This window comes from Ictidomys tridecemlineatus, chromosome 3 (genome assembly GCF_052094955.1).
Source record: "Ictidomys tridecemlineatus isolate mIctTri1 chromosome 3, mIctTri1.hap1, whole genome shotgun sequence".
NCBI classification, from domain to species: domain Eukaryota; kingdom Metazoa; phylum Chordata; class Mammalia; order Rodentia; family Sciuridae; genus Ictidomys; species Ictidomys tridecemlineatus.
Window position 1 is genome coordinate 112702075 of NC_135479.1, and position 288358 is coordinate 112990432.

Consider the following 288358-nt stretch of genomic DNA (forward strand, 5'->3'; position numbering starts at 1 on the left):
AAAAGTGGCATTATAGTGTGAAGACACTATAAACTGCTCTCTCTTTCTCAGAAGTCTCTTAAAACAGACTGGAAATAATGGAAAAATATTCAGTACCCCCTATGTAATAACAAAAATATTTCTGTTGACTACTTTTTGCCCAAAGTGATTAAGGACAAAAAATAGGAATTGTTGTTGCTTTATTATTTGATAAACTGCTAGTAAGTTCCCATTAGAAGTTCTTTAGATATTATACCAAGTTGTCTTGGTCTTCTGATCATATATATACACACACATATATATATGCATCTTTTTTCAAGTAAAGAAATGTTTAACAGATGTAAACTATTTATTGAATATTTGCCACCAAATATTGTTAAATACATTATCTTGCAGCATATCGCTTTCAAGTTAAAATGTCAGAAACAAACACCAATATTTACAATTCTTTTAAGGAATGTTATATAATGACACATTAAGGCGTAAATTCTTTTGGCTTATAATTCTTAAAAGAATGATAATAGCAAAAGTGATGCAAAATCTTCAGTGTGAGATTATGATTAAGCTACATTTTACAAAAATATGGTGTAAGATGGCAATAATCCCATTCAACATCCTGGATTAGATCCCTTCAGGAGGGACTGATAATTTATACAGTCAAACTTTAAAATTTACAGATAAAGGCAGTTTAATACTGCCACTGAGAAGTACATCTCTTAACATATACAACTTTCAGGCCACAGTTTTGAAGGTCTGAAGTATCAAGTTGGTTTGATGAATTAGTCGGTTGGCACTTATGAACACATTTATTGCCCTGTTTTAAAAGAAAAAGAACATGCATTAATTTCACCCCCCAAATTCACCCTTTCAAAATAGTTATCCTTAATGACATGTATCAGTAGCAACAAAATCATTTGGGAAAATAAAAACATCAGTAGTGAGTATTAAAAACTTTCATTCTAGTTTGGGATTTAATGGTGTTGTAGCATTTCAAACTATAGGGTCTAGGAATTACTGCCCCCTGGTGGTTCTGGCTGGCAAGAAGGTGTTGGAGGGTTGCTAATGATAGGAGTCAGTCCCTCAATAATCAAGAAAAGTTCATTCACAGGTCAAATAACAAGTGAAATAACTAGCCAAAGGAGGATTCAGATGTGATCTCTTGCTGTGGTATCAGAGAAGTCAACAAAATCTGGACAAGTATTATACTCACTCTCAAGGTCTGAAATTCAAAAGAGCCTGATAAATAAATTTAAGAAAAATTACTTCTAATCTGATTTATACCAACTTTCTCTTCTTTCAAATTACAATTAATATGCTTTTGAAATAAAATAAGCATGTGGTTTCAACATCTAGGACCTGACAATGTACAATAATATACTCCTTAAAAATGTTTTATGCTCCACGATATTCTTTTTAAAATATTTTTCAGTTGTAGTTGGACAAAATACATTTTATTTATATATTTATTTAATGTGGTGCTGAGGATCGAACCCAGGATCTTGCAAGTGCTAGGTGAGTGCTCTACCACTGAGCCACAACCCCAGCCCCCCCACCACATTGTCTTAATGGTCCATCATTATGTGAACTGGAACACAAAACTGATGCCCTAGTCCTACAGTGCAGCTTTACTGATTTCATAGCAAAGTCAAGATTTGTATTTTTATCCCAGACATTTCTCAAAAAAGAAGCAGAAATTGATTAGATCAATCAAAGCAAATTCACCCCTACTATAAAAAATGACTTAAGAATAGTTTTCCATTTTCAGAAAACAGGTACAAAACTTATAGCATGTTATTCATACATAAAAAACTGGAATTTAAAGAAGCTTCTCAATTGAAAAAAAAGTATCAGCAAAAAGCTGAATAATACATGACACAGTAAATAGATTCAGATTATTGAAAAGTAGGTTCTAGGGGGCTGGGGATGTGGCTCAAGCAGTAGCGCGCTCGCCTGGCATGCGTGCGGCCCAGGTTCGATCCTCAGCACCACATACAAAGATGTTGTGTTTGCTGAGAACTAAAAAATAAAATACTAAAAATTCTCTCTTAAAAAAAAAAAAAAAAAGAAAGAAAAGTAGGTTCTAAATTTCTACCTTTCAATGTGCTTATTCCGTAATTCTTATTAACTAATTAGAATAAGAAATAATGATGCCATTGTGAAAATTAATCTTTTAATGTTTTTGGCTATTTGAACTTTGCACAGGAGATGAAAGAAAAGATAAGTTTATTTTCAGATTAAATCTAGTTTACAAAATGAAGTCATTAAGAAGCATTTCCTGGGGCTGGGGTTGTGGCTCAACAGTAGAGTGCTCCCCTAGCCATGTGGAGGCCCTGGGTTCGATCTTCAACACCACATAAAAATAAAATAGAGGTATTGTGTCCAACTACAACTAAATAAACAAAATATGTATATTTTTAAAAAGAAGCATTTCTCAGAATTATGGAAAAAAATCCATTTAAGTAAAATCACTAATATGATATAATGTATAAGCTAAATGTAAATATTTCAACCTGTTTGAACTGTTAAAACTGACTGAAAATTAGAATTTCAGTGCATTTCCTTATTTTAAAATATTACTACAACAATATCATAATGGTCTGGTATGTACATAGGGATCTTAAAGCTCCAATGAATCAAAAAGAATAGGTGTTTGAGACCTTAAACATTGTTAGAAAACAGGCTTGTTAACAAAACTCCTAGCATTTTACTTCAAATACAAAGAACTATCCATATGAAAGAAAGCTACAGAAAACATGTCTTGCCCTCTGAACCAGTTTATACATTATATGTAAATATGTATATATATGTAAAAACATAAAAACTTCTAGGTTTTCTATAGTTCTCTATGATCAATCCAATGTAAACTTAAAAACCACTCCAAATTTACATATACATCTTACATAAAAGAATGATACCATAAAATCCAATGTAAGCCTCCTTTCCAGGACTGGATCCTAACCCTTGTGGTGTTTTTTTTTTTTTTTTTTTTTTAGCTACAGATGGACACAATACCTTTATTCTATTTATTTATATAAATATTTTTGTGGTACTAGGGATCAAACCCAGTGCCTCAGACATGCTAGGCAAGCACTCTACCACTGAGCTACAACCCCAGCCCCCTTGAGGTGTTCTAAAATCACCTGGAATGCTCTCTCACCAAATATCTAGACCCTGGACACACATTGGGATAAATGAGTCAGAATTTCTGAAACTGGAGTCCAGGAAAAGGGATTTTAAAAAAATGGACCCCAAGTGATTCTAAAATGCAAACAGGATAGCATACTGAATCTCCAGGAGCTTCATTATCACCTGAAAACTTCTTAGAAATTCAAATTCTTGTCCCCAACCTCCACACCAGAGCTACAGAATCAGAACTACTGAAGTTTTAGAACCATTGCTTCAGGAGTTGGTAAAAATGCTTTTATATTTCTAAAGGGTTAAAGATAAAAACAAAAGAAGTACATTATGTGATAGGTGAAAATTACACAAAATTAAATTTCAGTGTCTATAAACATTTATTAGAATACAGCTATATCCACTAGTTATATTACCTATGGCTGCTTTTGTGTCACAACAGCAGAGGTGAGATGGGCAGTTGCCACAGACTCAGAATCTAAAATATTCACTATCTGACCCTTTCCTGAAAAATTCTAACAACTCCTGCTGCGGACTACATTAATAGCTGGGTTAGCAGCCATTCATTTTCTAATAATCTCTGCCTTTGTCACTAACTGCTCTGAGCATTACCAATATTTTAATAAAAGGGCTTAATTTACATGGTTTTAATATCATATAAACAACATTATCTATTCAATTTTAAAAGAAAAGGAAAACAACATTACTTACTTGCCATCTTTAAAATATGTTTTCAGAGTATCACTGAAACTTTTCGAGTACTTTACAAATTCTTTCTTTTGGTGTTCAAGTGCCTACATTATGAATAGCAAGAAAAAATAATAAAAAAGTCAAAAATTAGAGTTTACACAGAATATGGCATATATGTTTCAGAGCATCATTTTTAGCAATATCTATTTAAACACATGTAACAGCATATTTAAATTGAGTACAAACCTAATGGTTAATAACATAATTTTCAATAATCAAATCCTCTTACTATTTAATTCAATAATATAACCAAGTGTAAACAATATTTCGGGTGGCAAGGAGCAAGGTTTCTACTTACCCTGCGGTTCTGGTATTGATATTTCTTGAAGACATTATTCACTGTATCAAGAAGTTCTTTTATTGCACTAGCTATATCCCTGTTAAGAAAGGAAACAATCTTCAAAATCAACTATATTTGAAAGCAAAATGTGCATGCACGTTTAACTACTAATAGCAGACTCAGGATTATCATACGTACACTTTACCATGGAACAATGTTTGATTAGCTGGTTAGAGTGGGAGTTTAGTTTCAAAAATTTTTCTAAGCTTCTAATTGTCTTCCTAAATCAACATGATTTCATTATAACTTATCAATTTTCAAAGAAAGTATTCCTATCCCTATGTCTTTCTTTATCAATTTTTGATTTACTTTCCAATGCCATGTATTGAATTAATGAATTCGCATATAATAAATTCAAGCTACCATACTCTACACTTCGGTTATTTTATAAATGATTTTATAAAATTTTACATTTCATGTAACTAATTTCTGCATTAACCAACATTTCACCTTATATACTATTCTTTTTTTTTTTTTTTTTTTTGTGGTGCTAGGGATTGAACCCATGGCCTTGCAGGCATGCAAGGGAAGCACTCCACCAACTGAGCTATATCCCCAGCCCACCGATCAGTTTTAATGTTAAAACACGTCTTCAATGGGCGCCTGTAATCCCAGTGGCTCTGGAGGCTGAGACAGGAGGATCACAAGTTCAAAGCCAGCTTCAGCAATTTAGTGAGGTCCTGAGCAACTCAGTGAGACCCTGTCTCTAAATAAAATACAAAATAGGGCTGGGGATATGGCTCAGTGGTCAAGTGCCCCAGTATTCAAGCCCCAGTACAAAATAAAACAAACAAACAAAAAGGCACTTCCTCCTGAGAAGGGGCCTCTTCTCTCTTAATGACATTTTAACTTCCACCTACCAACTAAATATCTTTCAAACCTTGCTATTTATTTTGGAAAATATACTTAAAGTAATGGGAGAGACAAGATCCAAATACCCTACCTTAACTTTTCCAGCAATCATCCTTTGACTATACATGCATCATCATATTCCTACTCTTTGTGAGAGAAAAGAGATCAATAACTCTCATTTGAATTGATTATCCTTCCTTCCTAACCATGTAACATTTTTCTGAACCATTCTTGTCTTTTATATCTATGCTCTTTTCAATTTCCACATTCTAACTTCATAGCAATTTTTTTTCTATCAATCTGAACTCTACATAACTGCATTCTCAAAAAGTCTCACATTCTCTAAGGGTGGACTTCTATTTTTTACATCCATTCTCTTAGCTGTTAAAGATTTTGCTGTTCAAATGTAACATGAACTTGAAGATATGAATTAAGACATAGATGCATACCATCTAACACAATAAATATTACTAATTTTTTAATCACATGTCATTTTTTAGTTATTCATACCTAAAAAAAAAAAAATCTCAGCTTCACTCTTTGTGGGAAGAAAAAAATGGTCAGTGTCCAGGATTCTGTGAGCATGTGCATGTTTGTCAGCATAGTCTTCAGTAAATAAGCATGTGGAAATTCAAATAATTATAGGCATATAGAATGTGTATTTAATAAAAGCATTTTAAAGTATTATAAAATAGTTAAATTTTTAAATAAATACTTATTCATCCTGTATGTCAAACATTGGTATTAGGCAAAAACATTAAAACATTACATATTCAAATAGGACAATGAATATCACATAGAAATGCCATCTATTCACTTTTTTTTTTTGGTCTACAGTTCAGTAACAGCACTTCGCCAAGGGCCAATGTTTGACTATATATAACAGCTCTTTTCATTTTCAACCAAATTTGATCTTTCTACATCGCTGTGATGTACAAAAATCCATCACTATTTAATAAAATGGTGCCATATGACCATCCTATTTTCCAAGAAAAACTACAATATCCAGAAATAATAAATGTTAAATCTACTCAGAGAGCAAGGTTCATCAAATTCACAATGCAGCTATCTAGGAATAAAATATATAGTGATAAGAATTTATATAAAATCCCACTGTGTATTATATTTAATGGTCTGCAAAAACAGGATCATAAAAATGTGCTTCCAGGGTCAATCAATAAGACGAACATATTCTTTCTCTGTATAGGATACAGGTCAAAAGAGTGGTTCTGAAATAGGGTATTTAACATATGGAAGGAGAGGGAAAAGAAAAGGCAGGGAGAGAAGGGAGAGATTTGATAGACTCCACCTCACATCTGCTTTTAAGAATTTGGAATCTGAAAAATAAGGAAAAAAATGAAACAAAAACCAAAAATTTAAAAAGAAATTATTCATATATATGTGTTTTATACGGGAGAATCTGTCTCTACTTTTAAAACAGGGAAAGGAAAGTCACTTACCAAAAAATAAAACTTAAAAAAAACAAAAAAAAACCCTGCTAGGTGACTGCTAGTAAGCCACATCTGAAAATTATTGTTTGGGACAAGGAGCTAACAAGATTTGATGCCTTACTGGCACAGAATTTTCATAAACGACTCTATTGGCAACCCAGGTAGTATACACCTATAATCTAAACTTGGGAGCTGAGGCAGGGAAACGATGTTTAAAGTAAGAACAAAGCACTAAGCAATTCAGCAAGACTCTGTCTCAAAATAAAATGTAAAAAAGGGCTAGGGATATGATTTAGTGGTTAAGAATACCTGGATTCAATCCCTGGTATCGAAAAAAAGAAAAAGATTCTATTGACCAAGTCTGTTTATCTTTAAGCTTGGCCTTCAACTTGGATATTAGGCGAGACACTGCTAATGGCTTACCAAATGCTGAAAAATGTGCTCTATAAACAATCTAAAATAATTTATGTCAAATAATGTTTCCTTATGTACACAGAAAATAATTTTTGTTTATGACGCCAAGGCTTGTTTTAGGGAAGCAAATCATATTAGTAATTACCTGAGAGTTTGTTTCCTACATGAGAAAACACCAGCACAAAAAAATACTTAAGATGATACAGAACTGGAGTAAAATAAAACTATCCTATAATGATGTAGTTTGGAGCAGATGGATTCTGTGATGAGGGACAGATAGTGTAAGTGAAACGAGAAGAAATTTAGCAATTTGCAGCTATTTAGTAGTAGGGCAACTTTTGGGAAACATATACACTTTCTGAAAGACAACAAGTATCAGATGAAATGTAACATATTTTATAAAAAACAGATGGAAGCCAGCATGGTTGAGCATGCCTGTAATCCCATCAGCTGGAGAGGCTGAGGCAGGAGGATCATGATTCAAAGACAGCCTCAGCAACTGACTCAGGCCCTAAATAACTCAGGGAGACCCTGTCTCTAATAAAATACAAAAAGAGGCTGAGGATGTAGCTTAGTGGTTAGGTGCCCCTGGGTTCAATTGATAGCACACCCCTCCCCCCCCCAAAAAACATGGAAAAGTAAATCATGCCACCCCAAGCCAAATGATATATACTTATACCAACACCCTGAAGGAAGAAACCCTAGTACTAAACAACTCTAGAAAAACTACTCTGAAGCCATAGTGAAACTGACTGGAATATACACACATAGACCACAAAGAGTAAACAAATGAATGCATGGTGTTTTGTTTTTTTTTTTTTCTGAGAGAGAGAGAGAGAGAGAGAGAGAGAGAGAGAGAGAGAGAGAGAGAGAAGAGAGAGAGAGAGAGAGAGAGAAAGAGAGAGAGAGAGAGAGAGAGAGAGAGAGAGAAATTTTTTAATATTTATTTTTTAGTTTTTGGCAGACACAACATCTTTGTTTGTATGTGGTGCTGAGGATCGAACCTGGGCCGCACGCATGCAGGCAAGCGCGCTACTGCTTGAGCCACATCCCCAGCCCAAAATGCATGTTTTTTTTTGATCTAGTAAATCAAGTTTCAACTAGTAAACTATTAATTTGAATGCATCGACTTGAAATCTACAGCTGTGTACAGTGATGAATGTCAGTAATCCCAGAGGCTTAGGAGGGTGAGGAAGGAAGATGACAAGTTTAAAGCTAGCCTCAGCAACTTAAAGAGACCCTGTTTCAATGGGGTGAGGGGAGGAGGTCTGGGGATGTGGCTCAGTGGTTAAGTGCCCCTGAATTCAATTTCTGGTACCCCAAAACAAATCTACAAATTAATTCTATAAAATATCTGCATAAGTTCAAATGTAGTCAAACAGAGGCATTGATTAATCAAAAGAAGTTTGAAAATATTTACCAGATCATTTTTTCTTCTCATCAACTTTGGGAATTTTTTTGTTTTGTTTTGTGTGTGGTGCTGGATATCACTCAGTTTGATCCACATGCTAGGCAAGCACTCTACCACTGAGTTTCAGATACAGAACTGGGGGTAAAATAAAACTATCCTTTTTTTCACACTGCTAGCACATGCTGTGATTAGATACTAGAGTATATACTATATAAGACTTTATGTACATGATTTCTTTCAACTCTCACAAATACCACCCTCATTTTAAGAGGTGGAAATAAAAATGACAGAAGATAAGCAACTTATAAGAGCACAGAACCACGTGTTGGAGGAATGGAGACTTAAACCTAAGTCTGTTAGTACATTAAAAATAAAAAAGCACAGTTACTAGTTGTCAGGAATCATTTTACTATTTGAATACAACCTATAGCATCACCTTTAATACACAGTATAGCAGTTCTCTGACACATGCTTAATGAAAAATGTTGCTAAGATAAATGATTCAGTAGGATAAATACCTTGAATATGAAAATAAAATATTTTAAAGATAAAATAGTAATTGCACAATGTGTTGTGCTTGAATGATGCAACATTTTTTATTCTGGTGGGATTTTATCCACTATTAGTCCAACAATTAACAGTGGAAATGACATGTATCAAAATGTACCAGAATATATCACATTGATACAAATAATTAGATCTTAGCAATCTATGCTATTCATACATGGCTGAGTTTAACACTTAGAAATAACATACATATCCAAAAACATACCAGGGCAAACTATTCTTCCTAAAATGATTAGAAAATAAATTTACATTGCCATTACTCTTAATTCAGTTATGCTACCTACACTCTAGAAGATAGAACTATTACTATTTCCCCATAAATGAGACAAAGTCCCAATAAAACATCTATTAATAATAAATGGGACAAAGAGTGTTCTATGGAGAACACTCTTCAGTTCCTGAGTTCAACTTCCTCAAGACTAAAATGTAGCTATTATTAATGTGGTTTTCAAACTATATCTCCCTAGTGTCAAAAGCTTTAGCGGATCTGCCCCAGGGGTTCCCCGCTGGAAAGAGGGGATGTCAAAGAAAAAAGGATGAGGGTTCTAGGCCTATTATTTCTATCAAAATACTGTTATCTCTCTTACATACTGGCATTTTACATAAAACATTCTTTATTATACTTCTTTCAAATAATAAAAACCTTTGACAACTGCCAGATTAGATCAACATCGTGATTAGAAAGCAGCACAGAAGACCTTGGTATAAGACCTTGGGAATAATACCTAATTCCTGTGCTTCAATTTCCCCTTCTTTTATAGAAATTGTAATAAGTTAACTTAGGTAAAGTGTTTAAAATAGGGCTTGAAACAAAATGGTTTCTATATAGGTATTTACCGTTATTAAGATGGCATTGATCCTATAACCCCTATTTCAATGATCTGAAGCAAAATCTGATGAAAATGTTATTTTAAATGTCAAACCTTCATAGATATGTAGCACGGCTTATCACTAAAGATACAATTATTAAAAAAAAAAGTGCCCAGGTCTGAGCGCATTTGTGTTATAATTACCCTTCTTGCTGCTATTCTGCAGCCAGCCTGCACTATAGTCCCTTGGTAGATTCTATTTTACTTAACTTGTATACTACCAGCAAGAATTTGGAGGTTCACACTTTGGTCAATATGATTCTATCTGTGTTCATGACATGCCACAAAACAATAAAAATCATTAACAAAATTGGTATCTTATTACTATTCTTTCAATTTATCTAATTTCTCTATTCATTTTAATCTGACATTTATACTTTTCCACTAGTTATACAGTTCAAATTACACTGTTGTGCACATTTTAGTCACTGTTGTTTTTAAATTAAACCTTCTGAAAATATTAAACTCTTAGGCCAGTTTAGAAATGAACAAAAACACAACATTTACAATTTTCAAATTTCATTTAAAATTAATATTTCAACTTAATAGCATGTTAAAATTAAAAAAAAAAATCTAGAATATACAGTTCCTTTGAAATGCTATTAAGGGAAGAACCAAAACAAAAAATCACTTACTTGATTGTCTGCAGAAACCTCACTCTGTCATTGATCTCATCTGGGATTTTACTGAGAATCTGTTTAAGTGCTCGTGCCTTTTCATTTAGGTCCTGGAATTCTGGCTCTGGTCGTTCAATCATATACTCTGATAGGACAAGCACAAAATAAAAGACATCATGCAACTAATTCCCTGACAAATTCAGGTCAAAGAATTTCCAATTATGATCAAAAGGAGTGGGGGAAGAGAAAGGTCAGATAGTTAGAAAAGACAAGGTTGCAAAGAAGATTCATTAGAGTTTAATTTAGTCCAGAAATAACAGTAGGGTTTCCACTTTGTAAAAAAATTAGACGATGAAAAATTAAGCATTCCCAAGTTAGGGTAAACAGAAATACCTTAAAGTGTTCAGAAAAAAAAATTAATAGGAAAGTTGAGTTTAATAATTTTAAACACCCATACTAAAAATAATTACAGTTCATTATATCAAATCCCCAAAACCTACTAAAATTTTCAACATATTCTTGAAATCTCACTGAAAAACACAATACCACAAATCCAACACAAGGGCTGGGGTCACAGAATAGCAATTTTGAAAAGAGGTTCAACCAGTCTTTGGCATAGGGGAAATAAGCCTATCACCAGGTTCACTGTGGATCTGGAAGCAATGTAACTCTATCAATTCAATCTAATATAAGCTGCAAATGCTTGTCTAAAGAATGATGAAAGTTTTACTATAAATCACAGAATCAGTTAAAACATCTCCTATTTGTTTTCTCTTAATAAACATGTAAAATTATACCTTTTTATTTTCTAAATTACTGAGAAAATGGCTACTAATATTAAATAAAACACATTTTTAATTGTTATTTAATACTTACTTTTTAGTTGTAGTTGGACACAGCACCTTTATTTATTTATTTATTTATTTTTATGTGGTGCTGAGGATTGAACCCAGGGCCACGCATGTGCTAGGTAGCACTTACCGCTGAGCCACAACCCCAGCCCTCTAATCATTTTTTAAAAGCAAAAAACAAAACTACAAAAAAAAAAAAAAAAAAAAGAGAAAAGAAGTCCCAAATATTTGCTTGAAAAAATAAATGCCATACTAAAAGTTTAAAATGACAAACAAAATGCTCATCACTTTCAAGCTCAATAGAAAATAAAGTAACCATCCCACAGAGCTTATAGTGAAACTGGAACTTGCTATATATTTTACTAATGGGGAAAAAATTAAAGCATGCATTATCAGCAAATACTGATTCATACCATTAAATTTTACAAATGTTAGATAAAAACAAAGAAGAGCTGCTTTCCTATTTTATATAGATTGCTTCTACTATCATTACAATAAGAAGAGTAAAGGGAGAGGAGGGAAGGAAAAACCTTTTGTCAAGTGACAATGATCTGGAGAAGTACTTTCAACAACTATAAAACTGAACAAGGCTCTTCTTTCTGATACCTTCTACATCATCAGCTGCCATTCGAAGAAGGGACTCCGTGAAATTAACTTCTACACTTTTTTTCTCTAAAATTTTCATAATGATGTCTTGTGTGAGACCTGGATTTTCTTTTTCAGCCTATAAAAAAAAAATGCCAGTTTTGAAACAGAGACATGGAAACAGCATTTTAAAGTTCACTGATGAGAATTTGTTGGGAATGTTGTAGACAGATTACTTATAAAACTAGAAGTCTTTGTGAACCAAGTATGCTTTGTTAGAGCTTGTGTATTAGTAACTTCTACTATATCCAAAGTTCCCAGTTTCCATTTGAACATAAACTAGTTAATATTTAATCATCCATTATATTCTCTCACAATAAAACTAATAACAAAGAAACAACAATCATATATATTTTGGTAATCCATAAAATTACTCTTTTAAAATACACTGAGGATTTTTAGTTTAACATTGCAACTTGAAGATCAAACAGTAACTCATTTCACTGGTATTGGGCAAATCCTTTGCATTTACATCTTAAAAAATGCCAGGAAAACCAAAAATAAAACAAAAACTAGAAATTCTTCTATAGTTTTTTTGAAGCTATATAATTTTTCATAATAATTTTAATATCCTGTTTCTGTGGCATAAATATCCACTAGCTTTCAGAACACCATTTACTATCTTTTGTGTTTATTGCACTAGTGAATTTGCATTGGTTCTGTTACCTAGACTCCCTAAGAATTAATATCTTCTAGCCATATGAAGACTGAATATAGAGACTTCTGAGTTTAATGGGGATAATTTTCAAATTTTTATTTTTCCTAGTAATCTGGGCACATTTATTTAATTTTTTAAAAAATCATATTCAAAGTTTGTTTCCTTTAGGACGCCTGCCAATTTAAATCCTTATTGTTGATGATTTTTTTACCCTAATATTGAAAGCAAATAGAAATACAATTTATGATCCTAATCAGATGGCAATCTTTTTGCTTCCTTATGTGTCAAGTACACTTAACCTCTGCCTCTTCAATTCTACTCTGATATCACTGCAGTTACAGCTTTCTTCTGTTCCTATTGCTCTTTCCATTATAACATCTTGTTTCTTATTAGATCTCAAATATCAAAAACTGAAAGGTCGTGGAATGAAACGGGAAAAGAGAATATATACATTCATCTCAATCCTACTATCATTTCAATTGCTGTTGAACACTATTCACTTTGATAGATTAATAACAATAAACTGTGTCCAAATGAATTTCATTTCTTTTATAGCTTATGTTGGTTTTTCTGCCATGGATATATTTAAGATAGAAACAAACAAACAAAAAGTTGCCTTTAAAAGAAAAGTTATCCAAATATGGCTTAAGATATGTTATTACAGGATTAACTAGGTGAAGTGTGAAAAAATTACATTTAATGCAGTATTTGGTAGCAGTGCTTTACCTTCCCTCTCAAAACATTAAATCTACCTCCATAATAATTAACTTGTGTGGTGAGGCAGGGGAACTTCTCAATGTGCTTCAGGAAATGTCAGCAGAAAAATTATATTAAGGAATAAAAGAATTAAGTGCAGTATGTCTGAACACAAAAGTTTTAAAGACTAAATTGATTTGCCTTCCCCCACTCAATGGCAAATCTGGAGTATTACAAGTCTTACAGAGGTCTTTAACTTTCTGAATTTACAATGCCATTAATGTCAAAAGACATATCTGATTATGCTGTTTATTAAGTAGTTAGGTTCAAATAACATAATTAATACTATGTCCTAAGCACTTAGTAACCTTAGTAAATAATAGATACATAATGAAAAAATAGTACTTACTTCATTCCTGAATACTTATTAATAAGATGTTGCATGTATCAGGCACTAAGCAATTTCTCAGAAACTAGATTCAGATTGAACCTGCAACCTCCATTTCCTCTATTGCATAGATTATTTTGTGGTGCTTACTTTTTATCTGAGCAGAGACCAACAGTCCACCTTCACAAAGGTATTATACCATTTAAAGGAACACAAACCAATGTAATAATATGTTGAAATTGACAACTACTTTAAGATATAGTTCAGGCAGTATCAAAAAGATGTTGAATATCACATATTGCTTTCAAAAAAATATTTCACGGCACCTTTCTGAATTTGCTGTGAGGCCCCAGGATGCCTGAGCACATAGTTTGGCAATAATAATTATGTGTCTTCTTGCTAAAGTCCTATTTAAGCAAACTGCTTCTCAGTTTAAAAACTTAAATTTACAGAATGTCTCTGACAAACAAGTAGATGATCTACCTGCACTTGCAAGTTTCTCCTCAGAATTCAATCTTGAACTCCAAGGGTATCCAATCTTTAATAAAGAAGCCAGTATATAAGACAAATATACTAAAAGGAAAAATGTAGACTCTTATGGCTCAGTGATTCTCAACCTGAGAGACAGGACAACCTATAAAGAGCCCAGAGGGTATGGGGGTAGGTGATAAAGTAAAATATATATCTTACAGCATCTGCTCTAGTCCACCCCGTGGATGCCCAAAAAGTTTTTCTCTAAAAGCAAATAAACTGACAACTATCAAATAGTATTTAGACTTACACATATTTTACATATATTTTAATCATGAATTATCTGTATCTTACCTTAATGAAAGCAGCTCTCAGTGTCTGAGCTGCAGACAAATTTACTCTTTCTAGCTGCAATAAAAAATTTAAATCATTATTAGTATCAATTTCTTGGGAAAAGCACTTTTCTGATATTCCATTCTCTTATGCTGCATTGCCACAGCTGTAGTCTTGCTAGGCAAATATATTCCAATGTGTCTATGTGTGATGAATATAAAATGACCAATAAACAGAAAACATTCTATTTACCACCTTATTTCTTTTTAGTTATTTTTCAACCCGTCAACCAGAGATTAAATGGATATTCTCATTTTATTGATTAGCAAGTTGTGATGAGGAAAAATCTATTTGATACTCAGAAGACCAAATGGTATGGATTTCAGAGAGTCTTACCACCTATATTCTACTGTACCAGTATTAAGAAATGATTATCTAAAATAGTGATTAAACTTTCCTATGAACACATGTGAACATACCATAGTGAATTTCACCTTTATATATTTCCATAATGCACTAATTTAAAAAGGAAAACTATAAACAAATAAAGATGAGTAGGGGAGAGGAAAGGGAATGGGGAGGGAGGCAGGCAGGGAAAGGGGAAGTAAAGGGAACTGAATTGGAGCAAATTATATTCTAGGATTGTGTAATTATGTCAAAATGAGCCCCAGTATTTTATTTATTTATATATATACATATATACACACACAACTATATATAATGAACTAATAAAGTTCAATTCAAACAGCATTAATTTTATGTCAAATGTAGTTTTATTAATTATAAAAGATAAATGTCTTTATTATATACATCACATTATATATTAAATAAGTTGATAATTATTAAATAATAGTATAATATTGATATTACTTCATTTTCCAGTGAACCAAAGAAGGCACAGAATTTCATGTAAATACTTTTCTGTTGAAGAGTTAATTGCCAAGCTTAAAAAAACTAACTTCAGTTAAATTCAGAATTTGTTAGTCCCTAAGATTGGGTTAATTAATATAACCCAACTGCATATATTTTTTATTTGGGACAATATTAAATGATAGAAAACAATTTAATCTTTATAGATTTTAATGCAGGTGAATATTTCTACAAAATCTTCAAGAATATGTCATATTATGTAATAAATAATTCTTCCAATCCATAGGTCAATGAAAGTATGTTTTCTTTTATAAATGACATATCAAAATAAACAAATCACATCTATCTATATCCACATGTAGGGGATCAAGTACTTTATATCAATTTATTTTCTAAATAAAACAAAATGCCATGAATCCAATCTGCCTACAAATTATTTACCTTAAGTGTCAAGCAAAATCTCCCAAAATAAGCAATTTGTTTCTCAAAAAAAAAAAAAAAAGAAAAAGAAAAAGAGCCATTTAGCTTAGTACTAACTTGGCTTCTACAAAGCTTATAAAATCTAATATTGTAATAAGTGTGTAAAAGGGAAGATAGTAGGGACCTAGTAAGCAAATATAGAAAAAGAATTTATTATACAAGTAGTTTATATAATTAGCAAAGTATGTTTCCAAAAATGAAATAGCTTTTCTACTTCCATACAATTCAGGTAATTATAATAAATATTACTTAAGTAATTAAAATAACAATACAGTTGAGCAGACTATAAGTTGTTGTGCAAGGGAAGGTAGGGGCGGCAGACAGGATGAATGTTTCCCTCCTGATTAAAAACCCATTTCCTTATTTGGGTTTACACCACAGTGACCTCTTTCAGCAAGTCAAAGGTCTGAGTCAGACATGTGCCTTCAAGTATCAGCAACATTAACTCATTCTCTATTGCCCTAACTGGTATATGAAAGGATCAAGGAAGTAAAAGGTCCAGAAAAGCTAGAGAAGACCTAGTAAAATTATCCAAAATAGAAATCAACTTCTCCAGATTTCTAGTTTACATATTTATCTTACAAAAAAAAGGGAAGTCATAGGAAAGTCAGACATATTTTACTAGATCAATAGTCTGAGCTGTGAAGTACCTCAGCAGAACTCTCCTGGGAGTCATTCTAGGGTATACTATACACCTACATGCTTTGCAATAAATTCAACAGGCTTTTTGACTCCATGTCCAAGGGCAGTACCAGGCACACACCTATCATTTGAACTGAAGTAATATTAATCCATAAATTTATCTAAACTGTTCTTAAATCTATAATTTCAGCCCATAAAACTTAGGTACCAAAATATGTTAACTCCTTTATTAAAAAGTGCTTTTCTTTTAACCCACTTGTGATATGATTTAACCAAAATATTTCATTTCATCTTACCAGTGCCTCTCTTGATGGTAGTAAGTTTTGATAATATTCTAATAAGAGTTACCATTTATTAAACACCTATTTTGGATTTTTCTAGTGTATCTTCCTATAGAGTATCTATATTTTCACAATAAATTAAGTTACAGATATTAGCATATTTATCCATCTTCTAGAGACAAAAATTCAGTTTGTATTAATTTTTAAATGTTAAATATCTAATAGAGATGATATTCATATGAGATCTGTCTAGCTACAAAATTTGTACAAGTCACTACTGCTACCTGACTCCTCTTACTCACTTTCCAGAATGAAGTTTATCCTATCATCAACTCTGTAACTCTGTTCTATAAGAACTAACACACACTTCAATTTCAATCATGTATAAGAAGTTAATGAAATAGCAAGAAACATGCCACTGTCCTTTACCTCCAGAGAGCAATTTAGCTAAGTAGTTACATAAAAAGCTGTGGGATGATCAGCTGAAGTTGAAAGGAAAGTCTTTATAAAACTGATTAAAGTGGCCTGGCCTCTTAAAATCATCTTTTTTTAGAAGATCTCCCACTTAGGGATTTCTTCAGGTAACATATGAGGATGTGAAGATTTTTATTGAAGTCTAGAACAGCAAAAAATTTCCATTTTTTTCAATATTTCCACTGAGTCCAACATTTTGTAAGCTGTTGGAATAATCATCTTTGAATATTTACAGAACCCAAGTTTATTTACAGAATCCTAACTTATTTGAAGAATGCTGGCACATATTTTTGGTCCAATGGAGGAGGAACATTACAACTGCATCTTGCATTAATGGATATCTGAACAAAGAAAGGCATTCCTTGGGCCTCAGTCATACAGAACTTCCATATAAAAGAATGAGAAAAAAGGATACATAATACTCCATTTCACCTAAAAGAGACTGCTGAAGCACATTTGGAAGAAATGGGCAAGTTTGAGAGCTCAACATCAGATCTTATCTCAATCCTACATTCTGCCTACTCAACCTTCTAAAGCTTAGTCTTGACAGCTTTTGAGAGCACTTAGTATCAACTGCAAACTTGTCAAATTTACACTCTTTGGTGCATTTACAAAAATATTTTAAAAGCTTACCTATAATTTTGATTCTACAGAAAGCTCATTTATTACACTGCTCCTTCTAGAAATATCAATTCACTTCTACACTTTTCCAAAATCAAGCTAGTTTCCTAAAGCCATAATTAAAAAAAAAAAATCCAATTAGCCCTTTGGTGCTCAAGTGTTCAAAAGCCTTGCATAAAATCTTACGCAAGCTATTTTTTTTTAAAGGTCAAAATAATTAGGTTAATTGGTTTTGAACTGCCTACAAATCTACTTGCTTCCTCAAAATCAGGCAAGATTTGATTTTCCCATGTTGACACTCCTTCCCCTACACGCCTGCCCCCCAAAATTATTGATCCTATTTCTTAAAAGAATTTAAACTGGGCCAACTCATAAGGTTAAAAACTCCAGGTACACCTCTTATGATTCAAATTAGAATGAAGTGAGACAGGTCAAAAAATAAGGATGCCAGAAGAACAGAAACAAAAATGCCACAAATACACAATCAGCTATTTTACTCATATTAAATTCTCCATATGTTTCTAGAAGAATCAGTTACTGGAGTTGCCAAACTATCTAGTAAAAAAGCAGAGCCATCAAATGAGTACAAAAATAATTCCATTAAAATTTTAATTGGCAAGTATACAAAATTGTGCCTGAACATAATATTGTCAGAAAACAAATGTGAAAGAATCCTAATACTTACTGTATGCCTGGTAGTATTCTGTTATATTATACAACATCAGCACATTTATTACAAGAGTTATGTCAACTAAGTGTACTACTATTTATGTGGCAGAGCAGTATTTAAAAAAAAAAAGTCGGGGGCGGGGGGGAATAAAAAGTAGATAGGTCAAGTTGCAGAAGCATTCCCAGGATTCAGGATTCATCTGCTTACTAGAAAAAATTAGGAGTTCCATATCTGCCAAAAGTTGGCAGAAATAGCTGATTCAGAGGCTTCTGAATGGAATGATATTTATTTTATAAATATATTTTTGTGTTTTATTAATAAACATTAAACCTTTGGTAATTTAACATTCATACATTTTTTTAAATGTGACATGTATTGCTTCAGATATTGCATTTCTTTTCAGAATAATAATTATAAAAGGCCATAGGAAAAGGAGACACATAGTTTATTGCTTCCTGGAGTGAAGAAGTGAGTGGCATTTCTTTCCTCCTCCATATACAAAGAAGTGGTATGGAATGAAACAGTTACATGAGAACCTGATCTAAAGACTTGGCATGAGATTTTTGGAAACCAACATTAGGAAACCAATCATTATCAAACCTTTATGCTATAAGGAGACCTAATTCACTGTACATTTAGAACACATGCAATACATGTGACAGCAGCTAATCAAACAAGTGCAATCCTTTTCTGTTGTCTTAGAATAACTTCCTTAACTTCTAAGATTCATGTTCGCAGAATAGCATCAATAACTCTGACTTATAAGCAGAGTAATAGTACTAAAATTTCCCCCAGATGTTAGTATATCCCAGTATATATCTTTTAAAAGATGATTTTCTTGACTACCACTGTAGCTATTAAGTATCAAAATGTTAAGGTGAGAATGAATAAGCTTTTTCACTCGTAATATACTGTGGATAAGATTTAGTGCACCATTTATCTGAGTAAAATATTTATGCTTACTGTGGTACTATTTTCCGGAAGGCTAATTTGAAACCATTTTTATCTTTAAAACTGCATAGTACAGAAAAACAGAGTCACGCTAAACTATAATTTCCCCATTAGCAGACTTATAGAAGAATTTATGGTTGAACTACTGTTAAATATTAATGTTTAATTCATTAGGTATCTTATTTTGATATTACATTAACACACTGGAATGCTAGTATTGGCTTAAATATACTTTTTTTTTTTCCCCCCTGGTACTAGGGATTGAACTCAGGGGCACTCAACCACTGAGTCACACACCCAGCCCTATTTTGTATTTCATTTAGAGCAAGGTCTCACTGCGTTGCTTAGTGACTCAATTTTGCTGATCAAGATCTTTTTGTCTTAGCCTCCAGAGCTTTGCAATTACAGGTGTACACCACTGTGCCTGGCTGGCTAAAATACTTTTTAACCAAACACTTCACATCTGAAGGCACAATAATTATTTTATTCCATTCTGATAAAAGCCCAAGATTTCAACTCTGTCAAAGAGAAAAGCTAGAAACTACCTTCACTATTCCTAAAACCCCTTAGAGTTTTAAACATGCTTTTTAATACATTACAGAAATAACTTTTTTAGAAACTTGGTACTATTATGTTAGATAAGCATATTCAATTTGTGAATTAGACTATGACAATCTGCTGCGTACCTCTCAGTCTTCCACATTTGACCATTTCATTTTCAAACTTTACTTGCAACAATTTGTTCATGGACCAACTATGAGTAATTTGGCAATGTATTCTAAGCCCAGTAAACCCACATGTTAGCCAATCTCATCTGGAGAAAAATCACTACCTTTATTTATGGAAGAGATTTTTCCAGTTCATTCATAGTCACTTCTTTCAAGTTAATTTCTTTTATAAATCAATAAGAAAAACTTAATCAATATTAATCCCAATGGTTCATTTTATCGAGCCCTACATTCTATATAACTTGACTTTTTAAGTCAGGATTCAAATAGCCATTTTCCATGTGTAGAAAAAAAGATCACATAGCTAGAACAAAAGCTTTTTTTCATTTCTCTCCCTTAACTAGATTATTAAACTAAAGCTCTATGATATAAATTTTTCTCTTCTCAAGGAGAGACTTAAATAGATAAATACAACAATCCTATCAAGTTAGATAAACAGACATGAAAAAATGGGATACAAACCTCTGGAAAGGATTGTGACAATGGTTCTCAGATTATCCAAGAAGTTCAAATTATAATTGTTATCAACACAAGGTTACTTATTAGCTTTCAGTGACTGTCTCCACACCTCATTCCTGATACAAGGATAACGAAGCAATTTATTTGCTTAAATATCTCTGTTCCTTAGTAGATTCTCGAGAACAGGTTATGTTGTGTTCTTTTTCATACCTCCAGATTCCAGCAGAATACTCAGAAAATAAATGGGTGGCATGGAGTATTTCCCGAACAGCACTTGTTTCTAAAAATTACTACTTACAATGAATAAATAAAGTATCATAACATCAAAACAGTAGAATTTTTGTTGTGTTGGTAATAACTGCCATTTATGGACAGAGTGCCTCTGATGCTATCACGGTAGTGCTTTAACAGGGATAAGCTCTTGTGCAGCTAGGTTTGGTCACGATATCAAGTTCTTACAAATGTGATGTACATGGAAGTCTTGAGCAGAACTTTCAAAAGGGCTACTTAAAGGAAGGAGACTCAGCTGGAAGCAGAATGTCACATGATGACACCTGTGCCCCTTCCAGACAACTCTGGACATGATGGATGGAGCTTGGGCAGCTAGCTATCCTGTATGCTGAGATCTTGCTAATAGATGGTGAAGCAAAAGATCAGAACTTGAGTTTCTAATCACAATGAGTCATGATAATACAAGACTTGGACCACTTGCCTCCAGAATCTTTTCTGTAACAGGGAGATAAAAACTTTTCATAGTCCTCATTTTGAATTTTCTTTTATAGTCACAGAACCTGATACTATTTGGTAAATAATGTTTGGAATTTCAATATGTACATCTGATTTTGCAATTAAACCTGGAGTTTTCTTATTCAAAGTATTTATGTATTACCCTCCATTGCCTCCCCAAGACTTCAGATCATGAAATATATCAACTACACTCTAATCCAGTAATGTGGGAAAATATAGATTTAAAACCCAGATTTTTACTCTAATAAAATTACTTTACAGAGCCAGGGCTACAGATCCATGGGAAAGTGCATGTATGAGAGCCTACATTCATTCCCCAGTATCAAAGAAAACAGATAAAAAATCATGGAAATGGTGAAAATTTCCAGCTGAGCTAGCAACAAGACTAATTTAGGTTTATGAAAGATAATTTGATTAATACCAAAAAAGTATATATAAAAAAAAAGCTGAGCCACTGAGTTTAGAGTAAGATCACCTAGATTTGATTTCCAAGGTAATTTTAGGAAAATAATTTCATATTTCAGGGTTTCAGTTCACCAGAACAGGATTAATTCAATAATATTTTTTAAAACTTTCAGCTCTAAAATTCTCTTATGTATACTATTCTATTAATTTAAAAGAAAACCCAAAATGTATTGATATTAAATCCAAGAAAATTCCTTCAGTAAAAAACAAGCATGTATTTTCCAGATACAAATGCAGTGGGATCTTCCAAATATCAATTTTGAATAAGTACTTTATCATCAATGACTTATCAGGATCTCTTGTCCCTGTACCTAAAATGTACTTATATTCAACTGTAATTCTTATTTATCTCTTTCAGACCCTAGCATGTGTCTTTTTCAGTGAGCCCTGTCCCTAAAATAGGTCCCACATACCATTTTTCCTTAAAACATTTTTTTCTTACTTCATTTCACTTATTATGATTCTTTATTTACATAATTGTGTTCTTTATGCTCTCCCACTACAGCACAAGATCTAGAGGGAGGTGGCATAACCGTGTGGTTTTGTTTTTACTACTTTATGGGCCGACACATGCCTAACACATAAATGGAGTTCGTCTACAGAAGTATTTGTTATATGAAAGAACAAACACGAATGTATGAAAGCAGTGATCACCAGAAAATGTTTACCTACTTACCTCATTGAACACAGGATACATAACTGCGTAGAGGGGCATAGAAACCATAGAAGTGGTCTCAGCTTCATTCTTCATCTCTTCCATTGTCATCCTCATTCAAAAACCAACTACAGTAGAAAAAGCAATGCTAAAATGCAGAGGAATCTTCATTCACTGCAAATTTCTTCTCTTTTTGTGGGTTATAAAACAGCTGGGCACAAAACATACACAGACCTGGTAAAAGAGAAAAGGAGCAACACAAATTCATTCTGAAGGGAAACAACAAATACTAATAATTTTCTTCTCCAAATTATAGAGCTCACCTCCCACCCACTTTTGGTACTGGGGATTTAACCCAGGGGTGTTTAACAACTGAGACACATTCCGAGCCCTTTTTATTTTTGAGACAGGGTCTTGTTAAGTTACTAAGGCTGCTTTGAACTTTCAATCCTCCTGCCTCAACCTCCCAAGCCGCTGGGATTACAGGCATGCATCTGTATCCCATCTTATAAAAAGCTGATCTGTTACTTGTGAAAGCCATGGTCAGCACGACATCTTTTTTTTTCTTGGCAGACTCAAGAACTTCCTTTTCCTAAAGCTAACATCCCTAGCAAGGTACTAGTTTACAAAACAGTGATTCAAAAACTGGCTTCACTGGAACACAGTGATTGCTCCATGAAGAACCATGATAAAAATGACATATCTAATTGCATCATATACAGTCTGAGAAAAGATATCAGCAACATGCATAGTTACAGCATTTATAGGTAATATAAAATTAAAGATGCAAAATATAAAATATGTGATCATATGTAGAGACAAGTGAAATAATTAAAAATTAATAAAGAATTAAGTTGTTGAATATCATCATTAAACTTTTTTTGCCAATGGTTAGTTGACTTAATCACCTTAAAATCACAGCAAAAATGTAGTAAACTCCAGATGCAAAAGCACACTGAGAGATGACAAATAACTTGCTCCAAGGTCACTCAGGCAGAATCCCAAGATTTGAAACCAGCACTGTGAATTTAGATCTAATATTCTCACATCACAAAACCAAATCTGAGGCTGGGGATATAGTTAAGTGGCAGGGCACTTAACAAACCAAGTTTGAAGTAAAAATAAAGAACATTCTCTCCACTCAAATGTACTCAAAGCACCCAGGTATTACTCATTTACTTAACAAACATATGTTTAGCACATTCCAGAACATAGTTCTTGGTCATTAAAAATTTATCTGTGTTGGGCAGTTCTAAGACTTAAGCAGTCTGAAAGATGCAATCAAATGCCTAGAGTGCTGTTTCAAAAAGCTCCAACAACCTGTTAAATTTGAGAGCTTAGTGTTTTATCATGTTCCTACTAATGAAGAGGAACTTAGCACCCACTGACACCATTTAGTTCTTTTCTAATAGCTGTAACCATGGATAAAATTTTCATATTTTGGAGATGAAATTTGTTCCCTAGCTTTATAAAACAACAAAAAGCCAACTCTGGCGTGTTGGCACAGGCCTGTAATCCCAGCTACTCAGGAGGCTTTGGCAGACTGATCACAAGTTCAAAGCCAACCTCAGCAACTCAGCAAGGACCTATGCAACTCAGGGAGACCTTGTCTTTCAGTGGCTAAAGCTCCCCTGGGTTAAATCCCCAGTACCAAAAAAGAAATAAAGAAAGAAAGCCAACCAGCCAATTCTTATATTTTATTCTACAGGGCAAGAGAAAACCATTATCTAATCCTATAGTTGATTTAAGTAGATGGCTTTGGTCACAGCATAAAGGGGAGAATGGAGGAACAGAAGGTGAAGGCAATGAAAATTTAAGAGACCTAGTACATCAATGTAAGAAATGAATAAGACCAGGACACTAAGCAAGAGCAAGTAGGTAAATACCAATTTTGGTCTTAACGTTCCTATGTAATTACTTAATTAGTAATAATAGCGGTAACTCCAGCCCTCTCAATTTATTTCTAAGTGAAAAAATAAATCTATTTATTTTATTTTTTTTATTTTATTTTTTCACTTAGAAATAAATTGAGAGGGCTGGAGTGGTAGCTCAGTTGGCAGAGTGCTTGCCTAGCATGTGTGAGGCACTGGGTTCCATCCTCAGCACCACATAAAAATAAATAAACAAAGGTATTGTATCTGTCCGCAACTAAAAAAATGTTTTTTAAAAAAAGTAAATTGGGAATATTTCTTCATAATAAATAAACTGGGAATAAAGAAGGGAAGCTGAAATGATAATGAAAATAAAAAGAATGAAATGAACGCAGAGTACAAACAGCAGCAGAAGGAAGGTATGGTACCAATGAAAAAGCAAGAGAAATGGTGAAACAGGACCAATGACAGAACCTGAAGAGCTCCCTCAGTGACAGAAAAAAAAAAATCAATTAAAGAAAAAACACCCATTTCTTGATGATGTGAAGGGGCAACCTTCAAAGAGTAGTGTACTTACATAATGGGAGTGGAAATTCTCTACAGGAGCAAAGAGACTGAGCTGGTGAGAGAGGAGTATGAGTTTCTAAGACCTCAGTAAAAAGGAGATAAAATACTAGCAGAGAGAACAGATGTAATGGAACCATTTTTGTGTTTCACTCTTGTGAACACATGCATATCACTATAAACATAAAGGGTGACAGAAGTCAAAGGATCAGATTGCATGGTTAGAACCACGGAATTCCTAACAATACATCTTTACTTATGTACCACAAAAAAACTGCTCAAATATTTAATTTTTACCTTTTGTAAATACTGGCATTGAATTAAAAAAAGTGTTCAACAGTCTTTAAAATTAATTTTATAGCACTATCAGCTCTCATTTGTCACCAAAAAGAACAATATTTCAGCACCATTATGTGCTCAACAGGTAGCTAGCCTCTATCATACGTCACCATGTTTTAATACTGTTCATGTGGAAAATGCTCCAAAAAACAATTTACAACCAAACTTTTCAGAATACACATCCACAAACTGGAGCCACTTAGTTTTATTGGTATTTACATGAAATTAAAAATCAATGATTTGTAAAGATTTATAAAACCTGAATTATCCTCCATTTTTTAATTCAAATTAAAATACGCTTCTGTCACTCCTTTCACGTTTCTTCATTTGAAATGGTTCAATGGACAATCTGTAATTATTCCAAGTCAACAGAGCCTGTTATGGGAAAAGCAAGATGTTGACCCTTTCACAAAGTTCCTTGGTTTCAGTATGGGCGTTACCATGTCCTCCCAGTTGAGCAGCACATTAACAAAAGTTTCAACCCTCTAAGGAGTACTGGTTTCTGGGGTGAATGCTGATAGCACTCCTATAGAGAACTAAAGATGGCAGATTTTAAATCTCAGATTCTGGAAAGGCCTTAAAAATGATCATATTGAGTAGAAACCTACAGTAGGAACAAAGTCTAAAAAGGTTTTATTGACTAATCTATAGTCACAATTAGTATATAGAGAACTAAAGATGGCAGATTCTAAATCCCAGATTCTGGAAAAGCCTTAAAAGTGATCATACTGAGTAGAAACCTACAGTAGGAACAAAGTCTAAAAAGGGTATATTGACTAATCTATAGTCACAATTAGTATTAATAATAAAATAAATAATAAAAATGTAATATCAGTATGGTGGCAACACAGCAAAACTACTTTATTTCCCATTTCAAATGTGTTGCTTTGGAGGAAAATTGTTTAGCTTGCATCAAGTTTTGTGTCTGAACTATGAGTATCCACAGAATACAAAACAAAAACCAGAACCATAAAACGGTAAATGATGATAACCTAGACCAAAAGCCTATTTCTTAACAATTTTTTTTCTTGAAAAAAGAAAACCTCTTTATAAGAAGGTTGCAAACAGAATATAAGCAATCTTTTCCTTTATACTTCCCCTTATTTCTTTAAATATTCAAAATACAACTAACATCTAACGCAAGATGAATCAGCTCGAAATATCTTTCTGGCTTAAAACAATAATCACTTGTTTAGAATGAGGATACAAAAAAAAAAAATAGATTCTTGGTCACTTCACTACCAAACCCTTAAGTCTTTAGGGTTTCTGTCCTTCCCAGCCAACACCGGCATGGTCACTTACAGAACTACACTTACTGTATCTCTAGGCTCAGAATCAGCGTTTCCTGAAACCGACTCCCTTTATTCCATCTGGGGTATGAGATAACGCTACAGCCAAAGTCCTCAGTACTGGTGTATGCAGTTCTTGAACAGAAAAATACTTCCTAAGTAAATTCTTCACATGATACATTCATGAAACATTTGTAGGCAGATTCTGCCTTATTTTTTTAAGTTAAATTTAGTATTCAGCTTTTTCACCTGGTCCTGTAACTGTTATTCCTATAATCCCTTCCCTGCAAAAAGGGAATGATTGATTAATGTTGAAGCTTCAACAAAATGTTCATGCCTATTCAGTTTAAAAAGTTGAATCATTCTAGCATTTAGCAGAATGTATGTGTTTATGTTCAGATTCATGTGTATTTCTATTTCCCACAGAGACATTACAGGCAGCACAGCAGACAATTAATGTTTGATGAAGGGGCAAATGAAACTTACATGAAAATAAAACTACATGTAAAACAGTCATATATTCTAATGTCTCTTTTTCATTAGGACTAATTGGGTGTCTTTTAGATACCAGAAACATATTGATGTAAATTTAATGGTTAAAGATTCTCAAAGTACAAGAATTTCCAACATTAAGTTAATCTTGCTCTGTACATAATTCAGCGTTTAGCATAAAGTAAATCGTTCTCTAGGAAGAAGTGTACAAGTGCATTAGTTCCTAGGTGTCTGAAGACTTAAGCCATCACAATTACTTTGGTGCTTATTAAAAATACTATCCCCAAGACTACTTACTCAAAACCTCCAAGGAGTGAATGGTTCAGGAATCTATTTTTAGTGGATAACCCAGATGATTCTCAAGAAAAACACAAGCTGAGAGCCACTAGTCTAGAAAAAACAAGTCACTGGACAGTCAGAAAAGCTGGCTGTTAAGGCCAGCCTCAGGGATACAGGTAAAATTAAGTTTCACAAAGCACCTGGAGAGGAGTTTATGGTTCTGACTTTGTGGAAGTTTCATTTAATTACTGATCTCATTTTTCCATCATAAATAAAAAGGGGGTGAAATTATATCACCTGGAAGGCATTAGTACTCTAAAATTCAGTGAATCTATTATTTCATTATTGGTATCTACTATAGGTTCAAAAGTAGTTTCCTGAGAAGTTAAAAAGATTAAACTATTACATCATAAAAACTATTAACAAATTCTAGTAAAGAGGTCCTTCTCAAGAGTTGGTTCCTTCCTCCTTGATTTTTTCTCAAGAATCACCCACCAGATCCTAGAGAAACTGGATTTTTTCCAAGACTGTATAGATCACAGTATAGCTATTTTATATAGCTGGAAAGGCTGTTATTTATACCTTTTAAAGTTTTCTCATGCCAGAATGTTATAGCCATTTCCAAATAAAAAATAAAATTTGGAAGAGAAAAGCTAGGAAAAATGGAGACAGAAGAATAGGGCTTAAGTAGATGATCCTACCTACTTAGACCCAAATAAGCTTGAAGTCTTCAGGATATACTAACATCACTATCTTTTTCTACAAACCATATTTTCTGTAATTCACAGTCTTCCTCCAGTTTTTTCAATAGGTTATGTGAAATTCAACCTCCCCAAAATATGCACTACTATGATTTCAGTGGTTATAGAATTTTGCATCTGGGGATATCTAGAAATAATGTCTTGTTAATAGTTAATATAAAGCACTATGGTACTCTATTGTCTGTATATGTGTGTGTTCAATAATTTTTTCTAGGCTTTTAAAAAATATCAATGGACAATTTGTGCATAAAAATGTGGGGAAAAAAGCCTAAGAATTCAGGTTTGAGAACACAGGCTCAAATTCTGGTCCCATCATTTATGAACCACCTTGTCTTTAAGCAAGTAACTTTACCTCTCTCTGATTGAAATAAATGGAAGACAACTAAGCTACACACTTAAAAAAAAGATGTAGTTAAAAAATGAGACAAGGCAATTTCTAAACCAAGCCACAAAGTCTCTATATTAAATTTTAAGTTACCAATCATTGGATCTGGGCTGTTTTAAACTACAATTCAAAGAAAGTACAGTGTTCAATAACGGATTCTCACTTCACTGGAAAGTTTAACCTATTTCATTAAACATGGAAAGACACTCCCCTTTGCCCAGTTACATTTTTCAGGTATCTGATAACCACTAACTGGTTCAAGCACCCTAGCTATGCTTTTTCTTTTACATATAAGAAAGATATTAACTTCAACATCTTTGTAAATATGAATGATAAAGCAAGTGTGTACTAAGTTATTAGGTAAGTTCTAAATAAAACATCATTTTCTTAAATTGTCTTTGTAAATAAACATTAGCTAATTAAAGCCACAATATCTCACGATGGAAGAATACCTACCTGTAAAAGTGTCCAGTACTTAACTCCATTTACTTTATCACTCATGGTTAGTTTCAGTATGTTTCAATACATTATGACAAACTTGCATCTGAGCATACTTATAAACAGTCATTTCAAACTTAAAATATTTTTTTCTAGAGGTGCTATAGTTTGAATTTTGAATGTTCCCCAAAAACCATTTAATTAAAAGCCTTGATCCCCAGGGTGTTGTATTGGAAAATGATGAAACTTAACAGATGTAGAGCCTAACGGGCGATCCTTAGATCCCTGGTGGCATGCTCTTGAAGTGGATGGTGAGTTCCCTGGTCACTTGCTCTCTCCCTTTGTTTCCTGGATCATGCAAGCAGCTTTATTCCACCATGTACTCCTGCCATGACGTGCTACCCCATCACAGGTTTAAAGACGCAGATCCAATCATGGGCTAGAACCTCAAAAACTATGAGCCGAAATAAGCGTTTTCTTTTCTTTAGAAGTGGGTTATCTCAACTATTACACAACAGTAACAGAAAATTGGTACCAAAGTGAAGTTATTAATTATAGCTATACTGAAGGATGTGGAGGAGCCTTTGGAATTGGTTTGCAGTAGTCTGGAAAAGTTTGGAGGAGCAGGCTACAGAAAGCCAAGAATGCTGTAAATGGAGTTTAACAGGTGATGCAGATGGACGCTCAAAACAATGCTGACAGGAACACCAATAGTAAAGGCCAGGTTAATGAGGTTTCAGATGGAAATGAGGACTGGCAATTGGACTAGAGGTTATCCTTGTTATACCATGGCAAAAAGATTTGGCCACATTTTGTTCATTCTATGATACTTTATGGGAAGACCATAATAAAATGTGATGAACTAGTTTATCTGGCAGAGTAAATTTCAAGATAGTAAAGAATACTGGCTGCTTTTAGCCAAACTTGACATGAGAATCTGAAACAATGAGGAGCAGAGAAAAAAGGTTAAAAACTTCCAAAGGAAAAAAGAACAACAACAACATGGAAAAAGGTGGAGATACTAACAAAAGATAAAAACTCAAAGTTTTGCACCAGGGCAATGTGAAGGATTGAGGACATCTCAGGAACTGCAAGACCATTGCACTCATCATAGGCTCAAACACTTAGAAATATAAATTTGTAAACACTTTCTAGGGCAGATTCTTTTGAGCCTGGGATACACTGCCCAAGAGAACCACTTAGGTACATGTTTCCCTGGGATTCATTTCCTATATTCAGAGGCCACTGTAGCTGCAGTTCAGGTGGATCATCAGGCAGGTCCAGGTATAGGTCAAGTTAGTGGCCAACCATGGCATCATCCATGTGACACTGATTTTGCAGTCATGCAAAATGCAGAAATTATGGAGTCAACACAGTTTGCATGGATATTTCAAAGGAAAGTCCTGGATGTCAGACAATGATAGATTGTGGGGTCTGAGTTCCTCCAAGCATCCCCTGACAGGGGAATGAGAGGAACTCAGGCTGAAGCTGAAGCCACAATGGGAGATTCTAGGAAGATAGCAGTGTCATCAAATTGCAACATTTGTTAGGGAAAGGTATAGCAGCCAGCAAGAATCAGCCCAAGAGAGTTGTGGGCTACAATCAACAAGGTCAAAGGATTTAATGATCATCCTGCTGAATTTCACTGATATCTTAGACTGATTTCTCCTTTCTATTATCCTAGATTTCACTTTGGAATGGGAATATATACCAGTTTCTGACCCATCAGTGTATCTTGTATTTAACTTTCTTTTTGATTTTTTACAGGGTTCCTAGCTGAGTATGTCTTGAGTCTTGCAGGAAACTATATTTGGACTCCTGAGCAATGCTGAACAGTTAAGACTTTAGGACTCTTATTAGAGACAGACTAAATACATTTTGTTCTGTGACATAAGCATAAACCTTTAAAAGCCAGGAATCAAATACTGCAGTTTGGATCTTGAATGTCCCCAAAGACTTGATCCCCAGGTTGGCAACATTAGGAGGCAGTGGTAAATAAGAGATGGGCTCCTTAGGTCACTGGGGGCATGCCCTCAAATGAATGTGGGCATTCATTTTGAGGAATTCCCCTCTTTACTCTGTTCTCCCTGGCTTGTGAGGTTGGCAGTTTTGCCCTACCATGCACTCGTGCCATGATATGCTATGTCACCATGAGCCCAAGGCAACATGGCAAACAGAACATGAATTGAAGCTTCCAAACTATGAGCTAAAATAATCTTTTCTTTTCAAAAGTTGGTTATCTCATATATTTTGTTTTAGTTATGGAAAGCCAACACAAGTATAGTGAGATCCCAAGAAACTTAAATCACAACATTACATAAAGGAAAATAGAAATAGGAGGATTTCAATTATATCAAATGACATTAAGAGCACTGTTACTACAAAGGTGAGTATAATTTTCTCATCCATGAGATGGTAATAACATCTATCTCTTAAGGTTGTTAAGATTTAATATATTATTACAGACAAAACAGTGAATGGCACATAGTAATTATTTAATATTAGCTATTATGATTAAATAGAGAAAATACATATGCAATCTAATCTAGAATGACAAGTGAGATCTCTCTAGAAATCAGGCCTCCATAATCCCTGAGTCAGGGCTATCAGGATTCTTCAAAGGCAGAAGAACTGATACATGATTTTAAACCTTTTTAAGAGTCTTTTCTCAGGCAAAATCTCTTCTCTCTACCACAAATTGAAATTTGCTGTGGAACAATCACTACTCAAGAATTATGAACAAAATATTATGAAAAACAAGATGAGTGGCCCTCCTAGTAAGGTTAGGGACAGAACCTTACTGGAAGCTGGAAGAACCATTATATTTTTCCATACTTGAGTTCCAGATCTCAGTCTTTAACCAGTAAATTTGTCCTTATCCTCACCACACATGATAAAAATAGTAATATCCTAAAATTTAGTGTAATGTCCAACTTTTACAATTTGGAAATACAAATGTTTTAGTCAGCTTTGTGTTATTGTAACCAAAATATCTGACATGAACAGCTAAGAGGAGAGAAAGTTTATTATGGTTTCAGAGGTCTCAGTCCATAGAGGGCAGAGTCTGTTGCTCTGGGCCAAAGATAAGGCATCCTGTCATAACAGAGGATGCTGTGTAAAAAAGCAGCTCACTTCAGGGGCTGGCAAGCAGAATTGAGAGGGAAAGGGCCTTGGGGTAGATATATATATTCCTTCAGGGCATGCCACCCTTAGTAACCCACCTCCTACAGTCACACCATCTGCCTAGAGTTACCACTCACTCCTTTCAAACTAGGATGGACTGATTAAGTTTCAGCTCTCACAATCAATTCACCTCTGAGCATTCCAGCATTAACAAAGAGGCTTGGGGGTGGGGGTGGGGAGGCAACACCTCATACCCAAACCATAACAAAAGACAACAGAAATTTCCTAAAAAAAAAATTAACCACAATGGTGACAGATAAATTTAACTAAATACATTACAATGCTACTGTAGCCTATTGTGTTGGGATTTGTGAAGCAGTCAGCCAAACTGAACTACTCTAAATGAACCGGCTCTTTTATGACAATTGTGGCTCAATTAACATATAGCCAAGACCCCAAACTTCATGACTAGAGACTAACTCAAGAATGTGGTTAATTTAACCATCACTCTCAGGTACTTAGCTGCAGAAGTTTGTGGATCTTTAACTTGCTACAGCTTAAATCTCTGATGCTCCTTAAAAATTAACTGCATCACCAGTCAGAACAGCAATTATCAAGAATACAAACAACAGTAAATGTTGGCAAGGATGTTAGGGAAAAGGTACACTCATACATTGCTGGTGGGAATGCAAACTGGTGCAACCATATGGAAAGCAGTATGGAGAGTCCTCAGACTACTTGGAATGGAACCACCATTTGACCCAGCTATGCCACTTCTCGGTTTATACCCAAAGTACTTAAAATCAGCATATGACAGTCATACAGTCACATCAATGTTTACAGCAGCTCAATTCACAACAGCTAAGCTATGGAACCAACCTAGGTGCCCTTCAACAGATATATGGATAAAAAAATATGTGGTGGAATACTACTCAGCCTTAAAGAATGAAACTATGGCATATGCTGGTAAATGGATGGAGGTGGAGAATATCATGCCAAGGAAATGGGCCAATCCCCAAAAAACAAAAGCCAAATGTTTTCTGATATTCTAATGCTAATTCACAATGGTGAAAGGGGGCGGAGCTAGGGAAGAATAGAGTTACTTTAGGTAAAGGGGAGTGAAGGGAGGAATATGTGATAGGAAGGGTAGTAGAATGAATCAAACATTATTACCCTATATACATATATAACTATATGACCGGTGTGATTCTACATTATGTACAACCTGAAGAATGAAAGATTATATTCCATTATATATGATGTCTCAAAGTGCATTCTACTGTCAGGTATAACTAATTAAAACAAATTAAAAAAATTTTTTTTAAAGTTAACTACATCATGTCAAGTGCACTTACATATTTTGAGAAGTACCATTCCTTAATACACACAGTTATAGACTGGGCAAGAAGTAACTAAACTTTTCTTTACATGGATAGCACAAAACAGGAGATAAGTGTTTAGATTTAAAACAGAAAGGCCTGAGTTTGAATTCTTGTGTGATATCACTTAAGTTATTTAGTAACTCTTTCTAAACACAGTGAGAAATTCAAAACTCTTTAAGACAACAGAACTTTTTTCAAGGAAAATCTTCTATCTCCCTATACACAAAACATACTAACCTGCTTATTCATCCAATAAATGTATTAAATACCTATTCTTTACTAGTCCCTCACTCTCACGGGAGCTCTTACCCACCTGTCCCTCCTCCATAAATTAAAATTTGGAATACTGATACTAAGTATTCATTTTACAGGGTTGTTAAGAGTACTAAGTGTACTTAAAATACTAAATACAGTGGCTGACACCCAATAAACATTCAGTTCATGCTGGTACTGATATTATATCCAAAGTTCTATAAACCTGACATGGTATCAGGGCTGCAACTGGGGTGAGGTAAACGAGATGCCTAGAGTACAAACTCTGACTTGCATGATATACAGTTAGGACCTCCTTTAATTTTGTAATCTAGATGCTTCTGTTGCCTCACCTTTAGTCTACCTCCTGCACAGCATACACAATGATACTCTAATATTGGTATCAAAATGTCATAGCACTTACACAGCATATTTTCAAAACCTTTTCTCCCCCATCTACCAAATTGGAGGAATAATAAATTTGGGCCCCCAGAAGAAATTTACATATTACTAAAAGCAAATAGAATCTGATCCTCTGATAATCTTTAAAACTATTTACCACAATGGTGTTAAAAATCATCCTTTATTCACTCAATGTACAAAAGTCAACTTCACAAAGGAAGTTGTGACCTAGAAGCAGGCTGGTTAGTTCAGTAAAAATCAAGATATGATCAAAGATCTTCTGCAGATAATTCTTTATAAGGGGGATAATTTCATTCAGGCTAATCAAAGTTGACAACAGAATCAAAGAGTTTCATTAGTTTTGAACTGGCTGATGGAAAATAGAAACAAAAACAAAAATAGGAACAAATTGCTTCTTAGATACTTAGAAACAACTGGCTCAAGGAGAAAAATAGAAATTTCCCTAGTTATGTCAATCTCACCCCCTGCCCCATTCTAGTGTCTAAACTTTTGTTAAATTCTGACTTGATCAAAATTTAAGTGAAAACACTTAACAAAAGCATTAAACAAAATTTCTGCTTGAACATTTTCATCTTTGCCCATAAAATTCTTGACGTAGACACTTAGGAATTGCTTAACTGAACAAGTATTTCACTGAGGCATGGTAGCTTTCTATTTTCCTTTTCATTAGTGTTTGTGATCTCTGAATCTCTCCATTATAATGTTAAGGAATTCCTTTAAAAGCATTTAAAAATTCAAATCAACTTAAGCTCTCAGGAGTATTCTTATGTTCTTACTGTATACTTAAAAGTGCATGTCCATTTAAGGATTCTGTGTCACCCTGGGTCTTGCTTACTTGCTCTGTTATCACTTATAATCTTAGATGGAATGGACAAGATAGTGCAAACCTGTGATCCCAGGGCTCCAAAGGCTGAGGCAGAAGGAACAGGAGTTCAAAGCCAGCCTCCCCAACTTGGCGAGGCCCTAAGCAACTCAGTGAGACCCTGTCTCTAAATAATATACAAAAAAAGGTTGGGAATGTGGTTCAGTGATTGAGTACCCTTAGGTTCAATTCCTACTACAAAAAACAAAAACCAAAAAAACTTAGATGCCTCTTTCACTAATGATTCCTAATTGCCTAAGGTCTTCTAAAAGATACAACCTGCATTTTTTGTATCTTATAATATTTCTTTGCACCACATGTTAATAAAATCTTTACCCCCAAATAACTAATTATACCTGGCTCAACTGATTAACACTAGGTACTAAGGAGGCAAAGGTTCTACGGAACATCATCTTCTGTTCCCAAACTCATCTAAAATACAAATGCTATTAGTCACAAGAACTTGAAGGCAACAGAATGGTAATTTCTAATACTGCATTGACAGTTCCTCCTGGAATTTTCACTTTGCAAAAGTATAATTCATTTTCTAAGAAAGAACACCAAAGTTAAGGAAGAACCTTGGAAATCGCTCAAGGTTTGACAAGTATTACCAAAATACCAAATTTAATATGGGTAAAGGCATCCATAAAGTATAAATAATTATGAAAACAAGAGCTTAACATTATCCCAAATCCTTTAGAATTAAATTCAGAAAGCTTTGAAACAATCTGAGTTAGTATAGGGAGCAGTTGCCGCCTAGAGGCCAGGGCTGACTCATTTAACATTCTCAAAAGGCTTTTGGTCATATACCTTGAAACAACCTTGCATAACCTTGGTATAACCTTGCATATAATCTCCTGTAAGTATGAAAAGACAGCAGAGGTGTAACATCTTATGGTTTTGTCATTCCTTGACTCCAATCTTAGCAGGATTCCTGGTCATTCTGAGGACAGGGTGGCTGATATAACACTCTAGGGAGCACCCCTGCATCATTATATACCTACCCCCCCAAAAGTTCAATGGACCCTCTTAACTTTTTTTTTTTTTTTAGGAAAAAACAAAAAAAGAAAATTAGCTACTGAAATGTGTAGGTGATAAAAATTTCATACATGTGCATAAGCCCCAGAATGAGAGAGGTAAGAGACATGGTCTGCTACTCCCTATGTGAGACTTATGGGTCACAATCACAAGGCCTCTCACAGTGAGTAGCTTGCCACATGATTTTTATAATATAACATACATATTTATTTTCCAATAGTTTCTATATATAAAAAAATCAGATACTTCAGTAATCTATTCCAATGCTACAGAAAAACTGAATGTATTGAAATTGTTAGATTCTGTGTTAAGTTCCTAATACATTTTTTTAAAGTAAGTATAAATATTAAGTAACTCATGCCAGCCACACTGACCTTAGAAACTAAGATAACTTCTCTGCAACTGTAACTCCAATGTTAACTGGTTTTCCAATGGACTTTAATCATGAACATATTTACTGGAATGATTACAAACCTGGTCTACTGAATCAGCCAGCTAGGGAATTCAAATCCTAGTTCCAAGCAATTACAGGTCCTGTGACAGTGGGCAAACTCTTCAACCTCTCTTAACTTTAGTTTCCTCACTTCTAAATTGAGAATAGTACCTTTACTTCTAGCACTGTTGTAAGGATTACATAGAGATCATTTAAAATGCTTATTATTAGGCCTGGCAATTAGTTAAGGCTCAATGAATGTTAGCTATTATATTAGATTCCAGTTCATTCCAAAGTAGATTTAAGGCAATTTCACATGTAATGTAAATTCAATAAAGATATATGTGAATGACCCAAAGGATCATTACTATGCAATTTAGACTTACCTTTGGCAAATTTCTTTTCAAGGGACTGGCCTAACAGAGTAAATGATAATAACTTAGTTATCTTCAATTGCTGTTACCCAATAATTCATAAACTTGCTAAAGACGATATTTCCTTTTTTTCCCTTTTTCTTTCTGTTTTAATCATTTACCCCATAGGAAACACCTGATTCTAGGCAACTGTAGAAGACTGATTAAATTCATTCAAATTACTTTTGAGCAATTAAAAAACACAACAAAAACAGGTCCTCCATAACCAAAATTTAAGTGTGACCTTGAGAAACAGAATTGTGATATTATGATATATCTAAGATACATTTAAATTTTGCAGCTTAAATGAAAAAAAATCCATCTTCATACAAAGTGAACCATCAAACCACACTGTTTAACTTTCAATAAATAAACTACTTCTAATTACTACAATAAAAGTGCTTTAATTTTTTACCTTATGTGTACATGTGTGTATATCCATCCCATAAGTCTCTGAGACTGCCAACTTATTATATTTCAAAAATTACAAAATCACACTAACTTCTACATCACTTTTATACTTTACAGAAAAAAAATCATTTTCTGGATTAAAATTCTTAATTACATGACTTATCATAATAACTTTAATAATACAAACACATATAAGAAGCAGTACCTCAGTTTTATCTTCCATATTCTGGTTATGCTACGTAAATATGAAATTGTTATCCTTATTCAAATAACATTAGGTCTGACTTTAAAAAGTAAGTTTAGGACTTAGCAAAGCCTTACATTTAATAAGGAAAACTAGCAGCACTATCAAATTTTAAAGCCAAGTATCAGCAGTCACTTTCTGACAATATCTTGTGGGAGACTGTATTAGTAAATCCATGAAAGCAATATCAGACTACAGCAACTCAGAGCTCTTGGGTATATTTTTTATTCCATTAGTGTGGTGCTGCAAAAGATTACAAAATTTGTTTCTAAGACCAAAACATAACACAATTTATCCATGAAATTTTATTTCCATGTTTTAAAATGATAATCGTTTTACTCTTGTAAGTCTCTAGGTTTAAAGCAAGTATTACTTTGAGACCCACTGAAGTATTATGAAAATTCTCAAGAAGCTCAAAATGTAAGATTATCTGAGACAAGAATTACTCAATTTTCCAAAGTCACCCTGTCTGAAGCAAGTGATATTAAAGGTGAAATTCACAGGAAAATAGCACTGTTAAAAACAAACAAAAACAAAGAAAATGGAAAAAGCAGAGACAGATCAATTTAAACCATGGCTCTGGCATCTTCTGCTGGAAATTCCAGCAATTTAATTTTTCTGTGTTTAGTTAGTAAATTTACTTATATCTTTGGTGTCCTTAGCTAAAAAGTGTCAATAGTACCTAAATAATTGTTTTGAGGACAAAAATGAGATAACATTAGGGAAGAAGAAAGTCCATTGAAAAGTCTGTTCTACACCTATAATTTATAAACAATGTTATCTGTAAAACAAACAAACAACAATAAAAACCACAACAGGAATAAAGTCTCCAAAATACTGTCATTAAACAGAAATTTTTCTGTAAATGAAAATGACTCCTTTGTCATTTCCACATAGAAAACTACCTATCTGGAGTTTCGAGATCTCCAAGAAAAAACAAACATCTTTCTACAATTTATATTCCAAATTTCAGGCAATAAATCCTTTCCATCTAACCTAAATTTCCTATGTTTTAGTTCATTTGAAAATTCTTATCTTTCAATTCTCCTTAGGTGGGAAGCATATCTGTTTTAGTCTTTTCTGTATTTCTGTCCCTAGCAGAGTTCTGGAGACACTTTGCATGAATATATTCATTCATTCATTCATTCAGCAAATATTTATTCAACAGTTACTTTGTGCCAGGTACTGTAAGTAGTAGAGCAAGACCCATAAATGAGAAGGCTTTGCTCAGGTAACTTGCAGTTTAGTGAATAAGGTAAATATTTGTCAAATAGGTACAGAAGTAAATAAGTTTCTAATGTGGATAGCAAAAAGGTGCAGCGATGGTGAAGATCACAGTTTTGGGATGAAGACAGTCAAAGGTCAGGAATAGCTCCCTTGAGGTAGACGGTTTAAACTGAGACTTGAAAATTGACTGAAAGTTGGCCAGATTTTGTAAGGTAAGGGAATACAGACCAGGCAGGGAGACGAAACATATTAAAAAGCCCCAAGTCAGGAAGGTAAATGAGAATGGTTGGGGATAAGAATGGAGTGCTGCATAAAGGACAGAAGATAAATTGCCAGTATTAATGAAAGTAAAAGGATTCATAACGTTAAACATTTAAGCCATGTTGTATTTTTCTCAAATAAAATAAATAATCTAAGGGAACTGAGTTTTTATTGCACAATATTAAAGTTCTATATTAGGTTATGACTTTGTCTCACCAATCACTGGACACATGACCTTGGACAAGACATTTGACCAACTTGAGCCTCTTCTATTCTCTGTAAATCGGTATCCAACTATTCTACCTACTGAGATTACAATAATAAACAACATATAGCCCCGGTTCTTATAGACTTTACATCCCTGAGAGAGAGGTGTATATGAAAGACAACCTAAGTCCTATAGGAGATGATATCCAAAAAAAAAAAAAAAAAAAAAGACACAAAAGTCTCCTGAAAGGTATCCACAAATGTGGACACTGGTGGGCTGTAAACCACAATAAAAACACAAGTTACACATCTTTCTGTGAACTCTAGCATGCGACTGAGGATGATATATACAACAGAAACATTACTCTGTCATCCCCAAACAAGCGAAATATCAAAACTATAATGAACCTCAGAGATAAAGAGAACTCAGTGGTAGCACTGAATTAAAGATTAAAATTAATGTACTCAGAACAAGTATTTTATATCAATTTTTCTTATTTCCAAATTTTCCTCTTAGTTCAAAAACTTGTTCCATCATCACATAACTACATGCCAAACTCATCTTATGCCTTTCCCAACAAAAGGCAATGTCCACATTGCCATCTAGAAAATACAATGATATTCTTGCTTTACCACTACTTACTCATGTCCAGTTTACAGTCTACCTAAACTACCACACCCTTTTTTCATCTAGCACAAAACTAGTTATCCCCACATTATTTTCCATTTGTTTAGCTGGCTCTTCCTTACTATGTACTACTTTACTTATGATGCTACATTTTTCCTGATTTTATTTCATTCTGTAGTATCATACCTCTCCTTGTATTTTAAGTCATGTTAAAATCAAACCATATTCACAGCAGAATACCTGATCCTAGAAAATGTTTTTTTTTTCATTTTTAAGACAAATTGTTGATGATCTTAATAACTGAAGAGTACATTCAAAATACAACTTATAAAACAATACACCATGATTGATTTTCTGGTAACTATAATTTTATGCCTTTGTGTATATAAACTTATCACGAATAAGTCTTGAGGTCAATGAATACATGCCTACAAGTCTATTTAAAAACTATCTAATAACACATTCAAGAGCTATAAAAATTCTAGAGAATAAGTCTAGAAAAAGTGCACTGCTTTCTGCTCAATAAAAAATATAAACATCATTGCTGTCTCTCTCACACATTCTGAAGTCAAGAAAATGAGGGAAAAATAGAATTCTGAAACAAAAAAATTTACCTCAATGTAATGCAACATGTCTTTTCTAATAATGGCATTATAAACTCTTCTTGATGTTGCATTGTTTGAAAACAAAATGTGTAAAATAACTTCTGTTAAGGAATTCCAACCCAACTGCTCTCGGTTTTACAAAATGAGTAAGGTAGGAAGAAAAAGGAGTATTATTTTAACTGCTAAACATTACTCACCCTTAAAAATGGTCTGTGGAAGTAGGCTCTCTAAGAAAAAAAATCTCAAATTCACTGACCCTTTCTTTTTATTTTTCTAAAAGGTTAGAATCCTTTAATGAGGAGGGAGTTTCACCTCACTTTTTAAAAAAAAAACTCTTCACCTTACAAATGGCTTCTTAGAAATACATAAAATACTATTACTTTGCAACTTCCCCCACTCCTTCCAAAGAACACACTTTTTTTCTCAGACAGCAGTTCTGGTTCAGAACCTGCACTCTGACTAGATTCAGAAGATCTGTCTCTGTGTGTGTGACCTTGGACACGTCATTTATTCCCTCAGTTTCCTCATCAGCATCCCAAAGTGAAAGCGTGGTGAGTATAGTTCAGGACTAAATATATCTTAGGTATTACACCTAAGAGGGTCAAGCTTTTCTGCTTAGGGACAGATTACCTCCTCAAAGGGGCCACATCTTAAAACTGGAACTGAATCCGTAGATTTGTCAACATTTGATTCTTCCTTCTTCAGCGCTCTTCTCCCCTCAAAGGGCATAACCCTGATCACCCCAAGAGCAGACTCCCAAGCACCCTTTCCTTCCTCCAGTCTTCCCTAGCCTGCTTATAAAGCAAGGGGGGAAACAGCAGCCTCACCTCTCTTCCCCCAAGCCACACCTTTAGGGGACCCCACCCCGGGCACATCCGCCCTCTGCTCGCTCCCTGGGCCAGAGAGACCAACCTCGCCCTTCCCCTCCGCCCCCACCTAGAGGAGACTTCCTGGAGGCGTTCAGGCCCCTGCGGGGCAGGCGGCATTTACAAACCCGCTTTACGCCACTCGCGTAGGGTAACCTCACTTACGCCCATAGGGCCCCGCTCCCAGCCCCGTCCGCTCCGCCTTCCAGAGCCAAGCCTGAGTGTTTCAGCCACGGTCCCCGAGTGACCTGACCTTTTTTACTCGGTGCGGAGCTACGGTGATTAGGACAGAACAGTCACACCTTACCGGCAACTGAGGCACTGACTTCACTTCCCACCTTTGGAGCCCTCTTCAACTCCCGGATCAATTCACTCCGGCGACGCCGGAAGGACCCGAGAGGAACCAGGCGTTGTCCGGAATCCTGCCCAGCCGGAGTCGCGCAGCGCTCTATGGGGACTCGTAGTCCCGTTCGCCGGCGTTACTAGCAATTCCTGCACTCGAAAGACTACACTTCCCGGCAAGCCAAGCGGCGGAGCCCAAGGCGATGGGTGGGGACACTGCTAGCCAATAGTAAGAGAGTTCCCTGCCTTTGCGGGAGGAGGTGAGATGAAGAGAGAGGGTGCTCAGAAAAGAGGGGAAGGGCGGGGCCAGCTCTCACCTGCGCCAATCGGGGCGCACTGTCAGCCCCGCAGGCGCCTCACCCATGGAGGGGCTGGGCTAGCGGAGCAGAGGAAGGAAGAGGGTGGGGGGCCCGACGCGGGGAACGTGGGGCAGCTGGGTTGAGTGAGCAACGCCGGGGGAGAGGAAGCCTCAAGGAACTCGCTGGTGTGGAGGGAGGGTGTGGTGTGGGGACGCGCCCCAACCGAAAGAGCAGCTTCCTACGAGCAGCAAAGCCCCAGGCACACCAAGCAACCAGACCCACGGACTGGGGAGGGATAGGCTGAACCTGGACTCCCTGCAGGGGCACCTAGAAGGGGCGGCCAACTCCAGGTGTGAGGCCACTGAGTGTGGGGAGAGGGGGCCCGCTGAGAAAGGGAAGAGGCAGAGCTGCTGCACAAGTGCAGGCAGCGGGAAGCTACACCGGCCACCGGCTGCCGCTTCCCGCCGCCTCCAGCATCGGCAGCAGCAGGAACAGCAGGGGGAGGAGCAACAGCTGCCAAATTCGCCAACTGGAAGAGGGGGAGGCGGAGCTTGAGTCCCAGTAGAAGCTGAAGCACAGCCTGGACTGTAGTTTCCCGGGAGAGACCAGAGCAGGAACAAGAGCTGAGTGGAGTGCAGTCTTCTGAGCATCAGCTCCCGCATCCCGCCAGGGGTTGAAGGTGTGTGGGAGGTAAGCGTGGGTGCTTCTTCCCGGCGTCCGCACACTGCCCGGGAGAAAGCACCTAATAGGAATTGTATCAAGGCACAGCTAAAACAGTCTGCGTTGGGTTAGAAAACCCGTACAGTCCCCTTCGGGTGAACGATGTACATTTTTGGACTTTGGGCGGCCGGGGGTGGGGTGTGCAAAAGGTATCTTGACCCTGAGTATAAAGGGCGTGGCTAGTGTTTTTGGTTGAGTTGCACCGTTAAAACTGTCTGGGAGATCTCAAGATTGAGGGAAATCCTGCTAATTGAGGACAAGGTGGATGATATCTGGATAGGTGCGTAGCTGTTAAAAAGCAAGAATTGTGTCTTTGATATAAAATTACTTAAGAACTATTTCAAAATAACTTTGCATTCTTCTTCGGTGTCTATTCTTCACATTGATTTTAAAGATTATTCTGCTTCCGACCTGTTATCCAGGGTGGTTGTATTGCAGGTCCCTAGAATTGCAAGAGGTCAGGATTAAAGAAGCAAATGTAAGCAGGAATAGGATAGGATGGATTCTGACTGAACCTATCATAAGTATAACTTTTGCCAGCAAAAACGTGAAAATATATTTTAATGGATAGATACTTAGCTTTCTTTCTAGTGGCTCTGGGATATTGAAACAAAGACCTGGACTCAGCCTACAGTGGGAACATATGGTGTACTTCATTGCTGCTCCTTATTCTCTCATTTCTGTCCGGTAACATTTGTACATTTTTAAAAACATGAGTATAAGGAAAGCTGTGTGAGGATCTTTCCTCTGTTTAGACAGTATATGTTAAATGATTACTCTTAGTATGTGTTATAATGGGCTCCAATTTTAAATAAAGATAGCGTCATAAAATAATACTCTTCGTATTAAACCATGTGTGTATTCCTTTGGATGTAATTATGGTACCTATCAATGGAAATGTTAGGTCAACATGAAAGTCTCACCAGCCTTTGTTTCACTATGTCAGGATTACAGCGTTTTCTTATTAGAAACTTGGTAAGAATCCATTTGTCTACTTTATTTTAATTTTCTGTTTATTACAGAGTTCCCTAGATTATAGGGCTTTTAATCATAGCATATTGCTGCATATTTTGTTTTGAAATGCCTTCATTGTGACAATTGAATATTTCAGAGTCTGAATATTTTAATTTTGATTTTTTTACTAGATTCAATAAGATAGTCATTACCTTCTGTATTAATGCATTCTTGATTAGGATTTTGGATTTTACTTTTGTATATACACATAATTCCTTTTTGAAAAGAAATGGCTCAAAGGTATTCTCATAGCTTAAAGTTTAGTTCCACTGAGTGCTACTATGAATAAGTTTAAGTAATATATCAGTGTACATTCCTCCTCTCCCATGTTCTTAAACACCAGAGGAATACACAGATAGACAAATCTTAGAAAAACTGCTACTTTTAGATTGTCTTCAAGCAGATCAGGTAAGTATTAAAAGCTGCAAAGAGGTTAAAAGAAAGAAAAAGCAACAGTAGCCACTAAACTTAGCAGCCAAGGCAAGGATCACATTGTATCTTTGCTACATCACTAAGAATATATTAATCCAAATAGCTGATGTGACCTTGTGAAAATGATTTGGGGAGAAAAACCACTAGGGCTTTGGTGAAGCTTGGGAAGTTGTGTATGCTCTTATTTATGATGAAGTGTATTGTCCTGAATCAGAGTCTTAGATTCTCGGGCTTTAGAAATGGAATACTTGCTGTCACTAGGTTATATCCCAACCCATGTAATAATAACAGTTAATTATAGTACTAGCAATAAGTCTTGTTGAGAATCAATTAATAAACAAGCAAATGGGTAGAAGATGATTTGTAACAAAACAATTGAAATTCAGATATACTTTGAATCTAAGCTTTGTTTGTAGGTCTTCTTCTCTAAGGTATCATAAGACTAGAATCTCATTAGGAATGAATGAGTTTGTGGTATGAAAGTGCCAAGTTTTCTTGTTTTTAAGATTTAGATCCTTTTAAGTGTGTCAATGAAAGAGACTGGGTTTCTGTATCATTAAGGAGTGAGAAGACCCTGTTTTTTGTGGGAGAAAATCGTTGGCTGTTTGTTACCTGGATTCTTTTCACTCACTTAAATTGGTGTTCACATTCAATCTCAGATAATCTGAAGACTTTTCTTGATTGGTGTTGAGAAAGCACATTAATTTAATGCATAATACTCCCTGTTTGAAAATCGTATTATTTATTGGGCTCTTAAGTTTTACTACAGATGTAAGACTGTCAGTGAATATATGATGAGAAAGAAGCAACACAGTGCAGAATATTTCTCTTGAATGGAAATTGCTCTGGAGATGATTGTTCTCTAACCAAAGACTTGATAATTTCAAATTACACTATATTTTGGACTTTTCTATAAATTTAAAATTCTACTTTAAAGCCTATTGAGTAAAAAAATAATCGATAGCATGGATTTTTAACAGAATGATTCACTGATGCATGTGACACAAAAGAGCATTTCTTAAAGGTTCAAGACCGAATGATTTTGGTGCAGTGAAAGACAGGGATAGATATGAAGAAAACTACCTTTAAAAAGTACCCTTAACCAGAGAGGAAAAAGTTTTTGCTATTTTTTTGTTAAATACTTATAAGTGATAATATGATCTTTCCCTCTCTATCATTAATTTCTGTATCCATAGTGCAGATGTTACTTTTCTCCAGTTAAATACACTGAAGTCAAGACATTAGTTCATTAGAATTTGAGGACACATATATTATTAAAGTATAAAAGATTATGTAAATTGACAACTATCCTTTGGACAAAATTTTAAAAAGAAGCAAAAACTTAAATGTTGTTTTATCCTTTAATAAAAGTTACTTGAACTAGCCAATAAAGATGAATAAAAAACTGTTTATTTACTTATTTATGCAAATTCCTAAGGTTAAATCCTGCTGAGCAGATTTCTGTTGTTATATTCAAATAAGAGTTTTGCTTTGTTTTTCAGTCTTACCTCTAAGGTTTCTAGAATTTAGTTCTTACAGTTTGGTATTTGTGTTTTAGGTGACATGATTATTAGTGCCTGAAGACCATGTACTTCTTTTCTGTCTCCCATTGATCCTTAGCCTTATATCATGCTCAGCATTAAGAATTTGCTTTGTAAGAATAATGCTTAATGAATTAGCATTATTGGCCAATACTTTTTAATGTGCACATTAAATACTTTGATACACAAGATTCAGTGTACCTCAAAGAATGATTATTGGATATTAACTCTTCTGAGAATGTCATTGTTTTAATTAGCTTTGCAGAAATGTTATTTAAGCCCAGTTTGATTTAGACTGTATGGGCTGCAAAGATTTATCTACAACTTTGTGTGTCAGGGTTTCTAAATTCATCCCAGAGGTAAGGGATGTGGGTGAGGAGAAAGGGCCTTCCTATCAGAGACCCCTAAGTTCTTCACTTTATAGCTAGGGAAGCCCATGGCTCACCTCTGTTTAACCTTACATCCCTGGAGACATACCTTTGTTGATGTTTATCTTTAAAAAATTATTTTATTATAAAAACTGAATTCTTATTTTTCTAACCACTGCCCCCCCACCGATTAAAAAAAAGAAGAAAAGAAGTCACACGAATTTTGTTCAAAATGCATAGAGTTGGGCATTTATTGGTTTTGATTTCACATTCCAGAAACAAATTAATCTGATTAGAGTTAAAATTAAAAATTCAGTATGAATTTTCTTTTATTACTTAACACCTGGACAATTCTAGTTAGTTCTAAGTAGTTGTTAGTAATAAAATTAATTATAGCAGGAATTTAACTGCCTTTTGCTTTGCTTTTTAATATTTTTACTAACATACAGATAGATGTGACTTATCTTAGATCTAATGATTACTCTTCTTTGTCTTCCTGTTCCTTTGGCATTATTCTTAATGGTTAGCACTATGTTTTGTGTCTTAGCTGAGTTCATAATTATCTTCCTGGTGTGTGTGTGTGTGTGTGTGTGTGTGTGTGTGTATATATATTTTAAAGTTTCCCTGACTTTATATGTTGAGAGCCTTATACAGAATCTGAACTTGGTAGATGGTAACTATTTGTTCAGCTATTTGGCAAGCTATAATGAAGAATCATTTTACAAACAAGTATAACCATAAAAAATGAATTTGTCTTAGACAAATGTTTTATATTACCCGATTCAGCCCTCTGCCCACAACAGTTGCATATTGAATATATAAATATTGTTCTCTGTTGTTGGATTTCTGAATGAGTAGAGCAAATATTGTCATTAACTATAACCTTGCATGTGTGTTTTAAATGTGAATTTATTCATTGACTACCTTTTGCATTATGTGTGGTTCATTTTCTCTCCTTGCTTGTAGAATTCTGCTGTTTTAAAAATGTTCTTCTAAGTAACACTTCCCCCTCACAGACACTCTATGACTTTTTTTTCCTAACATATAGAAATAGAGGACTTCCAGAAAAATAGATAAATGTAACATGAGGCTTTATCTTAACTACTATTTAACTCGTCTTCAGTGTTCTGATTTTAGTGACATTCTTGCTTTTGGGGTCTTATTAAGGCTTATTAAACCTGAATTACATCGTACTTGTTATCTTTGAGCCCTGTCAGGGAAAGAATATGTTTTGAGGCTTGGAATTAACTGTGTCCAGTGCTGTGTTCTGTACTATTTAACTACTGAAGCTTGCCTGGCTCCTAAGGCTGCAGCCTCTGCTTTGGGGCCCCCTTCTGGTGTAGCCTGGGAAAGGAGCTTCTGAGCATCTCAGAGCTCTTAATTTAGTGTGGCAAGGCAGGAGGTTGAAACTCACTTTCATTTAATAACCTTATTTTCCTAAGTGTATTATTTTCCCCAGGTAACATTTAGTTCCAGAGTTACCAGTAATAGGAGCTCAAATATCACAACATGATTTCTAAAGCACAGTCTGACAATTCAATGAGTAACTATCAGCTCCTCTAACATCTTGGGTTTGTTTGTTAATTAATTTATTTATTTTTAAAATGGAACTCAAAGACCTCACTGGAAAACTTCTGATGTTTTACCCACTTGTTATTTCTTTTGTAATTTTCTTGATAATCTAAATTTTGTTATTCTATTTGAGGCTTTTTTTAAAAAACTCTGTGTAATTTGAAGAGCTAGTTAATTTTATTGGTTTTTTTTCACCTCTTGATAGAATGCTATAGATAGTATGTTATGAAATGTAATTTTTGCCATTCTCTTGAGTTAAGGCATTGGAGCATTTACTTGTGTACTTGACAAAGCAATTTAAAATTATTGAAGCAATTAATGTTTTAAGGTATGTTCAGCCTTGCAGTTAAGAAACCTCTACATAGTATCCTAAATTGCTTACAGATATTAAATCACTTGTTCTATGTTTAAGGCAATTTAAATAGTATCTTACATCATAAATTCTTCTACATTTAATACCAGATGAAATTTGTACAAAGCCTTTATTCTTACAGCTACATACAAAATGGTTTAATATTTGCTTGGGGTAATTCAGAAAACATTTTTTTTTAATATGAGGTCTTGAACACAAGATACATAAATTAACCCTGTCATAAAATGTTTTTCCCCCTGTATTTTAAAATTTCTGTTCTTTAAGAAAGGCACAACTTAAAGTTACAAAGGCCTAATAGCTACTCATGTTTTTTAAAATATAACAGATTAGTTGACATTTGTAACATAAAATAAATATTTTGAAAGAGATGGAAAAGAATCTTATCTAGAATTATCTTCAAAGCAAATTTTTATTCATGTTATATGGCCCCAAATGATTATCAATTTAAAAATTAGCTTTAAAGTATGCATCAATTACAAGTGTTTTCAGTTACAATGTTTAGGCCCAATGATATAAAACAATAGATATTTGTTTTTCTAGAACAAGCAATCTAGAGAACAGTAGTTATATGCTTTTAGGTTTGAGGCTCAACATTGTCAGGGTGTTGTCCTCAAGATTTCTGTCAAGTTTGCTATAAGACAGATGTTTCTGCTGATCAGGTATCACATTCCAGCCTAGGAAGGAAGAATGGATGACAGCTGTGCCTGTTGAGTATTCTCTTTTAACCAGAAAATATAAACTTTCCCAAAGACTTCTTGAAAGTGTCCTCTGTGCGTTGATTGGCTTATGTCATATGTTATTCCCTAACTTTAAGAGATGTTCTAATAGCAAGAACTTCTACCTCTGGTGAATGAAGCAGGGAAAAAAAAAGGTTTGAAACAGTTTTCTGGATAACTATCAATAATTTCAGCTATATTATGATGAAATTATAGTAAAATTAACCAGATTAATTTTAAATTTTATTCCTTCTTATTCTTACCAATTTGCTCCCCCGCCCCCAGCTTTCATGATATATTTTCTTGGTATATTAGCATAACCTTCCCCCATCAAGTTTTCACTTACAATGGTTATAAGATTTCAAGTACCTAGGTAATGCCAGTCCTCAAAGACAGATGGTATGTCTAGTTTAAAAGCTATCTACCAATAACTATATCTACTACTTTTCCTACAATTTTATATGAACATTTTCAGTAAAACTTGATAAATCTATTATAAATCTGCCTTAAATCTTAAAGAATTCAAGACTCTCTTTTAATAGACTGTATTTAAGGATATGGGTGTAGCCAGGCACAGTGGTGCACATCTGTAATCTTACTGACTCAGGAGGCTGAGACAGGAAGACCACAACTTTGAGGCCAGCCTCAGCAACTTAGCAGGATGCTGTCTCAAAATAAAAAAAAAAAATAAAAAAAAAAAAGAGGGCTAGGATATAGCTTGGTGGTAAAGGGTCTCTGAATTCAATCCCCTGTGTGTGTACACACACACACACACACACACACACACACACACTCACACTTTCACACTCAAAGACATAGGTTTAACACAAATGAGAGAAAAACTGAGAATTATGATTTCTTTTAAGATGATTTGCTTAGCTATCTGACAGAGCAAAATTAGCCCTTGTTCTCTAGTGGTAAGCTCACTCTAAAAATTTGTCACCTAGTAAATGGTTTTGTTATCTATTTCTAAAATGTGGAAAATATTATCAACATCTATATAGTGATTACTACCTAAATTATGGCTCATTCCATACATTGTCACATCTTGGAAATACAGTTTTAATGAATTATGATTCCTTGAGAGAAGGAAGCTGGAAGAGAATGTCGAAGTGGAGAAAATAGCAACAAGTAATTCTGATTTTCTTCCTTCATTAAAACATAAACAAAAAACTCTCATTATGAAAGATGTTGACCAAAGAACTTTGGCTATATTACAGTTTTCTTTGCATTTCCACAACAACATCTTTCTTGCCTGATTTCTAGTTTTCTACCATATTTTTTTAATTGAGTGACTTTACTGGGAAGTTCTTCTACAGTCAGTCTGTAGCATGGGGTTGGGTGCTGTAGGGAGGTATAACAAAATATGTAAAGTCACTTACTGCCTGGCAAATCTTTTGTCAGTATAGTTAAAAAAGATATTATAAAGAAATTTATGTAAGAATGAGACATGTGACTTATAACTATGATATTATAATAGTTACTTTGTTAGAAGCCCAGAAGCAGAAGAAATTGAACTTTGTGGTAATGAAGAACATCTGTGAGGAAGGCGGCATGGTTATGTTGGTTAATTGCAGGCAATGGCAAGCTATGGTTTGTGAGCACACAATCTTCTTTTTTGTAAATAAAGTTTCATTGAAACATGACTATGTCCATTCATTTATATATTGTTTGCTTTCTTATGACAACAGCGGAGTTGAGTCAAACAGCAACACAGTTCAGCCAATGGGATAGACAATGGATGACCCACAACCCTAAAATATTTTCTCTCTGGCTATTTGTAAAAAAATTGATCTATCACTGGTTCAGAGTATCAGTTCCACAGTCAGACAAAACTGGGTTTGGATTTTTGTTCTGTCACTATTAGCTATATAATATTGGGTATGTTTCTTAAGCTTTCTAAATCTTGGTTTTGTGATATACAACTTAACTCAAAGGCTGTATATGTTGATATAATTAGATTACACACAGCATACAATACCCAGTACCTGGCAGTAATTAATACTCATTAAATGCTATTTTATTAGATGTTTGATTTCATTTTATTATGATTTATTATTTTAAGTGACCTATAACTTCTGGTCAAATGGAAATTTGAAGTTCTAAATTAAACTTCCCCTGTCTTCATTCCCCTGAAATAAATGTACAGGAAACTAGATCGTGTATCATACAATTTTAAGAAATTTTCAAAAGTTGCATAAAATATTCTACGGGAATAAAGAGATTCATATAAGAGCCAAGTAACCTAAGTGTAGGAAAAGTAAACCTATACTTTAAAATATAGTTAATTAACCCTGAACAATATATTGAGTATTATAGGAAATCATGCCGTCAATTAAAACAATAAAGGTAAGTTACTTCTTAGGACTTAGAGGAAATTCACACTTAAAAATTGAATCATATTACTACTAATATTACAGAAATAAAAATGATTACTAGGGAATACTATGAATATATGGTAACAAATCACCTAGATGAAATGGACAAATTGATAGAATACAAACTACTGAAACAAATTTTAGAAATAGAAAATTTGAATACAAACCCAAAGAATGTTCAACAAAATACTAGTACACCAAATTTAGCAATAATATACCCTGACTGAGGGGGATTTATTCCAGGAAAGTCATGTTGATTTAACATGAAGTTTAATCAGTGCACTGTACCATATCAATATAATAAAAGACACATTTTCGGGCTTGGGCTGTAGCTCAGTGATAGAGTGCTTGCCTCATATGCGTGAGGCTCTGGGTTCCATCCTCAGCACCACATAAAAATAAAAAAATAAAGATTTTAAAAAAAAGACACATGATCATGTCAATAGATTAAAAAATACCTGACAACATTCAACATGCTTTTTTGATGAAAACATTTATTTAGCAAACTAGGAATAAAAAGGAACTTCCTCCAACTATGAAAGGACATCTACCAAAAGCTCTGCTAATATCATATTTAAAGGGAAAGGCTAAATATTTCCCTTGTGGATCAAGAGTAACTGAAGGACGTCCGTGCTTACAGTTCCACTTAATGTTTTACCAGAGGTTCTGGCCAAGGCAATTAGACAAGAAAAAGAAATTATCCAGATTGGAAATTATTAATAATCTGTATTCACAGATGAAATGATCTCATGTATAGAAAATCCTAAGGAATACACACATGCCGAATGACCAGGACGCTAGCTTCATACTAGAGGTTCAAAACAAAGAAGTTAACTGGTGAGATCAAAATAAAGACACATAAAACTCAATTTACCTTTTTCTTGCCCAGCTCGGAGAAGGCTTCTCCCGGAGCCACCTGGCATTAGCGAGGTTTACACAAGAGACCAGCAGGAGAGACGAAGAAGCACATAAAAAGATTTACTGCCAGAGAGTGGGCTTTTATTGGGGAACAAAAAATTCAAGGGAAAATTCCATCCAATGAAGGCGGAGGGAGGGAGATAGCATCCCAAAGTCAGAGTCAGTGATTAGTTTCCTGGTCAATGGTCAGCCACACCCCCACAGGGACAAGCCCTGAACCTGGAAAGGGTGGGGAAAGCTCTGACAGCTGGTCTGAGCGCCTTACACCCAGTCAGGGAGGTATCTCAGTCACGTGTGAGAATGGCTTCTCTCTCTCTCTCTCTCTCTCTCTCTCTCTCTCTCTCTCTCTCTCTCTCTCTCTCACACACACACACACACACACACACACACACACACACACACCAAAAAAAAAAAAATGAGAGCTAATAAACAAGTATAACAAAGTTGCAGAATACAACATGGATATAAAGAAATCTTTTATATTTATATTAGCATTTTTAAACACTAGCAGGGAACATTCAAAAATAAAAATTTTGTAATAACCATTTAAATATCACTAAGAGAACAAAATACTTAAGAACAAATTTAGCTTGTATACTCAAATCATCAAATGATGTACAAAACTTAACTGAACAAAATAAGACCTAAAAATTTGAAGACATCTCCTGTTTAGAGATTGGAATACTTATTATTGTGAAGATGGCAGTATTCTTCAAATTAATCTATAGATTCAGTGTATCAAAATATCAGTTACCCTTTTTTCAGAAATTGACAAATCTTAAAAGTTATGTAGAACTGTACTAGGGGAACAGAATTGAGAGTCCTAAGAAATTACCTTGGATTAGGCAATGGTTTCTAAGTTATCATACCAAAGCACAGGTGACAAAATATAAATTGTAAACTAGTACAGCGACTTTGGAAAGCAGTATAGAGGTCCCTCAAAAGACAAGTGATGATCCAGCTATACCACTCCTTAGTACTTATTCTAAAGAATTAAAGTCAGCATACTATATAGAGATACATTCATTCCCAAGTTTATAGCAGCACAGTTCATAATAGCCAAGTTATGGAATCAACCTAGGGTGTCTCTTAACAGATGAATTAATAAAGAAAATGTGTTATATATACATGATAGAGTTTTATTCAGCCATAAAGAAGAATGAAATTATATCAGTTGCAGGAAAATGCATGGTTATTGAGAGAATTGTGTTAAGCAAAATAAGTCAAACTCAGAAAAAGGGTTGTAAGTTTTGCTTTATATGTAGAATATATTAAAAAAAAAGATGGAATGGGATCTCATTGAAATACAAGGGAGACCATTAGAATAGAGGAAGGGTACCAGGGTGAAGGAAAGGGGAGGTACTAGGGGACAAAATTGACTAAATTATGTTTCTTGGAGCTGGGGATGTAGTGCAGTGGTAGAGTTCACGCTTAGCATGTGCAAAGCCCTGTGTTCAAACCCCTAGCACCACAAAAAATTAAAAAAAAATAAAGGCTTTAAAAAGTAAAAATTAAATTGTGTTTCTTACAAATAGCCAAAAATAAATAAATGGATTTTATGAAATTTAAAACTTTCCTGTTTCAAAGGACAAAATCAAGAAAAGGCAGAAAAGAGAAAAGTATTTGCAAATCAAATATTTGAGAAGAGACTTTATCCAAAATATATACATAACTCTCATAACTCAAGGAAACAAAAAACCCAATTAAAAATAGGCAAAGAAATTGAACAGAATTTTTTCTCCAAACAAGATGTTAAAAATAGCCCAATAAATACATAAAAAGATTCACTACATCATTAGTCACACTACACTGAGAAACTTCTTCACATCCACTAAGATAACTAAAGTAAAAATGTCAGCAAATATTGGCAAGAATTTGGAAACATTGAAATCCTCATAAATTCTTGGTGGGATTATAAAGTGATGCAGCCATCTTGGAAAATTTTGCCCATTCCTCAAAATGTTAATCACAGAGTTTGCATATGAGCCAGCAATTCCTCTACACACACATATACATATATACACACACAGAAGAGAAATTGAAAAAGAAAAAAATCTATTTAAAAACTTGTACATGAATGTTCATAGCAGCATTACTCATAATAACCAAAAGGAAGAAGCAACCCAATGTCCATCAGCTGATAAATGGAAAATCAAAATGTTATATATCCATACAATGAAATATTATTTGACCACTAAAAGGAATGAGATATTGATTAATATCACAAGAATTACCATTGACAACATGCTAAGCAAAATTATCCAGTACAGCACTCATACTTTATAGGAAATATCCAGAATAGTCAAATCCATTGACAAAGTAGTTTAGGGCTAAAGAATGGATGAGAGTGGGAAATGACTGCTACCATTTATGGGGTTTCTTTCCTGTATGATGAAATGGTCTAAAATTGGGGATGATTGCACAGCTTTATGAACATTTTTAAAAAACGACTGGATTGCATATTTCAAAAGTATGCAATTTTATGGTGGGTGAATTATATTACAATAAAGGTGTTACTTTTTAAATGAACATAATAAAAAAGATAACAAAAGGACAAGTTATAGAAGATTTAGTTATAAAGAACCTTGACTAGACAATAAAAATAATACAGAAGAAATCCTTCATTTGACATCATTTGGCCTCATAAAACGCTAGGCAAAATTAACGAAAAGAGAATGAAAGATCTAGCCACACATAATTTTTTTTTGCAGAATTTTAAAATGAAGAAGGAAGAGACCCCTAAACTCCAAGTGGATTAAAAACAAAGGGAATAGAAATATGACCTGTCCTAAGGCTTTCCTTGTGTAGCACTTACTGATAGAAGGTAATGGAACAATATGTACAGAATTACAGTGGAGTAAGTTTATGATTAAAAATTCTCTATCCAGCTGAACTATATTCAGCATGTGCAAGGACAAAAGAAAAATCTTCTCAGTCATGAAAGGGCAAACACCATTACCAACAAAAACAATAATGAATACATATTTTGCTGGCCAAATCAAGAATTTAAGATGGGATGATAAAGTGATAGAACAAGATTTAAATAATTGCTGCTATTTTGTATTAAGATGATTCAGATGTTAAAAATAATTCTTATAAGAAGCCTTATAGCAGGAAAAATTAATAATATTATCCTGGATCAAATATCCCAGATCATTTGAAAGCCAGGAGGATGTATAAGAAAATGTTAAATTCCTTATTTTGCAAATGATGGAGTCAGTAGACGGTTTAGTCTTCATATTCACAGAAAATATTTAAGAACAAAAGGAATGTCATCAAAGCAAAAACTAAAAATGAAAACTTTAAAATGACAACATGCTAAACAAAAAGATTGCAGTTATCAACTGTTATATTTCCTTATTGAAAAATAAAAACTGACATACGGTTGAAAAGAGAAAAAAACTTAATCTGAACAATACCTGTGTAAAGGAAAAGGAATTACAAAGGAATAATTTCCCAAGGTAAATTATGGTGGCCATATTTGTATAGGACAAGACAAACTTCAAGACAAAAATCTTTAATCTGATATAATGGTAAAGGTATAATCTATAGTGAAGATTTAATAGACCTGAGCCTGTTTGTACGGCTCATGTAAAATAAAAACTATCTGAAAGAGAAGTATGAACATGATTCTTCGTGTCAGGTATAGATTCAGGGGGAAAAAAGTAAAGGAACATGAAAAGTTAAGAATAATAAAGAATAAAAATGGAACCAATGAGGAAGTACAGGAGATGACAGTGGCCCTGAGGTAACAGCAATAATGAAGCAGGTTCAAGGGAAATTGCTGCAGGTCCAAAGTCAGTCCACAGATAAAAGCAATTGTGTGTGTGTGGAGGGGAACTTTTATTTGAATGCTGATTCCACACAATCACCACCATTCTCTTTTGTGTTATATTTAGCTAGTTTGGTCCTTTGCCTCCCTGGCCTCCCTGCCTCTGTAAGCTTTTTAATTTGTTACGCCAGGATTAAGTAAAGGAAGGAGTGCTGAAGGAATGAGAAAGTTATGAGTCTGATCAATAAGAAAGTAAAAAATAATTTTAGTAATTTAAAAACTACCAATTGTATACACTTAAAGGTTAAAATGGCTAATTTTGTGTTGCATGATTTTGCCAAAATAAAAAAAAATGTTTTGAAACCTATAAAAATATTAATTGTAAATCAACTAAAAAATCAGGCATTGAGCATTGAGATGTATTTGTCTTAAAAGGATTGTATTCATTCATCAGTATTTGGTCATTTAGTTTGCTTCAGATAATACAAAAATGGATTCTAAGACATTGATTGACCATTATTTTAATATTCTCCCTTTGCTTTTAGATTAAGGAAGTCAATTTACATTAAAGTACAATCTTATTTTCTCTCTTTCCAGTCTTAATGTTTTATTTGTTTTTGTTTGTGTATTTGTTGCTCTAGTATGGTTATTTAGCACCTTCCTTTTGTGTTACCCTAACTAAAAGATTTTATATTGGTTTAACTCTTATGTCTTTTCTGCCACAAAACATATTAAGACATCTATGCATTTTACTATCATAAAAACACAGGATGCAGATAGCTTACTAGCATGAATTATCCATCACTGAGAACAATTAATCATATGTGACATGGTATAGTAATTGCTATCTTTAATAAGAGTCATGTGACTATAAAGGTTGATGAACACTGTTAACCTAGTTTCATTTTAAATATAATAGTGTACCAGTTGATATTTTAAATAATGTTTTCCTTTTCCTCTCCTTTAGAATGACTTATAACAGGAAGATGTCATTAATCAAATGGATCTGGAATTCCCAGTAACACACCCTAGAACACAGGAAGTAGGCTTCTAAATCCAGACAAATTTCTGCCTGAAAAATTCATTTTATTCATCAGTTAACCCCTTAAATTTTTATACAGAACCTGATTATTTTTAAGAACCTTTAATTTTTCAGTTTAATGCTATTTAATTGGTACATTCAGACAAATTAACAATAATTCAGTGATAGAAAACACAGATGAAAAGAGGGAAGAAGAAATCTATGAAACTAAGAAAGCACAGTTACTAAAGGGGGTAGAAAAGTCCAGAGAAACATGTACCTTGGGACAATAGGTGGTGTTCACAATGTATTAGCTGGATGATTGAGGAACAGGGCTAGTAAGTTCAGAACGGTGAACTTCAGACCTGACAGAGAATGAATTATTATATTTTCAGTTTTATGGGGAAAATAATGGGTCACACATTTTCTCAAAGTTTCCTGCCAATCATTCAAATATAAAGAAATCTTGGTGCTTAACAAGTAAATTCATAGCTATTGGTAAAAACCCAGTGAAGATGACTTATTCAGAGAAATTAGGAGACTAAAGCTTTACTTTTCCTATGTGTAACTACATGTGTATTTTATCCAAATATCTAAAAACCAGTTAATGTTGAAATGTTTGTTTTCCTGTGAATATGAAATGATTCAGTACACATTACATAACGTTTCTCTTTTCCAAGTTGAATTCAGGCAGTTGAATGGGAAGTGTTATTTCAGCTATGCAGTTTGGCATGGGAAAATAAGAACAAGATGCCTGCACCAAAGATTAATGAAAGAGAAAAAAACAGCCCTGAGCAATAAGGGTTTGCAATCATGTATTCCTGACACTTGTTTGTGAAGATAATTATTAGTATGTGAAGAGATAAAAGGTTTTAAGAAGGTAGTGGGTGCTGTGGAGAGGAAGAGTCTGAATAACTCACTGTTTTATTTCAAGACTGGATTTTTACTATGACCTGAGCACTGTGCTGGTTACTTTTACATGCATATGTTTGTCTAACAACTCTATGAGGTAAGAACTCTTGTAAATCCCCAGTACACCGATGATAAAAATGAGAAATTGAAATTTATATTGGTCACCCCATGTATTACTCCATAGTTCTAAGTTTACATTTATTTCTAGAAAAACATGGTTCTGTGATATGATTATACTTCAAAGCTAACCAAAATTCTTTATATATTTCTAAAAAGTGGTTCCAGTTACTCTAAGGTGTTCCTATATCACAGCTTTCATTCTGTTACGATGAATTCTCTTGCATTCTTAAAATTAGGATAGTTACAATGATAAATATGACCCCTTAAAAATAACAAAATCAATAAATAAAAATTCTAATTTTAGGTTAAGCATACTGGTAGGTGCCTGTAATCCCAATGACTCAGTAGGCTGAGGCAAAAAGATTGCAAATTCTAAGCCAGCCTAGGAAATTTAAGGAGACCCTGTCTCTTAAAAAAAAAAAAAAAAAAGAAAAGAGTTAGGGATAAAGCTCAGTCACTGTAGAGTGAACCTCATTTCAACTGGTTTCAATCCCTTGTATGGGGGAAAAATAAATTTCTAATTTCAGATAAAAGTAGAGGATGTCCGGTGATGATACAAATGAAAAAAAAAATGCACTGTGAGGTTATTTTAAGTTAGATGTCTTAAACTGACAACTTAGTAGCTCAAAATCCTTCTACCTCACCTTGTCACAACTGAATTGTGTTTGGCAAAGTTTATATTTAAAAAAATTATATTTTTTAAAAATATAGACTTTTACATAGAATGGCCATAGATTTGGTACTCCTACTCTCGCCCAATTCACATATTTCATTTTATCTGCTAAGAGACTTCAAGAGTTCGTCAGAACTTTAGATTGTAAGCCTCTTGGTAAATTTAATATATACTATTGAATTATTTACATAACTCTTGGAATATGGCTATTTGGTAAAATGAAATTGGCCAAATAATTATACAAAGTAACTCAAACTGTATTAGAAGAGTTTTTCAAAGCCTAGTTTTCACAAGTTTAGATTAAATAATGAAGCAATTAATTATCTCTATTAATTTCCTTTAAATATATGTATATATATTTTTCCCTATAGAAAGAAGTAGAAAATTAAACATTTTTCTTAAGCCAGATGAAGAATTAGAGATGTGTAAAATTCCAAGTGCATACTGTGTCAAATATGTAGATTTATTTTCAGGGAATAATATTAAGGGTTCAGCAGTCAGAACATGGTGATGGAGTGTCAGTGGCATTCTCAGGCTGTCAGCTCCATTGTCAGGGTAAGACTAATTGGCAAGTGGTAATGCAGCATCCTGTATGATTTGTTCTAATATCTTTTTCAGTACATAAGGCAGAAAGAAGTCTCTAATACCAGCAAAATGATTGCCCCTCATGTATTTAAGGACAACATTTTAAAACTGTATACTGTCCTATAATCGGAATAAATTTTGTTCCAATTGTGTTATATAAGTTTGAATGTTATAAAATTGACAATATTTGCTTTGGAACTACAAAGAAAAAAACAAAAGGCAGTTCATATGGTTCATGCTAGCCCCTTAACTATTCTAACCTGGATAGTATTGTTCCAAATTGGAAATGGAAGATCATTTTTCTCTTCATCCTACTAAATCTTATTGGAATTTCCCAGAGCTTCACTATATGCCTTCTCTCTTGTTCATTCCCCAGAAAATCTCATCCATCTGATAGCTCAGTATGCTCACACTTCCCCAAAGTATCTATACCAAGATGTGTACTCTGGCCTCTAATCTCATTTATCCAATTACTTCCTTAGTTATCTAAGTAGGTATTTCATAGGATCTTGGATTTACCTGTCTGAAACAAAATTTGTGATCCTTGTCTGCTCTCAAACTAACCTCCATCTTAATGTAAGTTCACCTCCACCCATTCATTTGCTCCAAGAGAAACCTGGGAGCTATATTGGCTCACCCTTCCTGTCTGTTATGTATGTCCCTTCCAGTCTATCTCTCAAGTAAATACACCCAGAATTATCTCTATTGCAGCCTTGTTGGTCCCTATCTCAATTTATTTTTGCAGAAACCACTCAATTTGTTCTTAGGCTTCCACTCTAGACTTTCTAGTTTCTGCCCTATAAATGTAAGTTTCTTATATTGCACTGCATTTAGAAGAAAAAAACAACATCCTTTCTGTGTAGAGTGCCCTATATGTCCTGGTCCTTGTATACTTCAACTGTTTCTGTTTTGTTCACTAAAGTCTGTCAATTTTTCATAGAAATCACAAGTTCTTTCCTGTCCTCTCGCCTTCATATTGTTACTTTTTTTCTGGAATACTGCTTTTCTTATTAAACTTCAGCTCTCAGCTTCAATGACACTTTCTCAGAGAGGCCTTCCCTGATCCCCTTCTCAACCTAAAATAGGACTCTGTTATCCCTTCAAGTACACATTATTTTTTCGTCATTATACTTGACACAGTTTGCACTTACTCAGATGTGTATTCATTATATAATTTGTAAGCTCCAAGCAAGGCCCTCGTCTGCACTGTCCACCACTGTGTCCAGTGCACAGTATATGCTGTCTGCTTGAATTGGATCTTGGTGCTTGAGGATAACCTGATTGTTCACAAGAGGAGGTGATAAAGAGGGGCTTTATCACTCTGGAAGTGTGATATGTTATGTGAACATAGGGTTGGATTCAAATCACATCTTCATTTTGGATGATTTAACTTTTTGAGCACCTAGGCTCTAAGCTTTTTGAAGGAAGATGCTTTGTCTATTTTGTTCACTTCTTTGTATCACTGAGGATTGAATTCAGGCCTTGCACGTGCTAGGCAAGCAGTCTACCACTTAGCTATATCCCTATTTCCTTTTACTTATCCCCTCACATTGTCAAGAGAAAGTTACTTTGCAAAAGAGAAAATAAATCAATTCATTCAACAAATATTTTTTAAGTATGTGCTATTTTGCCAAGCACTGGGGATACAGCAGTGAACTAAATAGACAAAAAATTTGAAGTGCCAGGTATATAGTAGATATTCAATGAATGTCAGAATCCTTTTTTAAAAACACAGTTCTCACATTTAAAAAAAAAAATTTAAGTTGTTGATGGACCTTTACTTTATTTGCTTATTTATATGTGGTGCTGGGAATCGAACCCAGTGCCTCACATAGGAGGCAAGTGCTCTACTGCTGAGCTACAACTCCAGCCCCCAGTTCTCACATTTTTTACAACAGTGGTTTTCAAAAGCTCTGGGACCTCATGATGATTAGAGATGGTATAGAGGGACAGAGAAATGGGTACATTAGAATAATCTTTGTGGCCTTTATATGATGACTGCGTACTATAAACTGGATATTTTTGATGAGGAATATATCTTATTCTTCATTTGTCCTGAGGCAGAGATTGAGAAACACATATCCACATCTTACCTAGAACCAATATTACTAGAATAATAGCTAATAAATGGACTGTGTATAAGAAGATGTCAATGATAGAAGGCTAAAGCATATGTATTTTACATATACTTTCTAAACATTTTAGAAAACTTGTGAATATATATACATATACATATATACACTTTAAAAACCATGTATAAAATATATATGATATATGTGAGAAATATTATATAACTATATATATGGTAAAATAAATAAAATATAAAATATGTATGAGAAATCAATCTATGATATATAAATATATAGGAAATATAATGTGTGTATATGTATAAATGATAAACTGTGAAATAATTCCATGCTGATACTACCGTCTTCTGATAAGAAATATCAGAATGAATGTTTGATTGAATGTACTTCCAGGTTTATTACTTTGTATTTAATTCTAAGGACATTCGCTAGCCTGTAACTTTTAAAAAGGGAAAAGAATAAATTTCTTACTCCCCAAAATTATACATTAATGTTAGTTCAATCTCCTTTTTCAAGGGAAATATTTATATTCTCAATGACTGCAGTTGGAAGAAACTGTTATGCCACATTTACCTTTGTTTCATCCAGTTTAAGAATTTGTGAGCTCTGCAATCATTTTTATATCAGTTAATTGGGCATGAAATCCAGGAGGGAGAAAGGAATGAGGATTGGAATCACCATAGGATGTAACAAGTCCCAGAAATGGGTGAAGTGAGAATTCATCAACCAATTGAACCACACGCTACAGCAAGACCTTGGGCTACAGAGACACAACTTCAGCCATTGGAAAAGATGAAAGTGCCTTTTAAAGCCCTCTGGTCTATAATTGTAAAATGTTTACAAGCATTTTGATTGTTTTTGCAATTAAAATATTTAAGCAGGTGTTAGTATCCTAATTGCTTCTATGAGGCATATATTTTCTTAAGTTACAGATTCTAGCATAAAGCTATGCTTTCTAAAGTATATAGAGGCTGTTCAAATTTGAATATTTTAAATGTCAACATAGAATATCATTAAGATTTATGACTTAGCTTTAAAGAAATCCACAGTGCAAAATCTGAATTTACACATCTTTGGAACATACTGAGTATCACTAATCAGATAAATCTATTAGAAGAAAGACAATTTCCTGTATAGCTATATTCAAGAAGGAAAGTTCATTGAACACACCCTCATTTTTTGTTTAGTTACAGCATAACTCATTTTCAGGCTGCTACTCTCTGTAGGGCTCCCAGCTAAGTAAATCCTTTTGTTTTCTTCCACTTCAAGATTTCTCATCTTGGCTGATCTGCATGCCTCCCATGGAGTTCAGGAATAAACTACTTGTTTGCCTTCTCCAACCCATAGTAGCTCTTTGCTTCCTAGATTCCTACCAGCACTTTTTCTGTTATCTGATCCTCTAGTTGGATTCCCCAGATTACTTCTTTTCTTCCTTCCCTACTGTTCACAAATATCTTTGATAACTCTTTCTTGCAGCCTGAGGCAGTTGAGACATTCTGTTGTCTGATCTGATACTTTCACAACATACTCATTCAAAAAAGCCTATTTCTTCTTGACCTTTATTCTAGTCTCTCAACAGTCCTAATAGGCTACTGGGTCATATCTGTACTGTAAACATTAACCCATAATTTCGTGTCTTTATTTCATGCATTTATCTGTATAGAAAAAAATAATGCATTTTAATCCATTATGTCAGGATGATGGTTTGAGAGTATTTCCTAATTAAGAAAACATGAAAAAAGCACATGTCATTGTGATGATCACTCTAAACTAACCTCCTTTTAGAGTAATTTCATATATATATATATATATATATATATATATATATATATATATTCTGCAGCATATCTTTACCCCTGATTTGGAAGAGGCAAAATGATCAAAGACACTGGTAGGCTCAATATATTATAATTAATTTGCAAGTGAAAATTTGTGTTAAAAGAAAACAAGAATCCTGACTACTTCAAAAAGTCCATTTTGACAAAGCTACACTGGAAGGACAGCAGAATAAAATAGACATTATTATTGCTGTGGGTATATATGTGACTTCAAGACCAATGTAATTCTGCAACCTGTACACTCAGAAAAATGAGAAATTATATCCCATCTGATTCAAATGCATTATATGTCAAGATCATTGTACTGTCATGTGTAACTAATTAAAACAAATTTTAAAAAAAGAAGAAAGAAAGAAAAAGAAAAAGATTGTTTTAGGTTTAGAGACTGGGAGGTAGCAAATCAGGAGAAATCTGTGTTTGGTAATGGAACCTTGTGCAGACTAATGTCACCGACTGTTCACATTTGGATTACAGTATATGTAAGGTATGAATTTGATAAATAGCTTGTCATAGTCTTTCTAAAATAAAATATCTTGGCATAGTTTGTTGGTTTTTTAAATTTTGGTTTTCATTCTGTTTTTTACTTTCTTCACAGTCTCTGAGATTCTTATACTACTGAAGTAGTTTGATATTAGGTATAAAAACAGGTAGATACTGCTGATTTTCCAAAATTATTTTCTTAATTAAACTTCCAAATAAATATATGTGGTTGTCAATCCTGAGATGAGGCATCTTTTTTGTTTTGGAAGACATAGATAAGTATGTGCCATGAAAGTACTTTCTAATCCACCATGATTATTTAGATTAGTTATTTCATTGCCATGAATGAAAAGAAGACCAAAAAGCTGAGTGGAAGCTACAGTATGTAACCAATTTTATTCCTCAGAATTTAAAAATGATGTATTCTGAGTCTCAGCTGACTCTTGATTATGTTACAAGTCTAAGCCACAGTGTGAAAAATAGAGTTGGTAGCTTTATGCAAATGAGGTTTTCTATCCATAGAGAGTCAGCTCTGTGAGAGTCAGTAAGTATTCAAACAGCTACAAAAGATTTATTAAAGAAAGAAAAGTATATCTATTACTGACTAGAATATTTTGAGAGAAAGGCACATTGAACAGCTACCTTTATATATTCAGGTTAGTTAATCATAGTATCAAATGACTTAGTACTGGAAAGAATTTTAAAGATCAAAGACAAACCCTCTCATTTTTACTGGTAAAACTCAAAGTTTTTTCAAAGACCAGCCTTTTGATGGGACCTTAGTTCCACTGAACAGCAAGGTCACTGAAGAGTGTTTAATTGTTGTTTTTATACATGATGTTTTCACAGGGCTTGGGACATATTTAACATTCAAAATATAGTCAGTGTGATGAATTAATAAATGAATTGATGAACAAATGCATAGAGGAAAGAATGTGATCTGTCTTATGTATGGGGGTTATGTTGTAGAAATCAAACTGAAGGTTGACTTTTACCTATATTCCAAAAGTTCTGTCATTTTTTTGATATAGCCTGAGTTGGTGATATCTCTGTTTCTCTCTCTCTGTTTCTCTCTCTCTCTCTCTCTCTCTCTCTCTCTCAAAGATGGCCATTGAACTTGAACTTGTAATCATACATTGTACTCTTCTCTGTACATTCAGATGAACAGGGACATAAGTGTCCCTAAATGCTCTTCTTGCTAAATGCCCTATGGCCACATATCAAGCCATATTATAAATGTCAGGGTTACTCAGCATTCCTAATTTTCTGTATCCCTGTGAGTCTTTAGTCTTCACTCTTGGATCTGCAGGTGTCTAGATCCAGTGCACCATGTCCCCTGGTATCCCACACATTTTCTTCTTCTTTAAGCGTACATTTTCAATTTTTTTTTCTTTTATGCCACTTCTTCAAACAGATGTTTCTTTGGATGGATTGATTTTTAGCAAGGCATTGATCTATAGGAGTTGAACCATCTGAAAAAAGACATAATAAGTTTCGGACAGTTTGAAAAATAATGAAAAAAATGTGTTACAGCCCATATAATGAAATAAATACCTATGAGTCCAGACTGACACACATAAATCATTTGAATACATAAATAAATGGAAAAAAGGGACAGCTATTCCTTACAGTAGAATTATAATTGATGGGCAGAGGGAAAATGATGGAAGTAGAAAAATCACAGTTTGACAAATATTATGTTAATAATTGTTGCAGACAAGAATCATAAATGAATATTTAAATTAGTGGCCAAAATTGTTATGCAAAAAAGGATATTTACATAATCCTAACTCTACCCCTTAAGATAGTTTTTCTCAGACTGGAGGAGACTAACAACACATTGACAACTAAATGCAATATGGGATCCTGGATAGAATCCAGGACCAAAAGAAGGGTATCAGTGTAATAACTAGCAAAACTTACATAAATGATATAGGTTAATTAATAATAATCATTGTTGCTTTCTTGGTTTGAATAGTCATGCATTAGCTAAAATAAATGCTAGTATTTGGAGAAGCTGAGTGAAGGATATATGGGCATGCTACTTTTTTTCAACATCTTTGTAAGTCAAGTGTTTTTAAACCAAATTTTAAATGTTTCTAAATAAATTAGAAAAACTATAACATTTTCTTACATTTGAATGGCTTTTTATAAAAGAAATTTAAAGAGAGGGATGTGGGGCTGGGGTGGTGGTATGCTCGGTGGTAGAGCACTTGCCTAGCAAGCCCAAGGTGCTAGGTTCAATCTTCAACACCAAGAAAAAAAAAATTACAGAAGGATGCTTTTATGATCTAGACTTGACACAGGAAGTAAATGCCAACATTTTAGTGACTTGCCTAAGGCTACCCATTAAGTCCCATTTTCCTTGCTGTAGAAGTCTGGGCTTCACTATTTCATTCTCATAACTATAAAGAAGATGGAGAAGATATTGTTAATCCCATTTTATGGCTTTTTAAATTGAGTTATGGCAAAAGTAAAAGATTTGACATGAGTAACACAGGTTATTGAATGGTGGAGTTAGAGGTCAAGTCCAAGTGTTCTCACTTTTAATCCAGTTTTCTTATTCATAGTCAAAAACTGTAGCTATTTCTCTCTTTTATTTGTTTAGAACTTATGAATCAAATTTTGTATAGAATCTACAAGTCAAAACACTCTACTAGCCAGGCAAGGTGGCACACGCCTGTAATCCCAGAGGTTTGGAGGCTGAGGCAGTAGGATTGCAAGTTCCAATCCAGCCTCAGCAAAAGTGAGGCACTAAGCAACTCAATGAGACCCTGTCTCTACATAAAATGCAAAATCGGACAGGGGATGTGGCTCAGTGGTTGAGTGCCCCTGAGTTCAGTCCACATTACCCCCTCATCCCCCCCAAAAAATGTACTGGTCACTGTTGGTATAAAAAAGGATATGACTAGTTTTGTGTCATCTTCAAAGAGGTGAGTTGTAAAAGAAAAAGTAGAAATTGGTCAGGGATGGTGCTCACTGAGCCTCCAGAGAAGGCAGCAAAAGTACTTCAGAATTGGCCTTGAAGCACAGTGTCCTGGAAGTCTCTTCTATTACTTATCTGTAAACATTTAGTGTCCTTCCACCAGTGAAGGGCCACTTAGAGACTACTGAAGGAAAGTAAACTTTATTTTCCTCACAGTTATTTGCTCTTGGGATTACTTTAGAATCTATTTAAAATTCTGCCTCACTCACAGCTGAAATGAGTCTCACGCCCCTGTGTCTCTGGTCCAGCTGGCTGACCTCATGAGTTTCTCTGTGTGATCGTACCAAAGTGGCAGCGGTTTGGGTAGTAGAAGGGCCTACCACCAGTTGGATATCTTATGTTAAGAGGAAATAAGATTGTGAGGCTTTGAAACTCTTAGTATATCACACTACTGTTCTGTCACCAGGGCAGAAGAAGGCTACTCACCAGAGAATATGGCCTCCAATCCTCTGATACTCTAACTGACTCTGGGTTGAACATGCTGCCTCAGCTTAAATTCAAGAGTTTTCACAATTCTGGGAGAATGGCTCCAGCTCCAAAGTGTGTGTGTGTGTGTGTGTGCGCACACGCACGCACACACACATTTTAGTCAGCTTTTGCTCCACTGTGACTAAAAGAACCAACCAGAAAACGTAAAGGAAGAAAGATATTAGAGGTCTTAGTCCATAGACAGCAGGCTCCATTCCTCAGGGCTCAAGGTGAGGCAAGACATCCTGGTAGAAGAGTGTGGCAGAGGGAAGCAGTTAACATGTGACCAGGAAGCATTAAGAGAGGTCTCCACTGGCCAGATATAAATATGTATCCCCAAGCCACACCCTACCACTTCAGTTACCATTCAGTTAATCCTATCAGGGTATTGATTCACTGATTGGGTTAAGACTCTCACAACTCAATAATTTCTCCTCTGAATCTTCTTGCATTGTCTCACATGTGAGTTTTTGGAGGACATCTCACATCTAAACCCATAACAGTACATGTGTGTCTCAATTACTTTCACATCATTTAACCTGTTGAAACTCTATGGATCATCTAAGTGGACCATCTCTCTTAAATTTATCTAATTAAACCCAAGATTGTCTTTTCTTCATTGGTTTCACATGTGTGTTCAGAATAGCCTGTGAGGAGGGTGAGGTTAACATCATGGAGATTTAAGGCATTAATATTTAAGATCCACTCATCACCACAATCCTGAAAATTATAGTATGGCCAAGGTCGGAAAGAGTAAAACCAGATGATTTTATTCTCTGCAGGGCAGGTGGTTTGGGATCAGCTTTGGAATGTCCTTGTGTTGTTGGCAGGCATATGGAAAAAAAATACACAGACATATTTGAATGATTCAACATTGATAAAACAGCTTCTCCTGATGTGCAATTAGGGCAGGTAAGTTCTTTGTTGAAGAACCTTCTTCAAGCTAACCTGGAGGGGGAGTGCTTCATATCTCATTTACTCTGGTGTGATCTTTTGCTCTGAACCTGTTTTCAGATCTTTGAATGATAGACTTGATATATTTGAGATACCCATTTTTGTTTTGTTTCTCTGTGGCAAGACTAGACACGGTGTTGCAAAACTTTTGAGAATTGAAGAGTCCAAATAATAAGCAGAAAGTTTAATGATGCAATTTCAATTGGTTGAGGGGGGTGTTCACTGGATTGGACGGGATGGGATAGGGTGGGGGATAGGGGAGGGAAGGGGGATGGGAATGGAAAAGATAGTAGAATGAATCAGACATAACTTTCTTATGTTCATATATGAATACACAACCAGTGTAATTCCATATCACATACAACCACTAGAATGGTATATAAAAACAACAAACAAATATGTAGAGAAAAATTATAGGTTTATATTTAATAGCTGATGCCCTTATATAGTTTCTCTGTTAATAAAACTAAATGCCCAGTTGTATCAGTTTCCAGTTGTATCACCAAACATATTAATGCAAAAACTTTAAACCATATTAGACTTAAAGTATTGACTGATGACTGGTGAGAAGGACCTTTATTACTTTATAGTATGTTACCTTTCAACCATGATTACTCACTCTACATTAACCCTGTAATGCTTGTATACTCTACTGATGCGCTCATTTCATAAGACATTAGAGTGATTTCTGTAGCATAAATGATAGGTTTCATTGCTTATAAAATGTGCTTCAACACACTCAATAATGTCTTTTTCAAACTTCTATTGCATTGATTACATCTGGCAGTACCATATGGTGAAACATCATTACGACCTTTCCAATTAAATTATGGTTGGAAACCCACTTCTGGGGTACAGCTCAGCAATCTACTAAATTTCTCAGTGACATTCAGAACATGAAATAATTTTGAGAGAATAAATTTGCAATACAAGTGGGAACAGAGGAGAAGGCTTTCAATCTGTATTAATTTATTTTTCAAAATCCATTACTTGTGCAATGTATTTTCTGCTGAGGGCCATTACCAAGTAGGAATGACGCATCGAAATTTCCTTGACATTGGCCTTGGCAATTTTCTAAGCTAATTCTAACCAAGGATGAGAAACACAGCCTTAGCAAGAGTCTGTGCTTAAGATATTTTCATATGTCTAAGCAGAATGGCATAATATGGTTCTTATATGTGAGTAGAAAAATATTCTAAATGCAGATTCTCCATACTTCTCCCAGGATTGGCCTGGGCTAAGGACCTACATCCTATTTCACAGAGAAAAAGGGACCTATCTGTCAATTTATATAGTTTCCCACAATGCCATCTACCCACCTCAAAGCCTTAGGAGCCTTGTATTTTATCTTTATTCCTGTTTCTGTAGATATATTGTCTGTGCCTCTGTCTAAGGCCAATCACTCATCTGGTATTCTCCATCTCCTCTCCTCTCTACTTGTGATTCCTCTCCTGCAATGCCCCTCTCCTAAATAATCAGTTTTCCCTTTTGCTAGAGCATTACAATGAGGAAAGAAATATGCTGTTTTTCCCCCATTTTAAACTAACAAATAAAATCCTCTCTTGACTGCTCCCTTTTCATCAGGCTCCTGCCTTGTTTCTTTGTTCTTCAAAACAGCTGCCTTGGCTCAGTTTCTGTGTCTCTCTCCCTCATTCTTTCTGAGTTTGCTCTAATCAGGCTTTCACTTGCTTTCTTCTGACCTTCTCCATTCCAGCGGTTCTGGCTTCTTGCTGCCCTTTGGAATGACCAGACACACTGCTTCTTTAGGATTTATACTTGCTAATCCTGGGCCTGGAATCCCAAGCATGTAGGGCTTGCTTCCTCATCTTACTCCTAGAAGCCTCCTTTCAGAACTCACCAATTCAATGTCTTTTTCCTGGTTTTAGTATTTAAAAGTCCAGTGCTTCTTCTCACTCCCTCACTCTCTTATTTCCCTTGACTGAGTACCAGCCCTAGAATATTGATCAAATTCTACTATTCTATGTAAGTTATTTTTTTTTAATGAGTTCCATTATAAAGGTTTGGAAGTTTAACAGACAAAATAGAAGTCTCCCTTTACAAACCAATTGAATGTCCATGACAAGAAGGGGTTATTGAAGGGAAGGAGCCTGACCAGTCCTGATCAACTTTGTCCACTAGCTGTGCACTGTGTACTCCTAGCCAGTCTAACCAAAGTCTCTGAGTCTCAGCTGACTCAGGAGTTAAGATAGTAAATGATGCCTAAATCATTCACTCAGCAAATATTGAGCACAGACCAAGAAGTGGGTGAGGCCCAGATACTTCTGAATGAGGAAGATATGGTGCCTGTCCTCATGGAGCTTCAGTCTAAAAAGAGAATAGATATTAAACAATAATTCTGGACACAGATGTAAAAGTCATAGCCGCTAGATTGTAAAGAAATAGAGGAGCTGGCTTATCTAGCACCTTACTTGTAATGAATGCTCAGATATTTATTCCTCCTTCCCTATTCTCAGACCACCGCTACCTTGTTTCAACCAGTTTTACTAATAGGCATATTCTAGTTGATATCCTACCAACATGTTGGACAGTTACCTGGTATACCCCTTAAAAATGTAGCCGGATGAGGTCGATATCTGGAATTTCTGATTTAAGAGTTTGTTGATGTTGCCCCTAAACTGTACTCTACCCATCTGCTCGGAAATTCTTATGCAGAACTCACCAGGCCAAACACTGAAAAGTGCTGATTTAGAGAAATACTTTTATTATCTCCCTTTTTAATAACGGGTTATAAAAACATTTTAAAGCCATGTCATTCTGAATAAATTATGCTCTCCCAGAAGCCATTTAATCTAGGACTTTTGCCTCACATTAATGATATTAATGATCCATAGAGATCACATACTCACTATCTAATCATGCTAGGTTCTAAATCTTAAAATAACTTGCCTCCCCCAAGGACCCCTTTTGTTGTCTGTAGCTTTATTGCAAAAAACACTTGAAGAGTTTCAAAATGTCATCAATTTTAATTTCTAAAAAGTAAGGAACAGCAAAGAGAGCCATGACCAGAAAGAAAATTGACCTCAGACAGCCTTTCTGTCACAGGCACTGAGGACGGTGATCAACAGATGGTGCTGATGGCTGCAATTATTAAGCCATGCGGATTCAAATATGAACATAATTTCACTCTCTTAACATAATTATGTTAAGTCAAAGAATTTTAAAACTTGGCCTGTGGCCATGTTCTGCAATAAGGTCATAAACCCACAAAGTATTCCTGTGTGAGTAGTCATAAGGTAAGTTAGATATTACTCAATCCAGAATTATCAAAGAATAGAGAATCTGACTTGAGGGGTGAAAAACAAAAGCACACCAATGGCCATGTGTAATTGCCTTTTTTTTTTTTTTAAAGAGAAAGAGAGAGAATTTTTTTAGTATTTATTTTTTAGTTTTCAGCGGACACAACATCTTTGTTTGTATATGGTGCTGAGGATTGAACCTGGGCCGCACACATGCTAGGCGAGCGAGCTACCGCTTGAGCCACATCCCCAGGCCCTCTATAACTGCCTTTTAACTGCAGTAATATACTAAATAAATCCAAGATGAATCTTGTTTGAAATTTCTAAACAACTGAATCGTATCCCACTAAACACTCAGTATTTTGCTTCAGATGGCTCACAGAATTAACCTGACAACATATTATGCACTCAGTCTACTGAGTAGAGTAAGTTAATAGTTCAAGGGCATCATCATGAATATCCAGACCTGGTACTGCAATAAAACCATTATTATCAGAGGAAACTTTCTGTCAGGTCTACATGGTTTTTCTTTTGCTGCACACCAACATTTTTTTATGCCTTCTTCTTGAAGTCATTGTGCCTGTCTCCTGGAGCCTCGACCTCTAACTTTTGTTTTTAATAGCTAAAAATAGGAAACCAAAAAAAAAAAAAGCATATTTACTAAGATTGTACTAACAATAAAAGTATATATTCTGGGTTAGGAAATAAGACCTGCCCCTCCGAATTAACTATACAAGGTTCAATACAAAGATTTGTATCTTTATGAATTTTTATTTTTGACTGTTCAAATATCTTCAAGTTCTTGCTTATTCTGATTCTTCACTTGCATTCTTGTTAAAAGGAATCATCTGATATTTTGATCTTTGTATAACTGAGATATAACCATAATACCCAGACAATAGAGATTCTAGATATGTACTATAGCTTTTGAGAAATGACTCCCTTTTTGTCACCATCTATTTTTCCCACAGGTCAAATACCCTTTGGTTATTCTCTAATATTAAGAGTTTAAGTCTTTTTTTAATATTTATTTTTTGTAGTTGTAGTTAGACACAATAACTTTATTTTATTTATTTATATGTGATGGTGAGGATCGAACCCAGGGCCTTGCTCATGAGAGGCGAGTGGACTACTGCTGAGCCAAAACCCCAGCCCCAAGAGTTTAAGTCTTAAGATTGTATTTTACCAGTCTTATATGTGACTAATAGTTATCAATCTGATAAATGACTAGAGTTACTTCAGTGGAGTTTTATTTTTCTAATAATTATAGATTTTCTATCTTTAGCAATTAAAAACAAAGCTTTTTTATATGTTCAAGAGCCATTTATAATGCCTTTTTGGTGAAGTATCTGTTCATATTCTTTGCCCACTTCTCTATACTATTCTTGTTGGTTTTATTGATTTATACAGGTCTTTTGTTGACCTTTATCCTTTTGTAATAGAAGATTGATTTTTGTCACTCGTATTTTGACTTATATATTTTCTGCCATACATATTTTTTATATTAGGACAATTGTATTTATTAATGTTTCCTTTAATGGAGGCTAGGACTTTGCCACCTTTAGGCCTCCTCCATTTCAACACTGTATGTATGTACGTTTGTATATATAAAAAGCACATATATATCATATCTATATATGAAAAATATATGTAATATGTATGTGTGTATATTTATATAAATATATGATACTATGTATTATTTAATTTAATAAACATGTTATTATCACATAATTATATATTACTATGTATATATTATAAGTATATATTTTAAAATTCCCATGATTTCCCCCTAGAATTTAAAAATTTTATATTTTACTTTTAAAATCTATCCATCTGCAATTTATTTTGAGATATAAAGTATGCACCTTCTTAAATTTGTAAATACATGGATTTCCTGTTTTCTCAGTACCAGTTTTTACAAAATATGTGTCTTAACCCCCTCGTTTGAAATGCTACATTCTATATACTTAATTGTATCTGACCCATTCTATTTTAATTATTATAACTTTTTAATGGATTTTACCTTCATATCATTATTCTTTTCCCCAGAATTTTTCTTGCTATTCTTGTAGCTTAACTTATACTATATGACATTTAGAGTTAGCTTGTATAATTTGTAAAATGTTACTATTTTTTAAACAGTTTATTTTTATTTATTTTTTTATGTAGTGCTGAGGATCGAACCCAGTGCCTCATGCATATGAGGCAAGTGCTCAACCACTGTGCTACAACCCCAGCCCATAAAATGTTACTATTTTTATTGAAATTATATTAACTTTATAGAGTAGTATAGTGAGAACTGACATCTGTAGAATATTGAATATTCCTGTGTAAGAATGAAGCATCAATTTTCGTTTATCCTAAGTTTTCCCTCAATTGTCTCTTAATTGCTATAAATTATCTTTTATGGTTTGTTTCAACCAGGATTCAAATAACGTTTAGGTATTTCAATTGATTGATGTCACCCTAATCTCTTATAAGTCATATCTCCCTGCTTCCCCAACTCTCACAGCTCTTTCTTACCAGATTTTGCTAAAATTGTACCAATTGTCTTGTGAATTTTCCTATTTTTTGGATCTTCCTGATGGTACCCCTAAATCCAATATGTTCATTTGTCCTTATTTTAGCAAGAACACTACATAGGAGATGAAGTATGCTGATCTTTTTTGCACCTATTCTTCAGAATCATTTTAATTTTCCTTTCAGATAACTCTTCCTTATTTGAGTGTATTCCTAGGGTTTTAATGATCTTACCTCTGTGGAGGGCAATTTGGCAGTATTTGCAAAAATTATAAGTACTTGTGTCTTTTGACTTAGTAATTTAACTTTTAGGAATTTATCCTGCAGAGATAATTGCACACCTGTGAAATGATATGTTTCTGAAGTTACTCATTGCAACATTATTTGTAATATTAAAAGACTGTCATTGTTTAAATTGTCATTGGTAGGAGGCTAATTACATAAATCATGGCACATCTATATAGTGAAATGCTATCAAGCTGATAGCAAATTGGTGCAACCACTATGGAAAGCAGTATGGAGAAAGCTATTTATAGGAAATAGTCTCAGCTTATATTGTTTATAAGACAAAAGAGCATGCATAGAATATACATTACATTATTTTTACTGTAAGAAAAGGGGTAATACAGATGCTGTATATGCATACAATATGGCTAAAAGATAAAATTGATTGGTTTCACCTGGAGAAATTGACTGACAAGGGACAAGGGAGTCTGAGAAAGAGAACCTTTACTGTATGCACACTTTTGTTGTTGTTGTTATTGTTTTTGGTACTGGGGATTGGACTCAGGGAACTTGAACACCGAGCCACATCCCCAGCCCAACTTTGTATTTTATTTAGAGACAGGGTCTCACTGAGTTGCTTAGTGCCTCACTTTTGTTGAGGCTGGCTTTGAATGGGCAATCCTCCTGTCTTAGCCTCCCAAGGTGCTGGGATTACAGGCATGTACCACTGTGCCCGGCTACACTTTTTTTATACCCCTTGAATTCTGTACTCCAAATGTTTTACCTATTTAATTGATTTTAATTTTAAAAATATAAGTACTGTAATAAATCAGAAGGTAGATAGATATTAATTAATATGTTCTATATTTAAAGTTGTAGCATTATTTGCCATAAGTAGGATCAGTGTGTTAAAGGAAGTGAGATTTCATCCCAATATTAGGAGTTACCTCATCACTAGTGAGTCAAAGCTGAGAGGAACAGCTGTGCATATGTCTGTGTGCACACACATGGAATTCCCCAGAGTCAGTCTGGCATAGAAAATTCCTGCATTAAATTAACAGAAGTGGAGGGATGATTTTCTGATTTTCTGTATTTTTAAAAAAGGTTAAGTCAAGAGAACTATTCAATTGTATTCCAGTTTACTTTGAATTCGAATCTATATCTACATGATAGTCTCTGACACATATCCTTGGGTCATTAATATAGCCTCTGAAATTTCTCTGACACAGCTAGATTTAAATTCTGAGAATGATTAAAATACCTAAGAAGCAAACCAAAAGTTAAGAAAAAGAAAAACCAGGGCTGGGGATGTGGCTCAAGCGGTAACGTGCTCGCCTGGCATTCGAGGGTTGTGTTCATCGAAATCTAAAAAATAAGTATTAAAAAAATTCTCTCTTTTCTCTCTCTCTTTCTCTCTCCCTTTGAAAAAGAAAAAGAAAAACCTTTGCCTGCATTTCATTGTGACTCTTTTGAGATCTTCCAGTGATTAACTAAGAGGGAGAGCAGTGAATCCTAATAGTATGTCAAGGACCCTGGATGCTGGGTGCTTACAATATATGACCCATAAACTGTGCCTTCCGTTCCACCTGTCCAATAATGGGGAAAGCTTTCTACTGGTGTATGAGCTTGGTAAGGGATAGTTTCCTGCCAATGAGGACTGTTAAACTTGAATTAGATTCAGAAGAAAATAATTAAATCCATTTCTCTCCTGATCTCTGAAAATAAAGGTGGTCAATTACCATTTTAAGTGCCTCATAGAGAAGTGCAATTCTTCCCTAACTTTTTTTTCCCCTCCTCCCCAGCATTAACACTGGCTGACTTCCTTGACACATCTTTCTACACACTTCCTAAAGCTGTTACTCTATTGTAAAAATGCTGTTCTGAAAATTACAGGGAAATATAACCAGAACACTTCCTCAGAACCTTTTTATATCAACTTATGTTCTACTTGTTTGCCCATACTCAGAAATAAAAATTACAAGTTGCCTTTTCACAGCAAGGAACAGGATGAGGAAACCAGTTTCTTTTAGAAATTCTCCTATTACGACATTTATAAATAGCATTACCAGGCAGGTATTTTCAGGTAGCATTAGCACAACACTACTCAATGTCAGGGAAATTTCTTATTTTAAATTTATGAGAGCTTTTAAAAAGCAAAGGAGTCAAATTATTTTTGACATATTCTTACTTTCATTTTTGCCATAGTCTGTAGTCCTAAAAAAAGAATATTTATAAAACAATGCACGTCACTTAATTCCTCAGGGTAAAACAGTGTGAGCCATGAGTGTTTTTATGGTTAAGGAAGAGGCATTTCATTTAGGTTGGTAGTCTGTATTAGAGAGTCATTTCTCTTAATGGCTAACACTTCTAGTACAAGGTGAGAAAAATAATTCTGGAGAAAATCATAATAAGGAATTTTTTTCTAGATTTCTAAGTTAGCATGCATTTTTTTTAAAAAAAACATCAAAACAACTGTGTGGAATATAAAATAGTAAAAGAGCATCTGAAAGTTTTAGTCTTCAAAAACTAGCGACAGGACCATCCTATGACCCAGCTATATTATTGTATAATCATTTTATATCCAAAAGAATTAGAGTCAGCATGGGATGGGGAGATGGGCAGCCCATGTTTATAACAGTGCAGTTAATAATAGCCAAGATATGGAACCAGCCTAGGTGTCCATCAACAGATGAATGCATAGAGACAATGTGGCATATATTCACAATGGAGTTTTATTCATCCATAAAGAAGAATGAAATTATATCATTTGCAGGAAAAAGGAACAGAACTTGAGAGCATTATAATAAGCAAAAATGAGCCAGACTCACAAAGTCAAGGGTCATATTTTTCTTTCATATGTGAAAGCTGGAGAGCAAAAAGCAAAAAAAAAAACCCAAAAAACAGGCAGGGGGAATCTCATGAAAATGAAAGGGAAACCAGTGAAGTAGAGGAAAGGGCAAGGGGGAAGGAGGAGGTGAGGGAAGGGGAAGGTACAGGGGAACGAAATTGACCAAAGTATATCATGTGAATGTAAGAATACATAACAATGAATCCCACTATTATGTGTAATTACAATGCACCACAAAAACGAATTTTTTGAAAAATTTCTACTCTTCAACTTTGCATACAACAAATGCTCAGTAGGTAGCATGTGACATTGCTGATATTTGACCACTTTGACTTAAAAAAAACAACTGTTTCACAAGATTCAAGCTGATCTTAACATCCTTCCATATTAAGTTAATGTCATATTCCCGTTAATCTAAGCCATCATACTGAAAGAGTGCTCATCTTGGCAACATTATGGTCATTAGCCGAAATAAGAAAGTAGTTTTGCATGGCCTCCTTAGAAACTGAAGCCAACTGAACCTAAGCATTTCATCTCAGGAGAGTTAAGGAAATGTCCTGAAACCCTCACATGTGATTCTTATAATGTAAGGTCACAGGTTACAGATAAGGGAGCAAAGTAACAATAGCTGAGGCTAATATTGTGGTGGGGAGAGACAGAGAATTCAAAACAGGAGAAGGAAGAGGAAGAGGAGAAAGTAAAAGGGGGAAAGGAAGTAGGGGCAAAAAGCTAGGGGCCTTTATAAATGGAGAAGAAGAAAGATCCTTTATATATGGCCCTGTATACTTCTTTCCTCTACTGGGATGTTATTGTGTTAAAATAGCATATTTGTGGTTCTGAATGTACATTTACAAGACAAACTTAAAACTGACTTGGAAAGCTATGAAAGCCTTTGTGTAAAGATTTTTTTTTTTCTTTTGCTTTGTGCATTAAAATAACCTCTCTGAAAATTTTACTTCATTTCCTAGTCCTCAGGACATACTGAAATGTCATATGAATGCATGAATGACTGAAGGTAAGTCAGACGACAGCTTCCTCCATTGGAAATATAATTGAGAAGTAACCTTACATCTCGGGATGTATTTTTAGGTTTACAGAAACAGGGCCAACTTTTTAAAATGTTATTATATAAGTAACATTTTAATAAAGAACGTTTAGTAAGTCTAATTTTTAAAAACTCGGACTGAAAATCTGAATATCTATTTGAAAAACATAGACCTAATACACAAAAGAAAATGCCACAAAGGCAGGATGCTTTTGTCATCCTAGGCACTGGGATGCCTAGTACCTAGCACAGGGACTGGCACATAGTTGGCAAGGATTAGTATTTACTGCATGAGTGAATGGAGTAAATGAAATCCTAGGTCTTGCATGCACATTTGAGTATTTCTCTAATCCATTAAATATCCTTTGTGCGTGAGAAGCTGTTCCACAAAAATCACCCAGTTTCTTACCTACAAAATTAGGAGCTAAACAAGGTGTTTCCCGCATTAACATTCATATTCTTGTAAACAACCAGGCCAGACAGTGTCTGGGGAAGAGAGCAAAGGGTAGGGATCTCTTAAAACATTAATGGGTAAATTAAGACCATTAATGCCTGGCTTGGTTCCCAAATGGCCTTGGAGGACATGTGACTTTGATTGATGACCTTCACCCATCTTTCTGAAACTACTTCCCAAATTTGGCTTAGGGCTCCTATGTCACTTTTTTTTTTTTTAGCTCTTCTGACACAAAACCAAAGGAAGTCATTCATTGGCAAGTACTTATTCTCTTCACTTGTGCCAAAGAGAATTATTCATTACCGTTTTATGGAAAGCCTAAATCACATTTCCAGGACAATTGGGAACCTGCCAGTTCACTGTGCTTTGTTGACATTGATTTTATTTTCCCCAGTAATCACCTGCTTTAACCAAAGATTCTGAAATTCCAAAGGAGGCACTTTATTATTTGTGATCTCCTGAGAAAAGGGAGTTTGTTTTTTAAATGAAAATATCTTAGGTATAGAAACATGGTTTGTAGGCTTCATGCTACTTATTTTTTTGTTTTTGTCTTAAATACTTGTACTATGGACTATTTGGTTAAGAAACAGTGTTATGAAACATTGATCTGTTTAGCCTACTTCTAGTTCTGCCTTGTCTAATGCATTAGGTAACCATTAACCATTTATTTAAATTTAAACTAAATTTAAGTTTAAAAAATTTAGTTCCCTAGGAGCACTAGCTAGAATTCAAGTACCTGACAGCCACAAGTAGCTGGTGGCTACATCATTGGACAAACATGTACATGTAACATTTCTGTCATTGCAGAAAGTTTTATTGAGCAGCAAAGATAAGGATTCCTTGATTGAATGTGAGTCATGCTCCTTTGAGCCCTGATTTTGACCTCTGCCCTGGGTCTTCTTATTTAGTTTTCAGTAAGAACACTGCAGGGTCATTTTAGCTAGGCTCTCCCACCCTTGATATCTGATTCCCCATCTTTTTTATCACCCTGGCCTTCTTTTTTATCTTTTTTATCACCTGGCAAGATTCCCATCAAGTCTGTTTGTACAGAACTCCCCTTGCTGCTTAAGTCTCCTTTTAGTCATTTTCCATCCACTGATCTCCATCCTTTTCCTTGGCTGGAAATTCCCACTCGTTCTTGTATTTAAAGCTACACCTGACCTCTCCCCAATTGCATGAAATATCCACTGCAGTAGTCCCTCCTGAGTACACTCTTCTGGACCATCTTTAACAAATGTCATAAATACTTTTTTCTTTAACAGTGTTGGTCTAATTTTTAAATGACACAAAGTAACGAAGTACTTTTTTAAAATATGTTTTTAGTTGTGGATGGACACAATACCTTTATTTATTTTTTGTATGTGGTGCTGAGGATGGAACCCAGGGCTCCATATGTACTAGGTGAGCATTCTACTACTGACGCACAACCCCAGCCACGGTAATAGAGTGTTTTAGGACTGGGGTTGTGGCTCAGTGGTAGAGCAATTGCCTAGCACATGTAAGGTACTGGGTTTGATCCTCAGCACCACATAAAGATAAACAAAGATATTGTGTCCAACTATAACTAAAAAATAAATAATTTTTTAAAAAAGATAAATAAATAAAGGTATTGTGTCCATCTACAAATAAAAATGTTTTTTTTAAGAAGTACTTTAGCTTTTAATTTTAGAAATTACTTATGGCCTAAGGTGAGAAAAGGATTGACCAGATATTTACTAGTCAACCTCCACTTACTAGATTAAAACAATTTCCCATGAGATTATGATCATTATGAAATGTTTTTTGGAGGTTCAGATCCCCTATCCCTAATGGAAAGGTAATGTTACCACCTAGGGAGACTTCCAGGAAAACTCAAAGCTTCTTGGAAGCTTCAGACATTGCCAAGGAAGGCAGACTTTTCTTCTAAGTCACAGTTCATCTTCATTCCAATAACCTTTCTGTCAATGTTGAGGAATCCAGACTTAATATATTAAACTTCTAACAAAGCACTTTAGAAATTCTGGGGAATTTTGCCACAACAAAATTTTCCTTGGTTGTGCTCCAATATTTCCAGGACTAGATTATTCGGTCCCTAAATGAGCAGGCCATCAGACCCAACTTTCCTCTTGGATGCATGCAAAAATACTCAAGAAATTTAGATCTGTAGCACAGCCAGGTCAGTGCAAGTGGCCATATGACTAGTAACTCCCAACTACAGTTTACCCAAATAACTTTGAGGTATCAGTGGTACACTAGTAATTCAACTAATAATCAAGGAGTATTTAGTGAATAAGAAAAGGCTAGTATTTGAGTTCTTTCTTACTCTGACCCTTGGATTATCTCATTAAAAATAATATTTTTCAAAGAAAAATGTCTAGCTTTAAGGATTTAAAAAATCAGATGAAGGATAATTATTTTTTTAAAGGTTACAATCTTGACTTTCATACAAATATAAAATGACTACATGTTAAAATTTCATTTGGCTCATTAATTGAGCATTAATTAATGAGAGAACCTGCAAGATATTATGACCAATTTGGGAGATAATTCACAAAGCAGACCAATATACATTAGGAATACCAAAATACATTTGCTGAGTAGATGCAAAACTGGTCAGTACCCAGAGAGAAATAATCAGTTACATGCCACTTCATCATGCATATATGCTGTGTATTTTTATGCTCAACATAAAAGACATTTACATCACTGTCAGTCTTCTACAACTTAGAGTTGTCCAAAATTCCAAGAAACATCCAAAGCAACAGAGTCAGATAGCCTGGAAATGTATGTTTTAGATTATGTAACATTTTCCCTATAAGACATCTACTTATCATCTTGGACTCTTTCTTTATATTTTCTTTTTCTGGCAAATAAACTTTCTGTAAGTTCTCTTAAGTTTGTCCATGATTCTGTCCTTTTGATTTATCTGACATTTTCCCAAGTTGACCTTGTTTGAGAGATACCTGAAGAGCTTCCCTCTTCTCCATTCAACAGTATAAGAAAAAGAGCATAGGCATGTATCTACTGAAAACTGCAAATCATGAAAAGGGTCACAGTGACCTTGCTGGGTGGGCAGAGAGAGACAAAATAAAAGGAAGCTAGGTTTAAACTTTGTACCATAGAGAGATACTTTACCTCTGAGGGTTTGATAATTGAGTCTGATAACAGACAAACAATAGATTAACAGGAGAAAGCCCTTAACAAAATTTGTAAATGTGAATAAGCATGATTGAGCTTAACCCTAACCTTAACCCTGATCCTAAATCTCTTTGTAAGGAAGAGAGATTTGGGGAATGTAGGCTGTTTAGAGGAGTCATACATGATCTTGGGAGAAATGCATTGACCTGAGAAATAGCAATTAGCTTGTCAGTGATTCCTTTTGGGATTTGAAAGAGACTGAGAGATAATATGTTATGATAAAGTCTGTCCAGATATGGTTACATTCCTCAGCCTTCTTTCCTGAGACTCTGAAATTTCAGAGAGAAGGTGTTTAGGGCAGATGTGGGAACCTAAGAATAAAGCCTGTTCCAGCAACAGTGCCCTCCAAGGACATTTAAATTAAAATAAACAGCAGGGCTGGGATTGTGGCTCAGCAGGAGAGCGCTCACCTGGCTGGACAGTTTGATTCTGGGCACCACATTAAAAACAAACAAATAAATAAATAAATAAAGGCATTGTGTTGTGCCCATCTACACCTAAAAAATAAATATTAAAATAATAATAATTAAAATAAAATAAACACCATAACAGGGTACCATATTCTGGGTATTGTTTTCTAAGATATTAACAATCACAGAATTAAGCCCTTTTTGTAATTCCTTATTTCCTTGGTTCTGGTTTTAACAGATATCTCGATTTAATAACAGCTTTTTGGGGGAGAAAGAAAATTTTAAAGGGAAAAAAATATACATTTCTTTAAAAAAATAATAGTGGACTGTATTTATTCATACCATGGCATATTGCCCTTACAGTAAGTAAAGATTTAAATCTAAGCCTTCACATTCCTCTGAATCACTTCTGATCATTATTTATCATGCATATCACAGGATCATTTTACAACGCAGGTTTTGATTGAAACCTTTTTAGTGCTTTTTGATGGAAAGAATCATACATAACGCATTTCAAAGAATTTTGGAATTCTCTACATTTCCACTTGATTATTTGAGTAGTCTATCCCCACATTCCTACCCTGCACATACACTTCAGCTTAATTATATACCTAAAATTTTACAGGTAATTTTGAAACTTAGGACGTTTTCAACAATTTATCACCTACTGAAGTCTGTAGCATAGCATACACACATATCTTTCCTGCCTTTGAAAGCAACAGGATTTATTCTGAGAGATTTGGCAAATTCCTCTGCTTTTAGCTGTACTGCTTGGTATCCAACAAACAGTTCTTTTGTATATCCCAAGGACAAAAGATTTATCTACTTGAACAGATTTATCTGTTTGCACATGTCTTCTATTCTGGGGTCTTTTGTAAAGCATTTGGTTGTTGTTTTGAAGAAAATTGGTTTGTTCATTCTTTGAGTGATGGATATTTTCTTCACTTACTGTACATTTATATCCTCCAGTGCCCTTTCTGTTCTTGTCTACATACCCAGAATGCCCTATTGAGGACAATTCTAGATTCAAATTTAAGGAAAAACTCAGCTATGAGAGGCAGCACCCGTAGTAGAAATAAGTCCACTGAGGGAACAAAAATTAATAAGTAACTTCAAGTTCACACTTGCCCCAGCTGTGACACCTGCATAAGAAGTGACAGCTGTGTCACAGCTTGGCTCTCTGCCTGAGGACTGGCTGCTTTCTTTGGATAATGATTATAAGATTTATTCCAGTTTTAAAATAGTTAAAATTGAGGTAGACAAAGAACACAATGCATGTTTCATGAAAAATTGCTAAATTACAGATTACTAAAATACAGATTCTTTTTTTTTTTTTCATAAGATAGTGCCTTTTCTGTTTTTGGACAATTTTTTTCCCCTCAAATTTCCAGCTTTATTGCTGTTGATCTAATTTAAGTCTTTCTCTTAGAAAGTCAGGAAACAAAGGCCTAGAGATTTCAACTTATTGCAAATGTTCCTGTGAAGCTAGTCCTAAGCAGAATTAGAACAGTGTTTCCCAAAAACTCAGTTTCCCAAACACTTGATAAAATTTTTACCAATCTGTGGCAAAGTGGGGGGGGGGGGAAGAATAGTGAAATTAATTAATTTAAATATATTAGTTTTAAAGGAATGTCATTTTCGTTTTGAAATGTTTATTCTTTCATGTGTTTGTAAGAGACTTGTTGTTGTTGTTGAGGTTTTGCTGTGGCTATTGTTGGTTTGTTTTTGCCCCCACTCCAGTGTGTTCATAATCAATAGAAATTTAGCAACCCTGTGTTGCTTTCCCTCAATATTTTTAAGATATTAAAAATAGTTACTAATCCTCTCCATGCAAAAGTCTGAAAATTAACAGACGAAAGGACTTACTTCTAAGACAGGGCTCTCTGTGTTAAGCTCTCATTCTTGTATTTTCCCCCCAAAGGAAGGGACATTTTTCAGCCAGTTTTCTCAGCTGTTGGGAGCACCTCCACCTTTTCTTCAACTTACAACTATGACAACATTTTTTAAAATTTGAAAGATTTGAATTATTAAAAAATCAGTAAGATGCATTTAGAAATGAATAAATGGGTTTTTTTTTCTTTGCAGTACTGAGAATCAAACCTAGGACCTTGTGCATGCAAGGCAAGTGTTCTACCACAGAGTTTCATCCCCAGCATCAATCTCCTTATAAATAAGATTAATTCCCAAAGATATTTTTTTGAAGTATCTTTTTTATTATGCTGGTTTTTAGTCTTGTGATTTCTTGTACTTCGATATTACAAGAAGATTTATTTCCCTGGTTTAATGAAGTGTTTTCTAAAATAATATACACTTACACACATGCACACAATCAACCCCTACCACTGGCATCAGGCAGGAAAAATGCAAGAATTAGAGGTAGTTTATTCATAGCTTACTTTTTCCTTCTACTGCAGCATGATCTACTCCTATTCTAGAGCTGCAGTCCCTTGTGATTTTTATAAAAAGGCATTTTATTCACTTGCTTGAAAATAATAAATCTCCAGCGTAAGTCTCCATGTGAGAGAAGCTCATTTGAGAATGTATTGATTATTATGATTAATCGTGAGGCCCTGGCATTTTGTAGATTGATGTTAATACAGTAATGTTTGAGTGCCACTTTTGTGACTGTTCAAGGTGGTGTACCTGTTGTTAATGCATCACATGTTCAGCCATTGTTTTGTGCCAGTGCTGGTGACAATACCACTTTGTCCAGTGGGAAAGCTGGCCTCACACTCAATGAGGAAACACTTTATCAAAGGGGAAAAAAATGGAAATGAGCCACTACCTATGGCTTCAGATTAAATTAACCTCAAGAACTCAGAAGCTTCAGTGACTCCTATGCAGCATCTTGTGCTTTAATATCTGTGCTGTATTAATGCAAAAAATATTGATTTGGCACCTACTATGTATAATGCAATATGTCCTTATTCCGATTAACCTAAGATATAAAAGATGAATACCTTCTATTTTTTGCCCTCAATAAACCTAGGAAAAGAGATGATGCATATATAGAATTATCTTTAACAGCAGGAAGCAGTGGTGTATGCTGTTGCAGACATAGAGATTTAAAAAAAAAATGTGGTGAGATATCAGAGGAAGGGGAAGTTGCAGTTTTACCTGAAGGGCCAGGAGAGTATTCATGAAGGAGGTAAAATTGGAATAGAATCTCGAGGAATGTTTAGGATTTGAACATATGGAACTGGGTTGGGGTAATTTTAGGGAGGGAAAAAAAACTACATAAACCAGCAACAAGAGAGAGAAATACTGAGATATATTTTGCACAGAGGGGTCTCACTAGAGTTACAGGATCCATGAACACGAGTCGTGGGTAGAAAGTTATGGTGGGTCACAGTGCAAAGGAGGCTCAAGACTGAGAGAGATTGTGAGGTTTGGTAAATAAGGTAATAAGCTGGCCATAGGGCATCGGGACAGTTTGATCTGAAGGCAATTGATACTTTGGAGTGAAGAGGGTAGTAAGCAAGGATTCAAAGAATGACTTGGAACCAGTAGCATAGTCTTTGAGAATGCATTGGGAACAAGAATCACTGTTGTGGCCATGGGCTGAATAGGGAGAGACACCAGGGATGCAGTATGGAATAAATGTTCACAATCCATTGAACACGAGGGGTAAAGAGATGCAGAAGAGTCAAAGACTGATATTGTGAGGAAATAGGTGAGTTTGATTAATAAGATAAGGGGTCCTGTGTAAGCTATCTTGTATGCAAAGAATCCACAAGAGTTGAAGAATAAATAGCCCATGAACAATTAGCAATGTACCTCAGAAATAAATATAAAAATAAAACCAGAAATGGAATTTTACTTTTTTGGGGGAGGCAGATAATCTGAATGGATATCATAGTTGAAGTATCTTTGTTTTCCGTGGTTTATTACTTTCCATGGCTTACTACTGAGGAGAGAAGAAATCAAGGCCAGAGTTAGATTCATGGGAACGTCTACACTAACAAGGGAGAGCATGGAAAGGAAACCCCACCCCTCACCAAAAAAAAGACCTCCAAGCAATCAGGAGTAATCACAGGCAACAGAGGTGCAGGGAGCCAGCAACCAGGTGTGGGTAGGTAGGCTCAGAAGGGCTGTGCCCAGCTAGCAGAGGTAATTTTGCTGAAATCTACAAATCTGGCCTTTAATGGAGGAAGGCTTACTTAACTATGGCCCAAAACATATATTTCCAAAGCAGAGTTCTTTCAATATTTACCAAAATGTTCCCTGGCATGAACTGCTACTGCTATTTCATAGCCACAGGCTCCAAATACCCTAGCAGAACATGTTGTCAGTGGACACTGCTGCTTACTGCCCTGGAAGAGCCCTCGCTCACAAACATAATGGGTGCTTTTCCTAGGAGTTCTCTAGAAGCCCAAAGACACTTTAGGGGTTTTGGCTTCACTATCCTCCCCGCCCTACTAAAGGAAAAACTGCACAGCCGCAGGTCCAGCAAACACTGCTTCTTTTTGCATCTGGACCATCTGCTGTAGACCAAGGGTTCTTCATCTGAGGCCATTGAATATCCTGGCCAGATGTAATTTTCAGTTATCCATGTGTATGCATGTTTCTGAAAGGTTGATTTACCCTTCTCCTAGTTCTTAAAAGACTTATTTTCTTAAAAAGGTAAGAACCAGTATAATACGTTTTATACTTGGGCACAATGATGTGAGTTTCCTGAGGACAAAAGCCTGTTTCTATGTATTTTCATATGTTGGTGTTACCTCTGTGATCTTGGCTGAATTCATAGATAATGGAGCTATATTAGATGGGCCAACAGCAATGATAAAATACTCATCTTAGTTCTATAGCCTCTTTTTTGACTTGGCAACTATGCCTACAAAATGTATTTTCTCATAATAATGTTCACCATTAGTAAAACTTGTAGCTTAAAATCAGTAGTTCACACAGTTTTTTTGTAAAATAGTTTTGTGAGGTAGGGACTTTCCAAGTTTTTAGAGAATGCACATGACTTGTTGAAGGCTATGCAGCATGATATCAGACCTGGGACTTAAATCCAAGTCTTGTTCTCCAAGTTGCATATCTTCCTGTTTATCCAAACACTGGAGAAGGAGTTTACTTTAGTGGTTGAGGCACTGTCAAGTGATTTAAGCTCTAGTCCTGGCTCTCCAACTTCATATGACATTGCCAAGTTCCTAACATCTCTAAGATTGCATTTCCATTTATAAAATAGGGGCAGTAAGAGTTCCTTCTTAAAGGGCAATTACAAAGTTTAAATAAGATATATTCTGTAAGTATGTGGAAAATGTTAGCTATGATTATCTCATGATGTTTCATTTGTAAATAAAAATGCCTATAAGCATATGATAGGCCTACCTTTGTTTTCTGGAATGTATTAATTGGTCATTGATTGGGATATTTTTGGTTTTTGTGAACAAAATATTTTTAATAGCCTGAAATATGAGCTGTCCTAATGGTAGTAGTTTCTAAATAGCTGTATTATTGACTAACAGAAACAACTGTCATATAATGAATTTAGTTTCTTTGTTTTGTACTAGATAATGAGTAGTGTTAAATGAGTAATGAGGCCTAGGTTTGGCCTTTCAGCAAAGATGGTATAGTGTAGTGATTAAGATGATGGGGTTTTGAATCTGACTGGATTTGAATTCTTCTAAGTAGCATTACAATCTATGCACTAAATACTAGATATGTCTTAAGTCCTTTTATAACTTACAGGAGGACTTGTTAAATTTCCTCCTGAACCTAGAGAGAGAAATTTCCATCTATTCTATTTCTATCTAGTCCTAGAATTTTCTGGAGCACAAAAAGAAGTGAGAATGCTCCAGCAGCTGCAGCCTTCTAATGGTGGTAGGTTCTTAAGACCTGGCATCTGTCCCAGGGCTGCATGAGCTACATAGCTTGCCTTGCCCCAGTAGTAGCCACTCCATTAGCAGCAGGGGTTGTAAGAGTCCATATTGACTCATGCCTTCATATACAAGCTAGAATTATTCAAATCTAAATATAAAAGCAGGAAGGGAAGGGTTAGGGGAGAGGACCTTGGGAAAAAAAATAAATAAATAGATGCTTCTAACTCAAAAATATGAAGAACTTATAAATTGACCAGGCAGTTCTCTGAAATTAAAATCTCAAACATTATAGGACTAATTAGGTTCTTCTGACGCAAAACCCTGTTGGAAATAAACTATTCTTCAGTTAAATGTGTATGGACTCTCTTATTTGATTAATGGAGGAGACTGTTAATGCCGAGTCCTAATTAAAATGCAGTTTTCCTAATGTGTTTATTCAGTGGCAGTTTATGTGTTATTTTAATAATGAGTTTCAAAATTGATCAAGAGTAAATAAGTTACTTAATTATTTGAATAAACAGTTTTGCTTTCCAGATGCCTGCAGTGACCGAGTGGGAGAATACAAGGAAAAGGGGGGATCCTGTCCCCAGTGTGTACTGGTTAGGCTATTGGTGGAGAGACAGGGCTGCTAGAATACTGGCATGTTGAGAGGCAAAAATGAAACTCAGAAGGATCGGGGAATGATGTTTTCTTTTCCCAAGGGAAAATGGGACCTTGATGCCCTTCTGTTTGGTTCTAGAATTGTCTAATCCTGATAGTTAGAAATGCTCATTTCAAAAACAACCACCAATTGGTTAGTATAAGCTGAAATGGTAACATAAGCCTGAGTACAAAAGGACCATTTTGTAGCAAGAATTCAACTTCATTCTCAACTTTGGCTAGAGGAACCAGCATGTGAAGAACAATTCACAGGCTTGTGTTGAGTCTGCGCCTTCTCTATCTGGTTATCACTTTCCATGAGTTCAGCGACCTGGGCAGAATAAACTGAGACTTGTGGCATGGGTGTGTCTAACCTCTTTTTATCAACTGATAACATAGTTGTAAGGTGTATTAATTTAATAAATTGTAGTAAATGGGTAAAGCAACATTTTCAAATGCCTAATTTCACTAGTTCACCTCAAGCCCTGTGAACATCTTTGGAATTTCATTACCCTTGTCGTAGAACTATGTACCTTATTAGAAGCTAGGGTAAGTTGGTTCAAAATCATGATCAAAATATGTGGTGAGGCTATGAAGTTATTAAACTAGCCTCACCAACCACGACTTTAGAATTACTTGTATATGTATTTTTACTTACTCTAAACTTCATGAAGGTGAGAATCATAGTTATCTTGTTCCTGAAAAAATCCTCAGAACTTAGCAATGTTATTTGTTTATTTGAATATTAATTGAATCATTAGAGGTAGGACTTTTGAGGTTGGGGGATTAACTTGGTGGTGGAGCGTGTTGCTTGGCATGCATGAGGTCCTGGATTCAATTTCCAGCACCAAAAAAAAAAAAAGAAGAAATAAAAAGGAGGACTTTCCCACACATCCTTAATTTGTGTTAGAGTTATTAATATTATGTATGTTTAGAAATGTTTGGTTCACTTCACAAATTTTCCAAGAAATAATCTCTTATATATTTACTTTATACTCTATAGCTTTGAGATAACTGGCAATTAATATGCAAATTATTGTTTTTTTAGGCTTGAACCTATTCCAGTATGGCTTTCCTTGGACTATTCTCTTTGCTGGTTCTATATAGTATGGTGGTAGGGGCCACTTTCTCTGAAGATACCATTGCTGAGTTGTCAGTGAATATGTATAACCATCTTCGAGTCACTGGGGAAGATGAAAATATTCTCTTCTCTCCATTGAGTATTGCTCTTGCCATGGGAATGATGGAACTTGGCGCTCAGGGGTCCACTCTAAAGGAAATCCGCCATTCAATGGGATATGACAACCTGAAAAATGGTAAGTGTGCTTGAGTTTGACTTCTCAGGATGGTTTGGCTTTAACTTTGAACTCAGTTATGTTGTCCTATGTCAGAGGCAGCAATGTTTACTCAGGGCAAGAAATGATCTTATGAGATGACATGGCCAACTTGAAGGATTAAGAAGAGAGAAAGGTTAATTTGCTAATTCCTGACTCCATCTTGGCTGAGTGAATCTAGGGAAATTATTTCTTTTCAAAATGATTATCATTTCAAAAAACCCCAAAATGATATAAACAAAAACAAAAAATAATTCTGGAGTTTCCTGTCTAGAAAGGCCTGTATTCATCAATTATCATACAAATGAATGCAAAATGACAACTGTAATAAGTGCGATGAAGGCAACTTGGTTTTCTGAGAATATCAGAAATTTTTGCTTAAAATCAACTTTATACTTACTGTATAAATAACAATATTTTTTTGAAATACTCTATTATTATTAAACTTATATGTATTAGAGAAAATTTCTAGCCAAAAGATATTTTTAGTCATTTTGATATGATGTATGGTATCTACTGTAAGTTTTCTAGTGTATATATGAATTAATTCATTAAAAAGTTAAGAACGAGGGGCTGGGGTTGTAGTTCAGGGGTAGAGCGCTTGCCTAGCACTGGTGAGGCACTGTGTTCGATCCTCAGCACCACATAAAAATAAATAAAATAAAGGTTTTTGGTTTTTTTTTAAAGAAAGTTAAGAACTAAAACAATTTCTAATGGATTTTCTAGTTACAAGATTTAAAAAGTCCTATGAGAGTAAAATTTAAAGGAATATCATGAATTTTAAACTAGATAATTAAACTTAGTGCTTCCTGATAATTTCAAAATAAAACAAGACTCATTTAATGAGAGTAACCTGAGTACTTTGAGACAGAACTTAAAAAAAAAACAACACTCTTACTTTGTAGATTCTAGCAAGATAATGAAATATAAAATAATATCAGTTGAGAATAGTAAGCTGCAAAAAGTTAATTTGAACATCCAGAACTGACATAAGCATTGGAACCACTTTACCATTGCCAATGTAGAGAGTATCCTGTTTTTTCCTTGGGTCCCTGTTCTCCTAATGTCCTTTGCTGGGTTGTAATGTTCTTTCACTATCCTTGATCTTTTGCCATGTTTGTTCCACTAACAAATTTGTCTTTGTCATCTTGCAGGAGATGAACTTTCTTTTTTAAAGGATTTTTCAAACATGGTAGCTGCTGAAGAGAGCCAATATGTGATGAAAATTGCCAATTCCCTCTTTGTGCAAAATGGATTTCATATCAATGATGAGTTTTTGCAAATGTTGAAAAAATACTTTAATGCAGAAGTAAATCATGTGGATTTCAGTCAAAATGTAGCTGTGGCCAATCACATCAATAAGTGGGTGGAAAATAACACAAATAGTATGTTCTTTCTTTCTTTAATAGCTTAGTTTTAAGCATCTTTTATTTCTGAAATTATCTGTCCCCTCACTCCTTTCACATTTTGAATGTTAGATAGCATTGAGTTGGGTATGCAATGACAATTTTGTGTAGGCTACAGTCCATTTTAGAGATATTGCTTATGAATGAACACTAAGGAAGAAGTTAGATCTTTAGGCATTGGAAAGGATTTGGGCACTAATCACTTGAAATCTGGGCTCTTATTGATGGGTTTCTGAATAGTAATGGTAAGTACTATATGGAATGTTGCTTGAGCTGACTGATAAATTATTGTTAGATAGAATGGCAGAGGTTACTCTTAGCAATATGATTAAAATAGAATTAGTTAAAATCAGAATTTAAAGATATTTACTGGCTTTTGAACCACAAAAATTGATTGATTATAAAACAATTTGAGTAGGATTTATTTTTTTAAAAGCAGCCCAATTTTAGCTGGAAATTAGAAAAAGATATATTTTATTTTAAATTTCATTTCTTATATGAATTTAAGATTTCCATATGTTTCATATTTTAAGCATTTTATTTTCCAGTTTTACCCACAAAAATAAATGAAATTAAAATCTAAAAAGACTAATTAAAGGTAGATTAGCTGTTCATTACATCAATTCCCCAAATAATGGTAATCTAAAATTTTAAGTTGGAATAAAAAAAAAAATCCTAATCAGATACACTGAACACTATAATTCATAAAATGCTAAGACATCCTGTACCTTAAGAATTGCTATGACCAGGGGCTGGGGTTGTGGCTCAGAGGTAGAACACTTGCTTAGCGTGAATGAGGCACTGGGTTTGATCTGCAGCACCACATAAAAAAAAATAAAATAAAGACATTAAAAAAAAAATAATTGCTATGACCAAGATAATGAGAGACTACAGAGCAAGTTCCAGTCCTGTTTTTCAAATAGAGATTAAAATGTAGAATAGAAGATATGCATTTTAGTGGTTTTCTTTTTCTTTTTCTTTCTTTTTTTTTGGCATTCAGATAATAAAATCAAGAATAATAACCTACCTGAAAAAGGTTAAATTATTAAAATCTGTCAGTTTTCAAACTCTTTTAGACACATTTAGCAAATAGTAAAGACCCAATATCTTTCAAAATCGATTTGAGCATTTCAAAAGATAGAAAACAATGCATCATGAGTTCCATTTGCTTTAGCTCATTTGATGTCACCTTGTCAGGTGCAGTTGTTGCATTGGCAGGAAGATGTCCAGTATTCTCAGGGGGAAAGTTTGGATTGGATGGCATTTAATCAGCTGTTCACCCATACATTTAGAAACATTTGAGTGCTTACTTTGTGTCAGGAGTGTCATATGCACTATTGCAACTAGATAGCAGTGAAGGCTGAGATTCTATCATATGTGTGTCTCTGTAGTTTGGGTGTCAAAAAAAAAAAAAGATGATGTTAAGTTGATGTTAGTATTATGTTAGGTAGCATTGTTGTTTTGATACCCTTAATTGTCTTTTCTATAATCACATACATGTGTAACATTTTTCCTTTGAAAGATAATTTTTATTTTTAATTTTAAATTTAGTGTATAATTTTTATGGACCACTCTGTTAGTGGATTGATAATCTTTTGATTTCCCCTTCAATTTCCAATTTAACTGAATTTTCATCTGGTTATGTTTCTCCAAATAGATCTGCTAAAAGATTTGGTGTCCCCAAGGGATTTTGATGCTGCCACTCATCTGGCCCTCATCAATGCTGTCTATTTCAAGGGGAACTGGAAGTCACAGTTTAGACCTGAAAATACTAGAACCTTTTCCTTCACTAAAGATGATGAAAGTGAAGTACAGATTCCAATGATGTATCAACAAGGAGAATTTTATTATGGTAAAACATTTTTTTTTCTTTCCTCTTGTAGCATATTGACAGATTTCTAAGAAATAACATGAAATATTCACTACTCACACTCTTTGTTGATCTAATTTGGGCTACAATTCAGTTTCCTTGGCTGCATTTTCAAAGACTTGTAATTAGATATTGAGTGAATATCATATACATTGACAGTTTTTCAATATGTTTCTTAAATTTATAAAGCTGATCCTACCTGCTGAGTGGGCTTTATTCATCCAAAAAAATCTGGCATTGTGCAAAAATGTTCTGATTTGTTCTCTAAATCACTGACTTTGGGATGTTTTTAGTGTACTATGTGATTCACTAAAAGATTTGATTTGAGTTTCTTATCACATTTTGATTTATAAGCGTTCTTCTTACACGAGAAACTTTTCTATTTCTTTAAAATTTTGATAGATATCAAGGGTGTGTGTGTGTGTGTGTGTGTGTGTGTGTGTGTGTGTGTCCAGAAATCATTGTTCCTTCACAGTTTCAATTATCGAGAGTCTACAGTTTGTGGTCAAATATATTATTCAATCTCTTTGGCATTATTTTCAAAGATGTTTTATGGCACCCTTTAGAAGTTTCTTCCTATATACAAAATTGAATTGTAATAATTTGTTAAGTCATAAGCAGAAATGTATTTTAAGCCAAATATATGTTAGAATATTCTATTTCAGAGTATGTTTAATGTTGAAAGAGTATAATTCCTATTAATAAGTTCATAGTCAAAATATGAAAGAAAAATACCCACTTATATGAAAATCAAAATGTTTAGTTTGATGTCTAAAAAAACCTGTGTCCGCTATAGGAAAATATTCATAACAAAAGCATTACACTTATTTTTGAAAATGGAGAAAATTTAAAGCAGTGGGACATAAATTTTATTTTTGTTGCTGTTTTTAAAAAGACTTTTTAAAGCCCAAATAATTTGGCTAAGTTCATATAATACAAAGCCAATTTACTGTGTTTACCTAATTACCTGATTTGAAGATCTTATTCATCATAAATACACTAGACAACTCTTGAAGGAGGCTTAGATTTCATTTCAGCTGTGTACCCTTGGCCTTACAATTTATAGTTGTGGTGATATCAGAGTACCAAGTATTTCAAAGTCAGGTTTCCCATTCTTTGAAAATAGGCAGAGGCTGGCTCAGTGGCGCATGCCTGTAATCCTAGTAGCTCTGGAAGCAGAGGCAGGAGGATTGGGAGTTCAAAGCCAGCCTCAGCAATTTAACTAGGCACTAAGCAATTCAGTGAGACCTTGTCTCTAAATAAAATACAAATAGGGCTAGGGATGTGACTCAGTGGTCAAGTGCCCCTGAGTTCAATCCCCAGTACCCCTATGCCCACCAAAAAGGGCAGATGATGATAAATGTGCTTTCTCTCCAACTTGAAGCCAGGGCTTTGTTGTTCTAACCAGAGTTTTTCATTGTTGCTAATGATACTCTTTAAATATATTGAAAAATCTCATTTAAAAAAATAAGTTTAGAGAATAGATTATAACTATGTGAAATAATTCTGAGGATTTTAAAATTAAATAAATTTTATAGGACTGAAGAATCATTTAAATTTCAGGGTGTATTTTCAAATGAACTCTTTTTTTCAGATGACAGAATTTCTTATTTCACACATACTAGAACAAGAAAGTTATAACAAATTTAATTTCTTTTAAAAAATGGGTCTTTTATGATACTTCTTTCCTTTTTTTAGGGGAATTTAGTGATGGATCCAATGAAGCTGGTGGTATCTACCAAGTCCTAGAAATACCATATGAGGGAGATGAGATAAGCATGATGCTGGTACTGTCCAGACAGGAAGTTCCACTGGCCACTCTGGAGCCATTGGTCAAAGCACAGCTGATTGAAGAATGGGCCAACTCTGTGAAGAAGCAAAAAGTGGAAGTATACCTGCCCAGGTGAGGGGTCCTGTGTGATCCCTCCCACAGCATGAGGGGATGGGTTGACTCAGAAACATTCTTGCAATTGTTTTTTAATTTTTAAGTGTTCTCCTCTCTCTTCTCCCCCACCTCTTTCTTCTTTTCCTTTTTCTGCTCTTTCAGATTCTTTCATACTCAAATGGTCCTGCTCAGAGACATACATTCATTTATTGATTCATTCAGTACAATATACAAGACCCATGTTCAGATATGATTCAATATCCTTAGCTTCATTCTATAAGATATTTTTTCAACCAAATGTCTCCAAATTTCACTTGCTTTGACAGTCTTCTGTAAATTGTTATGAAAGTTGATTACAGCTCAAGAGAAAACCATCTCTGTCATTAAGAACTGCAAGAAAGTCACTTTGCTAGGTGCTGAGATATAACCATAAATAAGCAAGAAGACGCAACTGTGCTCAAAATTAATAAGATCTGTGCTACCAGAATGTCCTGACCACCATTCACTCCATCTGCCTCACCTCTGGCCACTCATCACATCAACATTTGGTAGCATGTGCCATCCATGTGCTTGTAGTATTGCCACATGCACCATGTTCTTTTCATGTCTGGGTCTCCATTTATTTGCATTTACCAAAATGTGCTCCTCACATTTTGTTGCCCCAAATTGTTTATTTAGACTTTAGGATCAGCTTGGACACAGTTCTTCTAGAAATCCCTCCATGAAGTGCCTGTTGGAGCAGGTGACCCTCCCTCTTGGTTGCTTTTGCACCTCCATGTTATTACCTGTTACCATCCCACAATAACGTTACCTTTTGTGAGTTTTGCTTTCCTTCTGTGATTTAAGAATAGTGCCCCTTTTCTGTCCCATCAGAGGGACACGGTAAGTGAAAATATTTATTCTATGTATGAATACCTTAAAACCTAGTAGGAAAGCTACATCAGTTACCACATATAACCTGTCTATCGACATAATATGTGTATTTCAACTAGAAAACAAGACATATCAGTATATAACAGATCATCTATGTGTATATGTGGCAGCACAGTTTTAACACTTATTAAGAAAATGTGTTTGTATATGAATATTGAAAGTTGGTAAATAGGACAATAATTTTAAGCTGAATTATTAAAACTCAGTCATATTTATTCTGATTTAGGAATTTTTATTTAAATGTTATTTATGTCTTATGTAAATGCCTATTTTTCAATAAACACTTAGTTGTGTATGTTAAGGAGATCTATTAGAAACTGCAGATATTTTTAGCTAGAAAATTATGTTATATATTCATAATCTACCCAAATATAATATATAACCACACATACCATTGTCTGCTTATAAAAAAAGGTAATAACAACCCAAATTGCTCAATTGTTTTAGTTTTGGCTAGGAGATTAATATGTATCATTTTCCTTGACAGTAATTTTCTTTTTTTAATTAAAGCTTTATAGTTATACATAGTAGTAGGGTTCATCCTGACAAACATACATCATGCAAATTGATTTCAGTTCATGATCCCCACCCTTTTCTCCTCCCATCTGCCTTCCCCTGCCATGTTCTCTTTCCTCCACTCTACTGGGCTTTCTTTCACTCATCTGTTTGTTTGTATTTGATTGCTTTTTTCTCCCTGTGCATAAAAGTGAAGTTCCTTGTGGTATATTTATATATGCACATATATGAGTTTTAAAGAATTCATTCTGCATTGCCTCCCCTTACCTATCCCTCTATATTCTACTCTGTCTCTTGATTTCTTTCTTCTACATTACTGATCTTCCCTTTATGTTATCCTATCCTTCCCTCCTCTTTTTCTTTATTTTATTGTAGCTTCTGCATATGAGAGAGCATTTAACCTTTGACTTTCTGAGTTTTCCTTCCTTTACTTAGCATGACAGTCTCCCTTTCCATCTATTTACTGGCAAATGCCATAATTTTATTCTTTTATTATGGCTGAGTAGAACTCCATTTTGAGTAGAATATATATATATATATATATATATATATATATATATATATATATATATATTTCACAATTTCTTAATCCATTCATCTACTGATGGGTACCTAGGTTAATTCTGTATTTTAGTTGTTGTGAATTGTGCTTCCATAAACATTAAGATGGCTATATCACTGTATATAGCCATCTTAATGTTTATATACCAATCTTAGATCTTTTAGGAAAATACCAGGGAGTGAGATAGCAAGGTCATTTGGTGGTTCTATCCTTGGTTTTCTGAGTAATCTCCATACTACTTTGCAGAGTGGTTATACTAGTCTTCATTCTCACCAAAAATGTACAAGTGTAACTTGTCCCCCATAACCTCACCAGCATTTATTATTATTTGTATTCTTGATCATTGTCTGCCTTTCCAACTTACATGAGATGAAAATCTTAGTATAATTTTGATTTGGATTTCCCTGATTGCTAAAGTTGTTGAACAAACATGGTTTTTAGCCATTTGTGGTTTTTCTTTTTAGGAAGTTTCTGCTTAGTTCTTTGCCCATTTATTGACTGCGATATTTTGGGGTGTTTTTTTGTTTGTTTGTTTGTCTGTTTGTTCATTTTTTTGGTGTTAAGTTTTTTGAGTCATTTGTTTATTAATCCCTTATTGGAGGAGTGGCTGACCAAGAATTTCTCTTATTTTTTGGCTCTCTCTTCATGCTCTTCCTCATTTCCTTTGCTGTGAAGAAGCTTTTTGGCTTGATAGCATCCCATTTATTGATTCTTGGTTTTATTTCTTGTGCTTTGGGGGTCTTGTTAAAGAAGTTGGTGCCAGCACCTATGTAATGGAATGTTGACCATTTTCTTCTAGAGATTGTAAGGTTTCTGATCTAATTCTTAAGTCTTCAATCTATTTCAATTTGAGGTTTTTTGCAGGGTGAAAGATAGGTTTCCAGTTTCATTTTTCTACATATCCAGTTTTCCCAGCATCATTTGTTTAAAAGGCTGTCTTTTCTCCACAATTTATTTTTGGCACCTTTGTCAAATATCAGTTCTCTGTAGGTATATGGATTTATCTCTGCATATTGTATTCTGTTCCATTGATCTTCCTGTCTATTTTGATGTTAATACCATGCTGTTTTTGTTACTACAGCTCTGTAATATAATTTCAAAATCAGGTATTGTGATGCCTTCTGCTTTGCTTTTCTTGCTTAGTATTACTTTGGCTGTTCTGGTTCTCTTATTCTTCCAAATGCATTTAAGAATTGTTTTTTCTAATTCTGTGAATAATGTTATTGGTATTTTGATGGGGACTACATTAAATCTGTATATTGCTATTGATAGTACGACCATTTAAATAATATTTATTCTGCCTGTTCAAGAACGTGGGATCTTTCCATCTTCTAAGGTTTTCTTTAATTTCTTTCTTTAATGTTCTTTGATTTTCATCATAGAGCTCTTGTATTTCCTTGGTTAGATGAATTCCCAAGATTTTCTTTTCTTTTGAGATTATTGTGAATAGTGTGATTTTTCCAATTTCTTCCTTGGTTGAAACACTGTTGTAGTATAGGAAAGCTATTTATTTTGGGGAATTGATCTTGTATCTCCTACTTTGCTAAATTCACTTATAAGCTCTAGAAGTCTTCTGGCGGAGTTTTCTTTTTTTGGGGCGTGGGGGTCTTCTAAATACAGGATCACGTCATCAACAAAGAGAGACAGTTTGACTTCTCTCTTCTTATTTGTAGCCCTTTAATTTCCTATTCTTGTCTGATTGTTCTGGCTAATGTTTCAAGGATTGTATTGAATAGGAGTAGTAAGAGTGCATTGTCTTGTTCCTATTTTAGAGGAAATGCTTTTAGTTTTTCTCTATTTAGTATGATCTTGGCTTTGGGTTCCATTGTAAGTGGCCTTTACAATGTTGAGGTAAATTCTAAATGGGTGCTGGATTTTATCAAAAGCCTTTTCTGCATCTATTGAGATGATAATTTGATTCTTGTCCTTAATTCTAAGTGGTGAATTAAATTTATTGATTTGCCTATGTTAAACCAACATTGCCTCCCTGGAATGAAACCTACTTGATCATGGTATATTAGTTTTTTGATGTTTCTCAATGCAGTTTGCTAATATTTTATTAAAGGTTTTTGCCCCTATATTCACTGGGGATATTGGTCTGTAGTTTTCTTTCCCTGGTGCATCTTTCCTTTTGGTATCAGGGTTATACTGGCTTTGTGGCATGTACTTGGAAGTGTTCCTTCGCTTTCAATTTTATGAAAAAATTTGGGAAAGACTGGTATTAGTTCTTCTGTAAAGGTCTGGAAGAACTCAGCTGAGAATTCATATGGCCTTCTGCTTTTATTTTGGAAGATTTTAATTGCTGTTTCAATTTCATTACTTGATATTGGTTTCTTTAGGTTTTCTATATCTTCCTGATTCAGTTTATGCAAGTCACATATGTCTAGAAATTTGTCAATATAACAATAGATTTATATAGAAAGATGTCACTGTGATTCTATTTTCAAGGAGAAGTAGTCAGTGAATATCTAACAAAGCCAATTTTGAAAATATATAATTGACTTTAACATACTCAATATATAAACAATGTATCTTAACTCCAAAGAACAATATTCTTTTAAACAGTAGTGATTCAATTTAATTATCAAATTATTATCTAAGTTAGGTCTGAAAGGAAAGTGAGGAACCAGGAGATGAGCAAGTGAGAAATGAAAGATGGAGACCAGGCAGAGATACAAAGGAGAGTTTATTTGTCAGAGCTGACAAATAAAGGCCCATCTCTCCATAGATGGAGAGAGGCAACACAGGCTTGAGTTCTGGGACTTTTATGGGACAGGCTCAGAGATTAGAGCAGGGCGGAGTGTTAAAGGTGGGGTTGGTATGAGGAAGTGGTGAGCCTTTCTCAGAAAGGCCCTGAAACTTTTTCTTAAAAATGACAGCTATCACTTAAGATGCTGTCTAGATGTTTAGCAAGGACCTTGCAAGGTCTAACCTTTCAAACCGTTTAGTCCATGTTAACCATCATTTAGTAAAATTTTATTATTATTTTTGTATTTTCCCTTGAATTTTATAGAAAATTTCTTTTGATAATATGAGAAATTCAGTGCAGTACTAATGCTTCCCTTATTAAATTCCATAAGTTAAGTATACTCTCTGCAAAAGCTTCAATTCTGTGAAGATATAGTCATTTTGGAGTATTTTAACAGAATGCTAAATGAATACTTAATAAGTATTATATATTCTAATTCGACCATGTTCATAAGAAAATGTGGCCTTCGGGTGCTGTCCACTGAGAAATTGAATGTGGCAGCAGAAGAAAATTAAATTTTCATTTTCTAAGAAATACTCTTCAATTATGAAATAGTTTAGCTCACTTGCTCATGTTAATGCCTGTTACTAAACCAGGCACAGCTAATATCATCTATCCATTTTTCCAGGAGTTCTACAAACTTTCCTTCTGCATGGCTAATGCACAGATAAGAAGGCTAACTAAATAGTTAAATAAAATAAATATTTTTCCCTTTTTAACAGATTGACAGTTTTAAAATACTTGCATGTTCTAGTAACCAATGGGAAACTGTCCATTCCCTCCATTTTATAGCATTAGGATCCACTAAATGTTCAAAGAAGGTAATGATTTGTGTGACCCAGTTTCAGCAAAGGTAAAAATATTTCTAATAGCTGTATTCTAGGTTTACTCTGTATCAAATTATTTGTATAGTTTTATTCATGTAGAGTTATTATTCTGAAAATGCAAACTTGCATTTCTGTAATTTGACCATGTTCTTGTCCTGCTTGAGAGGGCAAATTGCATTTCTGTAATTTGACCTGCTTGAAAGAACAAACTTGGGTTTCTATAATTTGACCAGATTCTTTTCCTGCTTGAAAGATACTTTTGCTTTCTCCAGACTGGATCTTATACAAACATATTCTAAACAATCTCCTTAACAAGGATAGGGTATTTGGCAGGTGGCAGTGGAGAAGGAGCAATTACTTTTGTACTCTTCCGATTTTTTCCCCCTGAACAATAAATTCCACAAGAACTAGATGCTGAATTGAAATTGAACTTTTATTCAAAATACAAAAATGTATGTAAGATGCTATACCTCCTTGTTATATTATCAAACCCAGTGAAATACCACAATGTTTATACACAGTTGTACATCTTTAAGATTTAAAGAAGATTGCCAGATCTTCTTCCAATTTTTTCACTACAGCAACAAAAACAAAAAACAATTGTCTAATATATAAAATATATGTGTATATATCTAAAAAGCACTTTGGAATAATACCTAACAAAGAGTAAGCATCATATGGTTATTCTATTAATGTTTATTGGCTAAGTGTTCATTTTAAGTCCTAGTACTTATTTTGTGTTAATCTTATAGACAGCTTTACATATACTTTTATCTGAACAGATAAAAAAAAAAAAGCACTCTTCTCTCTTGAATTTTGCTCTCTCCATTGTGTGCCCTTCCTTGACAGTCTTTACTTAGGTGTGAGAGTATCTTTCTAGAGTTAACATCAAATATCATAATACTTATTATGGAAATGCACCTTGCTGTGCTCTCATTCCATCTGATTTTTGTAGTCTCAGATATCTCATTTTTGATCAGAGTACTGGAAATCAAAAGATGTGAAGTACTGCTCCATTTTGTAACCACCAACCATCCTGTTGCTTTGAAACTATTATCTATTAATAAAGCATTTTAGTTTCTTGTGTTTAAAAGACAAATATCATAAGCCATATGATTTAGTTCTTTAAAATGAATGCTCTCTTTTGAGTTTTTCTACAAAAGGTTTGATTATTTCTCGACTGCTTACAGATTTTATAATCTTCTACATGGGATATATATATTTTTTTCTAACACTTGTTTCACATTTCTCCTCAGCTTTCATGCTTCTTCCCTTTACATGAGTCTTGAACTTATTCAAATAGAAAGTTTCAAGTGTATGATGATATTATTTGTCTTTGTTAAAATAGGTATTCCTTTTGTCTTTAAAAATAGTGATGGGGCTGGGAAGTAGCTCAGTGATAGAGCTCAGTGATAGCATGCATGAGGACTGGGATTTGATCCCCAGTACCTCAAAAAAGTAAATAAAAAAATAAGAAGTAGTGTTGTGGCCTTTTATTTTAAGAAGTGAAAAGTACAATCTCCCTGTAATGTTTTTTTTTTATTTTTAAAAACCATTATTGAAATTATAGTAATTGGTGAAAGACCTTAGTTCATATCCTCATATTCTACCACCTGTTACCTGTGTACTTAGGTCAAGTTGCACAACTTTTCTAAACTTCTATTTGTTCTACATCTTAGAGAAAAATAATACCTATCATTGTGCTTTTTGAGATCATGATGGAAGGGATTAAATGGGATACTACATGCATAGTGAGTTTCATAGTGCTTGGGATATAGGAGGCATTCAAGGTAGAGAGATGACAAAGATTATTTATATTAATAATTAGTCTATATTAAGAGGAAAGATATAATAATTGAATTATAACTATTTTCAATGGGTTAGCAAGAAAAATAGGTAAGACATGGATAAATGGAGATTATTTACATCTTTCTTTAACTTTGAACAAAACATCTTATGAACTCCAAGATTTTATTTCATTTTGATCTATATGGTTTGTCCTATGCAAGATATTATAAATACTGAAATGAACAAATACTAGATTTAACTAATTTATAATTAAAGTAGCAGGGACTAATCTAGTTATTTAACCAAATTATTCCAAATACTACTAGTACGCAAACATAGAGTACCTATGATTACATGACATATAATATGATACGCAGTGTTGATAGTTTCTGCCCTACACTGCATGTCCACCCATGCCATCCCCATCTGAAGATTATTAGAGGCTTTGTTTATCTTTTTAACAATATTTTGAAGTACATATTATAATTGCCATTTTCCATACGCAAAATTGAGGGTCAACAATTAAGGAACTCGCTCAAGTTCACCTGGATAAATTTCTCATCTTTGCCTGACCGGCCAGCCAGAGTATGAAACAAATCAAGTTGCTTTTAAGAAGTATAAAGAACCCACTACTGGTATTTTCTTTTACTTTCCTATTTTAAATGAATCAGGATATTATATAATTCTACTTGAATCTAGATTCCACCTCTGCCACTTAATAGCTGAATGACCTTGGTCAAGTTATTTAACCTTCTGCCACTTAGTTTCTTTTTTTCTATTCCCCAGAATAATACTAATAATACCTGCCAAGTGGAGTGACATTTAAATTAATGTGGTGTTTAAACTTTTGGGACAGTTTTTGATGTATAGGAAGCTCCTTATAAGTGCTCAAAAATAAACACACACACACACACACACACACACACACACACACACACATACACCCTGAGCCATTAGGGTGTTCTCTGAGACACTGGATTTTCTTACCTGTTCCTTTTGTGAGCTGTGTACCCTAGAACAATTCTATTTTTATGATCAGTGTTTACTTTTGGTATAAAACAAAATAAATAATATTAAATCCAAGTTTAAGTATAAAATGTGGTAGAACTCAATATTTACATCAATATGTTTGATATTGCATATTACCTTTCTGTTGAACTTATTTTTCCATAAGCATAAACCTGCTAAAACTGATTTTCCATGATCAATCCTCTTCATATCTGGGCTTGTTTATAAAAATTATTTCCTTCTAGATCTTCTTAAGACATCAGAAATATTGCTGATATAATTTTAGTGACTGTCATAGATATAACTCATTTAAAGGCATAATCTATTGCCTAAAAATTTATATTGATAAGCTGTATTTATCAAAAAGCAACATCTTAGAAAAAGGAAAATGTTTACTTCTGACCAGTATTATGATTTCTTAAAAATTAATAAACATCTTTCCTTTTTAAAAGTGTATGTGTTAATGTAGGCATGTTGGTCCATAATTGTCACTACAAAGATTGGTGATACAATTCATTGGTTTGGGGGAGATTCCATATTAACCAATATGGCTCTAGTGTGGAAACCATTTTTAAAGTTAATATTCTGTTTATTACCACTACATTTAATGTTGTTTTTCTTTTTACAAAATTGGTGCACATTTATGTATAACTCATTAAGTTCATAAAATAAAAAAATAAAAAGCCACTTTTATTTTGTTTAAAAAAAACTCTTCATTATAAATGCCTACAGTTTTTAGAATGTGATATTTTACTCAGTTTCACTGATCAGTGATGATATTTTGATAACACCCTTATTTATGTTCTCAAAGTTAGTTTAACTATGAAGATGCATTTTTAATGTGATAGTTGTTGTGGAGTTGAAATGCTGAATGCATTAATTTTATAGTAGAACTTGTCTCTTATTTAATCCTGTCCATGGTAGAGGATGGATGCGCAGCATAAATTGACCAAAATACTAAGTAAAAAATAAAATACATTGGATAAATTTATGATTATTACCAGCTTGAAAAATCAAACATAGTAGATACTAGGCCAAAAGATTTTGAAAGATACTTGTTTATAAGATTTACATAGCAATTAATGATTCTTGATTTCAAAATTCATTTATTCGACTGTATATTGCAGTTTTGTCTGTATCATATTTTTTCTAACTCATGAAATTAAATCTTATTCTGTTACATCATTGTCTTTGATGCCCCCTGTTTCTAAAAGAACAATCAAACGCTTCTTGCAATCAAAAGCCAAGTTTAGCAGTGCATGGTGGTGCTGCATACACTTGTAATCCTAGCTGCTCGGAAGGCCGAGACAGGATGGTTGCAAGTTCAAACCAGCCCCAGCAATGGCAAGATGCTAAGCAATTCAGTGAGACCCTGTCTCTAAACAAAATACAAAATAGGGCAAGGGATGTGGCTCAGTGTTTAAGTGTCCCTGAGTTCAATCCCCAGTACCCACCTCTGAAAAAAACCAAGTTTTAACATAATTTACCCTCTACAAAACAGAGTTTTTGAATCAACATATTTAACAGTTAATTCTTGTCCAAAGTAACAAGATTCTGTAACTAAATACTTTATCTCTACATGTTTTTCAGGTTCACAGTTGAACAGGAAATTGACTTAAAAGACATTTTGAAGGGTCTTGGAATAACTGAAATTTTCATCAAAGATGCAAATTTGACAGCCCTGTCTGGTAAGAAATGAATATCAATTTTTAAGAAACATTATTCTTTACAGAATAAAATAATGCTTTTAAAAACAGGAATATTAAATTTTCTATTTACCATGGAATTCAGAAGTAAAGTTCAGCTATCACTTGCCAAGTAAATCTAGCAAGAAGTATATTTAACTTCTTCAAGTAAAACTATGAATACAGTTATAACATTAAGTTTGTATTATGTGGTGTATGTCTTGTCTTTGATAGTAGATCATATTCTCCAGGAGATCATCCCTTCTGACACAATGCCTTGTAGAATCAATAAATGTGTTGATTGAATATCTCAATATGTTCCAGTGTAATGAATAATAGTAAAGAGAAGAAGAGGAGATAAATGAGTGCCCCCTGCTGTAAGGACTAGACCAAAGATTCTTTTTAAAGAATAAAGAATACCCAGTGAGATGATGTAAACCCTTTTCTGAGTCTTCAATAAAAAACAGTGTTTTTGAAGAAGTAACTTCAAAGTACATAGGCTCATTGAGGTGTTGAGTAATTTATTCTAAATACCCCAAGGAAAAATCAAGTTGAATTACTGGATTCAGAACCTTAACTTGTTCTGAGTAAAAACTCATGAAATGTTGGTAACATTAAAGTATTTAGAATGTGTAATTAAAATAATTTTGGATGTGTTTTTAAGTGGCTAACCCCAAGGAGCTTATCATTGGAAAAAAAGCAATAGTGAGTTTAAGGCTTATATTATTTTATATCATTTCTTTGAAAGGCAGGAAAAATAGAATCTGGTTTCTGATCATATAAGGATAGTTATATAGTAAGATCAAGCAACTCAACTTGCATGTTCCCTTTATATGCAATTTAATTGAACCCTCTTCTTCAATTAGAGAGCATGCAGGTAATAGAAGGGTGTTTTTTTTTGTTTGTTTGTTTTTGTTTTTTTTTTTAGCAGTTCCCATGTTACAAGGAAGAATTTAGGTTTCCTCTCCTGAATCGGCAGTCTCTAAACAATTAAGTTCACCAAACTATAGCTTCTAAACCTGGACTGAATTCAATGAAAACAGATGCCCCACTTCTGAAATTGCTTAGGGGGCACGTATGTGTGTGTGCACGCATGTGTGTGTGTGCGTGTGTGTGTGTGTGTGTGTGCGTGCATGTGCACACACTTTTGTTAGCATGCGTGCATATGAGAGAGAGACAGAGAAGGGGGTCATAGCTTTTAAAAAATGCTCAAGGAGTATGTGATCAGATAATCCCTTATCCTCCTGGATTTTGTATTGTGTAGATTGTTTTCTAAGCAGCATGCAGCTTTTGGCAGTGAGTTGATACTGATGTATTTGGTACCACAACTTCTACCTTTCATTCAGAGAGCTTACAGCCCTAAGCACTAATGGAGCTTTTCTAAATGTCTATGATATAAATGTTCCTGTCTACAAAAGAGAAATGAGTTTTCCCTGAATAAAGTTTTCATGACTCATATCCAAGTTCTTAGGGCTTGGAACTCCTCATTGGGGTTGCCAAGAAGGTAGGACTGGTGGAGATTCAAAAGATCATATGGTGTCTCTTAGCTGAGTCAGAAATACATTAATAGTTGAAGCACAGCACAACTTAAAGTTGGAATGCTCTCTTCCTGGGGAATGAAGAGAATCTGTCTTACAATACTGGCCAAATTCCAACTGGATAATTATATTCTCTTTTCTCAACATTCTCTCTATTCAGTTTGATTAGTGATTCCTCACTGCCTCACCCAAACATTCAGGCAGTTATTTTACACAAATACAATATCTGCTGCCTCTCTGTCCTGAGGGAGTAGCACTGCAGCGGCAAATCAATTATTGTGGTCAGTGTACCTTATAATTTCTGACATATTTGGAAGGTTTATAAGGTAATATTTAATTGCCTTTACTATGTACAGAGACAATGGACCATAAATATGCAGTATGAATGCAGATGGTTTGGAGATTCGAAATGACACTAGAATTGCTCAGAGAATTCATATATTCTCTATGCAAAAAAAAAAAAATCTGTTTATTTGATCAAATCCCCATGAGGATCTAATCCTGCCCAGTATCCTGTTCACAGATCCTGTTCTGGTACCTGGCACAGGGCTGACACACACATGGCACACAGCAATGTTTACAGAAGGATAAAATGGATGGAGGGAAAAGTTTTCTTTGCACATATCTTAAGCATTATATTTCTTAGAATATTTGTCTTCTTATAATATCACTTAGAAATCTAGCACTTGCTATTCTTAAGCACCATCCAGTTCAGGTCTTCAGGATCACTTGAAAGAACAAAAGCCAACCTCTCAAAATTTCAGCAGGAATTATTTGATTTGTATGTTATTAGCTTTATCAGAATGTTGGTAGCTCTAGCAGTGATGATCATTCCAACTAATACATGTAGCTTTTCTTTTCTGTCCCTTTCTTCCTCTCTTGCTCTTTCTTTCTAATTAATTTTTGAATAGTTCACTCAAAAACTATCTACTGTCCCAAGTATAAAATTCCCCTCTCTACTTCCTCTAAATTTGATAGCATTTATCTCTGCATCATTTATTTGGACACCAAATGCTCTGCCTGAGCTAGTTAGGACTAGTACATAGCTCAATTGTTGCCTCTCCAAATAGCATGAAAACTAAGTAACGTGAAAACTTATAATTCTAATATAACCTACCAAACTACCCAGGAAAATGATTTGCATGCATTTGGTTACTATTTTTTTTTTAGAGAGAGGATTTGATAGTGATGAGGATAGGTAACATTAATTGCCTTCCATGCCGTTTATTCCTTTCATTAAACAACTGCTAGAGAGGCAGGTAGATGAGAAAAGTGCTATATCAGGAAAAAGAAAAAAGAAATGATTGTGATGTCATGCCTGACATAAAAGGTTTGAAGGACTTATGGTAGAAAGACATAACAGCTGGGTTTAATAAAATTAAGACTGATACACATGTTTTATCGAAACAGTGGTTCTCAACAAGGATGATTTTTTTTCCCCTGCTCCACACTCCCAGGAAACATTTGACCTTTTTGGCTATTACAATTGGGGGATTTGTCTACCTACTGGACACATTGCTCTAAACTTCTGCAATGCTTGGGACAGGTTCCTTAAAACAAAAAATTTCCAATACAAAATGTCAATAGTGAAGAGGTTAAGAAGCCTTCCGTGAGAGCATGCATAATGGAAGCAGAACAGAAGAAAATTAAGTAGCAAATGGGAGCTTTTGAACCAAAGGCAGAGGAGAGTATGTGTATGCATGTGTATTGGTTTTTGAATGCAGAGGACATTTTCAAACTGCATTTCAAAAAGTGATAACAGTAGTTGCCTCTAGAACAGGAGCTTGTTAGATGAGAGCATTTTCATTTCATACATCACTCTTCACTGGAATTTTGCCTTGTGTGTGTATTACTTTTTCAATTAAAATTCTTAGCTAAAAATTAGAAAAGGTGTTTTAAAATTATATTAATGGAATTAATATAATTGGTATACTTGAAAGCACCCAGTGAACAATTCAGTCCTACCATGACATTGATACATTCTTCAATTATATAATGAAAATTTTATCTTTCTTCCAAAGTAGCAAATGTGATTTAGAAAATAGAGAACAAAAACTGCTTCACCTTCTCTTGCTTCCTGAAAAACGGAATGACTTGAGTTCCTTTGCTAAGACTTCTGGGATCCACTCTATCAAGAAATTGCATTCTACTGCATCCACTCTTATTTCAGACTCTCATTACCCCTGCCCTGGACTATTTCAATAGTCTTCTAATAGTTTCCAATCTCTCTCCAGTCTAATCTGTCTCATTCACCACTACTGAGAAAATTCACCTTAAGACCTACTCTCAGATCATTCCAAGTCTTGTTCAACGCCTGCTTTGGTCTGCAGTGCCATCCACTGCTCCACAGGGCCAGAGACCTCATCTCCCTCCAGCCTTTTTTTTCTGGCTGATTCTTCACACACTACTTGTGTTCCAGCTCTGTTTCTCATCTCCCCAGCTCCCCATGGTTATGAAATCTCCCCTATCTGAAATACTTTTTTTTTCTTCCTTTCTTTGTACCAAGGGTTGAACTTAGGGGTACTCTACCATTGAGCTACATCCCCCGGCCCTTTTTACTTTTCATTTTGACACAGGGTCTCACTAAGTTGCTGAGGCCGGCACAGAACTTGATCCTCCTTCCTCAGCCTCCTGAGTCATTGAGGTTACTGATATCTGCCACCCTGCCCAGCTCTGAAACACCATCTGAACTCAGTCTCAGCTGAAGTATCCCAACTTCAAAATCAAGCTACCATAATTACACCAACCAGAAGTAATCACTCATTAAATTCCTGATATTTTGTACCTTTCTTTATGGCGCATATCACATCTTATCTCATATTATTGTTACTTTTGTGTTTAACATTCCCTGATAGAATTTAGACAACCCAAAGATAGATTCTTATGCATGTTTCCTCAGAGCCCCCCCCCCACAGTGCTTCCTTCTTAGTTCTCACTGAATGGGGAAAAGAATAAGATGAGATGCTTCATATTTTTTATGTTTATTTCTTCATTTCAATTTGATGTACATTGCTTTTGATGCTAAATTCCATTAACATAAAACACAGTAAATACCCATACAGTAAACAGAGAGAGAGTGCTGAGAGTCATTTTCTTCTCAGGCTACATTTAAAATGCTCATCTAGTTGCGGTGAGGATCCTGCTATAGAGTGGGGCTATTTTTGTAATGGAAATGAATGACTGTCAGCATTTGGATTAATAGGTAATCCTCTTGGAAGGTGTAAGGGGAAAGAGAAAGTGAGTACTAAATCCTTCAGCATGAAGTATGAGCTTTAATAAAAAAGCCAATAAAATAAAGGAATTAAGAAGACAAAGAGAAAGCCACATTCAGGTCAGACTCAAGTGCTGTGGATTTACGCTGGACCAGCTCCTACATCCTGCCCTTGTTTGTTCTCTTTCTCCTTGCACGTGTAAGCCAGAGGGTTCCTTTCTCTTTCGTTGCTACAATTCCAGTTCTGCTTCTGCCTTCTTGCCTGAGCTAGTGCAACAGCTAACTTGATCTTGCCCTGAGCTATCTGCTCATTCAATTCACCTTTCACAGCTACTACCCCAGGTGTCTTCTAAAATTATAACAGGTGTGTCCCATTATTTCTGGACAAATCTCAGGCTCTAACCTTATAGTCAAAGCTCCTAAAATTATGCTTGTCACCTGCCCAATCCTCCACTTTCTCATAGCCCAAGTTCCAAATGGGACTTTCATGTCATCCCCTTTGTTCTTTTCACTTTGCAAATACAATCTTTTTTTTTTTTTTTTTTGCTTATCTATGCCCTCTTCTCTGACTTTCACTCTTCTACTTCAAGAACCAGCCCAAATGTCACCCTCTTTGAGAAGTTTCCCCCTGACACCCCTCCTCCTTCCTAGGTGGTTTACTATTCTTCATCTGGAACCTGGTAGCACTTTGCACCTACCTGTGTTATTGCTTATCTTGCCTTTTCCTTGGACAGTTTGTACACATTCTCGTCTTTAAGCTCAGAGCTTTTCAAAAGCAGGGACTGAGCTTAGAGTTTGTCCTCTCCCCAGAGTCCAGGATGGTGTTGGAAGGGCAGGATTGATGCTGAATGGGAAAGTGAGTAATGGCACTGGTTGACACCTGGCCACAAGTGAGAGCTCTTCTGTTCTGCCCTCCTTGCCACATGGGGCCCCCAGTGGGTCCCGGATCAGGGCTGACTTGTATCCACCTCTGCATTAATCTTCATCTCCACCTGAAATGCAACTCTGCCTTCAGGTCTTTCCACAGCCGGCTCCTTTTTATTCCTTTGGTCTCAGCTGACATTGACCTCCTCAGACACGCTTTCCTCGTGTTCTTTGTCAAACACCAGCTCCTCCATGGCTCTAATCACTCACCTACACATCACTTTATCTTGTTTTCTTGGTTATTCTTACCATACCCTGAAATTGTGGTCACTTATTGATTTGCTTTCCTTTACTGTCCTTCTATTTATATCTATTTTCTTCTTATTATCAGTTCCTCATGGTAGATCCAGTGCATCAATAGTGTCTGACACATAGTAGGTGCACAGTACATAAATGAATCAACAAGTAAATAAATATTTGCTGTCTCTGAAACAAAAAATCTATCCAGAAGAACAAACAACAAATGCTATTCTCCCTTTGAAGAAATATTGTAGAAAATTTTCTGAATTTCATGGGTGGGGCAGAAGCTAAAAATATTTTAGTGACTAAAGCATAGAGACACTTTGGGTATCTAAGGTTCTATTATGATATTCTCTTCATTTTGCTATTTTAAGCATGCAGAAATTTGTTTAAATTGGCTGTGTTTAGTAACAGTGCCACAAAGGAAGTAGTGGCCTAGGCTTGCATGAAGGCCATCCTGCCAGCGTTATATTAATCTCAAATATTTAGAGCCTTGGCATCCTGCACAATATCTCATATGGAGAGGGTACTCAATAAATATTTGCTCAGTGACTGAATGAATGCCTTAATATTTTGTCCTGATTTCTTCATAAGAGTTTGAATTTTTGCCCAGCTCTTCTCTGGGAAACCTAGGGTTCATTGGCCCTGTTCCCATTTTATCCATTGTAAAGAGCCTGGTTCCACGCTGCCTGGAGGAAACTAAGACCAGTTTATTTGGCAGCAGAATTTGCCTTGGCCAGAAGAAAAGAGAAGGCTGGTGAGGGCCTGTGTACAGATTTTTTTTTCTTTTTTCTTTTTTGCTTATGGGGGCTGGGGGTATAGCTTATGGTAGAGTGCTTGCCTAGCATGTGTGAGGCCCTGGGTTCAATCCCCAGTACCACTACCACCAAAAAAGAGTTTAAATGGATTTGCCTTTGATTTATTAATTGAGAAATTAACTAACTTTTCTCTAACCAGTAAGATGAAGCCATCAGTATAAGTTTCCTTAACAGTCTTCACATTCTGATTCAATCAAATGCCTGAGTACATACCTAGTACATGACATTATGCAGAATGTTATGGATGAGGTGTATAAAACAGGCTAGGTGCAGGCCCTGAAGGAGCGCAAAGCCAGCCTAGCAGGACAGATGGTTTGGATTGACATTAATTACACAGAATGAGCAACATAGGAGGGCAGGTGTAAGGAACAATGACCTTGCCTAGATTCCTGCAGGACTTGATCTCTTTCTAAGATTGGGTGGCCCCAAACATATGCTTAATTAAACAACTTTTAGCTACAATTTATTGTAATTTAATGTGGCTGCTTGAAGATTGTCTAAAGTAGGGGGGAAAGCTTTATTTTCTTTTATTCTTCAGTATCTGCGATATGATTTCTTACTTGTCACATTGTTTTCATGTTTATCAAAGGATGGAGTTTTTCTGACAGTTAAGCATCCTGAAGTCTTGTTTATATCTGTGTAGATTCACTCACCTTAATTTAGCAGTTAGTCGTGCTGTGGGAATTGAACATTAAGATTCAATCTTTGTTTCCCTGTCTTGCAACAGACAGTAATACTGATTGTTGGATCCTATTCCCTTTACACTTCTACTTGATCAGATATTTAAGTTTTTAGCCTGTGTGTGGGTTTTATACTTTTTCCCTCTGTTGCTGCTCTGAATTTTCAAGAACAAACTTTATAGCCACAATTGTGAACTGAATTGTGGTCATGGTGTCCGTAGAACCAACTAAGGATGTTTTACAGTATGAAATAGCTATTTCTTTCATTCTGAAATTGCTGAAATTCTCTTTCTCGTAGTGTTTTAAGTTAAATACAAGAAAACTGCACTTACCAGGAAACTTCCTCTACTTTGGTCAGCTCATTTTTTAGGCCCACGTATAGCCAGAAACTAGGGATACTAAGACCTTGCTTAAAGAAGTTGACAGTCCAGGAAGAGAGAGTTATTAATGCAGATGTGATATATGATGAAGGCTTCATTAAAATTAGTTTTTGGCTTCAGTAGGAAAGAGTGGTCAGATCTACCTTAAAGATATAGGGATCAGAGGAGAGCAGAAGAAAAGTCTGGGGCTAGAAGCTGGGCCTCAGAAGGTGACAGGTGTTTCACTGTACAGCAGGGGTTGAGGAAGAGTCTGCAGAAACAAAACAGGGTAAAATTCGAGCTATTTCAGGTCAAATAATCTGAAGCACAGTGCATGGGGGTGACAGATGGTGAATGTGTGAAGCAGAGGCAACCACTTAGCTTGCATGTCAAGCAGGCCTGCATCAAGGTGGAGACAGAGGAAGCAGGAGAGGGGACAAAGGGTGTTAAGATCATCCAAGGGAAGCGTCAGTGTAACCTGGAGACAGTTGGCGGTACAGTTGTGCACTGCTGTGTCATGGTACATTCAGGCATCTATTGAAACTCATTGTATATGTTTCTGAGCTTAATTTTCTGAATTTTTTTAAAATTTATTTTTTAGCCAACACAGAAAACTTATCTACAATACCTATATTCACCCTACTAGGCAATAGCACACCAGAACTCCTTGCTTCCATTGAACTGTAGCTTAATACCCACTCCCAACCTTTCCTTTTCTCTTCCTTTCTTCCCTCTTCCTCTTCCTAGTCGATGATAACTTCATTTCCACTCTCAATTTCTATAAGATCTACTTTTTTAGATTCCACATATAAGTAAGATCACGTACGTATCTTTGTGTGCCTGGCTTATTTCACTTAACATAATGGTCATAATGGTCTCCGTTTCCATTCATGTTTTCACAAATGGCAGGATGTCACTCTTTTTTAAGAATGAAAAGTATTACACTGTGTATATTTACCACATTTTTTTGGTCTATTCCTCAGTTGATAGACATTGAGGTTGTTTCCATTTCTTAGCTATTTTGAACAGTGCTACAATAAACATGGGCATGCAGATGTCTCTTTGACATACTGGTATCATTTCCTTTGGATATGTACCCAGGAGTGGGATTGCTAGATTACATTGTTGTTCTACTTAAAATTTTTTGAGGAAACTGCATATTATTTTCCATAATGGCTGAACTAATTTGCATTTGCAAAAACAGTGTGCAAGAATATCCTTTTCTCCACATCCTTGCCAGCATTTGTTATCTTTAGTGTATTAGATAGAAGTCATTCTTACTAAATAGAGGTTATAGCTTATTGTGGTTTGCATTTCCCTGATGATTAGTGATGTTGAACATTTTTTTCATCTACCTGCTGATCATTTTTATGTCTTCTTTGGAGAAATGTCCGTTTAGATTTATTTTCCACTTGTTAATCTGTTTCTTTGTTTATTTTGCCATTGAGTTTTTTTTTTTTAAGTTTTTCATGTATTCTAGATATCAACTCTTTTCAAATGAATAGTTTGCAAATATCCTCTCCCGCTCTATGGTACTTTCTTCCATTCTGTTGATTGTCTCCATTGCTGTTCAGAGACTTTTCAGTTTGATGTAGTTCAATTTGTATATTTTTGTTTTTGTTTCCTGTGATTTTGGGGTCATGTGCAAAAAAACCTTTGCCCATTCCCCTATGAAGAGGAAACATTTTCCTATGTTTTCTCCTAGTAGTTTCATGGTTTCGGGTCTTATCAAATCTTTACTTTTAGTTGATTTTTTATGTTTGATGAGAGATAGTGATCTAATTTCATTATTCTGCATGTGAATATCCAAATTTCCTATCATCATTTATTGAAAAGACTTCTTTCTCCAGTGCTTGTTCTTAGCACCTTTGTCAAACATCAGCTCTGAACTTTGTCCCATTTAATTCTGTTTATTTTTATGCCAATACCATGAGGGGTTTGATTACTACTGCTTAGTAGTATGTTTTAAAGTAAAGTACTCTAATGCCTTTTGGTTTTGTTCTTTTTTGCTAACATGACTTTGGCTCTTCATTATTCTTTGTACTTCCATAGAAATTTTAGGACTTCTTTGGTAAGTTTTGTAGAGAATGTCAATTGACATTTTTTGGGGGATTATACTGAATCTTCAGGTTGTTTTGGGTAGTATAGACACTTTAATCATATTGATTCTTCTAATTCATGAAAATAAAATAGCTTTCTACTTTTTGGTAAGCTCTTCAATTTTTCTCATTAGTATTTTATAATTTTTATTGTGGAGATCTTTCATCACTTCGGTTAACTTATTCTTAAGTGCTTTTTCATAGCTATTGTAATTGGATTGCTTTTTTTATTTCTATTTCAGATAAACCACTATTGTCATATAGCACTGCTACTGATTTTTGTATGTTCATTTCTTTTATCTTACAACACTGCCAAATCTGTTTATTAGTATTAATACTTTTTCATGGAGTTTTGTGAGTTTTCCATATGGAAGATCATGTCATCTACAACAGTAACAATTTAAAGTATTTTATTTATTTATTTGTTCTAATTAGTTATTCATGAGAGCAGAATGCGTTTTGATTCATTGTATACAAAGGGAGTACAGCATTTCATTTCTCTAGTAGTATACAATGTAGAGTTATAATTTGAATTCTTTACCAATTTGTATAGCATTACGTTTTTTCTCTTGCCTGATTACTCTAGCAGCTCCAACCTATGTTGAATAAAAGTGGTAAAAGTAGGCATCCTTGTCTTGTTCCAGATGTTAGAACACTTTCAGCTTTTCTCTATTCACTGTAATGTTAGCTGTTGTGGCCTTTATTGTATTGAGGTATTCTTTCTGTATGTAACTGTTCAGTGTTTTTATCATGAAGGGATGTTGAATTTTATCAAATGCTTGTTTTTGCATGTTTTGACATAATTTTATGGTTTTCGTTCTTTATTCCATTGATTGATATATCCCATTTACTGATTTGCTTATATTGAATCATCCTTGCATTCCTGGCATAAATCCCACTTGATCATTGTGAATAATCTTCTTAAAGTGCTATTGAATTTGGTTTGCTAATATTTACCTGGGAATTTTTGTATCTGCGTTAATAAAGGTATTTACCTATCGGGTTTTGTTTGCTTGTTTGATTTTTACTGGGGTTGTGTTCTTATCTGGTTTTGGAATCAGGATAATGCTGTTCTTGTAGAGTGTGTTGGAAAGATTTCCTTCCTCTTCTATTTCCTGGAATAACTTAAGGGGAACTGTTGTTAATGCTTCCTTAGATGTTTTGTAGAACTTAGCAGTGAAGTCATCTGGTCCTGGGTTTTTGTTCAGTAGAAAAGTTTTGTTGTTGTTATTATTTGCAGTGCCATTCAAGGCTATACACATGAGCTACACTCCAAACCCAGATTCAATATCGTTCTCACTACTTGTTATTGGTCTTTTCAGGTTTTTCATTTCTTCATAATTCAATTTGGTACAGTATATGTATCTAAGAGTATGCCCATTTCTTCTAGTTTATCAAGTTTTTTTGGCATATAGTTGTTTGTAATCATGTCTAATCATCCTTCATATTTCTGTCATGTTGGTTATAGTGACTTGCTGATTTTCTGGTTTTTTTATATTTTATTTTTTATATTCTGATTTTTTAGAGAATTTTTATATTGATGTTGACAACTAAATTTAGTTTATGGTTTTCTTTTCTTATAGTGTCTTTGTTCAATGTTGGCAGCAATGTAAGACAACCCACGGATGAGTTACATAGCTTTTATTTTCTTTCTAGAATCTAGAGTGGTTTTTATAACAGATAATCCTACCTGTTCTTTTAAGATTTGGACATGATTGCCTAGAAAACCATTTAGGCTTGTTGAATTTAATTTTAAGAATTTTTTTTGTCTACTGATTCAATAAATTTAATGGTTATTGGAGTATTCAGATCTTTCTTTTTTTCTTTTGACTTAATTTATAAAGTATCTGTTTCCACACAGAACCTGTTTCATAGAAAATCTGTTTGTTTTCAAAATTATCTGCATAAAGAAACATACAGAATCTTTTAGGGGGAACTAGAAATATTCTGTGTCTTATTTCTGAAGGTTGATTGACAGATATATACATTTATTAAATTTATCAATTGTTTTATAAAGAAATTTTATATTAAAATTATATTTCATTATGTTTATAAACATCTGCAGAAAACTATACATATTAATTTTTATTTTTCTCAAAATACTCTTCTGTGTCTTTGTTAGGGGAGGCTATCTCTCTTTTTTTCTTCACAAATCTTGTTAAAAGGCTTGTCCATTTTATTATCTTCTAAATAATTAGCTCTCAGAGAATTACCCTTTGCTTTTTTGATCCTTCTGCCACAAGTATTTCTTGTAGTATTTCTGTCACCAACACCACCATTTTACGTGGGTAAATGGGAACACACAAGAGGTTATTTGACTACAGAAGGTTACAACATTTGGAGCAGAGGCCAGAAATGAATGGTTTTTCCTGTTTCAGGGAGTCCAGTGCACCTCGTATGTCAGGCCTAATCACTATTGGAAGCTTTCTTCTGTGCCAATTGATTAGTTGAAATATCATTCAGTGTCTTTGAGAACTCCTGTCCAAGTATTTGAGGAGGACTTAACTGGCAATGTGGGTGTCCATTACCCTTTAGGACCTGGACCCTGTCATTTTGTAGTCAGAGCCATAGTGCTGGTTCCTGAGACATGACCTTTCCTTAACTGACAAACTGATGAAAATTGGCAGCAATATCTGAAAACAGAATGGCATCATTTACCTGCTAAATCTTTAGCACATTTTACTGTCTTGGATTCATATGCTAGTTTTCCCAACTACATACATTTGATTATTTAACACAATTTATACTTTTTCTCTGGTTAAATAAAACAAAACATAACTACTCTTGGATTTGAGAGAGCTAATTATACTTAATTGTTAAATGTAAAAATCTTGACTACTTTTTTTTTCTAATAATTGAATGTATTTCATAAAAAAGTATTATAATTATGAGATTGACCAATGATGCAGTGCTTATATCTTAATATCAAATATGATCTGAGGAAATAATATTTCTATGAAAAGTATATTCAGGAATGCCCATTATTAGTTGTCTTGGTGTTTATTCAGGATAATCAGGTACATGCAACAAGTGGATCAAAAATGTTGACAAACATCATCCCCTCTGCATGTAGGATAATTAGGTATTTTTGAAAACTTTAACGGAAAATGTATGTTGTGGGTAGAACTTGGTTTCTAACAAAGTCTTACTAAGGTGTCTAATGGGAAATCTGTTGTGTTTGTATGGAATAGTGCTAGACATCAGCAACAAATTTATTTAACTGGAGTTTGGCTTAAACCACTTGGAATTGAAAAAAAAATAGGGTGGCATAAACTAGAATAATCCTTACCCTGCTACTTGTGCATCTTTTAAAAAATGTATTTGGAGTATCTATTTTGTCATTGTTTTGTTGTAACAGTTGGAAACTAAAGACAAAAAATCATTTTGTGGTTTGCTAAGCCTGCCATAACAAAGTACCACAGATTTAGTGGTTTAAAAAGCAGAAATATATTTTCTCACAGTTCTAGAGGCCAGAAGTCTGAGATAAAAGTGTCAACAGGGTTGAATCTTAAAAGACCCTCCTTTTTGGCTTATAGATGGCATCTTTTCCTTCAATCTAAAAATGGTTTATTAGTCAAGATTCTCCAGAATCAACAGAATGTGTGCATGTGGTGTTGGTCATGGGGGTATACATATATATGAGGAGGGAAGGAGAGAATGACAGGCAGACTTATTTTAATGATTGGTTCACAGGATTACAGAGGCTCTTAAAGTCCAAAATCTATAGGATAGAAACTCCAGGAAGAATTGTAGCTGAGTCCAAAGGAAGGCTGCTGGTGGACTTTCTCCTTTGATAGAAGGAGGTGAGCCTTTGTTCAGGCCTTCAGCTGACTGCAGGAGGCTTACTCACATTTTGAGGATGATCTACTTTACCCAGAGTCTACCGATTTTAAAAAAAAATTTTTTAGTTGTCAACAGGCCTTTATTTTTTATTTATTTATAAATAATAAATAAACTGAGAATTGAACCCAGTGCCTCACACATGCTAGGCAAGCGCTGTGCCACTGAGCCACAACCCCAGCCCAAGTCTACTGATTTAAATGTTGATTTTATCCAAAAACATCTTCAGGAAAATATCCAGAATAATATTTGACCAATTATCTGGGCATCAAAGCCTATGTAATTTGCTACATTAAATTAATTTTCACCTATCTGTACCTTTCCATGTCCAAATTCCCCCTTCTTATAAGAACACTAGTCATCGTGGGTTAGAACACTCCCTAATTGCCTCATTTTAATTTCAGATCATATTTCTAAATATAGTCACATTTTGAAGTACTGGGAATTAGAACTTCAACAAATGAATTTGAGGGGACAATTCTATCCATTATGACCACTAATTTAAAAGTAAGCATAAATAGAAGGCAATTTAAAGGAAAAAATAATCTTCCTATTATTGGATGTTAAATATATCTTTATGAATCCTCAGATAAACCAGTTAACTAGAATGGAAGCAAATTTTTTTAAAACATCTATTCACATTTCTATAAACTTGAAGGCAATTTTATTTTTCTTTGCAAAGGATATCTACATTATCCTACTAATTAGAGATTAGGTTTAAAAAAAGAGCATTTTTTTTATTCTGGATTTTTACCAGCTTTCAGTTTGTACTTTTTATTTCAAATTAGAATGCACTATATACAATGTTTTTATCTTGAGTTATGAACTAATTTGAAGTCACTGCTAAAAACAGATTTTCTGCATTTTTTTTACAATGTAAGAAATAAACAATGGAAAATTCCCAGTGAAAATGAAGGGTAAAATTAACAAGAGAACAGACAATGAGGGCAAATTAGAAACTACATCATCATGGTTCTCTCCTATTATAAGTGAAATCTTGTAACTTTATCACTTGCCTTTTTTTTTTTTTTTTAATCAGTATCTTAGTCTTACATCTCCAAAACCCATTTAACAAAAGGGTCAAATGTCTCTGTATCCCTGATGCTGAATAAAACCCTTCTGCTTTATTCTTGTTTTGCAGATAACAAAGAGCTATTCCTTTCCAAGGCAATTCACAAGTCTTTCATAGAGGTTAATGAAGAAGGCTCAGAAGCTGCCGCTGCCTCAGGTACAAAGCTGTTTTCCAAAATCTTCTTGCCTTCCCTAGACTCATATATTTAAAATAATCTTGGATGGGGGTGGGGATCATTTTCAGAATCTAGCCAAAAAACTGATTTTTGTCCCAAGTTAGGAGTCAAGCAAATGATGAACCAGCCAGAATTTTCTAAATAGGATGTAAAGCAAGTTCTCAGTCCACTGGCCCTTTGCACTATAAATCCATCTTTTTTTTTTTTTTTCCTAATGGAACTCGGGACACCTGGCAGCTCTGGTAGAATGATTTTCCTACAGTTCTGCCTTTTAAAATGTTTTAAATATTTTCCTGATGCCTACTTAAACATTTTTCTTCCTTCCTAATTACTTTTGAAACTTCACTATTAATTTTGTCAGTGAAAAGTTTGGATTTTTTAGAAGCACATTCATTTGCAAGAGTGTACTATAGGTATAATAAATAATTTTAAGTGCTATTAACTAATAAAACTAATAACACAATAGTTTCCAATAAATAATTTTTTAATCAACATACATGACATCCAAATTACAATGGTAAATGTCATTGATTATTTTGATGGTTCTAACTTCCCTAGTTAACTGAGAACTTTTCACTCCTGGTTGTATGTTTGTTTTGCAGACCATTATTTCTAACTTCACCAGTCATAACAGTGTTTTTAAGAAGATATAGAAACACTAGTCTTGGACATCAGAAATCTTGCATAATCTAATCTGGACTTTCTTTTTTTTTCTGCTAAGTAACCACACTGCAGCAACCATCCTAGAAGGAAGGGGAATTCAGCATTCCACCTTAGGAAGCACCATTGCTTGTTTTGCTGCTGCACTTTCTCCTTAATCTCTGACAGCCCTCCCTCCTACTAGGACTCAAGAGATTTGCTCTGTCAATAGATCCAATTCAAACAGAAGAAAGTCACTGGAAAACATAAACTGTCTTTGTTTTTTGTCACGAGGATTTTTCTTTCTTCCCCTCCTTCCCTAACTGAAAGGATGTTTTGATAAAAGCACAAATATTTATCTTAGGCTGAGAATAGAACTTTTATAACAGGCAGAATAACTAGTCCTATTATTTTTGATGGGGTGGAAGGAGGGAATCGTGTGATTTGTTTTGTTTTAATCAAGTAGAAATGTTAATGCTTTTATAATTTTTCTCTCTTAAAGTCTTTAAAATCTTGTTTTCTGTAAATTGTTGCCTTTGCATTAGATGGATAGACATAGATGGTTTTGAGAAATTATTCATTAATCTCTGCACATCTATGGACATGTAATTAATTTCTTTCTGCGATGTAGGAATGATTGCAATTAGTAGGATGGCGGTGCTGTATCCTCAAGTTATTGTGGACCATCCATTTTTATTTCTTATCAGGAACAGGAGAAATGGTGAGTCTGTTATGAGAAGACAACTTTATCCAATAGGACACAAAGAAACTTTCTTTTTTAAATGGAAGACTGCCTCTCCCATCCACAGTAGAATTTATTAGATAATGTCTAATGGTCAAATGATTTTTCACAAAGTGAAAATAATTTGTATTTATATTTCTTAAAACATTGATAATTGTAAGCAAGAAGGAAAATAGCACATTCTTCTATTCACTATTTTTTGTGTTGTTTTTCACTTCCAAATGAACACAGGTACAATCTTATTCATGGGACGAGTCATGCATCCTGAAACAATGAACCCAAGTGCACACGATTTTGAGGAACTTTAAATGACTTCATTTGAGTAACAAGGAAAACTGCAACAAAGCACATTATGTTTGCAACTTATCTATATTTAGGATTTGTGTTTTACAGTGTATCTTAAGATAATGTTAAAAATAGCTCCAGATAGAAACAGTATATGTGAATTACAGGTCAACCTGTCAAGGATATTATTAGTATTAAGGTAGTGGTCCTGTTATGTCATTGTGTTTGCTATGCTGTTGTTTAAAATAAAAGTACATATTGAACATGTAAACAGCTGTTTTTCATTTTAAAAGTAGCAGTAGTAGTATACATATACCTGTCAGTTAAATTTGGAAATAATGATATTTCAGTAGAAATTGTAGTATACAGATACCAATATAAGAATTTGGAAATAGTTATGTTTTGGGGCTTCTTAAGTCTTTCATAATCATACAGAATCAAAGCACCAAGGTAAATTAGCATTGCAGTATAGAGGGCAGGACAAGGAAATGCAAGCTGAATATCTGTAAGGCTCCATAACAAAACCTGTAAGAAAAACATAGGACTATGCAAACCCTATAGACATTACTGGTTTGTGTATTTACAATGGTATGATGCTTTTTATCATTATTTTAGAGTGTACCCCTTCCATTTATTAAAAATAAAAAGGTTTACTGTAAAACAATATGTCATATGATGCCAGCAGTAATCTCATACATTTTGTGCTTACCCAATCTCTTAACTGCATCAAGAGGCTACATCAAGTGATTGACTGCACCATCTAGATTTGTGTAAGTACACTTTCTGATGTTCACACAAAGATGAAGTACCTCAGGGCTCAGTTCTCAGAACATACCCCTGATGTTAAGTGACATGACTACACTAGTGATTTAGATATGGTTAACTTATAGAAAATTAACTCAGTCCGTGAAGTATATTAAATCAGCACTTCTCAAACATCAGTGTGTAATGTAGTCAACTGGGGATCTTCCTACAAATGCAGATTCTCATTCAGTTATTGTGGGGTGGGGACTGATTGCATACTTCTAACAGATTCCCAAGTGAAGACTTTACTGTTTTTCACTTCCATAACAAAACTCTACTTAACATAAGGTTTCCATATTTAATATTTTCATACATGGAAACAGAAAGATTACAATTTCATAGAGCTTAGAAGTATTCAGGGAGGGGTGGAGTGGTAATCTGCATTAATAATGTAATACGTTTGTCCAAGGAAAGGAAAAATGGTTTTTACTCTAAAGTGTCTTTTCTATTACATGCTATGAACAAAAGCAAAATTCCTCTGCATATTAGAACACTTGAAATATGTTCTTTAAAAATATGGAGACATTTATAGGTAATACCCATGAAAGAATTTATGAATACCCAAGGACATAACACTTAACACTGAATCTTTTACAGCTTATATTTTGAGAGGACTTATAGTATATTCATAAATCTTCAGTTACTGTAGAATAGTTGCTCTTGTTTTCATTTATAATTTATACAGCCTGGCCTAACTGATGTTGATTCAGTATTGGAATTCTGAGTTTGTAATATTCTTCACTACCATATTGCTACTTGTTAATCATTGTGTACCTTACTGTATCTGTTCATCAGTCAACTAAATGCATTACCTATAAAGGAAGAATAAACATCATTAGACACTGTGTATTTCATAAAGCCCAAATGCGGTTTTTTGTTAGCTGGTATAAGATTAAGTTCTCCAATTCAGAATGTTTGTTTTTAAATATTTTAATACAATTTAGGTGTCATTTAAATGAAAATAGATTCTCCCTTGTTTTGAGCTTGCTTATGGAATGCAATAATATCTGACAGTACAACGTTTTCCTTTGTCTATTTTTTTTTAAATAATTTGAACATTGTCCTTTCCCTGTAGCACTGTATAGTTCCATTTCCTTTAAAAGAAATAAATTACTACATAAACATACACACAGAACATGCACCAAAGCTTTTTGGTCTTTGAACCAATTTTTTGGAGGAAATCAACAATAATTATGTTTTTTACTTTTATTTAAAACCCTGATTTTACTTTTTTTTTAAATCTATGCAATAGTGTGGACTGAATAATTATATAGAGTGTAATCTATAAATCTTTATACCACCACCATAAACAAATAATGGTTAGCGTCACTTTTATAGAAATATTTATTTAAGCATAAGAAAAACAAAGTTGCTTCATAAAAATAAAGAAAATATGGTAAAGAACATATTTCACTCTCATTAAATATGTATATTTTACATAATTCACTGATTTACTATATAATCAACTTCTTAAATGTGTAATGATATCTATTTTTGTTAATTGAGTAACTTTTTTCTTTTTTTTTAAGATAGAATAGCCTGGGGTATTTTGCTTATCGGCCAAACGTAATTTGAAATGTATCTTGGTGAAATGTGGGTCTTTATTGTAATCTTGAGAAAATAAGATGGATGACTATTTGAAATACAGAAGATAGTTGATGAAAAATCTGTAACTTTGCCATCCACACTCTCACAGCCTCCCTACATCACTGTCCATTATGGGGGGGGGATCTGTTTAAAGACAGGGCACATGGTTCTTCAGTTGAATGACTTCATTTTAAGACCACTGAAAGCATGGAATCAATAAAAAATATTCCAACAAGGTTCCAATGTTGCTGTTTCCTTCCAGAAAGTCTAGACTGCCTATTAGTATTTTAATACTTAAAAAAATTTCACTGGATTAAATTAAAAGCAAAATTTTGAATTTTTCCAAAGCCCATCATTAAAAAGAAATCCTAGACCCAGATGAGCAGAAACCTAAAATAGTTCTAATTCAGTCATTGTTCCATTGGAAATGGTGTAATAATAGGGGTAGAGGGAGTACTAAGTGTGATGTGGTATCAGGATGGAGAAAGCAAGGCAGACACAGAAGCAAGGGTAGTGTGGGCAAATCCAAAACCAGCATCCTACAGGTTCTCACCATTTGATATGTGGGCCCAGATGAGAAGGAGCCACTTCTCACCCACCTCCAAATGACATATATTTAAGAGGATTTAGTTATTGTTCTGCCTAGAAACTGAACTAGAAAACCCTCTGTTGCATTCTTATCTGGTTATTCATTAGCATGTGTGTTTATGTCTGCCTTTTTCTTTCCTTTTTTTTTTAAATGCTTGTTCTACTTATTTTTTATTCATTCTTTTTAATTATACATGACAGTAGATTCTACTTGATATACTTAGATAAGCATGGAATATATGTTATTCTAGTTAGGATCAATGCTTATTTTAATAACTTAATGTCTGCACTGATAAATTTTCTCCTGTGTCAAGAAGTGAGGAAAGTCCTTCCACATCCATTTTTATTTACTAGGGAGCAATTTACTCTTCCTCATGATGCTTGATGGTATTTATTCCCAAGCTTAAAAAAAGCACTCTCCCTTTTTTTCTTGTAGTACTAGGAATTGAACCCAAGTTTGCAGCTGCAGCTGGCCTAGACTTTACCGTTTTCCTGCTGGGATTACAGACAAGCTCCTTACGTCCAGGCAAGGAAGAGGCAGCAGATTGATTTTTTTTTCAACCAGCCTTGCATTCCTTCATTTATGAATGTTCAACCAGGCTTGCATTCCCAGAGACACCACTTTTATGATGTTATTTTTTCTCTCTAGAGATAAAAATAATTTTCATATATCGGTGGATTTAGTGGTTGCTGAGAATTTATACATTTATGTTCAAGGTGGATATCGGTCCCTAGTTTTCTTCTATCTTCATTTGATTTTGGAATAGAGTGAAACTAGTCTCACAGAATGAGTTAGGAAGTGTTTCTTTCTCTTTTATGTTTTTAGATATAATATAGAATGAGTTATATTTCTTTCTTAAATGTTTGGCAGAATTTATCAGTGAACCTGGCTGGGCATGGACTTGTATTTTTAGAACATGTTTAATACTAATTCAATTTCTTTTAATAGTTATAAGTCTACTAAAATTTTATTTCTTCTTGAGTTTGAATAATTTGTGTTCTATCAGTAATTAATTCATTTCATCTAAAATTGTTTGATTTAGACACGTAGAATTGCTCTGAATATTTCCTCATATCCTCCAATGCCACCAAGATCATCAATGATGTCCCCTTTATTCAGTCCTGACCCAATGTTGTAATGTGTATCTACCTCTTTTCCTCCTTAGTCAGTCTAATTGGAGGTATATTGGTTTTATTGATCTTTATAACCATAAGTTTTAGATTTCATTACGTTCAACTCCATTCTGCATTCATCTTTTGTTTTTCTGAGTGTTTAGTTTGCTCTGGTTTTTCTGATACATTAAGATGGAAGTTTATATTAATAATTTGAGGCCTTTGTTTTTTTTAAATACAAGTTTGTAATCCTACAAAATTTCTCTCAAAGTACTTCACCTACATATCTCAACCTTTGATGTGTTAGGTTTTCATTTTCTTTCATTTAGAAATATTTTCTAATTTATTTCAGAATTCCTTTTTGACTATGAATGTTTAAAGAAGTATATTGTTTAATTTTCAACTACCTGAGGATTTTCATCTATTTGATTTTTAGCTTAATTACATTTTAGTCAGAGAAAACAATTTGTATGATATTAATTTATTAAATTAAATTTATTAAATTAGATTTATTAAATTAAATTTATTAAAACCCCAGACTATGTTGTATCTTTGTGAATATTTCATGCGTACTTGAAAAGAGTGTGTATTCTCCTGCTGTTGGGGGCGTGGGGGATGTTCTATAAACGATCATTAGGTCAAATTGGTTGATTATATCATTCTGCCATATCTTTGCTGATTTTCTATCTGCTTTATCAGTTACTGAGGAAGAAAGGAGTGTTAAGGGTCCAGCTGTAATTATATTATTTACTATTTTTCCTTTTAGTTCTATCTATTTTTGTATTGTGTAATTTGAAGCTATGATAGGTGTATATGCATTTAGAATTGTTAGGTCTTCTTGGAAAATTAACTCTTTTATTGTTATATTTTTGTCGTTCTTATTCCTGAAATATTTTCCTTACTTCAATTCTAGTTTGATATCAATATAGCATCTTCAGGTTTCCTTTGATTGGCATTTGCATGGTGTAACTTCTTCCATCCTTTTACTTTTAACCTATCCATGTTATTATATTTAAAGTGTGTTTCTTTAGATAACATTTAGTTTACTCTTGTTCTTTTTATCCAGTCCAAGGATCTTTATCTTTAATTGCTACATTTAGGTCATTTAATAGAATTACTGATATGGTTGGATTCAGGTCTACCATGTTATTACTCATTTTCTGTGTGCCCAGTTTCTTTTTCATTCCTCTACTTTCTCGCTCCTGCCTTTTGGGGGAATATTTGGATTTTTTTCCTACTACTCTATTTCAACATACCTATTTTGACTTTCACTATTTTTTTTCGATAGTTTTTAGTAGTTGCTCCAGGAATTACAATTTTCATTTTCATTTAATTCTAATTAAAATTTCCACCTAGAATTAATATTTTAATACTACATACAGAATGTAGAAACCTTAAAATAATGTTGATTCCCTCACATCCCCACTTGTGCTTTAGTTCTTATCTGTATTACATGTATGTGAATTGGAGAAATCCTATCATCAGACAGTAGTTATAATTCTTGCTTTCAATTGTCATACACATTTCAAAATACTTAAGAGGAGAGATAGTTTGTTACATTTACCCAAATGTTAACCCTTTGGGTTGTTTTTCCTTTCTTTGTGAAGTTTTCAGTGTTCATCTGGTATCATTTCCCTTTACCCTGAAGAACTTTCTTTACTGTCTGTCTTGACCCAGAACTATTACGGAAAATATCTTTTACTCTATTTTTCATCTGAAAACTCTATTTCACTTTTATTCATGAATGATATTTTCAGTGAACACAGAATTCTGAATTGACTGTTCTTTGTCCTCAAAAATTTAAAACTGTTGTTATATTGTCCTGTATCTTCCAGGGTTCCTGGTGAGAATTCAACAGTTATTTAAATTAGTGTTCTCTGTATATGAGGTGTCATTTGTGTCTAGTTGCTTTCAAGACTTTTTTTTTTCTCTATCTTTGGTTTTCAATACTTTGATTGCCTTGTAGCTGGATGTGGTTTACTTTGAGTTTATCCTCAAAATTAAAGTTTCATAAATCTGTAAATTTGTGTCTGTCAAAAAGTTTAGGAAGTTTTTGCTACTCTTTTTTTTCCAAAACAGTTTCTGTCTTGATATCTATGTCCTCTCCTGTAGGACTGAAATGACATATAATCAGATCTTTTGGTATTGTCTTACAGGTCACTAAGGCTTGTTTATTTTTTAAAACATTTTTTTTTGTTTCTGTTGTTCAGATTCCTTAATTACTATTAATTTATGTTCATTCACTGATTTCTTTCCTGTTATCCCCTTTGTACAATTGAGCCCATCTAGTGAATTATTTCAGTAGTATTTTTGAGTGATAAAACTTTCACCTGATTCTTTTTTTTAATATTTTTAGTTGTAGATGGACACATACCTTTATTTTGTTATTTAGTTGTTTTATGTGGTGCTGGGGATCAAACCCATTGTCTCATACATGCTAGGCAAATGCTCTACAACTAAGCCACAACCCCAGCCCTTTTTACTTGATTCTTTTAAAATAACTTTTTTTCCCCTCTGCTGAGTAGTTTCAGCTTCACTGTACTTTAATTTCAAAGTGTTTGCCCTTACTTCACTGAGCACAGTTATAACTATTTTAAAGAGTTTGATAAATTCTAATATTTTGATTATTTTGTGTTTTACTTCTATTAACTTTCTTTTTCCCTTGTGAGTTCTTAAGAGTTTTCTGAGTTTCTGTATGCTAAGTAATACTGGATTGTATTGTAGTTATGTTGAGTCTCCTATTTAAATTTATTGGAGAACGTTTATTTTTGTTGTTGTTTGCGTTAGTAGATTATTGACCCAGTTGGATTCAGGATGCTTATCCTGATTTGCTTTCCAATGGCAGTCCAGTTCTTAAAGATAAAAATAGCTTGTAAAAAAAAAAGGGGGTCTGTCTTCTGAGGAGATTTCAACAGAAGAATTAGAGTATTTTTATTAATTGGTTCAAAGTAAAGAAAATAATTTAACATTAATAGGCTAAAAGCTAGAGGTAGATCAAGTTCATATTCACTTCTGGTTTTGGTGAGACAAAGATGTGTGAAAAGAATGCTAACTTAGAATAAAACTATACCAAATGAAACACAGACTGTCCTTTGTCCAAATTCACACTATATTATACAGTAATTTTAGGTGCATTTTTCCTCTCTTTGAAATTTGCAGAATTTTGTGTTCCCTGAGGAAAAATAAAGTGGTTATTTGTGACACATAGCATTTCCGGGAGATGTTTCCTCTTCAGTCGTCACAGCTTCTAGCTGATGCAGACTTTTTTTCTCCTTCTCAAATAAGAGACGATGTTTCATCTCTCTGCTCTTCTGATAGTTTTGTCCTAATTCCTGAATATATAAATCCAACATTTGTTCACACCGTTGTTCTTTACTCTGTTATTCAAGGAAAGTTGCCCATGAGAGGAGACAATTATTTTCCATACAACCGAATGACCCCTTTTTCTGATATTTTTTGCTTAAATATTTATTACCAGCCAGGTGCCATAGCACATGCCTATAATCTCAGCTACTTGGGACGTGGAGGTAAAAGGATCTCATATTTGAGGCCAGCCTCAACATTTAGCAAAGACCTAAACAATTTAGCAAAACTCCTGTCTCAAAATGAAAAAATAAAAATGGCTGGGAATGTAGCTCAGTGGTAAAGCACGCTTGGGTTCAATATCCAGAATAAATAAATAAATAAACAGAGGCCTATGGGGAAAAATATGCATTTCAAAATGACAGAATAGATTTTAAACCTCAATTATTTCCACTTATGAAATGTCTGTTAGTGGAGCAGTTTGTTTAACTTCCATCTATTTACTCAAATAATAACGTTTACTTCATAGGGTTGTACTAAAGATTAAAATCTATGATGTGTATGAAGAATATAAGCACTCAGTCCTTGGCATCAGGAAAGACTATCTATTAGCATTAACACAACCATATTCATCTATTCTCCAGGACATCATTTTTCACATTTTCACATTCATGAAAACGGAGTGAGGAATGGCGTTTTTGCAGTCACCAGTGATCAGGTAGCAGCCACAATTTAAAGGCCACTGCCTGTGACCATGGTAATCTTGTTGCATGACTGTTGTCCCTTAGGGTCTCAGTCAGCAAACCACTTGAGAAAGAATGGTAATGACCATTTAGGGAAGCATCATAAATCTTGGTTATTGTGTAACACCTTTCATTGATTTTTCTGTAAGATAAACTGCCAGTTTCAAAACCTGAAGAATAGGCGTCAACATCTTGGAAGTAAGTCCTGGAGACAAAACTTGGAGCACTCAGTGATGGCTGCTGACTCACCAGTGCTCTTGGCACAAGGAAAGCAATGGTGGAGGCAAATACGGATGGCAGTCGCTGCACCGGTGGTGGTGATTTGGAGCCAGACCTTGTGATTTAGAAACATCATATATTATATTTTTATTTTCATTTTAAAATATGGATAAGTATGATATATAATAAAATCTATTTAAATGAGTCAAAACACATTTAATGAGTTTTGAATGAATTTAAAAATAAATATTCTAAACCAGGCACAGTGGCACAGCCTGTAATCCCAGGAGGCTGAGTCAGGAGAATCAGGAGTTCAAAGCCAGCCTCAGCAATGGTGAGACACTAAGCAACTCGGTGAGACCCTGTCTCTAAATAAAATAGAAAATAGGTCTTGGATGTGGCTCAGTGGTTGAGTGCCCCTGAGTTCAATTCCCAGTACCTGAATAAATAAATAAATAAATATTCTAGGCAATGTGTCATAAAATACCTGTCATTGATATTTTTTCTTATATTAGCACATTTTTAAAAAGTCTCTCGGGGCTGGGGATATAGCTCAGTTGGTAGAGTGCTTGCCTCGCATGAACAAGGCCCTGGATTCAATCCCCAGCACCACAAAAAAAAAAAAAAAAAAAGGGTCTTACAGTTGACATCTTGAATCACACAAAATAGCATATTATATATACCAAGACTTATAAGGAACTTGCTTATTAAGGTACATAAAAGGGGAAAACTTGTCACTTCTAATTCCTTGTAAGTGCAGTTCCAAAGGGATTGCTTTATAGGCTAACAGAAGGGTTATTTAGAAGTTCAAAATTAAAAGGAGAGGGAGTAAGAAGGGGAAGAAGACAACAAGAGAAGAGAAAAGCAAATATCTACATTGCTATTTGCTGCCTACCTGCAAATAAATAGCAATGGTTTTCAGCAGAAGGACTTTACATTACCTGAAGTGGACAGAGCTTGCTCATTATTAATCTATGATGTGATGCGGGCAGAGTGGAAGGGTGGGGGTATTGATTCTAGTTCAGCTGTCTTTTAAAAAAAAAAGGTCTATTCTCTTAATGTAGCTTAGTCGTGGTCTTACTTTACACACCACACTTGCTAATTAGTAGTCCTTTAGGAAGCTGGTAATTATCAGCTCTAAATAGCAAAGGTTTAATTTTGTTTGAAAAAAATCCTTTCTTCTAATAAAAAAAAAATCTTTCCTCTGATGAGATTATCTTAATTGCCTGGATTTAACAAGTCAGAGTTTTGATCACATGCTACTTTCTTTGCAGCAGACTTCTAATTTTGAATTTGTCTTTATGTGAATCAAATTTTAACTAATAGGACTTTTCCTAAGTCATAAAGATGCTGATAAAAGAAATTTTGAAGTAAATGGTAAATTTTAAAATATCTTTAAAAAATAATGTTTCTCATTTAAGTTATTCAGAAATATCTACTTGAACCAAATAAAGTGGAATGATTGTGTTCATTGGGTTACCACTTCAATTAATCATTTCTGAGTTTTTTAGTTAGCATATATTAATAAAGCTAAGGGATAGTTTTTTTGTTTTTGTTTTTTAACTGGGCAACAGTTTTTAAAGGAAGAATGATATGCCACAAGATGTCACTGTAATCCTAATACACTGATAAGGGTAGTATCTAATTTTTTTGAACATTTAAAGTTAGATGGACAAAAAAGAAGAAAAACTCACAACAGGCACAAAAGCACCTGGCAATGTTAGTCTAACTCTCCTGATCTACACAAAACTACAAAAAGAACACCCTAGAATGAGCCTCTAACATTCAATGGTAAGTTTCAGAGAATAGAATAAGAAGCTTTCACTCTTTTGAAGTAAAATAATCTTCATTTTCATGACAACGTTTGACTCATTGGAAATAAAAAGTCAAGGTTAGAGCCAGCTCTTGATGCCCATTTTCTCGTGTCTTTGATGCCCATGAAAGATTTCATTGTCAGCCAGAATGGAGATAAAATTGTAAGAAAAACATAGCTTGGGTTATCAAAAAGAAAGAACAAAAAATTCTCTCTTGGTAATGTACTCCAAGAGACATTCAGCAAATGAACTCACTGTTCTTGTTAACTTTCCTGGTGAAGTCTCCTTCTGATTCACATCCTGCAGTTAACACTAGCTGATTAAAGGAAAATCTAAAAACCTTTTTCAACTATAGTGACAAACTCACGGGGACAGTGAATCTAACTGGTTCTTCTGTGGTGGCTTTTACCTTTTACTAAAAGAGATAACACATAATTTATTACAAAAAGTTCTTCTATTTCTTTGATTATGTAAAATAATATTATATTCACAGTGTCCTTAGGTTTTAATTTGAAGGGGCTGAGTGGTTTGCCATAAATGGATTTGGAGACTTTTTTTTTTAACATTGTCCCTAACTTTTTAAATAAGAAGGGTTTAGTAAACATTTTCAGAAGCATATCCTTTTAACTAAGTACATGAAAGCTTTTGCCACCAATAACTTCGGTGATCACTTTTCCTTTTACTGACATTTTCCCCAAACTTATTCATTTAACTATTATGGATATTTCATGCACTAGTGATACATATATAAGCTAGACAAAGAGTTTCCTTACTCTTTAGGCTCATGAACTGTAATTGAAAGAGATGACTGTATAAGTAGATGACTTCAGGAAAGAAGCTGATATTTGGTGTAGCTGGAGTTGAGAAGAAATGGTGAGTTCCTTGGGAGGCTAGTTAGGCAGCTCCAGTGTCACAGAAATCCCAAATATATAACAAAGACCTTTAGGAGATTGATTTTCCCTTGTTATGCTGACTTATTTCTCTCTGCACTCGAAGAAAACCTGCCCACATGCATTATCCCAGTTTTCAGTTTGAGAAATTGACTTAAATAAGAACAGTAATTTTTAATTTAGATGTTTAAAATAATTTTTTACTTTAATTTCTAATTTGCATGACATGAATTCCTAATTTACATAATGAAAGAGAGGTAAGAAACTATTTACTTGGAGAAAGAAAATCTTTCGAAAGAAATAGTCTCTAAAGTAATACTCATGTGGCTGCATAATTATATTGAAGTCTATATTTATTTGCTTCTGCACAAAACTTATTGCAAAAAGATGCTTATCCATTGATCCACCAGTATGCTAAACTGGAAAAGGTAAACAAAAAATCACTTTAATGGACAATAAAGGTGCAGCAAAGACTACTGCTCATAATTCGAGCTATTTCTTCCCACATTGTTAGAGCATTTTTAATGCTCTAGATCCTCAAACCTAGTCCCCCAAACTAGGAAAACAACTTCTCACCTATGGTAGGTCATATCTTGACTGCCTTGTGTAAAATCTCATGGAGATTTCTCCAGTCTTGGAACAGAAGGAATTTTAAGGCCAGAACATAATATTTCTCTACAGAGACAAGAGTTCCTGAGTAGTAGGTTTTTTGGAGAACTGGCGTGGTTGAGGTAGACGGGAACAAGCTCCCAGTCCTTATAATCCTCCAGCTTCAGGGAAATCTTTATGTGAATGCTACCAGGCCACCAACCCTTAAGCAAGCTCTAGGAGGAGCCACTGAAATGCTGTATTTACCCAGCCACACCTGATCTTTTTTCTATCCTTTGCACTTCTTTGATGTTTGGGGAATACACCTAAATACTGACACCCTAAGTTAGATCCAAGTCACATGCATACTTGTTCTGCAACTCTGACCAGTTTCTTGGGTCTAGCATCAGACCAGTCATGGTTTCCTCTTAATGTCAAAATTCCAGAAATTTTGTCTTCAAAGAATTAGATTTTTTTTAAGAGAGAGAGAGAGAGAGAGAGAGAGAGAGAGAGAGAGAGAGAGAGAGAGAGAGAGAGAGAATGATAATTTCAATATTTATTTTTCAGTTTTTGGTAGATACAACATCTTTGTATGTGGTGCTGAGGATCGAACCCGGGCAGCACGCATGCCAGGCGAGCACGCTACTGCTTGAGCCACATCCCCAGCCCAAAGAATTAGATTTTTAAAATTTAAATATGAGAAAATTAAAAAGAACTTGACAGTTTATAGGAAAGGAAAAGGCAGAACAACAACAACAACAACAACAAAAAGGCTACCTTTTCACCATGTGTTCCTTTTCCTCCTGGTCATGCAGTGACTACATACTCCAGCTTGTCTTGCTGTTGGAGGCAATCAGGTAACCCAATTCTAGCCAAAGGTGTGTGTGAATCCAAATATAAATGTACTTGATTATCCTCCAACTCCTTCTCTCCCCTTACCTGCTGGTGGCGTATAGCATGTCCAGGGAAAGCTGTTAGGAATCTGGTTCCCTGAGGTGTCACTTACAGGAGAGACACCCACTAGAGCCATGGGACCTGAAAAGTCCACTTGGCCTGTGCATGAGCAAAAACTATAGCTCATATAGTTAACCAGCTAAATTTGAGACTGTTTACCATAGCAGTTAGCCTCCTGTGATTTTTGTAGGCATGCATATGACTAATTATTCTTATAAACATGCCTTACACCTTTCTTCCTATTTTTCTTTGACATTTTATCAAAATAATACACTATGCAATATACTTACCCAAGGCAACAATGTAGTCTCCAATCAGAAAGAAAAATCTATTTTAAATTAATCCTTGGTCTTTGTGAGGTTGCTCTCACTAAAAATTATTGAATAATGCAGGATGAGTTGTCTGCTACCATTAGCTACCCCTTTGCACACACCCAGTGAGTCAACTGACTTGTGTTGATTAGAATTTTATCTGCTCCTCTGGATCTGAGAACCAAATACTGTACTTGAAAATAGTCTTCTGTTTGCCCCCAGAATTCTGTATCTTTTGCCTAATGGCCACTCTCTGAGCAGGTTGGAACTGTAGTTAAAAGGCTTAAATGATTGCTCTCCAACAATTTCAGGCTGACACTGTTACAGGTGTGGACAACCTTTAACCTAATCATCAATTCCCTGGTCTGAACCACTAAGCACCCAGGTGGTATAATGGGATACCAAATAATGAATGCGTACTCATTTGTTAAGCTAGTCACCATTTATTGAGCAGCCACTAGGCTCGGTAAGAGCATAGACAGGCAAGGGAAACTGACTCATCCCCCACCCTCAGAGAGTTCACTCTAGTGGAAAAAAGTGGGAAGGAGAGACAGACATACATGTAGGCAGTTAGGATGTTATACAAGGTGTGAGGCAGAGGGATGCTCAGGGTGAATAATTGTCAAAATTAATTGAGCTGTGCAAGCTGAGGTTTTGTGCATTTTACAGTATGCAACAGAACATTTTTTTTTAAGTACTGTTAAAAAAGAATCTGTTAAAGTCTGTTTTTAATTTTTTTTTAATGGCATTCATTGTCAGCCTTCCCTTCTTCTGCTGCAGGGAACACCTCCTTTTTGTTTTCATAGAGCATTTATTAAAATACATTTCCCTGTCATTTTTGATTTTTAGTTTGGGCCTTTATTTTCTCTGGAAAGCCAAGATGTTTACTGATCCTTTATAAACTAACCTACTTTGGGGATATTTACGGCATCCTCATTTCATAGGCACAACACGAATTAAAAAACAGTGCTAAAATACTTTGTAAATCTCCAGTGCCATGGAAGTTTTAAATTATAGCAGTGCAGGTGAGGGAAGAATTGAAGACAATTTAGCAGTTTGGCATGTGTTTTTCCCCCTGGGAGACAAAGAGTTCAAGCCATTATTACAAGAACTCAGCTCTGAGAGTAAGTTTCAAAATTTGAAACAAAATGGATGAAACTCTCAAACCCAAGGTGTCAGAAACAAACAGCAAAAAATGATGTTGAAAACCAAATAACCTGCTCTAAATATTATAATGGCAACAATGAAAATAAACAATTTTAATAAAAGTAAACACTATGGAAATAACCTGTGCACTTCTCAAGACCAGAATTGCTCTCTCTGTGTATTTGCACTTTTGACTAGACCCTAATGACTTTCCAGCATGATTAATTGACTGTAAGGTGATGCGGGTAACAAATGTTTTCTGCTAGAAGTCCTCATTGCTTCCAGGTAATCATGAATTTACATTTAAAGAGAACCTAGTTCAACCTTCCATTTTACAGTTGGGGGAAACGAAGACCCAGTGAGGGGCAACTCTAGCCCAGTATAACTGTTATCAACTTTGTCACAGTGACACTGCACTTTCTATGTGATGGCCAATTGCTTTGTACCACATCATCATCTTAACCTATGTGCTATTTTATCCCCATTTATTAATGAGGAAACTAAGGCTGAAAGCAGTTGTACACTGAGCTCAGAATCACAAAACTAAAATTTAAGTACTGATGGTCATTCTTCAGAACTAATATTCTTTTCTTTCTTTCTTTTAAAATTAGAACTCTATAGTTAACATAGTAGTTGGATTCATCCCAAAAAAATGCATACATGCAGGGAATTTGATTTCAGTTTATTTATTCCCTCCCTTTTCCCTCCTATGCTCTCTCCCAAATTCTAACAAAATCATGCACATATACAGTTATATCACAGGGAATTTCACCTTTATGTATAAGTAAAAGAAGAAATCAAATATAAATAAATTGTTGAATGAAAGGAAGTCTATTGGAGGAAGAACTAGTATTCTTAATCATTACACTAAACTGCACATTAGTTGTGCTGCCATAGTTAGAACGCAGGGCTGACTATTATTACCAAGAAAAGCCAGCAATGGTATTACAGGATTCATTTGTCACACAGGCACTTGCAAATTTTGTTAAGCAAATAAATGAATTAAAATTAAATGCACAGAAAGTAATGCTATATCCTCACCAATAGGTGTGCAACAAATTTTCACCTACACGTTTCAAATAGTGGTTATAACCATCTAGTTCATTAGATATCACTTTCATTTCCCTTCTAAATCACGGTGTCAGTTTCCCAGCACTGTGACAAAAATAACTGAGAAAACTATTTATAAAAAGGAAAGTTTTATTTTGTCTCACAGTTTTGAGACAAACTGTGATCCGTTGATGATCAATTTGCCTCTTTTGGGCCTGTGGCAAGGCCCACTGTGTTATGGTGGAATTGTGCCAGAAGAAATTGCTTATCTCATAATAGGTGGAAGGAGAGAGAGAGCGACAGGAAAGCCCTGTGGTCCTGATGTGCCATTTAGAAGTACACTCCCAGTGACTTACCCTCCTTTGACTAAGCTCTACCACCTAAAGGTTCTACTACCTCCCAAGAACACCGCAGGGCAGAGACCAGACCTTCCACATGTGGGCCTTTCAGGGACATTTATGCACACCATAGAAATTATAGTACTATTTGAATCACTACCTTAACAAAAAATAAAATGTAAAACAGTTTTGAGAAGGAAAATGTGCATTATCCACAGAGTCTGAGACCTGCAAACAAGCTGAGTATCTGCATGTATATTCAAAGAAATAATAAGCAACAATTGATAAAAGGGAAGCCACAACATTTCTAATGAATCAATATCAACTTTTAGAAATTCTACTAAAATATCTATGGTATGTAGTTATACACATACATCACTAAGTGAGGATTGTGATTTCTGTGCCAGTACATTGCTGATATTTCTTTATTGAAGATTTAATCCCATCAAACATGTATTGAATAAAGAGATCCATCAAGGCAGACAAAACTCTATTGTAATTTACCATAACCACATTTCAAATATCCTAGGATATTATCAATTTAAAGTATGTATTCTTTCCATAAGAAAATAAAAGACTCAGATGTTTCTAACATCTCCACATTTTGACACTAACATGCTTCCTCTCAGATTTTCTCTTAAAACTACAAATCAATACACACATCAATTTATTCAATAAATATTTACTGGACATCCATTATGTGTGGCGCCCCTGGGGTAGAGAAATGAGCCTTACTCCCACCTTTGGGTTCCAAAAAATAAGTAGCTCTATGTCAATTTGATGGTGAATTGCACATTAAAATTCAGTTGACCTTTAAAAAAGGCTAAAACTGTCTCTGTTTTGCTAGTTGTGGGATTACCTAGGAAACTTCCATTACAAAGTGGTACAAACAGGTTTTGTTTTCTTTTTTAAATTCTTTCCAGTATTTCAGAAAGTAAAGGGTTTTTTAAAAATTAAACAGAATAATTTAAAATTATTATGAATTGTTAATAGAGTTCATCTATGTGAGGAGAACTCCTATGGATATTTGCATTGTCATAGTAAAATCAGATAATTCCTACAAGATATTGCAGCCAAATGTATTCTTTGAATCCCATCATCTAAATTTTTTACTACGACTCAATATTCTAATAACTTGTGATTTTGTAAAAGTAGTGTCTATTCCTTGTATAAAATATGAACTAAATGCCCATCAAAACAAGAATGGATGAATAATTTATCACAGATTCTACAGGAGAATATTATGTATTAAAAAGAATAAGAGTTGCAGTGATTAGTAGGAAAATTCTCAAAATCATACTGAATAAAAATACATGTAGTATGATACCACTTCTATAAAATTTAAAGCCTACAAAACAATATAGTACTTTTATAGACCAAATATTTGTGTCCCTCCCAAATTTATATGCTGAAATCTTAATCCCCTATGTGATGGTATTAGGATGTGGAGACTCTGGGTTCCAATTAGGTCAGGAATGGTGGTGTCCTCATGAATGGGATTAGTGCCCTATTCAAAGTGGCCCCAAGAACTTTCATGCCCTTGTTCCACCACATAAAAATGCAAGATGATGGCAAACTGCAGTCTGGAAAGGGGCTTGTTTATCTTTCCCTTCTTTTTGCTTTTTCTCAGTCTCCACCCCTTGTCTTTATTTATTTTAAAAATATGTTTTTATGTTTAACTGACACAGAGATTTTGCGTATATTTATGGGGTGGAATGTGACACTTCGGTATACATGCAAAATGCTTAATGCTTGGATCAGGGTAGTTGGTACATCTTTCATCAGACATTTGTCACTTTCTTGTGTTGGGAATATTCAAAATTCTCTGCACTAGCTACCTCTTCTCTTTATTAGCTTCCTCTTGAGTTCAACCACTTCCATGGATTTATTTACCATCTTTGACCAACATTTAAATTCATGTTCTGCTCAGATTGTCACTGAGGAACATCAAACTCAATATATCTAAAACAAGAATACATTATCTTTCATACCCTCCCTCACCCCACTCTTCCTTCAGTTATCTCTAAAAATGACACACCCATCCAATTATTAATACCAGAAACAGCAATATGATCTTTGACAATTCTCTCTCCTACCATAAATCATCAAATTGTTCAGTGTAGTGTTAGCCTCCTTAACCTCAAATCTGTGTCTACTTTCATCTCCATTTTCAAATTGAAGAGCAGCATTGTCTAATTAAACATAATGCTTATCATACATATAATTTTAAAATTTCCAGTAGCCACATTAAAATTATTTTAAAATATAGGCAAAATGAAATATAAATATCTGATTTAACTTAATATACTCCAAATGTCATTTTAACAAGTAATCGATAGTAAAAATTAGTAATGAGATAACTTACTTTTTTCCTAAGTCTTTGGAATCTGATGTGTATTTTAAATTAAGGCCATCTTACTTTGGATAAGCAACATTTCAAAGGCTAATAGACACGTATGGCTACTGTCTACCATCTTGGGCAGAGCACTTTTAGTCTAAGCTGTGACCACCTCTTTTTTTCATGTATTAATGGGTTTCTCACATGCTTTCTTGGTTTGCTTCATAGGCAACCAGAGTAATTTTTTTTTCAAGATAAATCTGCTCTAATGACTGCCAGCTAAAATCCTCAGTGACTTCCTACTTTTCTCTTTGGCTGAAGTATAAACTACCAACATAATCTATGAAACACCCTGTTATCTAGCCCTATTTATCTCTCTAATTTCTATAATTGACAAAGCCCCTCCCATCTCACAGACTTAATACAAGCTTAAAACAGGTTTGTTCCTTTCCATCCTTAATTCTTACCTTGAGTACCACTTACTCATAGAAATCTTCCTTGATATCCATTTCCACTTTCCTCCCCCAGATCAGGTTAGGATTCCAAACATTGTTTACTGCACACAGTCCTTTTTCTTCACAGTAGAAACCATTTGTGTTATTATTCAATAGGTAATTCTCCCATTGGAGACTATCAGTTGTGCTTGCTCATCTTTATATCCCTGCACCAAGACTGATGCTTACTACTGAATAAATATTTGTTGAATATATGAATTTGATTTTCTTAACATTATTCATATGAGAAAAATCCAGGGTTCATATGCCTGGGCTAAAGGAAGGACTCTTTTCCTTGAGCACAAAGCTATTCCACTCTTGAACAAAATAAATGTTCTGTTATCAAGAAAGAAGAGGTATGTGGGGGGGGGGGCAGTCTCTGTTGAGACAATGCCACCAGCATTGTCTACCAGAATCTCCAATTTATCATTGTGAAACTGCTCACCTACTTTGGCATACATCATTCCCATGAAAGCAAGGCAGAGTCATCTGGCTATAAATGTGTGGAGACAGAGGAATTTTGTTTTATTTTTAACTGTGTAAGTAAAGTAGAAGAAATTTATAAACACTTTCAAATTTATAAACCAAAATTTATAAACACTTTCCTGCATCACCTCAAATGGCCCTCCCAACACTTCTGGACACCCTTATTAAGCTGGTGTTATTATCACGCCTATTTTACAAAGAAGAAATCACAAATCAGAAAGGGTAAGCTTCTTTGTCCAAAGCTCAGCAAGTGGATGACTAGACAAGAATATATTATCTTTCATACCCTTTCTCTACTGATTCCCAAATCCGGACAGTTTTCTTTCCAGCAGTGGATCTTGAGCACCAGCATCACCAGGGAACCAGGCCTTGCCAAGACCTGCTGAATGAGCACTGGGAATGCAGCCCAGGAACCCATGTTCAAAAGTCCTCCAGATGATCCTGACTTCCTCTAAAGTGTGAGGACTGCTGCTCTACCCATCATTACCCACACTACTTTCTCCTAATGTCATTATTTTTTTTTTCCTCTGGTTGCTACATGGTTTGGCAGAAATAGAAAAGCACTGCCTTTTCCTTTTCCTCAGGAGCTCCTTTTGTGCCATTCAGCTACATCATAAGAAGTCAGAATTGTCTCAGCCCTACTTCCAGATTCAAAGGGCTCTTGCAGTTAAGGATCCACCGGCTGGACTCCATTTCCAATGTCACTTTCTTGAATCAACCCTCTACACAGCTGAAGTTATATTTCATGTGAGCTCACAAAGCAAGTTAGGGAAAGTCTGCTTTTCACAGAATTAATTTTCTTGTGCTTAATAATGAGTCACCCTGAACTCTCTCTTCTTCCAAAATGAAAGCCCTTTGCCCTCTCTTTCCCATATACTTTTATGATCCAAACTTTTGCAAAATTTTCTCCTCCCTGAAATGAAGAAATGGACAAAAATATTTCAGTGACTAATAATCATTCCTGGTGAAAATACTCTAATTTTAGGACAAGATAAATTTGCCTTCTTCCAAATTCAATCCTTTTACTACATTATTGACACTACTGTAATTCTAAACCATAAATCACGGGCCTATTCCCTGTGTACTGTCTGTTCTCCATATATCTGACACATTCGTGAGAAAAGGAATACTAGTCTTGCAGCCAACTTCAGGCCCTGTTAACATGTTGGCAGTGTCTGTTTCTCCCAGTTTTGGAGCCCCAGTTTTCTCTATCAGTATTCACCTGGTTATCCACCGATTTTTGGTTTTTCCCAGAGTCCCTCACTGTCATCCTTTACCATATTGTCATCCTACAAGAGCACATCTTACATCTAGCATATTGATTCCTATTAAAATCTGCCTCCACCCAGGGAAGAAGCATCAAGCTAACTTTGAAGTGAGGCCCAAAGCTAGATAGCTGGTGACCTTGAGCGAGCTTCTCACTTCTTCTCATATCCTTGTCTACAAAACAGGGATGATGCAGTGGCTCTCCAATGCTTGGACACATTAGAATTATATGATCTATAAAAAGAACACATAGCTGGATGCAGGGGCACAGGCCTGTAATCCCAGCGGCTCGGGAAGCTGAGGCAGGAGGATCACGAGTTCAAAGCCAGCCTCAGCAACTTAGCTAGACTCTGTCTCTAATAAAGAAATATTAAAAAGGTCGGGGGAGCTAAGGATGTGGCTCAGTGGTTAAGCGCCCTGGTTCAGTCCCTGCTATCAAATAATAACAATAATAATAAGTAATAATAATAAGTAATGATAATAATTATTATTATAAAAATAAAAATAAACAAGGGGGAGAACACAAAGTACTGAGGCTTCCACTATTTTAGTAGTACCCACCAAATATGTTTCTCATTCAGTGGGTCTGGAGGGGGACTCAATCATTTACATTTCTGAGGTATTCACTCATGCTGCTTGTCCACACATAGGCAATACTTAGAGAATCACTGATGTGATGTTATCAGGACAAGAAATACATTTAAGTTACTATTTAATGACTGTTAGATCCATTGTTTTCTTCCTCTGGTCCACATTTCATCAAAGAAAAGGAAATAGATGATAAAAATGAGTTAACGACATTGAATATAAGTGGAATTGATATAAATCCAGTAATCTTTGAGCAAGAATTTCTGGAAGCAAACCAAGGAGATATTTCTATGGAAATCTAATAAAGGAGTTTTTGTTTGTTCATTCCAGGAGTTGAACCTGGGGGTGCTTAACTACTCACCCACATTCCCGCTTTTTATATTTTATTTTGAAACAGGTTCTTGCTAAGTTGCTTAGGATCTTGCAAGTTGCTGATTCTGGCTTTGAACTTGCTATCCTCCTGCCTCAGCCTCCCAAGCTGCTGGGGTTATAGGTGCGCTTTACCACTCCTGGCAAAGAAGATATTTCAAACAACTGAGCATTTAGAAGTTAATTATGTGATTTGGCAAAGACAGTCAGGCAAAGGGCATCACTATCAGTGGGAAAATATATATAATTTTAGAGGGCAATTTTGGTAGTACCCACCAAAAAGTCAAAGATACATGTACTTTGCTCCAGCAATTTCAATTTCATAAATACATTCTTTGGAAATTCATATAAATGCACAGGAATGAAGTGCAATATATTTGAATACCAGCTCCTAAACTCAAGAAAATAAGAAGTGTCTTTTTTTCCCCATAAGTCAACTTGATTTATATGTCAAGCCCATTATAGCAGGTGGTAAAAATAAATCTCATTAATTTCAGGATTCATTTCTTGACATTTTTGTGGAGTTGCACTTGAGAACCAAGAACAACGTACAGACTTGTTGGGAGTGTGTGGAATACGTGGCCTTGTGTCTAATCCATTGATGCTGTGATCTCCTGACTCGGCCATCCTTCTATTGGTACTTGAGAGATTTTAAATGCACACTGCTGCTACCCACGTTGCCTGATTTTCTTCCCATGATTCCATTCTTTATGCTTCACCTTGGGCTCCAGCTGCTTCTGTTGTCCCCATACCTTGCTGGACTGCCAGATACTGAAGGAGACTGGGACCTTGACTCTCTTAATGCCACTTTAAATGCTTAGGATCATCCTAGCATTTCTGCATCCTGAAAATTCTGAACTTCTTAGGACTAACCAACTATGTTCCTTTCTTAATCTAGTTCTGTTACTGTAACAAATCAATAAAGTTCAGCGGCTGGCTTGAAAGTGTCAAAGATTGCCATTTGAAACCTTGGGCTATTTTAGTGTTTATCGAATACTAAAGAAAAGAAAATAATCATCCTGATGGGGGAAAAACTCTTGTTTTCAAGACAAGTCCCAGATGTAAGCCACTCCTTAATCAGTGACTCAGTGATTATAACTTAGCAACATGCAAGTCTGTGTTAACTATATATAGCTCTATTTTGTATGCATTAAAATAAGCCTCTGGTGGTCAAAATAGTTTTTTTTTCATTTTCAAAATGATAGCAGCTGTTTTATCCTTAATTTTGAGAATAATTTGGTGAGCTTTGTACTTTACTTTCTGCCCCCAAAACAGAAATGACTTCATTGTTGAGATACAGAGAGAAATATGTGAAGTCATTCAACCAATGCTACTTAGAATAGACCTCTTTAAAGCATATTTTGATTGTGTAACTGTTCTGAACTAAACTTGGCTTGCCAAGTCTCTAGATGTTATGTAACTTCATAGAAAATACAAAAATAATAAAGGCAGAATTAAATAAGGACAATAGGGTTTAGGCAATTCAGCATGCATTTTTAGGCACCCATAATGTGCCAAATGTTGTAGACACAAAGATAGGACACTTCTCCTGTCATTGAAATATCAGATTAGGTGGGGGAGATAATCAAATAATAGACACAAAGTTCAACCAAACAATAAGTAGAAACTACAGAACCAGATAGCATTGATCCTATCTGAAGAAGGTTTCATAGTAGAAGTAGTGATTAAGCTGTGGATAAGAGAAAGAAATTTGCTAAGAGAAAGAAATGTTATTCATATTAAGTGTAAGTTCTTTATTGGAAGAAAGTCTATTTGGTTGAGTTTCTATATCTTTAATGCCTAAGAGAGTGTCTGATGCATATGAGGAGATCAATGTATATTGGTTGAATGAGTGCAAACATGATTTTAGGTAAAGGTGAGTGATTCCTAATCATGCAATCTGTCTATTATACAGAAAGACTGGGGTTAACAGAAGGCAGAGGCTAGAAAGGTAGGGAAAGACCAAGTGCCACACTCCTATGATCCTCCAAGGAATTAAGATTTGTCTTGCCAACAGTGGGCAGCCATACACAGAATTCAAGCAGGACAGTAACAGAGGCGAGTGACAAGTAGGATGTTATGGTTCTTTCCAGGCTCATGGAATGAGGGCTTACAGATGAAACCAATGCTAAGCACATCATGTGATAAAGAGAACAATTATTCAAGCAAGCAGTAGGCTTTATGTTGACCTCTCTGGAATATACGTACATGTAAGCATACATACAAGCAGCAGCACTGTGGAAGAGGAAGTGAGAGAGTACAGCATTCTTGCTAAGAGGGAATGACCCCTCCCTTGGCCAACATGGCCAGACAAACCTCTAGCCTCATCACTTGGTTTGACGATAGATTGAACATGAACACAGAGAGATAAGAGGAAAGTCAGTCTGTCTTTCTTTCTTTCTCTCTCTCTCTCTCTCTCTCTCCCACACACACAGACTGTATTCTTACCAAGAAATACATACTAGAATTACACATCACCCATTACAATTACTATATTAATACTGTTAACATGAGGAATCCTACTTTCTGAACATAAACTCCTATTGCTCCAAATGACTCAATTTTTATCTAGTGGATTCTTTTTTATTCAATTTTAATTTGTTATATATGGAAAGTCTCTCTTCATAAACACTGACCTGGGGAGTGTATTGTCTGGTTGAAGTTGGGATATTAGGAGGAATAGTTCCCCATCACTTCATTTAAGAGGGAGCATAGTCCAATGGCTAGTTACTTTCTTTAGAATGTGGGGTTAATAACTATTTCTTGTTCACATCTGTACATCTCAGAAGCCAATTTAAGGCAACAGGGGAAACTACACTTGACATTCAACATTCAGCATTGATATCTAATAAAAAATAGAATGTAAGCCACACAGGCAGTTGTCAACTTTCTAGTAGTCATATTTAAAAAAAAAACAGTAAAATGAAACAGGTGGAATTAATTTAAAACATCAGTCTGATATTGCTACATATATTTTAAGAAGTGAGTGATATAAACATTATCAGTGAGATAATCTGTATTTCCAAGTCTTCAAAATCTAGTGTTTTACACCCGTAACACATATCAGTTTGGACTAGCCTCATTTCAAGTGCTCAGTAGCAGTTTTGGATTATGCAATTGCAGATTAACCTGTGACCAAAGCTGGTAATGGTTCTTTACTGCTTATAGGGGAGAGATCCAAAATCCTATTATAAGCATAGCTGTGTTTTACAAGGTTGTCTTCAAGGATGCTCGAGAGGGTACCTGATGCAGTTCTCTCTCCCCATCACAGGTTTGGGAAGACCAACCTGTCAATGCATCCTTGCTTTCTAATTGATGATTTAGAAACTCAGTTATTTTTAAAACTCTAAAAGGAATATTTTTTCCTGACTCAGGTTACTGCCTTCATTAAAGAGAGGTGAGTTTCTGGAATAACTTTTCTTTGAACTTTGTATCACAGCTTTTTAAAACTGATGAAATTTATTATCTCCTAACCACAAATCAAACTTTCTTTCCACAAAGGCAGTTCAATAGAGCACTTTACAGATGGATGGGTCTACTTTCAATGGCCTGGTAACTGAACACAGGCTGGATATGCCCCATCTGCTCTGTCTCAGATTTATTCCTTCAGACTGAGCAAGAAGGAATCAAGATAGAAAAAATAGAGCAAAATAGCAGTCATTACTTTCTTAATTTATTTTTTATTTTTCTGGTTTGGCAAGTTCACCTCATTCTGCACAGGCTTTATGAGGTGCTTATGTCTTATTTTTTGAAGGTGAGAACTGTGATCTCATCTGTATTCTATGGGTTACTTACCACTCGGAGGATGCCTAATAAATATTAAACAGAAGACTTTATCCAACTATGAGATACCACACACTTCCTGGTTCATCCATCCTGCCAAATTCCAGGGAACAACTACTATGAACAGATGAGTGGCTGGAGAGATTAATGAGTGAATTTGCTTAGCAGTTTGCTGCCAAAATTTGCTGCCTATAATTAAATCATATTCCTTGGTCTTCCCTATGAAACACAAAGAAAATTGTCTTATATTAGTAAAAGCACAAGGAAAAACAGTAGTTTTTTCCCCCACAATGGTGGCAACATAGTATTTCTTTATATCTGGATTTTTTTTACCTACTTTCATATTTTTATTCATGTAAAACATACAGAGAGGGTGTACTGATCTGAAATGAATACCTCAATGACTTTTTTTTTAATCTGGAAATTTTTAAGTAGATGCTAAAGCCCAATAAATTCCATTATCACATTCTATACAGGCAGAATGCCTAAAATAATCTTATGGCACTATAATAACCTATACCATTATCAGTAACATTAATGTAACTTTAATTACTTGAAGTTGAATCACATTCAGATCATTTTAGCGCTAAATGCCTTATTTCTTCAAAGCTATTCACTCATTAGAGCCTATCATTTTAAAGCATTTACAGAGAACCTTCTATGTTGCAGGCATTGTTCATGGCTCTAAAATATAGATAAAAATTAATGGAGTGTATCTTCTATTGGAATATTTATTTCAATAGGTATATAATCAAAACACCCAAAACATTTAATTTAGCCCAATATTTCAATTTAGTTCAGGCATCAACTGCTTTCAACTCAATTCCTATTTTTTAAAAAAATGCACAAGCTAGGTGTTAGAACTAAGATGCCAACCCAGGTCTTTTGATTTTAAAATTTATTTTCTTTTCAGAGAATTGTGACAAGGACTTGACTTTCTATTCAACTTGTTCAAGATTAGTTTAAGAAAGCTGCAAGATGCCTTCCAACTGTCAGACATTCTTTTTCTTGTTCTGTAATAAAAAGTTCTAGTCTAAAGATAATCTCTAGAAAATTGAGTTTCAATTTGAAAATGGAGGTAAGAAGGTGAAAGATAATACTGACAAAGTAACCCATTCCTAAAAAATTTTACAAGGAAGTCTTACAAAAAAAATTGAGAATAAAAATGCATGTAATCTTATCTTTATAGATTTGATTAAAATGACAAAAATCACATGGTGAGCTAAAAATGTTCCATTTTGTATTCAAATATATTAACTTCTTTATTTTATAAATGTTCTAAAATGTTGGTATAAAGGATAGTAGAGAGGGCAAATTATGTGGGAGACAAGAAAGAAGCTGTGTGAGACAGTTACAAATAATTGGAGTCCATCCAATTATTTAGAAAATCACTTGTTTTAAGGGAAAAAATATTTCTGCTGAATTGCTCTTTTTAAAATAAAGGCTAATTTATTTCATGTTAATTTTCTTTGAATTTTATGTCACAACTTCTAAAAAAATTAAGTAAATCTATTAGCTCTTAATCATCCAAGTGTGGCTGTCTGCTGTGGCAGGGGATGACCCCTGCTCCCCATTCAGAGTCCCAGACCTTCTCTCCTCAGATTCACTTCACCTTTGTAAATCCTGGCTTCTTAAAGAAGCTACTATTATTACTGAATCAAAATTCTTTTCGTGTCTCTTCCAGAACTCCGTCTCTCAGTTTCATCCGAGTTTCATACATTCCAATAAACTTCATTAAATAATTTTTGTGCCAAGTGCTATTTCTCCAGGATGCAAAAATGAGTATCATTCTACCTGTTCTCATTTTACTCCCCAAATAGGAAAAAAGAGTCATGAAAGAAAAACTACAGTTAATTATTGATATAGAGACATGTAGAGTCTAACAGAAGCATTAAAAATGTGTCTCCATCCCGGATGGAAACTCCAGGGTTTCCTGGTGAACATGATGCCCAAGAGAATCTGAAGGAGGTTGGGGATTCCTCAGGGAGGGTGTGGTGTGAAAACAGATCACCTCTGTTCCTGTGTGGAATTCATGAAGCTCATCATTAGTATCCATATGCTCCATATCTCCCATTCTAGAGAGGGAATTCTCTAAGTCAAAGCCCATGTTTGGCACACATTTGTCTCTTGCTCAGGACCTGGAAACTCTCAGTCAAGCAGTCCTATTTTGTGACACACAGATGATTTAAGATTAAGAGATGTCTAAGGGACCAAAATGAAACAGAAACACATTTTTTTTACCTTATGTCAGAAATACAACTTTGAAAAGCCCCAAGTTTTCTCATATTGAAGTAGATATAGACATTTGAAATCATTTAAGGAATAGCTGAGTAACTCTATTTTCATTTACTTACCAAATCAAGGCTGTGGAACAGCACTAGGAGAATTATTTCCATTTTGTTCAGTGCATGCATTAGTCAAACCTCACACAGATCAATACTGAATGGTATTCACAAGGAATGGAAAACTTTTCACACCATACATCAAAATGATAGCATTGAAAAATTGAAACAAGACAAGTAATTTCAACCTAAACAGGCTGATTAAATTGTAGCTTCCTGGGCTGGGGCTGGGACTTAGTGATAGAGCACTTGTCCGGCTTGTGTGAGGCACTTGGTTTGATCCTCAGCACCACATAAAAATAAATAAAATAAAGCTATTGTGCCCATCTTCAACTAAAAAAAATTAAAGGAATAAATAAATAATTTGTAGCTTCCTTTATTTCTCACCCCCTACCTCCACACTCAGTTTCCCAAGAGCTTTCACAGTAGGAATTTTGAAACATGGATAATACCAGAAACACCTGGTAAGTATGTAAAAATGCAGCTTTAGTGGTGTACATTGTTGCATATTTGAGGACAATATGAACGCTCTGTGTAACCCTAAAAGTATACAATTTTAACCCAGCAATACTACTTTTAAAAATTCATACAAATATTAAAATTTAGCATGCATATTTCAAGTACTGTTGTGACAATAAGCCCAGAGTAAATGATAATTTTTAAAAAATTTAAAATGTTATTTATTGATTGATTTGTGGTGCTGAGGATCAAACCCAGTGCCTCACACATGCCCTGCAAACGCTCTGCCACTGAACTATGATCCCAGCCCTAAATGCGAATTTTTTAATGCTGAATTACACAGAGGATATAGAATGTGATTCTATTTTTGGTAATTAATAAAATGTAACAACACACATTTATATTTGAGTATAAACGCATGCATAAAATATAGTCCTAATTGGGGGCTGGGGCTGGGGCTCAGTGGTAGAGTACTCGCGTAGCACGTGGAAGGCACTGGGTTCGATCCTCAGCACCACATAAAAATAAATAAAATAAAGGTATTGTGCCCAACTACAACTAAAAAAATGTATTAAAAAATATGTAGTCCTAAATGCTTACGAGAATCATCTCCAATTGGTCATATAAGAATAAGCACTGGGCTAGGGTTGGGGCTCAGTGGTAGAGGGCTTGCCCAGTATGTGTGAGGCACCGGATTCAATTCTCAGCATCATATTAAAAAAAATAAACAAAATAAAGATATCATGCCCATCTATAGCTATATATATATATTTTTCTTACATAAACATATATATTTCTTCATTTTCTGTATTTTTTGGAGTAAATATACATGATATACATAATCAGAAGACCAGAAGACCGGGCAATCCCAGGTTTTCTCATTCTCTGTGTGCATGATGTGAGTCTTGGTATGCCCTGCACATTTCTCTCCATCCTCATAACCCATGATTTGGATCCTTGTCTCTAAATTGTGTTTATTACGAGCAGGACATTCTGATGACAAATTTAAAACTAGAAGAGAGGGAGGATATTTGAATTTTCAAATCTGGAAAAGGCATTTTGTAGTTTACCTGCATGCAAGTGCTGGATGGCACCTAATTGTTTTCTTATCACGCTCCCATTCCCTGTAGTACCTGACTTTCTTTACAAGGAATGTCCTAATCACACCTTTATCATGATGGTTTCTCAGATACCCACAGCAAGCTAAGATTTCCTTCTTCTTTGACCTTCAAGTTCAGCAGTACAACCATAATATAATATTCAATATTGTTCTGCCTTGAGGATGTTGATCTAGACTGTAAACTCTTTCAGAGAGGCCAGGTTTTTCATTTTTGTATCCCCACTGGGATTAAACTACATCCAGTTAAAACAAATCGCTGTACTCACTCTCTCAGTTGCATTGTGAGACAGAAAGATGGGTGTGCTGAGAAATTTGAAAATACCATATTAAAAAAATACTTTTGTTTTTTTTAAAGCATATGTGTATAATAGTGTTTGAAAAATCTTCATAATAATGAATGAAATATCCATCAACCTATATTTCATTGTAAACAAAATGGTGATTAAAATGTTTGCAATTAAGTTTGAACCATGCCATACAAATGTAGTAGACTGTGTCTACATCAAGTAGGAACATATGAAAATAAAAGCAAAAATGCCCCTTCCTGAGCAGTTAATTTCAGCATTTTTGGTAAATCTTGGCTAACTTACAAGGGATCATTACCTTTAGAAGGAGGTAGGTAAACCCATGGTACATATCATGATAGATCATAGCCTTGCAGGAACTAGAACTACTGAGTGTAAAGTGGTGCTTCCTAATAAATTTAAAATATGGGATCCACTCAGCTTACCACCTCACCCCAGCTCCTTGCACCCATTGCTTTGCTACCCGTCCTGTTGTTTGATGTTTTCCACTGTGCTCAGGGATTCACCCTGGGAGGCCAGAATAGGCAGATCTGATAACAACAGAAGCAGTGGAGGATGAGCTTCCTTGTCCCCTGAGTGGAACCCTGAGGAGAATCCTGGAGTACAGTCTCCCAATGTAGATCAGCATCTATGGGGCTCTAGAGGTACATTGATTCAATACTGCCCGAAAACTCAATACACAATAAGGCACCTGAAACCTCACTAAACCTAAGCTCCAGACCCCAAAACTCCACCTGTGGGAACTCCTCTCACAGAACCCAATCGCAAACACCCCAGGAGTGGAGTCGACAGCTGTTCCCATCCCCACCCACTCTGCCAAGATGGGAGGTTGAAAGTCTTAAACCCCAACTAGCAACCTGGTGAGCAGCACAATAAAAAGTAACTCAACAGCCCATGATCCATACTCCCATGCTCAGTTCATACCTCAAGAAGTGAAAAGAAAATCAGGTGGACACAGACAGTGAGCATGTATTTTCATTGATTAATTGGTCCACAGTAATGAAAACTACTCCTTAATGTTTCATCAATATCTTTCTTTTTTTAAACTTAAATGTGTACTAGTTGATTCAAGGACATTTATACATATACATATTTGTTTCTGTCATCTCGTTTCTTTCCTCTCTCTCTCTCTCTTTTTAAACAGTTAGTTTTCCTTGCTCTGGTTTTGAGGGTTAGGGTTTTTTTTTCTTTTTTTTATTGTTGGTCGTTCAAAACATTACATAGTTCTTGATATATCATATTTCACAGTTTGATTCAAGTAGGTTATGAATTCCCATTTTTACCCCGTATATAGATTGCTGAATCACATCAGTTACACATCCATTGATTTACATATTGCCATTCTAGTGTCTGTTGTATTCTGCTGCCTTTAGGGTTTTTGATTAGTATATTTCAATTTTATTTTTATTGTCTTTCCCACTAGTCTATTTTCCTTATTTACCTCTCTTTTTTCTTATAATAACAGACAAATTCTTCTTTCAATCTTCCACTCTTTCATTAAATTTTTACTTCTATTATTTTCTCCTCCCTCTTCATAACCAACACATCCCATGTCACCACTCCATTTGCCCTATTCACCTTTTGAAATTACAAACATTTTTTTTTTTTTGCCCTTCTATTATGGTTTGGATGTCAGGAGTCCCCCAAAAGCTCATGTGTGGGATAATGTGAAAAGGTTCAGAGGAAAAATAACTGGATTTTAAGAGTCTTAACCCAATCAGTTATTTAATCTCCTGATAGGGTTTAATTGAGTGGTAACTGAAATGGTAGAGTCTGGATGGAGGAGGTGGGAATTTGGGTCTAATTTTAGGTATATATTTGTATCTGGTGAGTGGAGTTTGCTGCTTGATCACCCTGCTATGTGTTGCCTACTTTGCCACACACTCTGCAATGATGCTCAGCCTCATCTCAAGCCCTAAGGAATGGAGCCGACCTTCTATGAACTAAGACCTCAGAAACAATAATCCCTCAAATAAATTTCCTCCTCTCTAGTTGTGCTCATCGGGTTCTTTAGCCGCAGCAGCAAAAAAGCTAAATAAAACTCCTTTTATCTCTTCTTCCCTCTTAACCAACTCTACCCTTAATACCTCTCAACACTAATTGGTTTATATAATGCCAGGCTCTACCACCAATGCTACAGCAATAATTAATATGATGGAAGTCATAGTCAATACCCTATTGTTTGATTTTATACCAGACATAACTTATTATTTACTTACTGTTTTTATTGATAGAAATTGCTGATTCTACTATTTCTGCTCTTTGTGTCAATTAACATTCTAGACATCATAATAAGAATGAAGTACCTTGTCTTTTGCTATATATAGTTTGCATAGGTTATTGCTATTATTGGGTTCCCCCCTAATCTGTGATGTACTTGAATCATACAAGGACACTATAAGCTCACAGGGTAGAAATGCTGCAGCTTCAGATCCATCCAGATAGACTGGTAGACAAACAGTATGAAAAGGGAACAAACAATCCCAAACAACACTGAACACCTCAGCAACAGATTCCATGGGGTGGAGGAAATGTCAGAGAAAATTTTAGGAAGTTTATGATTGATCTGACTTTTGAGGTAAAAGATGACATATGGAGTAAAATCAGAGACAAAATACAAGAAGTAAAAAAAAATCACTTAAATAAGGAAATAGATATTTTACACAAGAATCAACTGGAAATCTTCAAAATGAAGAAATCAATAAAACAAATTAAAAATTAAATGGAAAGCCTCACCAACAGACTAAGCCACTCGAAAGATAGAGCCTCAATCAACAAAGATAAAATATATAATCTTGAAAATAAAATTGACCACGGAGAAAAGATGTTAAGAGACCATGAACAGAATGTTCAAGAAATGTGAGACAACATGAAAAGCCTAATTTAAGACTCACTGGGCTCTAAATTACAAACTAAAGGAATGCCATCTTCAATGAATAAAATCAGAAAATTTCCTAAACCTTAAGAATTAAATGAAAATTGAATATGGAGGCATACAGGACTCCAAATATACAAAATTACAACAGACCCACTCCAAGATACATTATTATGAAGGTGTCTAACATACAAAGAAGGATAGAATTTTAAAAATGACTAGAGAAAAGTGATTGATTACATCTAGAGGTAAACCAATTCAGATCACAGATGATTTATCTATCAGCCCAGACCCTAAAAGCTAGGAGGTTGCAGAATAATATATACCAAGCTCTGAAAGAAAATGGATGCCAACCAAGAATAGGATATCCAGCAAAATTAAGCTTCAGATTTGAAGATGAAATAAAAACATTTCATGATAAATAGAAGTTAAAAGATTCACAATTAGAAAGCAGGCACTAAAAACATACTTATTCAAAATGTCAGGAAATAAAAAGCATCTCTCAATAATAACATCGATGGTAAATTGCCTAAACTCATCAATAAAAAGATATAGACTTGCAGATTGAATTAAAACAAAACCTGCCTCAGCAAAAGTGAGGTGCTAAGCAACTCAGTGAGACCCTCTCTCTAGATAAAATACAAAACAGGGCTGAGGGTGTGGCTCAGTGGCCAAGTGCCCCTGAGTTCAATCTCCAGTGTCAAAAAAGCAACCCAATATCTAACAATATGCTGTCTCCAGAGCTCCAGAGATTCATTTCATCAGTAAAGACATCCACACTCTGAAGGTGAAGTGAAGGGAAAAAGCAGGTCATTCACATGTCTTTTACAAACAAGCAGGGCTTTCTATTCTCATATCAGATGAAATGGACTTCAAACCAAAGTTAATCAAAAGAGACAAAGAAGTCCATTTCATAATGCTTAAGGGAATCATAACAACAAGAAATAATAGTCATAAATATTTATTTATGATGTACACAGATGCTCCTAAATAATGGAGCATCTGTGTACATCAAACCCTTCTTAATATCAAGAATCAAGTAAACCACAACACAATAATACTGAATGACTTTAACATGATTCTCTCAACACTACATAAGATCATCCAAAGAAAATTAAATTCAAAAAGTTATAGAATGAAAAGACACAATTAATATTCTAGACTTAATAGACATATATAGAATATTTCATCTATCAATACCTAAATACACTTTCTTCTCAGCAGCACATGAAACATTTTCTAAAAGAGATCATATTGTAGACCACAAAGCAGCTCTTAGCAAAGACAAAACAATAGAGATAATATGTTTCAGTCTATCAGACCATAATGGATTGAAATTAGAAATAAATGATAAGAAAAAAAGCACAAATCAACACATAGAGACTAAATAATTCACTACTGAATGAAGGTGGATAGCAGAAGAAATAAACACAATAATTTTAAGCAAATAAGAATAGCAATACAACATATCAAAATCTCTGGGACACCATGAAGGCAGTTCTAAGAGGAAAGTTCTTAGCACTGAGCTCATTCATTAAAAGAATAGAAAGGTACAAAAAAAAAAAAAGTCTAGCATTACATCTCAAGGGCCTAGGGAAAAAAGAGCAAATTAATACCACAATTAATAGAAGATATAAAATAATTAAAATCAAAGCCAAATTCAATGAAGTTGAGATTAAAAGAAATTGATGAAACAAAAAGTCGGTTCTGTGAAAGAATAAACAAAAGTCGGTTCTGTGAAAGAATAAACAAAATTGATCAACCTTAGCCAAGCTAACTTTAGTTTTTTCTCTCTTTTAAGAAAGAAAAAATTCAACTGTTAAAAATCTATGATGAAAAAGGAAATATCATGATGGATACTACTGAAATACAGATAATAATCAGAAACTATTTTGAAAATACATATTCTAATAAAATAGAAAATTCTGATGGTACTGACAGATTTCTAGAGGCACATGACCTACCCAAACCGAATGAGAAGACATAAAAAAATTTAAACAGACCAATTTCAAGCAATGAAATTGAAAATGCCATCAAAAGCCTACAAGAAAAAAGAAAAGCCCAGGACCAGACAGATTCTCAAACCTTCAAAGAAGAACTAACATCAATCCTCCCCAAATTATCCTATAAAATAGAAAAGGCAGAAACCCTTTACAAGCTCATTCTATTAAGCTACTATCACCCTGATACAAAAACTAGGCAAAGACACATCAAGGAAAGAAAAGTTCAAACCAATATCCTTGATAAACATAAATGCAATCCTTAGAAAAATACTGGTGAATCACATACAAAAACATATTAAAAAGGCAGTAAAGCATAAGGAAGTGGGTTTCATTGCAGGAATTCAGAATTGGTTCAACATATGGAAATCAATAAACATAATTCATCACATTAATAGAATTAAAGATAAAAAATAAATGATTATCTCAATAGACACAGAAAAAGCATTTGAAAAAATTCAGCACCCATTCATGTTCAAAGCACTGGAAAAAACTAGGGATAGAAGGGACCTACCCCAACACTGTAAAAGCTATATATGCTAAAGCCAAGGCCAACAGGATTTTAAATGGAGAAAAATTAAAAGCATTCCCTCTAAAAGCTTAAACAAGGATGCCCTCTTTCACCACTTCTATTCACCATAGTCCTTGAAATTCTAGCAAGAGCAATTAGACAGAAGAAAGCAATTAAAGGAATAAGACAAAAATAGGGAAAAAAAGAACTCAAACTATTCTTATTTGCTGATGACTTGATCCTACATTTAGAAGACTAAAAACATTGCCACCAGAAAATTTCTAGAACTCATTTAAAAAACCCTCAAAAACCTAAGTACCAAAAAAACCCCAAATAACCCAATCAACAAATGGGCCAAGGACCTGAACAGACATTTCTTAGAAGAGGATGTACAATCAATCAACAAATATATGAAAACATGTTCATCATCTCTAGCCATTAGAGAAATGCAAATCAAAACTACTCTAAGATACCATCTCACTCCAGTCAGAATGGCAGCTATTATGAAGACAGACAAACAACTCTTTTTTCCCACATCCTGGCCAACAAGGATGAGGGAAAAAAAGGTACACTTACACATTGCTGCTGGGACTGCAAATTAGTGCAGCCAATATGGAAAGCAGTATGGAGATTCCTTGGAAATCTGGGAATGGAACCACCATTTGACCCAGCTATCCCTCTCCTCAGTCTATACCAAAAGGACTTAAAACATCATACTACAGGGACACAGCCACATCAATGTTTATAGCAGCACAATTCACAATAGCTAAACTATGGAGCCAACCCAGATGTCCTTCAGTGGATGAATGGATAAAAAAAAAAAAAGTGACATATATACACAATGGAATTTTACTCAGCAATAAAAGAGAATAAAATCATGATATTTGCAGGTAAATGAATGGCGTTGGAGAAGATAATGCTAATGAAGTTAGCCAATCCCCCCAAAAAAACAAAAGCTGAATGTTTTCTCTCATATAAGGAGGCTGACTCATAGTAGGGTAGGGAGGGGGAACATGGGAGGAATAGATAGGGAAGAAGGGTGGGAGGGAAAGGGAGGGGGCAGGGGATTAGCAAGGATGGTGAAAATGTGATAGGCATCATTATGCAAAGTACATGTATAAAGACACGAATTGGTGTCAACATACTTTATATACAACCAGAGATACGAAAAATTGTGCTGTATATATGTAATAAGAATTGTAATGCAGTTCACTATCATTTATTTTTAAAAAATCAATAAAAAAAACTCATAAGTGAATTCAGCAAAGCAGCTGGGTATAAAATTAATACCCATAAATGAATTGTGTTTCTATACATCAGTGAAGAATTAACTAAAAAAGAAATTAGGAAAAATGTCCCATTAATGATAGCCTCAAAAAAAATTGAGAATCAATCTAACAAAAGAGGGGAAAGACCTCTACAATGAAAACTATAGGACACTACAGAAAGAAATTGAAGAAGACCTTAGAGATTGAAAGATCTGCCTTGTGCTTGGATGGGCCAAATAAATATTATCAAAATGAGCGTACAACCAAAAATACTATTCAGACTTAATACAAATTCTATTAAAATTTCAATTATTCTCTTTACAGACACAGAAAAACCAATCATGAAATTCATTTGATAAAGCAAGAGGCCCAGAATAGTCAAAGAAATTCTCGGTGAAAAAAGTGAAGCAAAAGGCATCACAATACCAGACTTTAAATTTTATACTACACAAAGGCATCATAAACATGCCTTAGAAAAAAGATAGCCTATTCAATAAATGGTGCTAGGAAAACTTGAAGTCCATATGTAACAAAATAAAATCAAAACCCTATCTCTCAACCTGCATGAAACTCAACTCAAAATGGATCAAAGACCTAGGCATTAGGCCAGAGACCCTGTGCTTTCTAGAAGGAAAAAGTAGGCCCAAATCTCCATATTAGGGTGGCTTAGGAACTGAAATCCTCAACCAGCTTCCTAAAGTGCAAGAAGTAAAATCAAGAATCCATAAATGGGAAGGTATCAATCTAAGAAGCTTCTTCACAGCAACGGAAAAAAATCAAGAATGTGAAAAGAGCCTACATAATGGGAAAAAAAAAATCTTTGGCACCTACACCTCAGAGCATTCATCTCCAAGATATAAAAAGAATAAAAAAAATAACACACCCCCCCCAAAAAAAAGAACTCAGATAACTCAGTCATTATTAAATGAGCTAAGGAAATGAACAGACACTTGACAGAATAAAAAATACAATTGGTCAACAAATATATGAAAAAATGTTCAATATCTCTAGCAATTAGAGAAATGCAAATTAAAACTACACTGAGATTTCATCTCACTTCAGTCAGAATGGCAATTATCAAGAATGCATACAACAATAAATGTTGGCGAGGATGTGGGGAAAGTACACTCATACATTGCTGCTGGGACTGTCCCTCCAGTCAGTCTTGCATCTTCCCCTTTCCTTTGCTTCCTTCCCTAGGTGCTTATCCTGAAATCATTCCTTGTGAACATCCTGCATTTTGATCTTTAGAGTTTGTTTGTAAAGTTTTGGTTTCATTAATCTATTGATTTTATATATAAATATATATATTTGTAGTTTTCAAATAAAAGGAGCTTTTGCATCCTTGGTTGTTATCATCTGCGTCTATATGGTTATTAGAAAACACCAAACAAGGACTGGTGATGTAGGTCAGTGGTATGGATCTTGCCTAGCTCACATGAGGCAATGCCCTAGGTTTGATCCCCAGTACGCTACACACAGACACACAAATACACACACTATGACACAAAATATTCACCAATGACTCACCTAAGAGTCTCCACTCAAACATCTTTTATTTAAAATTGGCATCTTGAGCCAGGCATGGTGGCTAGCCTATAATCCCAGCTACTGGAGGGATCACAAGTGTGAAGCCAGCCTGGACAGCATAGTGAAATCCCATCTAAAAAAAAAAAAAAAAAAGAAAGAAAGAAGAAAAAAAGCAAAGAGTTGGAATTGTAACTCAATTGTAGAGCACTTGCCTGGCAGGTGTGAGGCACTGGGTTTGACTCTCAGCATCACATAAAATAAATAGATAAATAAATAAATAGATGTATTGTGTTCGTCTACAATTAAAAATATATATTTAAAAAAAATTTAAGGAAATGAAACAAAAGTAAAATAACCCAATCCTATAAAGCCAAAGACCAAATGTTCTCTTATATGCAGAGGTTAAAAAGAAATAAGGCAGGGAAGAAAGAATAGAAATTCATTAAATTAGAAAAATGCAAATGAAGGGAAGGGAGGTGTGATTGGAATTGAAAAGACATGGAAATAATTCAGACATAACTTTCCTATGTTCATGTATGAGCACACCACCAGTGAAACTCTACAAGAATGGGAAGTGATACTCCATGTATGTATAATATATCAAAATACACTCTACTGTCGTGTATATCTAAAATAAATAAATAAATAAAAATATTAACAACAAAAAACAAAGCAAAACAATAACACACTAGAATCTTCCTTTCCCATCAATCTCAGCTGCAATGTAAAACATTTTTATAATGACAACTTATTACAAAGTGAAATTAAAATCCTTGCAAGAGGAAGTATTTCATGATGTCAATAGAACTGACAGTAGAATTCCACCTAAATTACTTAAAAGCCAACAATTAATAAGAATCTATCTAAAATAGCTAAAAATTGAAAAGGGGAAAATCATCAAGGTTGACAATTTAGTTGGCTCTGCTAAAGAAGATTATGGATACACTGGCAAATTCTACCAAATCTTTAAAGAATAAACACCACTCCTTGTACCAATAAACACCACAAACTCTACTAAGAAGTAGAAGAGGAAGGAACAAATCCCAACTCATAGTAGAGGACCACTATTACCCTGATACCAAAGTCAGACAAAGATATCCCAAGAAAAATTAAGATTAATGCCCTTTATGAGTGTACATGCAACTTAGTGGGTCAGTGGTGGAATCAGTAGCAGTGCTCAGTCAGTGGTGGCTGTGATTCCCTTTGTACTGGGGCCCCTCTGTGCCTCTCAACAGCACTATGAAGGTACACATTAGTGTTCAATTATGCCACTGGCAGCTCCCCTCCAGGAAAACCACAACCCACTTCAGCTGACAGATGAAGAATAACTCTCTTGAGGGCAGGAAGATGTTGGAATAGAGGAAGTCCAGTTTCTGGCTGCTCTGTGACATGAAACCAAGAAATCAGACAGGCAGCTTCTCTACAAGGTCTCACCTAGATGCAATACAACATCTCAGAGAGTGTGAGAGGACCCCTATACAGTGGATATTCACAGAAATAACCAGCGCTGCAATCACCTGTGCAGAAATCAGAGCCTCTGGGCTCCAGTTAGTCTCTAGACTCTGGACCCAAAACCCACAGTTTTCTAGCTCACACACTGCTCACCAGCAGCTTAGCAGAAACATCTATCAGCACCTTTGCAGAACTTGACTGTGCTCGGTTCCACGCAGGTCATTTGGCTGCTACCTATCCATAGCACAAGGTCATCGTCCAGCTCCCCGCACATCACCAGACACCCTGGCACTGGAAACAGACCAACTCCATCTTGGAAAACCTTCCTGGCCATTTTGTGGTGGGCATGGCTAACAGATCAGATCGCCATTTGAGCAGGTACCTGATTTCCAATTCCTTTCCCCTCACCAACGGTGTTAACTTGGAACAATGACCACCTAATGCGAGAACAGCTCTCAGTTGGAAAGGAGTGCATGGTGAACAGGGAACCACCCACCTGGTGTGAGCCTAGGGATGAGAGGTCCTGCAGTTGGGACCTGATAAGTAAGAGAGGGGAGGGGACACTAAAGTCTAGAGCATAACACAGAGACCAGGGTCTTGGAAATTTCCAGCCAAGAGGTAGAGACGATACCAGGGGCTCAAGTCAGACAAGTTGTCCCCAAAAAAAGACCTGTGAGGCACTATTTCCCGACTGGGACTGGTGGGCGGAACTCCCCACTTCCAGACACTCCACACCAGGTCCAGTCTTCACACCCTGGCTACCTAGACACCTACTGGATGAGACAACCCCACCTACTGGAGGAGAAGAGAAAGAAACAGATCCTCTAAGAGTACATTTTTTCCTCTCTTCTTTCTCTTCTATCCTTCTATCCCTCTGCTCCTCACATCCCCAACATATGTAAAACCAAGAACTTTACTTGAAATAGGACTTTGAGGACTGAGTCACCTGAATAATATAATATGGAGGAATTGCATAAGCCCCTCCTCTTTTTCTTCTCTTTTTTCTTTCTTCTTTCTTTCCTTTTTTTCTCTTTCTTATTTCTTCACCCTCCAAATTATACTATTTTAACATCCTGTATTTTTCTAATAACATATGTGCGTTTGTTTTATGTAGTCTACTGTCTTCCCACATAATTGTTTATCCCAAATTACCTCCTATCTATTCTTCTGCTACTAACCCTCTTCACTAGATTTCTCCTTCTCATTTCCTAAGATATATTAACTCTATTCCCTCACATCTTCTCCTCTCAACATATCATCCTACACCTGACCCCCAGTTCATTATTCACCATCAGAAACTGTAAACTTTTTATAAAATTACTGATTATATTTTAAATACTAATTGAATCCATCATTTCTGGACACTGAGACTAAACTATAAATGTCTTAATAACAACAATTTGTTCATAGGTGATGTGTTGTTGATATAGGGATCTGTTAACATTGTCCTTCCCCACAAAGGAGAGATCTTGGAACCCTACAAGAGCACTACAAGTCTATAGGGTAAAAACAATAATACACCAGATCCACAGAGCTGGAAAGGAAGACATGTGAGCAACATGAAAAGACAAGGGAAGAAAGTACCACAAACAAATCAAGACAACCCATCATTAGAAGCATTGGCAGCTACAGCAGAAAAAAGACAGAGACAGATTTCAGGATATATAGGGTTAAAACATTTGGTATCTCAAAGAAGACATAAGAGAACAAATACAAGCAGTGAAAAATCACTTCAACAATGAGCTACATAAACAAATACAAGAAGCAAAAGATCGTCAACAGTGAGATAGAGGTTCTAAAAAAAAAGAAATCCTTGAAATAAAAGAAACAATAAACCAAATTAAAAACTCAAATGAAAGCATCAACAACAGAGAAAACAACTTAGAAGACAGGACATCAGACAATGAAGATAAAATATATCATCTTGAAAAGAACATAGACCACACAGCAAAAATGACAAGAAACCATGAACAGAACATTCAAGAAATATGGGATAGCATAAAAGACCAAATTTTAAGAGTTATTGGGATAAAGGAAGGAATGGAGGTCCAAACCAAAGTAATGAACAATCTATTCAATGTAACATGAAACCAAGAAAGCATACAGGCAGCTTCTCCACAAGGTCTTGCCTAGATGGAATACAACATCTCAGAGAGTGTGAGAAGACCCCTAATACAGTGGATTTTCACGGAAATCACCAGCGCTGCCACCACCGGTGCAGAAATCAGAGCCTCTGGGCTTGAGTAAGTCTCTGGACTCCAGACCCAAAGCCTACAGTTCTAGAGGACCATGTTTCCAAACATGAAGAATGAATTGAAAATCCAAATTCAAGAAGCCTACAGGATGCCGAATGTACAAAATAATAACAGACTCACACAAAGACACATTATAATGAAAATGCCCAACAAAATAAGGAAAGAATTTTAAAAGCCACAAGAGAAAGGAATCAGATTACATATAAGGGAAAACCAATTAGGATAATGGCAGAATTTTCAACACAGACCCTGAAAGCTAGAAGATCCTGGAACAACATATATCAAGCTCTAAAAGATAATGGGTGCCAACTAAGAATTTTGTATCCAGTAAAATTAAGTTTTACATTTGAAGATTAAATGAAAACCTTCTACAATAAACAAAAGTTAAAAGAATTTATAGCTAGAAAACCAGCACTACAAAACATCCTTGGCAAAATATTTCATGAAGAGAAAATTTAAAAAACAGCAATAAAAATCAGCAGAGGGAGGTAGAACACTAAAGGAAAAACTAATCAAAGAGGAAAACCAATTCAAGTAAAATAACAAAATTAAACAAATATAGCTGGAAATACAAACCATGTCTCAATAGTAACCCTAAATGTTAATGGCTTACACTCACCAATTAAGACATAGGCTAGCAGATTGGATTAAAAAAAGACCTAACAACATGCTGCCTCCAGGAGACTCATCTGATAGGGAAAAGACATACACAGAATGAAGGTGAAAGGTTGTGAAAAAGCATACCACTCACATGGACTGTGGAAGCAAGCAGAAGTTTCCATACTCATATCAAATAGACTTCAAGCCATGGTTAATCAAAAGGGATAACAATGAACATTACATACTGCTCAAGGGAACCATTATAATCTTGGGTGACTTTAAAACACCTCTCTCACCACTGGATATATATTCCCAGCAAAAGTTGAATAAAGAAACTATAGAACTCAATAACACAATCAATAACTTAGACTTAACTGACATATATAGAATATTTCACCCTGCATCAAGCGGATACACTTTCTTCTTAGCAGGACATGGCTCCTTCTCCAAAATAGATCATATACTATGTCACAAAACAACTCTTAGCAACTACAAAAAAGTAGAAATACTACCATGCATTTTATCCGGTTATAATGGAATGAAATTGGAAATCAATGTCAAAATAAAAAAAATAAAAATTTCTCCATCACCTGGAGGCTAAACAATATGCTACAGAATGAACGATGGGTCACAAAAGACATTAAGGAGGTGATTAAAAAATTCTTAGAGGGAAATGAGAACATAGACACAACATATCGAAATCTCTGGGACACTATGAAAGCAGTACTAAGAGGAAAATTCATGCATGGAGTTCATTCCTTAAACAAAGAAGAAGTCAACAAATAAATGACCTCACACTACATCTCAAAGAACAAACCACAGCAAAAGCAGCAGAAGGCAAGAAACAATTAAAATTAGAGTTGAAATCAATGAAATCAAAACAAAAGAAATAATTGAAAAAATTGACAAAACAAAAAGTTGGTTCTTTGAAAAAATAAATAAAATTGATGGACCCTTAGCCATGCTAATGAAGAGAAGGAGAGTGAGAACTCAAATTACCAGTATACATGATGAAAAAGGTAATATCACAACAGACACCACAGAAATAGAGAAAAATTAGAAATTATTTTGAAATCTTATACTCCAATAAAATAGTAGACATTGAAGGCATCAACAAATTTCTTAAGTTATACAATTTGCTCAGATTGAGTCAGGAAGATATACATAATTTAAACAGACCAATATTAAGTGAGGAAATAGAAGTAGCCATTCAAAAGCTTACCAACCAAGAGAAGCCTAGGACCAGATGGATACACAGCTGAGTTCTACAAGACCTTTAAGAAAGAAGAACTAATACCAATACTCTTCAATTTATTTCAAGAAATATAAAAAGAGGCAGTAATTCCAAACTCATTCTATGAGGCCAATGTCACCCTGATCTCAAAACCAGGCAAAGACACATCAAATAAAGAAAACTTCAGACCAATGAACATAGATGCAAAAATTCTCAATAAAATTCTAGCAAATCAAATACAGAAAAATATATCAAATAGATTGTGCACCATGATCAAGTAGGATTCATCCCAAGGATGCAAGGATGGTTCAACATACGGAAATCAATAAATGTAATTCATCACATCAAGACTTAAAGATAAGAATCATATGTTCATTTCAATAGATGCAAAAAAAGCATTTGACAAAATACAGCATCTCTTTATGTTCAAAACACTAGAAAAACTAGGGATAACAGAAACATATCTTAACATCGTAAAGGCTATCTATGCTAAGCCTCAGGCCAACATCATTCTAAATGGAGAAAAATTGAAGGCATTCCCTCTAAAAACTGGAACAAGACAGGGATGCCCTCTTTTACCAATTTTATTCCACATAGTTCTTGAAACACTGGCCGGAGCAATTAGATGAAAGAAATCAAAGGGAAATGTATAGGAAAAGAAGAACTTAAATTAGCACTATTTGCTGACGATATGATTCTATACCTAGAATACCCAAAAAACTCCACCTGAAAACTTCTAGAACTAGTAAATGAACTCAACAAAGTATCAGGATAAAAAATCAATAGCCATAAATCAAAGACATTTCTGTATATCAGTGACAAAGCCTCTAAAAAGGAAATGAGGAAAACTACCCCATTTTCACAATATGCTCAAAAAAAAAAAATAAGATACTTGGGAATCAACTTAATGAAATAAGTGGAAGATCTATACAAAGAAAACTACAGAACCCTAAAGAGAGAAATCAAGGAAGATCTTGAAAGATGGAAAGATCTACCTTGCTCTTGGATAGGCAGAATTAATATTATCAAAATGACCATACTACCAAAAGCACTAAACAGATTTAATGCAATTCCAATCAAAATCCCAATGGCATTCCTCATAGAAATAGAAAAAACAATCATGAAATTCATCTGGAAAAATAAGAGACCAAGAATGGCTAAAGAAATCCTTAGCAGGAAGAGTGAAGCAGGTGGCATTGCTATACCAGACCTTAAACTAGACCAATGGTACAGAATAGAGGACACAGAGACTAACCCACAAAAATATAATTATCTTATATTAGACAAAGGTGCCCAAAACATGCACTAGAGAAAAGATAGCATCTTCAACAAATGGTGCTGGGAAAATTGGAAATCTGTATGCAATAAAATGAAATTATACCTCTATCTCTCACCATGCACAAAATTTAGCTCAAAATGGATCAAGGACCTAGGAATTAAACAAGAGAATCTGTGTGTAATAGAAGAAAAAGTAGCCCCTAGGGCTGGGTTGTGGCCCAGAGGTAGAGCGCTTGCCTACCATGCATGAGGCACTGGGTTCAGTCCTCAGCACCACATAAAAATAAAACATTGTGTCCACCTATAACTAAAAAAGAAATATTAAAAAAAAAGAAAGAAAAAGTAGGCCCTAATTTTCATCATGTGGGATTAAGCCCCAACTTCCTTAATAATATTCCTATAGCACAATAAATAAAGCCAAGAATCAATAAATGGGATGGACTCAAACTAAAAAGAGTTTTTTTCTCAGCAAAAGAATATATATACACACACACACACACACACACACACACACAATTAAATTTTACTCAGCAATAAAAGAGAATAAAATCATGTCATTTGCAGGTAAATGGATGCTGTTGGAGAAGATAATGCTAAGTGAAGTTAGTCAATCCCAAAAAACAAATGCCAAATATTTTCTCTGATATAAGGTGACTGACTCATAGTGGGGTAGGGAGGGGGAGCATAGGAGGAATAGATGAATTCTAGATAGGAAAGAGGGGAGGGAGGAAAGGGAAGGAGGCAGAGGATTAGCAAGGGTGGTGGAATGTGATGGGCATCATTATCCAAAGTACATGTATGAAGATACGAATTTGGTGTCAACCTACTTTATATACAAACAGAGATATGAAAAATTGTGGTATATATGTGTAACAAAAATTGTAATGCCAAAAAAACCTACAAAGTACATGTATAAAGACATGAATTGAAGTGAACATACTTTATATACAAAGATATGAAAAATTGTGCTCTATATGTGTTAGAAGAATTATAGTGCATTCCACTGTCATGTATCTTAAAAAATAAAATCAATAAAAAGAGTATACATGCAAATATCCTTAAAAAAGAAAAAAAAACCCTAGCAACCCAAATTAAGCAGCATATTAAAAATATTATATATCAATGCCACTGGGATTAAATCCAGGAATGCAAGAATGATTCAACATATAAAAATGAAGTATAGCTGGGCATGGAAATGCGTGCCAATAATTCTAGCAACTCTGCAGGCTGAGACAGGAGGATTGCAAGTTGGAGGTAGACTCAACAACTTAGGTCCTTAGCATCTTCATGAGACCATGATTCAGTTAAAAATAAAAGGACTTGGAATGATACTCAGTGGTAAAGCATCCTTGGGTTAAATCTCCCCTCACCGCCCCCCGCCCCTGGCAAAATGTCATGTAGTAGATAGTCTGAGACTTACCATCAAAATCGGAACTGGAGAGATGGCCAAGGCTGACTTCAATATCATGGAGGATCTCACCTTGGTGGGCACATGCTCCTGTAATGAATGCAAGATAATGTCAGACCACATCTCATCAGATCATTGTAAGAATTGACAATACTGGTAATCACATCTGTGCTTGGAGAAAAACACTCCAGACCTCATAACTCAGGCCAGAGTGGAAGCGTTTGAAAACAGAAATAAGATATTCCCACACTAAAGATTTGAAGGTTGCTAGAAGTTTACTCTGAAATCTAGAAAACTACTTTCCTAAGCTAAAAATGGTTTTTGGCAGCTAACTACTATGTGTAGAAAGGTTTATATTATAATGCACATTATTATCACATACTATATAGTTGGTATATAGAATGAGTTTTCCCTTAGATTTTATTTGAACATAGTATCTTCATGTCTTGGACATGATTAGTCATGCTATTAATTATTAAACACTGAATCTTGGAATAATGTTAATTATGTAGTGTACCACATTAATAGAGAAGGAAAAAATCAACATGATCATTTGGTGCAGAAGAAGCATTTGACAAAATCTAATAACCTTTCCATAATTAGAAAACACACACACACTCTCTCTCTCTCTCTCTCTCTCTCTCACACACACACACACACACACACACAGATTTAAAAAAACAAAACTTCCTCAACACCTGGTAAAGAGTATTCATAAAAAATCTAACATTATATTTATTAAGAGTTACACACACAGAAATTAACCAAGAAAAAAATTTTAAGTATCAATATGAGAAAGAGAGAAAAAAATTATGTGCCTATGGCAAGAAGTTGCATATGGAAAATCCTGAGCTGGTTATGGCAGTGAATTCCTGTAACACTTTGAGAGATTATGAGGGAGGCTGAGACAGGAGGATCCAAGTTGGAGGCCAGCCTGGTCAATTTAGTGAGAACATGTTTGAAAATAAAAATGGGCTGAGGATGTAGCTCAGTGGTAAAGTAGCTTGCCTCCCATGTATATGGGCTCTGGGTTTCCACACATGGTGTCTCTCTCTCTCTCTCTCTCTCTCTCTCTCTCTCTCTCTCTCTCTCTCTCTCATACACACACACACACACACACTCCCCCTTTCCTTTCTATTAATGAATACACATATGTATACATGCAACTAGAACTTATAAAAAAATAAGTACTATTTCTATTTTGTGGAATAGTTTGAGGGGCACTTGGTATTATCCTGGCTGGTGGATTTTCTCTCCTCTCATCTCTAGCCCTTGCCAGAAAGCCAGCCAGGTCAGTTGCTGGGAATATTACTGCTGCCACATTTTAAGGATGAAAGAAATGCTAAGTGTCTAAGAGGCAGACCTAGTTTTAATTCCTGAGCTTGGGTCTCCAGAGAGCAATGCTCTTCCCTTCCAGGAGGCATTTGTTCCCCCCCCCCCCAAGCCTCTCCCAACCATTAGGAAACACACTTCTCTAAACCTAGAATGAACAGGCAGGGCAGCCATAAAAATAAACAAAAAATACTTATAAGGATTAAACAATCGTGGGGGCAGGGCACTTCCAACAGGGGAGTGAGGCTCAGGTGCAAAAGGCCTCCATGTGGGGCTCACGTCCTGGCATCAGTGGGTGGGAGGGGGCCTCCTGCTGCAGCACTGGGCGGATGGGAAGACAAACACAGAGTCAGTGCATGGGGCTCTCCCTGACCTCCACCCCACAGCTCACAGGCAAGTCCCTGGGCCTCTGGAAGCAGAAAAAAATGAGAGGGCTGGCACTAGAAGTCACTAAAAAGGCCCTTGGGTGGCAGTGTGGGTTACCGACTCCACTAAACTCTTCATGAGTCACTCTGTAGGTTTCACATGGGACTTCAAGTAAAAATTTCCAATAAATTAAAATAATTTTCTTTAAAACACTATAGACTTCTGGACTAGTCTCAATCCTCATAAATAGCTGAAGGAACTGTGGCCCAGGAAGATAAGGGACTGGCCCAAAGCCAACCAGCTAGTTAGCAGTATAGTATTATTGTCTATTCAGGGATACCTGGGTGTGCTCTGAAGCCCTGTGACCTGGACCCTGCACCTTCCAGGTCCATAATCCTGCTTCTTAAGCTCCAAGTGCATCAGTTTCAGGGCCAGCCCCACCTTAGGGGCTTCCCCAACACATGTGCAACCCACAGACACCCTCTCCCAATGCACACCAGCCACTCCTCACCTCCTGAAGAGAGCTTCATTCTTTCCACTCCCTGGGGGACCCTTCCCACCTGAATCAAAAGTAAGAGTTTCAGAGCTGGGCCTAGGGAGGTCTGTGGGATGTCAGGGTAGGGAGTACCTGGGCAGGAGCAGGGCTGCCATGGGTACCCCGCTCAGTCCCCTCCTCCCTTTGGAGCCACACAGCTTCCTTCAAACCTGGGGAGTGACAGGCTAAATGCAAGGGTCAATACTCACCTTGGCCTGGTCTCCCTGACCACCCTCCTGCCTCAGCTTGGGAAGTACAGAGCCCAGAGCTCCTAGCCAAGAGCCTCATCCAGGCTGCAGTTCCCCTCTACCTCATTTCTCTAGGCAAGAACCTAGAAAGGCAAGAAGAAGGAACTTCTCAGAGGCTCCCAGGGTGCCCTGGAGAAAACCCCAAAGGAAAGGAATAGTGAGTGTCAGGGCATAGGAGCTGGAGTAAGGGACCAGGGAAGAAGACTCAGCTTCACCCCATTCCACCACCCCAGGGTCCACCACTTAATCCTCTGGTTTACCAACTCACTTGGTCCCAGGGGTGCCGTGGTTGAAGGGTTTTGTCCCCTGAAGGAATTGTTCCTAGAGGGAGATGGGCATGGGAAGAGGAGCTCAGAACCAGCAGGATTGGGCAAAGCCATCTCCCAGTGACCCTCCCCCCTAAGTTGGTCAGCTAAGCCAGGGCTCAACACAGGCCTGGAGCAAGACTCCAAGGCCACAGAAGCCCAAGCTTGACCCAGAACATCCTGCCTTCCTGGAATTCTGGGAAGTGTGTCCTCCCCCAACATATTTGAGAGCAGCTCTCCCCAGACACTGCTGACTCTGCACCCACCCCTCCTGCCTTCTCAGGGCTCCTCATCCCCTTGTGTCTCCCTGTGCAGCATCCTTGATCTGTCTCCATTGGCCACACCTGTCCTCCCACCATGTCCTTCCAGATGCCTTATAAGCTCTTCCTTGTGCTGCTTCACAACTGCTCCAAAGACAGTGTCACTGCCCTGCTCCCACCTCACTTTCCCACCTCTCATTATTCCTAAACATTTGTCTTAATTGAATTTCACTATCTGGGAGAGAAGTGGCAGTGGGAATGCCCTGTCATATTTCCCTAGTAAAAAACAAAAACGAAAACAAAAACAACAAAAACAAACAAACAACAACAACAAAAAATATGACCTAGGAAATGGGGGCTGAAGGCTTTCAGTACACAAAACTTTAAAGGTCAAGCTCAAAGGTCAAGTCCTCCCCTGGACACTGAATGGCTTCTTCTCTCCCTTATTCTACTTTCCCTTTCCCCAACTCCTTCCATCAGCCTCACCCATTACCCCCCATCCCAAGACAAAATTGAGTCTCACCACAGCCTCTAGAGCTTTAGCGAGTGAATATCTTTCAAAATGGGAAGTGGCCCAGCAGCACCTCTCACCACCCTAAACTCTCCCATAGCCCAAGCATGAAGACTTTGATCTTCAACACTATTCTCCATTAGAAGGAACTAGGATTCCACACCAGAACGGCTCTGGAATATCCCACCGTATCCAAAAAGCAACATGAATCATTGTGCTCTAAGAGGCTCTGCCTCCTTTAATGTGTTCATAGCACATAAGAAACTAGTGTCCTGCCAGGTTCAGTGGTGCACGCCTGTAGTTCCAGTGACTTGGAGGCTGAGGCAAGAGGATTGCAAGTTCAAGGCCAGCCTCAGGAACTTAGCAAGGCCCTCAGCAACTTAGTGAGACTCTATATTAAAACAAAATGAAACAAGGCTTGGGGACATAGCTTCAGTGGTAAATCAGCCTTTTGTTCAATCCATACTACTAGAAAAAAAAATATTTAGTTAACAGCAGAATATAAAAAAAAAACTTGCAGAGTTTTTAAATTTGGAGAAAGAATTTTTGATTAGATGCTTATAAAATATAGAAAATGATGATCATACATAATGTATAGAAAATCCTTAAAGGAATGATAGTTAATATTTTTTTAAGGACTGAGCAATAAATTTGAGTACCTTCCTCTGCCCACATGGACTCCTATCAGGCATGAATAGACTTCAATTGCTCTGAAGCATCCAGATCAACTTCTCTCACAGGCTCCACACTCCTGGGACTCTTGCTCCAATTCTGTGTCTCAAATGCCCGCACACTCCACAGGACCTAAATCAAGTGGCATCTTTCTCTTGCTGAATCTTCTGCCCAAATTCCTGCTGATTCTCCTTCTTCCCCTTTTCCTGGGGAGATCAGGGCACCAGGCTTCTCTGTTTCTTTCTTTTCTTTTTTTCTACCCCCAAACATTGAATCTTTTGTTGTTTCATTTATTTATTCATATTCCTTTGCTTTATGTGCTGGGGATTGAAGAGTCCAGGGCTTTGTGCATGCTAAGCACATGCTCTACTACTCAGATATACTTGCAGCCAGAAATATTTCAGGGCATTAAAGATGCTTCAGTCAAATCCGGCATGGTGGTGCAAGCCTGAGATCCTAGCAACTTGGGAAGTTGAGGCAGCAGGATGGCAAGTTCAAAACCAGTCTCTATAACTTAGTGAGAACATGTTTCAAAATACAAAATAGTAGGAACTGGGGATTAGCTCAGTGCTAAAGTGCCCCTGTGTTCAATACCCCGTAGCAAAAAAATAAAATAAAATAATAAAGTCCAGTCCCTGTTCTGGGGGCTAAAAGCACACTGCAAACAGCATGGCCAGCGTACTTCCAGGGTGGCAAGGGCAGCAGCAACACAAGGCCCTGATCTCTGCGGGGAGTGGCCAGGGTAGAGCAGAGAGAGGGTATCATGGAAGAAGAGTAGGCAACCCAGCCCACAGCACCCACGTACTTGCAGAGTAGAAGCCCAGAGAATTACACAATAAGATACAAAACAGGGCTATTTCAGGAACTTCCATTTTCAGAGGCTGTGTCCACTCCAGAAAGAGTAGTCTGAAGACTGTCTGCTGGCTTTGGCCATTGATGAGAGCATCATGGTGACAGCAAGAGCTGGGGCTGGGCTGATGTGGGCCAGGAAGTGAAGGGTGGAGCTAGTGAGCAGGGTCAACTCTTTCATGGAATAAGGCACAGAGGGTACAACAGGGGAATGGAGGCCTTTGACATTAAGGGTGGGGCTTGCTTGGCTTTTAAGATGAAAACAAACATTTGTAGATGACCATGAGAACCAATGCTAATAATACTAACAGAAGCACATAGGGCACTTTCTGGTATAAGCCACTGTTCTATGTGTTGTTTGTGAATTAACCTACGTTTCCCTCTTTTACAGAGAGGAAAACTGAGTGAGCAGGTGGCTAAGCAGCACACCCCAGGTCTCCCTGCTGGTATATGTTGTAGAGCTGTGATTTAGACTTCTGTGGTCTGGCTCCAGAGTCCTTGCTACCAACCACCAAGCAAATGGCTCCAGGAGGAGTTGCAGTCAGGGAACAGAGTAGGGAGGGAATGAAAGTGGGAGCATGTAATCAGTACCTGAAGTGGGTGCTGCAATTAATGGAAAGGAGCCCTGCCTGGTGAATCCCAGAGGGCAGGTCACACTTAGGTTTCTTGAGACTGAGGATCCTGGAATTGGAGGGCTTAGTTCTGAGCAGAGGAGGAAGGACAATGGCCTATGGCCTGACCTGGGGCTGGAAGAACCACAGGATGGAGGAAGGGAAAATGCTGCCAGGCAAACTCAATGGTGGAGTGAAGCTGGAGAGAGGAGAAGACAGGCAGACCACAGGGCTGATGGATAAGGGCCAAGCACAGGAGTCACAGGTGGGAGGGGAACCAGATATGGCAGTGGGGGGTGGTGACTAAAGGATGGGAGGTGATGAGCAGAGAGGCTCCTCTGTCTGTTCAGCTGTCTAGGGGTCTGCAGCTCCCCCCTCCCCCATTGATGCTGCCCACCAGTCTTCCTGAAAGAGCCTTTAGTCAAGAGATTGTCATACTAAAGGAATCCCAGGGCAAAGATGCCCACTCCTATTATTCCTATTCAACACAGAGAAGAAAAAAAAATAAAGACACAGACTGGAAAGAAGGTAATGAAATAGTTCTTCACAGAGGACATGATGTTCCTTGTAGAATGAACAATAACACTTGGTGGTAGAGCACTTCTGATTCAATCACCATTGTTGGCAAACCAATACACTAAGAACTTCAGCTTTTTAGAAGATGCTAAGAAGAAAATGAAGTGACAAGCAGCAGATTGCAAGAAAAACTTGCAAAGTATAGATCTGAATCCAGTATAGAGAACTTTGGAAACAACCCATTTTTGTAAATGGGCAAAAGATTGGAGCAAACACTTGACCAAAGACATACCAATGTCCAAGAAGATGTGAAAATATGCTTGATATCATTACTCATTAGGGAAAAACAACCTGGACCCTTAATGAGATGCCACTACTCATGTATTAGACAGGCTACAATGAAAAGACAACATGAAATAACAACAAATGACAGTGTCAAATCTTGGTGAGGATGTGGAGCAACTGGAATTCTCATGCATTATTGGTAGAAATTAGGAATGATCCAGTGGTTTGGAAAACAAATTTGGCAATTTCCTATGAAGGTCAACACATGGTTACTTTATGGCTTAGTAATGCCAAGCCCAACAGAAATGGAAACTTATGCTCACATGCCTGTACACCAATGTTTGTAGCACCTTTATTTATAACTGTGAAAAACTAGTAGACACAGTGGCTCACACCTGAATCCCAGTGGCTTGGGAGGTGGAGACTGTAGGACTGCAAGTTTAAAGCCAGCCTCAGCAGCTTAGTGAGATCCTGACTGAAAAAGAAAAAATAATTAAAAAAATATTTTTAGTTGTTAATGGACCTTTATTTTATTTATTTATATGCAGTGCTGAGAATCAAACCTAGTGCCTCATACATGTTAGACACAACAACCCCAGCCCGCAAGAAAAATAATTTTTTAAAGAAAAATAAATGGAGCAGGAGGGTGGGAGAGGTAGCTAAGCACCTGAGAGTTCAATTCCTGGTACAAACAAAACAGAAACACTGAGGAAAAATGAGATACAATGTAAAAATCCTTTAATTGGTGAATGAGTAAATAATGTGTAGGGCATTCATACAATACTACATAGCAATAAAAGGAAATAAAGAACTGATCCGAGCAATACATGAATGGATCTCAGACCCATTGTACTAAATGAATGAAGTGAGACTAAACAGGCAAAGACTCCATTTATACATGATTCTGGACAAACCAGAAGGAGCAGAAGGAGTCCTGTAATCCCAGTGACTCAGGAGGCTGAAGATAGGAGGATCACAGTTGAAAGCCAGCCTCAGAAAAAACTAGGTGCTAAGTAACTCAGTGAGACCCTGTCTCTAAATAAGATACAAAATAGGACTGGGGATGTGGTTCAGTGGTGGAGTACCCTGGAGTCAAATCCCCAGTACCCGCCCCCCCTCAAAAAAGAAAAAAAAAAAAAGGAGGATGTAGGGAAAGAAACTGACAACAGAAGATGATAAAATAATTTTCTAGGGTAATGAAATTGGGCTAACCTTGATAATGGTGGAGAGTGTAGGATGGTATGCATTTGTCTAAATTTTTGACCATAGACCCAAAAAGGTGTTTTTTACTGTGTATAATTATTCCTCAATAAATGACTTTTTTAAAAAATCCCACCATGACTCCCAGGTTTTTACTTCATCCAAACTAAATTCCATGTTTGACTTTCTGGGCCTTGTTAATCTTGACCCCCACAGGGTCAACTTCATTGCCCATGCCACATTCTGCTTGAATTAAGAGCCTTATCCTCAAAGATCCCTTAACATCCTACTTTCAGGTTTCCGTGACTTTTTGCACAGGCGTGCCCCTCACAGGCAATGCCCTCTGCCCTCTGCCTCTTCACAATCTCACCTAGGACCCATAGAGCGGCATGTCCTACTCTACAGTGCAGCCCTCACCAAACTGTTTCACTTCTTAGGACTAACAACTTCACGTAGTGCTCCAGGGTGTCTGCTGGTGTTATTCTGATCGTAGGTTGCTTATCAACACAAGGGCAGGATGTACTTACTCATTTCTATACCCATCCTTCACATAACACGCAGCCCAGCACACCTAGGCTCTGGAAGCAATGCATCCAAGCGAAAAAAATGACCAGCAAGCTCCAGGGGGAGGAGAGATCTGAGCTGCATCTTAAGAGGTGGGTCTGGAAGGACTAATGAGGCACCATCAGGGCCAAGGGCAGTGGAGAAGGCACAGAAAGTGCCGGGTGGCAGAGGTGCAAGATGCCTCCTCACAGCCAGGTATCCCAGCACAGGCACCGGACCCCACTGACCCTCATAAGGGCGGGTGGTGGTGCTCACAGCTACAGTCTGGCTCAGCAGCCCCAAGATGAGTGGCAATAGGGTGCCAGTGGCAGTGGCAGGGACCGCCACTATAAAGCTGTGAGTTGGCTAAGAAGTCAAGCCTTGGGACAGTTCCTCACCGGCCCTGCCCCTTGACCAGACTCCACTCTCACTAGACCTGCCCCCATATGGTCTCTCCCACCTACTCTTCCTCCCTGTACTGGACTGTTGGTCCAGTACACCCAAGGGAAACCTCACTCTACCACACTGTCTCCTCCTCCCTTTTCTACCTTCATTTCCCCTCTCTGTGGCCTGGCTAGATACTCCACAGTGTTTCCTACCCTTCCTATCTCCCTGAACACACTCACCTTGGAGGACATGTCCTTGACAGTTCCTTCCAAGGGGCTTTTTACCTCTATCACTGCCCACAGCAACCCCAGCCTGGGATACCCTGCCCCTTGGCTCTCTGCCCCTCCCTCCCCACATCCCCTGCTGTTCCCATCTGTGCCCTTAGGACTGTGTGGATATGTCATGGCTTTGTCCAAGAAGAATGGCATCTCTCTGGTTCGCACAAGGAAGATGACGCACTCCCCAGAACCGCACGCAGATATAGGTAAAGGAACCCGAGCAGCAGCAGGAACGATCGAATGTTATGGTGCCCCACACAGTTGTTCACCCACCTACAGTGATGGTCTCCCAGGGGAGAGGAGGCAGGCCTCGAAGGTCTATCTGGTCTGGGCTCCATCACCCCCAAATGCTCAGGCCTCCCACAAGTGGCCCTCTAGGCCTCCTGTTCTTGGCTCTGCACAGAGGCTCCCACCTCAGGGTGAAGCTGGCATTTCCACTGTTAGAGCAAAATTAGGATTCCATGGCTCATCAGGTCACCTCTCATGAATGAGTTCTTTAGGGACTAGACCTTCCTGGTGTCACTCAGAGCAGGATATAGAATCACTCTGGGCCTCTATTTTCTCAGATACTGGATGAGGATGGAAAGACCTCCCTGCTCAGCCAGCCTTCTGCACTTGGAAACTCGTGCAGGGTATGCACATGAGAGAAGAGCACTCAGAACCCAGGACACCTTCCAACTTGGACACCCAGATTAAAATGGGTGAAGATCCCCAGAACGGGGCAGCAGCTGGCCTAAGGGTCTGGGGTACCTAGTACCAGCAAACCAGGGGAAGGGACAGTTGCTACCTTTCCTCCCCTTGACTCCACCTGGCTCAGCACAGATGTGATGCCCTTTGCATGTCAACACCTGTGGAAACAGGGACAGCCTCTCAGGCCAAGTGCAGACACAGAGGTGATAAGAGACTTAAGTGACCGAGAGGGCTGGGAGCCACTTTCAGCAGTCTGGAAAGATGGTCTCTTACCCACTCCTGGCCCACTTATGCTGTGGGACTACTGATGCTGCCAGGTGCCCAGTGATGGGTTGGTGAGTGGACAGGGAGGAGGAGTACTCACCTCTACACAGATGTTACAGTATTCACAGTGGATGGTCCTGGGTAGATGGTGGAAGGAACAATGGGGGCACAAGGGCATCTGAAATGCCCTTCTATACATACAAGAGATATATGCTGCCTCAGGGTCCTGGTCGAAAAAGACTGGCATGGGAACAGGTTGAGACAGTAGCCATCATGTGGCTATTCAGGAAAGCCCCATAGCATCACTAGAAAACAAGAAGGGTGAGTAGGAGGTGGGCAAGCGAATCTCAGCACTTATTGAGCAAGCTGACCATGCTGGGCTGGCAGTCAAAGAGAAGGGGTTTCCATCCACAGGAGCTCTCTATAGAGCTCCGCCCTTTGGAATACTGTTTAGTGCTTGAAGTCATGTGTGACATGGAAAGGAGGAAGAGTGAGCTGTGGTGCCACCTGGGACCCATAAGGCAACAAGTTATGCTACCCAGATGTGACTTGTGACATTGTTGAGACCCTGATCTATTCCTCAACCTCCTCTCCTCCTGAGCTGCATATTAGGAGAAAATAACTGGGTTTCTCTTACACTGACATATGTCATTGTATTGGCCACTGAGCACCTGAGTCCTTCTGTGTTCAGCAGATTCTTCCCACCATAGTCTTGGTGAGTGGCAGAAACTATTTTCCCATCCCAATGGGAGATAAAAATGGCCAAATTCCTCATTAGTTCCTGTGAGAGTGGTTATAGAAAGGGCAATATAGCCATAGCATGTGGAAGAGCCTGCTGGCCTCTTTGCCAGCCTGCCCAGTCCTCCCTTCCAAAGCAACTGGAAACTCTCCAGGATTCTGTTTCTTCTCACCTCAGTGGCTTGAGAAATGAAGTGCCAGGGCCTAAGTAATGATGACATGGAGAAAAGGGATCCTGAGCCATAGGTGGGGTCAACTTCAGAAATTACCCCTGTAGGCCTCAGCACTTGAGTGCTACCTCCTTCTCCCAGGGGTCTAAGGCCTTACCTCAGTGTAAGATGCCCAGGTCCGAGAAGCTAGGGGACACCAGGTTGCCAAAGGTGACCAGAAAGAGGAGGCCAGTAAATAGGGCAAAGCCCCACTCCCCATTCAGGACAAGCCTCCTGCATCTGAAAACAGAGGCTGACTCAGTTCTAGTCTGGGGCAACCCAGAGCTCTCCACGAGGACTGGCTCACTGATTAGTCGGACTCACAGACATTAAGGATGGATCTAAATATCCAGGCTAGAGACAGACCACAGAGATACCACCAAATGTCACCAGCATTACCAGCCTCCCACAGTTCCCTAAATGCAGCAGGCACTCTAGACCTCTGTGCTTCCTATCTATATATCTTTCTTCCCCTCCTGACTCTCTCTCTCCACTTCCCTGCCTCTGCACTTCACTGTCTATTTTCCCTTCTATCTCTTTGTAAGAAACCTGACAGATTGTATGGAGACTCACGGAAAGGCAAAGAACACAGCACTGACATTCAGCAGCCGCAGCATGTTGAAAATGGCAAAACAACCAGGGAAAATTCAAGCATGTCCAACTGGACATTGGCTGGGGGCTTCAAGTCATTGGAGAATGCCATGACTAGGCCTCCTCTTCTGAGCAAAATGAAGCCACCAGTGACTTCTTTTAGTTGACACTCAGAGTGCCATGGCAACAGTAGGGAAGGAAAGAAGTATCAAGTGTGACATCATAGAGATTCCAGAATGGGGGTTCTGTCTGCTTCCAATGACTTCTGAGAGCAACCTTTCCACCCCCCACATATACATGTTGTAAACTGGGACATCTTGCTCTTATGATGTTGGCTTCTTTGGAGCTTGTGATGGTGTGAGGTGGTTTATTTCCCAGAGGTTCATAGGCTGGAGGCTTGGTCCTCAGTATGGCAATGTGGAGGTGGTAGAACCTAAGAGGTGGGGCCTATTGTGAGATAATTTGGTCACTGGGGATGATGCTCTCAGAAGGGAGTAATGTACTTCTCATGATCCCTCAATTAGTTCCTATGAGAGTGGTTGTTATAAAAAGGACAAGATTCATCCCTCCCCAGATTTCTGCCCATGCAATCTGTATCTTTTGCATGTCCTCCCACCAACATGCCACTCAACATGTTGTGACAACCCTCACCATAGTTCAGTCGCAGGGGCTTTCAAATCCTGGCCTCTGAGCTAAAAAATACCATCTCTTTATAAAGTACTCATTCTTGTGTATTTTGTTAGAGCAACAGGCAGCAGGCTAATACAGAGTCTCTGGGGAGATAGCATGGGGAGGAGCTGGCTGATTCTTATCACCATTTTCAGGCCCATTGCTAATTGAAGCAGACAGTGCTCATTGCTCATCCTATCTCCACTTCTTCTTTTTGTTTAACGGAATTCTGGGAGGATGTAGCAATCTACCAAGTATGTAGCTTTCCAGTTTCCGTCATTTCCAGGGTGAGCTTTATGACACAATTCTGGTTAAAGAGACATGTGAAAATGTCTATCAAGGTTTTCTGGAAAATCTTTTCCTTTTCACACAAAGGTGCAGTTGGCAGAGCTCTGCACACTTTTTTCTGACTTGAAGCTAGACCTGTTGGCTGTGGTGCCACCTGAGACCCTTAAGGCAACAAGTTATGCTACCCAGATGTGACTTGTGACATTGTTGAGACCCTGTTCTATCCCTCAACCTCCTCCTCCTGAGCTTCATATTAGGAGAAAATAACTGGGTTTCTCTTACACTGACATATGTCATTGTATTGGCCACTGAGCACCTGAGACCCTCTGTGTTCAGCAGATTCTTCCCACCATAGTCTTGGTGAGTGGCAGAACCATTTTCCCATCTCAATGGGAGATAAAAATGGCCAAATACTTGTGGCTTCTCTTGCAGTGATTGTAGAGGCCTGTGATCCAGGTAACATCAATTTCACTCTAGAATTTCCACCACGACTGATTGAGAAGTCTGTGCTGAGATGCAGCAACTGCACCGATATCCAAAGCACATATGTACTCCCCCCACCCCCATACTTTAGACTAGGGATTGAATCCAAGGGCACTGGGCTACATCCTGAGCCCTTTTATTTGGGTCAGAATCTCACTAAGGGTCTGAGGGTGGCTTTGAACTTGTGATCCTCCTGCTTCAGCCTCTCAAGTCCCTGGGATTACAGGTATAGGCCTCCATGCCTGGCCAAGGAAATTAAATTGATTAAAAATAGATCAGGGCTGGTGGCATTGAGACTGGGGCAGAAGAACAGTCAGTGTAGACCATGAGTGATTGGGTCAGGAAGATGGGGGCTGATTCAAAAGGAAATAAAATGCTAATACCTCCAGAGCACTTCCCCCTCCTCCAACTTTTTGCCAAGGTCACCTGCTTTCAGGGAATTTTTTCTTCCAGCAGGGAGTTGTTAATGAGTACCCCCCATGGGTGGCGCCCTTCCTGCCTTTCTGGGCAAATATGGAACATAGGAGAGGTACTAGGATAGCTCCCTTTTCCCCTTGGGTCAATAGGCAGGAAGGAATTCTGAAATCTATAAAAGGTCCTTGACACCACCACTCTCTTGGGCACCAACTCTTGATAAGCCCCTGTCCCCACCCCCTTCCTTTAGAGGACTCTCTTGTTCTCTGTTCTATCCTTTAAATAAAACTATGGGCTCTTGCCTTGGCATTTCTTCAATACATGGTGGGAGGGAAATGGGACCTTATGCTGATTTTCAAGGTAGGTTTCAGATGGGGGCTCTGCAGGGATCATCACCAGGGCATGCTCATCTGCACCCCACATGTTTCTGACAGGAGCCTTTCTGTCCATCTTTTGGGAGAACAATAATGGGCACTTGTCAGCTAATTAAATGCAGTTATGAAAGCTGCTTCTATAATGCTCGGGTGCCAGGATTCATGGCCTAGGTGGCTCCTGTGCTGCAGGTTAGGCATGTTGGCTTCTGTCAGAGTCATCTGTCACAGTCCTATCCATGCTTGGACCTTGTCTGGCATGAGTACCCAGGATCTCCAGTCCCAGTCTGCCTTTCAATGTGTGGAGATGGACAAAGGGTTGGAACAACTGTGAGATTCTTGTCAGGGGCCACTCCCCAGTGGACCTCATAGGTTTCTCCCATGACTCCTCTCCTGACCTTCTTTATGGGGTATCCTGTAGTGACTGTTCCACGAAAAGGTGCTTTGTGAAAACCCCGGTGACACACACCTTCAGAGGAGTGGAACTGCACTCTCCCACACTCATTCCTCCTGAGCAGTCCCCTCCCATAGCTGATCAGCCTCTAGCCACTGAGAGAGAGGGACATTTTACATGAAGTGGTTCTTAAAGAAGTGCCTGAGTTCCCTTTGTTTGCATATGAAGCTTTTACAAACCTAGAGGGCTTCTCCCCATTGTTGTTTCTGTCCACAAATTTCTTTGGCTGCTAAAGGGAGGCATTTTCAATCGACCCATTTCATAAACTCCTCCAGGAAAGGCTTGTTAAGCATCTAAGGACATTAGATATCCATCCTCCTTACCCTCCAATGATTTTTTTTTTTGGCCCATGGAGTAGAGAAATATACCCCTTATAGGTCATTTTTTTTTTCCTGTGGGTTATCACATTTGGAAGTTTATTGTGGCAGGAGAGGTCAGTCATACATCTAAGACTGAACTCTCCAGAGTCTTTGGCATGAGGCAAAAACAAAGACCCTTATTTATTCTGCCAGTGCTGCCAGGAATAGATTTGGGAGAACCATGTGTTGAGGGAAGGGTTTGCTGGTCATCAGAAGCTCAGAGGAAGATGTCCCTAAAGAACAAAAACTGGAGTTTTCTCTGGTGCAGGTGCCTGAGTTCTGTTTTCTCCTACTCAGACGGGAGCTTTGTAGCCAACAGTTATACCAGGTTCACTACTAGCCTGCATACTGAAAAAATTGGGATTTTCATGTTGTTCAGAGGGGAGCCTCATCCTCAAGAAAGAGGGGTGGAAGGTGCTGGTCTCTAGAGGCTCTAGGAGCTAGATGCTCAAAAAATGCCTCATTTTCTTTTGCTGCCAGGCCTGGGAAATGACCTAATCACAGTTGGTCAAAGGAGAAGTCTCATAATTTTCTGCATCCAACCTGGCCTGATCACCAACTGGTGGAGTAAAATTGGTCTCTGGAGGAAACATAAACTATAGGACCACACCTAAGAGATTGATTTTACCAAAGAAAAAAGTGTTGAAATGCCCTATGTATGAGGTTTTGCCTCTCAAGCTCAGAACAGTAGTTTTCCTTACTTCTTAGCTTTTGCCAGATATCTCTCTCTCTCTCTCTCTCTCTCTCTCTCTCTCTCCAAGGCTCACAGAGTATGCAGAGCTTGTAAGACTTAACAAGGCTTGCAGAGGACCAGTTTGAGACCAAAGAAAATAAAAGGTGTCACTTTTAAATTCACTTATCATAATAACATTTCCAAGGTTTATCCATATTAGAGCATGTGTTAGAACTCATTTAAGGCTGAATAGTAGTCCATCTCTCTCTCTCTCTCTCTCTCTCTCTCTCTCTCTCTCTCTCTCTCTCTCACACACACACACACACACACACACACAACACAAAATTCACCAATGAACTCACCTAAGAGTCTCTACACAAAAATCTTCTTTCATTTAAAACTGGCATCTTGAGCCAGGCATGGTGGCTAGGCCTGTAATCCCAGCTACTCGGTGGCTAAGGCAGGAAGATCACGAGTTCAAGGCCAGCACAGGCAGCATAGTGAAATCCCATCTCAAAAAAACAAAGGAAGGGGCTGAAGTTATAGCTCAGTGGTAAAGTGCCTACCTGGCATGTGTGAGGCACTGGGTTTGATCCTCAGCACCACTAAATAAATAAGTAAATAAATAAAGTTACTGTGTCCATCTACAACTATCTATCTATCTATCTATCTATATAATAAATTTTAAAAAACAACAAAGCACAAGTGAAATAAGCCAATTCCATAACACCAAAGGTTAAATGTTCTCTCTGATATGCAAATGTTAATACAAAGTAAGTGTTGGAGAGGAGGATGGCTGGGGACATAGCTCATTTGGTAGAGTGTTGCCTTGCATGAAAAAGGCCCTGGGCTCAATCCCCAGCAACACACACACACACACACACACACACACACACACACACAAAAGCAGGTGGAGGAAAGAATAGAAGTTCATTGTATAAGACAAAGGGGAATGAAGAAAGGGAGGGAGGCTGGGAATAGGAAAGACAGTAGAATGAATCCGACATAACTTTCCTATGTTCATATACAATACATGACCAGTGGCAGTCCACAACGTGTATGACCATGTATACATGGGAAGTTTATACTCCATGTATGTATGATAGGCCAAACTTACATTCTATTTCAGGTATAGCTATAAAGAACAAGTAAAAAGTTGAAAAAAAAAAGAATATGGAAATATTACCACCTACATTACTGAACTACAGAAGACAATCAGAAACTATTTTGAAAATATATACTTCAATCAGCTAGAATATCTTCAAGATATTGGCAAATTCCTGGAGACATATGATCTAGTCAAATTGAACCAGGAGGATATAGAAAATTTAGACAGCTCAGAAATGCCCTCTTTCACCACTTCCATTCAACACAGTCCTTGAAAGTCTAGTCAGAGCACTTAGAAGAAAGAAATTGAAGGAATACAAATAGAAAAAGAAAAGCTCAAGCTATTTCTATTTGCCAATGATATGATCCTGGAGAAGACTCAAAAAACAAAAACAAAAACAAAAAAACTCCATGAGAAAACTTCTCAGAAGAATAAATACAAATTGTCAACAAAAATGTATAAAAAAGTTCACCATAGTAATCAGAGAAATGCAAAAAAAAGTTCAACATAGTAATTAGAGAAATGCAAATTAAAATTACATTGAGATTTCACCTCACTTTAGTCAGATTAGCAAGTATCAAGAATAAAAGTAACAATAAATATTGGTGAGGATGTGGGGGAAAGGGCACACTCATACATTGTTGATGGGACTGCAAATTGATGCAACCACTCTGGAAAACACTTTGGAAAGCAGTATGGAAATTCCTCAAAAAACTAGAATTGGATTCAACTTTTGACCCAGTTATCCCATTCCTCTGAATACATCCAAAGGATTTAAAAATCAATATATTATAGTGATACAGCCACATCAATGTTAACAGCAGCATAATTCACAGCATTTAATCTATGGAGCCAACTTTAGTGCCCTTCAACAGATGAATGGAAAAAGGAATTTTATTTTATATACACAGTGGAATATTACTCAGCCATAAAAAGAATGAATTTATGACATTGCCCAGAAAATGGATGGACCTGGACACTATCATTCAAAGAGAAATAAGCCAATTCCAAAAAAACAAATTCAAATGTTTTTGATAATATGTGGAAGCTAAGCTACAATAATGGCAGAGGAGGAGAAGAATAGAAATTCAGTGGATTAGAGAAAGGGGAACAAAGGGGAAGGGAGAAGAATAGGAATAGGAAAAACAATAGATTGAGTCTAACATATTTTTCCTACGTGCATATGTAAAAATACCTAAGTGTATCCCACCATCGAGTAAGTCCACGAGAATGGGGTCCTAATTAGAATAAGATATATTCCATGCTTATATAATTTTATCATAATGGATTCTACTGTCATGTATAACTAAAAAAAGAACCAATAAATAAAGAAAATATGGTAAAACATGAACAATCTGTTGATCTAAATAAATGATACAGGAGAATTCTTTGTACTACTATTTTAATTTTTCTAGAGTTGGAAAAAATGTGTCAAAATTTTTAAAAAATTTCAGAAAAAAATTTTAGAAAAATATGATGGCATGACATATTTTAAGATGACAGCTAACTAGTTAGCTGGTCTGAAAGGATGAATTCATCAGGAGCAAGTCCTTTATTATCCAGTCGATTAGCTTTTGCATTACATTCTTCAAAGAGCTGAGCCTCTTGAGAACCTTGAGAATACAGGAAGTTAGAATCGGCTTGTAGGTTCTGGGTAAAAATGAAAGAAGCCCAAAATTCCAGCTACAATTCTCAGGCATGTGTACAGACACCATGTTAGAGACTCTTTGGAAACTTTAATCTGAGAGAAAGGCAGTGATATGGCAAAAGCATATGCCACTCAAAGATTTGAGCTTAACGTGTTCTTACCCTTTCTTAATCTTATTCTGAATTAGTGTTTTAGTCAGGTTTTCCTCACTGTGACCAAAAGACCCAACAAGGACAATTTTAGAGGAGAAAATTTTTTTTGGTGGGGGGGGGCTCATGGTTTCTACAGGTCTCAGTCCATAGAGAGCCAACTCCATTGCTCTGTGCCTGAGGTGAGGCAGAACATCATGGTGGAAGGGTGGGGCAGAGGAAAGCATCTTAGGACATTGTACCAGGAAGCAGGCAGAGACTAAGCTCAGCTCACAAAACATATACCACAAAGGCACACCCTGATGACTCTGTTGACTCACTCATACCCTTCCTGCCTAGAGTTACCACCAAGGTAATCCCTATGGGGACTAATGCACTGGTGAGCTTAAAACATCCTAATGCAACCATTTCACTTCTAAACTTTCTTGCATTGTCTCACACATGAGCTTTTGGGGGGATACCTAATATCTAAATTACAGCACTTGAACAGAAAATAAATGATCTTAATTTATTTTTTGTTCAAATTTTTTTGCTTCTTAATTCTTATTGTGCACACCAATTGCCTGGAGGGATTGTCTCCCAGAAAATGCTGCTGCTGCTAGATTTAGAACTAAAAGCAAGATAGTCAGTGTTATAGAGGACCATATTGTATATTGAATACATGTGGCTCCCTAAATCTGGGTGCCTTCAAAGATGACTGTTTAAACCAGTGAAGGGTGGCATTTAGTCAGGTGAGAAAAGCCCCTGAGGAGGACTAATGCTCTATCCTGTTAGTGGATATTTGGAACATGCTTGGGCCATCTTCAGCACAAATGACAATCAAGCAGGTGTACAGGTAAAATTTCTAAGCTGTTTCTAAACAGCAAAGCCTGAGTTAAAGTGTAAAAGACCGGGCACTGTAAAGTTTCCAAGCTGCAGGGCCTGAGTTATAAAGTAAAGGACCAGGTATCGTTAAAATCCTCTGTTAGGACAATACCCGAACTGCCCAATAAATATTCCCACTGACTCTCTGGTTGTCTAATAACCTGGGACTCTGTGTAGTTTGTCACGTAGTCCTTTAGACCCTAAAACCAATCATTTTGAATGTGTACCCTGCTTAGGAGTGACCAATCACCCCTGCCCAGCCTGTTCCCGCCAATGAATGTACTAATCATGTCTCAGAGTTGTTGTTCAATTTTCCCTGCGCCTCATGATGATTTCTTCTGATGTATGCAAAGCCCCCCCCCCCCCCGCCCTCTCCAAAAAGTGTACTTAAGCTCTGCTTGACCTCTGCTCTGGGCTCTGGGCCACTCTCCCTTCCTGAGTGAGCCTTGAGCCTCAGCGCGCTGAATTGGATCCTAAATAAACTCCCTCCTGCTTATTGCATGAATCCAGTCTCTTGTGGTCTCTTTCTCTGATGCTTCGCCGGACCCTTGCACAGGTGGTGACCCATTCCATCCATGCCTACAGGCCAAGGGCTTCCTGGAGCTCAGATAGTAGAGCTCAAATTCATACCTTCCTGTCTTCCTGTTTCAGGGGAAGCCAAGGGGAACACAGAAGGAACATTAACAAAACTTTGGTCTTGTGGCCTGCCATCTCTGTTCTCCAGAAGATACTGGGATCCTTCCATCCCTTCCTTCCTGCAGAAAGTCAGGTCACCCCGCAGTCACCTGAGTTCATCATTGCATCATCGGCACAGCTCCACGAAGCTCCCACCTGTGCTCAGAAAACTGGCAGCCTCTGACCTGCAGTCTCTGACTCTTACCACCCTCTGCCAATCCCAGACCCACCATACCTTTTTGTAAACTGAAAAGGTGACCCTTCTTGTGAAGATGGAGGAGTGGGATAAACTAAGGCATGATTTAGTCAAGTGGATGGGTGTTCCCCCCTGGGCACTGGGCAAGTTACAATCTGCACCATTACTACTCCACAGAACCAGAACCATCATTTTCTAGAGAACACTGAAGCTAGGCCTCCACCTTTCCAGGAGGCTGCTCCTCCTAGATCTTGCCCAGCCACCAGCATGGTTTGTGGGAAGCCTTGCAGAGAACTGTAAGGTAGCTGAAGCTCCTGATTGTCTTGGGGAGCCACATGGAGTTACCATGCCTTCCAGTCCTGATGCACCTCAGGGATCTGAAATATCACTGTAGTCTGGAGCGTAGTGCCGTGAATCGTGACTTGGTCTTTTCCCCGGCTTGGATAGCAAGGCATACCCCTGGGATGGAACTACACTCACCTATTCCTTTGGAATCCCACCCCTTTGCCCTGTTTGGGATAGAATGTTCCATGGAAACTCCCTTTGTGTGTCCCCTTCTCTTGCTCTGCCTTTGGGTATGGCCTTCCTAGATGTTAATGTGCTGACAGCAGACATCATGAAGCTAGACTCAACCCCCTGAAACCTGACCCCTTGCCTCATTTGAATGGCTTCTCCCCATTAAAGGGGTTCAGCACATGCTCTCTCCCTCTTTTTCCATGGACCCCTAAGGTCAGAGGAGCCATCACAGGATCCAAAGAAAAAGGCATTTCTCTGTCTCTGTGTGGTTGTTTCGTTGCAGCCCAGTTCACCTGGAGTGACCTTGAGTGCTTAGTCATGGAACTTGACAATTGTCCACTCACTGTCAATGTGGGCAGATGCCCTAATTGCTTCTACACTTGGGTCCAACTCCTCTTCTTCATTACTGCTAGGAATCGGTGCTGTGGACCACAGAGGGCCAGAGCAATCTGACTAGTTCTACTGCCTGAGAGGTGGAAATGGTCAAAAGTAGTCCTGGATTCTTGCCAGGCCTCTCCATGATCTCTCTGTAGTATGACCTTAAATATACTAGAAAAGTCAGCAACCTAAAATTGCTTAGCCCTGGGAATCATAGGATTTGGTTCTCTTCTCCTTCCTTAAGTTGAATTCTTGATTGTTAAGTTTTAGGCTTTCTTTATCTATATAAAAAGATTTAGGGCCACAATTCCATGGATTTTAAAGTAAAGTGCTCATAAAATTAGCTGTGAGGTAATTTGCCATTTATGGCTCTCTGATTTATGCTCTGATTGTTTAGAGGAATGGTGTGTTTGTTTTTTTGGTGATTATTTTGTGGCTTCTAGTCTTTATGACTTAACTGGAGAATGTGGCCTCTGTGGCGCTCTTTGAAGTGTAGTACATGATTCACAATTATACATGCTCTGGAAATGTAAGGGAATGATGCATAGTCTCTGGCATTAGAATACAAATATTTAAAAATAGATATGTTTGTAAATATTTAAAGAGGAGTTCGCTGATCCTATTTTCAAGGGATTGCATCCTTGCTTTATTAAATTATCTTTTTTATTTCTGGAGGCTTATGTTTATGCACTCTTGAGGCTATGTGCCTGGAGAAACAAGATACCAGTTTTTCTTTGGACTACAGCTTTTGCCATGCTCTTGTGTAATCTTGTCTCATCTTTTTGCTTTATCTGAAACATTGATATTTTCAGTTCTCCATCCTATTTTGTTTGCATTTACAATTCTGTGAGTCTTTTCAACCTATTTCTTCAATTTATTTCAGATCTGTTTCCTATAGGCAGCACATACCTTTTTGTCATTGTTGTTGTTCATACCAGGAATTGAACTCAAGGGCATTTGACCACTGAGCCATATCCCCAGCCCTATTTTGTATTTTATTTAGCAACAGGGTCTCGCTGAGTTGCTTAGTGCCTTGCTAAATTGTTCAGTCTGGCTTTGAACTCACAATCCTCCTGACCTCCAGGGCAGCTGGGATTACAGGCGTGCACCACCACGCCCAACTCTATCTTTATTTATTTACTTTTTAATTTTTTTTTTTTAGTTGTACATGGACACAATATCTTTATTTATTTATTTATTTATTTTTATGTGGTGCTGAGGATTGAACCCAGGTCCTCATCATATGAAGCATGTGCTCTACAACCCCCAGCCCTATCTCTTTAATTTTTTTAAAGACTAATATTCATATTCCATTTGGTTTGTTAGAAGTTAGTACAAATTAATAATTGTAAAATGATTCTCATATTTACTTATCTTATTTACTATTGACTATTTTTCTGTTTTCACCCCTCCTTCTATTCTTGCCAGTCATATTAAGACCTCTGCTAGTCCTGTTAAATTTCTATCCCTACCTTCACTTTTAAATGAGTATTATTTTATAATTGCCTATAATATGGGTCTAAAATATAACTTAGTAAGAATTGTATATAATCTGTGTCTTTATTTACACATAAAATCAATGAGTAACTATCATCATCAAAACATTTTATTTGCCCTTTCCCTCCTACCTCCTTAAAGGGAGACTTTCCCGGACACTTGCTTCTCCTACCTGTGCAAACTCTCCTTTCTCCCCAGTAGCCAATACTTGTCTTTTATAGCCACAGTTTCACATTTTCAGTGTTTTGTATACTAACTACCTTTGCTTGAGACAGTATTTTTTTCTGTTTAGGAATAAGCACTTTAAATTTATTCTAGTCATATCTTTTCATCCATTTATTTTTTCTCTATATTTCAAACCCATGGCATCTCAGGGATCAACATTGGGAAATCCATCATCATGATTCATTAAGTAAACAAATTAAAGGTTGAACATCATATCGCTTTTTCATGCTTTTGGTTTTAGTACTATCCTTTTATATTCGTTATCCAGGTAGTGACATAAACAAGATTTTATCCACTAAGGTCCCACTTCATCGCCTTTCCAAACTGAAAGGCATTACTGCCATTTTAGTTAACAGTTAAACTCTACCATGAAATATTTTGACACTCTTCTTTCCTGCTAGACATATAATTCACATGGTGATGCTCAAGTCCCTTTGGGGAGTGTGACAATCTGGCAAATTGGAATCCTAAGAGATTTGGGCTTGTGGATATGTCTAAGTTTTCCATGGGAACTGATATTCAATACTTCACAAATACCATCCCTTTCAGGAATTCGCTTTTTTAAGTGTAGAAATTTGAAATCTTTAGAAAATAGCAGAATCATTATTTCTTGACTATCTTCTGCCTGTTAAAACAGGAACTATAAAAGAGCTCAAGGAGAGCACTGATGAACTGGTTTCCATTATATTTAATAGCCTGTATCCCTCTAAATCATATCTGAGAAAATGTGGACAAATACAAATTAAAATTGAATTTTGTAGAAGAGATCAAGACCTTCCCCAGGATATGTTAACCATACAAACTAGAGGTTGATGCAAATCAAGAGTCCTCCTGCACAGACCTGAGAGTCACTCACAGTGTTTTTGCAGACATTTCTCCTTTCTTCTCCTCCTAATTCCCCAGATTTCCACAGAGAGATTTTCTAGGGAAAGTAAAAAGATGATACATTTTAGTGATGCTTGAGGTATGTAAAAACAAATTATCTTCATTAATAGTAAGGATGTAAATTCTTACAAACTTTCTGGAAGAAAATTTGAGTTTATACACTTGACTTTTTGAAAAGTACCTCTACTTTTAAAAATCACAATTTCTTAAAAATTCATCTTTAGGAAATTGTGTAAAGATGAATGAAAATCAGATTCATTCATTGTCCCTCAATACAAGAAAAATAAGTAAATTCTATAACATCTGTTAAGGAAATCCTGGTTAAGCAATTTACTGTACATATATGCATTTAGTCTTCAAAACAATTACTTAGATCTCTATGTTGATATTGAATGATACTCACAATAGATTAATTTGAAAAGTATAAAGACATGCAGAGAATGGTGAAGATTTTTTCTCGTGTTTCTCTTTTTTATTTTGTTTTTAAGTTGCATTTGGCTCAAAATAATTCTTATGCTAGAGTGGTATACTTGGGGGCCATATCCTCCAAACATCATCCATCATAAAATCAGTCTCCCACTTCTTGCTTCATAACAGAAAGGCTGCTTTCCCCTCCTGGGTACCACAACTCCTGCCAGAGTCTTAAACACCCTCCTCTTCCCTGAAGACCATGAGATACAATTAGTTTTCGAGATGCTCGAAGTAATTGAGGTGTGGTAGTGGCCACACTTGGGATAGTGAGGTTCCAACTTTCATTTTGTCCCTAAGAGCAGATATTTAATAAATGACAAAGCTGCATTTCAAACTGTAATTCCATGGTGAGAACACAGTACAGAATTACTCACATTTATTATTTCCGACAAGTAGATTTGACGTAGGATCTCCTGTCACTAGAAGCCAGAAGTTTTTCTCATGTTGCTCAGAACTAAATATTTATCAACTCATACGAAACTTTAACAAGTCTTCTGAATAATACTTTCCCAAATTACCTTGAATAATGTCCATGTAAAGCATAGGATGCTCAATTATGACAAAGTTTCAAAATTCTAGACTTCAGGAAATTTCAAATTAATAAAAACAAAGCTTTTAATAAAAGCAAACAAATAGCTGATTAGTTACTCAAGGTTAAAAAGACTGGTTGAAACTTCTCAAGTATTTTTCTTTTTCTCTAAGCCCACATTTTAAAATATTTTCTTTGGAAAGTTGCTCCAGTCAATGGCTCAAGTTTCCCCACCTTTCTGACATGGATTCTGGTATCTGTCTCTATTTCAGCAAGGAGAGATAACAATGGGCCCTGGAGGAAATGCAACAACTCTAACAGTTCAATTCCTATGGTAAAATAAAGACAGGACTGAGACTGAGCTCAAAACAAATACATTTTTAAGCTCCATAACTGTGTTTTTTGTCTTAGTCTCATTGTTGGTCCTCTCAGCTGGTGATTTCGCACCTGCCAGTCAGAGCTGAGGAGCCCCTTCCTTGTCAGCTCAGACAGTGAATATAATACATCATCTGTCTTTGAAGAGGAACAAACACTTTTTTTTAGTAGCACAACCAATCCAAAATGAAAAATAATATATTATAGCAGACCGTGGTGGTTGCCAATAGAGATGCTTTCATAGCAACTATTTCTTCAAAACACAATGAACATCGGCAGTATTCCTGTACCCAAATGACAAATACCTTTCCTCCTGAATCATGTCTTTACAAGAAGGAGGCCCCATTATAGACTTTGAATTACTTAAAGTTGAAGATGGTCTAATTACAAGGAAACCTCTATTCACACAATTATTCACTTTGCATTTTCCTCAAATCTTACACTTTTAGAAATATACATAATGATGGACATAATGATTGAAATGTTGAAGTCTCTCCATGCCTCCGTTTAGGCGTCCTAAAAACCGATATGATGATAATACGACTTAATTTATAGAACATAAAATAACAAAGCTAATGTGCTGATGGCAAAATAAATTCTAAGTATACTTTAAAATCATATTTAAAGGTATGATTTGTGTTACTTTAATATCAAGCATGGATAAATATTTTATTTGCTGTGAAACTAATCTTGAGTATACAGATTTTTGCACAAATAGCAAAGAACTTAGTATTGCCTTTTGAAATGCATGGTCCCCGTGTTGCAATCTCACAGACAATGGTCTATGTAAAAAAAAAAAAAAAGTACAAAAAAATAAACCAAAAACTTGAAGAAATGCTCCTTGTTGAAAGTTCAGCTTACTTTGAAGAAGAAATTGTACTAATCTGTCCTCTTAAGAAGGCTTGCCCAGGAAGACCAAATTCCTGAATATTCTCTCTGCTGGCCCCATGCCTCAATTTTGCAGACATTAAAATAGATCTAGATTGGCCCAGTCTTTACAATTTGCCATTAATTCTAGAAAAATAGTTTAAAATTATTTTACTGGGCAGCTCTTATGTGCTGTATGAATAATATCATTGCAATATCAGGGACTTCTCTTCTAGGAGCAGATATTTTCTACTCCAAATGCAGTATAAATGATCTAACAAAGAGTAATTTTTCCAATTGTAGGCATTATCATTCAATCTGTTGAACCCACTTTATCTTAGCAACTACACTGTATTTTATTTGCTGCCTAAATAATAGTGGACCTGAAAGAGTTAAGCAGCAAACCTTCCAAGCTGTGCCAGGCTAGGAGAGCCTAATAGCATTACATATGAAGCATCAAGGCATTCTCATTTCTGCTCAATGAGGGAAATCTGCTTTCAATTCAAACCCCAATAAGAAAGCTACTGTTCCGGACAAAGTAAGCTAAATAACCCATCGTGACAGCAGAGGAGACAATTGGCAAAACCCCAGTGGAAGCTGGTGAGAGAGGCAGGGTGGCCAGCACAGAGAGATCTAAGACCCCAGCCTCCTGCCACACTGGGAAAAGATGTTCCCTGTTAATAAAAACTCTAGGACTTGTACACAAAACATATTGGGGGGAAGCAAAGCTTCCTTAGCAATAATTTTGATATTTTCTCAGCACTTTAGTGGATGCAATGCAGAGTGAGGGCAAGAGGGTAAGAAGTTACAGCCCTGGAGATAGATGGGCTGCTCCCAGGAGGGGACACGCAATAGGACATGGAGAGTACAGGGAAGAGAAGAGCAGCAGTGCTGAACAGACACTAGTGAATTCATTGGGTATTCTTTTCACTAATTCTTTAATGAGAAGGCACCAAAAGCCAAGCATAAAACCTATGTAACCGTGCATATGCACGCTGGTATTGCTGGTATTGAAAATACCATTCACAATCTACACTCTTTGAGTTCAGCCTCTGTCTTTAGCACTTAGTTGTAATCTTCAGTTTTCTTATTCAGACTGTATTCTTACAGGTTCTCTTTCTCCTGTACTACAAGCTAATTATAGATGAGGGCAGGGGACTTGTCTGTGTTTTTATTTCCACCTTCTTAGGACATAGAACAGTGTCTGAAACAGAGCAGGTGCTCAGTAAATGTTCTTGCTACCATACCTGCCCAGATGCCATTTTGAGTTCTTTGATCTTCACACCAACTATATGATTTAGGATCTGTTATTATCTCCATTTTACAGATGAGGACATTGAGGAATAGACCCACAACATCAAACTCTAGGGTGCCTTCTGAAATGGTTCAGTAGAAAGCTGAAGACCTAAGTCACTTATTCGGCTGGTATGCTAAGAAGTAAGCCGAGTCACGACTGGACTCCAGTCGTGCATGCATATTTGTTATGTAAATAATTGCAAATTTATTTCTGCCTGGTTGTGTGATACATTAAAATATAACTAAACTCTTTTGAGTCTAATTCAAATTTCTTCTGATCATAGGTAAAGTAATGTCCCATAATGGATGTAATGATTAGCCCATCATATACCTTGTACAGCATTCGTTTTCTTTGCAACCTCAATTACACTTGCTTTTTTATTATCGTGGTTTTACAAAACTTTATGACCGGAAAGCATCACATTCATAAAGAGTTGTTCCCATCTATGCTAGACATTCATGCATTTTTATGAGTAATTATAATTTTTATGCAGCCAGATAGCCCCAGGTTTGAGATTATATCTCTTTTGTGTTGCCTCATCTTTTATAACTAGTTCACATTGTAATGTTTACTGACTGTAAGCTAGAATTTAGGGGACACTCCAATGGATAATGAAAAAAAAAGGACTGAATATTGGAAATTGAGGGTGTCTGAGAAGATTTATGGAGTTTTTACATTTTGGACGTAAATCTCATGGAGACATATTTTCTCTCCTTGTCAAATTATACAACCAATGCCACGCTGCTGCCAGAACTGGTTGAAATTTTAAACATTGAGACAATGGGTTTGGTGTATGTTTTACTAAATTGATTCAACTACCAGTTACTTACCAACCAGTGACAACAGTCACAGTTTGAATGAAATACACATTGGACTAAGTGGGGGACCAAGTAATTACACAGCCAGTCTACTTTACCTCTTCTTCTAAGAAATCCCCGAGGAAGTAGACTGCCTAGGAGTGTTGTTAAGAAAAAAAACCAGTGAAGTACACAGATTCTTAATTCCTTTTTTTAGTTCTAAAATGCACTATTGGTCCAAAAAGTCCATAAACTAGTAACAGCTGGCAACATAGATTATGCTTAAAGAGTAACTTACTTTCAATTGTTTGATAAACTCCACTTACTCATTTAATGCAAACAGGATTTAGAGCCAAATCCTTGCTCTGTGAATGGGCTTTGACACACATTGGATATATCTAATTTGATGGTTACATTTATATTTGATGAGAAAAGCATAGAATTTATTAGGCATAAGAGTTTCATTAGCATATACTTGACTCCATCACTCACTAACTCAGGTCTTGGTCCAATTAGTAACCACTCAAAACCACAGTTTGCTCATCTGTAAAGTGGGAATAAAAATAATAACTGGAGAGTGTTGTTGTGGAGATCAAATAAATTATGTGTGTGCCTTGCCTGGGCAATTAAATATTTATTAGAAGTGTCAGGATTGGTAGCTATCATATTTGAAAACCTGTCACTTCTGTTTTTCAAGAATTCTGTTAGTGAGAAGCATACTGCTTGATTTTCTTTCCAGTTGCATTGATATATACAAAAATGAGATGTCTGTCTCTAAAACTATTCAAATATTGAACCGGGAGAAAAATAAATACAAGCCAAAAAGAGTTTGACAGAACTGGATGAGAAACTCTAAACTGGATAAAGCTGGATGCATTTTCTTTGTTTAAATAGAATTTGGTCATGAGAAAGAAATGAAGAGTTTCCTGTTTATTAAAAAAAAAAAAAAGCCTGGTTTGACAGGCAGCAAACTTTGAGGGTGGCTTAGGACGACATCAGCAATTAATTTCCTCACAGTGCATAAGAAACGCTAGAAAGCCATCCAGAGTTGGGTTGGGTGTGGCTGGGGAGAGAACAAAGCAGACACAAGGAGAAGCTGTCACCCTTTTTCACGTCCACCTGAATACCCTTTAATTGCAAAATGGTGTTGTAGGAACAAGAATAAAGAGAAAAGCCACCACTGTGTTCCCCCCTAGAGATTCAATTAGAGGGAAACATGCTGACTACAATAATCCCAAGGTTAGAGTCATAGGGTGGCAAGGGTCAGTTGGTTCCAATGCTATAATTAGAATCAGAGGTGAGGTTTTAGGCACTAGAACTCAAACATGAGAAGCAAGAGCAACACAAACCCTGGAGACCCCACAACAGTTAACTCCAGGCTGTCCCCAGAGGTTAAATGTAGAGTTGGTGATCTGAAGAATTCACACTTGACCAAATACTAAAAAAAAAAAAGAAGAAGAAACTGGGTCAGGCATCCCTTGTTCCTAGATTTTGTATTTGTCTAGGCTTCAAATGAAGTTTTCTTTCTTACAAATACAAGAACAATTCGTGTAATCTATTTCGTACATCTTCTATGTTTAAGTCACAGCACTCACCTTTTAATTACATTTTATCTTATTTAATAGCAGCAACCTTATTGGGTAGGTAGAATTATTAGCTCCTTTTCACAAGCTAAAAAAGAAGAAAGCACTGAGAGATTCATTAACCTGTCCCTGTTCACGTAGCTGGTGACTGGCACAAATGTGATCTGAATCTATTTGATGCCAGGTGAGATGTATCCTTTTCTATTTTATGATAATTCTTCATTTCATTTTATTATTATCCTTGAAATATATGTTCATTGTAAGAAAAAGGGTGAGAAATAGAGATAAAACAAAGTATGTCTTTTCAGCAAAGGACTGAAATTGCTTAAGAAAAGTTACTTATTAGAAAATGCTACTCAGCTGTTTTGCATATTTCTTTCCTAATGGAGGTCTGACTCCTTGAGGGCTTTTTCTCCTTTGTCCTCTTTTTCTAGGCCCATTGTTTCTTTTATTGATACTCTTATTTATTTACTATTTTAAAAATTAAATCGACACATAAAAACTCTACACATCCATGGGGTACCATGTGATGCTTCAATATGTGTATATATCATGTAATGTTCAAATCAGGGTAAACACAATTGATACAGTTTTACCATTTTGCACATAATGGGTTCCTAAAAGTATGTGAACCAAAAGAAGAGAGAAAGAGTATATGGATCAAATAAATCTAAGCAATAGCTGCCTGTTGGGGCTACCAAGCCAGCATGGTGACTAGCACCTCACCATCACTGTTCCTAACTATAGTCACACTGCTCCCAGAGTTGGTTGGTAATACTTGCCAGCCAGCCCAATTTTCTGAACATAGTGCTATAACAGCTTCATATGTGTGATCAGGAAGTTTGGCTAAGACTGAACATTATGGAAATACTTGGTCCATTTTTTTTCCACTCTCAAAAATATCCTTGAGCAGTAATTTATTTACAGATAAGAAAACCCTTCTCTTCAGTTTTTTTTATGTGATATTTGGTTTTGGGGGAAATATGTTCTGTAAAAGAATGAGTGGAGAGAATACATGTGGTAGAAAAAGTGCACAGTTTGTCAAACTATGAAAGTTTAGTTTGGGTAGATGCTTATTTAAACAATAATTAGAGGAGGGAAAGAAAAGACAAGGGTGTCCAAATACAATTCCTTATCAATTGTTTCTTTTATTGATACACTTATTTATTTACTATTTTAAAAATTAAATCAACACATAAAAACTCTACATATTCATGGAGTACCATGTGATGCTTCAATATGTGTATATAAATGTAATGTTCAAATAGGGTAAGCATAAATGATATAATTTTAACATGCCTTTGAACTACAACATTTATATATCAGAAATGAGAAAAAAAATTATTTTCTAATGTGTTTTTATTTGTTCTAGTTAGTTACATATGACAGTAGAATGCATTTTGACACATCATACATAAATGGAATATAATTTCTCATCCTTCTGGTTGTACATGATGTAGAATCACACCAATTATGTAATTATATTTGTACATAGGGCAATAATATCTGATTCATTCTACTATCATTTCTACCCCCATACCTCCTCCCCTCCCATCACTCTCATCCAATCCACAACCTCTATTCTCCCCGATACCTTATTGTGAATTAGCATCCACATATCAGAGAAAACATTTGGCCTTTGATTCTTTGGTATTGGCTTATTTTGCTTAGCATAATATTCTTCAGTTCCATCTATTTACTGGCAAATGCCATAATTTCATTCTTCTTTAAGGCTCAGTGATATTCCATTTTGTGTGTGTGTGTATGTATATGTGTGTGTGTGTGTATATATATGTGTATATATATATATATACACATTATAATATATGTGTGTGTATATATATATATATATATATACACACACACATTACAATTTCTTTATCCATTCATCTAGGGAATAGGTTGGTTCCATAGTTCAGTTATGGTGAATTGAGCTGCTATGAACATTAATGTGGCTGTGTCACTGTAGTATGCTGATTTTAAGTCTGTTGGGTATATGACAAGGAGTGGGATAACTGAGTCAAACGATGTCCATTCCACATTTTTGAGTGCTTTCCTGAGTGGTTGAATCAATTTGCAGTCCCCCAGCAATGTATGACTGTACCATTTTCCCTACATTCTTGCCAACATTTATTGTTGCTTGTGTTCTTGGTAATTGCCATTCTGACTGGGGTGAGATGGAATTTCAGTGTAGTTTTGATTTGCATTTCTCTAATTGCTAGAAATGTTGAACATTTTTTTCACATATTTGTTGTATTTGTTGATTGTATTTCTTTTTCTGTGAAGTGTCTGTTTGGTTCCTTAGCCCATTTATTGATTGGGTTAAGAAGTAAGAAAACTTTAAGAACAAAACCAACAAACATTCCTACCAATATCCTTCTTATCTTCACATCTATAGTAGAGAGTTCCCTCTCTGTATCGCCAGAAGTTATTTTTGTTCCATTAGGGAATGCTTTCTCTTGTACTCCAAAATATGACTCTGCTAGGTTGTGTCAATCACATTATCCCATTACCAGGATGGAAATGGGTTTGACACATACCCTACCTTCCTATCATAGGAATTAACCTAGGGAGATGTGTGTGACTCAGGCCAATTGAAGTCTTTTCATGGAGTTGTTGGGGACTGTTTTTAATCAGAGCTGGCAGTAAATAACTCTCTCCTTTGCTAATTGCAAGAATATGTGAGCCCAGAGGTATTTGCTACTAGTTGTTGCCTCATGGAGACTGTAAGATTAAGGAGACAAAGGCAGCAATCAGGAGAGAGAGAGAGAGAGAGAGAGAGAGAGAGAGAGAGAGAGAGAGAGAGAGAAATACACTGAGGACAAACTCCTTACCAATATTTGCTTTTAAAAGCAAGTAAATAGCCTATTCACAGAGAGCAAGTAAATCGCCCATTCACAGAGCTGATTCAAACTCTGTCTTCATCATTTAACCAAAAAGAGTACTGAATAGTAGCCAAGACTCAGAGTGGTACGTAAACACAATGTGTAAGAATCTATTTTCGAGCTTTTCCATTCCCTTTGACATTTTTCCTGAAAGCAAATTTGAATAGGAAATACTGAGACCTCTGGCAAATGCCCAGTAATAACAGTATTCAACACATTTAGTAAGCTTCTTTGAGGGTGGGCCTTGTGTTAAGCACTGGGAAAGTTAAGAGACTGGAACAAGAAAGTGCTTCCTTTCTATGGTGGAGGCAAACATGAAAGTCAATGGCCAGCACCATCTCTTGAAGAGGCTCTTCAACGTATATTTATGGCACCTTTGTCTAGTATGAGATAACTGTATTATGTGGATTTTTCTCTGTGTCTTCTATTCTGTTCCGTTGGACTACGTGTCTGTTTTGATGTCAATACCATGCCTTTTTTGTTACTATAGTACAAGTTAAGGTCTGGTATTGTGATGACTCCTGATTCACTTTTCTTCCTGAGGATTGCTTTAGCTATGCTGGAACTCTTGTTTTCCCAAATGAATTTCATGACCACCTTTTCTATTTCTGTGTGAGAATGTCATTGCAATCTAAACAGGAATGGCTTTAAATTTGTGTAGTGCTTTTGGTAGTAGGGCCATTTTGACAATATTAATCTGCCTATCCAAGAACATGGGAGATTTTCCCATAGTCTAAGGTCTTCTTCAATTTCCTCCTTTAGTGGTCTTTAGTTTTCATTGTAAGGGTCTTTCACCTCTTTTTTTTAGATTGATTCCCAAATATTTTATTTTATTAGAGGCTATTATGAATGGGACAGTTTTCCTAACTTATCTTTCAGTTGATTCATCACTGATGTATAGGAATGCAATTGATTTATAGGTGTTCACTTTATATCCTGCTACTTTGCTAAATTGATTATGAATTTGCTGAGGGCCATTGTCAAGTAGGAATGATGCATCGAAATTTCCTTGCCAGTGTACCCCATGTTGCTTAGAGGAAGGACTCATAGAAATGGACTTGCCTTGGACATTCACTGTGTCATTGCATGTATGTTTGAGAAAGGTGACCCTGCTCAAGGACCAGGGTGGATCCAGGTTTAGGGTGTATCCTGCAGGTTTTAGGAAGTATCCGGCTCCTTGGGTTTAGGGCGTTCCCAATTTAGGACAATCTGGGTTTAAGGCAGTTCCAGGTTTAAGGTTATTCCTGCTGGGAATAGGGCGTATCCTGCTGCCTGATTCAGAAAGTATTTGGAATAAAAAAGCCTGGTGGAGTACGTGAATTGGGCGGCAGAACTTGGATTTCCCCAGAACGTGTATATACAGGGCTGGTGTGAGTTCAGGAATAAAGAATTGCTGTTTGAATCTACAAGGTGTGAGTGGCTCGTGATCTTGTGCTCAGCCAGACTGCGGCATGAATTCTAGAAGTATTCTGGTGGAATATTTAGGGTCTTCTAAATATAGAATCATGTCATCAGCAAATTGGGATTGTTTGCTGGGAAAATAGGAAGTCTATATGTTACAAAATGAAATTAAATCCTTATTTCTCACCCTGCACAAAACTCATCTCAAAAGTGGATCAAAGACCTAGGCATTAGGCTAGGGACCCTGTACCTACTAGAAGAAAAAGTAGGCTCAAATTTTCATTAGAGTGGCTTAGAAACTGAATTCCTCAACAAGACTTCTAGAGTGCAAGAAGTAAAATCAAGAATCCATAATGGGAAAGTATCAAACTAAAAAGCTTCTTCACAGCAAAGGAAGCAATCAAGAATGTAAAAAGAGAGCCTAGAGAATGGGAAAAAAATCTTTGCCACTACAGCTCAGATGCAGCATTAATCTCCAAGATATATAAAGAACTCAAAAAATTTAACATCAAGGGAAAAAAAACTAATTTGGGGCTGGGGTTGTGGCTAAGTGGTAGAGAACTTGCTTTGTATGTGTGAGATACTGGGTTCGATCCTCAGCACCACATATAAATAAATAATGGTATTGTGTCCATCTACAACTAAAAAAATTTTTTAAAAACCCTCAAATCAATAAATGGGCTAAGGAACTGAACATACACTTCACAGAAGAATATGATTAGTCAACAAATATATATAAAAAAGTTCAACATCTCTAGCAATTAGAGGAATGCAAATTAAGAAGTACACTGAGATTTCATCTTACTCCAGTCAGAATGGCAATTATCAAGAATATAAGCAACAATAAATGTTGATGAGGATGTGGGGGAAAAGTACATTGCTGGTGGGACTGCATTGGTGCAACCACTCAGGAAGATAGTATGGAGATTTCTCAGAAAATGTGGAGTGGAACCACCATTTGACCTAGTTATCCCACTCCTTGGCATATATCAAAAGGACTTAAAATTAGCATCGTATAGTGCCATGACCTGAATAGCTGAACCTGAGAAACCTGTGATGGGTTATAGGGGATTAAGAAAGACACATATAGAGGTATTGTGGAAAAGTCGGGATCAGGTGAAACAATGCATTCTGTTGGAGAAACAGTGACTGAAGAGCTGGCTCAGCAAGTTGACTCATATAAGGTCTCATTATCAAGAAATAAAGAACTAGAGAAGCATTGTTCTTTGTGCACTAGAAAGTTACAGGGCTAGAAACATTCCTGTAGCTATATCACTGTTGCAGTGCTTGGAGCTTCCAGCAGCACTTGGGAATCCCATTGTTCAAAGTTTCTGTTAAGCAGTCAGGCTCAGAAGTAGCAATGCTGGTGAAACATTGTAGTTGTCTGGTCCTGCACAGAATTCCTCTATATGTGGAGGTTATGTGCCTTAGATCAAGGTATAAACTGATAAGACTCTTGCACAGAGGCTCTTTGGGAGAGGGGTCACCATAGCAACAGGGCATCCTGTACCCCTGCAAAGAAACATTCCAAGGCAGTAGATGCATCACAACCATGAAGCAATCAGGGATTCCCAATCTCAGTCACATCTAATGGGTGTGAAGTGGTAGCTTACTTTAATTTTGATGTAACTCTTGGGTTTTCTTTCTTTCTTTCTTTCTTTCTTCCTTCCTTCCTTCCTTCCTTCCTTCCTTCCTTCCTTCCTTCCTTCCTTCCTTTCTTTCTTTCTTTCTTTCTTTCTTTCTTTCTTTCTTTCTTTCTTTCTTTCTTTCTTTCTTTCTTTCTTTCTTCCTTCCTTCCTTCCTTCCTTCCTTCCTTCCTTTCCCCCCTCTCTCCCCCCCTCTCCCTCCCTCCCTCCCTCCCTCCCTCCCTCTCTCTCCAGGATTACTCTTTTAACATTCTTTGTTAAAAGAATGAAATGATGGCATTTGTTGGTAATTGGATGAATATCATGCTAAGTGGAAAAAACCAATTTCAGAAACTCAAAGGTTGAAGGCTTTCTCTCAAATGCAGAAGCTAGAGAAAAGCAAAGGAAAGGGGAGAGGGAAGGATAGGAGAATGTAAAGAACCAAACAATTATATATTAATAGACTTAAATGTTTTTGGTGTGTTTATTGCAAATGTGTTTTGAGTTTGTTGTTTGCCTTTTAATTTTGTGTAAAATTGTGAATGTAAAATGTTTGTTTTATGTAATCAAATCTATTATTTTATTAGCATCATCTATTGTGTTGCCCTCTCCTTCAAGCTCATGAATATCAGGTACATTGTTTCCTTTTTCTTTCAATTCTTTAACATTTGAAATCAATGTTAGGTAAGATGAGCTAACAGTCCAATCCATATATGTTTCCCATAGTTATAAACCATGGTTCCTGCATCATTTATGAAGTTGAGATTTCATTTACCTGATTTGTGACCATCACTTTTGGACACTGAGTTCTTCATATATACTAAGATGTGTAGACTCGACCCTGAGAGGTGTCTCTCAGATTCTGCTCCAGGAGTGAAAAACTTATGTGCCCAGTTGGTGGAGTGTGGGTGGGAGAGAGCCCCAATTTTGGGGACTGCCTTTCCTCTGTCCTGGGACAGATTGCATGCAAGGAGTGATCACTACAGGGTGTAAAAGCCCAGCCATTTTGCCTGAAAGCAGGGTAATGTTGAAGGGCCATGTGACCTTGGGGCTTGCTGAGATTTTGTTGGGTCCCTACTTCAGATGACTCCCCTCTGCTCAGTCTCCTATCTTCCCCTTTCCTTCCCTTCCTTCTATGGTTGTTTATCCTGAAATCATTTCCCTGTAAACATCTTGCATGTTGATCTCTAGAGTTTGTGTGTGAAAGTTTTGTCTCATTAATCTATTGATTTCAGCACTACGTATTTTATTGTTGTTGTTTCTTTTTGTAGTTTTCAAATAAAAAGAAGCTCTTTGTATTCTTAGTTGTTATCATCTGAATCTATAGAGTTATTATAAAACACCATACAAGGAATGTGTAAGTCAGTGGTAAAGTTCTTGCCTAGCACATTCGAGGCAATGCCCTGGGTTGGATACCACACATACACACACACACACACACACAAATAAAATAAAATAAAATAAAATAACATAAAATATTCACCAATGAACTCCTCTAAGATTTTCCACACAAACATCTTCTTTCATTTAAAACTGGCATCTTGAGCCAGGCATGGTGGCTAGAGCTATAATCCCAGCTACTCAGTGGTTAAGACAATACGATTACAAGTTTGAGGCCAGCCTGGGCAACATATGAAATCCCATCTCAAAAAACAAAGCAAGGGGCTAAAGTTGTAGCTCAGTGGTAGAGTGCTTGTCTAGCATATGTGAGGCACTGGGTTTCAATGCTCAGCACCACATAAAAATAAATAAGGGTCTGGGCTGGGGCTCAGTGTTAGCACATTTGCCTGGCATGTGTGAGGCACTGGGTTCTATTCTCAGCATCACATATAAATAAATAAAATAAAACCTTATCAACAACTAGAAAAATATTTTTAAAAATATAAAAATGAAAATAAATAAACTAAATATATTGTGTCCATCTACAATTTAAAAAAATTAAAAAATACAAGCAAAAGTAAAATAAGCTGATCCCATAAAACCAAAGGCTATTAAGTGTTCTATCTTATATGCAGATGTTAATACAAAATAAGGAGGGGGAGGAAAGAATAGAAGTTCATTGGATTAGACAAAAGGGAATGAAGGGAAGGGAGGTGTAATGGGAATAGGAAAGACATAGGAATGATTCAGAAAAAGCTTTCCTGAGCACACAACCAGTGAAATTCCACATTGTGCAGAACCACAAGAATGGGACGTTTTACCCCAGGTATGTATAATGTGTCAAAATGCACTCTCCTGTCTTGTATATCTAAAAACAAATAAAAATATTAACAACAAAAAACAAAACAAAACAATAACACACTAACATCTTCCTTTCCCATCAATATCAGCTGCAATGTAAAACATTTTTACAATGACAACTTATTACAAAGCAAAATTAAAATTCTTGCAAGAGGCAGTATTTCATGATGTAAATAGAACTCATACTAGAATTCCACTTAAATTACTTAAAAACCAACAACTAGTAAGAATCTATCTAAAACAATTAAAAATTGAAAACGGGAAAATCACCAAGGTTGGCAACTTAGTTGGCTCTGCTAAAGAAGACTATGGGTTCACTGGCAAATTCTACCAAACCTTTAAAAAAATAAACACCACTCCTTCTCAAACTCTACCAAGAAGTAGAGGAGGAAGGAACAATCTCAACTCATTTTAGAGGACCACTATTACCCTGATACCAAAGTCAGACAAAGATATCATAGGAAAAACTAATAGCCTTTTTTTGAGTATAAATACAAATATCCTTTAAAAAAAAAACCCATAGCAACCCAAATTCAGCAACATATTAAAAAGATTATATATCGTTGCCATTGGGATTAATCCCAGGAATGCAAGAATTATTCAACATAAAAAATGAGTGTAACTGAGCTTGGAGGTGCATAATCTATATTTCCAGCATCTCTAGAGGCTGAGACAGGAGATTGAAAGTTCAAGGCCAGCCTTAGCAACTTAGTCATGTCCTAATAACTTAATGAGACCCTGACTCAATTAACAATAAAAGGCCCCAACTTCCTTAATAAGACTCCTATAGCACAAGAATTAAAACCAAGAATCAATAAATGGGATGGATTCAAACTAAAAAGTTTCTTCTCAGCAAAAGAAACAATCTATGAGATGAACAGTGAGCCTACATAATAGAAGCACATTTTTACCCCTCACACATCAGATAGACCACTAATCTATAGGATATATAAAGAACTCAAAGAGCTAAGCACCAAAAAAAAAACAAAAACAAAAACAAATAACCCAATCAACAAATGGGCCAAGGACTTGAAAAAACACTTAGGATATACAATCAATCAATAAGTATATGAAAACATGTCTATCATCTCTATCAATTAGAGAAATGCAAATCAAAACCACTCTAAGCTTTCATCTTACTCCAGTCAGAATGGCAGCAATTATGAATACAAACAATAATAAGTGTTGGTGAGGAAATGGGGGGAAAGGTACACTCATACATTGCTTCTGGGACTGCAAATTGGTACAGCCAATATGGGAAGCAGCATGGAGATTCCTTGGCAATTTGGGAATGGAACCACCATTTGACCCAGCTATCCCTCTCCTTGGTCTATACCAAAAGACTTAAAAACAGCATACTACAGGGACACAGCCACATCAATGTTTATACCAGCACAATTTATAATAGCTAAACTGTGGAGCCAACTTAGATGCCCTTCAGTGAATAAATTCTACCATGGTTCCCAGGTTTTTACTTCATCCGAACTAAATTCCATGCTTGACTTTCTGGGCCTTGTTAATCTCGACAGCCCATGGAGTCAGCTTCATTGTCCATGCCACCCTGTGATTGAATTAGAGCCGTATCCTCATCATTCCCTTAACATCCTACTTTTGGGTTTCTGTGCCTTTTTGCACAGGTGTGCCTCTCACAGGCAATGCCCTCCTGTCCTCTGCCTCTCCACAATCACACCTAGGTTCTGGCCTCGCCAAACTCCTAGTTTCTTCCAGTTGGCTACACCACTCAGGACTGAACCGCTCTCAGTGCTCCTGGATATCTGCTGGTGTTAATCTGATCTGACGTCCATTAACCCCAAGTGCTCAGGCCTCCTCCAAAAGTGGCCCTCTAGGCTGCTTACTCTTAGCCCTAAACATGGGCTCCCATCTTAGGGAGAATCTGGCATTTCCACTGTTAGAGCACAGGACTTCATGGCTCCTCAGGTCACCTCTCATGAATGAGGTCTTTAGGGACTAGACCTTCCTGGTGTTGCTTAGAGCAGGATATAGAATAACTTTGGGCCTCTATTTTCTCAGATACTGGATGAGGATGGAAAGACCTCCCTGGCCCAGCCAGCCTTCTGCACTTGGAAACTCGTGCAGTGTGTGCACATGAGAGAAGAGCACTCAGAACTCAGGACACCCTCCAACTTGGACACCCAGATGAAGACAGGCAAAGATCCCCAGAACAGGGCAGCAGCTGGCCTAAGGGTCTGGGTACCTAGTATCAGCAAACCAGCGGATGGGACAGGTGCTGCCTTTCTTCCCCTTGATTCTGCCCTTTCCATGTTAGCACCTGTGCACACAGGGCCAGCCTCTCAGGACTGGTACAGACACAGAGGCAGTAACAGATTTAAGTGACCAAGAGGGCTGGGAGTCTTTTTCAGCAGTCTGGCCCACTTATGCTGTGGGATTGCTAGTCCTGGCCATGTACACTATGATGGGTTAGTGAGTGAGTGGACATGGAGAAGGAGTTATCACCTCCACACAGATGTTAGAATATCCACAGTGGTCCTGGGTGGGTGATGGAAGGAACAATGAGGGTACCAGGGCATCTGAAATGCTCTTTGGTATATTTAGGCAATGTATGCTGCCTGGGGGTCCTGCTCAAAGGAGCCAGGCATGGGAACAGGTTGGGGCAGTGGAAGGAGGCCCTTCCATCATGTGGCTACTCAGGGAAGCCCCACAGCATCACTGGGAAATAAAAAGGGATAAGAGGAGATGGGCAGGGGAACCTCAGTACCTATTGAGCAAGCTGACCACTCCCATGGGCTGGCAGTCAAAGACAAGGGGGTTTCTAGCCATAAGAGCTCTCTATAGAGCTCCCCACTTCAAAATAGTAATCAGTGCCTGAAGTCGTGTGAGAAATGGGAAGGAGGAAGAGGGAGCTGTATGGTTTGGAAGAGCCTGCTAGCCTCTCTGCCAGCCTGCCCAGTCCTCCCTTCTAAAGCAACTGGAAAACCTCCAGGATTCTGTTTCTTCACACCTCAGTGGATTGAGAAATGAAGTGCCAGGGACTAAGTAATGATGACATGGAGGAAAGGGATCCTGAGCCATAGGTGGGGTCAGCACTTTAGAAATCACCCCTATAGTCATCAGTCCTTGAGGGTGTCACCTCCTTCTTCCAGGGGTCTGAGGAAAAATGCCCAGGTCAGAGAAGTTCAGGGACACCAGATTGCCAAAGGTAACCAGAAAGAAGAGGCCAGTAACCAGGGCAAAGTACCATTCTCTATTTTGGACAAGCCACCTGCATCTGAAACCAGAGGAAGACTCAGTTCTAGTCTGGGGCAACCCAGAGCTCCCCACAAGGGCTGGATCACCTGAGGTCGGACTCACAAACCTCAAGGATGGATCTAAATATCCAGGTTAGAGACAGACCCTGGAGACTCCACCAAATGTAACCAGCATTACCAGCCTCCCACAGTTCCCTAAATGCATCAGGAACTCTAGACCTCTGTGCTTCTAACTATATATCCTTCTTCCCCTCCTGACCCTCTCTCTCCACTTCCCTGCTTCTCCACTATATCACTGTCTATTTTCCCTTCTATCTCTTTGTAAGAAACCTGACAGCTTGTATGGAGACTCACAGAAAGGCAAAGAACACAGCATGACATTCAGCAGCTACAGCATGTTGTGGCAAAAATACTGGGGATAATCCAAGCATGTCCAACTGGACATTGGCTGGGGGCTTCAAGTCATTGGAGAATGCCATGACTAGGCTTCCTCTTCTGAGCAAAATGAAGCCACCAGTGACTTCTTCTAGTTGACACCCAGAGTGCCATGGCAACAGCAGGGAAGGAAAGAAGTATCAAGTGTGACATCACAGAGATTCCAGAATGGGGCCTCTGGCTGCTTCCAGTGACTTCTGAGAGCAACCTTCCCCACCCCCACATACACACGTGTTGTAGACTGGGACATCCTGCTCTTATGATGTTGGCTTTGTTGGAGCTTGTGATGGTGTGATGAGGTTTGTCCCCCAGAGTTTCATAGGCTGGAGCCTTGGTCCTCGGTGTGGCAGTGTGGAGGTGGTAGAACCTAAGAGGTGGGACCTACTGTGAGATAATTTGGTCACTGGGGATGATGCCCGAAGGAGGGACTTATTTATTTCTCATGGTCCCTCACTTAGTTCCTGTGAGAATGGGTTGTTATAAAAAGGACAAGACTCGTCCCTCTCCAGGTTTCTGTCCATGCAATCTGTACCCCTTGCATGTCCTCCCACCATTGCCATTCACCATGTTGTGACAACAACCCTCACCAAAGGTCAATTGCAGGGGCTGCCAAATCTTGGATTCTGAGATAAATAAATGTTATCTCTTTATAAAGTAACCATTCTTTGTATTTTTGTTAGAGCAACAGAAAGCAGGCTAATATAGGTTCTCTGGGGAGATGACATGTGGAGAAGTTGGCTGATTCTTACCATCCTTTCAGGCTCAGTGCTAATTGAAGCAGACAGCACTCAATGCTTATCCTGTCTCCCCTTCTTCCTTTTTGTTGTAACAGTGTTCCAGGGTGGGGAAGAACGTAGCAATCTACCCAACTAAATAATTTCCCCAGTTTCTCTCATTTCAAGGGTGGGCTTTATGACACAATTCCTGTTAAAGAGACATGTGCAAATGTCTGTTGAATTTTTCTGGAAAAGCTTTTGCCTTTTCCATAAAAGGGAAGATGATGCAGTTGGCAGAGCTCTGTCCACTTCTTTCTGTCTTGAAGCTAGACCTGGTGCCTGGGGTGCCACCTTGACCCTTGAAGCAACAAGTCGTGCTACCCAGATGTGACTTGTGATGTTGCCATGTTCCTGTTGTATCCCTCAATCTCCTCCTCCTGAGCTACATATTAGGAGAAAATAATTTTGTTTCTTTTCACTGACATATGTCATTGTATTGGCCACTGAGCACTTTAGAGCATCTGTGTTCAGCAGATTCTTCCAACCATAGTCTTGGCAAGGGGCAGAAACCATTTTCCCATCCCAATTGGAGCTAAAAATGGCCAAATACTTGTGGCTTCTCTTGCAGTGATTGTAGAGGCCTGTGATCCAGGTGACATCAATTTCACTACAGAACTGCCACCACTGACCAAGCAATCTGTGTTGAGATGTGGCAACTGCACAGATGTCCAAAGCCCAAATATACTTCCTCTGTCCCCTTTGAACTTGGAATTGAACCCCAGGGCACTGAGCTACATCCCCATTTTGGGACAGGGTCTCAGTAAGTTTCTGAAGCTGGCTTTGAACTTGTGATCCTCCTGCCTTAGTCTCCTAAGCCTCTGGGATTACAGGTATTTACCACCATGCCTGGCCAAGGAAATTAAATTGATTAAAAATAGACCAGGGCTACAGCCTTGAGACCACAGCAGAAACACAGTCAGTTTATATAATGAATGATTGGGTCAGGAAGATGGGGGCTGATTCAAAAGGAAATAAAATGCTAATGCCTCCAAACTACTTCCCCCTCCTCCAATATTTTGATAGGATTATCTGTCTCAAGGTAATTGATCCTCCTAGGAAAGAGTTTTAAAATTTTTCTGGTGGAAATTTTGGTGAGGATATGAGGAAAAAGGTCCACTCATCCATTGTTGAAAGGACTGCAATTTGGGGCAACCTCTCTGGAAAACAGTATGGAGATTCCTCAGAAAACTTGGAATGGAATTTCTATTTGACCAGCTATCCCACTCCTCTGTTTTCACCCAAAGGACTTAAAATCAGCACATTAGATTGACACAGCAACATCAATGTTTATTGCAGCTCAATTCACAATAGCTAAACTATGGAACCAACCTAGATGCCCTTTAGTAGAAGAGAGGATAAAGAAAATATGCTACATATACACAATATGCTCAGCCTTAAAGAAGAATGAAATGGCATTTGCTGTAAATAGATGGAACTGGTGACTATCATGCTCAGTGAAATAAATCAATCCCCCCCCCCAAAAAAAATACAAAGGTCAAATATTCTCTCTGATACGCAGATGCTGACTCACAATTGGGGTGTGGGGAGTGAAGGTTCACCAGATTGGGAAATGGAGTAATGGAGGGAAGATATGGGGGATGGGAATGGAAATGATAGTAGAACTTGGGCATACCTTTCCTATGTTCATATGAATACAAGACCAATACATTCATGTTCAACCACAAGCATGGGAAGTTATACTCCATGTATGTATAATGTCAAAATACATTCTACTGTCATGTATAACTAAAAAGAATAAATAAAACAAAAGTCAATGGCCACAAAACTCTGTAAAAGGTGCTTTAATGGATGCCTGTAGAATCTCATGGGAACTCAAAGGGCAAGCAAATTTTTCCAAGGGAAATTTAACATTTGAGCCTTAAAGAATCATAGGACTTTATCAAGCAAAGAAGATAGGAAAGGTCATTATGGACAGGAGAATAAGTAAAGACATGTATGTATTTTAAAAAGTATGTGAAATGACATAACTTTTGATGTGATCACAACATGAAGTTGGATAATAGTGAAAGGTTAGGCTAAGCAATTAGCCAGAACCCTGATTTTGAAGTCTTACAATGCTTTTAGGACTTTATTCCTTACGTTCTGGAAAGCCATCTGACACTCTCCACCAAATGAAGGACATAATCAGATTTATGTATGAATGTACATGATGGGACTAATTAATATTTTTTGCCTCATAGGTGAGGCTGGACAACTTTTTAGATGGTTAAATGTAATTTCTATTTATTTTCTATGAATTTTAATGGAAATCAATCCATCTTGCTATAAGGTCCTTACTCTTTTTCTTTATTTTAGAAGCTCTTTATTCATTACAGATATTGTTGTACTGTGTTTGAGTGGACCTTTGATGGTATACTTTGCATATATTTGTTCCCAGCCTGTCAATTGTATGTTTTTAAACTTTCTTATGGTATACTTTTGCTGTAAAAATTGTTTTATATTTATGTAATAAAATTTACCAATCTTTTCTCTTGTTTCTAAATTTTGAGTCATATTGAGGAATATTTTTCTACTCTCAGATTATAGATAATTCACAAGTGCTTTTTTTTGATACATGCATGTTTCCTTTTTTAACCCTTGATTTAAATATCTGATCCATTTGGGAATGTATCCTGGCTTACGGTGTAAGAAATGAATCCAATTTTATCTTTTTCCATATGGCTATACTGTTATCACAACATTTATTTTAAAAGTCCATCTTCTACTCAGTGATTTGAAGTTCCACTTATGTTCAATTTCAATATGCAGTTGCATCTATTTTTGGATAATCTGCTTTTTCTGCTTAATCATTTGCTAATATCAACTGTTTTGAATTATGGAGACCTTATGGTATTTTTTTTCATGGGCTCCTGTCCTTGATATTCCTTTTCTTCTTCAGAGTTTATATATTTGTTCTTTTTTTTTTTTTTTTTGCTTTTTGATTCCTAAAATTAACTTGTTTAGATATGGAGGGAAGAAAAATTCTTACAGGTATTTAATTAGGATCAAGTTAAATTTAAATGAAGTGAGAAGTGACATCTTCCTAACATTCCTCTCTTTTTGCTCCCAGATTATGGTCTGTTTTCTCATTCATTTAGGTCTAGTTCTTTTTTTTGAAGTACTTTATAGAATGGCTTATATGAATATTAGAAATTTCTTCTCAAGTTTTTTGTCAAAATACTTTTTTCTCTTTTTCATATTTTCTATCATAAACAGGATTAATTCTTCAATTACACATTCTTACTTACACACATGACATTGATTTTTTGAAAAATATATATTTCTTTTTAGTTGTAGTTGGACATAATATATTTATTTATTTATTTATTTATATGTGGTGCTGAGGATCGAACCCAGGGCCTCGCGTGTGCTAGGCGAGAGCTCTACCATTGAGCCACAACCCCAGCCCATGACACTGATTTTTATACTGTTGTTTTGGTTGGGATCTGGAATGACCTCAAAAGCTCATGTGTTGAAAGCATGGTCCCCATTGTAATGATACAAAGGTGGTGCATTCAATAATGATTGCATCATGAGGGTTCTGATGTCATCAGTGGATTAGCTCAGCAAACCGATTAATGCACTGATATTTGTATAGCTTACTGGGAGGTGGGGTCTAGTTGGAGGAATTAAGTCTCTTCAGCATGCCCTCAAAGGGTTTATCTTCCTGCCTGGCCCTTCCCAACACCCCCTTTCTTTCTGTTTCCTGGTTGCTATGCACTGAACAGCTTTCCTCCACCATGCTCTTACAACATGATATTCATCTTTACCATAAGTGCATATCAATAGAGTGGACCAATCTTGGATTCAAACTCTAAAAGAATGAGCCAAAATTAATCTTTCCTCCTCTAAGTTGTTCTTGCAGGTATTTTACCACAGAGATGAAAAGTTAACAATCCTCATTTTAAAATATTATTTTACCAAATTCTCTTACTGTTTATTAGACTTTTCCATGGATCATTTTGAAATTTCTGCACATTACATCTTCCCAAATGAGGTTTTACCTCTTTGCTTCCTATTCTTATGATAGTACAGCAATTGCTTTATCATGTCCAATAATTGCATGGGTTGGTATTATGGACTGTATGTCTGTGTGCTCCAAAATTCATATATTGAAGCCCTAACTCCCTGTGTAGCTCTCTATGGAGTGATTTAGGGATAAATGAGCATAAAGCCTGATTTGATAAGATTAGTGTCCTTTTGGTGGCTCTTTCTGTCTCCTCCCCCCATCCCACATACCACATGCAGCATACAAGGAAGAAGAAGCACATAACAAGATGGTAGCCATCCACAATCCCACAGTGGAGCCCTCAATGGTCACTAGCCTGTTGGCACCTAGGTTTTGAACTTTCAGTCTCCAGAATCGTTTAAGATATCTAGCCCAAAATATTTTGATATGGAAGCCCTTCAGAGTAATATAGTTATTAACTGCAGCATAATGTTTAAAGTTGGGGATATAGTAGGCATCTTTGCTTTGTTCCTGACCTTAAAGGAAAAATATTAAGATTTTAAATATTAAACATTGAAACTTCCCCAGATTTTGGGATAAGTTGAATAAATTATAATAGCTAAAAGAAGTTTACAGAGTATTTTTAATAGGAATGGGTGTTTCATGTTGTCTAGCACATATACTACATGAGTAGAAATAATCATATCTGTTTTTTCTTCTTAGTTCATTAATTTAATGAATGACAATAGTTGATTTCCCAACATTGGACAACCCTTGCAATTTCAGAATAAAACTAACTCTGCCATATCCATTGTTTAAAATGGTGCTGGCCTGGTCAGTATTTTAAGATTTGGATTTGAGGGTTTGTTTTGTTTTGTTTTGTTTTTTTGGTACTACAGATTGAACTCAGGGGCACTTGACCACTGAACCACATCCCCAGCCCTATTTTGTATTTTACTTAGAAACAGGGTCACTGAATTGTAGAGTACCTTGATTTTGCTGAGGCTGGCTTTGAACTCATGATCCTCCTGCCTCAGCCTCCTGAGCCACTGGGATTGCAGGCATGCACCACCATGCCTGGCTGGATTTGGATTTTAAGGAGAAAATTTTGATAAATTTTAACCGACATGGTAGAAGGAGGAAATAATGAGAGATAATTGCAAAGTTCTAGGTGAGGAATTGCTAAGGAGAGAGATTGAGGATTTGAAACTTCTCTGATTTATGTTAGGCTTCATCTGTAGTGTATATATTCAAGAGAGGAGGGCCTAGTTGTTTTCTTCATTTCCATGTCTCCAGATCCCAACTGTAAGGTTGATGGCATATTAAATGGTGGAATTAATTTTAAAATATGAATGAATAAACAGAGTCAGCTGTAGGAAATAAACCCAGATGATATTTACCAGGTAGTCAAGAGGATATGGGGGCAGAATATATGTGAATGATTAGAGAAAAAATTAGGTGACACTGTTGCCATTAAAGTATACAGAGAACTAATTGGGGGCTGGTAAGATATTGATTTGTAGGATCTGGATATATCATCTTGAGGTTTTTGTAAGACATCTACATCTGAATGGATACATCCAAGAAGCATGGCTTTATTTTCCAAGAAAGTGCCCCCCCCAAAAAATATTTTATTAGATTTTTACTTATTGCCAGATACTATGGACAAGATATTCTAAGAATTGTTTTATTCTAACCTACAATACCATACAGTATAGAAATGAAACAATGACATTAAGGAATTTATCAAGATTACCTAATCACTAAGTGATGGGACCAATACTCAAACCCAAGTGGCTAATGCTGAGCCTAAGTATAACTTCTATGCCATATAGCCTCCTAAGATTTAGAGAGCAACCTGTGAATTCATCATGGTGGAAACATTGGGAATGAATTAAATTATCCCTCAAGAGTAGACGGAACAGTAGTGAAGAGTGATGAGAACAAAAAACTGAGAGCCAGAGAAGTTAAGAAACAGGCAGAAGAGGAAGCCAGGAAAGAGACTGACAAGAGGCAGCAGAGAGAAGAGGAAGACAAGGATAGAGCCTGACATGGAATGTGGGAGAACACACTCTCAGAAGGATGGAGACATCATGTAAGGAATTTAACTTACTTTCTGACCATGATTCTTTATTATCTAGTTCCAAAATTTTTCCATGCCAAGCAATTCTCATTCTTCAATATTTTTGCCCTTTTTCCCTTCCAAAACAAGATGTCTGGCATGAAATATTCCAAGATATCTACAGCTACAGTATGGAAGTGAATTTTCAAAAAATTATTAAACAACAAGAATAAGGAAAGATCAATATTTTCACTTGGAAAATTGATAAACAAAAAGGTTTACATTTTGTAAGTCTAGGCTACTTAAACATATTTCAAGTCGTTGATCAGATGTAAGTAATATGCAACTTCGTGAAGGGACTGGTCCATTAGAATAATCTCCAGCAAGTTCTGAAATTCAATTTTCATAATTTGAGTGAGAAAATTCTACCAGCTCAGGTTTCTTCTTCCTTACTGTATTTCAAATTTAAATTGCCATATAAGGAATAAGAAACCAACATGCCAATCAAATGAATAAATAATATGTCAAAATTTTTAAATGTTGGGCTGGGGTTGTAGTTCAGTGGTAAAGCGCTTGCCTCACATGTATGAGGCCCTGGGTTCAATCCTCAGCACCACATTAATAAATTTAAAAAAAAAGATATTGTGTCCATCTACAACTAAAAAAAATTTAAAAAAATTTAAATGCCATATAACTAGTTCAATATAGCAATAAATATAATATTAGCTTTGCTTTATGATATATATATATATAAAAGGAAATTATATATATATATAATTATATATATATATAAAAGATGAAAGATTATATATATATATAAAAATTATATATATATAAAATTATATATATATAAATTATATATATATATATAAAAGGAAATTATATATATATATATATGAAAGATGAAAGATCAACAAGGTTATCCATTCAGACTTGGTTGAAAAAATTCATCTTTATAGTCTTTTAAACACAATTGGTTACCTAGTTTTGTGATTACACTTTATGTTTCACAGAGTTGATAAGATTCCAAAATTGCTTTCAAAATCATCCATCTTGAATATAGAGGAAAGCTTTAATTTTTTCATCTTTTTTCAATATTTATTTTTTTAGTTGTAGTTGGACACAATACCTTTTTTATTTATTCATTTATTTTTATGTGGTGCTGAGGATCAAACCCAGGGCCCTGCACACGGTAGGCGAGTGCTCTACTGCTGAGCCACAAAGCCCCAGCCCCTAATCTTTCCATATTTATTTTTTAAACTATCCTAGAAATAATTCCACAAAATGAATGTTTTTTTTTTATTTGAAGCATTTTCTTATTTTTATTTCTGTATTATATTAAACATAATAGTGGAATTTGATGTTACACATTCATAATACACTGAATGGAAAAATATAACTTGATCAATTTTCTTCTCTAGCCAAAATAAATTATTTAAAAGCCAAAAAATTAAAGAGAATGAATTAATAAAATTTTATTTTTGCAACTTGTCATTCTAAATGGTCTTGTAACCAGTTTAATTTCAGGAAGAATTTTTGGAATATGGTAACATCTGCCATCTAGTGGCTAACTTAAGATACTGCATGATAAACTAGAAATTTTTATTTTTATAAGTAACAGCAAGGAGAGAGCAAATTTTTGGTCATTGTACTTTGTTTACTCCCCCCGGCCCTTATTTTTCAACAAAGGAAAATACAGATACTTATTTTAAAAAGTTATTTTAGTGCCAAATTTGATCTAGTAATTCACTCCTGTTAGCACAGGCATCTCTAAGTAAAGGTGAAAACAAAAAGAAATGAAAAAGATCCTTTCTCAGGTGATCTCATCTAGTTCCTAACCTCTAACCATATCTTGTGTGAGAATTATGCCTCCAAACCTAATCTTCCCTCTGAACCCCAGTCACACATAACTGGATTGCCTTTTCCATTTGATGCATAATGGAATTAATTCTCAATTTTCTCCACAAATTTCTGCCTCCCTTAGCCAATTTAATACACTCTTCACTTCATTCCTCAAACATGGGTCTCCTTTTTTTATTCCCCTTCAACCCTCCTAGATCTAATCCAAACACACATCTCGCCAGTTTTACCTTTACAATATATTTCCAATTCAACCATTTCTCTCTACCTACATGAAGCAAAATCTCAGCATGTATTGCTGATCGCTTGAACTTCTATGCTGGCCTCCTGACCAGTCGCCCTTGTATAATGATGGATCTTTCTCCACATAGCAACCAGAGTGGTCTTTCTAAGATGAAAATCATTTCAGACTTTCTCTGCTTAAACCTTTTTAATGGCTTCTGAGCTCATGTTGAATAAAATTCAGACTTGTCACCGTGTTCTCAAAATGGTAAGGTACTCAAACAAAATGGCCATGCCTATCCTCCTGACCTATGTTCCTATCACACTCCAACTGTAGTGGCACCCCCTCCTCTACAAAAAAAAAATCTTAACTGGGCTTCTCCAGGAATCTTCACCATGGCTGATTTTAGGAGTGTCAGCAAAAGATTCTCTACAAAAGAGTTCAATGTAGATAAACTTCCTATTTTCATGTTGCCCTATTTTACTTGACCGCTAGCCTGGAATAAATCTGCACTCCAAGTATAGTTTTTCACAAACATTTATCCAGTATAGTAGTTTGTAGAAATGTGTAAACAAGGCTTCTGGCCTTGAGCTGGGGCTTCACAGAGATGTCTACATTTCTAAGATAAGTTACAATTGGGCTCCATGGTAACAGCTGGCAGGGGGAGAAAAAAGAGGGGAGAGAAGCTCTCCCCTTCTCAGGTGTTGTCCTTGAAGAGTTAACTTGCCCAGAACAGTGAAAGAAAAAGCTGCTTTTATGTGAACTTCTGCAGTCTGTGAACTTCTGAAACCCTCCCCTTACATGCTAGGTATAAAATTCTGAAACTCCCTGAACTCGGGGTTCAAGGGATTGATTGATTACAGCAAAAGCTGAGCCTGATTGCAGCCAAATAAAACTGTTTCCTGCTATCTTCGGTGCCTTGCCTGTCTGTCCCTAAAACACACCTGGTCTCCTAAGCTCCAACTGGCTTTGCTGCTTCTTTGCTGCAAACATCCTAAACTCAACCTCAACTTCAAGCCTTCTGTCCTTCCCATCACCTGGGATAATTTTATCCCACTCCCAGTCTCCAAATTGCTCACTCTTTTAGGTCATTCAGTTTTCTATTCAATATCATCTTCTCAGAAAAGACTTTTCTGGCCACTTTAGCTTAAAAAAGTAGCATCCTTGCTCTGTTCTCCCACAAGCACAAGGTTGTAAACTGTTTATCTGCTGAATAAATATTGTAAAAGGAAGGCAGAAAGGAAGAAAGGTGGTTGAATAGGAGAATCTCTATTTCTCAGAAATCAGTTTATTTACTTTTGTGTGATCAGGATTAAATTATTATTTTAAGTTAGATGAATTCTGCCAACACACTAAAATTTAATTTTTTAAAAAATAAATTTTTATTATTTTACCAGTCTGTCCTTGTATTTTTACCTTCAGCTCCAAGTTACCCTACTAATACTAAAGCTGTAGACAAATATAAAATTCTTTCTTTAGTTTTCATAATATCACAGGAAAAAGTCAAAATGAAATTTGAATTGTGCTTTCTTGATGGACGACTGATTGCTTTGTGAATATCTAAAGAAAATTTCATTGCAATTGTTGTAACTATAACATCATACTTTTATCTGTCATGCATGAAAATTGGTAAAATCTAATTACTATAACTTTTGGAAAACAAGCTTTAGAAGATCTTTTTACACACAACAAAACAACATTATCTCAGTAAGATTAGCTTTGTTCTGTTAAAGGTGCAATATATATATATAAAATGAATGAATCCACAAGCTTTTCATTTGCATTCAGAATATGCACATGAATGAAATAACTTTTATTTGAATAAACCTAGATACATGGAAAATGGATATAAGAACAAAATATATATGGGGAAGTTGGTAGATATATAGCTAAATGGATGCAATTGTAATAAAACTTATTTTTTACTTATTTGTTTATATTGTTGAAGTTTCTCTACAAACTAACACCTTACAATGAAGTAAACACCTTCAGAATTGTTACCTTCGTTGGGGTTAATTTCAAAAAAAGATACACTACTTGGACCTGGATTTGTGGCTCAGTGGTAGAGCGCTTGCCTAGCACCTGCGAGGCCTTGGGTTCGATCCTCAGTACCACATAAAAATAAATAAATAAAATAAAGTTTAAAAAAAATACATTTCCAGTAAGGCACACTTCATGCCTCCTGAGGCTCAGGAACCTAGTGGGAAAACTAACAAATTATTATTCAACAAAATTGCAATACAAGAACACAGCAAAAGATATGCATATATGCACACACAGAAAGTAGAAGAGCAAAGAGGCTAAATTACCTCAGACAAATGGGACTGAGTTTGGGTGAAGGAGAAGGTGTGGGGGAGTGTTTTAGAAGCATATTGCTGGGGATAGAAGAGAAATAGGAATTGTGGCAAGAAACTATCCACTTTTTTAAAAAAAATATTTGTTTTAATTAGTTGTATATGACAGTAGAATGCATGTGTGCACTTTGATATATCATACATAGATGGGATATAATTTCTCATTTTTCTGAGTGTACATGTTGTAGAATCACAGTGGTCATGCAGTCATATATATGCATAAAGTAATAATATCTGTTTCATTCTAATATCTTTCCTATCCCCAGGTCTCCTCCCTTCCCCTTCCTTCACTTCTCTCTATCTAATCTAAGGTAATTATTCTTCTCTAGTGCCCCCCCCCATTATGAATTAGCATTCTCATATTAGAGAAAACATTCGGCCTTTGGTTTTGGGGGATTGGCTTATTTTGCTTGGAATGATATTCTCCAGCTCCATTCATTTACTGGTAAATCCCATAATTTCATTCTTCTTTAAACTGACTAATATTCCATTGAATATATATACCACATTTTCTTTAGCCATTCATCTATTGAAGGACACCTAGGTTGGTTCCATAGTTTAGCTATTGTGAATTGAGTTGCTATAAACATTGACGTGGTTGCATCACTGTAGTGTGCTGATTTTAAGTCCTTTGGGTATAAACCCAGGATTTGGTTAGCTGGGTCAAATAGTGGTTCCATTCCAAGTTTTCTGAGGAATCTCCATACTGCTTTCCCTAATGGTTGTACCGATTTGCAGTCCCACCAGAAATGTATGCGTGTACCTTTTTCCCCACATCCTCAACAACATTGATTGTTGCCTGTGTTCTTGATGCTTGCCATTCTGACTAGAGTAGAGGAAATCTAAGGGTAGTTTTGATTTACATTTTTCTAATTGCTAGAGATGTTGAACATTTATTCATATATTTGTTGATCGATTGTATTTCTTCTGTAAAGTGTCTGTTAAGTTCCTTAGTCCATTTATTGATTGGGTTGTTTGTTTTTTTAGTGTTAAATTCTTTATATATCCTAGAGATTAATGCTTTATTGAGGTGCATGTGGTAAAGATTTTCTCCCAATCTGTGGGCTCTCTTCTAACATTATTTGATTTTTCAAATTAAAAAGCAAGCCACTTTTTAATCTTTTTTTTCCAGTACTGGGGATTAAATCCAGAGCCTCACCATACTATGTAAACACTCTACCTACACTCTGAGCTACACTTTGAGCTACATCCCCAGCTCTTTCTATTTTTAATTTTTATACAAGATTTTTCTTATCTGTCCAGGCTGGCCTCAAGCTTGTAATCCTCCTGCCTCAGTCTTCAGAAAGCTGGGATTACAGGCATGTGACACAACTAAGCTAGAGATGATTTTTTTTTTTTTTTTGGTACTAGGGATTGAACCCAGGGAGCTTAGCCACTGAGCCACATCACCAGCACGTTTTATATTTAAAGACAGGGTCTTGCTAAATTGCTTAGAGCCTTGCTAAATTGCTGAGATTGGCTTTGATCCTTCTGCCTAAGCCACTTGAGTCTCTGGGATTACAGGTGTGTGCCACTGTATCCGGCCAAGATGAGACTCTTGATGCAGAGATTAGCCAAACTTTAATTAAGCTCATTAAGCATTGTTCTTAAACACCACCTGTGAGCAACAGGAAACCATCCAAAGGTTTAAAGCAAGGGAGTGATGCAGGGTAGAGATATCAAATAGAGATGTGATTTTCAAACCTAACTTCATACAATTGACTAGGGACCTTTTTAACTGCACATTCTGATTCAGTATACCTGGTGGGGCCTGAATTTCTAGCAATATCCCAGGTGACACTTGCTGCCTGTGGGGCTGTGAACACATCAAGCAACAACAGTTAAGGTAGATTTCCCTTGGGAGTATCCCATAGGGACAAACATGACTCCTGGAATACCAAGGAGACTATTGTAGTAGTTTAGGTGAGAGATGAGAATTCAGGCCAAAACAGTGACAGCAACTGAAGATGTTTTGGGAGCAAATTGGAAAAAACAAAAATTTTAAAAAAAAGAAACATTTTGCTTTTTTTTTAATGGATGACTGATTACTCATTGAATATCTAAATGGTATTTCATTGCATTTGTTGATAAATATACCATTATACTTTTATCTGTCATTCATGAAAATTGGTAAAATCTAATTATTAGAAATTTCAGAAAAAAATCAATTAAAACCTTTTCACAGAACAAAACAGTATTTTCCGAAAAAAGATCGGAAGAATTCAAAAAATATAAATACTTTTACAGTGAACACCAATATACTGTAGTGGTTATTTTCCTGTTGCTGTGTTTTACTTGGCCACTGGTCTGGAAGAAATCAGCCCTCTAGGTGCTAAACACCCCTTTACTATTTTACACAAACATTTATTCAGTATAGTAGTTTGTAGAAGTGTGTTTGCAAATGCAAAATGTGATTAAAACAAAAAAAAGACAAGTCCTTTAACAAGGCTTCAAGTCTTAAGTTGAAGCTTCACAGAAATGTCTAAGAGATGTCTACATATCTAAGATAAGAGAAATTACCAATTGGGCTCCAAGGTAACAACTGGCAGGGGGAGGAAAAAAAAAGGAGAGGAGAAGCTCTCCCCTTCTCAGGTGTTGTCCTTGAAGGGCTAACTTTCCCAAAACAGTGAAAGGAAAAGCTGCTTTTATGTGAACTTCTGCAGACTGTGAACTTCTGAGCCCCTTCCCTTACATGCTGGATATAAAATTCTGAAACTATCTGAACTCGGGGTTCAGGGGATTAATTGATTACGGTGAAAACTGTACCCTCTGAACCTGGCTGCAGTCAAATAAAACTGTTTCCTGCTACCTTTGGTGCTTTGCCTTATTTGTCCCCTACAACAATACCACCACCTAAATTCTACAATCAATATTTTTATTATTTTTAATTTTAATATACTTGCTTTATCACACTTCTATCCATCTGTTCACTCCTTTATCAATGCCTACATTTATCTTATTTTTTTTGGATACATTTCAATCTAAATTGTAAACATTAGTATTCTTCTCAATGAAAATAATGAAGATTGATTGAAAATGTTGTAAAGGAAAGTGGATCATTCTTTAAGTTTGTGATTAGTGAAGAAGAATATAGAAAGAAAAGTTTATGGGGTGGCCTTGGTGATACTGTGTTGAGTTCAACCCAATAATACTGGATTGGAGATGCCAACTGAATGCCTGAGTTATACATAGACACAGGTGCCATCCACAGATCTCCTCAGATTGCACAGTTGGAGATGCGGACTAGGAATCACCCACTGGTAGTGAAAACTAACAGAGAAGATGATATCACTCAGAGACTAGGAAAGGAAGAAGCCCGGGGTAGTATCCTGATGAAAATCACGTTCAAATCATGTACAACGTGAACAGAAAAGAAAAGAGAACAGTAAGGAATTAAAGAGGCAAAAGGGAATTGGCAGAGGAAGGTGATAAAAATATTTTCTTATAAATCATTTTACAGTTTGGGACAACTGTGGTTTTTAAAATGCTGACATGGCACTTTATGTTTATGACACAATATACAATGACTCACATTGTTTTTGTAAATTCTATTTAAGAATGCAGATGTTGTGCCTTCAGTAGTCAATCCCAACTGTATACTGCTTTAACTACACAGCAGCGAAAGAGAAGAGCCATTCAGAGAAGACAGTAGGAAGTCACCATCTAAGTTTCCTTAGTGAAATACAGACAACGTCCCTTGTTTTACCTGGAGTGGGGATGAGGACTGAGGCCTTCCATCCTCTCCTCACAGGTGAGGAGCTCTTTTCCTGTTAAGGCTACAAACCCACAGGTACATACATGTTTGCCATGGAGTGAAAGTAACTTCTGATTAACTTTAGAAAATTGAGATGAGAATTAAAAATATAATTTTTATTTTAAATTTAAGGATGAATCTAAAAATTAAGCCTTTAAATCATTTTAAAACCCATATTATAACTATTTGAAGTAGAAAGAAAGAATTACAGGGGGGAAACATCAGAAAGAATCATGGATGACAGGAAGGAAAGAATGGGAAAATTGAGCAAAAGAACCAGGGGGAAAATAGAAACTAACAGGGAGAAAGTACAGATGTACACAGGAGGAATAAATGCATATTTCATTTTATTTTAAATATTTTTTAGTTGTAGGTGGACACAATGCCTTTATTTTTATTCATTTATTTTTATGTGGTGCTTAAGATCAAACCCAGTGCCTCGTCCGTGGTAGGCGAGCGCTCTGCCACTGAGCCACTACTCTAGCCCCAATAAATGTGTACTTTATTGGAGACTATGCATTGGAGGAGGTTTAGCCAAACTTCTCCTATCAAAGGCTAGAATAGTATTTTTTGCTTCTCTCTGTTGGTAGGACTCAGTTTTGCTACAATAGCATAAAAACAACTATAGGCAATATGTAAATAAATACACATGGCTGTATTCCAATGAGAACTTACTTAAAAATTTCAAAAAGGAACTGAGGGTGTGCTCATTGGTACAATGCTGGCATAGGATGCCCAGGGCTCTGGGTTTGATTGACTGGAAACTGTCTGGATTGGCCCATTGGCATACCTTTCAGGCCCCTGGATTAGAGCAGGGGTCAATAAATTAGTCAGCAACACTTTTTCAGAGATGGCCAGGTAGCAAATATTAGAGGTTGTGGAGGCCACACATGTCTGTGCCACGGTATTCTTCTTTGTTTTGCTTTTATAACTCCTTTAAAATATAAAAGCTATTCTCAACTCACAGGTCCTACAGAAGTGACTGTGAGTCAGATTTGGAATTCTTTTATGCCCAGAACACTTTTTACACCAAAGGAATGGGTTTTCCACACCAAGTCTTTCTTTCCAGACTCCAAACTCTACCAACGCCAAATGTTATCTTACGATTCAATTCAGTCTTGACTCCATCTACTGAGGTTAGCATCAGAAACACAGGCTAAGGGGACAGTCTCATGGCCACCTCACTTCAGATGCCAACTGCAAGTCCTGGGCCTGACCAACCTGGCTGCACACTGGAGTACCCCATGACTTCCTTCTGGAGTTCAGTAATTTGTTACAATGGGTGACAAAACTCATGGGGACACTATATTTATGTTTATCAATTTTTAATAAAGGGTCCAACTGGACCATCAAATGATGAGGTACACAGGACAAGGTCTGGGGGAAGGTGTGTGGAGCTCCTTCAGGCATCCGTTCCCAGCACTTCCATGTCTTTACCTACTTGGATGCTCTCCAAACTTCATCTTTTAGGGTGTTTTTTTTTTTTCTTTTTTAAATGGGAGTGTCATTAAGTAGGCTGGATTGATGAAATCATTGGTGATTTAGTTAAAACTCTAGCCCTTCTTCCCTCTGTGGATGGTGGTCAGGGTTAGAGTGGAACTGAAAGTTCTCAACATCTAGTCATACAGTTCTAGTGAGTTTTTTTGTTTTTGTTGTTGATGTAACCAAAAATCGTGATAAGAACAACTTAAAGGATGAAAAGTGTATTATGAGCAAAGAAAGCAGCTCAGGACACGGTGACCAAGAGAGCTCCACCCACAGGATACAGACAAACTGCAAAACCCAAGACACATCTCCAGTGACCTACTTCCTCCAGCCACACCCTTCTTGCCTTCAGTTACCACCCAGTTAATTATCAGTGGCTTAATCCACCAATTAGGTCACACCTCTGGTAATCTAATCATTTTCACCTCTAAATTCTTGCATTGTCTCATACATGAGTTTTTGGAGGACACCTCATATCTAAAACATAACACATGCCTTGGTCTTTCTGGTAACCATCCTAAAGCTATCTGGGGACCCCAGCTACCAGTTATTTCATTTGTGCACAAAAAGATATTCTAATCACTCTGAAGATTCCAGGGGTTTTAGAAGCTCTGGTGTCAGAAATTAGAAATTAAGACCTCATATTATAACAAATGATGTGCCTATCGCCTTTGTCACTCAGGAAATTATAAGTGTCTTAAGACCTTTTGTGTGAGGTACTGGGGACAGAGATCAAATACATATCTCATATTTCTTATTATATCATAATCTCATATTCTTGTTTTGTTACCTATTTGCTGTGTTTTTACAAACCTTTCAAAACTACAAGTACACTGATGAAAGAGAGCAGAGTAGAGGGAAGGAAATGGGGGAGAAAGAAGAGGGAAAGGGAAAGGATTTAGAGAAAATTATATTCCATGTTTTTATAATTATGTCCAAATGAATCCTAACATTAGGTATAAATACAAAGAATTAATAAAAAGGAAAAAAAAAGGTCAAAACCATTCTTGGACCACAGCTCCTACAAAAAGCAATCATGATCCTGTAGACAGTAGTTTTCCTGGACACTTGTCTAGAACATACCTTTCTTTGTTGTCTGATTAGAGTTTGATGATACGAATTCTGCAACTCTATATCTTATATATAACATATACATTACAGAATAATTTTCCTCTGTAGATATTACATGCAAATTCTTTTTATAAAAGTTCAATTGTATTCCCTCATTCACTATGGAAAATGTTGGTTTTGCCTATATTTCAACATTCATTTTCCAACTCATAAATTTACCTGTTCTATACAGTCCCCCTTGACCTAATTGTAACATCTTAGCAGTTTACTCATAGAGCTAAAGAATTTTCATAAGTGCTCATTTTAAATCTATTTGAGGATCACTACTTTAAATTTAAATTTAAATTATTCTTGCTGGGCTTGGTGTACATGCCTATAATCCCCTGTACTTGGGAGGCTGAGGTTAGAAGATCATGAGTTCCAGTCCAGCTTGAGCAAGAGCTTGTCTCAAAATAGAAAGGACTAGGGATGTAGCTCAGTGGTAGAGAACCCTTAGGTTCAATCCTCAGTATGTAAAAACAAAAACAAAACAAAAAAGTCATTCTTTGCTAGGAAAATGTTCTCTCTACTCACACCCTCTCTCCCACTCAACTGAAAGCCTCACCTCTTCCCCAAGAAAAGTGAAGCCTTAGGGAGGTGAGCTCTCCCAATTTCTCTATCACAACTATAAATGTGCCTGTACTCACACGTTTTCTTTTATTTCTCTTTTCTTGTTATAATGGATGAATTGTCCATCTGGGATATCTAAGAAAAATCATTAAATCTTAACTCTGGATCCTTAGTCTCCAATCTCCCTAGTTTACCCTCCATCAATTACTCACCTTCCTTCATTGTTTCCTGGGTCTGGCTCCTGCCTAGCAGCAGCTGAAGTGGTGAGAAGTGTGCATCATCTCCCCTTTATAGCTCAAGATCTTGAGAACTCTGCTTTATCTTTACCGCCTATCATCTACTCCTTCCCTCTGGCATTCTGAGTTCTGTATTAATGTCATTACATTTTCTCTTAACAAGATCTCTAGAGGATCTTATCCTTATCTTAATGCCTTTTTCAGTTCTGATGTCTCCCTGTAACACACTGGGTGTTGAAAGCATCCCACCTACTCTCTTACTTTTTGGTCTCCATTTCTATAATCATTACTAGTCTTGTTTAAGGGTTCTCTTTTTTTCCTCTCCTCATCTGTTAAAGGTTAGTATTTCTCAAGGGTTGGTCTTCATATGTTCTCTGTGCAGTCAGATTCAGTCCCATGCTTCCCATTCTTAATAAAAAAAAAAAAACTATTGACACCTCTCAAATCTGTATCCCTAATTTGCATTTGCCACTCTCTTGAGATGCATCTGCCAGAGGTTCTATTGATGTCTTTGAGGGTTCTCAAACCCAACACATTCTAAAAGTGGATTCATTTTTTTTTCCGCTGTAATTTTAGTGCATGATCCTACCATTCTTCTAGTTGTTAATGTCAGAAATCTTAAAGGTCATCTTTGTTTTTTCCTCCTCTCTGTCTGGTAGGTCTTGTCAATGATCACTTCTAAATTCCTCTGGGCTTATCCTCTCTGTACAATTACTGAACTTCTGCAACTTTCCTACACTCCCTCTGCCCTCTAATGTTGCTCTTTTCAATCCATTTCTCTGATGTGATAATCTGACCTTGTTAACATCCATACCATATCATAATACTCTCTTTATTAAAACTCCTTAATGGTTCTCACTTATGTCAAGATCAAGCTAAATTCCTTGGGGGTAAGAATATATCCCCGATTGTCTGAATTGTATTGAGCCTGTTAGCTACAGGGTCCTATCAGTTAGTGCCCCTTTTAAAGTGTCTCATAAACGTCCTAATTCTGATGATAATTTATATTGTTACCCTGTCTATAAGCTCTTCATAGATTTTGGCTTGAGTCCTCAGCCTCTTTCCTCACTTGTTATTTTTTCTTTTTCCTTCAAAACCCTAGGCACACTAACTGCCAAGACCCTTAAACACAATGTTCTTTCCAGCTTTTGGCTAGTTCTGCCTTTTCTTGGCCTCCCTGACTCCTGAATTAATCTCCAGGTATCAGTTCCTGAGAAAGTTTCTTCCAGAAAGCCTGCTCTAGCCCTGGTCCACCCCAATAGATTAAGTGTTCCTTCTAAGTGATTCTATCCTGTTCTGTAGTGGTTTTTTTGTAGACTTTTTATGCTAATTAATAATTTCCTACCATTTATTTTGCCTTTACAATATGTTGAAAGAAATATGACTTGTTCTCTACTGTATTTCTATTACCTAGTATAGTGCTTAGAATACACAGCAGAAGTTGAAATGCCTTCTAATGAACCATGATTGAATTTTTAATCAATTTGAACATAATTTTATCTAAATTTAGCTGAGATCTCTTTATAAAAATTGATTTATCCTATGATTTAATAAGCAGTGAGACATTTGCATTTTGGCCTCATCGACCATATCTAGGAGGACAAATTTTGCCACTAGGAAATAGTCAACAATGAACCATGTAATTCATTGAAGAAATGATTATGAATTTTTTAAAATATAATTTTACATTTTCCTTTACTACTTATTGTCACAATCCTTTTTAGTTACTTATCTCAGAACTACCAGGCTACCCAGTAGCTTCAGGTAATTAAAAATTACTTCAGAAACAGTAAAAGTACTGGGCACCTTTTACTTCTACCAGTTTAGATAGCTCAAATTAAAACACAAGGCAGGGGTGAGGCATGGTGGCGACTTGCACAATACCCAAGTGTTCAAGATGGAGTCGCATCCCTGGCTGTGTACCAGGACCTGCAGCTGCCCCTGAGTTGGAAGGCCCGATTTGCATTCCTAGAGCCCAAAAAGTGATGACATCTAAGGACCAAGTTCAAGGAGAGACAAAAATTCTGAAACTGAAAACAAAAATGAGGGGAACAGGAAGGGCAGCAAAATAAAATAGACACTAGTATTGCAGTATGTATATACGTGTCTGTATAACCAATATGATTCTGCAACCTGCACACTTGGAAAAATGAGAAATTATACCCCATTTCATTCAAATGTATGATATGTCAAGATCATTGTATTGTCATGCACAACTAATAAAAAAAAAAAGAAAACAAAACAAAAATGAGCTTGTCTGAGTGAGTAGAAAATTGGCAAAGGAAAAGTACTAAAAAGGCCCCTGGGCTCAGTAGTTACCCAGCCCACGACTAAAGGACAAAAATGAAAAACCAGTTGGGTCCTTTCGGACTACCATGACAGAAGAAGATGAACAAAGGTTATTTACTGAGCAAGTAAATAAGACAATTTCTGAATGCCTGAACCTGATTAATAAGGGAAGCCCAAAAAAGAAATATTGGTTACACTGAATGTCCTAATTAAAAATATTCCAGATGCCAAACACACTTGTAAAATATTAGATATGTCTTGTTTGTATTGAACCAATTGCAAGTTCTACTGAAAATATTATCTCAATCTAAGAGAAGGCCATTCTGGCAGGGGCTCAGTCTATTGAAGAGATGTGACATGGCCTTGTGGATATTCTAAAAATGAAGAGTCAAGAAAAAGTTAATTTGGGAGAAAATATTGAGTCTTATGCATCCAAAGAACAAGTTCAAGAAGTTAACACTGAAGACATAGGTGATAACCTAGAGCCAGAAAAAACAGAAATGGAGAATACATGTCATAGAAATGTGATATTTAAAGAATATGAAAAGGAACAAGATGACAAACTGAAAGATCTAACCAATGATGTTAAAACCCATGATACAGAAACTATAACAAGTTGCTTAATTAAATATAATGTATCTAGGCAACTTCCCTGGCCCACCCCTTTCTCCGGAACCGTGGTGAACCTTCTACAGGAGCACCCCCAACACCCCCACCCCTGTCTTCCAATAAAACTCATTTTGATGTCTTAAAAAAATATTACATTTATATATATATATATATATATATATATATATATATTACACAATACTTGCAAAGTATAAAAAAGAAGATGCAACCTGATGAAACAAATTCTGCATTTAAGGAGCTGAAGCTTCTAACACCAGTGAGACGTTCTCGACATCTTCAAGAGTAGATTTCTAAATTATCAGATATGTTAAAAGACCATTATCCTTGTGTGTCTTCACTGGAACAGTTAGTTGCCAGAGCTGGAAGGTAAAACCAAGGTTTTCATATGCTGCCCTAATGCAGCACTGAGCCCTACGTACTCTGAGATTGATACAGAAGAGAAATAAAGCTCCAATGAGGAATGAGGCTTTTATTATTCCTTGGTTTCCTTTGTTTTGTGTGGCTTTCTATTTCCTTTAGGTCTATAGTTGGCAAAGATTCTAAGTATTCATGGCAGTGAGCTTCTTTACTAGTGTTCATGTTATATAGGAGTTTCCCTTCAATGCATCAAGAAACTAATCCTGCCTCGTCAATCTCAACAAACTGAGTTTTTCTTTAACGTATGTGAATTTTGTGCTCCTTAAATATAAATAGGTTTTGTCATAATGGTAGCTTGTTCACTTTACTAAATATAAGTACAGTAATGATGCATCATCGGGAAATGAGGTGTTCTAGATAAAAGTATATGTTTAATGTTGACATGTTTTAAAACTTTATGATGTACCTCCCTGCCTTTAAACAGAACATTGACAATATTTCTGCCTTAATTTATTTATTATGAAAGTAAAAAACTGGGACTGGAATAGAGCTCAGTGGTATAGTGTGTGCTGAGCATGCCTGAGGCCACTGAGTTCAATCCCTATCATAAAAAAGTTCAAGTTTATAATGTGTAGCGTGACTCCTTTCAAATATAAACACATATAAGATTTAGATTGCTTTTCCACCAAATTTATGTTACCCAGACTGTAGAATACTGTACTATGTTGTGTTCCTTGAACTGCCTATAGCTCTTCGCTATTTATTTTTATCTGTAATAGAGAATCTGCATGTGTAGTCTGTTGGCCTCTGTATTTCATTGTAGCTGAGGTTATAAAAAAGGAAGTTTAATTAAATACCCCATTTCTAAGAGAAAGTACTTTGTGTATGAAGAAGTGCCAAATTTAGTGAATATTAGAAACTTTAAATCTAGTCTGAGTTCCTTTTATAGCTGGATTATATTAAAATTTCAGCTCCCATATCTTCACTTGAGAGTTTATAAATTATATTAGAATGTAGTTCAGGATGCAGTGTGTGTATGTGTGTGTGTGTGTGTGTGTGTGTGTGTGTGTATACTGGGAATTGAACTAAGGGGCACTCAATCACTGAGCCACATCCCCAGCCCTATTTTGTATTTTATTTAGAGACAGGGTCTCATTGAGTTGCTTAGTGCCTTGCTAAGTTGCTGAGGTTGGCTTTGAACTCATGATCCTTGTGTCTCAGCCTCCCAAGCAGCTGGGATTACAGGCATACACTACCATGCCCAGCAGGAATGTATATTTAAGAAATGTCATTTCAATGTAGGTAATATTTCTGAAATAATTAAGTCTTACACGGCTTTCTTTTCTTAAATCATGAGCCCTTAGACATGATAGTTACATACAGTGAACAGTTTTCTTTTCCTCGTACATAAATACCACCAACAAACTTGTTTTCTAAGGCCCTGAACTAATATTTAAGTGACATATATCCTTTATCACTCTACAGTTTCAAATAAATGAACTATAAAATAACAATTGAACTACTTATGTAATATGGATGTGAAGATCACATATTTGGTCTAAGATTCATGCCATTTATATACTATCTTTGTTTTATTTATTGTCTTATATTTTCGAGAGTAGGATTTTCATTCTTTTCAAATGGTACACCTAATATGTATACAATAAAATCTATATAATAAAAATAAATAAATAAGTCCCAAAAGACAAAAGGCTGGTTACTAGTCTGAAGGATATTCAACACAGTAGAGTCAGAAATGGGGTCTCATTTTTAGGCCTTGTCAATATGCACTGGGGTTTTATTGGTAATGAGAGGTGAATCAACTTTAAAATGGAAAGTAACAAAAATATTATAAGTTTCTAGGCATAAGCTGTTTCTTGAAAGGTGACGTGACATAGGCCAACTAAATTTGGAAATTCAAGTTAGAGTGTAATAAAAGAAGTATTGAGCACATGGTGACCTCATTACATATCAGACACTTAGTAATTAATCTCTCTTTCCCTTAAGAAGCAACTCAGGGTAGATCCACACCTGAGCTCAGGTCCCAGCCCAGGGCTGCCTCTGCCACCACCACCCACTTCCCCGTAGGAGCCCAGGCCCAGGTTAGGCCCAGCACCACCCCCTGGGCCCACCTGGAAGCCCAGGACTAGCTCACCTCCATCTTGGGACACTACACCCATTGCCATAGCCCTCCCCATGCAGTAGCCTTCACCTTGCAACGACAGACAGCTGCATCTCAGAACAGGGAGCCCAAAGCCATTGTAAGGCCCACCCTTTCAGCCCCATCTCTGAAAGTGGTTGCATTCATCTTGGGACACCCCCACTGCTATCTTGAGTTACTTCTGCTATTGCTGCCACCACCTTTAGTTGCAGTAGCATTCATCACAGGACACTGGCAGGGTCTGGAAACCCAACACCAAGGTGATGTACAGATAATCTGCATAGATACTATAGGGTAGAAACCAGAATACCTCAGATCCACACTGCAAGAAAGGAAGACACATAGACAACATGAAAAAACAAGGGAAGAAAGTGCCCCCAGACAAATCAGGATACTACAGTAACAGAACCCATGGATGGCACAGTTGATTAAATGTCAAAGAAGGAATTAAGAATGTACATAATTAAAATGATCTGTGAATTAAAGAATGACCTAAATGAGCAAATACAGGCAAAAATCATTCTAACAAGGAGATAAGAGAGCAAATACAGGCAACCATTGATCACACCAACAGAGATAAGGGAGTAAATATAGGTAGCAAAAGATTACTTCAAGAAAAAGATACAGATTCTCAGGGAAGAAAAATCAGAAATCCTTGAAATAAAGGAAACAATAAACCAAATAAAAACTCAATAGAAAGCATCACCAATAGGCTAGATCACTTGGAAGATAGAATGGCAGAAAATGAAGACAAAGTATATAATCTTGAAAATAAGGTTGAACTTGACCACACAGTGAAGATGGTAAGAAACCACAAGCAGAACATCCAAGAATTATGGGATAGCATCAAAAGACAAAATATAAGAATTATTGGGATAGAGGAAGGCACAGAGATTCAAACCAAAGGAATGCACAATCTCTTCAATGAGATTATATCAGAAAATTTTCCAAATATGAAGAATGAATTGGAAAATCAAATACAAGAGGCTTACAGGAAACCAAATGTACTAAATCACAACAGATCTATACCAAGGCCCATTATAATGAAAATGCCTACCATACAGAATAAGGATAGAACCCTAAAGGCAACAAGATAGAGAAATCAGATCACCTATAAAAGGAGACGACTTTGTATCTCAGTAGATTTTCAACCCAGATTCTCAAAGCCAGGAGATCCTGAAACAATGTATACCAACCTCTGAAAGAAAATGGTTGCCAAACAAGAATCTTATATCCAGCAAAATTAAGCTTCAGATTTGATGAAAAATAAAAAAACCCTTTCATAATAAGCAAAAGTTAAAAGAATTTACAGGAAGAAAGCCTCTACTACAGCGCATCCTCAGCTAAATATTCTAGGAGGAGGAAATGAAAAACAACAATGAAAAACAGCAAAGGGAGGAACTACACTAAAGGGAAGACCAAGAAGAAACCAAGTCAAGTTAAAAACCCAAAATAAATCAAAATGTCCAAGAATACAAATAATATTTCAATAATAACCCTGAAGGTGAATGGCCTAAACTCATCAATTAAAGGACACAGACTGACAGATTGGATTAAACAACAACAACAATATGTTGCCTTCAAGAGACTCGTCTTACAGGAAAAGACTTCCACAGACTTAAGGTGAAAGAGTGGGAAAAAATGTACCACTCACATCACATGGACCATGTAAACAAGCAGGGCTTTCCATCCTCATATCAGATAGAGTGGGCTTCAAACCAAAGCTAGTAAAAAGGGATAAAGAAGGACATTTCATACTGCTTAAGGGATTCCTACATCAACAAGACATAGCAAGCATAAATATCTATGCCTCAAACAATAAGGCTTCTATGTATGTCAAACAAACCCTTCTTATATACAAGAACCTAAGAGACCACAACACAATAATACTAGGTGACTTTAATACACCTCTCTCACCATTGGATAGATCTTCTAAACAAAAACTAAACAAAGAAACTGTCGAACTCAATAATACAATCAATAAATTGGACTTAACAGACACATATAGAATATTCCAAAGATCAATGAGCAAATATATTTTCTTCTCAGCAGCACATGGATCCTTCTCCAAATAGACCATATGTTATGCCACAAAGCAAATCTTAGCAAATATTTTAAAAAATAGAGATAATAGCCTGCATTCTATCAGATCATAATGGAATGAAATTAGAAATCAATGATAAAAGTAAAAAGAGAAGCTACTCCAACACCTGGAGACTAAATAATATGCATTGAACATGCATAACAGAAGACATCAGGAAGAAGATAAAAACATTCTTAGAGGTAAATGAAAACTCCAATACAACTTCTCAAAATCTCTGGAACACTATGAAGGCAGTGCTAAGAGGAAAGTTCATTGCATTAAGCTCATTTTTCATTAAACAAAGAAAAAGTCAACAAATAAATGACCTGATATTACATCTCAAAGCCATAGAAAAAGAACCAACCAATTCCAAAAGTAGTAGAAGATAGTAAATAATTAAAATTAGGGTGGAAATCAATGAAATTGAAACAAAAGAATGATTAAAAAAATTGACAAAATAAAAAGCTGGTTCTTTGAGAAATAAATAAAACTGATAAACCCTTAGCCATCCTAACAAAAAGAAGGAGGGAGAAAACTCAAATTACTAAAATTTGTGATGAAAAAGAAAATATCACAACAGACATTATTGAAATACAGAAGACAATTAGAAACTATTTTGAAAATTTATACACCAGTAAAATAGAAAACCTTGAAGACACCAAGAAATTTCTAAAGGCATATGATCAATCCAAACTAAGTCAAAGAGGACATACACAATTTAAACAGATCAATTTTATGCAAGGAATTAGAAGAAGCCATCAAAAGCCTACCAACCAAGAAAAGTCTGGAACCAGATAGATTCACAGCTGAGTTCTACAAGACCTACAAAGAAGAATTAATACCAGTACTCTTCAAATTATTCCAAGAAATAGAAAAAAAAGGAATCCTTCCAAACTCATTCTATGAAACCAGTATCATCCTGATACCAAAACAAGGCAGAGACACATCAACAAAAGAAAATTTCAGACCATTATCCCTGATGAACATTGATGCAAAAAATCTCAATAAAATTCTGGAAAATTGCAGACAAAAACATACTTAAAAAATAGTGCACCAAAATCAAGTGGGGCTAATTACAGGGATGTAAGGTTAGTTCAACATATGGAAATCAATAAATATTATTCAGCACATCAATAGACATAAAGATAAGAATCATATAACTATATCAATTGATGCAGAGAAAGCATTTGACAAACTGCATCACCCTTTCATTTCAAAACACTAGAAAAACTAGGGATAGGAGGAACATACTTCAACATTATAAAAACTAACTATCCACAACCAATGCCAACATCATTCTAAATGGAGAAAAATTGGGAGCTTTCCCTCTATAAAGTGGAACAGGACATGGATGCCCTCTTTCACCACTTCTATTCAGCATAGACCTTGAAACTCTAGCCAGAACAATTAGACAGGCAAAAGAAATTAAAGGGATACAAATAGGAAAAGAAGAACTCAAAGTATCATTATTTGCTGATGATATGATTCTATACTTAGAGGATCTGAAAAACTCCACCAGAAAACTTCTATTTAATTAATGAATTCAGCAAGTAGCAGGATATAAAGTCAATACTCACATATCAAATGCATTTCTATACATCAATGACGAGTCCTCTGAAAGAGAAATTAGGAAAATGACCCCATTCACAATAGTCTAAAAAAAAAAAAAACTTGGGAATCACAAAATAAGTGAAAGACCTCTATAATGAAAACTAAAGACAGAAATTGAAGAAGACTTTAGAAGATGGAAAGATCTCCCATGCTTTTGGATAGGCAAAGTTAATATGTCAAAATGGCCACACTACCCAAGTGCTATACGGATTCAATGTGATTCCAATTAAAATCTCATTGTCATTTCTTCTAGAAATAGAAAAAGCAATCATGAAATTCATTTGGAAAAATCCTTAGCAAGAAGAGTGAAGCAGGAGGCATCACAATATTAGACCTTAAACCATACTACAAAGATACAGTAACAAAAATGGCGTGGTATTGGCACCAAAATAGACATGTAGAGAAATGGTATAGAATAGAAGACACAGAGACAAACTCACATAAATACAGTTATCTCATATTAGACAAAGGCACCAAAACACACATTGGAGAAAAGTTAGCCTCTTTAACAAATGGTGCTAGGAAAACTGGAAATCCATATGCAGCAAAATAAAAATAAATTCCTATCTCTCACCATGCATAAACTCAACTCAAAGTGGATCAAGGACCTAGGAATTAGACCAGAGACCTGCACCTAATAGAGGAAAAAGTAGATTCAAATCTTCATCATGTTGGATTAGGCCCTGACTTTCTTCTCTCTTTTTTTTTTTTTTTGTTGTTGGTTTTTTTTTTTTTTTTAAACCTCTATCTCCCTGTTGGGGTGATCTTTTGCTTCTTGGATTTGTTTATGTAGCTTATTGTGGAAGTGATCTTTCACTGCCTGTATTTGTTCTCTTATATCTTCTTTGACAGCCCAAAATATTTTAACCGTGGGTATCCTTAAATCTTTCTCTGTAATTTTTTCTGCTGTAGCTGCCAATGCTTCTAATGATGTGTTGTCTTGATTTGTTTGTGGCACTTTCTTCCCCTGTCTTTTCATGTTGCTCATGTTTCTTCCTTTCCAGCTCTGTGGATCTGGTGTGTCATTGATTTTACCCTATAGATTTGTAGTGCTCTTGAAGGGTTCCAAGATCTCTCCTTTGTGGGGAAGGACAATGTTAACAGATCCCTATATCAACCATACATCACCTATGAATAAATTGCTGTTAGTCTCAATGTCGAGAAATTTTGGACTCAATTATTATTTAAAATATAATCGGTAGTTTCATAAAAAGGTTTACAGTTTCTGGAGGTGAACAATGAAATGGGGGTCAGGTGTAGGGCAATATGTTGAGGGGAGAGAATGTGAGGGTATATGATTAACATATCTTAGGAAATGTGAAGGAGAAATCTAGTGAAGAAGATTTGTAGCAGGAGAATAGATAGGAGATAATTTGGGGTAAACAATTATGTGGGAAGACAGTAGAGGACATAAAACAGACACACCATGTATTTAGAAAAATGCAGGATGTAAAAATAGTAAAATTTGGAAGGTGAAGGAAGAAGAAAGAAATAAAGAAAGAAAATAGAGAAGAAAAAGAAAAAAGGGGGAGCTTATGCAACTCCTCTATATTATATTATTCAGGTGACTCAGTCCTCAGAGTCCTATTTCATGCAAAATTCTTGGTTTTTACATATGTTGGGGATGTGAGGGCCAGAGGATAGAAGGGTAGAAGATAAAGAAGAAGAAAATACTCTCAGAGATCCGTTTCTTTCTCTTCTCCTCCAGTAGGTGGGGTTGTCTCATCCAGTAGGTGTCTAGGTAACCAGGGTTTGAAGACTGGACCTGGTATGGAGCATTTGGAAGCGGGGAGTACTGCCCACCAGTCCAAGCAGAAAATTGCACCTCATGGGTCTTTTTTGTGACCACTCATCTGACTTGAGCCCTGAGTATCGTCTCTCCCTCTTGCCTGGATATTTCCCAGATCCTGGTCTCGCTGTTATGCTCTAGACTTTAGTCTCCTCCCTTCTCTTACTTATCAGGTCCCAACTGTGGGACCTCTCACCCCTAGGCTCACACCAGGTAGGCAGCACCCTGTTCACACTGCACTCCTGTCCAACTGAGAGCTGTTCTTATGTTGGGTGGTCACTGTCCTGAGTTACCGCCAATGGGGGGTGGATTGGAAATCAGGTACCTGCTCAGATGACAATCCAATCTGATAGCCACACCCACCAAAAAATGGTGAGGAAGGTTTTCTAAGATGCAGTGGGTCTGCTTCCAGTCCCCGATATCTGGTGATGTGGAGGGAGCTGGGTGATGGCCTTGTGCTGTGGATAGGTAGCAGCCCAGTGAGCTGTGTGGGAATGGAGTGTAGTCTGGAGTTCTGCAAAGGTGCTTATAGGTGGTTCTACTAAGCTGCCTGTGAGCTGTGTGTGTGAGCTGGAACTGCAGGCTTTGGGTCTGGAGTCCAGAGATTTACTTGAGCCCAGAGGCTCTGATTTCTGTGCAGATGGTCGCAGCGCTGGTGATTTCTATGAAAATCTGCTGTATAGGGGTCCTCTCACTTTCTCTGAGATGTTGTCTTCCATCTAGAAGAGACCTTATAGAGAAGCTACCTATTTGCTTTTCATGCCACAGAGCAGCCAGTAATGGGATCTCCTCTATTCCACGATTTTGGATCTCCTGTAGGCTCTTACTTTCTTAAAACACTCCTAAAGCAAAAGAAATAACATCAATAATTAATAAATGGCATGGACTCAAACTAAAAAGCTTCTTCTCAGCAAAAGAACCAGTCAATGAGGTAAAGAGAGAGCCTACATTTAGGGAGTAAATTTTTATCTCACACACACACACACACACACACATCAGTTACAGCATTAATCCCCAGGATATATAAAGAACTCAAAAAACTTAACACCAAAAAAAAAAAAAAGAAAAAAAAACAATCAATAAATGGCCTAAGGAGCTGAACAGACACTTCTCAGAAGAAGATATACATTCAATTAACAAATGTATGAAAAAATGTTCAATCTAGTAATTAGAGGAATGTAAATCAAAACTACTCTAAGATTTCATCTCACGCCAGTCAGAATAACAATTATCAAGAATACAGACAACAATAAATGTTGGCAAGGATGTCGGGGGAAAGGCACATTCATACATTGTTGGTGGGACTGCAAATTGGTGCAGCCAATCTGGAAAGCAGAATGGAGATTCCTTAGAAAACTTGGAATGGAATCACCATTTGACCCCATTCTCCTGCTCTTCAGTCTATACCCAAAGGACTTAAAATCAGCATACTATAGTATGTAGTCACATCAATGTTTATAGGAGCTCAATTCACAATAGTGATACTGTGGAAACAACCTAAATGCCCTTTAATAGATGAATGAGTAAAGAAACTGTAGTACATATACACAATATATACAACGGGATATTACTCAGCATTAGAAGAGAATAAATCATGGCAGTTGCAGGTAAATGGATGGAGTTGGAGAATAGCATGCTAAGTCAAGTAAGCCAATCCCCCAAAACCAAAGGCTGAATGTTTTCTCTGATAAGTGAATGCTGATCCATAAGGGGAGTGACTTGGGAAAAATGGAGGAACTTTGATGGGGGCAAATGGAAGGGAGTGGTGGGGAGGGGGAATAAGGGTAGGAAAAATGGTGGGATGAGAGGGACATCATTACTCTAGTTACATTTATGACTGCACATATGGTGCCTTGCTACATCGTGTACAACCATAGAAATGTGAAGTTGTGCTACAATTGTGTACAAATTGTGTATAATGAATCAAAATGCATTCTGCTGTCATATATAGCTAATTAAAATAAATTTTAAAAAAGAAGCAATTAATTAGGATTGGAAGACATAGATATTTTAAAGGCTTTCACAAAACAACATGGAAGCCTTAGCACATATCATATCCTATGTTTTTAAATTTTTATTTTTCATTTGCAAGTGAGTTACATTAACATTTAGCTTATTAAAGGAAAATATTTAGAACTGACCAGCTAGTTTGTGGAAGCCTAAATAAGATGATACCTGTAAGAGAAAAAATTTTAATATTCTAAAAATCCATAATGCTATCAAATCAGAATTGGGACAATCCTAAAAATTCATTTCCTATTCCCTCACATTTTTTTTCAACCAAATACTCTCTGCTCATAATTTAGGTCTCTAGGGAAGAGTTGTTAACATCCCATTATTTATCTGACAGCAAGAAAACCTTTCTTCATGCAAACGTGATGTTATCATACAGCAATATGTGATTATATTAGTATGACGTGCCCTATGGCCCTTTGTGGGTTTTTCCTTTTCTGAATGAACTCCAGAGCTGTCATTCCCAAATACCCAAAGCCTGGTCCCCAAGTTAGTGACAGTAAAGCTATGGGCAAATAAGGAAAATAAAGAAAACATAGTCAACTCTTATAAAGAGTTTGCTCAAGAATCATTTTTCATTTTAGGGTAGTATTTTTCCTATTAGAGTACTTGGTAATTTTTGTTTGTTCCAGAAGTGATTTTTGTTTTTTGTGATGCTTGGGATTGAACCCAGGGCTTAGTGCATGTGTGGGAAGCACTCTACCAACTGAGTTATATTCCCAGCCCCTCCTGTTGTTTTTATTTCTGTTATTTGGAAGAAAAAAAATTGCTAATCTGTTAGCAATTAATGAATTTGTAAAATTTTGCATATTTATAAATCTTCAAATCGGAAACCACTACTACTCTATAATATGAATTTATAATAAGCAAATTAAGTTAAATTTTAAAAAATCACTGACTATATTTTGTACATACATATTACACACACCTACAGATATAATTTTGATAGAAGATGCCTATGAAGCCTGGATATTAATACAAATCTAAAATAACAGAAACCTAACCCATCTCAGACTTTCTATTAATTTTATTACTTGAAAACAATTTCTTCCAGTTTGTATTTCTAGCTCTCTTAGCCTACTTTATTTTAATTGGTATGGCTGCAGACCTTGGAGAAAAGATTTTTGCTCTCTCCTAATTAGGAAAGTCAATCTCTCCAAACACTTCTAGTTCACTGGTTTTACTCTGCCACAGAGTGCCTAATGTATGCCCTGGGCCAGATCCTCAGAACTCTGGTAGACTGAGCACATCACTGTTCACATCACAGGAAAGAGAGAAGAGCAAAACCCAGCTTCCTTTCATGACTATTGTCACTCCCAAAGAATGGAAACTGAAAAAGTGGAAAATAGCATCCATCCATGCCTCGAATACACCATGGGATTTTTCTCACTTTTGGCCTTGTTTTCTGATCTATTTTTTTATACTTGTATAAGAAATACAAACCTTTCTTTTTTTCTGAAGCTTCCAGGTCAGATTTTGGGGGAACTAAAAATGAATTTGTGTTGAAATAGCCTCTTGAAATGTTTTCCACAAGCAACACATCTGTGGACGCATAAACATTTCCCAGTCATTATCCTGTGAAGGGTTCTCCAGCTTTCATGGCCACCTGTCAACTAGCTGTGAGCTATTTTCATCTTTTATATCAGCAGGATGACTTTGGACACTTAAACTTTCAGTCACTCATTTAATCAATACTTACTTCATGCTGATGATACAGCAGTCCCTGTTCAGCATGATAGAAAAGATAAAATGTGGTAAAAATATAGACAGGGAACCTACTGTAGCTGTCAGTTACTAGCAGTAGGTAATGACCAACATGGGGGAAAGAAGAGAGGAAGACTGCTTAGCTAGTCAGTTGTTTATAGAAGCCATTACTTGAACTTCTAGATGAGATTAGTCCCCTTACTCCGCAATAATCTCTTAAATCATCACCCAATATAACTATCTAATATAGAGATTGTGGTAATTAATGAGGGTCAGCATTTGATGCTGATGTTAGGTTTTAGTCACTGGGACCAAAAAACCTGCCAAGAATAACTTAGAGGAACAAAAGTTTATTTTGGCCCATGGTTTCAGAAGTTTAGTCCACGTGGACCCATGGTGAGGCAGAACATCATGGCAGAAAAGCATGGTAGAGGACTGCTACTCCATTCATGTTGGCCAGAAAGCATAGAGAGAAAGAGAAAAAGATCACAGAGAAGGTGAACACTTTTAGGGCGCACCACCAGTGACTTACCTCCTCCAGCCACTCCCCACCTGTCCATAGTTACTACCAAGTTAGTCCATTCAAATTAGGATGGATTGATTAGTTTACAGCTCTCAAAATCTAATCATTCATCTCTGAATATTCCTGCATTAACCCAGAAGCTTTTAAAGGATGCCTCATATCTACACCATGGAAATTCCTGATCTCTACGTGGTTCCATGAAAGTAGAGGTTGTTTTTGTATGTTCCCCCACTCTGTTTTCAGAACCCCAAACAACCCCCAGCATATCACAGTCCCTCAATAAATACATATTGGGTTAATGGCTAAATCTTAACTCCAGGAGAAAGAACATTCAGTTTCTTCTTAAGTGTATTCACTTACTCTGCCTTGTCATGGCAAGTAAGAATCACCTTACTAGTCTGATGGCTTCAAAACAGATTGGGACTTAGAATTTGGAGAAAACAGGATTGATTGTTTCAGAGTGTCTGATATCCCCTCCATACATCCCAAATTCCTGTCCAGCTTACATGGTTAGCACAAAGCTAGAAATGCCACTGCTCTATAAAATTGCCTCAGTTAAAATAGATTATAAAAGCAACAGGTAATGATCACAAAAAGCTTGCAAAGCTTAGAAAATTATACATTGTATGTTTTAAAGATTTGAGCAGAGATCGGTAAGGCCCTCCCCAGTAACCTTGCTTGGTAGGTACCCATAGGTACTTTCATTATTTCCTCTTCATTTCATGCTTCACTTTCTTTTTCTTTTTTTTTAACATTTTCTAAACTCTTTTATTTTAAAATCAACTAAGGTCAGTTCTAAAAATAACATTAGTAAAATTGGTAACGCATTCAATTATCAGGTATAGCTCAATCACATTGAAATTATTGTTAAAAAAATTAAAAATTTCTTTTATCAATAAAAATTTCTTAGAGACAGACAGAAACAATGGCACACATCTGTATTCACAGAGGCTTAGGAGGCTGAGGCAGGAGGACTGCAAGTTCAAAGCCAGCATCAGTAATTTAGCAAGGCCCTAAGCAACTTAATGAGAGCCTGTCTCTAAATAAAATACAAAAAGGTCTGGGGATATGGCTCAGTGGTTATCATGCTTCACTTTCTGTTGCTCCTTTACTTCCACCACTGGAGTTCTACAAATTAAGTCTGACCTTTCCTGGTGCCATATTCTCAATCTTTCCTGCCCCGCCCCCCCATCCCTTGGTTTCCTTTTCTAAGGAAATTTCTAAGGGAATTTCCGGTGACGAACAAGCTTTTTGTCAATCTAAATCTTATACAGAAACTGATTTGTAAAATATTCAAATATACAACTCTGCCTGCAGTTTTGGGAGGTGTGGGGGCTCAGATGAATCAACCTACCTGCAGAGCACTCTAAAGAGGATGCCACTCCATGGTGAAATTTTAAATCTGTTAAAATGCACCGACCTGACCTCTAGTAAACATGCACATCTATTTAGCAGGATTTCTGAGGGTCAAGTACTCAGGGGCTTTTCAAAATGTGAGCAAAAACATCCCTCAAACATCAATAACAGCAATAACAACAGCTGGAGACGTCAATCAGTGGCAGAGCTCTTCTTGCCTAGCGTGCGTGAAGCCCTGGGCTGAATCCCCAGTCCTGCAAAGGCAGGAGGACTCCTGGAGCCCCTGGGGGTGGAGACCAGCCTGCATCACATAGTAAACCTATCTCAAAAAGAAAAGCAACATAAAACAAGACCAAAAATAAATAAATAAATAAATAAACCCTTTATCTGAACACCCATGTATAAAACAGCTCAAAGCAGTAGTCTATTTATGTAAGCCCAATTTAGAGTTTAAACCTACACAACTCATAAAAACAATCAGTGAGAAAAAGGTTATTTCCATGAGCACAAAATAGTTGGGATTAAAACATGTGCGTGGCTATTAGGCCTCTGCATTTATTTTACTGTTCTTTTCCTTCTGCTTTCTTGCTTTTTCCTCCTCCTCCTCTTCCCTATCTTTTCCTTATCCTTTTTCTTGTCCTCCTCTGTGTATTACTGTCTTCCTCTTCTTCCTGCTTTATGAGCTCCCTGCCCTTCTCCTTCTTTTCTTCTTTCTCCTCCTCCTTTTTTTCTTTCTACATATCTATATCTATACACACAAATGTGTAATGACATATAATAAATTTTGCACAGTTAAAATAATTTGATGTTTTGACCTCTGTATACACCTGTGAAAACTTTGCCACTATCAAGATAATACACATACCCAACACCCACAGTTCTTCTAGTGCGCCTCTGTAATCCCACTGTCCTTCCCTCCCACAGTCCCCCCATGTCCAGGCAAACACTGATTTGATTTCTGTCACAATGAATTAAATTTCATTTATATCAAGAGTTAGTCCCTGTTGATTGGTGAGTAACATTTCACTGTATGGATATGCCACAATTTCAATTCACTCACATTTTCATTGACATTTGTTTCCAGTTTTTGGTTATTACAAATAAAGCTGATGGGAGATACATCTCTGTCTTTGTATGAGCATACCCTTTTCTCTGCTCTCTGGTGAATATGTAGGAGTGGAATGGGTGGGGCATATGGTGGCTACATGTGAACTGCCAAACTGTTTCCCAAAGTGGCTGTATGATGTTTACATTCCCTCCTGAAGTAAAAGAGAGAGCAGAGTATGTTGATATTCAATTGTTACAGCAATATTGGCTAAAAAGTTTAACCCCTTTGCAATTGATGTATTGTGCCTTTATAGGAAACTAATTGACCATAAGTGTATAGACCTATCTTCTAAAATTTTCATTATGTTCCACACTGAACAATATTAAGCTTATCAAAAAGTGACAAAAAATAGGGGCTGGGGCTGTAGCTCAGTGGTAGAGCGCTTGCCTAGCACGGGTGAGGCATTGGGTTCTTTCCTCAACAGCACATAAAAAATAAATAAAATAAAGTTATAAAAAAGGTTTTTAAAAGTGCCAAAAAAATAGTACAAAGTGTTTCTATATGCCTGTCATCCAGCTTCTCTAATGCCAGTATCTCCCATAACCATAGCACATTGCCCCAAATCAGGAAATAGACATTGGTACAATATTATAAAATAAACCATAGACTTATAAGAATTAGTATAGTTTTCTAATAATGCTCTTTTTTGTTCCAGGTTCCAGTCTGGGAGCCCACTTTTCATAAGTTGTCTTCCAATCTGTGATGGTTTTGCAGATGCCTTTGACAGATGCCTTCTTCTGTCAATTACTTTAGCAATCTGTTGTTCACTCATTAGATTGATATCATGTAGTTTTGACAAGAACACAATGCAAGTGATGTTGTGCCTCTCTCAGTGTGACACATCAGTCATTAATGTCAATCTGTCTTAATACTGATATTAATCTTGATCACATAGTTAAGATGGCATGTCAGAAACTGGAATTTTACTAATCTTCATAATACTGTTTACTATTCTGTTTTTCTTTTCTCTTTTTTTTTCTTTTTCTTTACTATTCTTCACAGTAAATTTATTATTTTTCATTTAGTACTTGTTGCTTGAATCTATTATCCCTTCAGTACTTTATAATTTTTCTTCTTTGTGAGATGATTTTGTATCTTTATTTAATCATTTCAATCTATTCTTTTTACATTTCTCCATTTTTTGTCCATTTTTCTTCTCAGTTTTTAAATTGCTAATTCAAGGATGGTATAATAGATTGTCTTAGTTTATTTTTTTGTTGTTATAGCACAATGCCTGAGCCTGGGTAATTTATTAGGAAAAGAGGTTTATTTTGGCTCATGCCTTTGGAAGCTGTAGAGTTCAAGATCAGATGGCTGCATCTGGTGAGGGCCTTATGCTGCTTCATAGCATGGCAGAGGTTAGAAGGGCAAATGGGTATGTATAAAAGAGAAAAACATGAGAGGTTTCATAACAATCTGCTCTTGAGGAAATTAATCCAGTCCGGGGAGAGGAAAAACTCACTCTCAGGGAATTCCAATGAGAAAGACATTGAGCCTTCTCAACAATCTAATGACTTCCTAAAAGCCCCACCATCTTTCAATAACATTATATTGAGAGTCAAGTGTCAATGAGTTTGGCAGGCACAAACCACATACAAATCATAGCATATATTTTCAAATACTTCAAATACTTTCTTGAATATAGTTATAATACCTTTTTTGAGTACATAATAACATTTTGGTTAATGATGGACTACTTACATGTTAGTGGTCCCAAGAGATTCTATCACATAGTGAGGTAAAAACCATTTTAGTTTGTAGAAATACACTTGGGGTCACACAATGATAAAATTGCTTAGTGACACAGTTCTTAGAACATATCCTATTATTAAGTGATGCATGACTTTATTTAATTTTATATTAAATTCCAGTTGAAGGGCTCAAATACAGTTTTTTTTTCTTTTATATACTTGTTTTCTGGGAATAAGAAATTTTCTTAGCAGTTATGTGTGACATTTCATTTTCTGATTTATTTTATTTTATTTTTTGCTGTAGTTCTATACAGACTTGTATACCTTATTTTTATTCATTTTTATAGAAGCCTAATATTGTTTCAATGTGGAACATAATGAAAAGTTTAGAAGATAGGCCTCTACACTTATGATCAATTAGTTTTCTATAAAGGTACAATGCATCTATTGCAAAGGGGTAAATTAAGCCAATATTGCTGTAACAACTGAATATCAACATATTCTGTTCTCTCTTTTACTTCAGGTGGGAATGTAAAAATCATACAGTCACTTTGGGAAACAGTTTGGCAGTTCCCATGTAGCCCCCATATGCCTCTCTCATTCCACTCCTACATATTCACCAGAAAGCAGGGAAAAGCATATGTCTATATAAAGACAGAGATGTGTTGAGAGCCACAGCCGAAGGGGCCCCAGCAAACTTCCAGCTGCCAGCAAACTTCCAGCTGCTGGCTGATGATTGGCTCACATTGGCCCCAGCAACATCTAGCTGATTGGCTCCTCTGCGGTGATGTTCATTGGGCTGTTTACCTGCCCTTTCAGACCACGGAGCTGCTCATTGGGGGACTTCTGTGGCTCTGCCCATGCGGCCCAGCCAATCGGCCTCAAGAGCAGGAGGATTGTGGGAGTGGGAGAGGCTTGTGTGTTGGTGTGAGAGGCTTGTGGGAAGCCAGTGGTGGTAGTTGGGCTCTGAGGGTTTTTCCTGAGGAGCTGTTTTGTTTGGTGTGTGTGGTTCTAAAAATAAAGTTCGTTTCTTTTGACAAGTGGCTCCTGAATTGTGCCCAGCCAGACTGTGGCAGAGATATATGTTTTATCAGCTTTATTTGTAACAACCATTTTATAGAATCCTAATCTAATGATGCCTTCTTCTGTCAAATACTTTAGCAGAGTTTTTTGGGTTTTGCTTTTAACTGGTTCAATAAGAAATTGTGTGGGGAGATGCATTATTTTCCTATGGCTGCTTGAAACAAATGATCACTATGTTAGCTGCTTAAAACATTATTATATTACAATTCTGGAGGTCAAAACTCAGAATTGGGTTTTTCTTGGCCAAAATCAAGTAGATGACAAGTCTATCTTCCAGAGGTTCTAGAAGAGAATCAATTTTCTTTTGCCTTTGCAGTTTCTAGCTACATTCCTTGGCTCATGGTCTCCTACAATCACGAAGCCTGCAGTGGCCAGTTGAGTCTTTCTCCCATTGCATCACTCTGACACTGATTCTTCTTTCTCTTCTTTTATATATTTAATATATATTATATATATATATATATATATGTATATATATGTATATGTAAGTGTATGTATGTCCTTAAATATATATATTTAAGGACACTTTGATTGCTTTGGACTTATCTAGAAAACCAAGGGAAATCTTCCAATCTTAAACTGTTGGTAACTGTGTTGGTCAATTTCTGTTATATAACAAAATATTTGTGACAATAAATTTATAAAGAGGAAAGGCTTATTTTGGCTCCAGGTTTTAGGGGTTTTAATCCATGATCATAGGTTTCACTGCTTTGGGGCCTATGGTGAGTCAGCACAGCATGGCAGGAGCACATCTTTAAGGAAGCCCACTTAGCTCCTGGTGGAAAAGTGAAAGAGAGAGAGAGAGAGAGAGAGAGAGAGAGAGAGTAAGTAGTCAGGGATCCAAGTGTTCCTTTAAATGGCACCCCCACAATGGCTGAAAGACCTCCCACTAAGCCTCAGTGTTAAAGTTTCCCCATCCCATAATGCCATAGGCTGCACACCAAATCTTTAACACATGAACTTTTCAGGGGCATTTTAAGATTCAAACTATATCAGCAACCCTAATTCCATCTATCTGCAACTTTGTTTCTTCATCTTTGCTGGGTAAGGTGATGTTTCCTTCTCACCCTTTACTTTCTTTTTTCTTTCCATTAGCTCTGTGTTTCAGACATGGCCCCTTTATAGGACACCTGTGCCTTTGCATCCTGCATACTTTGCAGTCTTTTCCCTGTAGTCCTTTGGTTTGCTTGACAACTTTTAAGGTTTAGAGTGAATTTAATATTTCTGTTCATAGTTTTAGGTCATCCTTAACTGATATTAGTCAACTTGGAAGCTGTTAAAGAACTTCAGTCATTTTTAACTGAATAAATTGATTGTTTTATGGACAATGAAAAAGGTAATATGATTTTGAGATATTGTTTTTTTAAAATCAGATAAATGGTTGCCTTGTAATCCATTATAAGGATGCTATTCTTTGAGAGATGGGTAATCATGGAAGTGTTTTGATCAGATGAGTGACTGTATTTTAACAGAATCATTATGAGTGCTGTGTTTGAGAACAGACTACAGAGAGGGATGGCCTGAAGTTTGAGCCCAGTACAACAGCTGTTGCCATGGTTGCAATGACATTCAAAAGTGTGGGGTTGCATCTCAGGCTGGTAGCCAGGGAGGGGTGAGTGGGTCTCCTTCTGAACATACTGTGAAGGGACACCTCATAGGATTTCATGAGGAATGCAGTAGGCTTTGGGACAAAGAATAGTTGTGGAGGATTCTGTGATTTTTGTTTTGAATAGATGGAAAAAAAATGAAAGCAGCTGATGTGGACAGGAATTTTAGAATTTGACTTCTGAAATGTTAGGTTGAGATACGTATATGACATCCCAGAGGAATTTCAAGTGGGCAGGTGAATATATGAATCTGGGATGAGTGAGAGAGAAGATAAAGAGAGAGAGGTCTAGGCTGGAGTTATAAATTTTGGAGTCATGTCATTAGCATATAGATGGTTTTTAAAGCTGTGAGACTGGATAAGATCATCAATGGAGTGAGTTAAGAGAGAAAGAAGTCAAAAGATTGAGCTCTAGGCATACAGGTGTTAAGAGACTATGGTTTGGAGTAGGCCACTGAAAAAGAGGCTATGAAGTCAAAAGAAAACTGGTGGAGTGTGGAGTCCTGGAAGTCAAATAAAAAGCATGCTGGGAGGAGAGAGTAACTGTGTGTTTCAGGTGCAACAGGTAGGTCAAGAAAATAAGGACTAGGAATTGACCATTGGATTTAGTCTCTCAGAAGTACCTTCAATGGAGTAGTAGAGTGAAAACATTTGAGTTAGTTCAAGAAAGATCAAGAAGAGAATTGGAGGCAGCAGCCATAGACAACAATTTTAATGCTTTTCCTACATGCTGTAATAAGTGTAAAGTAATCCATTGGGGTAGAAGCTTCAGCTGTCTTCAGGGAGAAGAGCTAAAGAGAGTTTTTGCTTTAAATGGAAAAAATACATCACATCTATATCCTTGTGGGAATGATCCAATAGAAAGTAGAAATTGATAATGTAGAGACAGAAAATTTCTGGATTGATAGTTTGAGTTAGAGATGATGGGGTAGGATCTAGTCACAAAGATAAAGTAATGATTAGACATACTTGTTAAAGAGGGGAAACAGTAAGTGGTCAGGTAGATGAGAATAGGTGGATAAATGGATGGCAAAATACTTTGTGGAAATTCTTTTTGTTTACTAGGTGAGAATAGGATAGGGATAAAAAATAGGGAAGATGAAGAAAATGGAATAGGTATGAAAGTCATCTGGAAGACTGAGGACACTGAGAATGGATCTGGACTCCAGTGAGGTTTCCAGACAAGACCTCAAGGTGAGGAGTTGTATATTGTAGAGTGAGACCAGCCATCATGGAGGTGCATATTCCTTGAACCACGTAGTGACGAAGGTGCAAGTGAGTGGAGGAGCTGACTGTAGACAATGGCTGGACTCTCCTCACTTCTGACAGTTTTATTTATTTGGTTGAGAAAAGACCTAGTCACTGGATTTTTAAAAATGCATCCCACATGATTCTGAGCAAAGTCAGAGTTGAGCCACTATGAGGTCACACAGCTTCCACCTGAAGCAAGTGGGGATTTGTAGCAGTTGCTGTGGGCTACAGAATGAAAACGATAAGATAAGGCCACTTGAGATTTGTGTATCTTATTCATTTTTGTATAATCTTGGCCTAGAATTTTTGAACTTGGGAAGTTCCTAGGACACTGAGAAAAGATAAAATTAAGGAATTGTCTGACATTTGTCATCTCTGCCTGTAGCATAGGGAACATACACAGAAAATTTAGACTTACTATTTTAAAATTTTGGCAGTTTTAAAAAATGATACTAACTTGGATAGGAACAAATCAATTTGTGGATCTTTGGAAAATAAGTTAAATTTTATATATACATTTTTTAGCACAGGAGATTTTTATGCTAAATTTTAGCCTGGAGCATTAGTATATAAAATTGATGTTCTGACAGAAACTTAATATGAAGAGAAATTTCTCTTTTTTCAATCTCTCTATGAAACACACTCATAAGATAACTGAGTCATTTGTGTCCATAGATGGATACTATTGTACAGGAAAAAGAGAATGAAAAGAAAAACATGATATTTTTCTGAGAAATGACAAATGTTTTTGATTAAAGATTACATTTTGAGTAAAATGGTTTCTCAAGATCTTGTTCTATGAAACAAGAAAAGACTGAAAGAGTTCACTGTAGTTTTGGCCAACAGCAATTTCTCAGTCCACAAAAGCACACTAAAACTTTGCATTTGAGGAGAAGGACATTGAAAGTTTCAAATTTACAGTACTTCTGTTTTGTCAGTGCATGAAGTTAAAAAAAATTCTGTCTGTTTTGTAGATACTCTGAGCAAACTTGGACCAATAAACGATTATAAATATAATATAATATTTGCTCTGGAACAAAAAAAATGTATTATTTATTTTTTTTGTGTGTGAACAAGGCAGAATTTCCTACCTTTACTTCAAAGGGGTTTTATCTGAGCAAAGGTCAAGCAAGAATCAGATGCTTCCTTTTTGCTCATTCTTCTAGTTCTGAAAAGTATAGAAGAGGAGCAAGAAACCTAATACTGAGGGACACATTGCACAAACACCACTTCAGCAAAACACAGTCTAGATACAAACAATTCAGAAAATAATGGGACTGAAAACAGTGCACATTTCAGGGATGCTGTGGAGGTTTATTTCTATCATTTATATTGCTGTAAGGAAGATTCAGTTAAATGACAGTTTAGCCAACTCCCTGTAAACAGTGTTCACTTTTAACACTGCTGTAGAAGCACAAGAATCCCTCTGATGAACTCTAAGAGACTGGTAACAATACCTCTAAAAGGCCACGTTGCTAGGTAACAGCTTGTCTCCTTGGTCACAGTGAATCCATGGAAGACCCCCAAAGGTGGCTGCAGATTCTTGGTGGACAGCTCTTGGATCTCCTCCTGGGAACATGATGAAAAATGTCTTCAGAAAAATAACTTTCCAAAGACAAGAGGAACTTTTTTCACCAGCAAGACATGTCCCAAAGGTAGGAAAATGAAATGAAAAGTAACCTTAGTCATTACTTAGAGAAAAGCCAAACAAACCTAGATAATGTTACCAGATGAAAGTTTATTTAAAGATGTAAAATCATGCAACCTGTGTTACTGCTGATGCCCAGCAGCTAGTTAAAAATGCAATGCAATTCCTGTGAATGTTGTAACATAGAGACTTGGGCTTTCTCTTTTAGTGATGGCTTGTCCATAGATACACAGGACTCTTTAAAAAAGCATGTGTGAATTTCAAGGAAAAAAGTAGAGGAAACAACTTAAAGGCAATCCGAGTGTCAACTAGCCAGATTGAAATGAAACTACTACTACCAACAACCCAAGACTAGTACTAGCTCATTAAAGCCACAAATCAGATTATCAGACCAAAATCCAATTCTTGTTTCCTCATTCCTACATTTCACTTATGAGTCTCATTAAGTGTTTTGCAAAGTATACACATAATTAAGGGGTTTGAAGTTTCCTTGAATGTTTTCATGTTGGTGTATAACCCAACTCTCATCTTTCAGTTTTCAAAATTGAGTAAATTGTGGCTTCAGAAACCTGTATGGAATTTATTCAGAGCTTCCATTTACTGCTCTAGTTAAGAGAAGAATTATGCTTAGGGAGAGAATTAGAAACCAAAAGAGTGAGAAAATTTTAATTTTTGTTAGCCTACTGTGTTACATCTCAACCAGTGTCAAGATATTATATAGCTTTCAATATTAAAATCTAAATGTGTCATTATCTGGAGAAATGGGCATGTAAAATAATACTTTTTAAATGAATAGATATTCTGCACAGAATTATGAACTTCATTTTCCTCCCACATGTTAAAAGTATACATAGACTATACCAAGAGGGTTTATTTGAGAGCTCTCCATAAAATGATCTCTACTGTTACTATTATTTTTTCAATTAGTAAAATAATGTTAATAATTATATCTGTTGAATAATATTCTCTATAAAATAATCAGAGACAGCCTTAATATTAGTCTTCAAGTTTTGACAGGGAAAGGAAGGGAAGGGGAGAGGGAGCTAGGGTGGGGAGGAAAAGAGGGATGGAGAAAAGGAAACAAAAAGAAGAAAGAATGTTTTCTGAACACTAGTGTCTCGCTGATCACATTGCTGTACATCAAGAAACAAGAATCTTATTCACATCAACTTCCTAAACTATAGTCAGTTTCATTTGGGATTGTGTACTTTATTTTTGCTTGAAAGATCTACCTCAATCACATACCCTTTAGTGTCTCTATTCATCTTCTCTCTTGTATTATGGTATGTGGTTAAGCTTTCAATGTCCTGACAACATAGGAAGCAGTAGAAAAAGTGATCTGTTGCTACAATGTAGTTCTATGAGTTTTTCTTTCTTTCTTTCTTTCTTTCTTTCTTTCTTTCTTTCTTTCTTTCTTTCTTTCTTTCTTTCTTTCTTTCTTTCTTTTGTTGTAGATGGACACATATCTTTATTTTTATTTATTTTTTTTTGTGGTGTTGAGGATAGAACCCAAGGCCTCACATGTGCGAGGCAAGTGCTCTGCCACTAAGCTACAATTCCAGCCCAATTCTATGAGTTTCTAAGCATAATTTGTAGAGGGAGCATAGAGGTATTTCAGTCCCTCTATAGTTGTTGTTCCTGGTATTTGCATATTTCTTCTGTTTTCATGAATGTCAGTGAATCCATGACTAGCTACTGAAGTTTACAACTTTTCTTTCTAAAGGTATTTTGTAATTGTTCTTCTACTTTTGTTTTTACCTTAAAATGGGAACCATTTGATGTTTTTAAGACTGAGCATGAGGCTGGAGCAATGAATACATAAAATTTATAAAAATAAAAATGGGACATACAAAATTAAAATTTGACTCATTCAGATTGTAAAAAAAACAATTGTAGTTATATATTCTTCAAAATTTAAAGTCACTGTTTTGTGGTAACAATCAAAATAATATAAGATGGGAATGTTGAAATCTTAGGCTTTGGGGTAGCTGAAATATTTTTGGAATAACTATAAGACACAGTTTTACAGAAAAGCTGATGAATTATTATTTATTCAATTCATGGCTTTAGTTCTAGAAACATTATCTAGAGCTATCAGAAAGTAGTAAAAAATCTCCAAATTCAAACCTGGCATATTTCATTTGGCATTTCCGAAATGAACAACTTAAACTAGAATTTTTTTTTCTGATTTTATAAGAACTCCATTGACAGTACTTTCTATTATTTTATTGCCATCTCTAGCATATTCGTAGCACAGTCATTATCCATTTACAAGTGAAGAAAATATAGTCAGAGGAAGGACAGAAATTCTAGAATTAAAAGAAAATGAAGAAGAGTGGTCTATGCAATTAAAGAGGCTGAATTTGTGTCTCCTTTCATCCAAATGTAATACTCTAGAGTTGACTGTAATTGCTTCTAGCTCATATCTTGAAAGTGCTCAGTTTTAGCGGGATCTCACTGGATTTGAGAACCTCTTGAAAGTGCCCAGTTTAGTCAGATCTCACTGGATTTGAGAACCTAGAGTAATGGTTGTTTGTTTATTTGGGGAGAAGATGTTTCAGGATTGGAAAGAGTGCCCTTTGCTAATGGAAAATTAAAACTGAACCTACTCCCATCCTTCCCAAATATACACCAAATGGTGAAGCCATGAATACAAATGGAACCTTTAGAAACTGAGTCATATTCATTGCTGTTTTGATAATATTGTGGGTCTTCAAGGAGGCCCCTGGCCTTCTGTTTGACAAGTGCCCAAGGTCACTTTATTCAGCTCAAGTGTACAGCTTCACCTCAGGAACTAGACCATCTCACTTCCTCCTTCACTTGCCTTACAAAGTTACATAATCACAAACTTGACATTTTAATTAAACAGATAGCACCCATAGCTGCTGACAATTTATGAGGCTTATAAATCCTTGATTGTAAAGGACGTTGCAATCTTCTGCAGAAAGGTGCTCGTGAATGGATAAGTTATATTGTTGTTTTTCATCCAGGAGTCTCAGCTCACCTGATTCCTTATTGTTAGTCATTCTATACTTTAAAAACCAAGAATAGATGGCCAATTCAGATAATGCCACCTATTTTTAAAGATACTATAAATCATGGCTGACAAATGCTGTACAGTTTTAGCCCTGGCACCTTCTCCATGGCAGCTTTATATTAGAACATTAATAAAATTAATTTCTCTTTCATAAAGGTTTAGATTTGTAATTTATGATAACTGTTTGTTCACTGCAGGCAGAGATTAAAAATGAGTAAACCAATATAACAACTAAACTGCACATGTCTGGTTTTATTCAGGGGCAGGCGAGTTAGGAGAGGGTTTTAAAAACGGTGTGGATGTTATCTGAAATGGTATTCTCAGAAGTTCTATTATAGAAGGCCTTTGTTCTCAGTAAATAAGAACTGCTTAGATTTACAGGTTCTGTTCATTGGGAAATTATTTATACATGGTTAAGTGGAGTAATCAGAATAAGAAAAATCAATAGTAATGGTTTTCCCTTAACAATTGCATCCTGATAATGATAGAGCTTTACAGCTCTTTAAGCAGCACATCAGCTTATCTTACTCTTATTTGAATCCTGGTCGTTAGCACATAGTCATTTATTTGTGTGCCTTGGGCAAGATACCCCACCTCTCTATGCCTCAGTTTCCTTGTCTACAAAGTGAAAATAATGCTGCCCATTTCATTAGGTGATTAGATCAACTAAACAAATTAATACATGTAATGCCATTAGTATGGTGCCTAGCCTACGGCAAGTATTCAACAAAGCTGCATAAATATGTTACTAACGGAAGGAAGAAAGTTAAAACATGAATACAAATGGAACCTATCACACTGAATCTGCATCATCTCTGAATCTGAAAGATCCACAACTGACAATTAGAGGTACTAAGTCAAGGGTCACAGCCCTCACAGTTCCTCAGGTTCCTGAGACTCTCAGGTCTTGTAAGTTTTTTGGTGGGGTGCAGGGGTTGTGGTCATGTTGCTGGGGATTGAACCCAGGGCCTTGTGCATGTGAGGCAGGAAATCTACCTACTGAGCTATATCCCCAGTCCAGGCCTTACAATTTTGACTTCAGTGAAACACAGCAGGAGTTTGGGTTAGTTACATTAGCTGGAAGATGCCTTAGTTTTATTTTCATTTTTTAATCCAAAGAATTAGAAACATTTTGTCATGCTGAGATTTCTAAAACAAATAAGAAGAATGAAGAAAAATCCCATGTGGGTTTTTTGATAGAAGTAGCATAACAGAAGATTTTGAGAATGTTCCAGAGGTTTTTACCAAAAGCCACCACCCCTTATCACTGAGGAGGGCAGGAATCCAGAGAAATAGGAGAATAGAAATTTAGGGATTTGGGGTCTGGGGTTGTGGCTCAGCCGTAGAGTGCTTGCCTAGCATGTGTATGGCCCTAGGTTCGATCCTTAGCACCACATAAAAATAAAGAAATAAAATAAAGATATTCTGTCCAACTACAATTTAAAAATAAATAAAAAAAGAAATTCAGGGATTTTATAATTAAATGTCATCTAAGGTCTAACTAGGCATTAACTGGTTAGAATCTTCTCAACTGAGACTCTTGACCATTATTCAACTTATTCTTAAAAAAAGAAGCTGGAAGAGAAGGGAAGGAGGGATAGTACTAGCTACAGACTTACTTGTATTATCCTGTAGCTCAAGAATTAAAACCGAATAGCAATAAATGGAATGGATTCGAACTACAAAGCTTCTTCTTGGCAAAAGAAATGATCAGAGAGGTGAACAGAGAGCCTACAGAATGGAAACAAATCTTTACCACAACCACATCAGATAGAGCACTAATCTCTAGGATATATAAAACACTCAAAAACCTTAACACCAAAAAAACAAATAACCCAATCAATAAATGGGCCAAAGAAATGAACAGACACTGTTGAGAAGAGGATATACAATCAATCAACAAGCATATGAAAAAATGTTCAATATCTCTAGCAATTAGATACCTGCAAATCAAAACTACTCTAAGATTTCATCTCACTCCAGTCAGAATAGCAGCTATCAAAAATACAAGCAACAATATGTATTGGCAAAAATGTGGAGGAAAAGACACACTCATACATTGCTGGTGGGACTGCAAATTGGTGCAGCCACTCTGGAAAGCAGTATGAAGATTCCTTGGAAAAGTTGGGATGGGGCTGGGATTGTGGCTCAGTGGTAGAGTATTCCCCTAGCACATGCAAGGCCCTGGGTTTGATCCTCAGCACCACATAAAAATAAATAAATAAAATAAAGGTATTGTGTCCAACTACAACTAAAAAATAAATATTTTTTAAAAAAAGAAAAGGAAACTTGAAATGGAACGACCATTTAACCCAGCTATCCCATTCCTTGATGTATACCCAAAGGACTTAAAAACAGCAAACTACAGGGACGCAGCCACATCTATGTTTACAGCAGCACAACTCATAATAGCTGAACTGTGGAACTAACCTAGATGCCCTCCAACAGATGAATGGATAAAGAATGTGGTATGCACACACACATATACACACACACACACACACACACACACACACACACAATGGAATATTACTCAGCATTAAAAGAGAATAAAATCACTCAGCATTATATTCTCCAACTCCATCCATTTATCTGTAATAAATATTACAGATAATATTTAAACCAATCCCTCCAAACCAAAGGCCAAATGTTTTCTTTGATAAGAGGATGTTGACTCATAATGGCAATGGGTGGGAGCATGAGAGGAATAGAGGGACTTCAGATAGGGCAAAGGGAGGAGAGAAAGGGAGGGGGCATGGGGAGAGGAATGGTGATGGAATGAGTTAGACATCATTACCCTCAGTACATTTATGAAGACACAAATGGAGTGGAAATACTTTGTGTACAATCAATGACTTGAAAACTTATGCTCTATATGTGTAATATGAAATGAATTTCATTCTGACATCACGCATTACAAATTAGGATAGATAAATAACTTAATAAAAAAATTTTAGTTACTTTCTAGTAAGTGCCTAGCTGTTGTGAGAATAATGTCACAAAGAGTTCTTCTAGTGTAAACCAGAAAAAAAAAATAGGACTGGGGATGTGGCTAAGGGGTAAAGCACATGCTTAGCAAGGACAAGGCCCTGGGTTTGATTCCCAATACCACACATAAATAAATAAATAAGCCAGAAAAAGATCTAATGTAAGCTAAGCTGAGATGACGAGATAACGCTTACTTACTTTTAAACAGTCCCAGCGTGCAGCTGTTGAGCTTGATATGTGGCTCTCCAGATCAAAATCCTCATTTAAACTGAATCTTTCTTATCAGATATTTTAATGATGTGAACTTTTTCTCCTCATACTTTAGGGAGATTATATAAGCAAAATAAGACTAGGTCTCATACTTCACATTAAAAAAAAAAAAAAGAGTGGGAGACTTCCAAGTTGTTTTGTTAGCTCAGCCCCTCATTGAACACTCGTCATTGTAGTTAGAATCACAAGACACCATTTGGCTATGATCATTATTCTTATTTTTCTGATTTAATTTTGGAAGAAAATAGCTAGTATACTTCAATAAAAACAAATGAACTAAAAAAGTCAATTAAACTTTTATACCCTGTCTATTCTCAAGTATATTATTCTATTTCCATTCAATTTTTTTCTCATAATTGGTGGTTAAAATTCCAGTTATAGACATCAGGATATATTTGCTCTAGGAGTAATATTCAGAGAATTTAATGTTGTTTTTCTAATGTTTGTTAATTTGTTTTTATGAGAAGATGCTCATTGGTAATTTCAAGAAACAATATCAAAAACTATTAAAGTGGGAAAGATATGAGCAGCATATATTTTCTGACTTCTTCTCATGTTTAAAAACAAATTTCTGATTTTTTTAGTTTAATGGCAGATGGAGAAATCATTTTCTCCTTGATAATAGAGATTGTTGTTGTGTATTTTTAATGTCATGATTTTGTAGTTTTTAGATGATGATGTTATTTTTAGAATATAATGTCTATAAAAGTGTTCTTACTGTATCAGTTCAGTCATTAAGTAAAAAAATGAAAAAATTCTCTATAGTGTATTTAATGAAGGCAACCTCACTATATAAGACAAATATTTTCTGTTAAGCAAAAATGGTATAGAAGTCTAGTAACTGTGCTATAAAACATGGAATGCTCTCTCTTAAGATTCTTGAAGCCTGGAAAATAATCTATCAAGAGAGAAAAAGAGAGAGATATAATTTCTAGTTTTACTTAATACAAATCATCTTTAGATATTGTTTTTAAAGCTGGCGTAAAGTCATGTAAAGCACTTACAGAAAAAAAAAATCTTACAACTACTGCTCAGGAGAAAGAGAAAGTATAAGAAGAATAGTAAGCCAAAGAATTAGTACCAGACAGCAGAAAAGATATTTTCTATCTTAGCAGTATAAAAATGGGAAATGGAAATACAGGGATAATTGGGCAGTTGTTAAGTGATTGGGGATACTCACATATGCCCAATCTGCAGCTTCAGTAAGAATGATATTCCAACATGAGGGCTGACTTCTTAGTACTTCGTGTGTGTGTGTGTGTGTGTGTGTGTGTGTGTGTGTGTGTGAGAGAGAGAGAGAGTGTGTATCTGTGTGTATATTTGTGTGTCTACTTTTAGGTTTCATTTTCTAAGACACACAGTTCATATAGATACCCTTACCACTGAGGAGAATTTGTCTAAAGTGACTATTAGCCAAAAAAAATTATGCTTACAACTAGGACAGATGAAAAAATCCTTTTAAGGTCTAGGTAAAATCCTAAGTATCATTTATCTCTTCTCCAAATGGAAAAGCTTATGCTTATAATTTGTTTTTATTATAAACATAGTATTTACTTTTAAAGACTTTAAGAGAGATGCATAAACACTTAAAACATTTTCTTTCACTCAGCTCCTCAGGGCAAAACACAAGTGGTCAAGATATGTGTCCATCTAATTCATCTTACTATACTGGTCCAAGTGAGACTCACCCTCCATCGGCTCTGTCAAAGAACATTCCATTCCATTCACATTCGGATTCTGGAATATCATCCTTGGTAAATATTTCTCAGTTGCCTTTTAGGCTTTAAGTATAATGATAAGTTTATAAAACACATACTATATTATACTGAATATATTTTTTCAATCATATATTCTGTTTGCCTTAAAAATTACAGAAATTTGGTTTTTCAAGCCCAGTTATCAACTTCATAACACCAATGGCTGACAGAGTTTCTATCACATAAATGAGTTACAATATATATTTTTAAATAAATGAATGAAATGCAATGAAGTGTACCATTAGGCAGTGCTCTATCCATACACTAACAAACTCAGAATACTTACATTAATGAAATCTAGAGTTGATGATGCTCTAAATTAATCAATTGATTCGTCAAAGTTAAAAAGGGAAAACAAACAAGGCAAGACACAATTATTCACTGATAAACAATGGTCATACGCTGCACCTCACTGACAACCTTCTATGGAAACAAAGACGCAATAGCTTCCTACAATGTCAGAAGCTCCAAATTAAACATGAGGCTCCTTTAAAAAAATGGGTTTTTTTGTACAAAATTAGGTAGCAGGTAAAATTTGTAAGCTTTCTTCTCAAACACAGCTTTAGCTTAGATTCTTTTCTTTTTCCAGTAAGAGCCTCATAAAGCAGCACAAAGAGGCAATGGACTATGGCAGCCCCAGGGAATTTCACTTGCAAGTAATTTTTATTCTATAATAGAAGCAAGAAAAAGGAAAATTTTAAGAACAGATAGCACGTTAAGAAGCTTTTATAAACATATAAACAAAACAGTCAACATAATAATTTGATCACTATATTCCTTACTAATCTAAAATTCATTGTGTTTATTGGTTGTTTAAAAAAAACGGTTCAAAAGGAGAATTTAATTCCTTGAAAGCTCATTAGCAAATCCTCAGGACGATCTCAAAGTATTAATTAACTTCTTAGAGTTACTGTTAATAAGGTAGAGAGCTTTGCTATTAGTTCTGTATTTACTGGAACAAAGTCATTTAACAAGTAAGTAATGAAGCTAAAACATCAATGTTAAATTATTATTTAAAAAAAATTCACCTCTTTCCAGTTTAATTTGAGGCCAACATTTCTCAGTTTTACTCTGTAGGATTCACTGGTCCCATGTGTTGCACCAAGAATAATAGATTTTATGATTTAAGTCTAGGGAAATACTTCATAGCATAGACTAGCATCATTAGCATATACATTGAGAAGTCTTGTAAGAAAGGGAAACACTTAATTTGGTTTAATCTAGAGTCTATCTGAAGGTGGAAATACTTTTGTGTTTGCATTGATTACACAAATTTGCAGATGAATCAAAGCATAATCTATGAGAAATGCTGCTCAGTGTACTATCTTGATGACATTTTAAATCAATTATTCTGGGCTTATTTGTTTGCATATGTGTATAATGCTGACTAACAGAAGAATGAATCTATGGTGCATGTATGTGTTTAACATAATATTCTTTTCTAGTTTTTTTTTGTTTGTTTAACTTGAAACTATCATGAGCTATATATGTGTGTATGTGTGTATAAAAATATGGAATTTGGGGCTGGGGTTGTGGCTCAGTGGTAGAATGCTTGCTTTTCACATGTGAGGCACTGGGTTCGATCCTCAGCACCACATAAATATGAATAAATAAATTAAGGGTATTGTGTCCATCTACAACTAAAAATATTTTTAAAAATATGGAATTTTGATTGAATAATATAAAATTGCCCCAAATGTGCTTTTGGCACATGTTCTGGTCAGTGATATACTGGCCAGAACAAGGAAGATTACCAAACCTGAACTATTTTATTCAGTGGTGGCTACACATTTTAAAAACAATGTTAGTGAACTGAAACTCTTCCCAAGAAGAGCCATCAGGATGTTTGGTTATAACTTATAAACCAAGATCTGTAACAACTGAATGACTTAAGAAGATGTTATGAAATATTTGATGCCGCAGTCTGGCTGGGCACAATTCAGGAGCCACTTGTCAAAAGAAACTAACTTTATTTTTAGAACACACACACCACACCACACAGCTCCTCAGGAAAAACTCCCAGAACCCAACTGCCACTACCAGCTTCCCACAAGCCTCTCAACCTCTCCCACTCCTCCTGCTCTTGAGGCTGATTGGCTGTGTCGCTTGGGTGGAGCCAAAAGAAAGTCCCCCAGTGAGCAGCTCCGTGGTCTGAAAGGGCGGGGAAACAGCCCAATGAGCATCACCACAGAGGAGCCAATCAGTTGGCAGCTAGAAGTTTGCTGGGGCCACTGTGAGCCAATCATCAGCTGGCAGCTGGAAGTTTGCTGGCAGCTAGAAGTTTGCTGGGGCCCCGTTGGCTGTGGCTCTCAATAATTTGAAGTGGCAATTGCATGTGCACCTCTCACGGGCACATCTTGCACAGTTGAAGCAAGTTAGAGGAATTCTATAATAAAGAGGATACATATAGTGAAGGCTTCCTATCAGAACTGTTCTAAAATGAAATGAGATTCTTCATGAATGTTCAGTATTAAAGGATGATGTATCAGAGTTGGTGTAGAGTGGATTCATGGTAGCTACATATATTCATTTAGTCATTTATTTTCAAACATAAATCAGTCAGAGGTATTGGGGTGGCAAAGTTGAACAGGAATACATAATTTCAAATGGACTAGGATGACATCTATAGGCACATCACTGGACGTTGGAGTTCAATTTGGCTGAATATTTGGTATGGATTTGCATTGCTTTTATATACAAAAGTCAATTGCATGTTTCCACATGATATTTCTCTTCTCTCTTATTTTAAAGCTTCCATCAGATTCTTGTAAGTACCTCACTTGGCACAAGGTAGAAGAACATGACATTCGAGGAAGTCAGCTGCGTTGCCCAAGAGTAAGAAAAGGTGGAAGAACCAATGTGCATATTCTTTGTGTACCTGCTTTGAGTACATTTTTTTAAAAATTAAAATTCATTATTTAAGGCAAAAAAGATATTATATGGAAGTAGTAAAATTTCCTTTTCTTATAACATCAAATTGTTGATACAGTGAAGTCACCTATAAGAATATACTCATAACTTATCATATAAATAGTTTTCTCAGTACTAATTATTTGAAAAAAAATAAAGATAAAAGATAAATTGTAGACAAGCTATCTAGAAAATAATCACTATGACTTTTGGTTCCATTTAGTGTTGCAGTGTAAGATATATACAGACATAAAATTTTGTTTAATTTTTTACCATAACATGATATTGTGAATATATCTGCCATGACATTAAATATTACCAAAACATGCTTCTAAAGGTTGCATGGATTTATATCATATAGATACTGGATATCAATGTATTTATTTTAATCAGCAATCCTTTGTAGAAATTTATTTTATCTACTATTTTTCAGAATCATGAATAACACTGCCATTTCAATTGATGACTTCAAGCTAATTTAATTGTTAACAAAATAAACAGAAGAGAATCATAAATGTATTAGGGTTCTTCAGAGAGACAAAACAAATAAAACATCTCCCTCTCTAAAAATATTTATGAGATTAATTATGAAAATTGACTCATATGATTACATGAGACTGGGAAGTCCTATAATATGTGGTCCATAAGCTGACGGACCTGGAAATCTGGTGATGTCGTTCAAGTTGAGTCTGAACCAGGCAAGCTAATGGTGTAACACTCAGTCTGAGTCCAGAGCCCTGAGAACCTGAGAGCCTACCAGTGAAAGTCCTGGAGTCAGAAGACCAGGGAACCTTCAGTTCTATGTTCAAGGTTAGGAGGAGATGCTTGTGCCAATTCCAAAAGAGATAGGGAATTACCCTTCCTCCACCTTTTTTTTCTCTGTGGTCTCTCAGCAGATCATGTGATGCCAACCCACATGGATGAGTGCTAATCTTCTGTATCCAACATGGTGATTCAAACATTAATTTCTCCCAGTAACATCCTGAGGACTGTGATGGTTAATTTAAAATGTCACCTTGACTTAAAGGATACTTAGATAGCTGGCAAAGCATTATTTCTAGGTATGTCTTTGAGGGTATTTCTGGAAGCAATTTACTTTGCAATGAGTGGACTGAGTCAGGAAATCTGCCCTCACCATTGGGCACCATTCCACGAACACAGATAGAACAAAAATGCAGGTTAAAGGTAAATTGGCTCTCTCTTGGAAACTGGGACACCCCATCTTCTCCTGCCCTTGAGTATCAGAACTCCAGTTTCTCAGGACTTTGACCTTGGATTTTGCCTAGATTATAAATTCTGTTAAGACAAAGACCATGCATTTCTCATATTTTAAATATCTCTATAAGCCAATGAAATAATAAGATGTAATGCCTGCTTCAGTGAGTATTAGTCTTTATAAAACATCACTCATCTTGACACTCTTATCTATATTTGAAGAGTTGCAGTAATACTTTATAGTGTCCATTTATACTATTGATATTGAAAAATGACTTTAGATGTATTCATCTTCTCGTTTCCCTCTCAGTGGCATTACTTTGCCCACATGATACCTGTCTTCTTTCACTCAAACTCAGTTAACAAAGGAAGAATGAAATAGCATTTTTTTGAAGTAAAGTGTATTCTTATGCTTTAACTCTGTCAACTATATTTTCAGCTAAACCCTGTCTTATATTTTCAAGTGTTTAGTAAATACCATTACTAGAGATATGTTAGAATTGGCCTTCAAAACCTTAAAGAGGATATTTTTTTCCAAAGAGGGAGAATTTTTAGGATATTAAGAAGGAAGGAGACCATAGGAAGTAGAAGTCAAATGTCTAATGTGTATAAGGAGTTTTCCAGAAAAAGAGAGGGCAATTTCATGAGGTAAAGTGAGCAGAATGAAAGTTGCTTGATTTTTATTATTGTTATTTTCGGTTATCAATGGACTTTTATTTTATTTACTTAAATGCAGTGCTGAGAATAGAACCCAGTGCCTCACACATGCTAGGCAAGCACTCTACCACTGAGCCACCATCCCAGCCCCACAAGTTGTTTTTTAAAACATAGCATGGGAAAAATTCAGATTCCCTTTTCCTGCACCCAAAAGAACGGAGGTAGTTCGTATGGTGTGGGGTTCTAGAATGTATATTTATGAAAAATTATTGCAGAAAATTCTGTTTCAGATCATCTGAGGGCCATAGTCATGAGAAAAACTAATGTAGAGACTGGAAGAGAGAATACATTTTAAAGGAAAAGTGAAAAATTTGGTAAAGATGGGGGGCTTCATGACATTGGTGGCAGTCAGAGGGGCAAAAAGAAATTGCGTTCTGAGTACAAGTGGAGGGTCAAGGTTAGAGAGAACTGTAGAATTGCAGAATCTGGAGCATCCGACAGAGGAATAAAATGTGACAGAAAGCTGAAAATGGGCCTACGCACAGAGGGTCCACAGGTCTCCCTCCCTCCCTGATTTAAGTGGCCAGGTCAGGGGTTGGGATCATCATTCTGCAAACCAATCCCACGTAATGGCGATGGTGGCCATTCATGCAGAGGATGTCATTGCTCTGCACAGACAAAGGCACATTTCCCTTCCATAGATCATTAACACCCGATCTCTCCTAAGTGACTAGTCATAAAAGGAACAGCACATGATCTAGGGGATGGAAAACACTGGAAAAATCCCATCACCTCAAACCATAGAGGAAATAGATGTCCCTTCTTCATTGCCCTTACGTCAGTTTACGTTTGTTTTATGAGATGGAGACAAATGCTTTGAAAAGCATTATGGTAAGAATTACCCTCCTTTTAGATTAAATCCTGAACCACTCAACAAAACTCTCGGTTGATCTCAGTTGCCCCAGTTGTACATCCAGGAAGAGTTTGTAAGAAAAGAAAGGTTATCCTGTGTATGTGATAAACAGCTATTTCCCAAGGCTTTGATTGCTGGATTAGGACTGACTTCACTTCTCCCAATTAAATGAAGCAAAAGAGCAAACTGTTGGCAGAGTTCTTTTAAAGGAGCGATTCCTTCTGTTTGAAAATCTCCCAGCAAGTTAATTCAGTGACTGCTGTTACAAGTTACAAATCCAGTGAGGAGACAAAGAGCAAGCTCAGAGGTAGCAGGTAAAAGCCAGCATCCCTGTGCTGTCAGATATTCTAGCTTGTAGTTCTTAGCCACTAAGATATTTCTTCAATGAACCAACCAAATCCGAGTAAAAAAAAAAAAAAAGAATCCAATTTAATACAACTGCTCACAGTGGAAGTGACCTTTGGCCTACAATGTCAAAGAAGTCTTTGAAAGCTACTGTAAAGAGAAATAATTAAAAGAGCAGAAAATCAATAGCACTCAAACAAACAATACAGGGCAGAGTTTAATAACACTGGGGGACTTAGTATACAGAGAAATCTTCCAAATTTGGGCGAGGCTTGAGTTACAGGCAACGGAATCAAAGTTACCCCTAATCAATTAAGTAAATACTCCAGTTTTCCACGGTTTGATACTTAACAACAATCATATTCATCAAGGAAGAAGCACATCACCTAACTGAGGTTATCTGACTTGTAAATTGGTTGACCCTTCCACACTCAGGGTCATAAGATGTTCTGAGTACCTTAAAGTCCAGAAAATTCCTTGGCCTTCACTTCCCTCAGTGAAAAATTGATGTTTGCATCAAAATAATAAAATATTGGGCTGTTTTCTTATTGCTTCCATAAGACCTTGGAAATGGATTCTTTCTTTCCCATCATAATTCGAAAAAAACATGCCAGAAAAGCAAAACTTGTTTTTGATGCCTTCAGTGTTACTTTTCTTCTTCTTCATCTTTAAAATAAGGGGAGTCGTGCATTTCAGGAAAAAAAAAAAGAGCGGAGAAAATGCTACTAGATGTGACATGTAGAAACACAATATGTTAGAGTTGGAGGCAACTGAAATAATTTATTGCAGGATTGCTTTTAGGGGCCTGGATGACATCATAAAAGAGAAAAATTTGCCTGGGGTAACACAACCAAGGGGGCCTGTGGCAATAAGAAAGCATATGTTGGTCTAAAATATTAGAAATAGTTGTTTTTAAAAATTACTATGAATGCCAAACAAACATGGTTTCTCCCTAAACTCAGCTTATGTTGGGTTCTGGCTTCAAGCCCTTTTTGTGTTTTTGCAGGTGTGGAAAATAAAACTTTGAAAATTAAAATTAATCATCTGGAGTCATATGATTATCTTCCACCCAACCCCAAACTAGAAGCAGGATAGCTTTTGCTAGCCCTGAGAGTTTTGAACAAAACTTATTTGGAAGATAGAGTTGGAAAATAGTGGGAAATGAGTTTCAAAATGGAAATTGGGATAAGATGGAGGGCAGCCGTGATGACAAGCTGAGATTTGTAAGCAGTAAGAATTCCTACAGTATTTTGAGCATGTGAATCCTATGTTAAAGCTCAAAGGAAGGCTGGATGGCAACTTGTAGCATTTATATTGGAGGAGAGAAGCAAGGAGGGAGATCGCAGAGGAAAGCAGGGGAAGTCCAGGTTGGAAGATGTGATGATACGGACATTGAACAGGAGAAGCCAGATTCTCAGAGTGAAAAATGATAGGATGAGGGAGCTAATTTTGAATGGATGACAGAGAGAATCAGGAGTGACTTCACAATCCCCCAAAGGGATTACATGAAGACTTCAGGTACTAGTGATTTTTCTCACTTCTCTTGGCTCGATATAACTTATACAGGGTTAAAAGTTGATTCTACATGCTGACTTTTTTCTTCTGTTAATAGAACTAACTCCTTTATGTCTTTTCAATAGTTCTACAAAAGTAATAAAATTATCTCTATACTTCAAAGATAGGCTCAGAATTTAAGGTAGTCTAATAAAAATGACAGGTAGTATGCATTTTTACTATCACATTTGTTCTAATGATGTTGTTAAATTGGATTTAGAAAGGAATCTACAGCTGCATTTTGTTGTTGTTTTCTGTGGTTCCAGAGATGGAACCCTGGGCCTGGCACAAATGTAGACAAAGGCTCTGCCACTGAGCTACATCCTAAGCCCATAAAAGTAAAAAATTTAAGCCAAAGCTGTGTGTCCATCATCTATAGAAACTTGGATCCTAGGTATCACAAATATGAACTCTTTAAATTAAGATGAGCTAGAGCCCTAATTGTCTTGTTTCTGATTACGATATTCACTTTCCTGATAACGTTCTTCAAAAATAACAAGGTGAAAAAAAAATTAAGCTGTTGATTTGGTATTTCCTCTCTCTCCTGTAACTCCTTCTGTGATGAAAGGGTCCAGGCAGTGAGCCCATCAAGACAGGCTTCTTCAGTGGGGTGGGGGGAACAAAAGAGCTGTGAGGTTTAAATTTTTAATTATTGTCAAACCAATGAATCTGATGTTTCCAAATCAGAGCTCTCACTCCCAGTTGGTTCTTAGCCGCCAACCCTGCATCTAGTATTTAACCAATCAGGGGTGCAGAAACTGCAGATAGAGAGGACCAAAGTGTATATGGTTTATAAAATATGAGAGGAAGATTATTTGGCAATTTTCAAGAAAAATTATTTTTCAGCACACAGAAAGTGGGGAATGTGGTAAAGTTGGGGACACTTCCTTGCTTCCTCTGCCAATGGGATTAGGCAAATTATAGTGGATTAAATCACATTTTGTGACTGCTCACACTATTTGGATATGATGTGAGTGAAACCATGTTTTCCTTAATCCTGATATTGAGTGTAACTTTCAAACAACTGACCCAGATACCAAGTGAAAATGCCAGTCCTGTTCCTCTAAGTCTTTCTTACCAGATCTTACCTTCTGATTTTTGCTGAGGACCCTCTGAAGAAGAGTTACTTTTTCAACAGGCAAGGTGTAACTTGCCACCAAAGAAAAGAGTCCTTGAAAAAAACAAATGGGAAACATGGCTACAAGAAAATTGGGAGGACTGCACGGTAAGAAACCTCTATTCCCCGTTGATTCAACTATGACACCATTTTTTTTTTTAAGGGACAGTTACCAGCATAAATACTAAAACTTTTAGCAACTCTTCAGAACTTGCTCTCAAATTTATGGTGTTTGGGCTTTGTTTCATTTTTCTACCTTCTCTTCATTCTGACATGTTACATATGTGGTTTTATATTATTCTGATATTGCTGAACTTTTGGGAAAAAAAGTATACAGTCATTGAAAATGAAATTGTTCCTTTTGGTTAACAAATATCAAATGTAGGACAAAAATCCACATCTACAAATTTGTGGTGCAGTCTGGGATCCCTTGAATAACAAATCAGGGTAACAGTTTTGATCAGCTGAAACAACCTATCTGGTTGGGAACAAACCGAGTTTGTCACCCGTGAAGGTCATGAGCTGTGGTTTTTGTGTGTGTGCTGGAAACCATCCAGCTGACCGAGCCACTGGTGGTGAAACAGTCCTACAGCTGATCAGCCCAACCATTACAAGGCCATCAGGCTGTCACCCTTTGGCTTCTAGTTCCAGCTGAATCAAGTCACATTTGGGCAAAAGACTGAAGGTTTAACTGAGAAAGACAAGCACTGTTAACTATAAAGGAGTGCTATCCACCTCTTCAAAATGGAGTGGAAATGATCAAATTATAATGAATGCTTTTAGGTCTTTTATAAATGAAAGTGAGTTTGAAAGGTCCTCATTGGGAATCCTCATGCCTCCTTTGCTTCACAGGCTGATATAATATCATAAAATTATAAAATTAGTGAGTGGGAGGGGCTTCCAAGAGGGTCTTATCTAAATTCTTTCCTTTCAAAAAAGAAAAGGAAGTCCAGAAAGAGAAATAATTTGCCCTCGGTGACACAACTTAATATAAAAATAGAATTCTGTGTCCTAATGTGGTGCTTTTTTTTGTAGTACTTTAACATATTCATAAATAATAAAGGCACGCTACTCTCAGAAAACTTAATAATATTCCTACTTATTTATTATAAAAATGTAAACAACACATCCCAGGTTTTGATCTCTAGTCCCAGGACTCTCCTTAGAGGTAATGGTTCTGGTGTATATATGAATTCACTCTTTATATCTACAATTTAAAGCATGGGATTACCATCAAGAGACTAGGGGCTTGCTAATAAATTATCAAAGAAAATGTAATTGACCTTTCAGTAAGTGTAAGAGAATAGCTATATAAACTCCAAACTATTGTAGAATGATTAATTGGGGAAAAACAGTAAATAAGAAAACTTCTCTCAGGAGGTGACATTTAATGAGTAAAGATGTTAGATATAATCTTTTATGATTTCTTAAATTTTCCTTTAAGATGAAGACCTTTTCGACTTTTGTAAAATAAAACTTCAAGTATCAAATTTTATAATGTTAAATGTGTAAAATTATCAATATAGCAATATCTAGATTTCCTTAAGTAACAAATTATTTTGCTTCAGATTTATAATGGGGGATTGTCATTCTATTCAAAATTTTTGACAGAAATTGGTGACAAAATATGAATAAAAAAGTTAAACTAACTTAGGAATAGTTTCCAAGACCAATGCCAACACCAAGAATGGGATTGGTTTCCTTTGCAACAAGTTTGACTGATGTGAAGTATAAAACTTAAAAACAACTATCTTTGAAATATGCAGTCATTTTTAGGTATGCATCCCTAATTGCTTTAAAACAAAATCATAGTTTTAATCTTTGAGGATGTTCTCTTACTCTGAAGTTCTTAAAAATGTGATTTCTGAGTATTTTCAAATATGACTAAAGATATTGTGAATTGTGCTGCTATAAACATTGATGTGGCTTTGTCCCTTGTAGTATGCTATTTTTAGGTACTTTGGGTATAATCTGAGAAGAGGAATATCTGGGTCAAATGGTGGTTCCATTCCCAGCTTTCCAAGGAATCTCCATACTGCTTTCCAAATTGGCTGCACCAATTTGTAGTCCCAGCAGTATATGAGTGTACCTTTTTCCTCGCATTTGGTGTCAACATATCTTATATACAGAGATATGATAAATTGTGGTATAAAGGTGTATTAAGAATTATAATGCAAAGACCAATAATAATAATAATAATAATAATAATAATAATAATAATAGTGCTCTTGTAAAAAAAAAAGACTAAAGATAGCTCATCATTCAATTCTCAAACAGAAGTTTACCCACTCCACTCTGAATGCCTAGAGAATTTCAGTCTGTTTGAGGTTTCTGTTCTTTTCCCCTCCTTCCCCTGAGAACCTTGTTTACCAGTCAGCAATTCTGATCAAAAGATTCACCTTCTCCTACCTTGAAAATCCTTGCAATATAATTGTGTTTGGATAGATGAATATTATATTGTGTTTGGATAGATGAGTATTATAAAGAATGAGAGAGAGAGAGAGAGAGAGAGAGAGAGAGAGAGAGAGAGAGATGAAAATAGTTTAAATAATTATCAACTTACATTTTAAAATTTGTTTTTCCCTTAGATTTTGAATATTTCATTTCAGGATCTGGGGGACCCTTATCAAGTTGAAAATTTTAACAGGATTCTCAGAAGATTAATTCGAGTCGAAACCCTCTGGTTAGTGGATAATTCACTGCTGGATTTAAGTGCCATAAGGTTGCCAAGGTACCAAGTTACCACATTAAAGTTAAATCTTGAGTATTTGAATATGTATCCCCACTGTCTACACACGTTGTGTCTCACTTTATGTGGTCAGGTCTTAAAAGTGATACTTTATTCTAAAGTGACTTTTAATGGCAAGACCAAAAAGAAAAATTTTATAATAAAACATCATACTTTAGAGGGGAAAGTCTATTCTTTTTAAAATTAACAGATTTACTGTGAATTGTTAGACAAGTAATTTGTAGTTACAGAACCTGTGAGCAGAAAATCTTTCCATTTTCCTCATGTCATAAACTGGAAGTGCAATTCCATTACTTATACATTACAGCTATGAACAGTGAGTTTTTGTTAACTATATTGAACCACTTGTAAGAAAAGAATCTATCAAGGTAGTTGATGAGTGTTAGCTTTAAGGTTAAATTCTACTGTAGGGGCAAAGGTTGGTGATCAGATTAGTGACAGAAACAAATTAAAAATTAAAAGAAAATATTGTGGACCCCTTGGTTACCCAAAGATCCCAAACTCCTATTGTTAAAGATACTCTGTTTCTCTGATTGTAGGAGCTGCTCTCTGCTTGACTAGGTAGAATGAATAGATGGATTGAGCTTTGAGAAGCAGTATGAGATCCTCAAGGTGAATTAGGAGATGAGGAAAATCAAGTCACAGAAAGGAAGAATAAATTCTAGATCAAATATTTCTGATCCTGGACTGAGAGAGGGCTACAAAAAGAGACCGACATAGCTGCATAGAAAAGGGAAACAGCTGGGCAGAAAGGTGTGCCATTAGTAGCAATGAACCTAAGCTGGGTACCACCCCACCACCTTCAAAGTCCCTTTGGATCTTTAGATGACTTGCACAGCATTTCAATTGACTTCTTCTCTTTTTCAATAACTAATTTAAAAATGTACACATAGAAACAATTCAAAAGAAACTTTATATTACTACCATAAATTTTTGAAAATAAATATCACTTGATGTCAACTTATTTAGTAAATTTATGGGGCAGACTCTCTTCTCACTATTGGGGCTATAATAATAATCCACTATATATTTTTTCTAATATACATCGAAATAAAAAGCAACAAAAATATTTTAATGGTCACACATATCCATTTTTATACTTTAGAAAAATTGAACTAGAAGATCATTTACCTGACTTGATTCAGAATAATATTTTTGAAATCTTTACTATTTTATGTAAACAAACAAACGAACCCAAGTAAATGCCACAATCATTAAAAGCGAAGACTTGAGTGAGCCATTTTCAGATGCATCCTCTGAGCCTTCATTTTCTTTAGAAATAGGGCTTAAAATTTTAAAATTTACAAATGTAATTCAAACTTTGCAACTTCCAAGTTGACATACCAAAGAAGAAAAATATTGATGTCTCCCTATCGTAGCCTCCTACCCACTCCTTGCCAGAAGGTTTGTGTCAGTGCCCACTAGATTTGTGTCAACCCCTCATCATATCCTACTGCTTAGGCCATCTGGGATGGGGAGATGCTGAGAGACGGAAATAAGAGGTTGAACACTGAAAAGTGAGAGCCTAACTGGTAATTAAAGAGAGAACAGCTGAATGTGGGTGGTCCATGCCTGTAATCCCAGCAAATCAGGAGGCCAAGACAAGAGGATCACAAGTTCAAAGCCAGTCTTAGCAATTTAGTGAGGCCTTAAGCAATTTAGGACACTGACTCAAAATTTAAAAAATAAATAAATAAATAACAAGGTCCAGGGATGTGGCTCAGTGGTAAAGTGTCCCTGAGTTCAATCCCTGGTACCAAAAAAATAAAAATAAAAACAAAAACAAACAACAACAAAACAACAACAACAACAACAAAACACGGAGATTTCAGCAGGAACTGCTTGAGCTAGGTTTCAGTTAGAAATTGTCCAGTGCTAAAGCACTTCTAAGGACTGTCATCTAGAAAGGGCACAGGTCAAAAAGTTATCAGATAATTAGAAATGTACAAAATCTTATGGAGAGAAACTGGAAGAAAATAAGGAAAAAGAAAATAATAGATTTGAAAAACTGACAAAATCTGGGTGAGTTCAAACTGAATTAACTTTTTAATACTCTCTGGCTATAGCCTCATTTTTACCATTAGCAATTATTCTTTACCAAATGTCATGTGGAGTCCAGGGACCATAAATAAGTACTCTGTGTTTCTCTCATGGTATTACATCTCAATGTATACATAAAGAAACTTCTCCTTAAGGCAAGGTGCCAGTGATAGATTTTGAATTATTTTCTCCATTTGCACAGTCTTGTACAATTATGGTTGTAAGGCAAAAATATTGTGAAACATTATCTATCAGGAAAATGTATTGAATTTAAATGCCTAACATACTTTTCTTCCCCTAAGGGTACTTTTTAGTTTTCATTTATATAAAAATCCCCTTTTTTTCTGATTTAAAATGCTATTTTCTCAATATAGAATTTTTAAGTACAGAAAAAGTAGAAAGAAAAAAATAATAATTTCATTACTTTGAGGCAGTATCCCTCACAAGTTATTTCTTTAGGTACATTTGCATTGAGAAGAGTATATGGAATTATTCATTAATTCAGGACAAATGGAGACTCTACCATGGGCCAAATACTGTGCTAAACACTCAGTATGTACATTGGGAAAGAAAACAGGTTCCTGGCTCAGAAAGCTGATGGCCTCCAGTATCCTGCTTATTTTCTTGTAATATTTATTATGGACATTTCTGATTATTTTTAGCTACATTTGTAGGAATCGTCACTGTCTCTCTCTTATGGGCTCATGGTCTAGGCAAAGCAGGCTAATCCTTTGTAAGATTTGGTGGTTAACCATCTTGTAAGAGATAAGTAACAAGACATTTATATTTTGTATCCAGCTGCAGAACTTTAAATCTGAACAGAAACAATCTCACGTCTTTCAAACAACTGCCAAAGATACCTCAGATACAACATTTATCCCTGGCTGAAAACCACATTGAGACCCTAGCTGGACTCCCCAGTTTACGGTGTACTCCATTAGAATCCCTTATACTCAAGAGGAACCCTTGTGAGTTTCACCAAAATTACAGGAAACGGTAATGCCTTAAAGTCACATTTTGCATTTCATTAAATATTATACTTTTAGTTATATTTTATATGATTGCCTTTTGCATAAATTCACTTAGCAATATTTATCATATTTACTATATGTTGAACACTTCATGCTTCCGATACCACCTAAAGAACATTGAACTGATATTTTTCTGTTTTGAATCTTTAATACATTTTTTTTAATTTATGATGATTGTGCAGATTTTAGGCTCCTCTTGTAATGCAACTACATACACAAAAGATGTTTCATTTTAGGTTTCCAATTTCTATACATTTTCTCATATATGGGGTCCTGGGGACACTCGACCTCTGAGCTACATCTCCAGCCCTAATTTTTTTAAAAAATTTTATTTAGATACAGGGTTTCACTGAGTTGCTTAGCGCCTTGTTGTTGCTGAGGCTATTTTTGAACTTGTAATCCTCTTGTCTCAACCTCCTGAGCCACTGGAATTATAGGCGTGCACCACCGTGCAGGGCTCTCTCTCTCATATCTTTAATGGCTATTATGTCTTTAAATAATTTTTTCTAAATATAGATTCCTATCAAGTTCTATGTGACAATCTTAGAAATTCTTTATCTTCTGATTTAATTTTCACTCATTCGGTCCACAAGGGCACATTATGAAAATACAAAGAAATAATGTTTCAATCTACTGCAGTGGTTAGAAAAACTCAAAAACCTGCCAAGAAGAAACTATTTTTATTACCTTGTCAGTATTGGGGACATTCTTAATAGGAGAGAAATAACCTCAGGTTGTGCACCAAGTAAAATGTTCACTTATTTATCTTCAGCTAATTCTTAGCACCACTATCAGTGTACTTATGAGAATTAAAAAGGTAAAACAAGCAACTGAATTCTACACCTGAAACTACTCCAATATGACTGCAGGTCATGTAGCCTCTCAGGGCAATGTCCTGCAAAGGGTTCTATCATCTCTTGGATCTGTCTATTCCATTCCTGGAACCTAGTCCTTCATCTATATCCAGTTTCAACAGAAGATGTAGTTCTTACCATCCTCCTTTCTCATGCTGCCATTTGTCCATGACAGCATCTATATTCCAGAAGCTTATATAATGTTAGACTCTTCAGCTCCTGATGTAAAATGAAAAATTGTCAAAATAAAAATTCTAATCTCTGTTGCTGCTATATAAATCTCATTACTGCAGTGGTCTCCCTTATGACTGTAGTCTGAAAGCAAAATTTCTTGTCTGTGATCATAAATTCTCAAATTGTTTTTACATAACAGTGAAAACTGGCAGCATAGTTGCTTTAATATTGAACTAATATTTAACCATAATAATATTTTGAAGTTTAAAATTATGTTTCCTGCAGTTAGAGGAGGTTTAGCAGGACATGTCAACATCATTCATAAGAAAGCACGTTCCTGGTCATAAGGATAATTTAGGAGTATTGTATTCCAGTTTTGTTAATTTATTTGTGGAATTTTACAAAGCATTCTGGTCCCAACACAGTCACTTGCCTCCCTTCAAAAAAAATGCCTTACAATAATAGTATTAAGATTGTCTGAAATCTGATATGCCCTGAGGTCTCACTATAATTCTGTCTTCAGAATTCATGATGTGGTAAAAAGTTATTGGAAAAGGAGGAATAAAATGAGGTTTTCCTATTTCCCCAGTATTAACTCCATTGGATTGGGTCCAAGATGGATGTATACTGACTTCTAGACTGTGAAAAGACAGGTTGTGTTGACCTAGGTAGTACTGCTTTGAACAGAAAAAAATGTGGTCATTGTGAAGTCTCTGAGTAAAGAACTCCAGCATCCACTCATGATGAGAAGCTGTACTGAAATTTGAAGTTCATTCCAAACTTGAGTTCAGCCACCAAGCCAAAATAGCCCATATTTAGAAGACCATGACAGAATTCATTCTGTCACTGGGTGTCAGTGCTAAGGATCTGGGCCACACCTTCAATGATTCTTTTACACCACACTCAGGATCATTTTAAATATAACTTTTCTTGATCATTTTCTCTTAGAATTTGTGATTGTCTTTCCCTTACTCTTTCTTTTTAGATCCTCCAATAAGAAGATAGCACAATTCAAAAGAGAAAAGACTTAATGTAGAGCTTATAGTCTCAGTAGGTAAAGGCTAGCCCCATTTCCTGGAACATCCAGGAGTCCGTGTAATATTATTTCATCAGAGCACGAGTTTTAAAAATAAGAGTCATTAGGAGTTCCTGCCAGCGAGTCTGACCCCTGGAATCTGCAGATATAGACATTAATGTTTGCTGTGTCACCATCAGGTTTCATGATCTTATATATAAGTTAATTAAAATGGGGGATAAAAATCAACCTTGTAGGATTGCTGTGAGAATTAAATGAGATAAAGTGTAGAAAGCAGTTAGCACACTGTCTTTATTTTATTTTTTAAGTAGTGCCGAGAATCAAACCCAGTGCCTCACACATGCTAGGCAAGCACTCTACCACTGAGCCACACCTCAGCCCCAATGGGGGTTTTTAAGAAGTTCAGCATCATCATTGGTCAGTCTTCTGATGAAAGATTTCAGTATCTTCAGTCCAGCATACCAAATGCCAAAGAGTCCTCTGGCCTAAGAAATCCCAGTTCTAGGAAAACCATCCGCATGAAAGAAAATGCTGCTTTGTAACATGCTATGTATGTGACCACTGTTTGAACAAGTGTCCAAAGGATCTCTTCCTCCACTTGGATGTGACTCTCTAAATTTGAAATATAAACTTCAAGGGTGCTCTCCACCAAGAGAAAATAACTCAGCATAATATAATTACTGACCCCCCACTTTTATCTCTCAGCCGTCACTAAAACAACATGGGATTATTTCTCTCTCCCTCAAACCTTTTAACTCTATAATGGGCACATTTATCATGATTTCATTTTTTTTCTTTTATGGTTAGTGGGCTAAATATACTCATTGATTTTTTTTTCTTTATAGGACTTTATAAAAACTAGGATGACATTCTCTTATAAAAACAGATTGTATGCAGTCCCATTTTCTGATCAATACTTACCATCTGCTGAAAGATCTATTAGATCCATGAAAGGGCAAACTATGGCAGGCTCATCAGCTCAATGTACATGAATAATACTTTCATTCAACTCCATTGCAAAGATAAGGAAAACAGAACAAAATGATAGTCACTCACCTTTCTTATAGCAACAGGCAAAGTCCATTCATTTATAAAGAATAAGTGAAATAGAATGCTTTTGTTCAATATAGTTACTTTTTTTTTCTAACTTTTACTTTAGAGTATTCTCCTGTTTGCCAAACTTAAAAATGCTGGATGGGATCTCGAAGCTACCAGAAGATTATTCACCACCAGAACCTAATATTTTTTCGAAATTATGTATTGTATCCTAATGCAATGTCTATAGAAGAAAGCAATCACTATTGTTGCTAAAAGATAATGAACACAGGATTAACTATTGAAGTTATATAACACACATATACACATATGTAACCTCTCAATAATGCAGTGGGAACATTTTTTCTGTGAAGGACTTGATAGTAAATGTTTTAGTCTTTGTTGGCCATGTGGCCTCAATCACAACAATTCACCTCAATCTCTATAGTCAAAAGCAGCCATAGGCAATATGTAAATGTATAGATGTAACTATGTCCCAAATAAAACTTTATTTACAAAAAAGTGGAAAAGTATAGTTTACTATCTCTGCTATAAATTTTAAGGTCATGTGGTTGGTTTCCCTATTGTTTTCCAATATCCACTTGTCTTCCCTGGAAGAGGTGTATATTTCACCTATTCCTTGAAGTTTGAGATGTCAATCAACTTGTTCTGACCATTGAAATATAAGTGGTGTGATATATTTGCATGCAAAAACTCTGAGAATCAGTTTTTTTGCTTATTACACTTTCTTTCCTTCTTCCATGCCAGTGGGCAAATTACCAGATAAAGGCTCCTCCATCCCCATAGGACTTGCAGTGATGAAGAGAAGAGCCACAGTCAACCTATGGAAGATGTGTGTAGCAGGAGAGACGGATCTATATTATCCACCTCTGGGATTTCATGATTTTGCAGCACAGCATCTTCTTTCCTAGTTAACACAGTTACATAAATTTAGGGACTGCATGTTCCATACCTTGTTTCATGATGCAACCTTCCTCAGTAGCATAATAAGCATTCAAAATGTTGAAAGAATGGATAAATAACTATTGTAGGAAACTATTAATAGTGGGCAGAATTACTAAATAGGCTACAAGTGTAAGAGTTTAGGTGAGATGTATTTAAAACCTTAATGAAGTCAACAGTATTAGAAATAGTTTTATGAGGGCATGAAAAATTGGGAGAATTGTGACAGCCAACAATTTACTACTCAAGCTAGTTAGAATTGGGTTTTCTGTTATTTGTGAGTAAAAACATTCTGCCAAGATAAACCTTGGGTTTCATATATGGAAGGTAAGAGGTGCTGGATGGCTATATTTAGCTCTAAGGAAGAAGAGCTAGTCTCACTGGTAAGGTTCTCGGGATGTATATTATAGCCTATGTTGAGGTTGCCATCTCTTATTCTAATCTTCAGAGATATAGGTTCTGTGGGCACTGTGGCCAGAGGGGAACGAGGAGAGAAAGGCTTAAGAATTTAAACATCAGACCTAAAATTTATTTTCTCTACTCACTGTAGTTGTGGCAGCTCCATCAGTCACCAGTGGTAACATGTCCAATAATGGCATTGCTATCATTTCAAATATATTTGCTCACTTGACCTTCATAATACTTTTTTGTGTCATCTAAAATGCCAAGAGATCTGAGCTACTCTTTACTATGGCCTTAGCAGGCGTTCAGTCATGCAGTGTGGGAAAATATACATTGATTTTTATCAGCAATAAAGCTATATTCATGGACATTTTGTGGATAGGAAACAAAGATGGCAGACTTCAGCCACAATGTAACAGTAAACCAAACTACACCAAGCTCCATTTCTAAAACTTAGTTACCTCCAGTTACATCTGAAATATTCAGTTCTTCTCCAATACACTGGAGGTAAAAAAAAAAAATAGGCATAAAAGAAATGTCCTCATGTCACTTAGAATCTCATGTCAAATTTTCTGTTGTAATCTCATTCTTTCCCTGAAAGGCATGTGTGCATGTACTTGATTATCCAGACGGCTCAGTTCAAAACAGTTTCAGGGATTAAATAATGTAGGCAGTACAATTTTCTGAGAGAAGCAAAATGCATGTAACTCCTTTGTTAGAAAATAATTTCAGTGACAGCTCATTCAGTGCATAACTTACATATCATCTAGTTTTAGATTTTCTCTGATATGAGATATGAGCATATATATCCAGTGTATGCTTAAATCGACTCCACAACATTCAGTGAGGCATTTGCCAGTACATATTTGAGAAAATTGAGTTATTAGACACACCCAACAAAATTATTTTTGATCCATCTTAACTTAGGAAATTCTTCCTATGCCATGCTTATATCTTGCCTTTTGCAACTTCCAAAAATATGGTTCAAATTTATCAAATTATTATAATTAATTCTATCTTGTACAGAATTTTCTTAGCTTCTAGATTCTTAAAAGTACCCTGATATTTTGTCTTTTATTATAGTGGATATGCAAAGAGACAAACTAGGATTCTGTGGGGTAAGGAGAATGAAGAAGCCTAGAGCGATAATAACTAGAAAAAAAATCAAAGCAAGAAAAAAAATTTTATTTTTTTCTAGTTCTTTATGCATCCAAAGAGGAAGATTCCTGAAAATGAATCTCCTGCATCAAGCTTTTAAAATTAAGTTAGCAAGCTTCTTTTTCAATTCTTTTAGAAGTCACCTACTTTCAATTATTATTTCTTTCCAGAATAGAACAATTGTAACTAATTGCTTATCATTACACTACCAAAATGTGTTAATGGATGCCCATCTTTTTACAAACTAATTGCAATCATGAAACAAAATTTCTAATTAGTTTTAGTGCTTTGGAGCAGATGCACCAATATTTGAATGATGCAGGTGTATATTTGCTTATCTGTTTTTCTTTCCTCTCTCATCAAAAGAAATATTCTATGAGTTCCACTTAGAATTTCTAAAGGGTCATACTCAAACCTACAATACTATATCAAAATCATAGTGAAATCTCTTTATTAAAAAAATCTTTGTTTTCTCAAACTGTCAGTGTCTTTGAGCTATGCATATTTAATGATGTTTTTCACTTTATTATTATTTTGCAGTTATTTTTGGCAATGTCTACTCAAATGCAAGTTCCTTCAAGGGAAGAATCATCTTAATTTCTCCTTCTACCACTCAAAGAACTAAGTGTTCTCAGTGAATATTGAGTGGATAAGTAAATTTTGAGTATATCTCCCTTGAGATTAGATTTCTAGAGCTGGAAACAAAATTTAAATTTATCTCATAAACCTAAATAAATAAAAGTTACAGGGCTGAAAATTTTTTTTTTGAAAACCAAAAATCTCACTGAGTTATGAACTCTGTGGGGCAGAAGTTACTAAGGCTTTAAGATTGCTCTGAACTTCTTTCTACCTCCTTCCCATGACCAAATCAGACTAGTTCTGCTCTTTCCCTAGCACCCAAGGAGAGAAGGCACAACTGCTTGGATACTGATGAAAGAAAGGCAGAGTTTCCATGGGTGGGTTTTCCTGATTCTTTTCCTTCCATACTTGGAAAATGTTAAGGGCATCAGCTTTCTTGATGCCTTTCTTTCTTTATCTGTCTCTCTCTCTCTCTCTCTCTCTCTCTCTCCCTCCCTCCCTCCCTCCCTCCCTCTCTCATTCACATACATTTTGTCTCAGTCTCCTACACAGAAGAAATCTTCACACTCTTCTTAGAAGATTTGTGACAGGTTATCTAGGCTGACTTCTTGCTGAGTAAATGGAGTAAAATTCTTAAATTTCTTCTCTGCTTGTTTGATTCCGTGTTTTCTCAAGCTGGCTGATGTAGCTTTTGCTTTATAGGAGTGATCATTTCTAAATGTCAGGTCTGAGGTCAGTGGAATAGCAGACACTCATATGTATGAGTTCTATTAAATTTACTCAGAATAATTTACCAGACTTTGTTGATGGTTTGGGGGGCCGATATCTAATTTTTAATAAAATGTTATTTTGTATAACTGTTATTTTCATTTTCATTTATCTCTTTCCAAAAAACTATGGGAGGTATTTTTTTTTGCTGTAAAAGTATTCTGCTATTCCTAAAAACTGTAGCCCAAATTTTATCTTAATAGTATGCTAATATCATCATCCTCTCAATATAAGAGTGAGGCATGTGCTTGCGTACAACATAGAAATATGCTCAGAGTTCTATATTAAACATGAACATGAACTTGACCTATGTCAAAATCTCTGTAAATAATAAAACAACATATTGAGTAAATCTTTGGATAGCAATCATACAGATTCTCAACCTATTGACAATATGGTTATGCTTAGGTAAGAGACATTGCCTATACATATTGCATAACGTGAAAAGCTAATGCCAGCAAATGCTTGCACTCAAATGAAGGATAAAAATAAGGAACTAATATGGATTTATACTTATTCTCAAACAGAACTATCAAATTTAAGCAAATAGTTGTGTGTTAGTCTGAATTATTCAAAGGAATTATTCTCCCCCACTCCCCAGTGTCTTAAAATGAAAACAAATTCCAAAGCAACTGATCACTAGGTAAAATTATTTAAGCTACCTTTCAAGTGAATTTATATCAGGTATTCATAGGTATATTGCCCATTATTTTTTAGAAGTAAAATTAATTTTGATGAAAAATTGTTTTTAAATGTTCATTTACCTTCCTTTTTTTTCAGCACACACCTGTTCAATGATTAAATGAATTTTCTCTGCTTTTAAAACCATTATCTATCCAAAACACATTTTTAAAAAGCATTGTGCCTTTTTCTCTTAGTAAATTATCATGGATAAACATAGAAAATGTCCTGCTGGTGAGAGGAAATAAATTTGTAAAGAGAAAATTAATCTTACTCTGCATAATTGTTCACACAGTCTAAACATTTGAGAAGGCACATGTACATCCCTACCTGCTTTGGCTTAACTCTTTCCATACTTTACTCTCCCCAGAATTTTTTTTCAATGCAAAAAGAGACCATGTAATCTAGACCTGGTTGACTGGGTGTAAATCTTCAATCAGAGCTAGACTACATGGTGATATTGCTGGGGTAACTAACATTTTTGTAGCAGATACAATATTCAAGACCCTGCATTAGCATTTTTAGATAATGGATTGTCATATATGTAACTTCTCTCCCACATCCTATTTTAAAAAATCATAGCAGTAAATAAAACATGTGAGAATGTTTATACCATCCCTCCTGTGGCTGTCTCCAGGGATTTCTTTGCATTTTGACCTTCCTATCACCTGGGAGCAGATATTCTTGGGTTTTGACTAGGACAGAGTGAAAAGGAGAGTGGAAAGGAGGTAGGTTTGTTATCAGCACCATCGGGTATATTACCAGGTGTAATGTTAATTTTATATATAAATTTGGCTGGGCCACAGTGCCCAGAGATTTGGTCAAATACTACTCTAAATATTTCTGTGAATTTTTTTATGAGATTAACATTTATAACATTTAAATCAGTGGACTAGGAGTAAAATAGACAGTCCTTCATTATGTGGTCAATCCTCATCCCACAGGATGAAGACCTGAACAGAATAGAACTACTCCCTCCCGCAACCAGCATACGGGAATTTTGCCCACAAACAAACTTCAAACTACAACTGTCATATCCACTCTTCCCCAGGTCTCTAACCTGCCCACCCACAAAAACCAGAAACTGGATTTATCAGCCCCCATAATGGCATTAAACAATTCATTTTAATAATTTTCCTCCTTCTCTTCCCTCCCCCTCCCCCCGCTCTTTTTTTTTTTTTTTTTTTTTTTTTTTTTTAGAATTCTAATTCATCAGGTAACCACACCAAGATGTGCATGCATTGTTTGCTTTTAGTTTTCTGAGTCGTCTACCTTCCAATCCAGGAAAGTGGGCATCGTTGTTGTTTTTATCCTCATGTCTGTGAGGTTGAAAATTGACTCTCTTAACACATCCTTTAATCTTTTCTGTGATTCATTTATCCATGTCTGAATCCACTGGTCTCTAGATTTTGGTACTTAAAAGAAAGATTTTGGAATTCAGAAAAAAACTTTTCTTGGTGTCACACGCCTGTAGCCCCAGCAGCTTGGGAGGCTGTGACAGGAGGATCAGGAGTTCAAAGCCAACCTCAGCAATGGTGAGGAGCTAAGCGACTCAGTGAGACCCTGTTTCTAAGTAAAATACGAAATAGGTTAGGGGTGGCTCAGTGGTTGAGTGCCCCTGAGTTCAATCCCTAATACCTTTCCCCCTTCCAAAAAAAGGAAAGAAAAATCTTTTCTCCCAAGTGGCTACTCCTTGCCACTATAAACCTAGCTTTTAAACTCTTCTATTTGCTATTCACTTTTAAAAGTGTGTTTTAAAAATCAAAGCTGAACAATGACTCTTTTGTCTTGGTTTTATCTACCATACCCCAAAGCAATGCATGTTTCTGCATCAATGTTTAGAGAGCAAAACCAAAAAGAATCATGAAAAATATTTTCAAAATTCATCAGTTAGTATTCGTAAATAGTTTTATTCTTCGTGAAATGGTATAAAATGGGATTTAAAATGGGATTTCCATCCCTGCCTTCACGTTAAGATCTCCTGGGGAGATTTTTAAAATGATCAATGGCTTAGCCCTACCCCCAAGATATTCTGACTTGGTTGATCCAGGGTGGGATTCAGGTGTCACTGTTTTTGCTAAGCAAACTCAGTGATTTTAACTTGCAATCAGGTGTAAATTCTGTTGGTGTAGAGAAAAAGACACTGGCCTGGGCTCTGCTACTTGGTTTTGCCATAAGGACGCACTTTACCAATTTGGATTCAGTTTGCTTATATGAAAAAGGTGAAGCTGAGCTTCAAGGTCTTCAAAGAACTTTCCCAAACAAATATTCTGTAAACTAACCAGTATGAGAACTAATAGGGCAACTGTTTCAGTGATTGATAATACACACAGATGAATGAGTATGTATGTATGTATGTATATGTGTGTGTGATATCTATATATATCTATATCTATATATCTATATCTATATCATATATGGTAAATGAAAGGACCCAGTGATGGTCTTTCCCTTGACTATAGAACTGTTTAGTCACCAATGTTAACTTAGGAGCTTGGCCACATGCAGTTACATACCTCAGTTGCTGGCTAAGCTCAGCGAGATAAACCTCAAATATTTTCTATATATGTCTCTGAAAGTGGAAAAACTAGCCATCTCTCACTAGTGCTGCATGCTTTGGTCTGAATGTTCTTCAACAGTCAGGTTGAAACTTAAATGCTATAGCAATAATATTAAGAGGTGAAGTATTTTAAGAGGCAATTAATTTATGGATGGGATTAGGGCCTGTATAAGGAATTGGCAAATGAGCTCTCTCTGTGTCATGTAAGGACACAGAAAGAAGGCCTTCACCAGACAGCAAATGCCAGCACCTTGATCTGAGATTTCCTACCTTCCAAAACCGTGAGAAATTTCTATTGTTTATAAATTACCCAGTCTCAGGCACTTTGTCATAGTAGTACAAATGGACTGGAGCAGAGCTTTTTCCAAAATGTAAACTATGTAGAAAGAATTTCAAGTGGTTCATTAAATAACACTGAATCACATGAGTATAAGTTCCTTTCTTTTTAATTGTCTTATTTCTTTCGGTTGGTCAAGAATAAAATCTCAGTTTAGTTCCGCAGCATCTTTATTGCATTGCTAATACTTGCTAATGTATTTTAAGAGCAAGTAAATATCAGACTTAAAAGCTCAAATAGGCAATGGCATTCAACTAATATTTAATGGCAATGTTATATTTTCACTATTTTAAATAGAATGTAGGTTTCCATTTAAACAGAGATATAGAGCTTCCATTTAAATAGTTTTATTTAAATAAAAAGACTGTCAAATTGACATTCAGATGAAATTATTAGAAAAAGACTTATTTGGGATAGGTGCATGAGACTCAGACCTTAATTGAACTGACTTCTCAAATAAACATTACAAGTATTAAAAGATAAAAAAAAAAGCTAAACTACTTAGGGGTTAAAATATTTTGTCATTGACCTATATGTAAATTCAGGAACAATAGTGTCTATTCAGATGCATGAAAAAGAGATGTTGATATGTTGGATCTTATTATTCTACCATATTAGTGATTATATTGATTGTAAAGAAATTATATATCCCAATTGAAAGGCTAAACATTTTTAAAAAGGATTCCACTACATATATGGTTATAAAAAACACATTTTAGATACAAACAGACAAGTAAGTAGAAAATATATGATATCACTGAAATAACTGGGTGAAGTTTTTTTGTGATTAGGTTAATTGCTATAAGCACATATATCTGAATAGTGTAGGAATGTGAATGCAGGGTAAATGACTGACTAAATATCTTACCAACAAATGGAATAAAAGTAAACTATATCCAATAAAAATGGACTGTATCTCACACACACACACACACACACACACACACACACACACACACATATACACAAGAGGTTTACAAACAAGCAGTAAACTAAAAAACAGGAATGGCTATACAAACATTGGGAAAACAGACTTCAAGTTAAAAATTGGTACTGAAGATAAAGAATGACCTTTTATAATGACAAGAGAATCAGTCCATCAGGACCTATATTAGTAAATGATTTTTGTGTTGTTTTTAAAGAGTTACATTTTCTGATATTACCTATCTAGTCATATGTAATTGCTTAGTTTCCAAGCATTCAATTATTTTTACTTTGATTGTTATTATTGTTTTTGGTACTGGGGATTTAACCCAGGGGTGCTTAACCAGTGAGCCACATTCCCAGCCATTTTTATTTTTTTATTTTGAGACTAAGTTGCTTAGGGCCTTGCTAAATTGCTGAAGCTGTCTTTCAATTTGCAGTCCTCCTGCCTCAGCCCCCTGAGCCGCTGGGATTACAAACATGTGCTACTATGCCTAACTCACTTCAATTATTTATAGTAAATGTAGGTCTTAAGTGAATTTTTAGTATTTTGTCATGGCGATTTATTGGCTTATACCCCAGCATCTAGGCATAATCCCTGATTTGTACACAGCCTGGGAGGCTCAGAAAAGACAATCTGAATCTCATTTGTTCCTTAGGACAAAAATCAATAGACAGGAGAAAGCCCTCGCTGGGCCCCCAACAATAAGCTCTGTAAAGAGGGAAAGAGAGTGTCATGATAAGCCAGATTCAGCAGTAGTCTATGGCAGGGAAACTGCAGCAGGCCTGTAGCAGGTGGGTGGAGCATCAGGGTCTGTGTTCATCACAGATATGTCAATCTGTGAGCAATGAGCTCACAGCTGAGCAAATTCCTGACAGAGGTAAGAGAGATGAACCAGGAAATATTCAAACTAAAGTTGAGATGAGTCTCCTTGAGGAACCCACAAAAGAGATATTAAAGAAGGCTTTAGAAATGTCGAGAAAGGTCTAAAAACTTATACAAATTCCAAGAAAGGATATTTCCCACTGAGAACTACTGATGGATCTAGCAGTTTTAGAAGTAAAGTGCAAGATAAACACATAAGAAAAATTTAGAGAGCCTATTACTATGAAGTTATGCATTGCATATACTATTTTAAACATTATTTCTTAGTCAGGCATGGTGACCCATGTCTGTAATCCTAGCGGTTCGGAAGGCTGAGTCAGGAGTATCTCAAGTTGAAAGCTAGCCTCAGCAACTTAGGGAGGCCCTAAGCAACTTAGTTTGACCCCGTCTCAAAAAAAGCAAGGACTGGGAATATGGATTTGTGGTAAAACGCCTCTGGGTTCAGTTCCTGTTATTAAAAAAAAAATACTTCTTATATTTTGGTATGTCTTTACAACTTGTCCATAAAGAAACATATCATGTGGTTCAGGAACCTGAAACTCAGAGAGGTTGGAGTGTCTTTACTGAGATTGCTCTGCTAGTTATTGGAACTGGCCCACACCAGGTCTATGTCTACTAATGATGTTCCTATATCATTTCCAGTCCTCACAGGTTTCAGTGTGAGGCTTCCATGTCCCCATATACAGATATCTTCTAAGAACCTGAATTACATTTTTTCAGTCAGGATAGAACTCACAATAGGTCTCATAGTCAATGGGTCACTTGCTGCTCCTTTGGCAAGATGAACGCCCCAATTGTTCTCTTTCACTCTATCTGGTACTTAGAACTGAAACTCAGTATCATCATCCTCAGGTGTGTGAAGAGCCAACATGACTATCCACCCCCCTTTTTTGTTTTATGTTTTCAGTTGTAGATGGACACAATAACTTTATTTATTTTTAATGTGGTGCTGAGGATCAAACCTAGTGCCTCATACAGGCAAGGCAAGGGCTCTAACACTGAGCTACAGCTGTAGCCCTGACTACTCCCCATTGATGTCATCCCAATAACAGACATTTTTAAGCCTATAAAAGTGTAAGTACCTGGAGAAAACGCATTTCATCCTGGGATGGGGGGCTACAGGGAGGCAGAAGAGGGGAAATTTTTGTCTAGTGCTGACTCAAGATGATACATGGAGATAGAACTTGTTATCTTCTAATTGAGCATGCCAACAAAAATTTATAACTATAATTTCTTTCAAAATCTCTAAATATCAGCATTTCTGCTATGTCTAATACAGATTATTAAACTAAGCTCTGGCACCATATACCTGAACTAATCATCAGAATAAGTCACTCTTCCTTTTTGTCAGCAAAAGAGTAGGATTAAAGAGAATCACATTTGTTGGTGGTATCAATCTTCACAGATACATAACAGTTTGTTAAATCAATCCCCCCACGGTCCCCTGCAGGTCTCAGGTTAAAGAAGAAGAAAAGTGAAAATCTGGGGCAATAATTTGGACATAACTATAGTTCTGGATAGCTAGAACATCTTTCTCCACTAAAATGTCATTTTAAAAGCTTTTGTGGCATTATACCAAGACTCTCAAAAGATTAAATGCGTCACTTTCAGTGACAAAGAGTCAACTGGTGCCCTTGAATATAACATGCGCTTTTCCAGGAAGAGGACAAAAGAGACACCCACTTTAAAGTTTTAAGTAATAGTGATCTTATAGTGATCGAGTGCAAGAACATAAACAATCACCATCACCACTGCCACCATAACGGAGGATGACCAAGAATACTTTTAATAAGGAACCAGTAGTTAATACTGAGCTATGTGTTCTTTCATATTCACCTCTAGTCTTCATAGAAATTCGTTGTGATGGGCAAAGGTGCGACTTAAGCAGTCAAGGGGGAAAATAAAGAATGTCCATATGCTTCAGCCCTTTTCAATGCTTTATTCACTCAAATCAATCATTCCATTAATTCCACTCTATAGGTTCTTAATCAAGAAAATGATAATCCTTAGTGTCGGGCAATAGACATGATCAGTTCAAAGCAAACAATTCTAAATTTATTCTAAGCACTGCAAACATACTTAATTATGACAGACTCATTACAGACATTCCCTCTGCATGCTAAGCCCAAGTGCCAGATCTAAAGTCTCAAGTCTTAGGCCTGAAGTCCAGTAGATGCACATTCACTCAGACTGCAGTGATCAGGTCAGGAACTGATGGAGGCTTCTCCTGGAGTGGAGCCGATGGCTGGCTGAAGACAGTCATAAGGAGAAGTCGCTGTTCTCACCAGGGTCAAGATGTGGCTGTAGAGTTTGAGAGCGGTGAGGATGATTCAGA

At 36.1% G+C, this 288358-nt stretch overlaps 2 protein-coding genes across 5 annotated transcripts; one reads left to right on the forward strand and one right to left on the reverse strand.

The window, feature by feature from the left end:
- Positions 1 to 309: 309 nt before the first annotated feature.
- Positions 310 to 41726, reverse strand: Pdcd10 (programmed cell death 10). Of its 2 annotated transcripts, none has more exons than XM_005332512.5 (8): positions 41571 to 41726; positions 22492 to 22704; positions 14449 to 14502; positions 11843 to 11960; positions 10404 to 10530; positions 4163 to 4241; positions 3826 to 3908; positions 310 to 793 (listed from the first exon to the last, which is right to left on the reverse strand). In XM_005332512.5, the coding sequence occupies exons 2-8, from the start codon at positions 22585 to 22587 to the stop codon at positions 712 to 714; spliced, it is 639 nt and encodes a 212-aa protein (XP_005332569.1). In that variant the 5' UTR covers positions 22588 to 22704; positions 41571 to 41726; the 3' UTR covers positions 310 to 711. The 2 variants fall into 2 exon arrangements, with proteins under 2 accessions (XP_005332569.1, XP_013217061.1); XM_013361607.4 differs by lacking the exon at positions 41571 to 41726 and adding an exon at positions 41028 to 41204.
- A 372-nt stretch (positions 41727 to 42098) lies between these two features.
- Serpini1 (serpin family I member 1) lies at positions 42099 to 124047 on the forward strand. 3 transcript variants are annotated; one of them, XM_078043603.1, is made up of 10 exons: positions 42099 to 42594; positions 67661 to 67790; positions 89281 to 89548; positions 90721 to 90951; positions 92630 to 92824; positions 94541 to 94745; positions 104701 to 104798; positions 119646 to 119732; positions 121022 to 121111; positions 121364 to 124047. In XM_078043603.1, exons 3-10 carry the CDS (start codon positions 89299 to 89301, stop codon positions 121438 to 121440), a joined length of 1233 nt encoding a protein of 410 aa, XP_077899729.1. In that variant the 5' UTR covers positions 42099 to 42594; positions 67661 to 67790; positions 89281 to 89298; the 3' UTR covers positions 121441 to 124047. The 3 variants fall into 3 exon arrangements, with proteins under 3 accessions (XP_077899729.1, XP_040125972.1, XP_005332568.1); XM_040270038.2 differs by lacking the exon at positions 67661 to 67790 and having other exon boundaries at positions 42099 to 42583; XM_005332511.5 differs by lacking the exon at positions 67661 to 67790 and having other exon boundaries at positions 42105 to 42594.
- The last annotated feature ends 164311 nt before the right edge of the window (positions 124048 to 288358 follow it).

What these genes read in the sequence shown, in the direction of transcription:
- Pdcd10 (XM_005332512.5), bottom strand. Translation starts at nt 22,587, where the DNA reads ATGAGGATGACAATGGAAGAGATGAAGAATGAAGCTGAGACCACTTCT. An exon ending in TGTATCCTGTGTTCAATGAG is followed by an intron (nt 14,503 to 22,491) that starts GTAAGTAGGTAA and finishes TTTTTATTGCAG; the next exon opens with CTAGAAAGAGTAAATTTGTC. An exon ending in ATCAATACCAGAACCGCAGG is followed by an intron (nt 3,909 to 4,162) that starts GTAAGTAGAAAC and finishes TTCATAATGTAG; the next exon opens with GCACTTGAACACCAAAAGAA.
- Serpini1 (XM_078043603.1), top strand. Translation starts at nt 89,299, where the DNA reads ATGGCTTTCCTTGGACTATTCTCTTTGCTGGTTCTATATAGTATGGTG. An exon ending in ATATGACAACCTGAAAAATG is followed by an intron (nt 89,549 to 90,720) that starts GTAAGTGTGCTT and finishes GTCATCTTGCAG; the next exon opens with GAGATGAACTTTCTTTTTTA. An exon ending in GTGGAAGTATACCTGCCCAG is followed by an intron (nt 94,746 to 104,700) that starts GTGAGGGGTCCT and finishes CATGTTTTTCAG; the next exon opens with GTTCACAGTTGAACAGGAAA.